Consider the following 288,358-nt stretch of genomic DNA (forward strand, 5'->3'; position numbering starts at 1 on the left):
CGCCGCTTTTCTTTCGGCTTCAGGCTGGACAGAAGGAGCTAAGCAGCCGGAGACGTTGCCAGCCCAGCAGCATTTTACATTGATTCCTCCGGCCGCTTAGCTCCTCCCATCCATCCAGAAGCCGAAAGAAAAGCACAGAAGCTGGGGGAGTCGGGGTATGTGGAAGAGGTCCGCGGGAGAACTGGGGGGAACTGCAGTGCCTAGACACCTGCCTGCAGCAAAACCACCCCGCGACCACCACCTTTGCCCCTAGGGGAAAGACCCCAGCCCATGCCTGCTGCTTGCTTTCCTGGGATGACGCAAAGACCATCTTCGGGAGCGTCCGACTTGGGGCTGGCGGTGCCCAACGTAATGGGGAACATCAGCGCGGGAGGCAGGAGAGGACCGGGCAACCGGAGCAGCAGCGCCGCCGCTGTCGCCGCCACGCCTGGCTCGGCTTCCCTGGCCGCCGCAGGCACCGCGTGCTGTGATCTTCCGGGCCGGCGAGGCTCAGCGGCTCCAGTCCCGGCCCCTTTCGGCCAAGCCTCCCGGGCCAGGCGGCCACCTTCCGTCGCTGAGCCACCCCGGCAGATCGCAGCGCGCGGTGCCTGTGGCGGCCAGGGATACCAGCTGCCCGCCCCGTCCCCGCTGGAGGGCTAGCCAGAGCCTGAGTGGGCCCGCTCGGCCGCGCCTCCTCGCCCGCCGCCCGCCCAGGATGCAGGCGGGGCGTTCGTATCATGAGGTACCACTGTATTTACATATGGCATGCATTTGAACTGGCAGAAGCTGAGGCAATTGACAGCTCACTCACCTATAGAGTGCTAAGACTTGAACAGCTGGAGCAAACACTATCTCCAGCTTCTTTATGCTACCAAGTCATCATGCTTCCTACTGATTTAGTGGAAGAGTAACAACTATTTTTTTTTGCTTCAAACCAGATAAAATAGTACCAATATTCAAAATAATGCAATTTTTCAACTAACATAATCTTTCATACTCAAGTATGTTACATCACAGCATTGTTTATTATGTGACTTTTTACAATACAAACAAAAATACAGAAATGCAGTATATGAATACAGTTAAATATAGAATGGCGACTTTTCTGAAAAGGCCATGATTCTCATTTCCAGAAGACTGACTGCACGCAGGTAACACGTTGGTGGTTAAATCCACCCTGTTTTCTAGAAGTGACTTATAAATTCATTTTCCTGCTACTTACCATAATATGAAAAAGGAAAATTAAAGAAAATGTTTTATTCACTGGTTTCTATCATATGAAAAAAACCCTACATTCTATTTAGCAGGGCCAATATGTGGAAATATATCTAAATTATATGTTATTACAAAAATGAAGCAGTAATGAAATCCATTGGGCTAAAGCAATTACTAAATGAGAATAGCATACATTAATGAACCCCAAATAACAAAAGATTGTTATAAAAAGCTTTTAGGTGTCCCATAAGCCTACCAGTTTGTCTTTCCATGTCTATTTTTAAAACAATGGAAGTGTCAAAAATAGGGTCAACTGTCTTAGACTAAATTACATTGTTATATATGACATACTGAATGGAATTTTATATAGTAGACACATAGTTCATATTATATTATGGCAATGTATCCTTATGGAAAATTTTCCCAAACCACCAGAATATGATTGTACAACAGAAAATTCATTACATTTAAATGATTTCTGTTTTTTTGCATTTTGAAAAAAAAAATACTTAAGAGCTGTTTTCCTAAGCTTACAACATTCTAAACAATTCAAGGCACTCTTAAGTGCCATCAAAATTAACATAAAACTTGTCATGCTGATAAATCCAAACATATGGATACAACCGATGCAAGATTGGTCAAACAGATCCAAGACACACTGATGTCCAAGGGTAGAATATTGGCGATTAAACAAAACTGGTGGTGTGCAAATAGCTTTAAAATATCTTCCCTTTCTTTTTGTTTTTTTCCAAAGTTCTGAAGGAGAAAAAAGAACTCATCAGACATATGAAACATATAAGTATATATTATAATCAATATTATTGTTGTATTATTACGCTATCATATGTATGTAATATCTCCTTTCCTAAAACGTCTGTTCTGAAAAGCTGTCAACATTAAACATTATGTAAATATAGTGAGAGATGATACCGTTTTTGTCTAATAATTTATAAAGGTACAGCTCTTATAACAACAATAGTTATAAGAGAAAAATGGCCATAAATTATGTAGATCACTGCAAGAAACATAAACAGGCTGATGTGATTCCAATCCTCAAGGGGGGAAAATGGATTTAGGTAACGACAGACCAATCAGCCAGACATCAATATCTGGGAAAATCCTGGAAAAAATAATCAATCACCTGTGAGCACCTAGAAACGAGCAAAACCATTACTAGAAGCCAGCATGGGTTTATCAAAAAACAGATTGTGCCAAACAAACCTTATTGCATCCTTTGACAAAAATGGTTAAATTAGTGAATAAGAGAAATGTGGTGGATATAACTTACATAGACTTCAATAAGGCATTTGACAAAGTAGATAGACCACAACCAATGTTCCCTCTAATTTTTTTTCAGGGTGGGCAGAAAAGTATAGTGGCTGAGCGGCAGTCCCCTTGGGATTGGGCGGCATAGAAGTATAAATAAATAAATAAAAAATAAGGAAAAAATCCCTTCTTTTTTATTAAAAGAAATTAATAATAAACCAAAACCAAAATCTATTACTATTAAAACTAAAACAACCAGCAAAACCAAAAACATAACTATTAATATAAACAGGTGAGGGCTGTTTTTTCCCCTCTGTCATTATTTAAGTGCTTTTACCATATGCTTTAAATCAAGAGTCACTTCTCTCTCTGTTTCTCTCTCTTTCCTGCCATTCTCTGCCTCAATTCTCTTTCTCTCTCTTGTTTTCTTTCTCTCTCTCACTCTTTGTTTTATTTCTCTGACTCTTTCTCTCTTGTTTTCTTTCTCTTGCTTTCTCTCTCTTCTCTCTCTCTCTTGCTTTCTTTCTCTCTCACACTTTCTCTTGTTCTCTCTCTCTTGCTATCTCTCTTTCCCTCTCTCTCTCCCCCCTTTCTCTCTCTTTCTCACTTTCTCTCTATCTCACTGTCTGTTGCTCTCTCTCTCTCATTCTCTTTCTCTCTCTTCCTTTCTTCTCTGCGGAGGCCAGCAAAGGTTTTTATTTTGAATGGCAGGGGGATGGGGAGCACGTGTGCACGCGCGCCCAACATTCCAAATCACCTTCACCCGCCTCCACTGTGAGAAGAACGCCCACCCCGCCTCTCCTGTAGCACCTTCGCTGACAGCCAGGACGAAAGTGCTCTCGGCGAAGGGACTGTGAGAGGGACGGGGCAGGCGTTCTCGAAGCAGCTATTGGCTGGATTGGGAGGACAAGAAGTTGCAGCCACCAGCACTGCTGCAGCCACCGCTGTGGGAGGAGTAGTGCCCCAAGGCCGGAAGCGGAGGAGAAAGAGGGGCGGATTGAGCGGGGGGCAGTGGCAAGAAGCCAGGGGTGCGAGGGGGCCAGAGGCGCTGGAGCGGCCGCGGCTCCTTGCGCGGCCTTGGAAAAGAGTGCACGGGTATTTTGAGGTGCATGGCTGTGCACCTTAGAGAGTAAATTGACCACAACCCACTTTTTGGTGGATAGAAAAATGTGGGATAGACAGTACCACCACCAGATGGATTTACAAGTGCCTGACCAACCACACTTAGTATGTAGTCCTCAATGGAACTATATCTACATGGAGGGAAGCATGCAGTGGATACCTCAAGTTGTTTTATATACAGAGCTCTTCTACATCTTCAAAATGATCTAGATTAGGGATAGAAGGGAATTCATCAAATTTACAAAATTGTGGGTGAGGGATGATGAATAGCTAGCACTTTAGAAGATAGACTCAAGATACAGAAGGATCCTGATAGACTGAAAACACTGGGCCCTATCCAACAAAATGCAATTTAGTGTTGAGAAAAGATGCTGCACATAGGAAAGGAAAAAACCCAATGCACAAGTATAGAATAGGGCATACTTGGCTCAACATTAGTAACTGTGAGAGCATCTAGATATCTTAGATCACTCACAAGAATGAGTACTTCATATGAGTACCAAGTACTCTTCAATATCTTCATAAATGATCTTCCCCGCGAACGTGCGGTTCCTATCGTCCTATCAGTTTACTTAATCAGGATTATAAAATATTTATGAAAATATTGGCAAACAGGATAGAAAATATTCTACCAAAGATAATTGGAGAAGATCAATATGGATTTGTTAAAGGAAGGAAGATTTATGAACCAATTAGAAATGTTGTTAATGTGTTACATCATGCTACCACTACCAAAAGGAAATTAAGTATTTTAAAGTTAGACATGTATAAAGCTTTTGATAAAGTTAACCATAATTATTTGTTTCAGTTGTGCAAGGACTTAAATATGGGAGATAATTTTTGTCAAAGTATAAGAGCAATTTACAAGGATAATACGGCTTATATAAGGGTAAATGGAAATAGAACAGAGAAGGTTAAAATCCAAAATGGAACTAAGCAGGGCTGCCCACTATCCCCAATGCTATTTGCATTAGCAATTGAGATCTTAGCAAATAAAATTAGAAACGACAAGGAGTGGAGAGGTTACCAAATAGGAAAATTTGAACTAAAATTAAATCTTTTTGCAGATGATGCTATAGTATTGACTGAAACCCCAATTGAAATGATGAAAAGAATAATGGTTTTACTTCAGGAATTTAAAGATCAATCGGGTCTTTCAGTTAATATAGAGAAATCAGAAATAATTTGTTTAAATACAGGTCCTAAAGAGCAAATTGAGATATGAAAAGTTTCAGGATTGAAATTAGGATGTAAAAAAATGAAATATTTAGGAGTTTGGTTATTAAAAAATCCTAATAGAATTGCGACGGTTAATTATAATTCAATATGGAAGAGAATCCAAAAGCAGATAAAAAACTGGAAGAAAAAAAGGTTGAGAAGACTGGCAAAGATTAGAGCTCTTAAAATGATGATTATTCCAAAAATGATGTATTTATTTCAGGTCTTGCCAGGTACCTTTCCAGGGGCAAAATTGAGGGAATGGGACAGTGAACTAAATTTTTGGATCGAAGGAAATAAAAGACCTAGAATAAGGAAAAGATGGCTGTTTGCCAATGAGAAAGAGGGGTGGGTGGGGGAGCCCAAGCTTAAAGTTATATAGGGAAGCATTTCAAATAGAAAGATTAATGGAACTACAGTTATTGGGGGGGGGGAAGTGGGTGAAATTGGAAAAGGAAATCAACAATATAAATAATAAGGAGTTATTATTTAAAAAATTGAGTAAAATAGAAATTAATAATTTAACCGACCCTCTGAAAGAAGTTTTAGAAATACAGTGATGCCTTGTCTTACAAACTTAATTGGTTCCAGGACGAGGTTCTTAAGGTGAAAAGTTTGTAAGACGAAACAATGTTTCCCATAGGAATCAATGGAAAAGCGATTAATGCGTGCAAGCCCAAAATTCACCCCTTTTACCAGCCAAAGCGCCCGTTTTTGCACTGCTGGGATTCCCCTGAGGCTCCCCTCCATGGAAAACCCCACCTCCAGACTTCTGTGTTTTTGCAATGCTGCAGGGGAATCCGAGCATCGCAAAAACGAGCACTTTGCTGGCAATGGAAGTTTGGAGGTGGGGTTTCCCAGCGAAGGGAGCATCAAATAAATCGCAGCATCGCAAAAACACTGAAGTCCTCGAAACCCCACCTCCGGACCTCTGTGTTTTTGAGATGCTGCAATTTTACTGAGGCTCCTCTTGCTGGGAAACTCCACTCTGAGACTTCCATTGCCAGCGAAGCGCCCGTTTTTGTGCTGCTGGGATTCTCCTGCTGGGATTCTCCTACTGGGATTCCCCTGCAGCATCACAAAAACACGGAAGTACGGAAGTGGGGTTTCCCATGGAGGGGAGCCTCAGGGGAATCCCAGCAGTGCAACGGAAGTCCAAAGGTGGGGCATCCCAGTGGCGGCGGTGGGTTTGTAAGGTGAAAATAGTTTGTAAGAAGAGGCAAAAAAATCTTAAACCCTGGGTTTGTATCTCGAAAAGTTTGTATGACGAGGCGTTTGTAAGACGAGGTATTACTGTATGGTCAAAATGGCAGGGGAAACTGGGAATTAGAAACTCAAAATTATCAACGTTACATGTATTGAATACAAATACAGTGATACCTTGTCTTACAAACTTAATTGGTTCCGGGACGAGGTTCTTAAGGTGAAAAGTTTGTAAGATGAAACAATGTTTCCCATAGGAATCAACGGAAAAGCGATTAATGCGTGCAAACCCAATATTCACCCCTTTTGCCAGCTGAAGCACCTGTTTTTGTGCTGCTAGGATTCCCCTGAGGCTCCCCTCCATGGGAAACCCCACCTCCAGACTTCTGTTTTTGCAATGCTGCAGGGGAATCCCAGCACTGCAAAAACGAGTGCTTTGCTGGCAACGGAAGTCCGGAGGTGGGGTTTCCCAGCGAAGGGAACATCAGTGAAATCGCAGCATTGAAAAAACACCGAAGTCCTCGAAACCCCACCTCCGGACCTCTGTGTTTTTGCAATGCTGCAATTTCACTGAGGCTTCCCTCGCTGGGAAACCCCACCTCCGGACTTCCGTTGCCAGAGAAGCGCCCGTTTTTGCGCTGCTGAGATTCCCCTGCAGCATCACAAAAATATGGAAGTCCGGAGGTGGGGTTTCCAAGCGAGGGGAACCTTAGGGGAATCCCAGCAGTGCAAAAACGGGTGCTTCGCTGGCAATGGAAGTCCAGAGGCGGGGCATCCCAGTGGTGGTGGCTTGGGTTTGTAAGGTGAACATAGTTTGTAAGAAGAGGCAAAAAAATCTTAAACCCCGGGTTTGTATCTTGAAAAGTTTATATGACGAGGCATTTGTAAGATGAGGTATCACTGTAATGATGTTAACTTAAGCAGAATTATAAAAGAATTAAATTGTAAAGGGATAATGAGAATAGAACAATTGTATGAGAAGGACAGAAGAGTTAATAGAACTCGGCTGAAATGGTGGTTGGGTCAACAGAAATGGCTGAAGATTAATGCAATATGTAAATATTTAAACAAAAGTGAAAATAAAGAAGCCTTTTTGAGAGAAGAAAATTGCTTAGAGAAAATATTAAAAGAAAAGATTAATGATGCAAAAGCACAGGCAAGTAATATATACAGAATGTTATCACAAGTGGAAGAGGGAGTAATAAAAGGCTTGACAAGATGCTGGCAAAATGATTTACAAATCGATGAAAGAGAAATGAAAGAAATAGTAGAAAATATATATAAAACTAAGAATACAAGAGTTAAAGAGATGAGAAGGAAAACTTTACATAAATGGTACTATACACCAGCACAACTTTCACACTTCCAGAGGAAAGGGAAAGGTAATTGTTGGCATGGTTGCCAAAAAAGGAATCTTTATGCATATGTTCTGGGAGTGTGTTGAAGTTCAAAAATTTTGGCAGGAAGTGCAGAATGCAATAAATAAAATGTTAAATATTAAGTGGATAATTACAAAAGAAATTGCGATATTAGTTAAACAAAGAGAATTAAGAGACTTCAAAGAAATAAAAACTGCAGCATTGGAAAGCGCTCAAGCGGTAGTGGTATTGGGTTGGAAAGAGTCTAAAAAATGGACATTACAGAATTGGTACTGGTACATGGTGGATTACATTTATTTTGAAATCATGGAAATAAGATTAAACGATTTTGATGAAAATAAATTGGAGAAGCTGATGGTACGATGGAATGAGGTGAAAGATTATATGTTGAGTAGAATTTGTGACGAAAATGTGAAAAATAAACTCCAATCACTCTTTGAATAGTAAACAAATGCAAATTAGAGCTAAGGAAATAAAATAATATAAACTAGTAAATATTTGAACCCCCCACAATTGGTGGTGGTGGTGATGGGATTGTCAGTCGGGTGATGGGCACATGCACTGTGCACTGTTTTATGTTTGTTTTATGTTATTTTCAAATGTGCAAATCGATAAAAAATATTTTTTTTAAAATATTCATAAATGATCTAGATCAGGGGATAGAAAGAAAATTCGTGTAATTTGCAGAGTCACAAAACTGGGGGAAATTGCTGACACTTTGAAAGATAAACACTAGCTAGATTCAGAGGGGTCCTTTACAGATTTGGATCCTACCCAATAAGATGTAGTTCAGTGATGAAAAAAGAAAGGGCCTGCTTGGTACAGGTATACATAGGTACAGAATAAATGGCTTAACAGTAGCAGCTGACGAGAGGTCCAGATATGGGGTGTCTCTTACAATTACTACTGCAGGAGTGTGCTGCAACTATCAAAAAAGCCAATGAAGTCCAAGGCTGAATCAATGAGAGATAATTTCAAGATCATGTAAAGAGATAATACCACTTTATACTGCACTGCTGAGACCACATTTGGAGTACTGCATCCACTTTTGTTCACTAATACAAAAAAAATATGTTGAGACCCTAGAAAGAGTGCCGAAAACAGCAATAAGGGTAATAATCCAGCTGTATGGATTCATCTCGTGATCTTAGAAGCCGATGCCTTAGAAGAACTTGAACGATTAAAGATAAATAAGGCAATGGGTCCAGATGGCATCCACCTCAGAGTTCTTAAAGAACTCAGATCTGTCATTGCTACCCCCCTGACTGATTTGTTTAACCAATCCCTGTTAACAGATGTTCCTGAGGATTGGAGAATGGCCAGTGTTGTGCCTATCCACAAGAAGGGCAGTAGAGAAGAAACTGGTAACTACAGGCCAGTTAGCTTGACATCAGTTATAGTTAAAATGATGGAGACTCTACTCAAAAAGAGGATAAATCAGCATCTAAAAAACAATAACTTATTGGACCCAAATCAGCATGGCTTTACTGAAGGCAAATCATGTCAGACTAATCTCATTGATTTCTTTGACTATGTCACAAAGGTGTTGGATCAAGGTGGTGCCATGGATATTGCCTATGTGGACTTCAGCAAAGCCTTTGATACAGTTCCACATAAAGAGCTGATAGATAAATTAGTGAAGATTGGACTTAATCCCTGGATAGTTCAATGGATTTTCAGCTAGCTGAAGTGTAGACATCAGAGAGTTATTGTTAATGGCGAGTATTCTGAGCAGAGACAGGTTACAAGCGGTGTGCCACAAGGGTCTGTTCTGGGTCCTATTCTTTTTAATATGTTTGTGAGTGACATAGGGGAAGGTTTGGTAGGGAAGGTTTGCCTATTTGCTGATGACTATAAAGTGTGCAATAGGGTTGATATTCCTGGAGGCGTGTGTAATATGGTAAATGATTTAGCTTTACTAAATAAATGGTCAAAGCAATGGAAACTGCAGTTTAATGTTTCCAAATGTAAAATAATGCACTTGGGGAAAAGGAATCCTCAATCTGAGTCTTGCATTGGCAGTTCTGTATTAGCAAAAACTTCAGAAGAAAAGGATTTAGGGGTAGTGATTTCTGACAGTCTCAAAATGGGTGAACAGTGCAGTCAGGTGGTAGGGAAAGCAAGTAGGATACTTGGCTGCATAGCTAGAGGTATAACAAGCAGGAAGAGGGAGATTATGATCCTGCTATATAGAGTGCTGGGGAGACCACATTTGGAATATTGTGTTCAGTTCTGGAGACCTCACCTACAAAAAGATATTGACAAAATTGAACGGGTCCAAAGACAGGCTACAAGAATGGTGGAAGGTCTTAAGCATAAAACGTATCAGGAAAGACTTAATGAACTCAATCTGTATAGCCTGGAGGACAGAAGGAAAAGGGGGGACATGATCGAAACATTTAAATATGTTAAAGGGTTAAATAAGGTCCAGGAGGGAAATGTTTTTAATAGGAAAGTGAACACAAGAACAAGGGGACACAATCTGAAGTTAGTTGGGGGAAAGATCAAAAGCAACATGAGAAAATATTATTTTACTGAAAGAGTAGTAGATCCTTGGAACAAACTTCCAGCAGACGTGGTAGATAAATCCACAGTAACTGAATTTAAACATGCCTGGGATAAACATATATACATCCTAAGATAAAATACAGAAAATAGTATAAGGGCAGACTAGATGGACCATGAGGTCTTTTTCTGCCGTCAGACTTCTATGTTTCTATAAAAGATCTGCAGGTTAAATCATATGAAGAATAATTGAGGACTAGGTAAGTCTACTCCACAATGAGGAGGACCAGATATAATAGCAATCTCCCAGTATTTAAGGGGCTGTTACAGAAAAGATGGGGTATTATTCTTTAAAGCACATCAGGGCAGGATAAGAAGTATGAGTTGAAGATCATTAAACAGAAATCCAAGCTAGAACCAAAGAGAGATTTCCTGATAATGAGAACAATTAATCAATGGAATGGCTTGGTTCTGGAAGTTGTCAGAACTCAGTTTTATTACTGAGGTTTTCAATAAGAAACTGGATGGCAATTTGTCTGGAATGGTAAAAGTTATATGCCTATAGTTATCATTAATGCTAAATGCTAAATGTTTGAGCAGAGGATTGGACTAAAAGACCTCCAAAATCTCTTCCAATCCTATTATTCAATGTACTAAAATGATGGCTAACCTTTTTCTTGTTGCATGCTGAAATCGCACGTGTAATAACATGCACCAGCATCTATAATACAATGCGGGTGCAACAGCACATGCGCACACTCCTTGTGTTCCCTGAACATATGCGCACCCCCACCTACCTTATTTTGGGCCTAACAGGCCTCCTTGCAGGCCAAAAATGGGCCATGAATGGGGGGCTCGCTGCCCCATGCAGGCAACCTCCCATGCATGCATGCGCAGCTTCCGCCTGCGCCCCGCCTGCATGCACCCCACTCAGCAGATATCTGAAAATAAGATGGCTAATTTGGAGGTACATACACATGCGCTGTGGAGCTGACCTGGGTGATGGTTGCGTACCCGCAGTATGACATAGGTTTAGCATTATGGTGCTAGAAGAATATGGTTATAATAGGGATGGCAATCTCTTTTGCGTGTGTGTGTGTGTGTGTATGACAGAACTTGAAATGGGAATAAAAAAAGAATGAAAAAAACCCAGTGTTTTTTGAGCAGGAAAAAATATCTTTGTTAAGAGAACTTTTAATCAGATACTGTTTGTATTTTTAATAATAATTAGTTCATATAAATTGAAATAAGGCTAACTCATGAGAGGGATACAAATGTATTATGTTTAAAAATAGAGCAAACCTGAATTATAGCTCATAGGTATACAATTCTATTTGTGTCAACCAAAATAAGCAGTTAATTTTTAGATACATTCCAAGTTTTGGTTAGACAATTTTTATCTATATAAATAGGATTGTAAGATGCAGAAGAAGACATTGTTCTATGCAATGGGATTCCATCTTTATAATTCAAAATCATACCATCAGAAACACCAGAAAATTACCTTGAAGAATTCTGTTGTTCCAAAATACGTTGCTGAGTTTCCCAATTTGACTTTTCATCTTCAAACTGACGTCGTTTTTCCTCCAGTTCTTTGTGTTGGGCCTCCAAATTCTTTTTCATTTGCTCATGACGTCGCTGGAGCTGAGGAAAAACATATTAAATATGGTTACTCATTTTTGATTAAAAATTCACTTTAAATTTTAAAATTATTTTTTAACAATACAGTATGCACCTGGCTGGAAATCCATCCTTGCAATGCTTCAGAAGCCTCATTATCCAAGCGTCATGAAATTTGAAAAGGAGGCTTCTGAAACAGAACAAAAATGGAGCCTACTTAGAAAATGGCAAGAAGTGGCTTTGGATGTACAGTGGTACCTCTTCTTACGAACTTAATTCGTTCTGTGACCAGGTCCGTAAGTAGAAAAGTTCGTAAGAAGAAGCATTTTTCCCATAGGAATCAATGTAAAAGTGAATAATGCATGCAATCCCAAAACTCACCCCTTTTGCCTTATTACCGCCAGCATTCAAATCTTTTTCGGGGGTGGGTGCAGGAGGTGGGGGGAGGCTCCCTGGAGGGAGCCTTGTGGGTGGATTGACACGCGTGGGAAGCTGCCTGATGGCTTGTCAGCCGGCGGGGATTCCACCCTCCTTGAAAGTGTTTTCAGCGGCGGCAGCTAAGGAGAATCCGGCACATCGGCCTCAGGCAAGGCTCCCGGGCTCTCACACGTTGCGAGAGAGGGAGCCGTAAAAAAATGGGGGGGGGGGGGGGGTTTAGAGAAAATGAGGAGGCTGGGAGAGCCAGTAACTAAACTTCCTCGTGAAGTTTTCAGCACTGCGGAAACTAAACAATTGTGCAACCCCAAATCAGATGGAAGAAACCGTGTCTCGATCCCCATCAGCGAAAGGGAAGGAAAGGAGCCTCCCCCGGTTCGCTAACGGCATTCAGGTCCCCCCCCCCACACCACCTGAAAAAAGAGCCAGCCAAACTGCCCAAATGGAAAGCGCTCTAGATTCCTCCCTTCACGGAGTGGACTCCTCATGCAGGCCTTTCTGCCATCCCTCACAGCTTTCCTGCTCTGTTCTTCTTCCTCAGCAGTTGGGAGGGAGGCGTCGGGAAGGGTCCATGGAGATGGAAGGTGGGACGAATTAAAGCCAGCTGTGTTGGGCACTTTGATGGGACTCCTCCAGAGGAAGCCAGTGCCAGGTACGGAGTGAGAGCCAGGGAGCTTTGTCTGAAACTGAAGTGCTGGTTCTTGCCATGGCCAGGATTCCCTGCCTCAGGACTGCCTGTGCAAGCAAAAGGAGGCGGGGAATCCCAGTGCAGTAAACAAATGGGAAATCCCGCCGGTGGCAGTCACAAGGCAGGGGAATCTCTGCGGCAGTAAGAGAGCGCACGCACCTGGGTTCAGGTTTGTAAGGGGAAAATGGTTCTTAAGAAGAGGCAAACAAATCTTAAACACCGGGTTTGTATCTCGAAAAGTTCGTATGTAGAGGCATTTGTAAGAAGAGGTACCACTGTATTAGTAGCAGAGAAACACCCCCCCCTATTTTCTCAAACCATGGCCATGATGGCGAACCTATGGCATAGGTGGCACACAGTACTCCCTCTCTGAGTATGGGAGCTGCCACCCCAGTTCAGCTCTATTGCACATGCGTATGCACCTCCTGCCAAACAGAAGCACGGCCCAGAGAGACCTCAACTACATCCATCAAATGTTTGGTGTGGCAAGCAAGGCCACTGAGTACCAGAGTGCCTGGAACCAGCTCCTGTTCCCCAAAGGCTGCTACAGATAAGGTCAAGTGGGTCTGTCAAAGGAGGGGAGAACTCCAGTTCAAGAGGCACCTCTACTGGCAGCAGATGACAACAATGATGGAAGCGAGGGCAATCTGATAAAGTAAAACCATCTGAATATTCACTATCAATTCAAGATTAGTGGCCGAAACTAGCCAGGAGTAAGGTCCAGTAAGCAGGTGGAGGAACGCACTGCTTCCATGGCATTGTCCACTTCCTCAGGGGTTACCAGGTCAAACTCTTCCCAATGATGGAACTAAGACATGACCCTGTCACGTTGGTCTGAATTGCCCAATTGGAGTCCAGATTGTTCTGAAGCTGAGCGACTTTATCTGCAAGAAACTGAACAAATTCCTCAGCCCGCCTCTGTAAGGGCTCCACCGCTGCCTCCCTATTCAGGAGAGAGTGGGTTCTCTAAACAGGGCAGCTGGGCAAGAATCTGCAGACACAATAAGGGCAATAATGTACGCGGACTTTGCTGCCTCTATCGCCACAAGGTAAGTCCTAATGTAGGCTCTTACCAGACTTAGAATTACTGACCTTCTGTGCTTACTCTAGGCGGCTCTTTTGGCGTTTCAGGGTCTACTACTTCAGAGAGGCCACAAAGAAGCAATCCGGTCCAGAACCCCCAATGTGGTCTTATTCCATGCCGTCACCAGAAACTCAGCCAGACTATGGACAAACCAGTCGGGAATTTTCCCAAGCTCCCTCTAAAACCCATCATGGTCCATTAGGCACCTGGGGCAGAACCTCCTAGTCGGCTCCACCTCCCTGTGGTAGGGGATTGGTCGATCAAAGTCCGGCCTCAACAGGGAGTGATCTGACCATGACAAGGGTGTGTTAACAACAAATGGTACCCAAGGGAATCCTGCCTGCCTCAATCAACATAGAGGTGGCACTTGGACATCCGTTTCAAAAACCATTGATACATTTGGCATCCATAAATCTGTCTAATCCTGCCTTGAAGATATCCAGGCTGACAACTGTTGTGACCTCTTCTGGAAGTGAACTTCATAAACCAATGACTTTCTGGGTGAAGAAATATTTCCCTTTATTTGTCCTCACTTTATTACCTATAAGCTTTAGGGAGTACCCTCTCGTCCTAGTATTGTGTGATAAAGAAAAGAATTAGATAGGGGATGTGGTCATCCGCTGCGGTGCCACGGTATTTCTCTGCTCCTGTGGGGAAATTGCTGAACCCCCGCTGTCTGGGGGTGCTGATTCATTTGAATTAGCCCAGTACCTCCCTGAAGGGGGGGGGAGAATGGGACCCGGTCTGATGCCCATTTTGGGGTCTATACACCCCACGGGTGCCGTCCAAGAGCAACTATGATCAGGAAGACTAAACTGAAAGTGATGGATGTCATCTGGAATGAAAAAGGAAAGTAAGTTTTGTGCTGGAGGAAGAGAAACAGAGAATTGTTGACTGAGATGTGCGCTTTTTCTGGAGGAGAGATTTTGTTAAAGAACTGTTATGATAAAGGAACTTTCTGACTAATTGGGGTTAAGCGGATGAATGGAAACCAGAACTTTCTAATTTGCAAAAATTAAGGAGAATAAGGAAATGATCCTAAAACCCATTTGGATAAAAATTGGATGGTTTGAAGCTTTGAAATTGGACTTAAAGGAAAAAAAGAACTTTAAATATTTTAAATAATTAAAATGGAATCATCATGTTTTAAAGTGATCTTTAAATGTTTTTTGAGAACGAATTGGTGGAGCCACCTGCTGGTCAAAGCTTTATTGTTATGAGAATCTTCGTTTAATATTATTGACAAAAATCTCAGAAGCCGGAATGTGGTCCGATTCGGGTTGAGGTTCTTTAAATAGGGTGGTAGACAATTTTGTTGCCTCGGTAGGTTGCCAGGGTTTGATGGTGCCTGGCAAGTCCACTACCTGTTTAGCCTTATGAAGCAGAATCCTGAACAGCAATGGTTTGAATAAACCTAAGGTCGAAGGTGGTTCTGCTGCAGTTTCATCGCCTGACATTTCACATTCCCTATCACTGTCCTTTAGTATTGGTTCTTCTTGCAAAGACTCCAGACCTGAATGGGGCGGTTCAGACCAAAGATTCCTGTTTTGGGTTTGGCGGGGTTGCTGGATGTATTGCTGCACCCTTGCTGCCATGCCATGGGAATAGGCATTGGTAATGATGTCTTGTAGGGCTGGTGACATGCCCTACCATGCATCTGTCTGCGTATGCAGGCTTGCCGCTGTAGGTGTGAATGTAGCTTGAGGTACTTGTGTTGTCTGCAGCAAGGGAGCAAAAAATGGCCTGGCCTGGTTGGCAGACATTGGCCTATCCACTCTGGGCCCAGAAGACGCCATGACAGTCGGGAAATGTCTTTCAGGGGACCAATCCCTCTCGGAGGCCAGGCCTGAAGACCCCGGTATGGCTTGAGATGATAAGCCTAAACCTTGGGGAAATTGGAACGATGCTATAGAAGGGCTCATATTTCATGTCTGGAGGGCAGCCTCCAGCCTCTGTTCCAAGGCTTTTATCCGCCTCTTAGCCTCCTTTAGTGATGATGAGGCCTGAGCAGACATGGGCTTGCCCTTGCTGGACTGGCCCTTATCTTTGGGCTTGGTACCAGATTTGATGGGAGAGAGTGACAGAGAGAAAGAAAAAGAGGGACAGAGAAAGAATGTGAGAGAGAGAAAGAGAGAAAGAGAGATAGAGAGTAGTGATGGGTGAACTGAACTCGCACTATTCGGGTCCGTACCGAATTTTGCTATGTTCGGTATCTCTGACCCGAACCCAAAATTTTTTGAAAGCTCATGCCGAAGTTCGGGTTCGGTTTGGGCAGCGTGACCGAGCGGCGGAGTGGACCAATGGACAGCCTTCTTCTTACCTCAAGCCATGTGGTCTCCGGACAACAATAATAATAATAATAATAATTTATTAGATTTGTATGCCGCCCCTCTCCGAAGACTTGGGGCGGCTCACAACAACGATAAAAACAATATTATACTGGCACAAATCTAATATTAAAAAACTAAAAACCCTATCATAATTAAAAACCAAACAGCACATACATACCAAACATAAATTATAATAAGCCTGGGGGAAAGGTGTCTCAAATCCCCCATGCCTGGCGGTATAGGTGGGTCTTAAGTAGTTTACGGAAGACAAGGAGGGTGGGAGCAGTTCTAATCTCCGGGGGGAGTTGATTCCAGAGGGCCGCCACAGAGAAGGCTCTTCCCCTGGGGCCCGCCATATGACATTGTTTAGTCGACGGGACCCGGAGAAGGCCAACTCTGTGGGACCTTATCGACCGCTGGGATTCGTGCGGTAGCAGGTGGTTCCGGAGGTACTCTGGTCCAATGCCATGTAGGGCTTTAAAGATCATGACCAACACTTTGAATTGTGACCGGAAACTGATCGGCAGCCAATGCAGGCCACGGAGTGTTGTAGATACGTGGGCAAATCTGGGAAGCCCCATGATGGCTCTCGCGGCCGCGTTCTGCACGATCTGGAGTTTCCGAACACTTTTCAAAGGTAGCCCCATGTAGAGAGCGTTGCAGTAATCGAACCTCGAGGTGATAAGGGCATGAGTGACTGTGAGCAATGACTCCCTGTCCAAATAGGGCCGCAACTGGTGCACCAGGTGAACCTGGGCAAACGCCCTCCTCGCCACAGCCGAATGATGATGTTCCAATGTCAGCTGTGGATCGAGGAGGACGCCCAAGTTGCACACCCTCTCTGAGGGGGTCAATAGTTCCCCCCCCAGGGTAATGGACAGACAGATGGAATTGTCCTTGGGAGGCAATACCCACAGCCACTCCGTCTTGTCTGGGTTGAGTTTGAGTTTGTTGACACCCATCCAGTCCCAACAGCCTCCAGGCACCGGCACATCACTTCCACTGCTTCGTTGACTGGACATGGGGTGGAGATGTACAACTGGGTATCATCCGCATATTGATGATACCTCACCCCATGCCCTTGGATTATCTCACCCAGCGGTTTCATGTAGATATTAAATAGCAGGGGGGAGAGGACCGACCCCTGAGGCACCCCACAAGGGAGAAACCTAGAGGTCGACCTCTGACCCCCCACTAACACCGACTGCGACCGACCGGAGAGGTAGGAGGAGAACCACTGGAGAACAATGCCTCCCACTCCCAGCCCCTCCAGTTGGTGCAGAAGGATACCATGGTCGATGGTATCGAAAGCCGCTGAGAGGTCAAGAAGCACCAGGACAGAGGACAAGCCCGTCCCGGGCCCGCCAGAGATCATCCATCAACGCGACCAAAGCAGTTTCCGTGCTGTAACCAGGCCTGAAACCCGACTGTTGAGGCCCTAGATAATCGGCTTCTTCCAAGGACCACTGGAGTTGGAGCGCCACCACCTTCTCAACAACCTTCCCCATAAAGGGAAGGTTGGAGACTGGACGGTAGTTATTAAGCACGGCTGGGTCCAGGGAAGGCTTTGCGCACAAGTGCCTCCTTATAAGGACCCCCTCCCCAAGGAGGCGGTGACATTCTCCTGGACCCAGCTCCGTGTCACCTCTCGACTAGCCGAAACCAACCAAGAGGGACACGGATCCAGTAAACAGGTGGCAGAACTCACAGCTCCAATGGTCTTGTCCACTTCATCAGATGTCACCAAGTCAAACTCCTCCCAGACAGATGGACAAAGACGTTTAGCCCCAGTCGCCTCAACTGACTCATTGTCAGCCGATACTGCTATGCAATTGGAGTCGAGTTCCGCTCGGATCCGAGCGACTTTATCAGCGAAAAACGAGTTAAATTCCTCGGCACTGCCCTGCAAGGGTTCCCCAACTCCCCCGATTTAGAAGGGAGCGGGTCACCCTAAACAGAGCAGCCGGGCGGGATTCCGCTGATGCAATCAAGGCGGCATGGTACGCGCATCTTGCCGCCTTGAGCGCCACTTTGTAAGTCTTAATAAAAGCTCTTACAAGTGTTCGATCGGATTCAGACTTACTCTTCCTCCATCGCTTCTCTAGACATCTCTTCTGGCATTTCAACTCCCGGAGCTCCTCGTTGAACCATGGAGCTCTACGGGATCTAGTGCCACAGAGAGGTCGCAGTGGCGCAATTCAGTCAAGAGCCTCCGCTGCAGCCTTGTTCCAGGCCTCAGTAAGAGACTCTGCCGAGCTGTGGACGAGCGAATCTGGTAAAACCCCAAGCGCCTTCTGAAAGCCCTCAGGGTCCATCAGGCCTCTGGGGCGGAACATCCTAATCGGTTCCGCCTCCCTGCGGGGGAGGATTGGAGCCAGGAAGTTAAGCCGCAGTAGAAAATGGTCTGACCATGACAAAGGCAATGCTTCTAAGCCCCTTAGTCTCAGACCACTATTCAATTGCTCCGAGAGAAATACCATGTCGGGTGTGTGTCCACCCTCGTGAGTCGGACCCTGAACTACTTGAGTCAGGTCCATGGTTGTCATGGTGGCCATGAACTCCTGTGCTAATCCTGAGGAACCGCCGAGCGACAGCAGATTGAAGTCCCCCAGGACAATGAGTCCGGGGAACTCCACCGCCAACCCGGCCACCTCTTCGAGCAGCACAGGCAGGGCTGTTGACACGCAGCTGGGAGGCAGGTACGTGAGTAACAAGCCCACCTGAACCCCTAAGTCCAACTTCACAAGGAGTGACTCACAACCCGCGATCTCAGGAGCAACGAGTCTACGCAGATGGAGGCTCTCCCTGGCTACAATAGCCACTCCTCCCCCCTTTCCCTGGGGTCGAGGCTGGTGCCATATCTGAAACCTGGCTGGACATATTTCCGAGAGAGGCACCCCTCCCTCTGGGCCCAGCCAGGTTTCAGTAACACATGCCAGATCGGCCTCCTCATCAAAGATCAAATCCCGGATGAGGAGAGCTTTATTCACGACCTATCTGGCAATGAGTAGCAGCAGCTTGAGCCCAGGGCCCGGATTACACTCGTCACCAGGGTCCCGGGTTGAGCTCACGGGGCCGGAACAAGGGATCGCTTTTAGGCAGCGATCTCTTTTTCCTCCAGAACAGCTCGCCCCGTCAAGGTAAATGAAAGGCTGGGATTGGCCATCTGCCCATTGGCCAGCAGTATGCATGGCTTGCACTGGTCCCCAAGGACACCTGACCTGCCTCTATAAAAGGCAGCACCTTGCTCTCCAGCCCCATTGTGACTGAGAGATACCAGCTAGGGAGAGTCTGCGTTGCTTGCTGAGAGGGAGAGATTAGCGTCCAGGAGCCGAGCACGCCTCATGTGTCACAAAGAATCTCACCAGCGTGGCATTTTTTCAAGCAGTTAGCAGAAGACAAGAAAAAGGTTGTTTGAAACCTCTGCCACCAGTCCCTGAAGCGAGGGAGAGATCTTAATAATCTCAACACCAGCTGCATGACCAGGCACCTGATTTCAAAACATGACCTTCAGTGGGGAAAATACCTTAAAAGTATTCAAACGCCTGGGTCTTCCTCTTCTACTGTGGCTGCCTCAGCCACTGCCAATGCCCCCCAACAACAAGGTCACCTGTCTCTTCCCGAAGGGACATTGATGGATCGCCAACACCACCACCACCAACGGCAGCACTGGCAGCAGCAGCACCGGCAGCAGCACCACCACCACCACCAAACATGTCTACACTATCCCAGGGAAGCATTCATCAGCTGTCCATCCCTCAAACTTTTGAGAGGAAGTGGAGGTTCAGGCCATCTCACCCACGAGCCCTGGTCCTAAATGCCAGCATTGCACAGCTGCTTGCAATTGAAATGCTACCCTACCACCTGGTTGAGACACCAAGTTTCAGGAGATTTCTTAAATTGGCTGTCCCACAATACTCCGTTCCCAGCCGCTACTACTTTTCACGCAAGGCCATCCCTGCCCTGCACAAACATGTAGTGGAGAACATTCGGTGTGTGCTGCAAAATGCTGTCAGTTCCTGCATCCACCTCAACACCGATACGTGGACCAGCAAACATGGCCAGGGCCGGTACATCTCTCTCACTGCCCACTGGGTGAATGTAGTGGCGGCTGGGAATGAGGCTGGAAGAAGTTCAGCGCATGTCCTTCCACCACCCAGGATTACTGGACATCAGTCGGTGCCTGCTGTTGCCTCCTGCTCCTACTCTGCTTCCCTGTCTTTTTCCTCCGCATCCAGTAAGCGCAGCCCGGCAGCTGCCTACTTCAGAAGGGCTGTGGGTAAACGGCAGCATGTGGTGCTGAAACTCATCTGCTTGGGGGACAGACTACACACCGCCCAGAAGCTATGGACTGGCATCCAGGGGCAGACAGATGAGTGGTTGCTGCCGCTGAACCTAAAGCCGGGGAAGGTGGTGTGCGACAACGGGCGGAACCTTGTGGCAGCCTTGGGCCGAGCGGGGTTGACTCACACCCCTTGCATGGCGCATGTGGTCAACTTGGTGGTACAGAAGTTCCTGGCCAATTATCCGGGCATGTCGGTGCTGCTGGGTAAAGTGCGTGTGGTGTGCGCGCACTTTCGATGTTTCCACCTTGCTGCTGCTCGCCTATCTTACCTGCAGAGGAACTTTGGCCTTCCCACCCACTGCCTCATCTGCGATTTGCCAACCAGGTGGAATTCCACGCTGCATATGCTTAAAAGGGTGTGTGAGCAATAGCAGGCAATAGTGGATTACCAGTTTCATAACCAATGAGTGAGCCTCCATGAGGGACATTTGTTCCGTCTTGAATGGCTTCCAGTATGTCACCAATACGGTCAGCGCTGACAATTCCATCGTCAGTGCTACCATCCCCATGGTTTGCCTACTGGAAAAAACCCTTCAGGCCATGCAGGTTGTGCGACAGGAGGAAACAGAGTGGCAGGTGGAACAGGAGGAGCAGGCAGAGGAAGGCCCATTTTCCCAGTAAATCCATGTCTCGCAGGGTGGGGGGCTGTGCCGACAGCAGCCAGGTACTCCGCTGTCCAGCCAGCATAGAGTTTTGGGGCAGGAGGAAGAGGAGGACTTGCAGCAGGGCGGCTCACAGGCACCAATGGAGCGTGGCTGGAGGGGGGAGCAGGAGGAGGAGGAGTGAGGAGAGACTATTGATGAAAACATCACCTTGACTCCGGGCAGCCTGGCTCACATGAGCCACTACATGCTTCAGTGCCTGCGGAACGACCCCAGGGTAGCCCGCATCCTCGCCTCGGCCAGTTACTGGGTGGCCGCCCTGCTGGATCCCCGTTATAAGGACCGCATCACCTCTTTCATACCAGCGGCTGAGCGGGAGCACAGAATAGGCGAGTACAAGCGTGCGCTTGTGGACGCACTATTGGAAGAGTTCTCAGAGCAATTGGAGTGCCCAGTGGTGGCACGCGGAGCAGGAGTAGGATGCAGTTGGCAACACAGTGGGGACACTGACAGCACCGCAGGGGGGTGGTCATTGGAAGACGTTGCAATTATGCATGACGTCATATTTGACATCCACACAGATGCACCACTCTCTGATGTGATGCCCCATAGCAGAAGGCATCACGTTACCCGCATGGTGGACAAATACCTGTCCACGTGCATGAAGGTTCTTAGCGATGCCTCCACCAACTTCAATTTTTGAGTAGGAAAATTGAACACGTGGCCAGAGCTTGCCCTCTATGCCCTGGAAGTGCTGGCCTGCCCTGCGGCAAGCGTTCTGTCAGAGCGTGTGTTCAGCACTGCAGGAGGGGTCATCACTGAAAGAAGGATCCGCTTATTCAGTCAACGTGGATATACTGACATTTCTAAAAATGAACCAGTCGTGGATCACAGAGGACGTTGCTTTGCCACCAGCTAAGTGAGTGGTTAGAGCGTTCGCTACCACCACCACCACCACCACCCTCAAAGACAGTTGTAAAATTCATCATGCTATGTATGTATATAGTCAGTTATATTTTTATGGTGAAAGTTTCGGTATAGTTTGTGTTTGACTAAAGTTTGTGTTCAATAAACCTATTTTTTGCACAGATTTGTTCTGAGAACCTGTAATGTATATTTGGGTCAACCACAAGGACACCTTCTTTCTTTTTAAAAGTTTTTTAAAACTTTTTTTAAAGTTCGGGGTTTGGTTCGGGTTCATTGTTCTGTGACATCACCCGAATTTCTTGAAAAATTCGCCTGAATCCGCCGAACTCGAACTTCGTTGGGTTCGCCCATCACTAGTAGAGAGGGAGAGAAAGGAAGAGGGAGAGATAGAAAGAGAGAAAAGGAAGAAAGAAAAGGAGAGGAAGAAAGAGTGAGAGAGAGAGAAAGAGAAAACCCAGCAAGGAGTTGGGGACTTGCTCCACTTCGCCTCCTCCTCCTCCCCAGGGCGGCGTTAAGAAAACCGCAGGAGTTTTTTATAGTCTGGCCCTCCAACAATCTGAGAGACAGTGAACTGGCCCCCTGTGTAAAATGTTTGGGGACCCCTGCTGTATGCTAACAAAGTTCACCTCTCTTCTTCATTTCCCTGTTCTACTCTCTCACTGGCTTAACTCTTTGTTCTCTGCTGGTCGTTGCACTGCCCTCTCTGTCCCACAGCTGTTCTTCCTCCCTGCTTCACAGCTGCCCCCACTCGCTACTAGCTTGCTCTTTATTTTCCACTGTTTGGCTTTGCTGCCTGCAATTGGTTTGCCTCTCTGCTTGCCTCATTTCAATGGGCCTCTAGTCTTTTGGTTAGGCCTCTTGGGTGCATCTGGGCTTCTTTCTCTTTTAATTTCTCCAATCTTCCTCTCCCTTTTCTTTTTCCAATTGTTTTCTTTTTCTATGACTTATCATTCCCTCTTTACCTCTCCTCTTCCTGTTTTATTTTATTTTAGTAGCAACTTATCTGCCTGCATGTGATTATGCTTCCTCCATTGTCGCCATCTTGAATTGATTTTGCCCTCTTGAATTGAGAGACTTTAAAAGTTGTAACTTTAAAATGAGTTATACCACATTTTCCCAAGAATACTGAATTACAAGAATGCTGACTTACATTCAAAGAACACCATACCTACTGTGAAGCAAGGGGGTAGTAACATCATGCTTTGGGGCTGTTTCTCTACAAAGGGACCAGGACGACTGATCCGTGTACATGAAAGAATGGATGGGCCATGTATCATGGGATTTTGAGTGCAAACCTCCTTCTGTCAGCAAGGGCATTGAAGATGAAACGTGGCTGGGTCTTTCAGCATGACAATGACCCCAAGCACACCGCCAGGGTAATGAAGGAGTGGTCTCGTATTTCAAGGTCTGGAGAGGCCTAGTCAGTCTCCAGATCTTGACCCTATAAAAAATCTTAGGAGAGAGTTGAAAGTTCGTGTTGCCCAGCGACAGTCCCAAAACATTACTGCTCTTGAGGAGAACTGCATGGAGGAATGGGCCAACATACCTGCAACAGTGTATACCAACCTTGTGAGGACTTACAGAAAACGTTTGACCTCTGTCATTGCCAACAAAATATATATAACAAAGTATTGAGATGAACTTTTGTTATTGACCAAATACTTCCACCATAATTTGCAAATAAATTCGTCAGACAATGTGATTTTCTGAATGTGTTTTCTCATGTTGTCTGTCATAGTTGAGGTCTACCTATGATGTCAATTATAGGTCTCTCTCATATTTTTAAGTGGGAAAACTTGCATAATTGGTGTCTGACTAAATACTCCCCCCCCATTGTATTTAAGTAAAAAAAGGTAACTGAATTAAATTAGATTATTACAAAGTAAATACATATACATAAAGAATATATTTGTTGAGTATTTGCCATGCATCTCTAAAAACATGACGATGTAATGCCTTTGTGAGGCAATGATTTCTGTATTTATGAACAAGCAATTAATTGTACAAGTGAGATACTTTATTTTCATAGGCAATTAAATCAAATGTTTCGGGGGGTGGGGGAGTTGTGGTTTTTAAAGAAATTGGAAACCTTTGTTAACAAAACAGAGAAGTCAAGAAGTACGGAATAATTTTGGAATTTGCTCATTCATTTTTAAAAAAATCTATTTTTTTCTTTGTTGGAGAGAACATATATTTTCCTTTTGGATTCCTTCTATATTTATGGATTTTTCTTACCGTGACATAAACCTTTATCTTCACTCCTTTCCATCAAAATAAGTTTAATGTTTCAGAAAAACCTTTCAAGTGATATAGAATTATTCCTAAAAATCAAGCTAGACATACCTCAGCTTCAGAGTCTTTCAGTTTCTGAACTTTTTCTTTGACCTTCATTTCAAATACCTGCTCCATTTCCATTTCCATTTTCTTCATTTTTGCTACATGCTCCCGCCTTTCTTCTTCCATTTGTGCCAAAGGACTCCTGGTTTAAGTAAAAACAGACAATTATATTTAATGTTATTTTACTTCATTGAGGAGAAACATAACAGACATACATCAATAACAATCAAGCAACATTCTAATATGAAGTAACCCAGAGATGAGACATAGCTAACAAAGAGGATTTAAATACCTCACTATATTATGTTTTATAATAAAAAATAATTTTAGGAGAGATTGAAATCATCTGATGTTCTACTTACAGTAGTATAACAAAAACAATAATTCTAAAATGTTGAAAATTTATGCCAGGCTAGTGAGTATTAATACCATAAGTATATAATGGACATCCTTAAGAAGCAGTGTACTGTGAAATAAATGCTAAATTTATTCTAATTCCTAATGCTCATCATATAATTGCTTGTCAGTTGGCTTAACTTGGAACCAGAACTCTGTTGCTATTCCTCTTACATTTAGACACACACACACACACACACACACACACACACACACACACACACAAGAAAAATGTTATCTATTTGGTTGGTGCCACAATTTGACAATTATAGCGGGAAATGACTTGGTAATTGATTTATATAATAGCAGCTAAGAAAGAACCCAGGAAAAAGGGAGAATGAAAGGGGGGAGGGAAGACTGAGAAACAGTTATCCAATCAAATTGAAATAGATTAATAAAAATGAGAAAGAAAGACACTGAACTAACATAGGAAAGAAGTAGTTAGCAAGTACAGTGGTACCTCGGTTTTCGAACGCTTCCTTTCTCGTACATTTCGGATACCGAACAAAATTTTCTGCAAAAATTTGCTTCAGTATCCGAACAAAAATTCGGATTACTGAACAGAAAATTTTGTTTTCTATCCGAAATGTAAGATTTGAGGGACGAGGTGAGAGGGAATGGGAGTCGGAACGCCCCTCCTGGCCACCCTCTTAATAGCCTTCCAGTCTCTACCTTGTAACTTCTCTACGCAGCAGGAAGGGTAGGGCTGGCTACAATACCGGCAGCTTCGTGGGGGCTACTTTCCTCAGCGTTCAGTCGGTTACCTACAAGCAGCTGCACCAATTTTTTTCCCCCGGCGGTGGCGGCTCCGTCGGCTTCCCTTCGAGGAGCAACAGCAGCGTCAGGAACGTCACGGGAAGGGAAGCCACTGGAGCCGCCACGGGGAAAGAAAAAGTTGGTGCAACTGCCTGGAGGTAACCAACTGAACCGCGCGACATTCCCGACGCTGCTGCACCAACTTTTTCTTTCCCCGTGGCGGTTCCGGCGGCTTCCCTTCATGTGACGTTCCTGATGCTGCTGTTGCTCCTCGAAGGGAAGCCGACAGAGCCGCCACCGCCAGGGAAAAAAAATTTGGTGCAGCTGCTTTTAGGTAACCGACTGAACGCTGTGGAAAGTAGCCCCCACGAAGCTGCCGGTATTGTAGCCAGCCCTACCCTTCCTGTTGCATGGAGAAGTTACAAGGTAGAGACTGGAAGGCTATTAAGAGGGCGGCCAGGAGGGGCGTTCTGACTCCCATTCCCTCTCATCCCGTTCCCTGAGATCTTTATCCCATAGGGAATAGAGGAAATACTGTAGATTTAATTGGTTCCCAGCAAGTCAATGGGCTGGGAACCAATTAAATACATTTCCATTATTTCCTATGGGATAAATTAATTTGGTTCTCAACCAAATCGGTTCTCAACCACAGTTCTAGAACGGATTATGGTCGAGAACCGAGGTACCACTGTATTAGAGAAGACTGAGGAAAAAGTAATCAGACAGATATATTTGGAACATCCTTAAATCAGTTACAATTAAAATTCGTTGGAAGGTGCCAGTTTGGAGGAAGAATGTGGTCTAGATTGTCAAAGGAAAATTATTCTAACTGTGCCCTTTACTATATATAATTTTAGAAGAAAAATATAGAACTTTCTTGATGTATTGGATATTATCCCCACATAAAATAGATTGCAATGTAAATAGGAATTTTCAACAACTCTCTTTAAGTGCTTTAGAGCTGTGTTAATAAGTCACTGCTTCTGAAAAAGGGATAGTAGAATTTGGAATTTGAATCTGTGCATGAATAGGTACAACTGCTAAACAAATAATTTCCTCAACACTGTCAAACTATTGACTAAGTCTGCACTACTATTTCTACTAGTTTTTTCTCATCATTCCTATCACCCATTTCTTCCCACTTATGATTGTAACTTGTTGCTTGTATTCCTACAATTTTTATTAATATTATTTCCTCATTTCTTATTTGATCCCTATGACAATCATTAAGTATTGTACCTCATGATTCTTGACAAATATATCTTTTTCTTTTATGTTAGCTGAGAGCATATGCACCAAAGACAAAATCCTTACGTGTTCAATCACATTTGGCCAATAAAGAATATTAAGAATTCTATCTAAATGGAACAGGGTTCTAAAATTCAGCCAATAATTTGATGAGTTTTATATATATAGAAGAGTCTCACAAACAGGAGTGCACGTTTCATTTTGAAGAGTTTCAAGCCATAAATTCTTTTGAAGTGTTTCAGCCATAAACCTGGAACTCCGGTTCCAGTGGCTGTGAGGAAGGGAGTTGGAGGTCGCACTGCCGTGGATAACGGTTTAACATCTAGTTTAGTTTTTTATATAGGCTTTGCCCCTTGTTTGTATTTACCCCAGTGGGTTCCTTATTTTCTGGGGACTTGGTTTTGGTGTGTTTGAACCATTGAGTTAACTTAAGTTGGCTTTAGGATCGGAGAACAAATTGTGATGCTGCGAACTGATACTCCCAATAAGCAGAGGTGAGCCAAGTTGAACTGCGCTGAGCCGGACCACAGATGGTGGACAGTGGAGACAGTGGAAACGAGCCGGGAGGGGAGAGAGGAGAATTTGCCATGCTGCTGTGTTGCGGGAATCGAGCTAACCACTGAGGATTGGATCTGATGCCGGTGAGTGAGAGCGGCGGGTGCCTGGCATCTGAAACCAGCGACAGAGGACAGCATGTATTTGGCATTTAGTTTTGAACTGGGAGCCCCTGGACCGAGACCAAGCAGACCGGTTGCTGAGGACTGGGCCCCGACGCTGGCAGGTGAGAGCAGCGAGTGTCTTCATGCCTGGGGCCAGCAGCGGGGATGTGTATTTGGCTTTTTGAACTGGGAAGCCCCTTCCTGGAGATGAACGATGAGAAGGTCAGTTGAGATTACATTGAGACTGTGAGGAAATGATGGACTGAGAAGATCTTGAAAAGAGCATAACCAAGCTGGTAGGTGAGAGCCACCAGTGGAAAGCTAAGGTTCAGAAATTATTGGGGACAGAATTACTTACAGCTGTGAAGGGCTAGGGATTTCCTTCTAATGGATTTTGGATTATTGGAGGGCTAGTTATTGGAACACCCAGTGAAAGGAAGAGCTAACATTTTAATATTAGACACTATAACCAACATTACGAGCAGAGCACACTTGTGATACAAACACTATGTTGAAGGCCTTAATTAATTTGATCCTTGCTTTAGTAAATATCAACAAAATTTATTGGGATAATATTAGACCCAGGATATCATACACCAACCCAGAATTGAATTTTTCCTTTATATGTAGCATTGTTTATATCAGAGATGTTTTTTAATAATATTATTGCCCCACATTTGAGGAGAGGATACTTACTGGAGGAGAGGAGAGGGCAATTTTTTATATCTGTAGCCGTATGTTTTTTTAACTAACAGGGTTTTTTAGTTTAACAAATAGGTTTTTAGCTCACTTTAATTTTTAATTAACTTATTTGGGAGGGGGGTCATTTTAGAAGAATAACTGTGGAATGTATATAGTAATATTGATTGGAATATGAATGGATTGGATGAGGAGTATGAGTGAGGTGAATGGGTTGAACGGAAAAGCCAGTCTGCTGGGGGAGTGAGGGATTCTATCTCTGGAGAGGTAGAGGGCCAGAATATTCCAGTCGTGCTGGGAAGAGGTAGATATAGTGGAAGCCACTGGGTAGGCCACACAACTAGGGCTCGCTGCTTGAAAGCAATCCCTTGTTCTGGCCCCTTGAGCCCGACCCGGGGTACTGATGATAGGCGAAATCTGGACCTGGACTGCTCAATGCCAGGTCGGTTGATTTACTCCTGAAGGAGGCCGACCTGATGTGTGTTACTGAGACCTGGCTGGGCCTGGAGGGAGGAGTTCCTTTCTCTGACACGTGCCCAGCTAGTTTCAGGTGTGGCACCAGTCGCGACTCTAGGGAAGGGGAGAGGAGTGGCTATCATAGCCAAAGAGACTCTTAACCTATGCAGACTCACTGCTCCTGAGATACCAGGTTGTGAGTATCTCTTTGTGAAGCTGGACCTAGGAGTTCAGGTGGGCTTGTTGCTCACATACCTGCCTCACAGCTGTGTCTCAACAGCCCTGCCCATGCTGCTCGAAGAGGTAGCCAGGCTGGTGGTGAAGTTCCCAAGACTCATTGTTCTTGGGGACTTTAATACATCATTCCTTGGTGGATCCGCTGCCCTGGAATGGGAGTTCATGGCTTCCATGGCAACCATAGATCTGACTCAAGTAACTCAGGGTCCAACTCACGAAGGGGAGCACACACCCGATATGGTATTCCATTCGGAGCAGTTGAGCAATGATCTGAAATTAAGGGGGCTAGACATTTTACCCTTATCATGGTGAGATCATGTTCTGCTACAACTTGAGCTTCAGGCTCTAATCCTTCCCCGCAGGGGGGCGGGACCAATTAGGTGGTTCAGCCCCAGACGTCTGATGGACCAGAGGGCTTTCGGAGTTTTAACTGGCTTCGCTTATACACATTTCGACAGAGTCCCTGGTACAACGGTACCTCTACTTATGAACTTAATTCGTTCCATGACCAGGTTCTTAAGTAGAAAAATTTGTAAGAAGAAACAATTTTTCCCATAGGAATAAATGCAAAAGAAAATAATGTGTGCGATTGGGGAAACCAAAGAGAGGGTGGAGGCTGTTTCCTCCCAGGAGATTCCTAGAGAATCCCCATGGAGGCTTCTCCCCGCCTTTTCCAGCCCTGTTTCCTCCCGGAGATTCCTCAAGAGGCCCCATAGAGGCTTCTTTCCGCCTTTTCAGCCCTGTTTCCTCCCAGGAGATTCCTAGAGAGGCCCCATGGAGGCTTCTCCCTACCTTTTCTGGTTACAGTTTTAGAGGCTGAGGTTTGTAAGTGGAAAAAGGTTCTTGAGAAGAGGCATAAAAATCTTGAACACCTGGTTCTTATCTAGAAAAGTTCATAAGTAGATGTTTAGGTAGAGGTATCACTGCAGGTAGAGGTATCACTGTAGGTAGAGGGACTCACTGCTCACAGTCACTCATGCCCTCATCACTTCGAGGTTCGACTACTATAATGCTCTCTACATGGGGCTACCTTTGAAAAGTGTTTGGAAACTTCAGATCGTGCAGAATGCAGCTGCGAGAGCAATCATGGGCTTCCCCAGGTATGCCCATGTTACACCAACACTCCGCAATCTACATTGGTTGCCGATCAATTTCCGGTCACAATCAGTGTTCCCTCTAATTTTTTTTTGGGGTGGCCGGAAAAGTATAGTGTCTGAGCGGCAGTCCCTTTGGGACTGGGCAGCACAGAAATAATAAATAAACAAACAAACAAACAAACAAACAAACCCACCGTTTTGCCTCAGCGAATTTCAAAATAAAATACTGTACTGTGTGTCTCTAACAGTGAGCTCATAATAGGGCAACTCTATCAATATCAAAATGCCACTTAAATAGTTGAGCTAGTTTCAAACTAGATTTTGATTTTCTTTCTCTCTTCCTTCCTCTCATTCTTTTTCTTTCTTTTTTCCTTCCTCTCTTTTTTCTATCTGTTTCTCTCTCTTCCTCTCTCTCTCCTTCCCTCTCGGCTTCTGGGCAGGTTTGGAAAACTCTGAGTTGATGATGATTTTTAAGTGAGCGATTGCTCACTGCTCAGCTTAGAGGAAACTATGGTCACAATTCAAAGTGTTGGTTATGACCTATAAAGCCCTTCATGGCATCGGACCAGAATATCTCCGGGATCGCCTTCTGCCGCACGAATCCCAGCGACCGGTTAGGTCCCACAGAGTTGGCTTCTCCGGGTCCCGTCGACTAAGCAATGTCGTTTGGCGGGACCCAGGAGAAGAACCTTCTCTGTGGCGGCCCCGACCCTCTGGAACCAGCTCCCCCCAGATATCAGAGTTGCCCCCACCCTCCTTGCCTTTCGCAAGCTCCTTAAAACCCACCTCTGTCGTCAGGCATGGGGGAATTGAAATTTCCCTTCCCCCTAGGCTTATAGAATTTATACCTGGTATGCTTGTATGTATGAGTGGTTCTTTAAATTGGGGTTTTTAAGATTATTTTTAATATTAGATTTGTTTACATTGTCTTTTTATATTGTTGTTAGCCGCCCTGAGTCTTCGGAGAGGGGCGGCATACAAATCCAACAAACAAACAAACAAACAAACAAACAAACAAACAAACAAACAAACTAAGTAAGTAAGCAAGCAAGCAAGCAAGCAAGCAAGCAAGCAAGCAAGCAAGCAAGCAAGCAAGCAAGCAAGCAAGCAAGCAAGCAAGCAAGCAAGCAAGCAAGCAAGCAAGCAAGCAAGCAAGCAAGCAAGCAAGCAAGCAAGCAAGCAAGCAAGCAAGCAAGCAAGCAAGCAAGCAAGCAAGCAAGCAAGCATTGGCCAGGAATACACCCACAAGGGGTGCTCCAGACTGAACTGCACCCTTGTGACCTCTCTGTGGCAGTGGATCTTGGAGAGCTCCTTGATTTACTGAGGAACTCAAGGATGAAATGCCAGAAGAGACGTCTAGAGATGTGTTGGAGGAAAAGTACATCTGAATCCGACCAAGCACTTTTAACAGCTTATATTGAGACTTATAAAGTGACATTCAAGGTGGCAAGATGTGCGTATCATGCCGCCTTGATTGCATCAGCGCAATCTCCCCAGCTGCCCTGTTTAGGGTGACTCGCTCCCTCCTTAACCAGGGGAGAGTTGAGGAACCCTTACAGGATTTTAATGAGTTTTTTGCAGATAAAATCGCTCAGATCCGGACAGACCTTGACTCTGAATGGAATGCAATGAGCCAGTTGAGGTGACAGTCTTAGTCCTGTTGTCTGTGGGAATTTGATCTGGTGACGTCTGACAAGGCGGCCAGCAGGGAAGTGAAAAGGGGCTGGTCCAGGAGATTGTCAACCCTTCATTGAGGGAGGGGTCCTTCCTGGCTCCCTGCAAGGAGGCACGTGTGCCCCCTCCTCAAGAAGCCTTCCCTGGACCCAGCTGTTTTAAACAGCTATCATCCTGTCTCCAACCTTCCCTTTATAGGGAAGATTGTTTAGAAGGTGGTGTCGCTCCAGCTGCAGCGGTCCTTGGATGAAGCCGATTATCTGGGCCTTTGGCAGTTAGGATTCAGGCCTAGCTACAGCACTGAAACTGCTTTGGGCGCGCTGATGGTTGATCTCTGGTGGGCCCGGGACAGGGGTTTATCCTCTGTCCTGGTGCTTCTTGATCTCTCAGCAGTTTTTGATACCATCAACCATGGTATCCCTCTGTGCTGGCTGAAGGGAGTGGGAGGCACCATTTTACGGTGGTTCTCCTCCTAACTCTCTGGTTGGTTGCAGTCGGTGTTATCAGGTGACCAGAGGTCAACTCCTAGGTCCCTCCCTTGTGGGGTTCCTCAGGGGTCGGTCCTCTCGCCCCTGCTGTTTAATATCTACATGAAACCGCTGGGTGAGATCATCCAAGGGCACAGGGTGAGTTACCATCAGTATGCTGATGATATGCAGCTATACATTTCTACCCCATGTCCACTCAGTGAAGCAGTGGAGGTAATGTGCCAGTGTCTGGAAGGTGTCAGGGTCTGGATGAGTGTTAATAGGCTCAGACTCAACCCTGACAAGACGGAGTGGCTGTGGGTTTAGCCTCCCAGGCACAATACCAACTGTCCGTCCATTACCCTGGGGGGGGGGGAGTCTTTGCCCCCCTCAGAGAGGGTACGCAACTTGGGCATCCTCCTCGATCACGGCTGAGCTTAGAAGACCATCTCTCGGCTGTGGCAAGGGGGGCATTTGCACGCATACACCTTGTGCGCCAGTTGCGGCCCTATCTGGACAGGGAGTCACTTCTAAGTCATCCCACCCTTATCACCTCGAGGTTCAATTACTGCAATGCTCTCTACATGGGGCTGCCTTTGAAGACAGTTCGGAGATGATAAATTGTGCAAAATTCAGCCGCGCAAGCTCTAGTGGGATTACCAAGATCTGCCCACATTTCAACACCACTCCATGAGCTGCACTGGTTGCCAATTGGTCTCCGGGCCCAATTCAAAGTGCTGGTTATGACCTATAAAGCCCTACATGGGTTAGGACCAAATTATCTTTGGGACCGTCTTCTGCCTCATGTATCCCAATGGTCAGTTAGATCTTACAGAGTCGGCCTTCTCCAATGTCAACTGGCAGGGCCTAGGGGAAGAGCCTTCTCTGTGGTGGCCCTAGCCCTCTGGAACAAACTCCCTCCGAAGATACATACCTCCCGCTCCATCCTGGTGTTTCGTAAAGCTTTAAAGACCTACCTCTGCCGGCGGGCATGGTGGCCATGAGTGATGAGACTGTCTCTGGCTGTTACTAGATATGATTGGATTGGATTGGATGAATATATGTGGGTGTACATGTGTGTGAGTGTACTAAAATGTTTTTTTAGTAATTTTTCATAATTTTATAGTTATTTAGATTTCTCATATATTGTTATATTTAATGTTGTATGCCGCCCTGAGTCGCCTCAAGAAGGGCAGCATAGAAACCTAACAAACAAACAAACAAACAAACAAACAAACAAACAAAGCTTCTTGAAACTACCTGTCCTGAACATGAATGCTATCCCAAGTTTAAAACAAAAAATTTCAAACATTTCAACTTGAATCATTTTGGAAATTTATTCATTTTATATAAGAGAATTTATATGGTTTCCCACTCACTCTAATTGACTCTGGGGGGTTTACAAAACAACAACAACAACAATAATTGAAATAAATCAAATTCACATTCTAAGCAATTAAAAATGAACTATTTTTCATAGAAGTTCTTTTAGGAATCCCTATCATAACAGGTTCAAACAGTAGAAAATGCTCCATATTCTATTTTGAACATATCAAAATCTACATACAAAACCAATCTGATTTCATGAGACCACCAGGATTTATACTATGCTAACATAGGTTCTTGGGGAGGGGCAGCATATAAATCCAATTAATAAAATAAATTACTTAACTGATTTTGTTTAAAATTGTAGTTACATTAAAACTTCACATATCTGCCTTATATTGCTGGATTTCTATTTTCAAAAATAGAAATCCAGCAATATAAGAAAGAACTGAATCAATAATAATAGTAGTAGTAGTAGTAGTAGTAGTAATAATAATAATAATAATAATAATAATAATAATAATAATAATAATTTATTAGATTTGTATGCCGCCCCTCTCCGCAGACTCGGGGCAGCTCACTACAAGAATAATAACAATGTACAAAGTAACAAATCTAATATATAAAAGAAAGTATCTAAAAATCCAACATTTAAAAACCATACAACGAAAGCATACCATACATAAAACTACCGTATATACTCGAGTATAAGCCGAGTTTTTCAGCCCAAAAAAATGGGCTGAAAAACCCGACCTCGGCTTATACTCGAGTCACCACAAGAGGGCGCCGAATCACCACAAGAGGGCGCCCCGCCAGTAAGCTAAACGGGGAGGACGGGATGGCATGAACTCTCTCCAGCATTTAGAAGCCTCCAGCCGGAGAGAGAAGCAGATTTGTTACAGAGATCCATTTGGTACGGCAGCAGGGGAAGGAGGAGAAGGAGGAGGAGGACAGCGCTTTCCTTTCCTCCTCCCCCGCGGCTGTGGGCTATTCTGGCTCTCCTCCGCCTCAGTTCCCTGTTGCCGTCCCAAGTGGATCTCTTTAGCAAATCTGCTTCCCTGCACAACACATGAGGCAATAAAGGGAGACGGAGGAGAGAGCCAGCAAGCTAAAGGTGGGGGGGACCAGGACGGCATGAACTCTCTCCAGGCTTTAGAAGCCTCCAGCCGGGGAGAGAGAAGCAGATTTGTTAAAGAGATCCACTTGGTACGGCAGCAGGGTAAGGAGGAGAAGGAGGGCATCTCTTTCCTCCTCCTCCCCCGCGGCTGTGGGCTATTCTGGCTCTCCACCTCCTCCTTTCCCTGCTGCCGTCCCAAGTGGATCTCTTTAGCAAATCTGCTTCCCCGCACAACACATGGGGCAATAAAGGGAGACGAGGAGGAGGGAGGATCAGGGGTGGGAGATCAAGCCAACGAGCCAGCCAGCAAGCTAAAGGGGGGGGGCAGCATGAACTCTCTCCAGGCTTCTAAAAACTCAAGTTTAAAGAGCCCTGGGTTAGGGTTAGAAACAGTCTTCAAACCTGGAAAGATTAAGGCTTGTGGACTTCAACTCCTACTCCTGAAGTAGCATGGCTGGTGCAGGAATTCTGGGAGTTGAAGTCCACTAGTCTTAAAACCGTCAAGTTTAAAGACCCCTGGGTTAGGGTTAGAAATGCAAGTCTTCAAACCTGGAAAGATTAGGGCTTGTGGACTTCAACTCCTACTCTTGAAGTAGCATGGCTGGTGCAGGAATTCTGGGAGTTGAAGTCCACTAGTCTTAAAACTGTCAAGTTTAAAGAGCCCTGGGTTAGGGTTAGAAATAGGTTTTAGCTTGGTTGCTGATTGAGCTACTTTTTTTACTTTTTAATTTATTGTTATTACCAGATTGCTTTCGTTTACCCTCTTTTTTTACAGAGCTAATTTTGGTTTTCTTTAAAATAAATATTCTAAAACATTTAATCTACTGATGTCTCAATTAATGAAATTTTATTGGTTTCCATTTTTATAAGTTACCAGTAGCCACTGCATTTTCTAACCTCGGCTTATAGTCGGGTCAATAAGTTTTCCCAGGTTTTTGTGGCAAAAACTGGTGCCTTGGCTTATACTCGGGTCGGCTTATACTCGAGTATATACGGTATATAAGCCTGGGGGAGATGTCTCAATTCCCCCATGCCTGGCAATATAGGTGGGTCTTAAGCAATTTATGAAAGATAAGGAGGGTGGGGGCAGTTCTGATCTCTGAGGGGAGTTGATTCCAGAGGGCCGCCACAGAGAAGGCTCTTCCCCTGGGGCCTGCCAGATGACATTGTTTAGTCGATGGGTCCCGGAGAAGGCCAACTCTGTGGGACCTTACCGGCCGCTGGGATTTGTGTGGCAGAAGACGGTCCTGGAGATATTCTGGTCCGATGCCATGTAGGGCTTTTTAGGTCATTACCAACACTTTGAATTGTGACTGGAAACTGATTGGCAGCCAATGCAAGCCACAGAGTGTAGGAGAGACGTGGGCGAACCTAGGTAACCCCACAATAACTCTCGCGGCCGCATTCTGAATCAAGGGGAGATTTTAAAAGATGTTTGGGCAGAGAAATACCATATTATAATGATATATAATACTGCTTATCATTATTTGTTCTCTATATTGTACAAAAATTAGATGCATGTGATCAGTTGAACAAATAGCAGAATAATAATTATCCTATGAACACAAAACCAAACATGAGTTTTTGTAAACCATTTCTGAGCCTTGTCTTCACAAGATATTGCTTTTACATGCTCAGATAACCTTCTTAAGATGAGATATAAGCTTCACATGTCTTCATATAGTAGTATCAATAATGTATTTTATACCAAATTATAGCCAAACCATTTTCTAGGCTGTGGATAAAGATGTTCTTTAGTCATCATATTTAATGATGCGTTAGGGAAATTTTAGAAAAAAAGAAACATTAAAGCAAAATAAAATGCACAAGCTGAAATTAAAGTTTTAAATGTTACACTTAACATTAAAAGCCTTGTTTTTTAATTTAAATCTTTTAAAAAATGGAAATGACCACTTACATGCCTTCAACTGTGTCAAATCTAAAAAACAAAAAATATACAGAAGCTTAGCATGCTTAAATAAAACCACAAAAATAAAAAGCAGCAATTAAAAAAGTAAATTCATTATGGATTTGAAGCTGTGTTGTTTTCTATTATCTTCTCAAGCAAGATTTCCATCATAGTGGTAGATGGTTAAAGCTCGTCTTAATATATTCTGTTGGTTAAGTGTTGCACATAATGCAACTGCTGTAAAAGCTTTCAAAACTCTTTGTCTATGTTGGTATGTCCAAAATTATGCATTGTTTGTATTTGTATTAATGTTTGTTTGTATGTTATGTTTATGTATTTTCTTTCCTTTCTTTCTGTAATGTCTTTATAAAATATATATTTCAATAAAAACTATTTTATAAAAAAACAAAAAAACAAATGACCTTTGTGATCACATTACAAACAACTGCGTTCTCTTTGCCAACAATGTAAAACTTTTCAAGACCACCGATAACACAGCTACTCTCCAAAAAGACCTTGACTTTGTGTCTGAATGGTCAAACATCTAGCGACTCTCAACTAAAAAATCAGAACACCTAATACAAGCTGAATAAACAAGACTTACAGACAACCCTCACTCCGTAAAAGACCTTGGAATACTCATATCAAATGACCTAAGTGCCATAGCCCACTGCAACAACATTGCCAAAAAGGCTTCAAGAGTTGTTAATCTAATCCTATGTAGTTTCTGCTCTGGTAATCTCACACCACTAACCAGAGCATACAAAACTTTTGCCAGACCAATCCTTCAATATAGCTCATCTGTCTGGAATCCACACTGGATTTCGGACATAAACCCCCTAGAACATGTCCAGAAATACTTTACTAGAAGAACCCTTCACTCCTCCACTTGCAATATAATACCCTACGCAAGTAGACTTACAATCCTAGGTTTAGAAAGCTTAGAACTACGTCGTCTTAAACACGACCTAAGCATGCCCATAAAATCATCTGCTACAACATCCTTCCTATCACTGACTACTTCAGCTTCAACTACAACAACACACGAGCACACAACAGATACAAACTTAAAGTAAACCGCTCTTGACTGTAGGAAATATGACTTTAGTAACCAAGTAGTAAATACATGGAACTCACTACCTGACTGTAATATCATCACCTAACCCCAAAACTTTATCCTTAGTCTATCCACTGTTGACCTCTCCCGATTCCTAAGAAGTCAGTAAGGAATGTGCATAAGTGCACCAGCATGCCTTCAGTCCCCTGTCCTAATGTTTCTCTCTTACTAGTAATTATATCATGTATATAAATGATAATTAAAGCTTTCTTCCTAGGGAACACTTTTCTTTATTCATAAATAACAGTTTATAAATTGAGCTAAGACAATATGAATCAGGATAATTAGAATGCAGTTAATAGAGAATTCCGTGCTGTAATGCAGCCATGTGTCCAGCCTCCACTTCCACAGCGCCCCCCGAGGAGGAGGGCTGTGTGGACAACTGTCGGTTCAGGAAGATTGCGTGCAGTTGAGCAAAAACATAGTAATTTTGGTCTCTCTGTATCGAATTCCTATAGTGTTCTTGCGGATTTAAATAGTAAGGATGTTGGAGATATTAGCAAGGTCCCTCAGGCAGAGAATGAGGGGATGTTCAAAGGGGAAGTTGTCGTAAATGTCACCAAACCATCAAGTACAGTTAGTAGAAATAAAAAGAGGACACATTTTCTTGTGGGTGATTCGACCGTTAGAGGTGTTGATTTGGGACAGAGCAAGGATGTGGTTAAGGTGCTGAGGTGTCTCCCAGGGGCCACTGCCAGCAGGGACAGGAGGCGGATTACAAACATTGTTAAGACTGTGAGTAAAGGTAATAACGTTGATGTGGTGGTGCATCTTGGCACAAATGATTTGTCCCAGAGAAATGTTAATGTAGTAAAAAGAGATTTTCAATGTCTAAGTGTGGAGCTGGATAAAATAACTGATTCAGTGACTTTCTCAGAGGTGTTACCGGTTTGTGGCCAAGAGGATAAAACAACGTGTATCGGAGAGTTTAATGTGTGGTTAAGGCAGTGGTGTAAAGCTGAAGGTTTTGGCTATGTAAGTCATGATGTCAGTAGGTGGTCTAATAGGGAGTTGTTTAAGAGGGATGGTTTGCATCCATCATACAGAGGTACCCAGGTGCTCGGTGAGGAATTTAGAACTTTTTTGGACAGGCATTTAAACTAGGTAAAGGGGACAGAGATGTAACTGATGTGGGTGATTTCTGTCCCCGACCAATGAGGATAAAGCAGTTTTTGGAAGCTTATGAAAAGGGAGCTGCAAATAATATAGATGTAGTTGTTGATGATAAGGGGCAAACTAATAACGAAAATAATGTTCTTCGGGTAATGTGCACAAATGCTCGAAGCTTGAGCAACAAGCTCTGTGAATTAATGGCCATAATATCTAGAGATAATTTGGACCTGGTTGCCATAACTGAGACATGGTTTAAGGATTCTAATGAATGGGAAATATCCATACCAGGATATACACTGTATAGGAAGGATAGAATAGAGAGAAGGGGAGGTGGAGTAGCCATTTATATTAAAGAAAGTCTAAAAACAACACTAATTCAAAATACGTGTCAAGATCTAGAGACTCTCTGGATTTGCATGCAAAATAAAGAAGGTTCTGTCATTAGAATTGGGGTGATCTATAGGCCTCCAGGGCAATCCAAGGAATATGACAACAAGATGGTGGATGAAATTACCCAAATGGCAGTAAAGGGAGATATTGTGGTTATGGGTGATTTCAACATGCCTGATGTTGACTGGAATATCCCCAGTGCCCTTACATGCAAAAGTAAGAATATAGTAGAGGCCTTTACAGGAGCAGCTCTGGCACAGCTGGTTAAGACACCAACTAGAGGGGAGAATATTCTAGATTTAGTTTTTACGAATGGGAATTGGGTTTCAGATGTCAAGGTGGGAGAAAATTTAGGTTGCAGTGACCATCTATGTTTGTGGTTTGATGCAAAAACTCATTGTGAGCAATCCTATAATGCAACCAAAGTATTGGATTTCAGAAAAACAATTTTTAATGCAATGGGAGAATATTTAGATAATGAATTAAAGGGGAGGGATAAAATGGCAGGAGCGAGCATCCAGTGGACTGTATTAAAAAAGGCCATCTTAAAAGCCACTGGACTGTATGTAAGACAAATAACTAAAGGTAAAAGGAAGAAGAAACCGCTATGGTTTAGCAATGATGTAAGGCCTATAGTCAATGAAAAAAAGGCTGCCTATAGGAGGTATAAAGAGTCTGGAAGTATAGCTGATAGGGAGGTATATAAAATGAGACAGAAGGAGGCGAAACAGATAATATATGCTGCTAAAGCCTCAAAAGAGGAAGAAATTGCCAAATCTGTAAAGAAGGGGGATAAAACCTTCTTCAGATATATTAATGATAAGAAGAAGAAAAACTGCGGCATCACGAAGCTTAGTACCGGGAATAATACATGCATTAATGGGAATAAGGAGATCGCTGACCATTTCAATAGCTACTTCTGTTCAGTTTTCTCAAAAGACACCTTACAAAATAATACTATAGAGGGATATAGCATTGCTTCCAGCTGTACGGATTCAGCTCCAGTGATCTTAGAAGCTGATGTCTTAGAAGAACTTGAACGATTAAAGATAAATAAGGCAATGGGTCCAGATGGCATCCACCCCAGAATTCTTAAAGAACTCAGATCTGTCATTGCTACCCCCCTGACTAATTTGTTTAACCAATCCTTGTTAACAGGAGAAGTTCCTGAGGATTGGAGAATGGCCAGTGTTGTGCCTATTCACAAGAAGGGCAGTAGAGAAGAAGCTGGTAACTACAGGCCAGTTAGCTTGACATCAGTTGTAGTTAAAATGATGGAGACTCTACTCAAAAAGAGGATAAATCAGCACCTAAAAAACAATAACTTATTAGACCCAAATCAGCATGGCTTTACTGAAGGCAAATCATGTCAGACTAATCTCATTGATTTCTTTGACTATGTCACAAAGGTGTTGGATGAAGGTGGTGCCGTGGATATTGCCTACCTGGACTTCAGCAAAGCCTTTGATACGGTTCCACATAAAGAGCTGATAGATAAATTAGTGAAGATTGGACTTAATCCCTGGATAGTTCAATGGATTTGCAGCTGGCTGAAGCGTAGACATCAGAGAGTTATTGTTAATGGCGAGTATTCTGAGCAGAGTCAGGTTACAAGAGGTGTGCCACAAGGATCTGTTCTGGGTCCTATTCTTTTTAATATATTTGTGAGTGACATAGGGGAAGGTTTGGTAGGGAAGGTTTGCCTATTTGCCGATGACTCTAAAGTGTGCAATAGGGTTGATATTCCTGGAGGCGTCTGTAATATGGTAAATGATTTAGCTTTACTAGATAAATGGTCTAAGCAATGGAAACTGCAGTTTAATGTTTCTAAATGTAAATTAATGCACTTGGGGAAAAGGAATCCTCAATCTGAGTATTGTATTGGCAGTTCAGTGTTGGCAAACACTTCAAAAGAAAAGGATTTAGGGGTAGTGATTTCTGACAGTCTCAAAATGGGTGAACAGTGCAGTCAGGCGGTAGGGAAAGCAAGTAGGATGCTTGGCTGCATAGCTAGAGGTATAACAAGCAGGAAGAGGGAGATTATGATCCCACTATATAGAATGCTGGTGAGACCACATTTGGAATACTGTGTTCAGTTCTGGAGACCTCACCTACAAAAAGATATTGACAAAATTGAACGGGTCCAAAGACGGGCTACAAGAATGGTGGAAGGTCTTAAGCATAAAACGTATCAGGAAAGACTTAATGAACTCAATCTGTATAGTCTGGAGGACAGAAGGAAAAGGGGGGACATGATCGAAACATTTAAATATATTAAAGGGTTAAATAAGGTCCAGGAGGGAAGTGTTTTTAATAGGAAAGTGAACACAAGAACAAGGGGACACAATCTGAAGTTAGTTGGGGGAAAGATCAAAAGCAACATGAGAAAATATTATTTTACTGAAAGATTAGTAGATCCTTGGAACAAACTTCCAGCAGATGTGGTAGATAAATCCACAGTAACTGAATTTAAACATGCCTGGGATAAACATATATCCATCCTAAGATAAAATACAGAAAATAGTATAAGGGCAGACTAGATGGACCCTGAGGTCTTTTTCTGCCGTCAGAATTCTGTTTCTATGTTTCTTTGTGTAAAATCTCAAATTATTATGCAAATTAATTAATATATGGTAGTAATAATAATAAAATTCATTCTGGTTCCTGGGTCCAGAAATATTATTAACTCCTATTTCTTGCATGCTCTATGAAAGATTTTCTAAAGTAGGATTAAATTAGGTAAAATATTATGAAGGTGCTATATGTTAGCAGTGGATTTAATAATAATAATAATAATAATAATAATAATAATAATAATAATAATAATAATTTATTAGATTTGTATGCCGCCCCTCTCCGAAGACTCGATTTTAACTATAATAGTTCTTAATATCCATTTATGTATTTCACATCCAGATTGCTAGAAATAATCTCTGTTCTATTACATGAATGATAATTTCTCCTTCCAGCAATGGAATTCCACAGTTCTGTTTAGTACTGTATTGGTAAGCCGGCATTAAAAAAAAAATATTTGTTCTTATGTTGCTATGAGGTATTAGAAAAAATTGTATTAATTTCATGGAGAAACTCCATCAGAGTAGAAGTTGGCAAAAGGTTTTAAAGAAAGATAGTAAAAAAAGAATTAAAAAACCCTTTAACCTTTAACCTCAAACCTGTAGCCTTGCAGCTGTTAAAATCCTTTTAGAATATTGCCCTGTTGGTTGGTAAAAAAGAAAATCAGGCTGTCAGTCCTTAGTAATTATACAAATTACATGTAAGGCCACAGCCTAATTTATTTGAGTTAAAGAAATACTAAAGTCTATATCAAGGATAGGTTCTGGGTTGCCGCGCTATTGGTTCCCCTTCTCACGTACCGTCCGGGCATGCTGCCGTCATGGCACTATTAAAGCCCCAGTTTCTGAGCATGTGCAGAAGCAAAAAACTGTTTCTGTGCTTTGCAGAAGCAAAAAACAAGATGGTACCACCAAGAAAGCCAATTTGGGGGCATGTGCAGCCAGCCATCGCTGCCGGTTCAGCAAGTGGGGAGAAATTCCTGTTGTTGGTTCTAAAGAAGCTGACTGAAGTAGCAGGAACCCATTTCTGGGCTATCTTATACCAACACGGACAATAAACAGCAATAAAGTTTTATACCATAGACAAAAGCACACACTAAATCTGTAATTTTTTGTCATAAACTCATAAACATTTATAAACCTATACAATTTAAAGAATCTATGGTATTAAAAGGAGCGAGCAACAATTAATCAGCAACAATTAATTTTGGTAAAATTATTTAAAAGAATTGTTAAGAAAATTGTATGAAAAAAAACAGTTTTAACTAATACAGATAATATAATGTTTCTGTACTAAATAATGAAAATTAAAAGGTTATTTTTCTCAATTTTTCAGTCTATATCAAACTGAACAAATTCCTGAGATTTTTGGACACACATATCTTCATTTGCAATCAATATTCAAAATAAATTCCTCAATTAATCTATAAATAATTTTAAAAACTTCAAATGAAACTAGACATGCAGCTGTATAAACAAGCAGAATTTTTTAAAAGCTTATGTGGTGGGATGTTTCATTTTCAACTAGGTAGTTTAAAGTCTGTGCAGTGGAAACTTTTAATAAATAAATATTCAATTCCCCTTTGGTCCCCAAACCATGTTTATTGCTCTGGATTTTTGGGAAGGCAAGTAAGAAAATAAATATATCATATTTTTCAGAGTATAAGATGCACATTTTAATCCTGCAAAGAGGGTGAAAACTTGGGTGTGTCTTATACATCGAATGTAGCCCCCACCCTAGCCATCCCCACCCTTTGGCCTCTGCCTCCCAGCAATTTACCTCCTTGCAGCAAACAACAGAGAGCCTGATTAGCATAAGCAAATCAGCCTCCTGACCCACACCAATTCAGGCTTGCAGGCAGGCCACTTGCTAAAATTGAAAATGAAACTAGCTACAAGGAGGCAAATTGCTGGGAGGTATAGGCAGCATGTTATTTTCTTGTGCTAATCAGACTGCTGAAACTGGATGCAAGGAGGTAAGTCGATAACTATAAATCTCTATAGAATGTTCAAATTATTAGAGTTATTTTTTAAAGACTGCTTTATTATTATTCTAGACAACTTAACAAAATGAAGAAACTTTTTAAAATAAATTATTGATCTGAAGAGACCCAATGGTATCGTATCTTCTTTTAAATAGTAGATAATACTTCCAGAAAGCCACATCAATTTTAACAGCATTTGTAAAAATATAATCTGAAATGCAACAGTGTCCTGTTTTAGTATTAAGATAAGACAGCTGTATTAAACCCTGACTTAGTCATGTTCGCAGTAGATCTATTTAAATACAATGGTACCTCTCCTTACGAACTTAATTGGTTCTGTAACCAGGTTCGTAAGTAGAAAAAACAGCTGGCTTTAATTCTTCCCAACTGCCATCTCCGCGGACCCTTCCAGATGCCTCCCTGCCAACTGCTGAGGAAGGAGAAGAGAACGGAAAAGTTCTGAGGGATGGCAGAAGGGCCAATGTGAGGAGTCCACTCCGCAAAGGGAGGAATCCAGAGCGCTCTCCACTTGGGCAGTGTGGCTGGCTCTTTTTTTGGGTGGTGTGTGTGGGGGTCCATGAATGCTTGTAGGGAACCGGGAGAGGCTCCTTTCCTTCCCCTTCACTCACGGGGATCGAACTGCTGAGCTCCGGTCCTCAGTGAAGCGCAGGCGATGGAAATGCAGTTTAGGGGAGCAAAACTAAAGAGGAGCAAAACTGGAGCACTGCGGGCTCAGGATGGCAGGGGGGCGCGTTTCTTCCATTTGGTTTGGGGCCACGCAATTGTTTAGTTTCCGCAGTGCTGAAAACTTCGCGAGGAAGTTTAATTACTGGCTCTCCCAGCCTCCTCATTTTTTCTGCCCCCCAATTTCTTTATGATTCCTTCTCTCGCAAGGAACGGAGAGGAGTGGCTGACTCTCCTACCCTCCTCTTGGCTCTACTCTGTACATTTTACCCGCAGTTGATCCAAGGAGTTAAATAAATAAATAAATAAATAAATAAATAAATAAATAAAGGCTGGTGTGGAAGAAACAGCAACCCTTCCATGGGATGTCCTCTCACAATGAAAACAGCCTTCCCCGCAGTTGATCCAAGGGCTGGCCAGAAAAAGCGGCGGCCCCCACCTGCTTCTTAACTGACTGAACAAGGAAAAAGTGGGGTGGAAGGGATGGCGTGAAGGCTGTTTTCATTGTGAGAGGACGGTCCTGTGTAGTGTCGGTGGTCAAAAAAGGGATCCAACCAATCCCGCTTGTGAAACTGAGCAGATTGCGGAGTTTATATTTTAGTCAGGTGCACCTCAATTACCTGCAGGACCGCATCTTTCTAAGTGACTCAAAAATTAAACATATTCTCCACTAAGACATTTTGGCAGGTTGTTTGTCAACTAAATTAAAAGCCGATCCATGGCGGCTGATCTCTTCCTAAAGCGGGCACTTTAATTTCTCCTCAAAGTTTCTCCTTTCCCATTGCCGACGGGGGCCAATGCTGCTACCGACCCATTGAGAAGAAAGAGGGGGGGGGGAAATCATTGAAGAAAACGCCCACCCCAAACCCCGCTACCCATTTAGGCCTATTTTCGTCCTTGCCGAACCTGAACGGATTTTTACTTCAGGGAAGGTGGAAGGAAAACATGATGCGATGAGCGAGGCCGCTTCCACGCAGCCTGCCCAGCTCTGAGTTGGCGAGTTTTCAGAAGAGGAAACGCCTCTGTTTTCCCCACAAATATCTTACCGTTAAAAACTACACGACGAGCCCAACTGTAGAGCCAGCTAACGAGTTGCAGGTACCTCAGCCATTTTGGCTGCCAAGAAAGCCGGCAAATGAGTCCCCCCACACCCACTGGAGGCCTTGCCTGGGAGGCGGGGGTCACCTTCTCCGGCGATTGCCGCCGAAATGGAGGACAAAAAAAGTTTTCCTTCACTCGGCGGCATCTTGGCTGGTCCCTCCAGTCCCGACCCCACTGTATCTTGGGCAGGCGATGGCAGCTGGTGCAGCCTGGCGGAAAACAAACGCCGAAGCCGTCTGGAGTGGGCTGTCTTCGGGAGGAGGGGCTCTTGAGCGGGGGAACATTAGTACTGCAAGGCTGAAGACTGTTTTCATTCCAGGCTGTTGTCTGGACTGTAATCTGTATTGTTTGCTTGGAGACAGAATTTTTACCCTAGATTTCCTGTCCCAAAACTAAGGTGCCTCTTATACTCCGGTGCGTCTTATACTCCAAAAATACGGTAACTTTGATACAGTAAAGAATGATGCACCTTGGCAAGAATTCTTAATTTTAATGGTTTGAGGAAAGAGTTTCTGAAGAGCATGGTCTGAAAGCACCCTTGTCTACATTTTTATATTTAATTGTTCAGGTTCCAAATACTTAATTAGCTACTACTAATATCATCATTCCTTATTCCCCTTTTTAGGCTTTGGTTGTTTGGTTGCTGGAGATAAAGTTTTTGATCCAATATGGTTTTCTTTAATCTGAACTGCATTAGCTGTCGGCTTACTTACAGACTTAATTTAATATTGATCTTTAAACTTTGCATGTTTGGAATCTGGATAATTGTTTCCATATGTTTCTTTTAATAACCTAGGATATTATTACAACTGCAAAACCTACCCTTTTGATGGTGACATACAGAGGCTGGACAAAAAAATGGAAATACCTTGAAAATCCAGATTTGGAATCCAGATTTGTGAAGCTCCCTTCGAACAGTTTTTGTGGAAACTGGGTTCTGTAAGTGTCTATTGAGTTCTGCAGTGATTTTAGGAGCTGCGGTCTTGCGATCCGCTCTTAACAATTTGCTTTAGAGTCTGACAGTCTCTCTCAGACAACTTCGACTTTGTACCAGACCTGTGCTTGGCTGAGGACATTTTCCCTTCTCTTTCAAAAGCAGTCATTACTTTTGAGACATGACCTCTTGAAATGCCAAACATTCGGGCACTTTCTGTTACACTAGCGCCTGCCATTCAAGCACCAACAATTTGGCCACTTTGAAAGTCTGAGAGGTCTGCCATTTCTAGAAGGTTATAACCTATTTCCTAAAATTTCTGTTTAAAAAAAGGTAGTTAAAAAAAACATACGAAATAACAGAATTAAAATGTCATGTTTTGACTGATTTGAACATGTTCAAACATTATGATGCCAAAAAGTCAAGTGTTTCCATTTTTTGTCCACCCCCTGTATATATTATTCTGCCAAAAATATGTGCTACATGTTACGTTTTAGAATTTAACTCAATAAAAAGTCTTTGAATGGGTTGGATGGAATACTATTTAATATTTAGTCTAAAAGAGAAATGCTACACTTTCTAGACTTTCTTTCCACAAGTATATGAAAAGTTGTGGTTCACTGTTGATTATTTTTCTAATGCTATCTATTAATAATATCAAATTCACAAATCACGTTTTTTTTAAATCTGAAGACTGAGGCAACTTTGAACCCCATCAGAACTTTTATGCACATTTTTTGTGGAGTCCTGTTTTTGTTTTATTGTTGTTTTCCTTTCTTGGTTGCATTTAGTTTTTCACTTTGGAAATACAATGAAACATACTAGAAAGCGTTCATGCCACTATGGATAAGAATAAATAATATTGCTTTATGGGTGAGACATTAATATAATTCTGAATTGTGATGGAAGAAGGAGACTGAAACAGCACTGAAATAAAAATCCATGCTCAGTTAAAAGCTATGTACTTACTCTAATGTTATAGAAATTTGTCAGAACGAAAAGCAAAGGTAATAATATCAGGGTGCAAACACTTTCACTGTTGATTTTACATAATTCTCAATAGCAATGAACAAAAAAATTCCAGGAACAGTTGAATTTTTAAAATTTTAAATTCTGAGATAGGAAGTAAACTGAAAACATTACTAACCTTAAGTTACATTAGAGCCAATTATGTTTGCATACCTTATAAACATTTTGTAAAAAATTTAAAACACTTCTCAAAATAAACAGGATTATTTTTTGCAAGACAAATATTCACATAAGATGGCGAAGTTAAATTGGCAATATAAAATATCAAACATATTTTCTATTATATGTTATTTATGATTATGCAGAGTTGGTCTTTATACATTTGGTTCATAAACAACCATATCCTGCAATACATTACATTAACCTCATTTGGATTAGAATAGGGGCATTTCTGCTTTCAAAACAGCGAGATGAATCTTTGTCTGACAAAAAAATAAAATTCACACATACAAATACTAAATGAAATTTATGAAATGTGTAGTACTACAAAAATTGTAGTAAAGTGGTACCTCTTCTTACTAAGTTAATTTGTTCCGTGACCAGGTTCATAAGTAGAAAAGTTCGTAAGAAGAAGCAATTTTTCCCATAGGAATCAATGTAAAAGCAAATAATGCGTGCTATCAGAAAACTCACCCCTTTTGCCTTATTACCACTGGCATTTGGATCCTTGTTCCGGGTGGATGGAGGGGGGGAGGGGAAGACAGCGGAAGCTGCCCGGAGGGAGCCTCGTGGGTGGATTGACACATGTGGGAAGTTGCCTGGCGGCTAGTCAGCTGGTGGGGCTTCCACCCTCCTTGAAAGTTTTCGGCGACGGTGGCAAAGGAGAATCCCAGCGCTTCGGTTTTAGATAAGGCTGGTTGAATTGCAACTGCTGCCCACCAGGACCCTCCGAAGCTGGCCCGGATGCACCAGCCTCCCCCCCCTTGCCCAGCAGGCGACGAAGCGCTTGGGGGGATGTCTGGCTCAGGGTCTGGAGTCCTCTCCCCTCAGCGCCCCCAAGCTGAGTCGGCGGCTCCCTGCTTCTCTGAGCCTCCCCTCAGAAACCCTGAAGCTGGGATGCCGTGGCCGTAGCTCTGTTCCCAGCCCATAACTTCGCCTCACAAACTCTCCCCCCCGCCTGTAGGTGAGTGGAGATGTGCGTCTCCCATTTTGTCTGCCGTGCTACTCCCGGGTCCTCCTCGCCATTCCATTCTCTAGCAAGCCTCTAGATAGATAAATAGATGGATAGATGATAGATATCTATCAATTATCTATCTATCTATCTATCTATCTATCTATCTATCTATCTATCTATCCATCCATCCATCCCTCTATCAATATCTATCCCTCTATCTATCTATCTATCTATCTATCTATCTATCTATCTATCTATCTATCTATCTATCCCTCTATCCATCTATCAATCATCTATCCCTCCATCCATTCATCCCTCCATCCATCTATCTATCTAGAGGCTTGCTAGAGAACGGAGCTTGCCAGAGAATGGAACGGCAAGGAGGACCTGGGAGTAGCACGGCAGACAGAATGGCAGACGCACATCTCCACTCACCTGCAGGCAGGGGGGGAGGGAAGAGAGTTTGTGAGGCGAAGTAATGTGCTGGGAAGGGAGCTACGGCAGTGGCATCCCGGCTTCGAGGTTTCTGAAGGGAGGCTCAGAGAAGTGAGAAGCCGCCGACTCGGCTTGGGGGTGCCAAGGGGAGGGGACTCCGGACCCCGAGCCGGAAATCCCCCCCAAGCGCTTTGTCGCCCACCGGGCAAGAGGAGAGGGGAGGCAGGTGCGGTCGGGCCAGCTTCAGAGGGTCCTGGTGGGCAGCAACTGCAATTCAACCGGCCAATGGGCAGGAGGGGCGAAGAGGCCTCGGAGTGGTTTCTTCTGGATGGAGAAGCCGTGTAGGCTCGCCGGGGCTGCCAAGGATCAAGTGGAGGGAGGCAAAGTGGTGGCCGGATTAGGATTCGGGCCGCAACTTCAACTGGTCGCCACTTCTTTGGCCGGGGAGACAAAGGGGACCGCGTGGCTGTCCCCGGGGGCTCCGGAGGAGGAAGGGGGGCATCTTGCCCAGCCATTGGAAAGTAAAGGGAAAATCCCAGGCGCTTCGGCCAGCAACAGTCAATGTTGGCAGTCCGGAGGCGGGGAATCCCGGCAGGGGCGGCAAGCAAATGGAAAATCCCGATGGTGGCAGTCACAAGGCACGATAATCCCTGCCACAGTAAGAGAGCGCTCACACCCGGACTCCGGTTCGTAAGGATAAAATGGTTCTTAAGGAGAGGCAAACAAATCTTAAACACCGGGTTCATATCTCGAAAAGTTCATATGTAGAGGCGTTCGTAAGTAGAGGTACCACTGTACTAAAATCTGAATCACATAGGAAAGCAATATATGTATAGCCCAAATTCAAATAATTTCAAATAGCCCACAGTACATTATATGTATCGTATTTTGAAACAGATCAAACTACTAAGCAACATATACATATTTGAGATTAGGTTCAATACAACATGCACATGATTGCATTCAGTGGTAGAGTTTGTTTGGATGAGATAAATTCTATTTACTTCAATAGATCCTGTTCCTCACTCTGCCAATCAATTATGAAAAGCATATATTAAATAGTGATGCATTTCTACCATACTCCAAACATTTCCATTTTGAGATTGAATAACCTAGAAGGTTGCATTATGCTACACTGTTTTCGGAGCCCTTAAAATTATAATTATAAAATATAACAGGATTCAGAATATTTAACCTCAAATAATTTTCTAGAACCAGCTGGAACAAACTATAGCACCATCTAAATTACTACTTACTTTGTTAACTGCCCTTTGTTTTTGTTGTTGTCAACTCCATTGTATGTTACAGCTGCCAATTTTCTGCTTCTGTAATTCTCATAATGGACATTATTAGTGACATCTTTCAGGTCTTGCATATGAGTTCTAGAAAAAAACCCAAAAAAACCGCCAGAACTTACTTCCTGAATAGTACCATATAAATGCATGTATAAACAGCTTTTGCTTTCATAAAATATTGAAATGGTTTTCAAAAGTTTGTTTAAAAACTGAGATAGCCTTAGAGTTACAACGGTTTGTTTAGTGACTGTTCAAAGTACTGAAAAATTGACATTACCGCTGTAATATTCCCATGGTCATGTGATTAAAATTTGGATGTCTGACTGGTTTATATTTGTGATGGTTGCAGTGCCTTGGGGTCATGTGAACAACTTTTGCGACCTTCTGACGAGCAATGGGAAGATCAGTTCCACTTAACAACCATATTATTAACTTAACAACTGCAATAATTCATTGAACAACTGCGGCTAGAAAGGTCATAAAATGAGACAAAACTCAACAAATGTCTCACTTAACAACATAAATTTTGAGCTCAATTATGGTTGTAAATTAGTTCAGGGCTGAAAATTCTACATCTATACCCAATTAAATTATAGCCAACAAACCTTTTCCCAAATGTATTATAAGAAAATGGAAAATAAAGTGTTTTTACATCAGATATCAAGTTTCTTTATTATTATTATTGTTGTTATTAATTAATTAATTAATTGAATTTCTATGCCGTCCCTCTTTGAACACTTTTTACTCTTTCTTTAATACTCTTTCTTTGTACTTATGCCACCACACATTAACCTGCACTGAAAATCTAACTCAGCCTTCCCTGGATCCAGCTGAGTTAAAGAACTTTCGTCTAGTCTCCAACCTATGTGTTGTGGGAAAGGTTGTGGAGAAAGAGGTGGCACTCTAGCTCCTATGGTCATTGGATAAAGCAGATTATCTAGACATGTTTCAATCAGGTTTTAGGCCTGGCTAAAGCCCAGAAACTGCTTTGGTCACACTGATAGATGATCTTGGGCAAGCTCGGGATGGAGGTTATTCCTCTATCTTGGTGCTTCTTAAAACTCTCAGCGGCCTTCAGAACCATTGAACATGATATCTTTCTGCAATGGCTAGGGGAGTTGGGAGTGGGAGGCACCGTGTTGCGGTGGTTCTCCTGTGTCTCCAGTCAGCTGCAGTCAGTGTTGGTGGGAGGACAGAGGTCGACCCCTAGGTTCTCCTTTGTGGGGTGCCATAGGGTTCAGTTCTCTCTCCTCTCCTATTTAACATCTACATGAAACCACTGGTTGAGATCATCCAACGACACGGGGTCAGGTACCAGAAATATGCTGATGATAGCTAGCTGTATATCTCCATTCCATGTCAGTTCAGTGAAGCAGTAGATGTGATGTGCCAGTACCTGGAGTCTGAGAAGGTCTGGATGGGAGTTAACAGGTTCAAACATAACCCCGATAAGACTGACTGGTTGTAGCCCTAGAAGGACTATAGAGACTGTCCATCCTCTCAGAATGGGCTTGCAATTTATTTATAGAATAGAATAGAATTCTTTATTGGCCAAGTGTGATTGCACACACAAGGAATTTGTCTTTGGTGCTTTATTTATTTATTTACATTTATAAAATGCCCTTCTCCAGTTGACTCAGGGCGGTGTACAAGATAAAAATTATTACAAAATTTTAAAACCCCAAACATTAAAAACCATTCACTCAGCATTCATCTGATGCCACAAACATACTAGCAGCTGGAGCAGTGTTCATGCTCCAAGTCCCCAGGCCTGCGGCAAAGACGTGTTTTTAAAGCCTTTCAAAAGGCCAGGAGGGTGAGGGCAGTGCAAATCTGCGGGGAGAGTTGATTCAAGAGGACTGGAACTGCCACAGAGAATGCCCTTCCCCTCGGCCCTGCCAGACAGCATTGCTTGACTGATGGAAACTGGAGAAGGCCAACCCTGTGGGATCTGACTAACTGTTGGGATACATACGGCAGGATGGTCCTAAGCCATGTAGGGCTTTATAGGTAATGACCAACACTTTAAATTGTGTCCAGAGACCAATCAGTAGCTAATGTAGCTCACGGAGTGATGGTGATAAATGAGTATATTTTGATAGATCCATGATGGCTCACACGGCTGCATTTTGAACGAACCGCAGTCTTTGAACCTTCTTTAAAGATAGCCCCATGTAAAGCGTATTGCAATAATCGAGCCTCGAGGTGATGAGGGCATGAATGACTGTGAGAAGAGATGCCCTATCCAAATAGACTGGCAACTGGTGCACCAGGCAAACGCCCCCCCTCGCCATAGCTGAGAGATGTTGTTCAAGCCATAGCTTGGACCAAGGAAAACTCCTAAGTTGTGGACCTTCTCTGAGGGGTCAAAAGTCCCCCCCCCCCGAGTGATGGAAGGACAGATGGTATTGTCCCTGGGAGGCAAAACCTATAGCCATTCCGTCTTCTCGGGTTGAGCTTGAGCCTGTTGACACCCATCCAAACTCTCACAGTCTCCAGGCACTGGCATATCATCTCCACTGCTTCACTGAACTGACGTGGGGTGGAGATGTACAGCTGAGTGTTGTCAGCGTCCTGTTGGAAACTCATCCCGTGTCTTTGGATGATCTCACTCAGCAGTTTCATGTACATGTTAAATAGTAGGGAAGAAAGAACCAACCCACGATGCACCCCACAGAGGAGCCTAGGAGCCCATATCTGACCCCTCACCAACACCGACTGTGACTGACCAGAGGGGTAGGAGGAGAACCACCGTAAAATGGTGCCTCCCACCTTTAACCCCTACTGTCGGCACAGAAGGATATCATGGTTGATGGTATCGAAAGCTGCTGAAAGGTCAAGAAGCACCAGGATAGATAAATAGCCCTTATCCCAGTCTCATCAGAGATTATCCATCAACGTGATTAAAGCAGTTTCAGTGCTGGAGCCAGGCCTGAAACTAGACTGGTAAGGATCAAGATAATTGGCTTCATGCAAGGACCATAGGAGCTAGAGCACCACCACCTTCTCAACAACCTTCCCTAAAAAAGGGAAGGTTGGAGACAGGACAATAGTTGTTCAAAATAGCTGGATGCAGGGAAGGCTTCTTGAGAAGGGGACACACCACTGCCTCTTTTAACGGGGAAAGGAAGGACCCCTCCATCAACAAAGTGTTGGTCACCACCAGAAGGGATATGGATCCAATAAACAGGTGGAGGAGCTCACAAATCCCATGGCCTTCTCCACTTCATCACTAGTTCAAGCTCATCACACACAACTGGACTAAGACATGACCCTGTCACCTTTGTCGATACTGCCCAGATGGAGTCTAGGTCTGTACAGACCTGAGCGACTTTATCCGCAGAAACTTATTAAACTCCTCAGTTCTGCTCTGCAAGGGTTCCTCCACTTTCTCCATGTAGAGAGCAAGCCACCCTAAACAGGGCAGCTAAGTGAGATTCTGTGGATACAACCACGGTGGAAAGATGAGAACACTTTACGGCTTTGATCACTTAATAAAAGATTTTAACAGTGTCCGGTCAGATCTAGATTCACTGGACCTCCAACCAGTGTTCCCTCTAATTTTTTTTTGGGGTGGGCGGAAAAGTATAGTGTCTGAGCGGCAGTCCCTTCGGGACTGGGCGGCACAGAAATAATAAATAAATAAATAAATAAATACTGTGTGTCTATAACAGTGAGCTCATAATAGGGCAACTCTATCAATATCAAAATGCCACTTAAATAGTTGAGCTAGTTTCAAACTAGATTTTGATTTTCTTTCTCTCTTCCTTACTCCCATTCTTTTTCTTTCTCTTTTCCTTCCTCTCTTTTTTCTATCTGTTTCTCTCTCTAGCTCTCTTCCTCTCTCTCTCCTTCCCTCTCACTCTTTCCCTCTCGGCTTCTGGGCAGGTTTGGAAAACTCTGAGTTGATGATGATTTTTAAGTGAGCGATTGCTCACTGCTCAGCTTAGAGGGAACTATGCCTCCAACGCTGCTCCAGACATCTCTTCTGGACTCTCTTCAGGTCTTATTCATCGATGCTGTCCCCTGCTGGCCACTCCCATCCACCGGCTCAACAGCATCGGCTCCCTCAACCTTAGAGCTCCAATGATGGGAAGCAGGAAGGCTTTCATATACCTTTTGACCAGCTGGGGGCAACCATTGCCCAGAAATGAAATGGCTGATCTTTCAGGTTCTTTTCCCTGGTTTCACCTAGCCTTTGTTCCTCCTTTATCTCTCTCCATCTAGACAAGCCAGAATTTCATCTTAGCTAAAGAAAGGAGAGGAGAGAAGAATGCAAGAATTTGGGTGTCCTCCTAGATTCTCAGCTGAGATTGGATCAACATCTCTCAGCTGTTGCTAGGGGGGAGCTTTGCACAGGTTCACCTAGTGCACCAATTGCGACCCTACGTGGATCAGGATGCTCTTCACATGGTTCCTCATGTCCTTATCACCTCGTGGATAGACTATTGCAATGTGCTCTACATGGGGCTACCCCTGAAAAGCATTTGGAGACTACAACTGGTCCAGGAGGCAGCCACCTGAGCTGTTGGGGTACACCTAGGTGCACCCATATCACACCAATTCTCCGCAAGCTGCACTGGTTCCCAATCAATCTCCAGATGCAATTCAATGTGCTGGTTATCACATATAAATCCCTACATGGCTTAGGGCCAGACTATCTTTGAGACCGCCTTCTGCTGCATAGCTCCCAGCAGCCAATAAGGACCCACAGGGTTAGCCTTCTCCGGGTCCTGTCATCTAAACAGTTTTGGCTGGCGGAGCCATGGGAGAAGGCTGCCTCTGTGGTAGCTCTGGTTTTCTGGAACCAGATACTCCCAGAGATCCATACTGCCCACACCCTACCGGCCTTTTGGAAAGTCCTATGGCTTTGCCGGCAGGCCTGAGGCCATTGATTAAATGAGGTATTATCAAAATCCGGCCATAAGAGATTTGTATGGGTTTTTGAAAATTAGTTTTAAATCTTTTAAACTGTTTTTTAAGATATTGTTTTTATTATTGTAAGCTGCCCAGAGACCTTAGGGAGTTGGGTGGCATTTAAATCAAGTAAATAAATAAAGAATTAAATAAATATTACTCTTTCTTATCACAGAATATATGAAAGGTCAAAGGAATGGAAAAACTTAAAAATGTATTACCAATATTAATGTCATAGACTACTTGTTTACCTTATTAACATGTTCCTTAGAATTGTAAAGTCACAGTGTTCGCCATTTTCAACTGCATGAAAAAAATGCTCATTTTTAACACACTTTAATCAGTATCAGATGGTCAAGCTGCAAATTAAACCCTGTATTTGTGATTAATAAAATTTCCCTAGATGCTTAGTAATTCAAAAGATACATCCACGTTATTTTTGTTGCAATAATATAGATATATTTTCTCAATGCCTTTTTTTTCCAGGAAGGGCTTGTGGGTTTTTTGGCCTATAGATTCCCCACCATTCAAGTATTAACCAGGTCCAATTAGTTAATTTATTTTGGGATCAATAAAAAAGCTAAAAACAAACTTAAAATATGCAATGTTGTATTACTGAAATCATTATAATTATCCAAATTTACAATTAAAGAAATAAAGTGTCATAGAACAAATATGAAAGTTTAACAAATACATAATAAAGTTTAACAAATACATAATAAAGTTGTGCTGTTTTCAATCCAAAAGCAAAATGATGCTCTGGAGCAAGGGCTCTCAAAACTTTTTAAACAGGGCCAAATCATGGTCTCTCAGACTGTTGGGGGTCCTGGACCAGCTGGGTAGGAGTGGCTAGGTGGTCATATGAGCAAGACACACAAATTAAATTTTAATTTGTTATGCTCCTGGGGTGGAAAGCAGGTTAGTGAGGGGATGTGGCTGCCATGGAGTGTGAGTAAGGAACTTCTGTTTGTGTGTTTGTGTATATCTTCTCCCCCCCCCCACCTCTCTCTCTCTCTAGGTTGGGGAGGGAAAAAACGGGACTGTCTTGGCCTCCTGAGGCCCCTGTGCATCCTGTTGTTGGCCTCCTTGACCTCCAGAAAGACTCTGGAGCTAGGAGAGCAAAAAACGGGCGTTCCTCACTCTCTCCGGAGGCTGGAAACAGTCGGTTTCCAAACTCTCAGTGGGCCCCAGAAAACCTGAAAATCAGCTGGCCAGCATGCCCATTGGACTTGAGCTCGTGTACCTACCAATATTGCTATGCACGCCATTTGTGCCATAGGTTTGCCATCACAAGTCTAGACTGTTAATATGAACTGATCATAGAAGAGTTTTAAAATAATTCAAACATCCAGAATATAATTTTTCAATTGAGAATCTCAGGAAATTCTCAATGCACATGTACAATGTGTCTTATTATTTTGTTACAATATTGGTAAAAGAGATAAAGTTTAAGGGCACTGTTATGTGGAGATGGAAGAGTAAGTGTGAAATTGTGTATTTTTATCTTGTTTTTCCAAAACTATAATATTCCTATTAAGATATAACTTACTGCCCAATTATGAATGTTACACATTCTATTCACTTACCTTCTGCAACACCCCAAGGATATTGTCTTCCTCTAACTCTCTTCCCATTGACTTCAATAATAGTATTACTACCTACTACTGCAAGAGGTAAACGGTCCTACAAAAAAGAAAAAAGAATATTTTTTCCTAAAATAACTTATTGACTGGTTGCACAGAAAGTAAAACTTTTTGTACTGCTCTGAGATTACAATAAAAATAAGTGTCAAAGGAGATTAGAAAAAAGAGCTAATACAAGACGGACTATAAGTGTAAAGAAGAACATAGTATGGTTATAAAAGAAAGAGCGTTTCCTGTTAAAGACTAATCATTTGCTGATTGAAGATTATATCCTTTAATTTTAAACCCATCCACAGGAAGGCAAACGCCTTTGATAAATTTGTCCCCAGCAATTAATGGCCTCAATTGGTTTTCAAAGCAGCTGGGGCAAAGATTTAGAAACAGGGTTGGAAAAGGCAGGGAGAAACCTCCGTGGGGCCTCTGTAGAAATCTCCTGGGAGGAAACAGGGCCTCCAACCTCCCTGTGCTTTCCCCAATTGCAAGCATTATTTGCTTTTACATTGATTCCTATGGGAAAAAATTGCTTCTTCTTACAAACTTTTCTACTTAAGAACCTGGTCACGGAACGAATTAAGTTCGTAAGTAGAGGTACCACTGTATAAAACATACATTAATTGCTAAGTCTAAACTGCCACATAATGAGTTTCAATAACATTTCTCAGAATTGAAATGCTTTTACAACCAGTATATTTCATGCAAATCACATGTACATCCATTTAGAACCAGATAACAAAATAATAAAATGAGCAGATAGATGATTGAATGATTGGGAAAATCACTGGGATAAGAAATCTAAATACAGCGATCCCCCGATCATTGCGAGGGTTCCGTTCCAGGACCCCTAGCAATGATCGGGTTTTAGCGAAGTAGCGCTGCGGAAGTAAAAACACCATCTGCGCATGCGCAGATGGTGTTTTTACTTCCGCAGCGCTAGCGAGGAGCCAAAGATTGGGGGCCGCACGGCTGTTTTAAAACGTCGCCGCCGGCATGGGGGGCTTGCCAGCACCCCCCGGACCCCCAACCCGGGTTTGGGGGGCTGCTAGGAAGCCCCCCATGCCGGCGGCGATGTTTTAAAACAGCCGCGCGGCTTCCCAACTGAGTCCCGAAGACAAACGTCAAAGGCGAACTTCCGCGTTTGTCTTCGGGACTCATTGGGAAGCCGCGCGGCTGTTTTAAAACATCGCCGCTGGCATGGGGAGCTTGCCAGCACCCCCCGGACCCCAACCCGGGTTTGGGGGGCTGCTAGGAAGCCCCCCATGTCGGCGGCGACGTTTTAAAACAGCCGCACGGCTTCCCAACTGAGTCCCGAAGACAAACGTCAAAGGCGAACTTCCGCGTTTGTCTTCGGGACTCATTGGGAAGCCGTGCGGCTGTTTTAAAACGTCGCCGCCGGCATGGGGGGCTTGCCAGCACTCCCCCGAACCCGGGTGGCCGGGCGAGCAGCGAGCGAAGGGCGGGTGGCCGGGCGAAGGGCGGGGCGAGCGGCGAACGGCGGGCGAGCGGGTGCTGGGGGGGCTTCTCGCCCTCCCGCCAGCAAGAGGGGGAGCGAACCGCGTGGGCGGGCGAAGGGCGGGTGAGCGGCGGGCGCGCGGGCAGGCAGGCGGCGGGCAAGCCGTTTGCTGGCGCCGCTCGCTCGCGCTTCCCAGCTGAGTCCTGAAGCCAATTCGCTTCAGGACTCAGCTGGGAAGCGGCCAGAATGAACGGCATGGGCGGGTGAAGGGCGGGCGAGCGGCAGCGAGGAGTTTGCGTGGGCGGTGGGGAAACTCCTCGCTGATGCCCGCCGCTCGCCCTCCCGCCAGCAAGAGGGGGAAGACCTAGGGAAGCCGCCCAGCAGCTGATCTGCCCGGCGCCATCTACATATGCGTGCCCATAGAAAAAGGGCGCGCATGCGCAGATGGTGTTTTTACTTCCGGGTTGCAAAATCGCCATATAGCCATTTCGCAATGATCGGGGTCGCAATACCCGGGGGATCACTGTATATTTATTACCTCATTACATGTCACCATAAGAGGACACCACAGGCTCTCATTTTAAAATCTTACTTGTTAAAAAAATAGGAAATATTACAAACATTCCACTAGGCTGGAAATATGAACTTTCCTTTCTTTGCTTCAACTAGTTATGTTAAAAAGTAACTGGAATGAATGAAATGGTATGAATGGTAATGAATGGGATGGGGGGTGATAGCTGGAATGGGGTGGGTGGGTGGGATTATATTATGTATGAAATGAATGAATATGATATGAATGAAATTTCTGGCACACTTGATGCTGGAGAGGCAGGGGGGGGGACGCTTATCTCTGGGGTGACAGAGGGTCAAAAGATCCCAGTCTTGCTGGGGAGAGGCAGGTCTGGCGGAAGTCATGGAGCTAGCCGTTCCAGGGGAAGAAGGGATCGCTGCTTAGTAGCGATCCCTCCTTCCGGCTTCATGAGTTTAACTCAAGGCACTGGTGATGAGTGTAATTCTGGCCCTGGGCTCAGGCTGCTGCTACTCAATGCCAGGTCGGTGGTAAATAAAGCTCTCCTCATCCAGGTTTTGATATTGGATGAGGAGGCCGACCTGGCTTGTGAGGGGTTCCTCTCTCTGAAATTTGCCCAGCCGTTTCGGATATGGGATCAGCCTCGACCCCAGGGAAGGCGGGGAGAAGTGGCTATTATAGCCAGGGAGAGCCTTTGCCTGCGTAGACTCGTTGCTCCAGAGATTACAGGTTGTAAGTCCCTCCTGGTGAAGTTGGACTTAGGGGTTCAGGTGGGCTTGTTACTCACGTACCTGCCTCCCAGCTGTGTGTCAACAGCCCTGCCTGTGCTGCTCGAGGCGGTAGCAGGGCTGGCAGTGGGGTTTCCCAGACTTATTTTCTTGGGGGACCACCATGACAGCCATGGACCTGACTCAAGTAGTACAGGGTCCGATTCATGAGGGGGGACATGCACCCGACATGGTATTCCTCTCTGAGCAACTGAGTAATGATCTGAGACTAAGGGGCTTAGAAGTGTTGCCTTTGTCATGGTCAGATCATTTTCTACTGTGGCTTAACTTCCTGGCTCCAATCCTTCCCCACAGGGAGGTGGAGTTGATTAGAAGGTCCTGCCCCAGATGCCTGATGGATCCAGAGGGCTTTCAGAGGGCGCTTGGGGTTATTCCAAATACACTCGTCCACAGTTCGGCAGAGTCTCTTGCTGAGGCCTGGAACAAGGCTGAAGCGGAGGCTCTCGACCGGATTGCGCTGTTGCGACCTCTCCATGGCACTAGACCCCGTAGAGCTCCATGGTTCAACGAGGAGCTCCAGGAGTTGAAACGCCAGAAGAGACTTCTAGAGAAGCGATTGGATGAAGAGTAAGTCTGAATCTGATCGAACACTTGTAAGAGCTCATATTAAGACTTACAAAGTGGCGCTCAAGGCGGCAAGATGCGCATACCATGCCGCCTTAATTGCATCAACGGAATCTTGCCCAGCCGCTCTGTATAGGGTGACCCGCTCGCTTCTTAACCAGGGGGAATTGGGGAGCCCTTGCAGAGTAGTGCCGAGGATTTTAACACATTTTTCGCTGAGAAAATCGCTCAGATCCGTGCGGACCTCGACTCCGATTGGGTAGCAGAGTCGACTGACAATGAGTCAGTCGAGGTGACTGGGGCCCGTACTTGTCCACCTGTCTGGGAAGAGTTTGATCTGGTGACACCTGATGAAGTGGGCAAGGCCATTGGAGCTGTGAGTTCTGCCACCTGTTTACTGGATCTGTGTCCCTCCTGGCTGGTTTTGGCCAGCAGGGAGGTGACACAGAGCTGGGTCCAGGAGATTGTCAAAGCTTCCTTGGGGAGGGGGTTCTTTCCGGCCCTCTACAAGGAGGCACTTGTGCGCCCCCTCCTCAAGAAGCCTTCCCTGGACCCAGCCGTACTTAATAACTATCGTCCAGTCTCCAACCTTCCCTTTATGGGGAAAGTTGTCGAGAAGGTGGTGGCGTTCCAGCTCCAGCGGTCCTTGGAAGAAGCCGATTATCTAGGTCCTCAACAGTCGGGTTTCAGGCCCAGTTACAGCACTGAAACTGCTTTGGTCGTGTTGATGGATGATCTCTGGTGGGCCCGGGACAGAGGCTTGTCCTCTGTCCTGGTGCTCCTTGACCTTTCAGCGGCTTTCGATACCATCAACCATGGTATCCTTCTGCACCAGCTGGAGGGGTTGGGAGTGGGAGGCACTGTTCTTCAGTGGTTCTCCTCCTACCTCTCCGGTCGGTCGCAGTCGGTATTAGTGGGGGGTCAGAGGTCGACCCCGAGGCCTCTCCCTTGTGGGGTACCTCAGGGGTCGGTGCTCTCCCCCCTACTATTTAATATCTACATGAAACCGCTGGGTGAGATCATCCAAGGGTATGGGGTGAGGTATCATCAGTACGCTGACAATACCCAGCTTTACATCTCCAACCGATGTCCAATCAACGAAGCAGTGGAAGTGATGTGCCGGTGTCTGAAGGCTGGTGGGGCCTGGATGGGAGTCAACAGACTCAAACTCAACCCTGATAAGATGGAGTGGCTGTGGGTTTTGCCTCCCAAGGACAATTCCATCTGTGCGTCCATCACCCTGGGGGGGGGGGAAATTACTGACCCCCTCAGAGAGGGTCCGCAACCTGGGCGTCCTCCTCAATCCACAGCTCACATTAGGGAAACATCTTTAAGCTGTGGCGAGGGGGGTGTTTGCCCAGGTTCGCCTGGTACACCAGTTGCAGCCCTATTTGGACCGGGAGTCACTGCTCACAGTCACTCATGCCCTCATCACCTCGAGGTTCGACTACTGTAATGCTCTCTACATGGGGCTACCTTTGAAGAGTATTTGGAAACCTCAGATCGTGCAGAATGCAGCTGCGAGAGCAATTATGGGCTTTCCCAAATATGCCCATATTACTCCAACTCTCCGCAGTTTGCCTTGGTTGCCGATCAGTTTCCGGTCACAATTCAAAGTGTTGGTTATCACCTATAAAGCCCTTCATGGCACCGGACCAGGATACCTGCGAGACCGCCTTCTGCCGCACAAATCCCAGCAATTGGTTAGGTCCCACAGAGTTGGTCTTCTCCGGGTCCCATCGACTAAACAATGCAGTCTGGTGGGGCCCAGGGGAAGAGCCTTCTCTGTGGCGGCTCCGACCCTCTGGAATCAGCTCCCTCCAGAGATTAGGACTGCCCCCACCCTCCTTGCCTTCTGTAAACTCCTCAAAACCCACTTCTGTCATCAAGTGTGGGGGAACTGAGACATCTCCCCCTGCCTATGTAGTATTTGTGTATGATAGAATTGTATGTATGTTTTTATATATTGGGGTTCCTTGTATTTAGACTTTTAAATGTACTATCGCTATTTTTAGATTTTAATTATTAGATTTGTCATCATGTACTGTTTTTATCACTGTTGTGAGCTGCCCCGAGTCTCCGGAGAGGGGCGGCACACAAGTCTAATACATCATAAATCAAATCATAAAATTAAATATACTTTTCCTAGCTATTGATGACGGTTACAGTAAATCAAAAACAAAAATAAAATATCTGAATATCCTTGTTATTTTAAAAAGAAGAGAGGATTCTGATAAGATTCACCATTATTTTCTTCTGTAGAATAATTCCTTTATTATTAACCAGTAATAAAGGAAACATCTGAAAGCAGTCACTACAATAGAGTAAAACCAAAGACATTTTATAAATAAAAATTGTTTAATAGGTTTGAGAGATTGAACAACAATCAAAACTTTCTCTGATAATCTGGTTCTATTATGATGTATGTCAACGTGTTTAAAAGTTTACATATACCAGAGTTTTCTATAGATAGATATTTGATACACATTCTTTTTGTAGACTGTCCATTGAAATAAAACTCATTTGCACAGAATTTGTGACATGAAACTGTAAAAAATTGTTAGGTACCTTAATCTTTTTAACCAGCTTATTTTCTTCTTCATCATCCGTTTCTGGGAATTCATATACTTTAATTTTGTGCTCTTGGATTTCTTTCATTATCTAAAAATAAACAAATTTTTAAAAAGGAATTGTAACAAGGGTTGAATATATTAATAAAATATGCTGATGAATTTTATTGTTATGTATTAAAAAGGAATGCCACAAGAATATGGATACTTCTATAATTACAATGTCTTGTAAAATTCAGCTTATGTGATTTTCATTTTTCTGATAAAATTGTACTTTTCTCTTACCCCTTTCCCAAAGTCAACCCACTTTCACTCATTCCAATTTACACAATATAATAATAAACTACTCTGTTACTTCACAGATCATTGCAAATTTTAATATTCTTCTCACAATTTTAAGAATAGACTAAGAATCCAAAATAATGTGTTTCACATTATTATATATGCTATTTGCATTATTCCCTTGTGTCTAAATTACTAGATTTATATCTATTTTTTCATTCAGAAAACTATATACTATTAAATTAAGTTTCCATTCTAACAGGTAATAGTAGTCATCCTTACAGAAAGTTCAATCAAATGCTATACAGTGATCCCCCGGTTATTGCGTTCCCGACCATTGCGAACAGGCTAATTTGCGATTTTTGAACCCGGAAGTCAAAACACCATCTGCGCATGCGTGCCCTTTTTTTCTATGGGCACGCATGCGTAGATGGCGCCGGGCAGATCAGCTGCTGGGCGGCTTCCCTAGGTCTTCCCCCTCTTGGCGGGCATCAGCGAGGAGTTTCCCCACCGCCCACGCAAACTCCTCGCTGCTGCCGCTTCGCTCGGGCCGCTTCCCAGCTGAGTACTCAGCTGGGAAGCGGCCCGAGCGAACGGCTTGTCCGCAGCCTGCCTGCCCGCGCGCCCGCGCGCCCTTTTCCCGCCCACGCCGTTCGCTCGGGCTGCTTCCCAGCTGAGTACTCAGCTGGGAAGCGGCCCGAGCGAACGGCTTGTCCGCAGCCTGCCCACGCCGTTCGCTCCCCCTCTTGCTGGCGGGAGGGCGAGAAGCCCTCCCCAGCACCCGCTCGCCCGCCCTTCGCCCGCCCTTCGCCCGGCCACCCGCCGTTCGCTCGCTGCTCACCCGGGTTCGGGGGGGGTGCTGGCAAGCCGCCCATGCCGGCGGCGACGTTTTAAAACAGCCGCGCGGCTTTCCAATGAGTCCCGAAGACAAACGCGGAAGTTTGACGTTTGTCTTCGGGACTCATTGGAAAGCCGCGCGGCTGTTTTAAAACATCGCCGCCGGCATGGGCGGCTTCCTAGCAGCCCCCCAAACCCGGGTTGGGGGTCCGGGGGGGTGCTGGCAAGCCGCCCATGCCGGCGGCGACGTTTTAAAACAGGAACCCCAATCTTCGGCTCCTCGCAGATGGTGTTTTTACTTCCGCAGCGCTACTTCGCGAAAACCCGATCATTGCTTGGGGTCCTGGAACGGAACCCTCGCAATGATCGGGGGATCACTGTATATTGTTTTTCAAATCTCGAATATACCATCTCCTACAAGACATTATAACAGTAATAAATATTATTGAATATATATTGACTTGTCTACAGTTTCATACAAAAATGGCAAATTTTCAAACAAAGCTAATTACAATTGGTAATTAATGCATTCCTTTATGTCTGTGTGGGTATGCAACTTTGTCTATGTGTGTCTGATAGGGTAGGTGGGAGGGAGAGAGATGGAGAGAAGTGGAGAGAGAGAAAGGGAGAGAGATTGATTATGTGTATGTGTTGTACCTCGGTTCTCGAACGCCTTGGTTTTCGTACGTTTCGGATACCGAACGAAACTTTCGGCAAAAATTTGCTTTGGTATCCGAACAAAAATTCGGATACCGAACAGCCACAGAAAATTTTGTTTATTATCCGAAATGGCCGATGTCTATGCCTCCTGCATGTTACACACCCTCTGCAACATGGGGTGAGGGCTAAGTCCAATGAGTCCCAGGGCGACTTGACAAAGCAGCTGCCACAAGATCTGAATGGACGGGGTGAGACGGAATGGGAGTCAGAATCTGACATGCCCATTCTGGCCGCCCGCTTAACAGCCTCCCAGTCTCTTTAGTCTAACCGTTCCAAGCTGCAGGAAGGGTGGGAGCAGCTGCAATACCAGCAGCTTCATGGGGCTCCTTTCCTCAGTGCTTCGTCTTGTTACCTGCAGGCAGCTGCACCAACTTTCTCCTTCCTGGCGGCAGCGGTGGCAACGGCTTCCCTTCGAAGAGCAGAAGTGCCGGGAACGTCATGTGATGAAGGGAAGCCAACGGAGCCATCTCAGCAGTTGCTGCCGCTCCAGGGGCTTCCCTTCATTACATGACGTTCCCGGAGCTGCTGCTTCTCGAAGGGAAGCCGCCGCCGCTGCTGCCGGGAAGGAGAAAGTTGGTGCAGCTGCCTACAGGTACCAAGACGAAGCACTGAGGAAAAGAACCCCCTGAAGCTGGCAGTATTGCAGCCAGCCCCACCCTTCCTACAGCTTAGAGCGGTAGAGCTCCTCAGATTTTTATCCCATAGGAAATAAAGAAAATAGATTTAATTGCTTCCCAGCGAGTCAACAGGGGCTGGGAATCAATTAAATCCATTTCCATTATTTCCTATGGGATAAATTAATTCGGTACTCGACCAAATCGGTTTTCGACCACACTTCTGGAATGATTTATGGTTGAGAACCAAGGTACCACTGTATTTCAATAATTTAATTGGTGATATAACATCAATATATATACATCAGTATATCATGATCACAGCTGGATCCAGAATTTTTTTGCTAAGTGATGTATTCATTAAATAAATCATATGACAGAGTTCAATTTTACATAATCATTTTTACCCTGATCATTAAGTGAATTTCAGTTCTTAAGCAAATAATTATAGTCATGAAATAATTCTAATATTTGTTAAGCAAGTCCAGTATCCAATTCCAGTTCCGGTGGGAACAGCGGCACTTTATAGGGAAGATTGTTGAGAACTCCAACGGTCCTTGGATGAAACCGATTATCTGGGCCCTCAACAGTCAGGATTCAGGCCCAGCTACAGCACAAAACTGCTTTGGTCGTGCTGACGGATGATTTCTGGCGGGCCCAGGATAGAGGTTTATCCTCCATCCTCATGCTTCTTGACCTCTCAGCAGCTTTCGATACTATTGACCATGGTATCCTTCTGCGCTGGCTGGAGGGGTTAGGAGTGGGAGGCACTATTTTAGCTACCTCCTAGTTCTCCAGTCGGTCGCAGTTGGTGTTAGCAGGGGGTCAGAGGTCAACTCCTAGGTCCCTCCCTTGTGGGGTTCCTCAGGGGTCGGTCCTCTCCCCCCTGCTTTTTAATATCTACATGAAACCGCTAGGTGAGATTATCCGAGGGCATGGGGTGAGTTACCATCAGTATGCTGACGATACTCAGCTATACACTTCCACCCAGTGTCCACTTAGTGAAGCAGTGGAAGTAATGTGCCAGTACTTGGATGGATGTTAATAGACTCAGACCCAACCCTGACAAGACGGAGTGGCTGTGGGTTCTGTCTCTGAAGGACACATTCATATGTCCATCCATCACTCTTGGGGTAAGGGGGGGGACACTTTATTTATTTATTTATTTATATTTTTTCAAAACAAGACAAAACATAAACAAACATACAACAAAAAATAGGAGCAAATTCCGCTCCGTTCTTCTTAGAAGTCTCCGGAGAATGCCTTTGCGAATCATGTCATACAGAAAAAGGAAGAGAAGAAACAACAACAACATATACTTATATTTTCGCGTTATTTACAAAATTTTAACTATATAATACTATATAATATATTCAGTTACTTAGATGTTCTTCTATTCAGCCAATCATAGAACATGTCCCAGATTTTGTAGTATTCTGTTTCTTCTTGACCCTTCAACCACCTCATCATCATTTCCATTTCAGCACAGTCAGTAATTTTTTTAATTATTTCTTCTTCTTTTGGAGTTTCTACCTCCTTCCATCTTTGTGCAAAAACTTATTCTGGTTTCCGTTAAAATGTGTGTTATTAAATACTATATTTCTTTTTTGTATTTTTGAGGGGATATGCCTAATAAAAAAAATTCTGGAATCCTTCTAACTTCCTGTTTTGTAATTTCTCTTAACCATATCTCAATTAAATTCCAGTAAGATTTAACTTTCACAACTGATGATAGCATGTACCAATAGTATGTACACTTCTGTTGCCAGCTGAAGCGTCTGTTCTTGCATTGCTGGGATTTCCCTGAGCCTCCCCTTGCTGGGATTCCCTTCATTTTTGCTGGTGCTGCTTTGAATCCCAGCGAGGGGAGGTTCAGGGAAATCCCAGCAATGCAAGAACGGGCGCTTTGGCTGACAACAGAAGTCTGGAGGTGGGGTTTCCCAGCGAGAGGAGCCTCAGGGAAATCCCAGCGCTTCGGCTGGCAACTGAAGTCCGGAGGCAGGGATTCCCAGCGGCACAAGGCAAAAGGGATGACTTTTGGGATGGGGTTGCATGCATTATTTGCTTTTACATTGATTCCTATGGGGAAAATTGCTTCGTCATACGAACTTTTCGACTTACGAATCTCGTCAGGGAATGAATTAAGTTCATAAGATGAGGTATCACTGTATATGTCTTTTGAAGTACGTATGTACCTTAGGTTTATCATACCACATGAAAGCGTACCACCCCAACATTAAATCATACCCTTCTAGATTTAAAACTCTGTTGTTTTCCAAGGATAACCAATCTCTAATCCATAAAAGGGCAGTAGGTTGGTAGTATAACTTCCAAGCCCTCCTCTTTCTTTGACATCTTCTAATGCTATTAATTTTATTCTTGCTTTTTTACCTTGCCAAATAAATTTTCTATTAAAAAAATTCCCTGGATTAACTGGGATTACCTGAAATAGAAACAATGGTTTGGGTAGAATGTTCATCTTTATCATTGAAATTCTTCCTAAAAGGGAAAGTTATTAAGTTACTCCAAATTTCCAAATCTTTTTAAATCTGGCCTAAAAGTTTGGTATATTTATCTTCTTTTAAGGATGAAGCTTTGGAAGTTATCCAGATTCCTAAATATTTTACCTTCTTTACTACTTTCATATTTGTTAAGGTTTCTAATTGTTTTATCTGGGTTCTTGTCATATTTTTAGTTATTATATGTGTCTTGGATTTATTAATTTTTAACCCTGCTACACTGCCAAATTCCTCTACCAGACCAATTAATTTGGGTATTGTTGTCAAGGGATCTTCTGTGATGAAAGCTACATCATCTGCAAATGCTTGAACTTTATAAATTTCCTTTTTTATCTTTAGTCCTTTTATTTCATTATTTTCTCTTATTTTCGTTAGCAATGCTTCTAGTGTTAAAATAAATAAAAGAGGGGAAAGAGGGCAACCCTGTCTGAAATCTCAAATGTATTGTTTTGTTCAACGTTGATTATAATTTTAGCTGTTTGGTTAGAGTATATAGAGTCAATCAATTTAGTAAATTTAGTGCCAAATTTCATCTTGTCAAGTTATACTTTCAAAAATTTCCAATTGACATTGTCAAAGGGGTTTTTTTGCATCTAAAATGACCAGAGCCATTTGCTTTTCCGGGTGGTATTCATAATATTATAGTGTTTTAATAATCGTCCTGAGATTATTTTTTATTTGCCTACCTGGAAGGAATCCATTTTGATCATCATGTATGATCTTCACTCAGTGAAGCAGTGGAAGTAGTGCCAGTGTCTGGAGGCTGTTAAGAGTTTGGATGGGTATTAACAGGCTCAGACTCAACCCCCGACAAGATGGAATAGCTGTGGGTTCTGCTATTCCATCTGTCCATCGATCACTCTTGGGGAGGGGGGGAAACTTCTGACTCCCTCAGAGAGGGTCCGCCTTGATCCACAGCTGACCTTAGAACATCATCTTTCAGCTGTGGTGAGGGGGGCGTTCGCTCAGGTTCACCTGGTGTGCAAGTTGCAGCCCTATCTGGACAGGGACTCTCTACTCACAGTCACTCATGCCCTTATCACTTCAAGGTTCGACTTCTGCAATGCTCTTTACATGGGTCTACCTTTGAAGAATGTTCGGAAACTACAAATCATGCCAAGTGCAGCCGCACAAGCAGTTATGGGCTGAAATCCTTTGGCACTGCACCCAGCGTGCCAAGTACCACTGGGACCACTTTCACTGGCTTATGCCAGAGTCGTTGTAGCTTGATTTTTAGATCTTCGTATTTCACTAATTTCTCTAGCTGCTTCTCCTCAATTCTGCTGTCCCCTGGGATTGCGATGTCGATGATCCATACTTTCTTTTTCTCCACAATCAGGATGTCTGGTGTGTTATGCTTCAGAATTTGGTCAGTCTGAAGTCGGAAGTCCCACAGTAGTTTTGCTTGCTCATTTTTGATCACTTTTTCGGGCTTATGATCCCACCAGTTCTTTGCCACTGGTAAATGGTAGATCTGGCACAGGTTCCAGTGGATCATCTGTGCCACAGCATCATGTCTATGCTTGCAGTCAGTCTGTGCGATCTTTTTGCAGCAGCTGAGTATGTGATCAATTGTTTCATCTGTTTATTTCAGAGTCTGCACTTCGAATCGTCTGCTGATTTTTCAATTCTGGCTTTGACAGCATTTATTCTAATGGCCTATTGTTGTTGTTATTTACTACTACTACTATTATTATTATTATTATTATTATTATTATTATTATTATTATTATTATTTAGATTTGTATGCCGCCCCGCTCCAAAGACTTGGGGCAGCTCACAACAACAATACATAATACAAATCCTGATGGTATGATGGAATAAGGTGAAAGATTATATGCTGAGTAGAATTTGTGACGAAAATCTGAAAAATAAACTCCAATCACTCTTTCAATAGTAAATAAATGCAAAGTAGAGCTAAGGAACTAAAAGAATATAAATAAGTAAATATTTGAACCCCGCGCAATTGGTGGTGGTGGGATTGTCAGTCGGGTGATGGGCACATGCACTGTGCACCGTTTTATGTTTGTTTTATGTTTAATTCAATGTGCAAAACTAATAAAAATATATATAAAAAGAACAGAATACAAATCCAATGATTAAAAATGAACACTTAAAAATCCTTAAAAAAAACCAATCATACAACCTAAACAAACCATATATAAAACGGGGCGGCCGGGGGAATCAATTTCCCCATGCCTGGCGGCAAAGGTGGGTTTTCAGAAGTTTGCGAAAGGCAAGGAGGGTGGGAGCAATCCTAATCTCTGGGGGGAGTTGATTCCTGAGGGTTGGGGCCACCATAGAGAAGGCTCTTCCCCTGGGTCCCGCCACAAAGGCCAACTCTGTGGGACCTAACAGGTCGCTGGGATTCGTGCGGCAGAAGGCGGTCCGAAAGTATTCTGGTCCGATGCCATGAAGGGCTTTATGGGTCATGACCAACACTTTGAATTGTGACCGGAAACTGATCGGCAACCAATGCAGACTGCGGAGTGTTGGAGTAATATGGGCATACTTAGAGAAGCCCATAATTGCTCTCGCAGCTGCATTCTACACGATCTGAAGTTTCCGAACACTTTTCAAAGGTAGCCCCATGTAGAGAGCGTTATAGTAGTCGAATCTCGAGGTGATGAGGGCATGAATGACTGTGAGCAGTGACTCCCAATCCAAGTAGGGCCGCAACTGGTGCACTAGGTGAACCTGGGCAAACATCATCCTCGCCACAGCCAAAAGATGGTTCTCTAATGTTAGCTGTGGATCGAGGAGGACGCCCAAGTTGCGGACCCTCTCTGAGGGGGTCAATAATTCCCCCCCCTCCAGAGTAATGGACAGACAGATGGAATTGTCCTTGGGAGGCAAAACCCACAGCCACTCCATCTTGTCAGGGTTGAGTTTGAGCCTGTTGACACCCATCAAGACCCTAACAGCCTCCAGGCACCGGCACATCACTTCCACTGCTTCGTTGATTGGGCATGGGTTGGAGATGTAAAGCTGGGTATCGTCAGCGTACTGATGATACCTCACCCCATACCCTTGGATGATCTCACCCAGCAGTTTCATGTATATATTAAATAGTAGGGGGCAGAGCACCGACCCCTGAGGTACCCCACAAGGGAGAGGCCTCAGGGTCAACCTCTGACCCCCCACTAATACCGACTGCGACCGACCGGAGAGGTAGGAGGAAAACCACTGAAGAACAGTGCCTCCCACTCCCAACCCCTCCAGCCGGCGCAGAAGAATACTATGGTTGATGCTTTTGAAAGCCGCTGAGAGGTCAAGAAGCACCAGGACAGAGGATAAACCCCTGTCCCGGGCCCGCCAGAGATCATCCATCAACGCGACCAAAGCAGTTTCCGTGCTGTAGCCGGGCCTGAATCCTGACTGTTGAGGGCCTAGATAATCGGCTTCTTCCAAGGACCGCTGGAGTTGGAGTGCCACCACCTTCTCAACAACCTTCCCCATAAAGGGAATGCTGCAGACTGGCCGATAGTTGTTAAGAATGGCTGGGTCCAGGGAAGGCTTCTTGAGGAGGGGGCGCACAAGTGCCTCCTTGTAGGGGGCCGGAAAGGACCCCATCCCCAAGGAAGCATTGATAATCTCCTGGACCCAGCTCTGTGTCACCTCCCTGCTGGCCGAGACCAGCCAGGAGGGACACGGATCCAGTAAGCAGGTAGCGGAACTCACAGCTCCAATGGCCTTGTCCACTTCATCAGGTGTCACCAGATCAAACTCTTCCCAGACAGGTGGACAAGTATGGGCCCCGGTCACCTCGACTGACTTGTTGTCAGTCGACTCTGTTATCCAATTGGAGTCGAGGTCCGCCCGGATCCAAGCGATTTTATCAGCGAAAAACATGTTAAAATCTTTGGCACTACTCTGTAAGGGCTCCCCAATTCCCCCCTGGTTAAGAATGGAGCAGGTCACCCTAAACAGAGCGGCCGGACGGGATTCCGCTGATGCAATCAAGGCAGCATGATATGCGCATCTTGCCGCCTTGAGCGCCACTTTGTAAGTCTTAATATAAGCTCTTACAAGTGTTTGATCGGATTCGGACTTACTCTTCCTCCATCGCTTCTCTAGACGTCTCTTCTGGTGTTTCAACTCCCGGAGCTCCTCATTGAACCATGGAGCTCTATGGGGTCTAGTGCCGCAGAGAGGTCGCAATGGCGCAATCCGGTCAAGAACCTCCGTTGCAGCCTTGTCCGGGCCTCAGCAAGAGACTCCGCCGAACTGTGGACGAGTGCATCTGGAATAACCCCAATCGCCCTCTGAAAGCCCTCTGGGTCCATCAGGTGTCTGGAGCGGAACTGCCTAATCGGTTCCGCTTCCCTGCAGGGAAAGATTGGAGCCAGGAAGTTAAGCTGCAGTAGAAAATGGTCTGACCATGACAAAGGCAACACTTCTAAGCCTCTTAGTCTCAGACCATTACTCAATTGCCCAGAGAGCAATACCATGTCGGGTGCGTGCCCCCCCTTGTGAGTCGGACCTGTACTACTTGAGCCAGGTCCATGGCTGTCATGGTGACCATGAACTCCTGCGTTAACCCAGAGATTTCGGCGAGCGACGGCAGGTTAAAGTCCCCCAAGACAATAAGTCTGGGGAATCCTACCACCAGCCCAGCTACCTCCTTGAACAGCACAGGCAGGGCTGTTGACACGCAGCTGGGAGGCAGGTACGTGAGTAACAAGCCCACCTGATCCCTAAGTCCAACTTCACTAGGAGGGACTCACAGCCCGCAATCTTTGGAGCAACGAGTCTACGCAGGAAAAGCCACCTGAAACCCAGATGGGCAAATTTCAGAGAGAGGAACTCCTCCCTCTGGGCCCAGCCAGGTCTCAGTCACACATGCCAGGTCGGCCTCCTCATCCATGATCAAATCCTGGATGAGGAAAGCTTTATTTACCACGGACCATAGTTCCCTGTAAGCTGCGCAGCGCGCTGTAGCGCAGGCAAATTTTAACGACAGCCCAGAGTTTTCCAAGCTGGGGCGGAGCGGATTTCTCCCTGACAGACAGCTGATCCGCCCCTCCCAAGCTGTTGGTGGGAGAGAAAGCCCCGGCTTCCTGGCCTCTGCCGTCGGCCACGCCTATCTCCTCCCACACCCTTCTGCTTCCCCTCGGCGTCGGAGGAGGCGTTGGCCTCCTCCCCAGCTGCCGTGCTGGGAGCTGCCCCCAGGAGCCGGGGGCGACGAGCCCGGAATCGGCCTACTCCGCCTCCTCGCCCCGCCGTGCAGGCCAGCAAAGCGTCAAGACTTCTGAGGTGAGCTGCGCAGCGGTGGTGGGAGGCAGAGCCAAGGGGAGGGCATGCCGGTCAGCAAAGCTGGCTGCCCGCCAGCCCGATGTCCGTCCGTGTGGGGGGGCCCCCGAATCCGCCAGCCTGATGTCTGTCCGTCCGTGTGGGGGCCGAATCCGCCTGCCACGCCGCTAGCCTGATGTCCGTCCATGCGGGGGGGACGAATCCGCCAGCCACGCCGCCAGCCTGATGTCCATCCACGCGGGGGGGCCTCTCTTTCTCTCCCTCCTTCATTCCCTCTTTCTCATCGAGCTGCCGGTGTGGCCGATGGATTCGGGCCCCTCCGCATGGGACGGACATCAGGCTGCTGGCATGGCGGGCGGATTCGCCCCAGCCACACATGGACGGACATTCCGGGAAAGCAGTGCACTTTTCAAATTCGCTGCTTTTCTGCACCTTTTTCCTGGGCGGGGGGGGGGGGGGAAGGTGGCCACCTCCCCCCCGCCCAGGAAAGAGGTGCAGGAAGCGCGCCGCCAGCCCGCATTTGAAAAGCGCGCTGCTTTCCCGGAATGTCCGTACGTGCTGGGGGGGGCAATCCGCCGGCCACACCGCCAGCCTGATGTCTGTCTGTGCGGGGGGGGGGGGGTGAATCTGCCAGCCACACCACCAGCCTGATATCCGTCCATGCGGGGGGGGGGGGACGAATCCGCCAGCCATGCCGCCAGCCTGCTGTCCGTCCGTGCGGGGGGGCCCTCTCTTTCTTTCTCTCCCTCCTTCATTCCCTCTTTCTCATCGAGCTGGCGGTGTGGCCGATGGATTCGGGGGCCCCCCCGCATGGATGGACATCAGGCTGCCCTAGCCCCACACGGACGGACATTCCGGGAAAGCAGCGCACTTTTCAAATTCGCTGCTTTCCTGCACCTCTTTCCTGGGCGGGGCGGAGAAGGTGGCCGCCTCCCCCCTGCCCAGGAAAGAGGTGCAGGAAAAGCGCGCCCTGGTGTAGTCGAAGCACAAGCTTTGCTTCCTCTCCCGCCGCCGCGCTGGGGACTGCCCGCCGCTGGGTCCCCTCCGCCACCCAATCCCAGTAAAAGACTTCCCTGGGCGCGCTTTCAAACACGTCATTTACCCAGGCAGCCGGCTTCGCCTCCTCCTCCCCCACTGCCACGCTGGGGCTGCCTCCTGCCCCCGGGGGCGACAGGCCCGGCCTTGGCCCACTCTGCCCCAGTGTGCCCGAAGCACAAGCTTCGCTTTGTCTCCCACCGCCGCGCAGGGGGCTTCCCCGCTGCCGCCGGGCCCCCTCCGCCACCCAATCCCCGTACAAGACGGCGGCAGCCCGCATCAAGACGGAGCCGACCACCGTTAAACAGGTAGGAAGAGGTTGGAGAGAGAAAGAGGGGGCAAGAGGGTGGAGAGAGAAAGTAGGGAGAGAGAGAGGGGGCAAGAGGGTGGAGAGAGAAAGAGGGGGCAAGAGAGGGGAGAAAGAGGGGGCAAGAGAGGGGAGAAAGAGGGGGCAAGAGAGGGGAGAGAGAAAGAGGGGGCAAGAGAGGGGAGAAAGAGGGTGCAGAGAGAAAGAGGGGGCGAGAGAAAGAGGGGGCAAGAGAGAGAAACAAAAGAGAGAGAGAGAAATGACTCTTGATTTAAAGCATATGGTAAAAAGCACCCAAACAATAACAGAGGGAAAAAAACCCAGCCCTCACCTGTTTTTGGAAATGGTTCAAGAGATCTATCTATCTATCTTTCTATCTATCTATCTATCTATCTATCTATCTATCTATCTATCTATCTATCTATCTATCTATCTATCTATCTATCTATCTATCTATCCATCCATCCATCCATCCATCCATCTATGCCGCCCAGTCCCAAAGGGAATGCCGCTCAGACACTATACTTTTCTGCCCACACCGAAAAAAAATTAGAGGGAACATTGCCACCGACCTGGCACTGAGTAGCAGCAGACTGAGCCCAGGGCCAGGCTGGGAAATATGGTATTTATTGTATGGAATAAATGTAAGTATAGGATGTGGCTGAAAACAATTTTGTAGCTTTTAGCACAAACAGCATTTTATAGACAACATATAAGTACATGGCTAATTTATCATGATATACTATAATTTCCTCAGGAGGATTGTAAAAAAAAACTTGTAAAGATAATCACTTAATAAATTATGCAGAAGACATAAAGGTATTTTGAATCTTTGTTGAAAATGAGAACAATGTGAGGAGACATGCTATCGTGTTGGGGGAGGTATAAAAAGCTAAAAAATGTGAAAACAAATATATCAATTCAGAAAATTTGAAAAACTAAAGTATAATTAAAATCAAAGTCTTTTCTTTTGGGTCTAATGGACTGACAAGGAAAAAAGTATGGAACTTTGTTTCTATAAATGAATATTTTTAGTTCATTACTCTTCTTCACTTTTATTTTTTCTTTCTTTATTGGATATTAGCTGTGTTAAAGTTTAAATTTAAAAAAACTATATACTTAATTTGAATCTTCCCCCTACCCTACACACACACACACACACACACACACACACACACACACAGATAACAGAAGCAGAGCCCATTGGGTATCTATGATGGGAAAAGTGCTTTTAATTTCCTCATAAGTAATATTTACAGATAATCAGCAAACTTGCAAAGTTGTGGATGATACTAAAATAAGCAGAATGTCAACAGAGCTAGAGAAGAAGCATAAGGGGATCAGTAAAATGATCCAGGGTTTGAATATCTTCCCTATGAGAAGTACCGTTGTACCTACCTGAACGGTCTTCTCGATGCACTGGAAGGAAAGTCCAACATGGGTAATTCTCTAGTCTCATTGGTAGGGACTGAGTTTAGATAAGCATATCAATTTAGTACCGCCCCCTAGCTGCCCCAGTAGCTCAGTTTTAAAAAACAAAAAACTATAGTGAAGGTAAACTAAGTAACATTTATTCAACAACAGTAATATGTAACAAGAACTGAACTTTAACGGAGAGCGCCCCTGGACCCGATGGCCGGGAGGGTTTGGACTCTCCTCCCAGTGCGTCAAGAAGACCGTTCAGGTAGGTACAACGGTACTTCTCCACTGCACTGGAAGGAGAGTCCAACATGGGATATACCCAAGTTTAAGTTCCATGGGAGGGAGAAGGCTGGATCAGGGGCGTGAGAAGTGCACACCATCTGAAGAAATCGCCTTCTGAATGATGCTTCAGCCGAAGCAAACGAATCAAGCTTATAATGACGTATGACGTATGAACATTGATGGTGCTGACCAAGCGGCTGCTCTACAAATGTCCTCAATGGACGCCTGTGTCGTCCATGCCGCCGATGTGGCTGCGCTTCGGGTAGAATGAGCTGTAATCCCCGCTGGTGGAGGGCAATCATTTGTTTTGTAAGCTTCCACAATACAGCTCCGAAGCCATCGGCTCAGTGTCTGGGCCGATACTTTGAGGCCCATCTTGGATTGAGAAAAGGAAACAAACAGGGCCTCGATTTCCTAAAATGTTCAGTCCATTTAACATACATTTTTAACGCCCTCTGGGCGTCTACCTTGTGCCACCTACGTTCCGAAGGGTGGGCACCGTGTGTACAAAAGTCCAGTATTACAAGGTCTTGTCTTCTATGGAAAATCGAATTGACCTTTGGAATGAAAGTTGGGTCCAGACGTACAATGACTGTCTGAATGAAAGGTACAAAGATCCGAGTGCACTGAAAGGGCTGATAACTCGGATACTCGACGAGCTGACGTTATTGCGACAAGAAAAATGATCTTAATTGTTAAAAAACGGAGATATATCGTTCAAAGAGGTTCAAATGGCAGTCCAGTAAGGACTCGTAAAACAAGCGAGAAGTCCTAAGTTGGAAAACGGTAAACTGGTGAAGGATGTTTGTTGGAAGCTCCCTTAAGGAAGTCTCTAATCCACAGATGGTGAGATAGAGAGTGACCATCTTCCATTTTCAAAACTGTCGAGATAGCTGCTACCTGTCTTCTCAAGGTATTTGTAGCCAACCCTTTTTCAAGTCCAGATTGGGGAAACTTCAGGACTGGGATCAGGGGTGAACCTTGAGGTTCTATCTGGTGTTTGGTACAGAATTTACAGAAGGCCGACCACGTTGTTTGGTAAATTCTCGTTGTAGACTGGCGACGTATGGTCTGCATGGTAGAGATGACCTTGTCTGGAAGTTGATGACTCCTCAGTCTATCCCCTTCAAGTGCCAGATGGTTAACTGGAACCATTGGGGTTCTGGATGTAGTACGAACCCCTGGCTCAGGGAGATCAGGTAATCCGGGATCCTCCATGGGGGAGAGATTGACAACTCCACGAGGTTGGAGAACCAAGGACGTTGTGGCCAGTAAGGTGCCACCAACAGTACCTCTGCCTGTTCCATCAGGATCTTGTCCACAACCTTTGGTATAAGGCACACTGGAGGAAAAGCTTACAGAAGGCCTTGAGGCCATGGCGAGTGCAAGGCGTTGGTTCTCTCCGCCCCTGGGGACGGGAAGCAGGAGAAGAACCGGGGAAGTTGGACGTTGAGGTGAGTTGCAAATAAGTCCACCTCGGGTTTGCCAAACCACTGGACTATCCTATGGAAGAGCTCCGGATCCAAATGCCACTCTGCCGGATCTAAGTTTGCCCTGCTCAACCAATCTGCCTGTACATTGGATGTCCCAGCAATGTGTTACGCTGATAGGGATGCAAGGTGACCCTCTGCCCATTGGAACAAGGATGTTGTCTCTTGCATGAGTCTGTGCGATCTTGTCCTGCCTTGGTGATTTAGGTGGGCCTTGGTCGCAACGTTGTCCGTAAGAACTAGGACGTGTCGGCCCTCTAACAGTGGTGTGAATGTCTGTAGGGCCAGAAAGACTGCTCTGAGTTCCAAGAAATTGATATTGACTGGATTCAGGTCTGCTACTGACCAAAGACCTTGGGCCACTTGAGTCTTCAGAGAGGGCGGCATACAAATCTAATAAATTGAATTGAACCCACATGTGCTCCCCAGCCTATCAGACTGGCGTCTATTGTATGAAATGGTTCTGACTCCGGAAGGAGGACCCTCGTTATATCGCCGGAGATGTCCACCATCGTAGGGAATCTCAAATCTCTTGGCTTAGAGACACCAACCTGTTTGATGGCTGATTCGTGCTCTTTGGAAGGGCAGTAAGAACCACTGGAGGGTTCGAATGTGATAGCGAGCCCATGGCACGATATCTATGGCCGAGACCAAGGTCCCTAACAGTTTGGAGAGAAGGGAGAGAGGGACCTGGTGTTTGCGTTGTATGTTGGTTATCATTTGAAGTATGTTGGATTGCCTCTCTGGGGAGAGGGATACTGTCCCTGAGACTGTGTCTATGATTGACCCCAGATGCAAGAGGCTGGTGGTAGGAGACAGCTGGCTCTTTGGTATGTTTATGGTGAAACCATGCTCTTGTAGTGCTTGTATGGTGTGTTGTAGATCCTCCTTTGCTTTCTCCGGGGATCTGGACAGTATAATTATATCATCCAAATGTGGATTGGGAGCAAAGGTTGGCTGTCAGGACGTCTAACAGTTCGTGAATGTCTGTGGAGCGGACCAGAGGCCAAAGGGCATTTCCTTGTATTGATAATGTGCCCCTTCCAAGCAGAATCGAAGGAATTTCTGATGTGTCTGGTGGATTGGGATGTGTAGGTAAGCCTCCCTTCAAGTCTATTGACGTGAGGTAGTCCCAGGATCGAATTGACACTACTATAGAGCGTAGGGAGTGCATCTTGAACCTCCTGTAATGGATAAAGATGTTTAATTGTTTTAGGTTCAAGATTAGTCTGCAGCCTCCCGATGCCTTGGGAACGGTAAAGACTATTGAATAAAATCCCGTGCCCTCCTGCTGATGTGGTACCCTCTCAATAGCTTGAATGTCCAGGAGATGGGCGATTTCCCGATTTAGTAGCTCTCGTTTCTGAGGGTCTAAGGAAACTGGGCACCTTAGAAAACGGTGGCATTTGGACAAATTCCAGTTTCAGGCCTTGTGACATTGTGGCCAAGGCCCATTCGTCTGAGGACGTAATCTCCCAGGAGGTGCTGAAATATTGGAGTTTGCCTCCTAAGGGGAGAGCTCTGCCTGAGTCACTTGTTACGTCTGAAGCCCCTTTGGTTGGAACCCCTGAAAGGGGGTCTTGACTGTTGGAAGTTCCTAGATCTGTCCTGGAACCCGGATCTATCACCTCTGAAGGAAGATTGATTATATTGGCTCTGAGTGTATGGCCTCGGTGGCTGGGCCGCACCCGAGGAAGAGTCCCAACGAAAAGGCTGTCTCCGATAATATGGGGCAGTGCGAAGTTCCTGTTGTTTGCAGGCTCTGGAGAGGACTTTCCGTTTATATTTGTCCTCTATGAGAACAGATTCCAGTACCTCCCCAAACAACTTGGAGCCTTGGAAAGGTGAAGAGGCCAGGGGCCACTTTGACTTTGTGTCCGCCTGCCAATTATGTAGCCACAAAAAACGTTGTGAGGACAATGTTGCTGCCATGCTTCTGGAGGAGAATTTTGCTGCGTGTAAGGTGGCATCGGCTGAAAATTCCGCTGCCACCATCAGTTTGTTCAAATCTTGTCGTAGGCGGGTGTCCTCGGGCCCCAGCCTTGCTTGCATTTCTTGGATCCACATGATTAACGCCCTATTAAAAAAGGACGCCACTGAGGCCGTGAGTAGACTCCAACCGGCCATCTGGTGCGTCTTTTGCAGCAAGATTTCTGCCTTCCTATCATCTGGCTTAAGGCTGTCTGCTGTCTCAGATGGCACCAGAGCATTGGAAACCAAGGTTGCCACTGGTCTGTTGATGGAAGGGAAGAACCATTGTACCTACCTGAACGGTCTTCTCAGTGCACTGGAAGGAGAGTCCAACATGGGTATTTCACCAATCCTATTGGTAGAGACTGAGTTAAATTTACATATTAATTGAGCACCGCCCCCTCTGCTCTCCCCATGAGCCAGTTTTAAAAATGAAAAACCATAGAAAGAGGATAACCAAATTTTATTTATCAACAATCAATAACTAACTTAACTTCCCACTCCGGCGTCCCTGAACTTATAACAATGCCGGGTGGGTTTGGACTCTCCTTCCAGTGCACTGAGAAGAACGTTTAGGTAGGTACAACGGTTCTTCTCCACTGCATCTGGAAGGAGAGTCCAACATGGGATATACCAAAGATTCAAGGCCCATGGGAGGGAAAGGAACTTGTCAGGGACGTTGGAGGAGAGCAAACTCGTTGTAAAACACGTCTCCCAAAGGCTGCTTCTGCGGAAGCAAAGGAGTCCAACTTGTAATGCTGTATGAAGGTCGAAGGCGTCGACCACGTTGCAGCCCTGCAAATGTCCTCTATGGACGCCTGTGTGGTCCAGGCCGCTGATGTGGCCGCGCTCCTAGTCGAATGAGCTGTCAATCCAGCTGGCAGTTTGGTTACGAGCCTTGTATGCCTCCGCAATACAGTCTCTGATCCAACGACTAATAGAGGTAGATGATATTCCAAGTCCCTTTTTATCTTGTGAAAAGGAAATAAACAGTCGTTCTGTTTTCCTAAAGGTCTCTGTCCGTCTGATGTATATTTTAACCGCACGGCGCACATCAATCTTGTGCCAGCGCAACTCCGACGGATGATTGCCGTGTGTGCAAAAATCAGGAAGAATCAATTCCTGCCTTCTGTGAAAGTCCGTATTCACCTTCGGTATGAAAGAAGGGTCTAGTCTCAGCACTACTCTGTCAAGATAGAAGATGCAAAGGTCAGGTCTCACCGACAAGGCAGACAATTCCAACACTCTCCTAGCCAACGTAATAGCCACCAAGAAGGCTGTCTTGATGGAAAGCAGTCTCAATGGTATGGACCTCAATGGCTCAAACGGTGGTTTTTTTAATGCTCTGAGGACCAGCGCAAGGTCCCATGACGGAAACCTTCGAACTGGTGGAGAATGTTTATTTGAAGCTCCTTTAATAAAATCCTTTATCCAAGGGTGATAAGCCAAGGAACGCACCTCGGCCACTTGTATCATGGTTGAAAGAGCCGCTACATGTCTTTTTAACGTATTAGGCGCCAATCCCCGCTCCAGTCCTGCCTGCAGGAATTCTAAGACGGTAATTACTGACGCCTCTCTAGGGTTTATTTGTTGTTTATCGCAGAAACTGCAAAAGGCTGCCCACGTTGTCTGGTAGATCCGAGACATTGATGGACGCCTTGCGGCCTGCATGGTGTCGATGACCGTTTCTGGTAATTTCAGGTGTCGTAGTCTGTGCCGCTCAAGTGCCAGACGGTCAGTTGAAACCACTGGGGGTCTGGGTGTTGTAAGCTCCCCTGGCTGAGTGACACTATCTGGTCTGGAATCCTCCATGGTGGCGACACCGATAGTTCCACCAGGTCGGAGAACCACGGGCGGCGTGGCCAATGTGGAGCCACCATCAACACCTCCGCTCTCTCCCTCAGGATTTTTTCCACCACTCTTGGTATGAGGCTCGTCGGTGGAAACGCATAGAGGCTAGAAGGGCGTTGACCTGCTCCGCTCCCGGCTCCGGAAACCTTGTATAAAACCTCGGGAGCTGGGCGTTCTGGGAACTTGCAAAAAGATCCACTAACGGGGGCCCAAATCTGGTTACCATCTGCTGGAATAAGGCCGGGTCCAATCTCCATTCTGACGGGTCCAGGGTGGACCGGCTCAACCAGTCCGCCTGTGTATTGCTGACCCCTGCAATGTGTTCTGCTGACAGGACTTCAGATGCCGTTTGGCCCAATGGAAAAGGTTGTCCGTCTCCACCATGAGACGGTGCGACCTCGTACCCCCTTGATGGTTCAAGTGAGCTCTGGTCGCGACATTGTCCGTCAGCACCAACACGTGCCTTCTCTGAACTAGAGGTGAAAATGTCTGCAAGGCCAGGAACACCGCTCTTAGCTCTAGAAAATTTATGTTGACTTCCGCTAGGTCTGATGTTGTCCAGAGACCTTGAGCCATGTGGGTCCCAATGTGGGCACCCCATCCGGTAAGACTGGCGTCGGTGGTCAGAATGATCTGCTCCTGTGCTTGAAAGGAGGAGCCTTTGCTTATTGCTGGAGATGTCCACCACTTCAATGACTTCCTGACCTCGTGAGGTAGGCGCACCTGCTTGTGGGAATGACTTATCTTGGTTCTCTGAGCCGGAAGCAAGAACCACTGCAGTGTCCTGATGTGGTATCTGGCCCAGGGCACGATACCAATGGTCGACACCAGGGTTCCCAGTGTCTTTGATAGCAGTAACAATGGGACTGGCCTACTGCGATGTATGCTGGCTACCAACCGGTGTATGTTGTCCTGTCGTTCCGTGGAAAGGGACACTGTGCCCGCCTCGGTGTCTATAATGGCTCCTAGGTGTAGGAGTCTGGTGGTGGGGGAGAGTTGGCTCTTCTCCACATTGATGGTGAAACCGTGCTCTTCTAGCGTGTGAATGGTCATGTGTAAGTCCTTTTTGGCCTTCGATGGGGACCTGGATAGTATGACTATATCGTCCAGGTAAGCCATCAGCCTGATGGAACGAGCCCGTAACTTGGCGGTAAGCACATCCAGGAGTTTTGTAAACGTCCGTGGAGCTGATGAAAGGCCGAATGGCATGGCCCTGTACTGGTAATGTCTCCCCTCGGTACGAAAGTGGAGAAACCTGCGATGTTCTGGATGGATGGGAACATGCAAGTAAGCTTCTTTCAGGTCTATGGAGGTTAGACAGTCCTGAACTCGGATGGAAGCCAAAATAGTTTGCAGTGAATGCATCCTGAACCTTCGGTATTTGACGAAAAGGTTCAGTTGCTTCAGGTTGAGGATCAACCTGCATCCCCCGGAGGCTTTGGGCACTATGAAAATCGTTGAATAGAACCCCTTTCTCTCCTCCTGTTGGGGGACTCGCTCTATGGCTTGGATGTCTAGCAGGTGTGTGATTTCCCTGCGTAACTGTAATTTCTTTTGAGAATCTCTTATAATTGGGCAGTGAAGAAACCGGTTGGGAGGTGGCTGGATGAACTCCAGCTTGAGTCCTTGAGCCACAGTAGCCAGAGCCCATTTGTCGGAGGAGGTGGTACGCCAGGCGATGTGGAAGCCCTGCAGCTTCCCTCCCAAGGACAGTGGCGCAGTCGAGTCATTTCGTACGTTTGAAACCCCTCTGGTTACCACCACGAAAGGGCCTTCTTGACTGTTGGTAGCCCCTTGGTCGCTCCTATAGGGCTGTTGAGTGTACTGGCCCTGGGAAAAAGGCCGCTGATTCTGGGTGGATCCGGAGGATGTGTCCCAACGAAAGGACTGTCGCCTCGAGTACGGGGTGGACCTGCGGTCCTGTCACCTGTTGGTCCTGGGAAGCACCTTCCTCTTATCTTTGTCCTCCACGAGGACTTTCTCTAACAAGTCCCCAAAAAGAGATGAGCCCTGGAAGGGGCCGGAGGCCAGTCGCCACTTAGATTTAATGCGCTTTTCAGCTTCCTTCATGGAAGAGGAGGAGGCAGAAGAGTGGGAAGCCTTGGCTTTTTCCTTGCTCTTCCCCTTTGTCTTATCTTTGGGTGGCGCAGGGGAGGCAGGCTTGTCTCCCTGGGTGGCTTCCATTCTACTCACGGCACTCAAGGATCGATATTGCTCTGTGATGACCACGGTGAGTATAAGCCTCCAACTGCCTCGTCAGAGCCTCCAAAATGGCGCTGCCGTCCTCCCGGCATTCTGCGCCTGCGCACTAGGGCCATCTGGTCCTTTCGCGCCCATTCTCCTCAAAGGGTCGCTTTTCGCGCCCAAAAGGAGGGTTCGCCATGCCCACAAACATGGTGGCATCCGCGCTCGCCGCTCCCGGGTCTTTTGCCCGTATCCCGCCAACGCCGGGCGATTGCTGCCCGTTCCTCCTTGCCCCGGTCGCCTTTGGCCCCAAGCGCCAGCGGCCGCGATTCCGGCAGCAGTCTCGGCGGCGGCTTCGGCGGCTGCAACAGCAGCGGCGGCAATAGCGCTGATCCCCGATCAACTGTAAGGCGCTCTGCTTCGGCTTTGCCAGAGACGCCTTCGAGCCTCTCGGTGGGGGGGGGGGGCGGACCCCCCCCACCATCAGCTCGCAGCCCTAGTGTGGCCTCGGAAGCCAGGGACCCCGGGCTGGGTGCTCCTCTATGGGGTGTTCCCTCGGAGGGAATACAAGACCCCTAAGGAGAGTGGTTGGAATTGGTGCCCGCGGAGGGCAGAGACCCCATGTCTTCCGTTTCCTCTTCATTCTGCTCCATCTGAAAGACATAAGGAAAAAGAGATTAAATAGGTGAACAAAAATACATTTTATTCTTAAGCTCAAACTCAGTAGTCTGGGACTGAGTTTTTAAAACTGGCTCATGGGGAGAGCAGAGGGGGCGGTGCTCAATTAATATGTAAATTTAACTCAGTCTCTACCAATAGGATTGGTGAAATACCCATGTTGGACTTTCGTTCCAGATGCAGTGGAGAACTGCAGCAACGCCTCCATTTCATCATCAAAGATATAAAACTTCCTTTCTAACATGGAGGGGCCTTGGCCGTTGCTGGGTGTTGCCAAGGGTGTTTAATGTTTTCCACAAAAATTTCCGAGGACGAAATGTTGTCAGACTCCTTCGTAGGTTCCTTGAGTAGGGTCGCCAAAGGCCTGGGTGCCTCTGCCGTAGCAGCGGGCATGGTGGATCCTGGCAGGTCCATAATCTGCTTTGCTTTGTGAAGCAAGATCCTGAACAACGATAGTTTAGAGAGACCTGTCAGGGATGGCTGCTTGGGAACTGTCTCATCTTCTGATAAATCATTGTCCCGGTCACTGCCATCATCCATTAGGAACGGTTCCTCAGCTAGTGACCCCACTCCTGATGGGTGCGGTGGTGGTGCAGACCATAGGTCCCTCTGCTGAGGTTGGCGTGGTTGGTAATTGTACTGCTGTACTCCCGCCGCCATGCCTTGGGAGTAAGCGTTTGCCACAATATCCTGGAGTGATGAGGGAAGGCCCTGCCAGGTATCTGATTGGGCCCGAAGCCCTGCAGCCGTAGGGGTGAAGGTGGCAGATGGGGCATGTAGACCCAGCGGTAAGCTTGCAGGCATAAACAAGTGTTGGCTGGAAGATCCTGGCCTCTCTGGTCTGAACCCTGGAGATGGTGCTACCTGGGGGGGGGGGTGCAATGGTGCCGCTTGGCGGTCAGGGGACCAGTCTCTCTCCGTTGCTAGGCCTACCTGGGTGGGTAGGATCTGAGGAGATGATGGGGCCGTGGAATGCGTCATCTGCTGAAAGGGAGGTATAGGTGGAATTGAGCTCATGGAAGCAGAGGTGCTGGGGTTTAAAGCTGCCTCAAGTTGCTGCTCTAAGGCCCTTATTTTCCTTTCAGCCTCCTTAAGGGAAGATGAGGCCAGGGCAGATTTTGCTTTTGCTTTGCGCGAATGTGACTTCTCCTTAGCCTTGGAAGCCACGGGGGAGGGAGCTGACCTGCTTCCTGCCTCCTCTTGATCTGCTATTGTACTCACAATTACTATAAATAACGAGAGCAGGCTGCTTGAGCTCCGGATCTCCGGTCGACCTTTGCGTTGTAAATAGTCATCAAAATGGCGGATCGGGTCAGGGAGCCACTGCGCAGGTGCGCCTGATCCTGCAGGGCTTTCGCACCAAGCAGCTGACAGGCTGCTGGCAATCTGCCGCCTTTCCTCCTTACAATTAGTGGTGTCTCTGCCCCCGCCCAAAATGGCGGATCGCCCTGTTCCTGCCTGGGAATCAGCTGGAGCGCAGTCCCCGACTCCCATCTTCTTCCCCGATCGGCGTTTTTTCATGCCTATCCTGACTGGGGGGGTGGCGCCCGCCAAGTCCTGGCCTCAACTGAGAAGTGGCCCTTTCGATTCCCAGCAATTGCGCTCAATGGCGGCTCCTTTATCTCGCGGTTTCGTTGCCTCAGCGATGCCGGTGATCGCCTTGCCGTCCGACAAACAGCTGGTAAGGTTCCCTGAAACCCGGTCTCAGTCTAGCCTCCCAGTGGGGTGGACGGACCCCCCCATCTTAGGCTGGCAGCCAGGTTTGGCTTCGGAGGTCAGTAACCTGCAATCTCCTTCCCGAGGGCAGTTCTCTCTGGGAGAAGAGGCCCTATAAGGAGAAGTTGTAGTGGGTGGTGCCCGCGGAGGGCAGAGACCCCATCCCTGCGAAAAATCTTCAAGACAAAAGCAAGAAAAATTAATAGGAAAACACAAGAAATACTATATGTTATACAAACCTTACAGGATTTTCCTGAAGGAAAACTCATCATGTCCCTACACTAGACTGAGTTTTTAAAAACTGAGCTATTGGGGCAGCTAGGGGGCGGTACTAAATTGATATACTAATCTAAACTCAGTCCCTACCAATGAGACTAGAGAATTACCAATGTTGGACTCTCCTTCCAGTGCAGTGGGGAAAAGGCTACGAGGCTGCTTGGAAACAAAGTAGCTGAGGAAAGATATTACTGAGGCATAAAAAATAGACATGTCTGAAAGAAATATAAATTCCAAGGGCCATCCAATGAGCTGAGTGAAAGCATTTCTTAAAATGATCCTTCTGTGGAACTTCTGCTTTGTGACCAGCTGGAAGCATCTGTTTAGCCATTCTATATAAAATTCTGGATTAAGATGGGCTTTGACTGCACCTGGCAGAATTGTTCTTATGCATTTTATTGTGACACTGAGAAAAATAGTTATATTGAAAGGGGAAAAAAGAAAAGAAAATTACCTGTTTTTTAAACTGCTGGCATTCTTCAGGTGTGAGTGTGTCAGCCTTAGCAATGAGGGGGATTATGTTCACTTTTTCATGTAGACGTTTCATAAACTCAATATCCAAAGGCTTAAGACTAAAATAAATAAATATTAAAATATTAAAAATGAGGTTTTTGCAAATTTGTCTTCCAAACAAACACAGCTAAAATGTTATCCATATACGGTAGAGAAGGTAAAATACAGAGAGACCATGAGTTATGACTCTAAGGGAATCTGCCCATTAGGGTTGAAAGTTGGGACAAACAATAAATGAATGCCTCATGGCCAGCCATCCCTGCTCTTCCCAGTTCATTAATTAATCAAATGTGTGGGTTATTATGTAGAGCAGTGTTTCCCAACCTTGGCAACTTGAAGATATTTGGGCTTCAACTCCCAGAATTCCCCAGCCAGGGAATGCTGGCTGGGAATTCTGGAAGTTGAAGTCCAAATATCTTCAAGTTGCCAAGGTTGGGAAACACTGGTGAAGAGCATAGGATGTCTCAGAGATAGCGAAAATCCTGGGATGCCTAGTGAAGGCAAAGCCCCGCCTCAGGTCTCTCAAGGCATCCCCCATTCCAAGATGCACAATTCTGCTTTTTTGATGGCTCCTATGTGCACCTGCTATGCAGCTGACTTCCCAGCAAGAAATATTAGCTGTGCCTGCCTTTTCTGGTTCTGTTGCTGTTTCTCCTCCTGCCAAGATGTTTCTGCCTTTCTGGGGCAAAATGAGTGGTTTCCTAACTTTTCAGAGCTTTCTGTCCTGATCAGCTGGCCACTAATCCTTTGGAAGACGACAAACTTCCCCGGCTCTTGCTAGCCTTTGGAAAACCATAAGATAGCAGCTTCAGATGAGCTTGCCAAAAGCCTTCCATTGCTACAAACCCCTTTCCTCTTCCAGAAAGCCATGTTTTTCAGAGGAACAACCTTCTTGTTCTTTCCTTTCGCCAATTAGGTGTTAAAATACTCCCCTCTCCCCTCCAGTCTCTATCCTTTTTAAAAACTTTACCTTGACTCCAGATTGACAAGAAAGAAGAAACTCTCCAACTTTCTGTCTAGAGTAGCTGCAGAAAAAAATCTCAGCTCAGAAAGTTTAGCAAAAGCAGCAAAAAACTAACAAAAAAGGAGAAGTTTGCTGTTTCCTGAATACCAGCTGATCAGTACAAAGAGCTCCAAAAGCGGCCATTATTTTCCATAAGGAATTGTTGGAGCACTCAAAATGGGTGCTGCTGCCAGGAGACAAAGGGAATAACCCAAGTGCAGTGAGGTGGTGCTGGAGCAGGATGAGGGGAAGAAAGGAAGGTAGGGACGATACTGCAACATCCCCTAGTCACTGGTGGGCTGCTGCCAGAACGGCTAATTGTGCGCAGCTTCGTGGCTCTGGAGAGCGAGTGTGGATCTCGCACAGGGACACGCGTGTGGACGTGTTTCACTGAGTTTTTTTGCTTTCAGGGAAGGAAAAAACTTGTGCAAAACACGTCCACAGAAGCGTCCCTGTGCAAGATTTTGCTACCTGCACAGGTTCGGGAAGCAAAATTGCACTTGATCCCACACTTGCACTACAGAGCTGCAGAGCTGCACACAATTACTGTAGCTGTTCCAACAGCAACCCACCACTGTCCCTAGTCAATGGTAGTGGTGAATGTCCGAGGCCCTGCAGCCATCCTAACTTTGATACAAGGTTGTATGAAGTTTTGGGCAATTGTCATAACTTTGCATTTTTAATAATTGATATCTCATATTTGGAGGACTACAGTGATCCCCCGATTATCGCGAGGGTTCCGTTCCAAGACCCCTCGCGATAATCGATATTTCGGGATGTAGTGGTGCGGAAGTAAAACACCATCTGCGCATGCGCGCCCCTTTTTCCATGGCCGCACATGCGCAGATGGTGGAGTTTGCGTGTGGGCGGCGGGGAAGACCGCCCAACAGCTGATCTGCTCCACAGCGCGGCAGCAGCGAGGAGCCGAAGATGGGGTTTCCCCGTTGCCCAGGCAACGGGGAAACCCCATCTTCGGCTCCTCGCTGCTGCCGCGCTGCGGAGATCAGCTGTTGGGCGGCCGAGGCAAAGGGGAAACCCCAAGATCGCTTGCCGCTTGCCCGTCACCCGCTCGCTTGCTTGCCGCTTGCCCGTTTGCCCGCCCGCCCAGCTGCTCGCTTGCCCGTTCGCCCGCCCGCCCGGCTGCTCGCTTGCCGCTTGCCCGTTCGCCCGCCCGGCTGCTCGCTTGCCGCTTGCCCGTTCGCCCGGCTGCTCGCTTGCCGCTCGAGAGCAAGAGGGGGAGAGATAGAGAAAGAGAGAGAAGGAAAGAAAGAGATGAGAGAGGGAGGAAGAGAGTGTGAGAGAGGAAGAAGCAAGAAAGAGAAAGAGAGAGAGAAAGATGAGAAAGGAAGGGACTGACGTCATTGGGTGGAAAAATCACGATATAGCGATTAGCAATGATCGAGAGCGCGAAACTCGGGGGATCACTGTACTGTAATCACATCTGTCTTGCAAATATATATACAATAAATCTCTACACTAAAAGATGTATACTTCTGAAGTTCAGAATTTCAAAACTCTCACAAGCAAAATTCCTTTCTATTGCTGGAATGTAATGTATCTTTTTCAAGCTTGTGGCTCTATTTAAGGTAGACTTGTTAGAGAGGAGGAAGCCATGTAAACTTTTCAAATATTTATCTGAGAATTAGTGCAATATTTATCTGATTTCAAAAAGAACCGTTGAACTTACCTGAACGGTCTTCTCGATGCACTGCAAGGAGAGTACAACGTGGGTATTTCTCAAGTCTCATTGGAAGGGACTGAGTTTAATTTAAATATTATGCAGGTACTGCCCCCTAGCCCACCAGTCAATGAGAAAACGAAGGAGCAGTAAACTATAAACTTTATTTAACAACTGGAAGGCAAGATCAACCCAGAACAAACAACAATTATGAAAGATAAAGGCCCTGGTCCAATAAGCCGGGCGGGTTTGGACTCTCCTTGCAGTGCATCGAGAAGACTGTTCAGGTAAGTTCAACGGTTCTTCTCCAATGCACTTGTAAGGAGAGTCCACCGTGGGATGTACCCAAGCCATAATTAGAGGGAGGGATAAGGCTGGACCAGGGGCGGTTAAGATGAGCGCACCCTTTGTAGCACTCGCCTCCCAAAGGCTGCCTCGGCAGAGGCAAACGAGTCAATTCGGTAATGCTTGATGAAGGTAGACCGAACTGCCCACGTGGCTGCTCTGCAAATATCTTCAATCGAAGCCTGCGTAGCCCAAGCCGCAGAAGTAGCTGCACTACAGGTGGAATGTCCTGTTATTCCCTGAGAAATAGTCTGACCTTCTGCCTTGTAAGCCTCTGTGATGCAATCCCGTATCCAGCGACTGAGGGTTTGTGATGAAACCCTCGTGCCCATGCTCTGAGATGAAAATGACACAAAAAATGCTTCAGATGTTCTGAGTGTCTGTGTCCTACGGGCATAAATTTTTACTGCACGTCGTACGTCCAACTTATGCCACCTTAGTTCCGATGGGTGTGTTCCGTGTGTACAGAAATCAGGTAACACTATTTCTTGGGCCCAATGGAACTAGGAGTTCACCTTTGGAACAAATGTTGGGTCTAGTCGTAGCACGACTCTGTCTGGGTGAAATAAACAAAGGTCAGGTCTCACCGACAATGCTGACAATTCCAATACACGTCTAGCTGAAGTAATTGTGACCAAAAACACTGTTTTGATTGACAGAAAACATAATGACACTGTCAGAGCTCGCAGAACTAAAGTTAGGTCCCAAGATGGATGGACCATTGGTGGATTTATATTTGAAGCTCCTTTTAAAAAATCTCTAATCCATGGATGACGTGAAACGGGGCGATTATAATCCTGATTTAATATAGTGGATAATGCCACCACATGATGCCGTAAGGTGTTAGGGGCTAATCCCTTATCCAGTCCTGCTTGCAGAAAACTTAGGACTGTACCTGGTGAAGCCGCCTGAGGATAACTTCCTGAGTCTTGCAAAACTCGCAGAAAGCAGCCCATGTGGCTTGGTAAATGCGCTTCGTAGATGGCCTGCGCGCAGCTTGCATGGTAGTTATGACCGTGTCAGGCAGATGTTGGCGCCTCAGGCGATCCCCCTCAAGTACCACACGGTCAATTGCCACCATTGTGGCTCCGGGTGTAGAATGCAACCCTGACTGAGAGATATTAGATGGTCCGGGATCCTCCAGCAAGGAGAAGTGGAGAGTTCCATCAAGTCCATTAACCATGCTCGTCGTGGCCAATACGGTGCCACCAGCAGTACCTCGGCCTGTTCCTCCAATACCTTCTGAAGGACCCACTGTAAAATGCGAGTTGGTGGGAAAGCATACAGCAGGCCCCTTGGCCAAGGATGTTGTAACGCATCTACCCCTTCCATTCCCGGGGAAGGAAATCAGGAAAAGAAGAGCGGAAGTTGCGTATTGAGGCTCGTTGCAAAAAGGTCTATCACTGGTGTGCTGAAGCGGATGGTTATCTCCTGGAATATTTTGAGATCTAACCTCCACTCTGCCGGGTCTATGCTCCTGCGGCTCAGCCAGTCTGCGCACACGTTCTCCTGCCTCAATATGTGTTCGGCCGAAAGGGAGGCTAGATGAAACTCCGCCCACCGGAACAGGGATTCAGATTCTTGCATCAGTCTCCTGGATCTCGTTCCTCCCTGGTGGTTGATGTGGGAACGGGCTGAGACATTGTCTGTCAGAATCAAAACGTGTCATTTCCAAATCAAAGGAGCGAAGCTGTGAAGAGCCAGGGAAACTGCTTTCAGTCCCAGATAATTGATGTTGATGTCCTGTAAGTCCTATGGGCCCCACAGACCCTGAGCCATGTTGGAGGAGCGATGAGCTCCCCAGCCAGTCAACCTGGCATCCGTTGTTATAGTTACAAAGTCCTGACCTCGGAATGGCGAACCCCTCTGGATTGCTGTTGAAGCCCACCAACACAGGGAATTTCTGATCCCAGCTCTGAGGGATACTGTATGACTGGATTTCCTCCTTTGAAAAGGTAGGAGAAACCACTGGAGTGGACGGAGATGTAACCGAACCCAAGGCACGATCTCTATACAGGATACCAGTGTACCAAGTAGTTTCAACAGGAAGGCTAGTGAGGGCTTCCGTTGAATTTCCAGGGTTTGCATCAGTCTGAATATTGGCTTGCCTTTCTGGGGACAGGAAGACCATGCATGACTCCGTGTCTATGGATGTACCCAGATGAGCCAGGCGCGTTGTCGGGCTTAAGTGACTCTTGTCCCAATTTATCGTAAATCTGTGTCTTTGGAGAGTCGTTAGGGTCAGTTGCAAATCTCGATGTGCCTGATCTGGCGACTTTGACAGCACAATGATATCGTCGAGATATGCCATAAGCCGTACTGACCGATGTCTGAGAGTGGCCATAAGAATGTCCAACAATTTCGTGAACGTCCTTGGTGCTGAAGAAAGGCCAAATGGCACTGCCCTGTACTGTATTGGTAATGTACCCCATTCCAACAGAATCATAGGAATTGTCTGTGTGCAGGGTACACTGGCACATGCAAATAGGCTTCCTTGAGGTCTATTGATGTTAGAAGGTCCCCCTGACATATAGATTGGAGAATGGAACGGAGAGTGTGCATTTTGAACCTCTTGTAACGCACATAGAAGTTTAATCTTTTTAGGTTTAATATTAACTGAACCCCCCCAGAAGTCTTTGGAACTAGGAAGATGACAGAGTAGAAACCCTTCCCTTGTAGGTGTAAGGGTACTTCCTCGATCGCCTCTATTTCTAACAGATGGAGGATCTCCCTGCGTAACAGCACTCTCTTCTGAGGATCTGTCACCTGTGGGCATAGAATGAACCTGTTCGGGGGCAGATGGGAAAATTTGATCCTCAAACCTTGGGATACTGTGGTAATTGCCCAAGTGTCTGTAGATGCGGTTTTCCAGGAGTCTGGGAAGTGTTGCAGCCTGCCCCCAAGAGGGTAGAACACTGTTGAGTCATTTGTTTCATCTAGACCTCCTGAAATTGTTTTTTAGTTTAGTTTTTTTAGTTTTATTAGATTTGTATGCCGCCCCTCTCCGAAGACTCGGGGCGGCTAACAACAATAAAGAAAACAATGTAACAAATCCAATATTAAAAAGCAATCTAAAAAACCCCAATTTAAGACACCAGTCATACAAACAAGCATACCATGTATAAATTGGAGCCCCTGAAGGGGCGTCTGTTCTGTTGGTAGGACTTGCCACGGTCCGTGAAGTATGTTTTGTCTGTGCGAAAGCCTCCCTGGTTGTAGGAGCCCTGGGAAAAGGACTTCGATCCCTGGGAGGCTGACTCGGAACGAAATGTCTGGCGTCTGTAGAAAGGGTTGAAACGTCTTTCCGCTCTTTTATTTGACCTCGGAAGCACCTTTTTCTAAGGAGTCACCAATTTCTCGCCCTAAAAACGAGCGGAGGCCAGGCGCCACTTGGACTTTACATCCGCCTGCCAGCTGTGAAGCCAAATCAGTCTGCAAGATGACACAGAGGATGCCATCGCTCTGGATGCAAATTTTGCTGCATCCACGGTGGCATCCGCCGAAAATTCAGTAGCTGCCAACAGTTTGTTTAAATCCTGACGAAGTCTGATGTCCTCAGGGTTCACCCTGGATTGAATATCTTGTATCCACAAGATGGTGGCACGATTGAAGAATGAAGCCGCGGAGGCTGCGCGTAAGCCCAGGCTGCCATCTGGTGTGTCTTTAGCACTACATTCTCTGCTTTTTTTATCCTCAGCCTTTAGCCCATCCGACCCGACGGTACCAGAGCGTTTGACACTAAGCTTGCCACAGGTTTGTCTATGGTTGGGGGGGGGGGATAATAACGCTTCCATTTCTTGGTCGAACGTGTAAAACTTGCGATCGATCATAGATGGGCCTGGGCCACAGCAGGATTTTCCAAAGGTCGTTTTATGTTCTCCAGAAAAATTTCTGAAGGGGGAATGTGCTCGGTTTCCTTCTTAGGGACTACAAGAAGTACCCCAGTCGCAGTTGGCGCTGTGGTCTCCTTTGCTTGGTTCCCTTCCCCTGCTTCCTGGAAAGTTAGCTTAGCCTTGTTAAACATTACCCTAAACAGGGAAGGCTTGAAGAGGCCCACAAAATTCGGGGGTTCAGGAGGCTGTTCATCTCCTTACAGGTCATCACTCGCTTCGCTGTCATCGCCTCTAGGGAACATACCCTCTTCAATTGAGCCCTGCAGGGATTGCGGGACTGGGGCCGCCTAAAGGTCTCTGGTTCTCGATGGAATCACGGCCGGTGGGGCGTGCTGTTGTACCCCCGTTGCTAATCCCTGCGAATAAGCGTTGGCTATTAGGTCTTGAAGGGCCAGAGGCATGTGTTGCCATGTGTCCTGGGAGCTTCTCAGGCCTGCAGCAAAAGGTGTGAATGTTGCGGATGGCTGGCTATAATGGGAAGGGAGAGGCCAGGGTTGGGCCTGCCTCGGAAGGTTGAAAGCCTCAGATGTTAAGGATGGAGCCTGCAGAAGGGGGCGCTCCACAGACCAATCCTTTTCAGTTGCCGAGCCTGCTACCCCTGCGATTCCAATCATGAGGGAGGCCGGCATAGGAGTAGGCACTGAGAAATTGGGCTGAGCTATGGCAGCCACTAGGATCTGCTGCTTCCAATTGTCTCTCAAGAGCCCTTATTCTGTTTTCAACCTCTTTTAGAGAAGCTCCCTGGGACGATTTAGTCCTAGTCTTGTCTTGGGGCTTTTCTTTGGGGGTACATGGCCTGGCGGCAATTACAGACTCTTCCCCTAATTGCGCTGAAGTGTCTGCCATTGTTATAAATTCCCGATACCAATTCAACACTCATGACCACCTCAAAATCATAGGGGAAGAATGCGATGTGCAACCGATCTGGAGACACGACCTCTCAACGTTGCTGTCTAAGACGGCTGCGTGTCTCCAAGGCAGATTTGAGGCATGACAAAGAGCTTTACATCAGCTCTGTGGCCTCTCCCATAAATTGAGCCTTCAAAAATGGCCGCCGCTCCGTCGCCATGGCAACCAGAGGGAAGCAAGTAACTGTGGCTTCCCCCGCCCGGTTTTCCCTCCCAAAATGGCCACCGCACTGTTGCTATGGCAAACAAAATTAGATATTAAACCTGCTTCCCAGTTCAATAAAACTCCCTAATGTTATGTTCCAGGGTCTATTTGACCTGGACCACAAATTGATCATTTTAGGTACTTATATTTGGTCTTTTTGAAAGCTTTTTTCACTTGGAAACAAGTTTGAACATTTCTGCACACACTGAAATGAAAATTGAAATGAAAAAAGTAATGCTTATTGGTTTATTGGTGACTTGAACATTTCTGAACATATGAAAATTGAACTGGAAAAACTGATGCATATTTGTTTATTTTGCACATAAAAGTCTCCCCCCTCCCGTGTTCAATTATTTCAATTTATATACAAATTACACTGTTAATTTCAAACTTACATACTTGTTTTTAGTAAAATGTATTTCTTTCATAAAAGTAGTTGTCTGGCTATCATGTGCTTGCTTTTCAAAAGGATATTCCAAATATTTCTAGCCAAATATATATATAAAAGTAAACATAATGGCACACAGCAAGGCCGAGGGGGGATGGTCCTTTTGTGGCCAAAATAAACAAATAAGAATCATTTTTTCCAGTTCATTTCTATTTTTCTTATGATCAGGAATGTTCAATTTAGTATATCAAAACTTTTGGGGGGAAATTCCTTAGAGATTTGTAGCCTAAAAAAATATAAATTGACACAAAATTCAGAAAAAATGGGGGGAGGGGCTTTTTGATCAAAATAAAAACATAAGCCTCATTTTTTCAGTTCAATTTTCATATCATTACATTCATAAATGTTCAAACTAGTTTCCCAGTGGAAAACGTTTTCAAAAAGACCAAATTCAAGTACCTAAAAAAATTCTTTTTGGTCCGGGTCGTATACGACCAGAAACTGACTCGACGTGATTTTTTTTTTGACCAGAAAAAAATTAGCCCCCACCCCAAAATATTTTTTTGATGATCAGCAATATTAAATTGAGTAAATGAATGCCTAAGATATTAAAAATATTTCGGATTTGGATCCTAAAACAATATAAAGTGAAAATGGTTGCAAGCAGCCAGTGAGGGGGGGGGAGGCCTTATTTCTCCTATCTATACTATCTATAAATTGAAAAAAAGTTCACAAATAAAAGGGGGGGCCTGCCTTTTATAATCAAAATAAAGCAATATGCATAATTTTTTTCAGTTCAATTTTCTTATCATTGTGTGCAGAAATGTTCAGACTACTTTCCAAGTGAAAAAACTTTCAAATTGACCAAACATAAGCACTTCAAATGAAGAATTTTCAGTCCAGGTCAGGGTGACCTGGGAACAGTACAAGTGTGACTTTTTTTTTTCCAGCAAGAAAGAAACCCCCCACCCCTCCTAAAAAATTCTCATAGAGAGAACCCCTGAAATGATGAAAAGTCATGAAATTTCAAGTTTCAGATATGCAGGGAAAATTTTTTACAGGGTCTCAAACAGTACAGCAAGGTTAAAGCAAAAACTTACAATTTAATCTAAAAGGTTACTATAAAACTCCAGTATCTCGGTCCCTTTACTGCGACTGAGTTTTCATGACTGGTGGGCTAGGGGGTGGTACCTGCATAATATTTAAATTAAACTCAGTCCCTTCAAATAAGACTTGAGAAATATCTATGTTGGACTCTCCTTGCAAGAGCATTGGAGAACAAAGTGCTTTATAAGAAAATACCAGTGCCATAATTTATTAATTATATGTGATAAAAAGAAATTCAAAGCATTAGCACAAATTGAGTCTATTAAATAACCTAAAATAATCTAAAATGTCAGCATATATTTTAATTAATTTATTTATTATTTATTAATTAGATTTGTATGCCGCCCCTCTCCGTAGACTCGGGGCGGCCTTTATTGTGATACTGTATATAAAGCATGGAAAAGTACTTTCAATTTAAACAATTAGAAAAATCCAAAGTACAAAAGTAATAATAACATATAATTCCAACTCTTCCTCTTTTGGATTCTGTAAAAACAGAAGGAAAATTATTTTAGATCCTTACAATTTGTATGATATAACATTTATTTATTTGTTTGTTTGACTTCTATGCTGTCCAATCCCTTATTATACATATTTAACAATGTATCGGATTTCCCCGAAAATAAGGCCAAGCCTGATTTTTGGGGTGGATATAGATATACGCCCTCTCCTGAAAAATAAGCCCATGTGAAGGAGTGAGTTTGGGCAGCACAAGAGACAATCCTTCCCTTCCCCAGTCAGCTAGTGGCAGCTGGGCCCTTTAACCTTACCCGCAGATCAGCTGAGTTGTAATAAAAATAATGTAATGTAATGAACAATGTAATGAAATAACCTTGCAAGTTCAAACATTTCAAACTCGTGAGGCTTATTACAATGTGCTTCTCTGGACACAATGACAAAGAACGCTATGGAGCTGGAAATATAAGACACGAGTCTCACGGCCCAACAGGGCCCACCCAGACACAATGGCAACAGCAGCCTCGCTGCTTCCCCTCCTTGCCATCTCTTTATCAAAAGGAGTGGTGGGTGGGGGAGAAGCGAGAAGTGTGGAGTGAGACATGGCTCTCCTTGCTGTCTTTGCTCCTTCTCCTCACCAGGCATGGCAGGGCTCCTGCCCCTTGCTTAGCCACCCATCCCTTTTAGAGGTGCAATTTGGGGGTGGCAGGTAGGGCAGGGTGGGCTGTGAGACACACGACTTACCTTTCCAGCTCCATTGCATTCCTTGCCGTTGTATCCAAGGAAGCACATTGTAAAAGAAAACTTTTTCGTGAGTTTGAGAAGTTTGATTGAACACTCGAGAACTTTTTTACATGCTTCCCTTGACATAATGATGAGGAATGCGATGGAGCTGTAAGTGCCAGGCAGGATGCGTGTCTCGCGGCCCATCCCACCTGTCACCTCCAAATTGCAAAAAACCATGATACATATGTCCTACCTGAGACTTGTAGCTCTGTCACATTGCTTGCTGTTATGTCCAGGGAAGCAGGTTATAAAATAAAACTTCTCGCGAGTCCGAGACATTTGATTGAACTCCCAAAAAGTTTTCTTTCTCCATAGTAGTTGGAGCTAGCCTCCAAGGATGGGCTGACCTTGTCCATTAGCAAATCAGGATTGAGTCTGAAAACAATATATATATTGCCCTCCATCTTAGGTTCCCCCTCTTTTGTCTCAATCCTAGACAAGGCACGCGTCTTTGCTTCCAAAGGAATTCCAGTCAAGAGTCCATCCATTTACTTGTGAATGCCCTTCCCCCTGTGAGCTCCCCCCAAAACATCTGGGATATGTTGGGTTGAAGGCAGTCTCAGGTGTCAGCCCAGCTGTTACTTGTACTTCCAGCCGAAGGTCCATGATTAACTTACTAATTACTTACCAGCATGCCAGCTGTCAGAGGTTGGGAGAAGGGGTGAAGCCTGGATTGGCACAGTTACTGAATGAATTTCCTTCATGTCTGGCTAGAGATTTTCTGAGGCAATTCTAATTATTCCTTCAACCAGGCGGGCATTAATCTCAAAAGCCAAAAGTCCTCAGAGACTTCTAGCACTGCCTGCGATGGCCTGGCTATCCAACAAACAGATGAGGCTAACTTCAGGATGCTTATGTTCTTATCATCGTTCTGAGCCATTTCCTGGCCTGATATAAGCTGGTCTACTAATTTTCTGGTGCCGATCGCATGCTCACTAGCCTCCTTATTGAAAAACTGATCGCAAGCTTCAGCTGGTTCTCCAAGACACTAATTGCAGCGATTGCAGCAAGCGCCTGTCAGCTAGACCATTTCTTCCATGGAATGCTTCTTCAGCAGCTCTTCGATCACATACCTACTCTCCTCAACAGGCCGTGATCATTTTGAAGGTCCCACGAGGCCGGTGGCCATTTTTAGTGTCCCTGGTGAACTGCAGTGGCCATTTTGATTGCCCTATATGCAGCAGCCATCTTGGGAGTCCTGGGTGATCAGAGATGGTGATTTTGAATGTCCTGGGTTACTGATGGCAGCCATGTTGATTGCCCCATGTGCCGTTGGCCATTTTGAGTGCCCAAAAGGTCTGCTGGTGGCCATTTTGTTAGTACCATCTGCCGTTGGCCATTTTGAGTGTCCCAGGAGGCTGGTGGCAGCCATTTTGCTAGCACTATATGTCAGTGGCCATTTTGAGTGTTGCTGGAGACAGGCGGTGGCCATTCTGAGTGTCCACAATAAATAAATAAATAAATAAATAAATAAATGCCAAGGCCAAGTCTATCAGGCCCACAGTGGACAATGCTCCAGCCATTTCCGCTTCTACCAGCTGGCCTGTCAGGTACCGCTTGGCCATTGAGTCTCAACCTACTCCAGCTTCGCAGTCTAAGCCCCAAAAGGCTCAGCAGCCTTCATAGCATGCTTCTTGCATAGGAGCGGCGAAGATCAAGTCCAAGTCCATAGGGTCAGTCTCCTCACAGATCAGAGTAGAATCCAGGATGAAAGGCTCTGCTGCAATGATCAGGTCTATAAATAGTCCTTAGGATACTCTTCCAACTGTTTTGCTCGACAATGTTGATCTCTGTTTGCCCAAAACTGATGTCTGGGGGCCTCCTTGTCTAGAACGAGACCTTTCCCCCCAAGAGTTGAGTATCCTTTCCACCAATGGCTTTTATTCCAAAGATGTTCAGAACAGAATTGATATAGCTATTAAACTGGCATTAGAACCATGACTGTGATCTCTTCAGAACGTACCTCTGCAGCTGCTGTCCATTGCCTGTCTTTCCCGATAGAGCCCCCCTTGCTTGCTAATGATAGAGTGGAGCATCATGTCACCACCGGCAAGTGAGTCCTTGAAACCCAGTCCTCAAGTCTTACCATCGAATTCCGCTTCACTCCCGAGGTTTTTCATTCGCTGTCTTCTGTCCCCTAATTTGACCAAGAGGGCCTCATACAGGAGACCATCCAGCACATGCTAGACATCCAGGCTGTCCAGCAGGTTCCAGAGGGTCAGCAGGGGCAGGGGTTTTATTCTATTTTGTTCATAGTGTCTAAATCCTTGGGTGGGTCAATTCTTGACCTGAAGTGATTTAACAGATACGTAGCGTGCCATAAAATTAAAAGGCACATCTTACGATCCATATTGGTGGGCATTAGACAGGGAGATCCTCTATCATCAATTGATCTCTCAGGGGTGTATTTGCATATGCCCATCCAGCCTCTCCATCGCCAATTTTTGTTTGTATTACATAGGTGTGTACTACAAATATAAAGCACTGCCTTTTGGGTTGTCTTCAACACCACGGGCATTCATTAAGGTATTAGCTACATTAGCTGCCCACTTGAGGGCTATACCTGTACACATGCAGTGTTATGTGGATTACATCCTTATTTAATCCTCTTTTCTGTTTCAGGCAGAATGGGATGTCTAGATTACATGGCACACACTTGGACACTATGGTTTCCTTGTCAATACTGGTTATCACCATCCACCAGGATCACTCACCTGGGGGCCATTACTGACTCTCTGGAGTGCAAGGTATGCAGGCTAAGTCTATTGGAAAACATCTAGCAAATTCTTGCTCAACATGTGACTCCTTTGAGTTTGCTGTCCTCGTTTTTGGGCAACATGATCTCAGCCATACGCATCACACCTTGGGCTCATTTGCACTCCAGAGATCTTCAAACGTTTTTGCTTCCATTTCAAAAGACAGGGCTCTTCTCCAACCAAGATCAAAATCCCAGCTGCTACTTGGAGTTCCTTCAAGTGGAAATCAGTGGCCATCAACAAGGGGATTTGTTTTCTGCAACCTCAGAAGTTGACAGTGACCACAGATGCCAGAACTCTGGATTGGGGGGGGGGCATGTACTGTCAGAGGTAGCCCAAGGAACCTGGACAACTGTGGAGACGGGGTCAACATCAATTTGCTGGAACTATAAACCGTTTTCTAGCCCTTTGTCACTTCTATCAAATCGGCACATGTTAGTCCTCACAGACAATGTAACTACGAAAGTGCATATCTATCAACAGGCGGAGGCATTATGTCCAGGCTTCTGATGGCTGAAGCTTCTGATGGCAGATGGCAGAAGCCATGAAACTTGGGCTTTGGGTAGAATGGCATTTTTTGTCTGTCACTGCAGGGAGCATCGTTGGGGTGAGCAACAAATGGCAGACTGGCTCAGCCCCCACAACATCGACCAGACAGAGTGGACGCTCCATCCAGATATCTTTCAGCAGTTGGGCTCCAGGTTTGGCTAGCCCGTCTTGGACCTCATTGTCACCGGAGAGAAGAACCGTTGTACCTACCTGAACGGTCTTCTCGGTGCACTGGAAGGAGAGTCTAACATGGGTTATTTACCAATCCAATTGGTAGAGACTGAGTTAAAAATTAACATATTAGTTAGGTACCTCCCCTAGCTGCCCCCATACTTTCAGTTTTAAAAACGAGACCAATGTAAGAAACTATTATTATTTATTTTCAACAATAATTAAACACAACTTAAATGGACAAAAACTCCGGCGTCCCTGAACGAGAACAATGCCGGGTGGGTTTGGACTCTCCTTCCAGTGCATCGAGAAGACCGTTCAGGTAGGTACAATGGTTCTTCTCCACTGCACTTGGAAGGAGAGTCCAACATGGGATATACCAAAGATCAAGAACCATGGGAGGGAAAAGATTGAGTCAGGGTCGTCGGAGGTGAGCACACCCGCTGTAGAACTCGTCTCCCAAAGGCTGCTTCTCCCGAAGCGAAACAATCCAACTTGTAATGACGAATAAATGTGGATGGAGCTGCCCAGGTCGCTGCTCGACAAATGTCCTCAATGGACGCCTGTGTGGACCATGCTGCCGACGTAGCTGCACTTGGGGTCGAATGAGCTGTCACCCCTGGTGGCGGGGATTGAGCGCCTGCCTTGTATGCCTCATTAATACAGTCGCAGAGCCACCGGCTGATGGATGTTGATGACACTCCTAGCCCCATCCTGTGCTGGGAAAAAGATACAAACAACCTTTCAGATTTCCTGAATGGCTCAGTCCTCCTAATGTAGATTTTCAATGCTCGTCTGACATCGACCTTATGCCACCTGAGCTTTGCAGAATGGTTACCATGAGTGCAGAGGTCAGGAAGCACGAGTTCTTGCTTCCTATGGAAGGTGGAGTTCACCTTGGGTATGAAGGAGGGATCTAACCTTAAAACAATTCTGTCCGGATGAAAGATACAGAGGTCCGGACGAATAGATAGGGCCGACAGTTCAGATACTCTACAAGCTGAAGTTATTGCCACAAGGAAGGCTGTCTTAATGGAAAGCAAACGAAGAGGAATTGATCTCAGGGCCTCAAAGGGAGGACCCGTGAGCGCCCGTAAGACGAGTGACAGGTCCCATGATGGGAACCTGTGGACTGGCAGGGAGTGTTTGTTAGAGGCTCCCCGGATGAAGTCTCTCACCTATGGATGGTGCGCCAACGAGCGGGCTTCCGTCACTTGAATAATGGTCAAAAGAGCCGCCACCTGTCTCCTTAGGGTGTTAGGGGCCAAACCCTGATCAATCCCTGTTTGTAAGAATTCTAAGACTGGAATCACTGATGCTTCCCCAGGGTCAGTCTGTTGTGAGGCACAAAAGTCACAGAAGGCCGACCACGTTGCATGGTAAATCCTAGACGTAGAGGGACGTCAAGCGGCCTGCATGGTAATAATGACCTTGTCTGGTAATTGTTGTCCTTTCAGTCTATTCCTCTCAAGTGCCAGACGGTTAGATAGAACCATTGGGGATCTGGATGATATAAGGTCCCCTGGCTGAGAGAAATGTCTTGACCCGGGATCCTCCACGGGGGAGACACTGACAGGGCTATTAGATCTGAGAAACATGGCCTGCGTGGCCAGTGAGGAGCCACCATTAGTACTTCTGCTCCTTCTTCCAGTACTTTGTCCACGACCCTCTGAATGAGGCTCGTCGGGGGAAATGTGTACAAAAGGCCCTGAGGCCAGGAACATAGTAGAGCATTGACCTTTTCTGCCCCTGGCGAAGGGAACCTGGAGTAAAATCTCAGGAGCTGGGCATTGGTATGGGTCGCAAAAAGATCCATCAACGGAGTTCCGAATCGAAGAACTATTTTCTGAAATAGCTCCGGGTCCAGTCTCCACTGCGAGGGATCTAGGGTTGCTCTGTTTAACCAGTCTGCCTGTATGTTGCTGGTTCCAGCAATATGTTCTGCTGTCAATAAAGCCAGATGGATTTCTGCCCAGGTGAACAGATTCATAGTCTTCCTCATAAGGCGCTGCGACCTCGTGCCCCCTTGATGGTTCAGGTGGGCCCTAGTCCCGACATTGTCTGTTAACACCAACACATGCCTGCCTGAAACCAGAGGAAGGAAGGATTGGAGGACAAGAAACACTGCTTTGAGTTCGAGAAAGTTGATATTGACCGGGGTCAAATCTTCTGCGGTCCAGAGTCTGGGGTCATGTGGGGTCCAATGTGAGCTTCCCAGCCCGAAAGGCTTGCATCTGTGGTAAGGATGACTTGATCTTGAATGCGGAAGGAGGATCCCCACAGTAGGGCTGGAGATATCCACCACTTCAATGATTCTCTGACCTCTCGAGGAAGCCTGACCCGTCTGTGAGAGTGACTCACTTTGGCCCTCTGTGCAGGAAGAAGGATCCACTGTAAGGTCCTGATGTGATGTCGGGCCCATGGCACAATGCTTATGGCTGACACCAAGGTTCCAAGTATCTTGGAGAGCAATGAGAGGGGAACTTGTCTCTGGTGTTGGAGTCTGGAAATTAATTGGCGGATGTTGACTTGTCTTTCTGGAGACAGGGACATGGTACCCAATACTGTGTTTATGATGGAACCCAGATGCAATAACTGGGTTGTGGGGAAAAGGTGACTCTGCTCCCTGTTGATGGTGAAACCGTGCATCTCCAGTGTCTGAATGGTTAGGGCCAAGTCCTCCCTCGCCCAAGATGGGGACTTGGAGAGAATAATTATGTCGTCCAAGTAGGCCATCAAATGGATGGATCGCGATCGGAGGTTGGCTGTCAGAACATCTAGTAACTTTGTAAATGTCCGCGGGGCCGATGAAAGTCCGAAAGGCATGGCCCGATACTGGTAATGAATCCCCTCCAGACAAAATTGCAGGAATCTCTGATGTGCCGGATAAATGGGGACGTGGAGGTAAGCCTCCTTTAAATCTATGGATGTAAAAAGGTCTTGTGGACGAATTGACGCCAAGATCATCTGGAGAGAATGCATTCTGAACTTCCTGTAACGCATGTTCAACTGTTTTAAGTTGAGGATCATTCTGCAGCCTCCTGAAGCTTTGGGAACTAAGAAGACTGAATAAAAGCCTATGCCTTCAGCGTGACGGGGCACCTTCTCTATAGCCTGAATGTCCAAAAGATGTGTAATTTCTTGGTGTAGCTGTGCTCTGTTTTGAGGGCTTCGGAGTACTGGGCAGCGTAGAAAACGATTGGGTGGGTGCTGGAGGAATTCCAGATGCAGTCCTTGTGAAACCGTGGCTAATGCCCATTTGTTGGAGGAGGAGGTACTGAAGCGAAGCAGCTTGTCTCCTATGGGTTGAAGAGCGGCTGAGTCACTCTCTGAGTCCTCTCTGGCTACCACCTCTAAAAGGACATCTGGTCTGGTGATAGCCTCTTGATCTATCCTGGAACGATCCACGATCGCTCCTAAATGACCATTGGTTGTATTGTCCCTGCGAGTAAGTCTTCGTATTCTGGCCTGCATTGGAAGCAGAGTCCCAACGAAAGGACTGTTGTCTTGTGTAGGGAGCGGACCTTTGGTCCTGTCGTCTGTGGGCCTTGGGAAGTACGTTTCTCTTGTCCCTGTCCTCTATGACGACTGATTCCAGTACATCCCCAAACAGTCTAGAGCCTTGAAAAGGGGCCGAGGCCAAGCGCCATTTAGATTTTAAATTGGCCTGCCAGTTCCTCAGCCAAAGAAGGCGTCGGGAGGAAAGAGTGGTCGCCATGCCTCTCGCCGAAAACTTTGCTGCGTGGAGAGTGGCATCAGCCGAGAATTCTGCTCCAGCTAGCAACTTACTCAAGTCCTGGCGTAGACGACCCTCGTCAGGCCCCAGACGGGATTGCATTTCTTGAATCCATATTATCGAGGCCCTGTTGAAGAAGGACGCTGAAGCTGCCGCTCGGAATGCCCAACTGGGCATCAGGTGTGCTTTACGTAACAATGTCTCTGCCTTCCTGTCTTCTGGCTTTAAGCTGTCACCTGTCTCTGAAGGTACCAGAGCACTGGACACCAGGGTCACCACTGGTTGGTCAATCGGTGGAAACTTCAGTAGTTTCTCAACCTCCTCATTGAAGGTATAAAACCTCCTCTCCATGACAGAGGGGCCCTGTGCCGCTGCAGGATGCTGCCAAGGGCGTTTTACTCTGCTCAAGGAAAATCTCTGATGATGGAACATGGTCTGATTCGGGTTGAGGTTCCTTTAACAGGGTGGTAGATGTCTTAGCTGTGTCAATGGTTTCAGGTGTCTTAGTGATGCCTGGTAGATCCATCACCTGTTTCGCCTTTTGGAGAAGAATCCTGAATAAGGCTGGTTTAAAGAGCCCCGTAGCCGGTTGTTGCTCGGGGGTTGTATCATCGTCAGACAAATCATACTCCTTCTCACTATCCTCCATAGTGAGGACCCCAAACCTGAAGGGGGCGGTACAGACCAGAGATTCCTTGGCTGGGTTTGGTGTGGATGTTGTGTATTTTGTTGCACCCCCGCCGCTATTCCTTGAGAATACGCATTTGTGATTATTTCTTGTAGGGTAGGAGACATATGTTGCCATGTCTCAGGTTGGTCACTGAGCCCAGTGGCAGTAGGCGTAAAGGTAGCTGAGGGGCCTTGTATATTCCTCATAGGATGGCCTGCAGACCCTGGCCTGGTCAAGGCAGGCCCAGGAGAAGGCATCATCTGTGGCAGAAAGGATAACTGCCTGACAGGGGACCAGTCCTGTTCTGAAAACATCCCTGTAGGCCCAGAGGTAGACCGAGGGGTTTGTGGTTCTGGGGCCTGAGGTGTCTGCCGCGTGATTAACACAGGTGTTGTCACGGGGGGTTGGAGGGCTGCTTCTAATTTTTGTTCCAGGGCTTTAGTTCACCTCTCTTCCTCCTTGAGGGAGGCAGAAGAGGAGGCCTGTGGATTATTAGCCTTATCTTTTGCCTTGCCCTTGTCTTTACCCCTCAGGGCTGAGGGTGAGGAGGCTGTTTTTTCGCCTGCTGGGCTACCGTCCATTGTACTCACAATAATCTTTAGGAGACTGAGAAGCAAGCAGTATCCTCGTTGCTGGAAATGACTTGCAAAATGGTGGCCCCGTCTCTTGGTCTCCTGAGCCTGCGCACTGAGACTTCCTGTCTCTCCGCGCCCAGCAGCAACCGGAACTGGCTTTTCCCGCCCTCCGCTATCTAAAACAGGCGCTGGGAGGGCTGGCCATGTAAAATGGCAGCTTCCCTGCCTTCCACGGCCTGCCGCAACTTCAACGACTCCTTCGGAATCGCCTGGCTGCCTCAGTGAAAAAAAATCCCGATTTCAGGCTGGTCTACGCAAGTGGCATTGCGGCGGCATGCCCGCTGGCTGCCCGTCAGCTGAGAGGTGATCTCCTGGCTCTCTCTCCTTTTGGGCCTGTTCTGGGTTCCGAATTTCCATGCCGTTCCTCGGCCCTTGGGCTGCGGCGGAACGCTCAGCGGCCGCCTAACAGCTGAGAGACGCTGGCAGCCACTTCTGACAATCCAGTGCTCTTCGAGGAAATTTCGTAGTCCCCTCAAGCCTCCCAGTGGGGGGGGGGAATGGACACCCCCCACCTTCGGCTTGCAGTCCAGTTTGGCCACAGAGGCCAGGGACCCCGGGGCTGCTTTGCTCCTCTCCGGAGGGATTCCCGCTGAGGGAAGAAGCCTCCTGAGAAGAAAGATTTCGGGGGTGGTGCCCGCGGAGGGCAGAGACCCCATCCCGTTCTCTTCAAGGATCTGTATAAGAAGAAACAAAAGGAGAAAAACAAAAAGACAAGTTAACATGAGGTAATACAACTTATTTTTATAGAGAATAAAACTCATCAGTCTCTACACATGGACTGAGTTTTTAAAAACTGAAAGTATGGGGGCAGCTAGGGGCGGTACCTAACTAATATGTTAATTTTTAACTCAGTCTCTACCAATTGGATTGGTAAATAATCCATATTGGACTCTCCTTCAAAGTGCAGTGGAGAATGTTCAACTCCCCAGATACATCAAAGGGATTGGTCTCAGGGCATAGAGGGAATGAACCTAATACATTGTACCTGGCCATGAGGTCTGTTTTACGCATTCCCTCCAATCGCTCTCATCCCCATGGTGATCAGGTGGATTCTGTAGGTGTGCCAAAGTGCTCCCCCTGGCTCCCCACTGGCCCATGTGCGCCTGGTTCATGGACCTTATGTCCCTATCCAGGTCACCGCATTGGCAGATTCCATAGACAGAGAGGTCGCTTCCCCAGGCTTCCGGGCAGCATCCAGATCGGGCTGCGACTGGTAGGGATAAGCTGGTGAGGTATTCACCCCTTGATCTATCCATTGTCAATATTATTATATTCCTCTGCCAGGGGCTCGTTAAAGGTCTCTTCCCCAATACCCTTCCCTGACAACTGGCAGCCCTGTCCACTGCATTGTCATGCCAGTCGCTAGACTCACTTGCTACTCACCCTGTGATTCAGAGGTTCCTCAGGGGGGCAACAAACCTATGTCCACCAGTCGTCCACAGGTTCCCAACATGTGACCTGCCCAGGGTCTTAGACTCACTGACAAGGGGGCCATTTAAGCCTTTGGTCTCTGCTTTCCTTCGCCACCTCACTTACAACTCACTTACAAGGTGGTCCTTCTTGTAGCAGTGACTCCAGCCCATCGGATCTCCGAACTGGCAGCCCTGTTGGTGTGAAGTGACCTCTGTGTCTTCCATCCTGATAGGGTTGTGTTGAGGTTAGACCCCACTTTTACACTGAAGGTGAATTCATATTTCCACCATACACAGGAGGTCATTCTCTCGTTTTTCCCCCGCCCTGTCCTTTGACTTGGAGAGACAATGGTACATACTAAACATGAGGCAAGCTTTGGACATATATATCCACCGCAGCTTCAATTTTTGCCAGACTGAGGCGCTCGCCATCTCTTTTCAGCCTGCCTCCCTCGGAAAAAAGGTCATGTGGTCATTTACTTATGTTATGACCTTTTTGCTCTGCCTCGCCCAAGGGGTGGGGATGGTAACTGCCCATTCAATTTGCAGTGCAGCCACTTCGGCGGTTTGGACTGCTCGAGTGTTGATTGAGGAGGTGTGCCGGGCGGCCACCTCCATTTGTCAACCACTATAAATTTGACTCTTTCACTGTAGGCAAGGCAGACTTTGGTCGCTGGGTTTTTAAGCATGCAAGAATGTGTCAAGGGGGTCCCAGACATATATGAATGACCTTGTCTACTCTTAGGCTGCTTAGGGCAGTGATGGTGAACCTATGGTATGGGTGCCACAGGTGGCACATGGAGCCATATCTGCTGGCACACAAGCCATTGCCCTAGCTCAGCTCCAATATGCATGTGTGTGCTGTCCAGCTGATTTTTGGCTCACACAGAGGCTCTGGGGAAATGGGGGAGGGTGTTTTTGTACTTCCCCTGGCTCCAGGGAAACTTTTGGACCCAGGGGAGGGTGAAACATGAGTCTATTGGGCCCACTAGAAGTTGTAAAACAGGTCCTTTCCAACCTCCAGAGGACGGGGGAAGCTGTTTTCGTCCTCCCCAGGCATTCAATTATAGGTGTGGGCACTTGCACATGTGTGATAGCTTGCACCCATGCTCTTTTGGCACCTGAGGAAAAAAAGGTTCGCCATCACTGGCTTAGGGAATGTCCCATTCTTGGAGGCTAGCTCCACCTATTATGGAAAAGGGGTGTTGGTATTCACCTGATAGGCTCATTCTCGTAGGATGGAGCGAACCTCCAAGTCCCACTCTTTGTGTGGTCTAACTGACGGCGTTTGCCCTATTCTTATTTCCTGCTCAAGTTCATGCGATGCTTGTTACTGTTGTCTTTTCTTGTTGTATAAAATTTTTTTGTCTTGGAAGCTGCATCACGTTCCTCACCATTGAGGAGTCTGTTTTCAGTCCTCCATCGAAAGAGGGGGAACCTAAGATTGAGGGTGATATTTATACTGTTTTCAGACTCAGTCCTGACTGGCTAACAGACAAGGTCAACCCATCCTTGGAGGCTAGCTTCACCCTATGAAAATGGGCATATTAGGTGAGTACCAACACTCCTTTACAACATGCTTCCCTGGACACAACGGTGAGGAATGTGATGGAGCTACAAGTCTCAGATAGGACATGTGTTTCAAGGCCCAATGCGTCCCACCTGCCAGAAATTAATTTTTGTGAGACTCATCACCTCACAGCCTTGTGGAGCAGGACTTTGTAAGGTTTGTTGTGCTGTTGCATGCATGAATGGCAGCACTATTGCGAGGTTTGACATACTAGTACAGCTGTGAGTGGCCGGTGCCAGATGTGTCTGTATGATGAAGCTTGCACCAGTCCTGCACTTCTTGTGTACTACAACACCACAACAAGCCTTGTAGAGTCCTGCTCCATGAGACAACATATCAGCTGCTCGGCTGGTACAAAGAACAGGGTGGTGAGGTGGAAGAAACATAGAAACATAGAAACATAGAAGACTGACGGCAGAAAAAGACCCCATGGTCCATCTAGTCTGCCCTTTTACTATTTCCTGTATTTTATCTTACAATGGATATATGTTTATCCCAGGCATGTTTAAATTCGGTTACTGTGGATTTACCAACCACGTCTGCTGGAAGTTTGTTCCAAGGATCTACTACTCTTTCAGTAAAATAATACTTTCTCATGTTGCCTTTGATCTTTCCCCCAACTAACTTCAGATTGTGTCCCCTTGTTCTTGTGTTCACTTTCCTGTTAAAAACACTTCCCTCCTGAACCCTATTTAACCCTTTAACATATTTAAATGTTTCGATCATGTCCCCCCTTTTCCTTCTGTCTTCCAGACTATACAGATTGAGTTCATTAAGTCTTTCCTGATACGTTTTATACTTCAGACCTTCCACCATTCTTGTAGCCCGTCTTTGGACCCGTTCAATTTTGTCAATATCTTTTTGTAGGTGAGGTCTCCAGAACTGAACACAGTACTCCAAATGTGGTCTCACCAGCGCTCTATATAAGGGGATCACAATCTTCCTCTTCCTGCTTGTTATACCTCTAGCTATGCAGCCAAGCATCCTACTTGCCTTTCCTACCGCCCGACCACACTGCTCACCCATTTTGAGACTGTCAGAAATCACTACCCCTAAATCCTTCTCTTCTGAAGTTTTTGCTAACACAGAACTGCCAATGCAATACTCAGATTTAGGATTCCTTTTCCCCAAGTGCATTATTTTACATTTGGAAACATTAAACTGCAGTTTCCATTGCTTTGACCATTTATCTAGTAACGCTAAATCATTTACCATATTACAGACCCCTCCAGGAATATCAACCCTATTGCACACTTTAGAGTCATCGGCAAATAGGCAAACCTTCCCTACCAAACCTTCCCCTATGTCACTCACAAACATATTAAAAAGAATAGGACCCAGAACAGACCCTTGTGGCACACCGCTTGTAACCTGTCTCTGCTCAGAATACTCGCCATTAACAATAACTCTCTGATGTCTATGCTTCAGCCAGCTTGAAATCCACTGAACTATCCAGGGATTAAGTCCAATCTTCACTAATTTATCTATCAGCTCTTTATGTGGAACCGTATCAAAGGCTTTGCTGAAGTCCAGATAGGCAATATCCACGGCACCACCTTGATCCAACACCTTTGTGACATAGTCAAAGAACTCAATGAGATTAGTCTGACACGATTTGCCTTCAGTAAAGCCATGCTGATTTGGGTCCAATAAGTTATTGTTTTTTAGATGCTGATTTATCCTCTTTTTGAGTAGAGTCTCCATCATTTTAACTACAACTGATGTCAAGCTAACTGGCCTGTAGTTTCCAGCTTCTTCTCTACTGCCCTTCTTGTGGATAGGCACAACACTGGCCATTCTCCAATCCTCAGGAACATCTCCTGTTAACAGGGATTGGTTAAACAAATCAGTCAGGGGGGTAGCAATGACAGATCTGAGTTCTTTAAGAACTCTGGGATGGATGCCATCTGGACCCATTGCCTTATTTATCTTTAATCTTTCAAGTTCTTCTAAGACATCAGCTTCTAAGATCACTGGAGCTGAATCCGTACAGCTGGAAGCAATGCTATATCCCTCTATAGTATTATTTTGTAAGGTGTCTTTTGAGAAAACTGAACAGAAGTAGCTATTGAAATGGTCAGCGATCTCCTTATTCCCATCAATGCATGTATTATTCCCGGTACTAAGCTTTGTGATGCTGCAGTTTTTCTTCTTCCTATCACTAATATATCTGAAGAAGGTTTTATCCCCCTTCTTTACAGATTTGGCAATTTCTTCCTCTTTTGAGGCTTTAGCAGCATATATTATCTGTTTCGCCTCCTTCTGTCTCATTTTATACACCTCTCTATCAGCTATACTTCCAGACTCTTTATACCTCCTATAGGCAGCCTTTTTTTCATTGACTATAGCCCTTACATCATTGCTAAACCATAGCGGTTTCTTCTTCCTTTTACCTTTAGTTACTTGCTTTACATAAAGTCTTGTGGCTTTTAAGATGGCCTTTTTTAATACAGTCCACTGGGTGCTCGCTCCTGCCATTTTATCCCTCCCCTTTAATTCATTATTTAAATATTCCCCCATTGCATTAAAATTTGTTTTTCTGAAATCCAATACTTTGGTTGCAGTATAGGATTGCTCACAATCAGTTTTTACATCAAACCACAAACATAGATGGTCGCTGCAACCTAAATTTTCTCCCACCTTGACCTCTGAAACCCGATTCCCATTTGTAAAAACTAAATCTAGAATATTCTCCCCTCTAGTTGGTGTCTTAACTAGCTGTGCCATAGCTGCTCCTGTAAAGGCCTCTACTATATTCTTACTTTTGCATGTAAGGGCACTGGGGATATTCCAGTCAACATCAGGCATGTTGAAATCACCCATAACCACAATATCTCCCTTTACTGCCATTAGGGTAATCTCATCCACCATCTTGTTGTCATGTTCCTCAGATTGCCCTGGAGGCCTATAGATCACCCCAATTCTAATGACAGAACCGTCTTTATTTTGCATGCAAATCCAGAGGGTCTCCAGATCTTTACATGTATTTTGAATTAGTATTGTTTTTAGACTTTCTTTAACATAAATGGCTACTCCACCTCCCCTTCTCTCTATTCTATCCTTCCTATACAGTGTATATCCTGGTATGGATATTTCCCATTCATTGGAATCCTTAAACCATGTCTCAGTTATGGCAACCAGATCCAAATTATCTCTAGATATTATGGCCATTAACTCACAGAGCTTGTTGCTCAAGCTTCGAGCATTCGTGCACATTACCCGAAGAACATTATTTTCATTATTAGTTTGCCCCTTATCATCAACAACTACATCTATTTTATTTTCAGCTCCCTTTTCATAAGCTTCCAGAAACTGATGTATCCTCATTGGTCGGGGACAGAAATCCTCCACATCTGGTACATCTCTGTCCCCTTTACCTAGTTTAAATGCCTGTCCAAAAAAGCTCTGAATTCCTCACCGAGCACCTGGGTACCTCTGTATGATGGATGCAAACCATCCCTCTTAAACAACTCCCTATTAGACCATCTACTGACATCATGACTTACATAACCAAAACCTTCAGCTTTACACCACTGCCTTAACCACACATTAAACTCTCTGATACAACTTGTTTTACCCTCCTGGCCACAAACCGGTAACACCTCTGAGAAAGTCACTGAATCAGTTATTTTACCCAGCTCCACACTTAGACTTTGAAAATCTCTTTTTACTACATTAACATTTCTCTGGGACAGATCATTTGTGCCAAGATGCACCACCACATCAACTTTATTACCTTTACTCACAGCCCTGACAATGTTTGTAATCCGCCTGCTGTCCCTGTGGGCAGTGGCTCCTGGAAGACACCTCATCACCTTCACCACATCCTTCCTCTGTCCCAAATCAACACCTCTGACAATCGAGTCACCCACAAGAACATGTGTCCTCTCTTTATTTCTACTAACTGGACTTGGTTTGGTGACACTATGTTCCTCATTTACAACAACTTCTCCTTTGAACATCCCCTCATTCTCCGCCTGAGGGGCCTTGCTAATATCTACAACATCCTTACTATTTAAATCCGCAAGAACATTATAGGAGTTGGATACAGAGAGACCAAAATTGTTATGTTTTTGTTCAACTGCACGTAATCTTCCTGAACCAACAGTTGTCCAAACAGCCCTCCTCCTCGGGGGGGCGCTGTGGAAGTGGAGGCTGCACACATGGCTGCATTACAGCATGTGGCTGGGACAATCTTTCCACTTCTGCCTGCAAGCTACAAACTAAGGACTGCAATCTAGAGATCTCGCCATCTAACCTAGATGTCCTAACATGACATCCAGTCCAACATTCACCGCCTACTGCACCCCAAAAGCCATATTTTGGGGTCAAAGGAAAATAAGACTATCTTATTTTCAGGGAAAAACAGTAATTTAAATGGTTTTGAATAGAGAAATTGCAAAATAGGAGCAAAAACATTAATCTTTAATACTGACCCATGTCCTGAAGGAGCAATGAAATATAAGCAACACTGGACTCTGTTATCTGGCATTTGTCGTCTGTTCACACGTGATTCTGCATTAAGATAGTCTTCAAATTTATTGTCAATGTAATCAATAACGGGTTGCCAGCTGCAATGTACAAGCACATTTTTAACAAGCAAATTAACTTTGAAAATATGCTACATTAGTACAAGTTGTACAACGTATTAAAAATGACATGTAAATATCACAAATATAATTTTCCTAAAGAAATTTAGTTAGGTTGCTACATGACAGAAACAATGCCCATTCTTCTATACTGCTCAAAAAAATAAAGGGAACAATTAAACCATAGAACATAACTGCAAACTTCTGTGAAATCAAACAGTCCACTTAGGAAGCAACTCTGATTGACAATCAATTTCATTTTGTTGTCAGCACATTGAACTTTGTACAGAACAAAGTATTCAATTAGAATATTTCATTCATTTAGATCTAGGATGTGCTTTTTGAGTGTTCCCTTTATTTTTTTGAGCAATGTATAGGAAACAAGAGCAACAAACAGAAAGTTTAGTACTAAAAGAAAAGGTTACAGAAATGGTATAAAGGAACACAAAACATACTTCCCGAAGCTATTTGGTAAATAGTCTTTAATAAATTTCATTTGTTAACTATCTACAATAATTAATATATTGAATATTTATTCATTATATTAATATTAAAATATTTTTATAATAGCTAAAGACATATTCTTGATATTAGAAAATGTATCTCATAATTATAAATGGTACTTAGCTTTTTGACTTTTCTCAGTAATAACCAAATACAGTGATACCTCTACTTAAGAATTCGTTCCTTGACCAGGTTCTTAAGTAGAAAGGTTTGTAAGAAGCAATTGTTCCCATAGGAATCAATGTAAAAGCAAATAATGCATGTGATTGGGAAAACCACAGGGAGGGTAGATGCTGTTTTCTCCCAGGAGATTCCTAGAGAAGCCCCATGGAGGCTTCTCCCCGCCTTTTCCGTCCCTGTTTCCTCCCAGGAGCTTCATAGAGAGGCCCCACAGAGGCTTCTCCCCGCCTTTTTCAGCCCTTTTTCCTCTCACGAGATTCATAGAGAGGCTCCTCTTGCCTTTTCCAGTTACAGTTTCGAAGGCTCGGGTTTGTAAGTAGAAAATGGTTCTTGAGAAGAGGCAAAAAAATCTCAAATACCCGGTTCTTATTTAGAAAGGTTCGTAAGTAGAGGCATTCTTAGATAGAGGTACCACTGTAATATTTTATTTATCTCTGAGCTAATCACAGAGAAACAAGATATACTAATATTCAAACACATAGAAACAAAACAGTTTCATAACCACATTTGGAAAATTATGTTTTATTGTCCTTTTTGGCCAATAGAACTGCAGTAAGAATGCCATACCAAAAAAACCCCTTTTCTACTTTTAAATATATGCACGTATTGCAAGATAATAGCTATTATTAATATTAGAGTGTACTTACCAATTGCTATTATCCACTGCATCACCAAATCCTGGCGTATCAACTATTGTTAGTAGCAACTGCACACCACCTTCTTTAATTAGAACCTTAGACTGTTCAACCTGGAATAAAAATGATAATACAGTAGTGTCTCGATTATCTGTCCCTCGGATATCTGACATTCCGGATCATTCAACGTCATGGCTGCTTGGGGGCGTTGCTATAGGCATTTCTGCACCCTCCAGACATGCCCCAAACATGGCAGCCATGACAGGGAAGAAATGCAATTTTCCACTTCAGCTATTCAGAAGTGGGGAGAGAGGGTAGAGAGAGGAGATGAAAGCTTGGAAACGTGTTCATCTCATCTCATCTTCCAGGCAGGAGGGTTACGCTGAGAGGAGCCAGGGCGGGGAGAGGCGCAGGTTGCTGCAATGGGCAGGCAGGCGAGCTGGGAGGAGCAAAGAGGAGGGCAGCAGAGGAGGGAAGGAAAGAGCGTGTGAGGGGTGGATGGAATACCCGTTGGCTTTTAGTAGTTTTCAGGAGCCGGGGCCTATTTATTTTTATTTATTTTTCTCCTGTCTTGATTTTGAGTCAGGTCAAGACCACATACAGTAGAGTCTGGATTATCTGACATTTCAGTTATCCGACCATCAGCCCACCCGTTTATGTTGGATAATCAAAACTCTACTGTATATATTAGTGATGCTTTGCTAATAAAAACTTGGAATATAATAATTTTAGAATTAACAAAAATATTACAGTAGGTCAACTGCTCTTAAAAATGTTGTTTAAAATATGACCATATATGAATATTATTGTTATGTGTGCCAAGCTGCTTTTCTATAAATGGAGTAATTCTTTTGATTCAGGAAAATTTTGGGATAAATGGAGAATCCTTTTACTGGCTGGAGAGGATGAAACATTGATTAAAAGCATCTTCCCAACTCTTCAGAAGAGGCTGAATGAAGACACAAGAAGAAACAAAAAGTGCTTTTTATTTTCTTGTTGAAAAAGTACCATATTTTTTGGTGTATAAGACACACCAGAGTATAATACACACCTAGATTTTAGAGGTGGAAAACAAGGAAAAAAGTATTCTGAACCAAATGGTGTAGTAATACATTATTTAATAAAATACTAGTGAAGCAGAATACTTTTTACAACCATGTACACTTTTCACAAACCTCAAATTTGACAGCTTTAAGACTTATGGACTTCAACTCCCAGAATTCCTACTCCAGTTATGCTAGCTCAGGAATGGGAGTTGAAGTCCACAAGTCTTAATTTTGCCAAGTTTGAATACCCGTGGTCACTAACCCCTATCCCAGGGGTCTTCAAAATTGACAGTTTTAAGACTGGTGGACTTCAACTTCCAGAATTCCTCCTCCTATTATTCTTGAGGGGCAATTAGAAGGAAAAAACAGCCCCACTTTTGTGAAAAGTGGGCTGTTTCTTTCCCGTTTTTTTCATAAAAATGGGGTGGGCAAAGGGTCTGGGAAGCCTACAGAGAATTCCTGGGGGATGGCAAAAATGCTCCATTTTTTTTTTGAAAAATTGGCTGTTTTTCACCCATTATTTAGGTATTGATTGCTTAGGTGCAGATGTTTCAGTCTTTCTTCCTCCTTTTTGGCTTTTGATTGGCCTCTTTGAATGGTATACAGTGATCCCTCGATTTTCGCGGGTTCAAACTTCGCGAAACGGCTATACCACGGTTTTTCAAAAAATATTAATTAAAAAATACTCTGCGGGTTTTTTTTCTATACCACGGTTTTTCCCACCCGATGATGTCATATGTCATCACCAAGAGTCACTTCTCTCTCTTTCTCTTTCTTTCCTGTCATTCTCTGCTTCAATCATTTTCTCATTTCTCTTTTTTTCTCCCTTTTTCTATAATTTTTTTTCTCTCTCTCTACCTTCCACTCTCCCCCCTCTTGCTCTCTCTCTCTTTCTCCCTCTCTCTCTCCCTCTCTGTGAGAATGCCTGCCCCCATCTCTCCTGCAGCCCCCTCTCTGATAGCTGGGACGAAAGCGCTCTCAGCTAAGGGACTGTGAGAGGGGAGGGGCGGGCATTCTCAAAGCGCTCAGAGCAGCTACCGGCCGAATGAGGAGGATGAGAAGCCATAGCCGCCAGCGCTGCTGCAGGAGGACCCGTGTCCCAAGAAAGCCGGTGAGAGGGGTGGATCAGGCGGGCGGGCGGTAGCGGCGAGGGGGCTGGAGGCACTGGGGGGGCGGGGGCAGCCGACATTCAAAGCAATCTTTGCCGGCCTCCGCACTTTCGTCGCTCCCTGCCCTAATTTCAAGCCCGGCTCCTTGCGCTGCCTTGAAAAAGGGTGCGTGGGGGTAGTTTTTGGCTGTCCATAGCCAAAAATGGTGTTTTTACTTCTGCACTGCTACTTCGCGGAAAATCGACTTTCGCGGGAGGTCTTGGAACGTAACCCCCGCGAAAATTGAGGGAACACTGTATAGTTCTATGTGCTTGTTGGTGGCTGGTTTTCTGAATGCCAGGAATCCTGTAGAATTTTTGTAATTGGTTTGGTCAAGGATGTTCATGGTTTCCATTTGAAAAGTCTGTCCATGGGCTGTGAAACTTTTCATTATGTCTTCTAACTCCTAGCTGGTGCTCATAGATCCACTGTTAGCCTTTTTCCTGTTCGGTATAGTAGCCATTTAGTCCTTGGACTCCATATTGCGGATCATTCTTGGGGTTTTTCTTCTGGGGCTATTGGGTTTTTGTTTTTTTTTAACTTATGATGTTTTAGAGGGCTTTAGTTGGTTCATGTACTATAATTAGGCCATGTTGTTGTAATAGTTTGAATGTAATCTCAGAAAGCATCAACAGACAAATCAGCCATCATCAGGCACATAGAGATAAGCAACATCTATATTCCATTCTACAGCTGATCAAAATGTCACAAAGGAAACAGAAAAACCAAAACATTAGTGAGTATTTTTATTTTGTACTACATCATTATCTAGACATGTCCTAGATATTTTATTTTAAGCTGCTGGAGCTTTAATACACTGCTCAAAAAAATAAAATAAAGGGAACACATAAACAACACAATATAACTCCAAGTAAATCAAACTTTGGTGAAATCAAAATATCCACTTAGGAAGCAACACTGATTGACAATCAATTTTACATGTTGTTGTGCAAATGGAATAGACAACAGATGGAAATTATTGGCAATTATCAAGACACACTCAATAAAGGAGGGTTCTGCAGGTGGGGATCACAGACCACATTTCAATACCAATGCTTTCTGGTTGATGTTTTTGGCATTTTTGAATGTTGGTTGTGCTTTCACACTTGTGGTAGGATGAGACAGATTCTACAACCCACACAAGTGACTCAGGTAGTTTAGCTCATCCAGGATGGCACATCAATGCGAGCTGTGGCAAGAAGGTTTGTTGTCTCTGTCAGCGTAGTGTCCAGGGGCTGAAGACGCTACCAGGAGACAGGCCAGTACACCAGGAGATGTGGAGGGGGCAACAACCCAGTAGCATGACTGCTACTTCCGTCTTTGTCCAAGGAGAAACAAGAGGACCACTGCCAGAGCCCTGTGCTCACAGCCCAAAACCGTACAGGATGCTTGGCCATAAAATACCAGGATTGGCAAATTCAGTACTGGTCCCCTGTGCTCTTCACAGATGAAAGCAGGTTCACACTGAGCACACGTGATAGACGTTACAGTCTGGAGAGGCCTTGGAGAGCAATCTGCTGCCTGCAACATCCTTCAGCATGACCGGTTTGGCAGTGGGTTAGTAATGGTATGGGGTGGCATTTCTTTGTAGGGCCGCACAACTCTCCATGTGCTTATCAGAGGTAGCCTGACTGCCATTAGGTACCAAGATGAGATCTTTCGACCCCTTGTGATACCATATGCTGGTGTAGTTGGCCCTGGGTTTCTCCTAATGCAAGACAATGCCAGACCTCATGTGGCTGGAGTGTGTCAGCAGTTCCTGCAAGATGAAGGCATTGAAGCTATGGACTGGTTTGCCCGTTCCCCAGACCTGAATCTGATTGAGCACATATGGGACATCATGTCTTGCTCCATCCACCAACGTCACATTGCACCACATACTGTCCTGGAGTTGGCGGATGCTTTAGTCCAGTCTAGGAGGAGGTCCCTCAGGAGACCAACCACAACCTCATCAGGAGCATACCCAGGCATTGTAGGGAGGTCATATAGGTATGTGAAGGCCACACACAATACTGAGCCTCATTTTGACTTGTTTTAAGGACATTATATCCTACGGTATGGATTTACATTGGATCATCCTGTAGTGTGAAGGAAAAGTAAGTCTGAATCTGATTGAACACTTGTAAGAGCTCATATTGACTTACAAAATGTCGCTCAAGGTGGCAAGATGCGCATATCATGCCACCTTAATTGCATCAGTGGAATCCCGCCCGGCCACTCTGTTCAGGGTGACCCACTCCCTTCTCAACCAGAGGGGAGTAGGGGAACCCTTGGAGAATAGTGCTGAGGACTTTAACTTGTTTTTCACTGATAAAGTCGCTCAGGTTCGGATGGACCTTGACTCCGATTGGATAGCAGTGTTGACTGACAATGAGTCAGTCGAGGTGACTGGGGCTTTGTCCATCTGTCTGGGAAGAGTTTGATCTGGTGACACCTGATGAAGTGGACAATGCCATTGGAGCTGTGAGTTTCTCAACTTGTTTACTGGATCCGTGTCCATCTTGGCTGGTTTCGGCCAGCAGAGAGGTGACACGGAGCTGGGTCCAGGAGATTGTCAACGCTTCTTTGAGAGGGGGTGTCCTTCCCAGCTCCCTACAAGGAGGACTTGTGCGCCCCCTCCTCAACAAGCCTTCCCTGGACCCAGCCGTACTCAACAACTATCGTCCAGTCTCCAACCTTCCCTTTATGGGGAAGGTTGTTGAGAAGGTGGTGTCGCTCCAGTTCCAGCGGTCCTTGGAAGAAGCTGATTATCTAAGCTCTCAGCAGTCAGGATTCGGGCCTGGCTACAGCATGGAAACTGCTTTGGTCGCGCTGATGGATGATCTCTGGTGGGCCTGGAGAGGGGTTTATCCTCTGTCCTGGTGCTTCTTGACCTCTCAGCGGCTTTCAATACCATCGACCATGGTATCCTTCTGGGCTGGTTGGAGGGGTTGGGAGTGGAAAGCACTGTTCTGCAGTGGTTCTCCACCTATCTCTCTGGCCGGTCGCAGTCAGTGTTAATGGGCGGTCAGAGGTCGACATCTAGGTCTCTCTCTTGTGGGATGCCTCAGGGGTCGGTCCTCTCCCCCCTGCTAATTCAATATCTACATGAAACCGCTGGGTGAGATCATCCAAGGTCATGGGGTGAGGTATCATCAGTATGCTGATGATACCCGGCTTTACATCTCCACCCAATATCAAGTCAGCAAAGCAGTGGAAGTGATGTGATGGTGCCTGGAGGCTGTTAGGGCCTGGGTGGCTGTCAACAGGCTCAAACTCAACCCTAGCAAGACAGAGTGGCTGTGGGGTTTGCTCCCAAGGACAACTCCAAAGGACAACTCCCAAGGACTGCCCCCACCTTCCTTGCCTTTCGCAAGCTCCTGAAAACCCACCTCTGCCATCAGGCATGGGGAAACTGATATACCCCTTAGCTACTATGGTTTTATATATGGTTTGCTATGGTTGTGTGATTTTTTTTATAATAAGGGTTTTAAAATTGTTTTTTAAACATTGGATTTATATACTGTGTACTGTTGTTGTGAGCCGCTCTGAGTCCTCGGAGAGGTAGGCATACAAATCTAAATAATAATAATAATAATAATAATAATAATAATAATAATAATAATAACAACAACAACAATAATTATTATTATTAATTAGATTTGTATACCTCCCCTCTCATTATTATTATTATTATTAGTGTGTTTTTCCACTTTAATTTTTTGTGTGACTCCAATTCGAGGCCTCTGTTGGTTAATAAATTTGATTTCCACTGATGATTTTTGTGTGATTTTGTTGTCAGCACATTCAACTTTGTACAGAACAAAGTATTTAATGAAAATATTTCATTCATTCAGTTCTAGGATGCGTTATTTGAGTGTTCCCTTTATTTTTTGAACAGTGTATATTGTTGATTATTATATTTCCTTTACAATTAGCATTGTTAATTTACAACTTCTAAGACTTAGCTTCAAGATTATATAAAAATAATATACAGTAAATATTCAAGCTGAAATCATTTGTACATTTTATTTGGTCAATTTTTCTTTAAAAAGAAGAGTAATATGGCCATATATGGACAAATTCTCATAATTTACTAGTTGTTGGAAGCCAGCCAGAAAACTATTGTAAATAGCATCAATCCTCATTACAACTTCAAATGAATTCTATTTAATTTTGGAGCTAGTCTGTGGGGACTTAGAAAAAATAAATTAGCTCCAATCTTGGAAGGCAAAATTTTTCACAGTAAAGTTATTTTCCAAAAGGTTATTTTCTCATGCACTCTATTTTAAATAAACATGGATCAGATTCCCAGTCTATGTCAGATCTGTAAACTTAAAGCTATGTTATCCTTTAGAATTTGTCTATTTCATGTATTTTATGAACAGCTTTCTGTTATTTCTGTTTCATGGGAAGACACCCAAGATACATTTAAAGTACAAAAGTGTTTAATGCATTATTTTTATAATCTAAAATAATATAAAATAGTCTAAGTATTTCAACTACTGGTAGCAGCAAGATAATTAAACATTACATTTAAGAATTAAAAATTCTTAAACCTAAAATTTACATAACTACAAATTATTATTTTTAATATGGTAATGTATTAATATCGATAAATAAAAGCCACCTATCATAGAAAGGCGTTAAAATGTTATTTCAAGATAGCTATAAAGTAGAGATAAAGCTATAGAGACAGTAATACATATTATTCTAGTCAAATAGATTATAAAGATTAACAGAATAATGCAATAACAATTTTTCCTCAGAGATTTCTCAGTCTTTGTAATCCTGACACACAACATTTATCAGGATTGTCTTGTCCGTAATTGCTTCGAGTTCTTTTACATTCATCAATGATGACATCAATATAGACTTTGTTTTCTGTCACTCTCTTTTTTATTGGTTTCCATTTCCCATACATTAGGCTTTTCTCTTCCAATTAGTCCTTGCCTTCATATTACATGTCTGAAATATTTAAGCATTAATGTTTATGGAGATTCTCAGTTATCCAGGGCATGGTTATCCCAGCGTGCTTTTTTCAAGAGGCAACTGGACTTAAGTTTTTTTCTTTGAAGATGTTTCATTTCTCATCCAAGCTTCTTCAGCTCTGACTGGATGGTGGGGAATGGAAAGTTTCCCCACCATCTAGTCAATCCATTAAGCATCATCCAGTCAGAACTGAAGAAGCTTCTTGGATGAGAAGTGGAACATCTTCAAAGAAAAAACAGAAAGTCCAGTTGCTTCTTGAAAAAGCACCTTTGGGATTTAAGCATTAACTTTCTTTATTACTAGTATTTAAATAAGCAATCTGGTTTTAGTTTTACTAAGCATAAGAGTTCCTCCGAGAAAAACTCTTATGTTTTTCTCCGAGATTCCCTCTGGTTTCCTGCTAACCACTTCAGCGTCTCTTAATTCTGTCTCCTTTTCTGAGCTTTTAGACTCCTCAAGAGAGAATGAAAAGAAAGGACTATGCTGGATATATTGCTTAGTGTGGCTTAACTCCTGGATCTGGTCAGCAAAACACCCTCTCCTTTATTGAGGGAAGAAAGAATGTTCTGTTCAGTCCTTCCCCAGAGAACAGAGCTCCACCAGTAACAGCAATCTCCCTTTTTCCCATCTTGGATCTTATATAAAGGTAAGCCACTATGGACTTTCTTCTCCCTTCCTGACCAGGAATCAACAACTTCTCTAGACATTCATATAATGAACACCATGGCCTCTTCAGCCAGGTTCAAAAGTCTAGTTATTATAGGTAGTCCTTGACTTATGACATTTCAGACTGGAACCTTTGTCACTATGCAAGACAGAACTGTACTCGATTTTATTATTTTAATTTTTTTTCTGTATCCATTAAGCGGATCACTGTGATCACATGGTTGTTAAGAGACTCTGGCTTCCCCACTAAAAGTAGCAAATGGTGATCATATGACCCAAGGACACTGCAATAATCAGAAATAAGTGCCAGTTGCCAAAGCATCTAAACTTTGATCATGTTTTTTACAGATACTGCAATGGTAGCAAGTGGAAAGATCGGTTTTAAGTCAGTATTTTCAATGCTGTTGTAACTTCAGATGGTTACTAAATGAATGGCTAAAATTTAGGTCTATTAGTATCATGTTTTCCCAAAAATAAGACACATTCTTATTTTCTTCTGGGTCCCAAAATAAGCACCAGATCTTATTTTAAGGGATGTCTTACCCGCTTATCTTAGGACCCACCTTAGGACCACCTCAGCCAGGCCTCCCACACCCCAACATTTGTCACGCTGCTGCCCAACCTCTTCGTCCGCTCATAGACAGAAGCAACATGGCACATCGCGCTGATGCTACTGCTCCTGGCAGGAGGATGTGCGGTGTGCTGTTCCCTTGCTTGAGCAGCAGTGGCATGGTGCAGCATGTGCACTGCCGCAAGTGGCAGCACTGGTATGATGTGTCGCTTGAATGGTGGTCTAGGCAGGCTGCATCATGTGGCAACCTGCTGTAAGTGACAGCACTACTGCAATGTGCTAGGTGCCATCTGTCTGCGAGCAGCTGCAGAATAGTTTAGGCAGCAGGTATTTGGGCATGGAAGGCTTGGCTATGGTGATCCTAAGGTAAGTGGATGTGGGTATGTTAGGCAGCTCCACTACCCCCACTCCAGCTTGAATTTTACATATGCGCCTCACCCCACCCTCATACAACCAGACTCCAGGGATAGAGTGTGTGGAGTCTTAACTAGGGTTTATTTTGGGGATATGGTTTATATTGTTATACTTCTAGCATAGCTAGAGGTATAACAAGCTGGAAGAGGGAGATTGTGATCCCCTTATATAGAGCGCTGGTGAGACCACATTTGGAATACTGTGTTCAGTTCTGGAGATCTCACCTACAAAAAGATATTGACAAAATTGAACGGGTCCAAAGACAGGCTACAAGAATGGTGGAAGGTCTTAAGCATAAAACGTATCAGGAAAGACTTAATGAACTCAATCTGTATAGTCTGGAGGACAGAAGGAAAAGGGGGGACATGATTGAAACATTTAAATATGTTAAAGGGTAAAACAAGGTTCAGGAGGGAAGTGTTTTTAATAGGAAAGTGAACACAAGAACAAGGGGACACAATCTGAAGTTAGTTGGGGGAAAGATCAAAAGCAACATGAGGAAATATTATTTCACTGAAAGAGTAGTAGATCCTTGGAACAAACTTCCAGCAGATGTGGTTGGTAAATCCACAGTAACTGAATTTAAACATGCCTGGGATAAACTTATATCCATCCTAAGATAAAACACAGGAAATAGTATAAGGGCAGACTAGATGGACCATGAGGTCTTTTTCTGCCGTCTGTCTTCTATGTTTCTATATTAGGTGCACACATAAAAAATCAAGCTAAGGGTTATTTTTTGGATATATCTTATTTTCAGGGAAACGAGGTAATAGCTTCCCTAAGATCATCACTGTGAGAGTTAACTGCATGTTTAGGATTGAGGAATATTCAGAAAAGTAAAAAAACAGTAAAAAAACAAGGCATGTATTCTGAGTTCCATTTATGACATAGTCTACCAAAGAATTAAGGACAGGTTAGGTTGTAGTGTCCCCTCAAGCCACCGTTTTATTTTCCATGCTTCCATGCTTTTTAATACCCACTGTGTTTTTCGGAGTATAAGATGCTCCAAAATATAAGACAAACCTTTATAGCTTTTAGGCAGGAAAATAAGAATTATTTATTTTTGTCTCTGCCTCCCAAGAATTTGCCTCCTTGCAGCAAACAGCAAGTTTCAGTACAGCCTGATTAGCACAAGGGTAAAAAGATCTGCCTCTGCCTCCCAGTAATTTTCCTCTTTGAAGCAAGCAGCCTTTTCAGTTTCAGCACAGCCTGATTAGCACAAGCAGCGGAGTGTCGGTTGGATCAGTCTTCCGATGATCAGTTGTTTCAGACTGCAAGGATTGCCATAGCCTATTGCCACCCCCTTTAATCCCATTTTCGGCCTCTACATCCGGTTTTCAGTCTCCCCATGCCCAGGGATGCGTTCCACATTTTTTACTACCACTGTGGGTGTGGCTTAATTTTGTAGGAGTGAATTGACGGCCATGTGACTGGGTAGTAGTGGTTTGACAAAGGGAGGGGGAAGGTCTTTCCTTTCTTTTCTCTCTCTCTCCCTTTCTCTCTCTTTTCCTTTCATCTCCAGTCATAGTCATTAAAAATCATACGAGTCTAACTTAGTTAAACCTTCTCTGTTGCTGCCCTGGCTCTATGGAATCAACTCCCCCCTGTCCTTACTGCTCCCACCCTATTGGCCTTCTGTAAGGCCACAAAGACCTGGTTTTGCTGACAGGCCTGGGGGCCATGAGCCAACAACATCAATGGCCAAATTGTATGAATGTTTAGATGCATGTTGGGTTAGTTTTTATGTTATTAGGGTTTTAATCAATGGTTTTATAACTCAGTTTTATATTTGACTTATTTTTATTGTTTTGCATTTTATATTGTTGTAAGCCGCCCGGAGTCCTTCGGGATTGGGTGGCATAGAAATCAAATAAATAAACAAACAAACAAACAAACAAATAAATAAGACTCGGAAGTAGCTTTGAAGTCATGTGACTGAGTGGGGATGGCTTGGCCAACTTGATGTCACTCAGGTCAAGGACTAGATTTAGGGTGCCTAGCCTCTCCTCGCCTCAAAGGCCTTAACAAGATACAATTTTCCTATCTATTTATTTGGTACCAGTGAACATTCAAAATATACTATTTCATCCTGTGTATATATGCCATATGCCACATGTCACACACAGGCAAACAAAAGTATACATTATCTACTACATATGCTGTCTGTGTATGTACACACACCTCTTCTAAAACTATACATATTCAACCTCGCTTACTGCATTTCAAAAACACACCCAGGGTCCACTTTCTGCCACACATTTAACCATAATTTCTGTACATTAGAACATTATACATCCCTTCAGATGAGCCAGAAAATGTCATGGATTGAGTAAAATGTGGTGAAACTCACTTAACAATGCTTTTACTTAACCAAAATTTTGGGCTCAATTGTGGTCGTAAGTCAAGGACTATCTCTACCTTCCTCTACATGGTAGCCTTGTCCTAGTAACCTCCTTCTCCTTTCTGGCAATTTATTTATCTGCACACACAATGTTCTGCCTTTGCAGGAGGCAGGGATTGAAACGGTCAGAAAATGGGGCACGCAGAAACAAAAAAATGGGATGCAGAGGCCAAAAGCTGATGGTCAGGAGGCTAATCCAACTGACAATCAGTTGCTTTGTGCTAATCAGGTTGTGCTGAAGCTGAAAAAGGCTTTTGCTGCAAGGAGGCAAATTGCTGGGGGTCAGAGGCTAAAGGGTGGGGGCTGGCATGTGGACAGGACTACATTTGGTGTATAAGATACACCCAAATTTTCACCCCTTTTTAGCCGGGGTGGATGGGGGCAGTGTTCCCTCTAATTTTTTGGGGGGGGAGGGGCGGAAAAGTATAGTATCTGAGCGGCAGTTCCTTCAGGACTGGGCGGCACAGAAATAATAAATAAATAAATAAATAAACAAACAAACAAATAAAAAAAACCACCCTGTTTTGCCTCAGAGAATTTCAAAATAAAACACTGTACTGTGTGTCTATAACAGTGAGCTCATAATAGGGCAACTCTATCAATATCAAAATGCCACTTAACTAGTTGAGCTAGTTTCAAACTAGATTTTGATTTTCTTTCTCTCTTCCTTACTCCCATTCTTTTTCTTTCTCTTTTCCTTCCTCTCTTTTTTCTATCTGTTTCTCTCTCTTCCTCTCTCTCTCCTTCCCTCTCACTCTTTCCCTCTTGGCTTCTGGGCAGGTTTGGAAAACTCTGAGTTGATGATGATTTTTAAGTGAGCGATTGCTCACTGCTCAGCTTAGAGGGAACTATGGATGGGGGTATGCCTTATTCTCCCAAAAATACGTACATAAAACTGCTAGGACAGATCATTCAGGGATGTGGGTTATTGTGCCTTCAAGATGACTTCGAGCTCTATTTTGCCTTTTCATCTAACATAGGTGACTGGTTAGCGTGTTGAAACAATGCTGAAAAATGTATTAGACTGAAATTCGAGGAATTCTTTCACCAGAAAAACTACTGATATTCGTATTAGCATCATTTGGGCATGTTTTTATTTCTCCAAGCTTTTTAATTCATTTTAACTACTGTATATTTTAATTCATAGTTTTGAATTAGTATTTGGTTGTAGCTAAACATAAAATTAAGATGTTTTTATTTCAATCAAGCATATAAAAGAATGTAATAAAAGGTATATTTTTTAATGCAAACCTGTACAGTCTTTTTAATTCTATGTGAAGGTCCTGGGTATTCTGGAGAATACAGGTCTGTTAGGAATAATGAGTTGATTAGTGTTGATTTTCCCAATCCAGATTCACCTACCAAAAACAAAAAGATATTAGAATTATCACATGACACTATTCATTAGGATATGTTTTCAAGTTCATTTTATTATAATGCATGATTGGTGTTGTTTTGAAGTGTTCACGTTCATAACTATTTTTTATTTTGTAGGTTTAAAATAAAAAATAATATGAATACAATTCTTAATATGATTTTCTGTAGGGGGTAGTTTCATCCAATATGTAAGATTTAACATCTAAAATAGACCTTGTCATCAATTTTTAAATTTAAAATAAACATATTATGTAATTATTAACAAAGACAATTAATCTCTCCTATCTGCATAAAGAGACATGAATTATAAGACATTGTTTAGTATTTCCAAATCTTACAAACTTAAAAATATATGGGAGTTGAAGACACATAAAATTACTAAGGTTGAGAAATGCTGTATCGGTAATTTAAATGAATTTTTACATTTACAGGTAATCCTCGCTTAACGACCATTTGTTCAGCAACTACTCAAAATTGCAACGGAATTATGCCGCTATAACATATTTCTACACTGCTGAAGAGGCAGTGCTGTCTGCAGATGTCTCTGTGTCATGTGACCTGCATGACTAAATGCCAAATGTGCAAGGAACACTGTTACCTTCTCACCAAAGGTGGCCCCTAGTTTTCTACTTGCGTTTTTACATGTTTTTGAAATGTTATGTTGGCAGAAACTGGAATAAGTAATGCGAACTCACTCAATTACATGGCCCTAGGGATTCGACCCACCAAACTGCCAACTTTTGTGATCAACAAGAACTGATCTTAGCCACTGGGCCACCATGTTCCTTTCTACATATTTATAGCGAGTAGAGAAAATATTCAGACCCCTTTAAATTTTTCACTCTGTTTCATTGTAGCCATTTGGTAAAAGCAAAAAAGTTCATTTTATTTCTCATTAATGTACACTCAGCACCCCATCTTGACAGACCCCCCCCCCCAGAAATTTAGATATTTTTGCAAATTTATTAAAAAAGAAAAAATGAAATATCACATAGTCACAAGTATTCAGACTCTGCTCAGTAATGAGTAGAAGCACCCTTTTGAGCTAGTATAGCTATGAGTCTTCTTGGGAATCATGCAACTAGTCTCTTACATCGGGATTTGGGGTTCCACTACCATTCTTCCTTGTAGATCTTCTCCAATTCTGTCAAGTTGGATGGTGAACGTTGGTGCATAGCCATTTTCAGGTCTCTTCAGATATTTATTAATTAGTGTATTAATTAGACTTCTATGCCGCTTTTCTCCTCGGACTCAGGCTTATATCGAGAAAAAATACATCTAGAAATCTAACTCTAAAAACATCCTAAAACCCCAATTTCCTAAAACCAGTCACTTGCATTCACCCAATCATACCTATTAATTCATGCTCAATTAGGTTGAGGTCAGGACCAATGTTCCCTCTAATTTTTGTTCAGTATGGTAGGAATAGTATAGTGTCTGGGTGGCACATTTTCATGCCTGAGTACCTGATTATTCTTCATAGATGCCATACAAGACAATGTTGCATAATTATTTGCGGTTTGGTGCTGGGGCAGAATAAGGTCCCTTCCCTTATTCCAGTGTTGGAGCATGTATAAGAAGGAGGAGTAGGCATGACGGCCTATCCGGATTTGTAAGAGGATAATGATATTAATTGAAGTATAAAATAACATAATGGAAATTTTTAAGATGTTGGATACCCATTTGTCTGAAGTAGTGTAGGGTTTCCTGCCTAAGCAGAGGATTGGACTAGAATACCTCCAAGGTCTCTTCCAACTCTGTTGTTATTATTATACAAGGCAGTTAGAAAATGTTTCACGTTTTAAAATATCCGTACAAGCCATAAGTGACATCTCTTTAGAGGAACATCTTCCCACCTTGTAGACCAGGGGTCGGGAACCTATGGCTCGCGAGCCAGATATGGCTCTTTTGATGGCCGTATCTGGCTCGCAGACAGGGCTCCTAGCACTGAGCTCCCGCTCGCAGCTGTCCCCTGGCTCCTGCTCGATGCCACGGTTTTTGGCGCTGTCCTGCTGGGCCCCAAAGACGGAAGGCAGGAAGAAGGAGAGCTCCATTCTTCTCGCCTTTTTCCCGCCTTCCGTCTTTGGGGCACAGCAGGACAGCGCCGAAAACCGCGGCATCGAGCAGAAGCCGGGGGACAGCTGCGAGCGGGAGCCCCAGGAGGGAAGTACCGGCAGCGCCCCGCCCAGCTGAAGCTGCACTGGCGTCGGCGGCAAATGTCCTTTGTGGCCCAGTGGGAGGGGGGGGGGATGCAGCGGCCGCAGGCAGTCGCAGGGAGATGGCGGCGGCGAGAGGGAGCTCCAGCTGGGCTGGGGGTTCGGGGGGGCCATGAACGCCGCCCGGAGCCAATGGCTTCTTTTGGGCTTACTTGAATTCCTGCTGCTGGTAAGCGCGCGCGGGTGGCCGGGTGGGAAGGGCGAGGCGCGAGGGGGAGGCAAGTGGAGAAGCGGAGAGAGAGAGAAGTGGACCAAAAGAAAGAAAAGGGAAAGAGAGGGAGGGAAAGAGAAATGGAGAGGAAGGAAGGAGGGAGGGAGGGGAGGGAGGGAGAGAAGGAAGGAAGAGAAAGGAGGGTAGAAAGAGAGGGAGAGAGAGAGGAGAGAGAAAGGAAGAGGAGAGATAGAAAGGAAGAGAGAGAAAGAAAGAGGGATAGAAAGAGAGAGAGAGTGAGAGATGCTCAGTGAGCCTTTCTTTGAAGTTGCCTTTCTTTCTTTCTTTCTCTCTTTCTCTCTTGCTCTTTCATTCTTTTTTCTTTCTCTTGCTTTCTTTCTTTCTCTTTCTTTCTCTCCTTCCTTCCCTCCTTCCATTTCTTTCATTCCCCCTCTCTATTTTTATTTCTCTTTCATTCTTTCTTTCTCTTGCTTTCTTTCTTTCTTGCTCTTTTTCTTTCTCTCTTTTACCTTCCCTTCCTCTATTTCTTCTTTTCTTTCTCCTTCCTACCTTCTTCCCTCCCTCCCTTCCTTCAGTCCTTCCTCTCTTACTCTCCCCTTTCATAAGTTTCCTTGCTTCCTTCCTCTGTTCCTGTCCCTTCCCCCTTTCTTTCTTTCTTTCTTTCTTTCCTTCCTTCCCTCCCTCCATTTCTTGCTTTCCTTCTCCTTCCTCCCTTGTTTCCTCCCTCATTCCCTTCTTTCACTCCTTCTTCTCTTACTCTCCCCTTTCACACCTTTCCTTGCTTTCTTTGCACCCTTCCTCTGTTCCTGTCCCTTCCCTCTTTCCTTCCTTCCTTCCCACCCTCCGTCCATTCATTCACCCATTCCTCTCTTGATCGCCCCTTTTACCATTCCTTCCTTCCTTCCGATGTGGGCCTGGGCCAGCAGAGTAGTTTGCTTTTGCACCCCGTCTCGAGCTCCCTTGGTGCCAACCCGGCCCTCCCCACTTCAGAGAGAAGGGGGAGAAAGAGAGAGAGAGAAAGAGAAAGAGAGAGATAAAAAGAGAAAGATAGAGGGAGGGAGAGAAAGAGATAGAAAGAGACAAAGAGAGGGGGAGAGAAAGAGAGAGAGAAAGAAAGAGAGAAAGGGAGATACGTACGGCTCTCGCGGAATTATATTTCAAAATATGTGGCGTTTACGGCTCTCTTAGCCAAAAAGGTTCCTGACCCCTGTTGTAGACAGTACTTCCAGAAATAGAGAATATCCATAAACAACTTCTACATCTAGTATCTACATGCTGTGGTTCAGGAAACTGACTCGAACTATACTGTATGGTTCCAACAGATTGGTATGACATGCCTTGATTATTAATGAATTATCTACTTTCAGTCTCTATAGGACTTTCAGCTGACTTGCACCTTAAGGAAGTTGTTTAGATTTTTTTGTTTTGCAAAAGCAAAATCATTTAGCAGAAATCGTTGAACTATGAAGCTCGACAGGTCTAGTGCCGCAGAGAGGTCGCAACGGCGCAATCCGGTCAAGAGCCTCCGCTGCAGCCTTGTTCCAGGCCTCAGCAAGAGACTCTGTCGAACTGTGGACGAGTGTATCTGGGATAACCCCAAGCGCCCTCTGGAAACCTTCTGGATCCATCAGGCATCTGGGGCAGAACCTCCTAATCGGTTCCGCCTCCCTGTGGAGAAGGATTGGAGCCAGGAAGTTAAGCCGCAGTAGGAAATGATCTGACCATGACAAAGGCAACACTTCTAAGCCCCTTAATCTCAGATCATTACTCAGATGCTCAGAGAGGAATACCATGTCGGGTGCATGCCCCCCCTCATGAGTCGGACCCTGTACTACTTGAGTCAGGTCCATGGCTGTCATGGTGGCCATGAATTCCTGTGCTAGTCCAGAGGCTTCACCGAGCAACGGTAGATTAAAGTCCCCCAAGACAATTAGTCTGGGGAACCCACCGCCAGCCCGGCTACCTCTTCGAGCAGCACAGGCAGGGCTGTTGACACGCAGCTGGGAGGCAGGTACGTGAGTAACAAGCCCACCTGAACCCCTAAGTCCAATTTCACCAGGAGGGACTCGCAACCCGCAATCTCTGGAGCAATGAGTCTACGCAGGCAAAGGCTCTCCTTTTCCCCCCTGCTGCTACTGTCTGCATGCCCCTCGCTTTTCTCCTCTCTCCTTCCTGGCCGCGTGAGGCTGGAGGGGAGCCGGGCAGGAGAGAGGTAAGCTCGCCGAGGCCAGGAAGGAGGAAATAGGCATTGATTGCTTACCTGAATGCCTCTTCTTGTACGATGAGCGGGTCCAGCAGTCACGCAGGTTGCTCGCCGTCCAATTCGTTGGGGACCAAGCCTAGTCTTTAAAAAGCCTGCTGGATCCGCCCCTTCCCCAGAATTCGAGAATCCGTGGACTTAGGCTCGATTGTGGTGGCTCAATAATGTTCAACTCTCACGATAAGAAGAAAACAGGTTAAAGGAATAACCATAGGTTTGAAAAACATAAAGGGAGGGAAGTGACTGCTGTACCCACTCATCGTACGAGAAGAGGCGTTCATGTAAGCAATCAATGTCTATTCTCCATACTGAAAGAGCGGGTCCAGCAGTCACGTGGGACATACCCAATAGATGAGTCCCTAGGGAGGGATTAGTTCGCTATCGTGAGAGATAACGGATTGGTGGACTCTTCTGCCAAAGGCAGCATCCGCTGAAGCATAAGAGTCAATTTTGTAATGCCTTATGAAAGAGTTTGGAGAGGCCCAAGTGGCTGCTTTGCAGACTTCTTCCAATGGAGCTTGAGTTGCCCATGCGGCAGATGTGGCTGCACTTCTTGTGGAGTGTGCTGTGATACTCCTGGTATGGAGAGGGAAGCTAATTCATAAGCTTTTGAGATAGTCCCTCTGATCCAATGTCCTATTACTGTTGAGGATACCTTAGATCCCATGGACCTGGGAGGGTAGGCCACAAATAGGGCTTGTCCATTGGATGTAGATTCTCAGCGCTCTGGTGAGATCCAGGATGTGCCATCTGACCGCAAGATGATGGTTCTGGTTGAAACAAAAGGAAGGCAAAATAATATCCTGGGATCTATGGAATATGAAACTGACCTTGAGTAGAAAGGTGGGGTCCAAACGCAGGACTACTTTGTCCGGATGGAACTGGCATAGATCCTGCCGGATTGAAAGGGCTGCCAATTCTGAGATGCGTTGGGCAGATGTTATCCCCACCAGGAATGCTACCTTGTAAGATAGATAGGATGCTGATCTTAGGGGTTTGTATGGTGCCTGAGTAAGGGAGTCTGAGGTTCGAAATACCTCTAAGAAATTCTTGAATTTCCGGGAAGGAGCGGAGTGGTTGTCTGCGAGGTCCTGCTAAGACTGAAGATATGGCTGCCAGGTGATGATGGATGGTGCTGGATGAAAGGCCTTGTTGGAACCCTTTCATGAGGAAAGCAACTATCCTGTGGATGGGAAGACACGGGAGATAGATCCTCTTGTGAGCACCATTGGTGGAATTTGGACCAGGTATGGTCGTAAATCCTGTTGGTGGACACGCTTCTGGCTTTTAGGATTATTTCTACAATGTCCGGGTCGTATCCTCGCAGGTCTAAATCGCACTGGATAATAGCCAAGCGGTTAGGTGGAACCATTCAGGATCTGGATGGAGAGAGGCGCCCTGTTGCAACATATCCTCCAAAATGGGGAGTCGCCAGGGGTCCTGGACGGACAGACGTTGAAGGTCCGCGAACCAGGGCCGGCGTGGCCAGTGAGGGGCTATCAGAATCACCTGGGCCTTCTCAAAGATGATCTTGTGGATCACATCTGGGAGAATTGGAATTGGAGGGAAGGTGTAAAGCAGCCCTCGAGGCCAAGGGATTCTGAGTGCGTTGGTTGCCTCGGCTCCCGGGGATGGAAACCTGGAGAATAATCGAGGGAATTGAGCATTGGCCTCGGTCGCAAATAGGTCTAGCAATGGGTGACCGAACCTGAGGCGTATTTGCTGAAACAGAGCCGGAGGTTCTGGACCTGGGGTGCCCCCTTGTCTGCAAATATGACTCCTTGTGGCTATATTGTCTGTAAGGATCAGAACATGTTGATTGATGATGTGCGGTTTGAATTGTTTGAGGGCTAGAGACACTGCTCTCAATTCCAGCCAATTGATGGATCTGGAAGCCTCCTCCGCTGACCACATGCCTTGGGCTATTAGGCCCTGAGCATGGGCTCCCCAGCCCGATAAGCTGGCATCCGTGGTGATGGTGAATTGGTCTGGACATCTGAAGGGGGATCCCTTGTCCAGAGGGGGGGAGGTCCACCACGTAAGGGATCTTAAAACCGTGGATGGAATGGTGATGAGGCGTGTCGAGTTGCTGTTCCCCGATCTCAAGAACGGTAATAGAAGCCATTGGAGATCCCTGGCGTGAAGACGGGCCTAGGGGATAATGCCAATGCAGGATACTATCTTTCCCAGTAGAGAAGACAGGGTAACGATGGAAGTCCTTCTCTGAGATCGTATCTGGGAAATAAGCTCCTTAATGCTGACTTTTCTCTCAGTAGAAAGACCTGGGAGAGATTTGAGTTAATGATGGCCCCCAGGTGTAGAATAGAAGTAATGTAGACGGATGGAGCTGACTTTTTTTGAAATTAATGGAGAGACCATGATCCTGTAGGATAGACATGGTAATGCTGAGGTCTGAACAGGTGCCCTCTTTAGAGGCCCCGTGAATTAATATATCATCCAAATAGCATAAAATGTGGATGGGCGTGGCTCGAATATGAGCCGCCAGGGGTTCTAGGAGCTTAGTAAAGACTCTAGGAGCCGAGGAGAGCCCGAAGGGCATTGCCCTGTACTGGTACTGGAAGGCAAAAAGAAAAAATTTCCTGTGGCCTTTGGCAATGGGAATATGAAGATAGGCTTCTGTGAGATTCAAGGAGACCATGAAGTCCCCAGGATGGATGACAAGGAATGCGTCTTGAACTTCCTATACTTAATAAACTGGTTCAGATTTTTAAGGTCCAAGATGGCTCTCCATCCTCCAGATGTCTTAGGGACCATAAAGAGGATGGAGTAGAAGCCCAGACCTCTCTTTGAAGAGGGAACAGGTTGGATAGCCTTGATAGATAACAAATGAAGAATAGCTTCCTCCATTCGAATATGAGATGAGGAAGACCTGGGGGATGGGCATGAAATAAAACGTTTAGGGGGAATGGAAATAAACTCTAAACGGAGACCCCATTCCACAGTGTCAATAACCCAGGGGTCCTTACAGGAATGACACCATCTGGTGGAGAACCAAGCCAGGCGCCCCCCCCCCCCCTCATGGGAATGGAATGAAGCTCACCATCTGTGCTTTCTGGAAGCTCTGGTCGAGGAGGACCCTTTTTGGTAGCGGGATCCTCTACCCCTGGGGTTTCTGCCTGCTTGGGAGTGAAAATGAGAGGAATACTGACCTGGATTTCTTTGAAAGGTGAACCCTTGATCCTGTTGACGATTTGGGCGTCAAAAAGATTGAGATTTGGTGGCCTTCTTGGTGGTGGGCCCCAAAACCTTCTTTTTGTCAGCGGTCTCTGTGAGAAGAGGGTCCAGGAGGTCTCCAAATAGGAGGTTGCGTTTCAAGGGACCCATGGCCAGCTGCCACTTTTGCCTCAATCCCACCTGCCAAGAGCGCAGCCATAGGAGCCTCCTGGCCATTGTTGATGCCACTACTGATCTGGCTGCAAATCTTGATGATTGCAGGGTAGCATCCGCTACATATTGGGCCGCTGCCAAAACCTTGTTGAAGTCCTGTTGGTCCCGTAGATTATCAGGGGGAATGTGCTGCTGGAGCTGTTGAAGCCATAAAAGCATAGCTCTAGAAAAGAAAGAGTGCTGCAGCACTCTTGATAGCCCACGTATCTGCGAAGAAACATCTCTTGAGCATCTGCTCTAGGTGTTTGTCTTTGGGCCGTAGAACCTCCTCTGCTTCACCTGACATAGCCGCCGCAGAATGTAGAGTCTTAACAGGTTCATCAGGTTTAGGACAGACAAGAAGATCTTCATAAGAAGGGGAAAGCTTATATAACTTCTTGTCTTTGGTTGTAGGGTTAAAGCCAGAGGCTGGATGGTCCCACTGCTTAAGCAAAGTATTTTTAAACAATTTGGGCATTGGAATTACCTCTTGGTCTTCCTGCTCCTCCATGAAGTATGGTAAATTCTCCTCAGGAGGATCTGTGGAAGGAGTAGACTGTTTTTCTTGCCCGGCTAGGCCTGTAGAAATTCTTGCCTTGAAAAGAAGAGATTTGAAGAGTTGAAATGGAAAAATGGCAGCTGGGGCTGGAATCTTAATTTGAGATTCCTCATCTTCCGACAGGCGCTGAAACGGGTCATCATCATCCTCTACGTCCATGTCCTCATTCTCATCCTGGGAAGAATCTGAATCGGGCCGGGGGGCGCGTGGGAGGGGACGAGAGTGAGAAGGCACATTGATAGCCGAGAGCTTGGCATCAATGGCTTTAGACAGTACAGAAAAAATAGACTGAAACTCTGGAGGCAAATTAGATATTAGCAGGTAAAGCTGGAGATTCCCTGGAGGCCTGGGATGGTTCTGGCTGGGAGGGATCTTCCATAATGTCTGGCTCCTCTGGACCTAAGCCCCATAAGTTAGGTTGGGGTCTGTTTAGGTTTGGCTCATCCAGAGAGAGCACAGGGACCCCAGAGGGAGGCAGGTTAGAAGCCTCTGGAGGGTCAGGACTAATGTGCACTTGGGCCTGCACTTTTAAACGTTTGGCAGATTTCTCATGGATTCTCTGCAGGGCTAGGTCCGTTCTCTTCTCACCCCTGGTGGGTCTAGCCATTGTATGGGCTCCCGAGGAAGAGGAGGAAGAGGCCTGGGGGATACTATCAATTTCATCGCCAGTAGGCCTAACCTCTCTGGGACCTTTAGTTGTGCATCTCTTGGGAAACGAAGTCATGGCCTGAACAAATTGCAGGGACAAGACTTGAGCCAAAAATCTGATGGGACAAGCTATAAGGGCAGCGTTCCCAAGAGGAAGGGGGCCCTACTCCTAGGCCTAGGAGCGTCTGCGAACTCAAAGTCAATCTGGACGGTACCAGAGTTCGTGCCAGAGAGTGCAGAGGGGCAGGCCTCACTAACCTTAATTCAAAAAGTAAACCAAGGCACGCTGGTTTGGAGGCCTAGCCAGGGAGAAAAGGCCTGAGGGACTCAAAGCTTACTCCAGGGCCAAGCGGCGGACTTACTGGCGCCAGACGGGAAGCGCGTGGGCGATCCGAAAGGGCCTGCAATTACTGGGCGCTGAGGGCCTTCGCGCCAAATAAACCGCTCTGAAAAACTTAACTACAGAGGGGAGACTAAAGTCTGGGGGACAATCAAGGGAAAGACTTGCTAACATCCCACACCACCTTTAGTTATTTGCCTTACATACAGTCCAATGGCTTTTAAGATGGCCTTTTTTAGTACAGTCCACTGGGCGCTTGCTCCTGCCGTTTTATCCCTGTCCTTTAACTCATTATTTAAATATTCCCCCGTTTTATTGAAATTTGTTTTTATGAAATCCAATATTTTGGTTGTAGTATAGGATTGCTTACACTCAGTTTTTACATCAAACCACAAACATAGATGATCACTGCAACCTAAATTTTCTCCCACCTTAAGTTGGTTCCCATTCATAAAAACTAAATTTAGAATATTCTCCCCTCTAGTCTTCATCTTCATTACAATATCATTATAATTTTCTTAATAATTGGGATGTCATATATTATTTCAAAGCAATTGTTTAAATCAAATATCTATATGTTAAATATTCAGATTTTCCATTTAAAACATATTTCATAAGTTAAAATCATTACTATCTCAATAGATCAGTAAATAACAATTTGGGGTTACTCAATCATTAATTGTAAAATCTTTCTTCTACAATGATGAATCCGCATAGAGATGGGAAGTTGAACAACTATTCTTGTGGTGTGACCAGAACAATCTAGAACTGAACACACTCAAAACCATAGAAATGGTGGTAGACTTTAGGAGAAACCCTTCCACCCTTCCACCTCTCACAATACTAGACAACACAGTATCAACAGTAGAGACCTTCAAATTTCTAGATTCTATCATATCTCAAGACCTAAAATGGTCACCTAACATCAAAAACATCATAAAAAAAGCACAACAAAGAATTTCTTTCTGTGCCAGCTCAGGAAACTCAAACTGCCCAAGGAGCTGCTGGTACAGTTGTACAGTGGAATCACTGAGTCTGTCATCTGCACCTCTATAACTGTCTGGTTTGGTGCTGCAACTCAACAGGACCGACACCGACTTCAGAGGATAATCAGAACTGCAGAAAAAACAATTGCTGCCAACCTGCCTTTCATTGAGCACCTGTATACTGCACAAGTCAAAAAGAGGGCGGGGAAAATATTTAATGACCCCTCGCATCCTGGACACAAACTGTTTCAACTCCTACCCTCAAAACGTCGCTACAGAGCCCTGCACACCAAGACAACTAGACACAAGAACAGTTTTTCCCTGAACACCATCACTCTACTAAACAAATAATTCCCTCAACACTGTCAGACTTTTTATTAAATCTGCACTTCTATTCCTACTAGCTTTTCTCATAATTCCTATCATACTTTTCCTCCCTTCTTAGGACTGTATGACTGTAACTTGTTGCTTGTATCCTAAGATTTTTATTAATATTGATTGTTTCTTCATTGCTTATTTGACCCCTATAATAATCATTAAGAGTTGTACCACATGATTCTTGACAAATGTATCTTTTTTTTAAATGTACCTTGAGAGCATATGCATCAAGACAAATTCCTTGTGTGTCCAATCACACTTGGCCAATAAAATTCTATTCTATTCTATTCTATGCATCTTGCATAAGAAGAAATCATACTCTCAAAAAAAGTAAATATATTCATATTAATTCTGTAGAACAAATTATTAATGCCAAAATTCATACTATTATATTATCCTAACCTTTGCATTGTTTTAACAAGGCAGTATTAACAATCCTCTTGGGTATGATGATAAGTATAGTTAGAAGAAAAAGTTTAATTACACAGAGTTATCCCCACATAAAGTAACATTTTATTAAAAATTACCTCTTCTGTTACTAGAAATAAATCAAATTTAAATCGGTAACTTATTTTACTTGTAAAATATGTTGCTGCCTAGCTGGAAGGGACTTCTATTTCTGAGCAGGAGAGAAAGCCATGGTTACCTGAAGCTGCTCCCCTTGGAGAAAGATCGCATTTTCATCCACTTTTCCTTCCTTCCAAAAGTCTCTTCAACCCTCCCGCCCCTTCTCCCAGTGCCTCCTTTCTCCGTAGAGGAGGAGCGATGATAGGTTCAGGCAGCTGAGAGGTGTTGCCGGCAACAGCAGAAACAGCTGTACAAGTAAAAGCCTCATGTTGCCATCACCTTTCCTTTCGCTTCTGGACTGTGCAGCTTTGGAAAATACTGTGTGGGAGTGCCTGCCGTTGCTCGGGCCATCGCAGCGCCCGAGCACCATCAGTGAGTCGAGTATAAGCTGAGGTCAGATTTTTCAGCACATTTTTAGGCTGAAAAACTCGTCTTATACTCAAGTATATACGGTACTTGAAATACAGACTGCATATGTCATGTCATATTAATTTTATTATTTATGATTTACATCACTGTAATGACCATGAAGCATTGGTTTAGAAAATAAAATGAACATCAGTGAGGGGTGGGCAGATTTATAAACAATTTTTTTAATTTTAAACTAAAAAAATTAATAAATGAAGGAATTACAAAACTGTAACTTACCCACTACCATAAGTGTGAATTCAAATCCTCTCTTGACAGACTTTCTATAAACTTGATTTGGGAGATTTGCAAAGCCCACATATCCTTCAAGATTCTTCTGTTGCTAGGATAAAAATAAGTGGTTAGGTTACTTATGTTTTAGTATAATTGGCTTGTTTATATGATTTTTAAGTACCATATTTTCTAACTATGACAATGGCTATGCTTTTTACACCTCATATTCTAACTGCAATACCTAAACTTTTGCTAAACTTTCAATCGCTTTTTGTTATTTAAAAATATTCTGATATTCAATATTATGGTGTATTGTGTTCTTGATAAGTGAATACTATCTGATCTCAAATGCAATAATAAAAACCCTAAATTCAGATAGCATATAACCGTGATGGGCGAACCTATGGCACGTGGAACCATATCAGAGGGCACATGAGGTGTTGCCCTATCTCAGCTCCAGCGCGCATGCGTGCGCTGGCCACCTGATTTTCAGCTCTTGGGAAAAGCTCTCCCTCCAGACGCTTCAGGGAAGCTTCCCTGAAGCCCCGGAGGCAAAACAATCTTTGGCTCTTATCTCCTTCACTTGCACACACACCCCTTCGTTTAAAACACGTTCCTGCCTGCCTGAAGGCAGGGAGCCACTTTTTCTGAGCCTTCCTGGTTCAGCTCTGGGACCTTTGTGCGCTTGGAAGCGTCAGGGCGGGAACCTATGAAGCTGCGCCGGCCTCTGGGATGGTGGGGGCTGTGGAAGGGAGGGAAAGAGAAAAAGCAGGAGACAGCAGAAGGATGAAGGCGCTCTGGCCGGTGCTGGGAGCCTGTCTGGCACAACTATCCACTGGCTCTTAAGACAGGGGCACTTTCTCCTCCCCCCTCCACGGCCCCCACCATCTCGGAGGCCGGTGCAGCTCCAGATTCTCGCCCTGATGCTTTCTAGCCAACAAAAGTCCTGGAGCTGAGCCAGGAAAACACAGAAAGAGCGGCTCCCTGCCTCCGGGCAGGCAGCAGCACGTTTAAAACGCTGCCACAGCAGCCAAGAGAAGCGTCCCAGTCCCGTGGGGGGTTCATGTAGTCATCTCTCACTTAGTCCCCCTGCTTTAAAACACTTTCCTGCTTGCCTGCAGGCAAGAAGCCACTTTTCTGTGCCTTCTCGGCTTAGCTCCGGGACATTTGTGGGCTGAGAAGTGTCAGGGCAGGAACCTATGGAGCTGTGCCAGCCTCTGGGATGGTGGGGGCCATGGGGGAGAGGGAAAGAGAAGAAGAAAGAAGAAGCGAAGCGGCTGGCTGCGGAGCTGCCAGCTTCGAGAAGCAGTCCAATCTTCTTCCTTTCTCTTCCTTCTTGACAGGAGGAGAAGGAAGAAGGTGCTGCCTAGAACACCCATCCACTGTCTCTTTAAGCAGAGGCACTTTCTCCCTCCCCCCCACAGCCCCCACCATCTTGGAAGCCAGCACAGCTCCATCGGTTCTCGCCTGACGCTTCCCAGCTCACAACGGTCCCGGGAATGGTTTGTGCATTGGGCGGTTTTTTTCACCCACCAGGCTTCAGAATGGCTGTGCGCAGCTGCATGGGAGCGTTGCGTATGCACGAGGGGAGGGGTGTGAGCATGTCTCTCATGCTAGCACCCCCCTATCCACCCCTTTATGGCATGCGAAAAAGGTTTGCCATCACTGGCATATAAGCTATCATCTGAAACAGAACAGCCTGCAACATCTTCCTGAAGAGTTCTGTTTGGTAAGTACTGTATCATCATTTCTCACTGGTAAAATTATAAACCTATAATTTTTTTCAATAATCTGCTATCTTCTACATATTTAGATACATACATTTTTTCCTCCATTTTCTTAAAGACAGCTATGCTATTTAAGCACAATTTAAAAATGCAATATTCTTTTAAAAGAAAATCTATCTTTAGAAAAGACAAGAATACTTACGGCTACTTTGTAAACAACGTATTTCCATCATTTTACATGCCCATAAGTAAGCAAAATACAGCCAAAAGTCACAGGAAGCAAGGAATTCCAGTAATTTGGAAACACAAGCCAGATTCAGTTTTTATCAAAAAGAGAAAGGAAAAAAAATAGAGTTACTTACATTTGTATAATGAAGATGTGTGTGTGTGTGTGCACATGTATTTTTATTGCTCAAAGCAATAAAGTATTGAGAATCATACAATAAATAAGCAGTTAAAAGCAGACTTTTTAAAACAAATCCCAAAATTAAAATCCACCATGGATATCGTGAAATAGTATTGCCTGCCTCAAGCAAGCCACGAAGAAATGTGTCATGATTTCACTTTTATACTTTTAATGTCTATCTTTCACTATTATTCTATAGAAGAAGGAAAGATACACATGTTAAGAACCTTTTTAAAAATACATTTAAACCTTTACCAGCAATTACTCATTTTAAAAATATTAAAACATCAAGCAAAAAAATCCAAGTCAGTACAGTGGTACCTCGTCTTACGAACTTAATTTGTTCCGTAACGAGGTTCATAAGAAGAAATGTTTCTAAGATGAAACAATGTTTCCCATAGGAATCAATGTAAAAGCGAATAATGCGTGCAAGCCCATTAGGAAAATCCAAAACATTAAGGATTTTTTTTAAAAAAAAGCGGCGGGCAGACGAAGCTGAGGCGAACAGAGTGGGGGCAGGGACAGCGAGAGGTGGCAAGAGGTGGCAGTCCCAATGAAGCAAGGCGAAAAGAGCCTCTCTTGAAGTCCATGAGTCTTTGCCTCCTGTTTCTGTCCACCGCACTGTGCTAATTTCCCACACCTTTCTCCTCTCTTGAACTCCGTGAGTCCCTGCCTCCCATTTTTATCTCCCCACTCTGCTCATTTCCCCCACAACTTTCTCCTCTCTTGAACTCCGTGAGTCTCTGCCTCCCGTTTTTGTCCTCCCCCACTGTGCTTATCTCCACCACACCTTTCTCCTCTCCTGAGCTCCATGAGTTCCTGCCTCTGAGCAAAAGTTTTAACTGGACCCCTTTCTTTTTTATTTTTTTGTATCCGCTTTTACTCTCCTTTTCTATTTTATTCTTTCTATTTCTCCTCTTAACACCTTCAATTTTTGCAAATATCAGCTTTTTATATTTTTCCAGCCAGTCACTTTCAATATTGCATTCTTTTTGAGTCTGATCAATCCCCGGTTCCCAATCACATCCTTTCAATTTTTCCTTTCTGCTAGATTGAATATATTCGTAGTAAAACATACAATCAACAGCCTGATCATTCACCAAACAATTCTTAATGGTTTCTGCAACGTCATTTGTTAAAGTAACAGAGTCATCCAATTTAATAACATGTCCTTTAATCTGTCCGTTCTCCATCTTGCCAGTATCTTGTTTTCCATATCCTCCTAATTGTCCTGCAGAATCCTCTGCTCCACTTTTCTCCTTGGGGCCATTTGCTTCCTTTGTTTCTCTAGTAATTCCTGTAGCTTCTTATTGATTCTCTAAATTCATTCATAATTCCTCGTATCATTAAAGATTTCTCTGATCTCCTGAATCTCTGATTTCTCCATGTCTGCAGAAATAATTTTTATATTTCCAGCTGTTTAGAAAAAAGAAAATTCACCAATTTCATGAGATTTTTTTTCTTCAACAGTTCGTTCAAAGTTCAAGTACAACACAGAGTTTACCACAATCAAAGCTTCTACTTTTATCACCTTTTCAAAGAATGTCTGTCCTCCAGTTAGGTTCTTTCTTTTTTTCCCCAAGGCCAAACAACAGATGTTAATTGAGTAAACAAATAATTCTCCCAACAACAAACGTTCTTCCAATATATGGCAGCACCATTAATCCAAAAAAGAAAAGATCCTTAATTCCGATTTTAAAATGTTTATGTCAGGCCCAAAGTCAATGTGTAGTCCAAGGTGGGCCTGACACAGTTTGGGAGTGAGAGAGAGAGATATTTGTTGTAGATTGTTTTTTCACTTGTTGTGAGCCGCCCTGAGTCTGCGGAGAGGGGCGGCATACAAATCTAAATAATAAATAAATAAATAAATGCCACCACACATTCCTTTCTCCAGATGCCATAGTAACAAACACAGGAAGGAATCAGGAATGCCAAAAAGACATTTAAAAGCTGAGACTAAAATTTTCCAATTGAAACAGGCAGGAAAGCCTGTGAAGAATTTTATGGAAGAATTTCAAATGCTTGCCTATAGCCTGAAAGGGTGGCCAGAGAACTGTTTGGTCCATATTTTCAAAAGTGCCCTTGATCCAAAGTTGAGAGAGGCGTGTGAACTGCAGGTGGGAGACAGCTGGACCATTCAAAGACTGGTATGCCACAGCAGTCGCTTTGGGTGATGTAATTCTTGCTGAGAAGGGACCTCCCCCACCCCATGCAACAAAGGATTTTTCAAGAGGCTGCCTTTTCCCTTGTCAGCTGGGCTCCCCTTGTTCAGGGGTTATGAGGGGAACAAATTTTATTTATTTATTTATTTATTTATTTATTTATCCAATACACAAATACATAGGAAGAAAAATAGACATGTAGTGATATATATAAGGGTAAAGTGAACTTAGAGGAGAGGATATATGAAAGAAAGAAAATATATGATAAGTGAGAGAAAGGAAAGACAATTGGACAGGGGACGAAAGGCACACCAGTGCACTTCTGTACGCCCCTTACTGGCCTCTTAGGAACCTGGAGAGGTCAATCGTGGAGAGTCTAAGGGAGAAATGTTGGGAGTTAGGGGTTGACACAATTGAGTCCGGTAATAAATTCCACACTTCGATAACTCGATTGTTGAAATCATATTTTTTACAGTCAAGTTTGGAGCGGTTAATATTAAGTTTGAATCTGTTGCGTGCTCTTGTGTTGTTGCGGTGGAAGCTGAAGTAGTCATTGACCAGTAGGATGTTGCAGTATATGATCTTGTGGGCAATACTCAAATCATGTTTTAGGCGCCGTAGTTCTAGGCTTTCTAGGCCCAGGATTGTTAGTCTATTTTCGTAGGATATTCTGTTTCGAGTGGAGGAGTGAAGGGCTCTTCTGGTGAAATATCTTTGGACATTTTCAAGGGTGTTGATGTCTGAGATGTGGTATGGGTTCCAGACAGATGAGCAGTAGTCTAGGATGGGTCTGGCAAAAGTTTTGTAGGCTCTTGTGAGTAGTGTGAGATTGCCTGAGCAGAAGCTGCGTAGGATCAGGTTAACAACTCTAGAAGCTTTTTTGACGATATTGTTGCAGTGGGCTTTAGCACTTAGGTCATTCGATATTAGTATTCCAAGGTCTTTTACTGAGTGTGGGTTTGCAGTGAGAGATTGTTTATTCAGTTTGTATATGCGGTTTGGATTCTTTTTGCCGATGTGGAGGGTAGAGCATTTGTTGGTTGATATTTGAAGTTGCCAGGTGTTAGACCAGTCTGAGACAAAGTCCAGGTCTTTTTGGAGAGTGAGTGTGTTGTCAGTGGAGTTGAAAAGTTTCACATCGTCGGCAAAAAGAACACAGTTGCTTTCGATATGGTCACAGAGGTCATTGATGTAGAGAATGAAGAGAGTAGGACCTAGTACGCTTCCCTGGGGAACACCACTTATGACAGGGATGGGGGTGGAGATGACGCTACCAATTTTGACAATTTGTTGCCTGTATGACAGGAATGCAGTAATCCAGTTGTGGAGGAGTCCTGAGATGCCATAGGATTTGAGTTTTAGGAGTAGTTTGTCGTGGATCATTGAGCTGAAGGCTTTGCAAAAGTCTATATAAATTGCATCAATGGATTTTCCTTGGTCGGGGGGAGTAGTCCAAATGTTTTTGCAGTGAAGTAGTTGTAGTTTGCAGGATAATTTCTTTCTGAATCTAAATTGTTTGTTTGAGAGTAGGTTATTAGATTCTAAGTAGAGGGTGATTGATCAATTTATAATTGATTCCATGATTTTACAAGGGAGATATTGGTCTGTAGTTGTCCACTAGTGAAGGGTCTCCTTTTTTGAAAATGGGGATGACTACTGCTTTTGACCACAGCTTGGGGAGCGTGCTGGCCCTGAAGGATTTTTGGAAGATAATGCTTAGGGGTTCAGCAAGAGCAGAAGAAAGTTTCCTTAGGAAGTATGCACAGAGACCGTCTGGTCCGACAGATAGGGAAGGTTTGAGGTCACGGATTGCTTTTTCTATGCGGTCTACAGTGAAGACGATTTGGGTTAGGTTTTTTAGTGGGTTTGAGGTGCGATATTCGAATATGGGGGAAGAGCCATTGCTGTTAACAAAAACAGAGCCAAAAAAAGAGTTGAAGAGGTTGGCTTTGGATGGATCATCATGGTATTCTTTGTTATTGGGTCCTACAAGTGGTGGAATAGGTCTGGAGTCATTGAGTTTTTTGTTGACGAAGTTATAGAAAGCTCGGTTAGACTTGGTGTGAAGGAGGCTTTCCTCTTGTTTGCTGTGATAGTTGAGGCATTCTGCTTTTATTCGTCGGCATATGCTTTTGTAGCGGACTTTAAAGTTGGTTACTGGGCTTTTTTTGTTTCTATGCCAGAGGGATCTTTTTTTGGTTTGCAGTTTCTTTATCGAGACAGGTATGTTATTTTTTCATTTACCTCTGGAAGAAGCGAGTAGCACATGCAGTTCTATAAGCCTTTTGATTTGGAGTAAGAACATATTGTAGAGATCATCAGTGGTGATGCAGTTAAGAGAACAAGGATTGCCAGTTAAGGATTGAGAGATTGGCATCTATGAGATCATAATTGGCTTTCCTAAAATTGTACTTAGGAGCCACGTTATTCTGGTGAGTGTTTAGATGATGTAGGTTGAGGTTGAAGTTAATCGTACTGTGGTCGCTGTTGGAGAAGGGTTCTTTTGTGTGCAGTCCATAGATAGCAAGCACTTTTGCTGTTGCAGAATATGAGGTCGAGACAGTTGTTGAGTCTCGTGTTATTTGATACTAATTGTTCCAGTCCTAGGCTGGTGACGGCGTTACAGAAGCTCAGAGCCGCTGATTCTGCTTGGTGGGGCAGAAGCACCGACTATGGGCCCAGGGCCTGCCCCCCCCCTCCCTCTCAAGCGCTTCACCTCCTCAGGAGGCAGGTTCGTCTTTGCCGGGCAGCTTCAAGCTGGCGCTGGGTGGGAGGGCTGGGGGAAGCCTGGAGTTGCTGATTTAGTTTGGGGTCGGCAAGAGGAGCGACTCCGGACCCCAAGCCTGACATCCCCTGCAAGCGCTTTGCCGGGCAGGAGGAGGAAGGGGGGCATTTCAATTAGCCACTGGAAAGCCAAGGGAAAATCCCAGGCGCTTCAGCTGGCAGTCGGGAGGCGGGGAATCCCGGCGGGGAATTCCAGGTGGGAGCGGGAAGAGAATAAGAAATCCCAGCGGTGGCAGTCACAAGGCAGGGGAATCCCTGCGGGAGTAAGAGAGCGCACACACAGTAAGAGAGCCCACGCAACTGGGCTCGGTTCATAAGATGAAAATGGTTTTTAAGACGAGGCAAACAAATCGTAAACCCCAGGTTCATATCTTGAAAGGTTCGTATGACAAGGGATTTGTAAGATGAGGTACCGCTGCATATATATGTTTTACCCATAGAATGATGGGTTTTCTCCCATCAAATCAGGGAGTTTATATCTGTCATAGCTAGGATGTTTGTTTTGTTTTTTATCTGCAGAGAATTATTGTACTATACGAAACTGTAACATTCAACCAAGTGAATTCCCACTATTTGAACACATATGTTCTGGAAACTATTATTATGTTTCAACAAATTCTCATGATGTTTATAGCTTTCATTTGGGATAATTTGTATTTAAAATATGATCCTATATTATATATTTGTAAATAAATCTGTGGTGCATATCTTTTTTAAAAATGTATAGAAGAAAATCCCAGTTGATTAGAAGGAAATAAACAGCCAGATCTACTGTTGAACATATCATATTTATAATAAGTTTTCCTTCACACATACAAATATGGAACTTTGGATTAGGAGTGCAAGGGTCTTCAAACCTGGCAAGATTAGGACTTGTGGACTTCAATTCCTATTTCTGAGCTAGCATGACTGGTTGAGCAATTCTGGGAGTTGAAGTCCACAAGTCTTGAAGCTGTCAAGTTTGAAGTTTGTAAAAAGTATACATGGTTGTAAAAGCATTCTGCTACACTGGTATTTTATTAAACAATATAATACTACACCATTTGGTTTAGAATACTTTTTTCCTTGTTTTCGTCCTCTAAAATCTAGTTGCGTCTTATATACTGGTGCGTCTTATACACCGAAAAATACGGCGTGTGTGTGTGTGTGTGTGTGTGTATTCTCTATCTGTCTGTCTGTCTATCTATTTGTGTATATAATTTTATATGAGTGATTTAACATTAAAACACACACACGTGTGTGTTTTCCTGTCAAATCACTCATCATATAAAATCATCAATACACAAACACACAGATAGACAGACAGATAGATGGTTGGTTTTCTGTTGAAATTACCCTGGTATTCCCAAATATCGGAAGGAGCAACTTTGGTTTCCTTTTGCCTCTCAGCCCCACATAAGGGCCATTCCAAGGCAGATTTTAGAAAATTATAATCGACAACTATTTTGGGGTGTGTGGTTATAAATATTTATTATTTTTCCACACTTTACAGAGATTCAAATTCACATACCTCAAATTAAAATACAATGCAATATCAAATGCCAAATTCTTAATCCAAATTTCCTAATTATTTATCCAATTAATTCTGGTACATATCATTCATCCTGTGCTACCTCCTTTTCAAATCCTATCATCAGGATTTTAGATATTATCTTTTGCCCTGATTTGAATTCAAAATGCTATTAGCTATCTTGATTTCTCATGGCTATTTGCTGTTTATCTACCAAAACTATGCCGTGGTGCTACAATCCATTTCTTTTATTCTTACTTAACTCATCCTTACTTTTTAAAACCCTCATTTTATCATAGCTGCCCTTAAGAAAAGAAATTTCCAAATTTACTTCTCTTTATATCCCAGGAAGGAAAGAAAAGATAACCATTCGTATCAAATTTTAATCTAATTAATCAATATACACAGGTGGAAGGGTTGTGTTTAAAAATATTTTTTTAAGTATTTTTATATTTTTTTAAGTATTTATTTTTTTAAGTATTTTTATATTTTTAACACATCATAATCATTATATATCATATTACTATATTATTTTTCAAGAAAAATATCTTCCATCGAAAGTCCCAAAATAGTAATGTTTTTCCCTAATCTATATATTTTCCACTGTCATTCTTAGTGTAATAATCTTCTCTAATCTATAAATTCCACGGCCAAACCCAGTGTAATTATCTTCCCTAATCTATGTGTCACTGTCATACCAGTGTAATAATCTTCCCTATTCTAACTGCTTTCCCTGCCAACTGCAGTGTGATAATCTTCCCTACCATACAGTGGTACCTTGTCTTATGAACTTAATTCGTTCCATGACCAGGTTTGTAAGGTGAAAAGTTTGTAAGACGAAACAATGTTTCCCATAGGAATCAATGTAAACGTGAATTAATGCGTGCAATCCCAAAACTCACCGCTTTTGCCTCATTACTGCCGGCATTCGGATCCTTGTTCGGGGGGTGGGTGGAGGAGGGGGGGAAGACAGCACAGGCTGCCCAGAGGGAGCCTCGTGGGTGGACCCTCCTCTCAGAAACCCCGAAGCCAGGACCCATGCTCTGTTCCTGGTTGCTGACTCTCTGAAGCAGCGTTTCCCAACCGGTGTGCCACCAAGTGTGCCGCGGAGCTCCTAGGGAAGCTCCAGCTGGGCAGGGCGCTGCCGGTGCCGGGCTTTCCCGAAATGGACGGAGAATGCCCTCTCTCGCAGTCCCCTGGCTGGGAGCGCTTTCACTGCAAGAGAGGGCTTTCTCCGTCCATTTCGGGAATGCCCGCCCCCCCCCTCTCGCACGCGCCACTCCCCTTTTCTCTCAGCCCTCCCTGGCTTTGCTTCTCAATCCCTCCCTCCTTCCGTCTTTCCTTCCCCTCAGCTGTTCTGTCTGGGGGTCTCCCGCTCTTCCCTTCCCCGCCTCCCAGGCTTTGCCTTCACCACCCCCACCCCCTTTTTGGTTGGCAAGGAGTCCTTTGCCACATCCTGCAGTTCGCACTCGGCTCGAGGCCGCTTTCCCTGGCTGCGCTCTTTCTTTCTCTCTCTCTCTCTCCCGTGAGCCGGGGGAAGGAAAAAACAAACAAACGAAAACTTCTTGAAATGGGCCCGCGCGCGCGCTCGTGCCCGCGCTCGTCCCTTCAGCAGAGGGGGAGGGAAGTCAGAGGGCGAGGGAGCGAGCAAGCGCTCTTGTCCTCGGTGCCCTCTGCAGCCTGCCTTCCTTCTTCTTTGCCGCCGCTGAGGGACGGAGAGAAGGATAGAAAGGAAAGAGGGAGGGAGAGATAGAAAGGAAAGAGGGAGGGAGGAAAGAGGGAGGGATAGAAAGAAAATAGATAGAAAGGAAAGAGGGAGGGAGGAAAGAGGGAGGGAGAGATAGAAAGGAAAGAGGGAGGGAGAGATACAATGGAAAGAGGGAGGGAGGAAAGAGGGAGGGAGAAATAGAGTGAAATGGAGGAAGAGATATTTTTTTTGTCCAAACTTTTCTTTAGCCCCCCCCCCCCGCGCCGCTCCCCCGTTCAGTGTTCCCCAGGATTTTGAAAATATGAATAATGTGCCGCGGCTCAAAAAAGGTTGGGAAACACTGCTCTGAAGGATAGTCAAGCCACCCGGGTGGGGAGGGAGGGGAACTGAGAGAGAGGGAAGCCACCGCACACAAAGCCCTTGAGGGATGTCCAGCTGGGGGGGGTCACTTCTCTCGGCACCCCCAAGCCCAGGAGGGTGACTCCCTGCTTCTCTGACCCTCCCCTAAAAACCCCTGGCTCTCAGAAGGAACGAAAAACTCAGAACAAAAGAAAAGCGGGGGGGGGAGGTGCTGAAATAGAGGGAAGCCACCGCAGACATAGCCCTTGGGAGGATGTCCAGCTGGGGAGGGGTCCTGGCTAGAAAATGCCAAGGAACTTTGAACAATAGAATTCAGAAACTTTATACATTTTCACTAAAGCAGAAGGTGGGATAAGACTAGACTAGACTAGAATATAATTTTTTATTGGCCAAGTGTGATTGGACAAACAAGGAATTTGTCTTTGGTGCATATGCTTTCAGTGTATGTAAAAGAAAAGATACATTTGTCAAGAATCATGAGGTAAAACACTAAATGACTGTCATAGCACAGAAATAAACAGTCGGAACAATCAAGATTAATATAAATCGTAAGGATGCAAACAACAACTTACAGTCATACAGTCATAAGTGGGAAGAGATGGGTGATAGGAACAATAAGACTAATAGTAATAGTAATGCAGTCTTAGTGAATAGTCTGACAATGGTGAGGGAATAGTCTTAGTGAGGGAATAGCGTTAGTGAGGGAATAATAATAATTATTATTTATTCGATTTGTATGCCGCCCCTCTCCGAAGACTCGGGGCGGCTAAGTGAATCTTAGTGAATAGTCTGACAGTGGTGACTCCCTCACCCAGCTGGACATCACCCCAAGGGCTTCGTCTGTGGTGGCTTCCCTCTCTTTCAGCCCCCCACCCCACCCGGCTGGCTTTTCTTTCCTTCTGAGTTTATCTTTCGTTCTGAGAGCCAGGGTTTTTGAGGGGTCAGAGAAGCAGGGAGCCGCCTTCCTTGGCTTGGGGGTGCCGAGAGGGGTGACTCCCTACCCCAGCTGGACATCTCCCCCCAAGGGATGTCTGCAGTGGCTTCCCTCTCTTTCAGACTCCGCCCCCGGCTGGCTTTTCTTTGTTCTGAGTTTTTCTTTCGTTCTAAGAGCCAGGGTTTTTGAGGGGAGGGTCAGAGAAGCAGGGAGCCGCCTTCCTTGGCTTGGGGATGCCGAGAGGGGTGACTCCCTCCCCAGCTGGACATCCCCCCAAGGGCTTCGTCTGTGGTGGTTTCCCTCTCTTTCAGCTGAACCCCCACCCGCAGGCTTTTCTGTCCTTCTGAGCCAGGGTTTTTGAGGGAAGAGTCAGAGAAGCAGGGAGCCGCCCTCCTGGGCTTGGGGGTGCCGAGAGGGGTGACTCCCTCCCCCAGCTGGACATCCTCCCAAGCGCTTCGTCGTCGGTGGCTTCCCTCTCTCTCAGCCCCCCTTCCCACCCAGCTGGCTTGTCTTCTTTTGCACGTCCGGAAGTGGGAAATCCTGGCGGGGGTGGGAAGCAAATGGAAAATCCCGGCAGTGACAGTCACAAGGCAGGTGAATCCCTGCGGCAGTAAGCGAGCCCAGGTACCCAGGCTCAGGTTGGTAAGACAAAATGGTTCTTAAGACGAGACAAACAAATCTTAAACCACGGGTTCGTATCACGAAAGGTTTGTATGAAGAGGTCTTCGTAAGACAAGGTATCACTATATTTCCCTAATCTATGTATTTTTCCCTATTCTATATACCTTCCGCTATCGAACTCAGTGTTATAATCTTCCCTAATCTATTTAATTCAGCTTTTCCTTACTCCATCCGTTTTTTACTGTCATGCCTGACATAATCAATACTAATTATTATCCCATATTAATCCTGCTTTAATAATCCTTTTTCTCTTTCCTCCTATTATTAATCAGTATAAATCACATAATAAATTTAAAATTCAGATAATCAATAAATGATCCATTTATAATTCAAATAATCAATAAAACTATCAAAAGTAATCATCATAGCCATTTTTGATTTTCTCATCCATAATAATCATAATCATAACCTTTTTTAATTTTCTCATTCATAACCATTTCAATTTCCTCTCCTTATTCCATCATTCCATTTTAACTATTTTTATCTCTAACTTTCTTTTCAGTAATAAACTTCAATAAAATTGAGTCATTAGTAATTCCAATTCATTTAGTTTCATAGTCCTTTCCTTTTACAATTATAGCTTTATGGGGAAAAACTCAGTCCCTTCCTCTTCTTTGTAGTGCTGCTATCTTCTGCTGTCTTCTGGGTTTTCAATGTCTATGTTCTTAAAATGTCTCAAGCCTCTTTTCAAATTGCATTATCCAATATGTTTTCAAACAGTTCAGTCAGTTCCATCTTGAATAGTTTCTTCCTTCCAGGCCATAGCTGACATCCTCCTTTCTCATAGAAAACAAATGTGAAGGCCAAGCAGACAAGATATGCCTCCAAACAATGTCAACATATTTATACAGATTGGCTGCTATGTTTCCTCCAACCACAAGATGGAGCTAAATAACAAATTTATTCAAATCTTCCAGTATTTATAGCACTCCTCTTCGTTTAATATGTATGAATGAAAAAAAAGAAAAAATAGCCTCCACAACGAGAATTTAAAGATCCCAATTCAAAAAGGCAAGTTTAAAAATAATTAAGAATCTTAAAAATCCAATCTTGGTCAATTGCTACTTTCAAAGCTTTCGCCATTCGCCTCATCGCAACAATAGCTGCTTCCTGTTCTATTTCCGGCTGTTTTAGCTCCGTTGAAATCAAATCAAGAAAAAAAAAATCCAAAATCCCTTTTGGCTGCTTTCACTCACCAGCACCAGCTTTAAATCTCTTCTTCTTTCTGTAAGTACTCCTCCAGCTCTTTCCAGATGTTAGCGATCATCTTTCCAGCCCAACGTTGTGTTGTCTCCGCAGCCATGTCGGCTCAAGCATGGCTGGCTGGCTTCACACTACAGCCGGTGCGAGACTGAGCCGATTCGTCTGGTGGGGCATGCCGGCCCCTACCAGACCCCTGGTAGCATCCCATGCATCATCTTCCCTTCAGGATGGATCCGATCTGGTCCAAAAGGACCAGAACTCCAGGGCAGTGGGGATTCAGAGCCTTTCCAAGGGGGAGGAAAGGCTCCTTGCTGCCGCGGCCAACAGACCCCACCCCTCTCCCCGTTATAGTCAACAACTATAATTTTACATGGTTACATATTTTTGCTGATAAGTGAAAAGGGAGCCTAGCATAGATCTATTTCAACCTTGTTATGGTCTCATTAGCCAGACATATCCTTACTGGGATTTGAACTTGTAGCATGCTGTATGCAAGGCAGGATATTAACCTCTGTGCTACAGGCTCGTCTCAGAATCAGCTTTTACCAGGCAAAAGGAAAGCTATGAATCAGTGGTCCCCAAACTACGGCCCGCGGGCCGGATGCGGCCCGCTGAGGTCTTTTAACCGGCCCGCGGCAGCACACAAGATTTTACCGATCGATATAATAAGAGGGAGAAATAGAGAGGGAGAGAGAAATGAAGAGGAGAGATAGAAAGGGAGAGAGAGAAAGGGAGAAATAGAGAGAGGGGGAGAGAGAGAAAGTGTGAGAGATTCAAAGAGGGAGAGTTAGAAAGAGAGTGAGTGAGAGAAAGAGAGAAGAGAGAGAGAAAGAAAGAGAAAGAGAGAGGGACAGAGAGAAAAAGAGAAAGAGGGAGAGATAGAGAGGGAAAGAGAAAGGAAGAGGGAGAGATGGAAAGAGAGAGAGAGAGAAATGAGAAAATGATGGAGGGAAAGAACGAGGAGAGGAAAATGAAACAAATGAGAGAAAGGGAAGAGGGAAGAGAGAAGTGGAGAGGAAGGAGGGAAGGAAGGAGAAATGGAGTTTGTTGATTTAAGTTTAAATTTACTTGTTAATAAAGAAGTATAAATTACTTTATTATTTAATTATTAATTACTTATTACTTATTCTTTATTTTAAATATTGTATTTGTTCCCATTTTGTTTTTTACTTTAAATAAGGTATGTGCAGTGTGCATAGGGATTTGTTCATAGGTTTTTTTTATAGTCCGGCCCTCCAACAGTCCGAGGGACAGTGAACTGGCCCCCTGTGTAAAAAGTTTGGGGACCCCTGCTATGAATGGTTTGCATCTGTATGACTATGACTGTGTTTTTTATTTTTAGATAATGTTTGTTTTAGATAATGTTCGACTTCTTTTTTATCCCTTTGTATCTATTTATATTGTATTTTTATTATTGTTGTAAACCACCCTGAGTCCTTTGGGATTGGGCAGCATAGAAGTCAAACAAACAAATTAATTAAATAAATAAAAAAGATGCTTCCTCCCATATTTGGGAATACCAGGATAATCAGAAAATCAGACAGAAAATCAACCATGTGGCTCTTCCCTGGTAGAAGCTGATTCGGAGGCGAGCCTTTTCAATTATCAGCAAAAATATGTAACCGTATGTATGTATGTATATATATGTATTTGTTTTTGTAGATTTTCACGGGTATAAGTATGTATTTGGTATGTTCGGGGAAAAACCCAAACACACCAAATACTTATTTATTTATTAGATTTTATGCCACCCTTCTCCTGGAACTCAGGACAGCGCACAAAAAAACAAATACAAATTATACAAGAAATCTAACATTTAAAATTAAGTTGAAACATCATTCTTAAAAAATATAAAAATATAAACAATTTCTATCCTAAAACCCTAATTAATTTAAAAAGCAATCCTCCACATTTCAACCTAACATATATACCAGATTCAGTTATGGGCAGGGGTAGATGTTAGAATTTAATAACCCCAAGCCTTCAAGGCCTTATGAAAGGATAGGAGGGTGGGGGCAGTATAAATTTCTGGGAGGAACCGATTCCAGAGGATCAGAGCCGCCACAGAGAAGGCTAGGCCCTCGCCAGATGACTGTGCTATTCTGAGTGATCATCGTTCAGAAAAATGTCCCCAATTGAAGTTTGGGTTGCTTTCTACAAGTGTCACAAATTTTCATGCCTGCATTGATTTACGGATTTATATGAAACATCCAATCTTGTACCTGCCTAAGATTTTTTTTACTCATTCTGGGTTTCAAAAAACACTGCATGTGTTTAACCCTATTGAAATCAATGGGGAGCGGTTTTCTGAACGATGATCACTCAGAATAGCACTGTGTGTGTATTGACCCTTAATAAGAAAAGCATTAAACTATTAATATAAATTTACTCAAACTTTAAACACACACACCAATATTGTAAAACACTGATTCCCTTGATGCCTGTGTAACTACTGTTTGTTCAAGAGTGAACACGTTCAGGCATGTCAGGACATCAAAACTCTGAAGGTCTGTCTTACTTCCTGACTCTGTGGTGGGGAGATACTTCACATGATTGACAGAGCTGCTGGCCTGTCATCTGCTCTGCATTCACTGTCTACCCGTTCATTCTCAGGTTGAGCCCTAACAAATCTCTCTCTTGCTTCTAAGCTGTAACGTAATAAAATAATACAGTAATATCTAAAAATCTAAAAATCAAGGATTATTTGGTAAATATAGACCCCACACTTTTAGACCACAGGCTGAACAGATCTGAATTCAAGATTTTTGAATTGACACTATTTAATAGTTACATTTTTAAATAGGATTCCATTACAATCCCAACTTGAATTTTGGTACAGATGTGGCAAGGAGCATAGCAGGCATGTATTTGGAAATTTTTTAATTAAACATTTTTTTCAGAAATGCGTTTTAAAATTTTGTGTTCGCATAAGTAAAATATTAACAAAGATACTCTTGTGACATAGCTGGTGAAAGCCTGTACAGTTCTGAGTAGAATGGCGTCTATTTTGTTTCTCTATCTTTTTTCTAGCCTAAGTTATGAGGAGATATGTAAAGGCAGGCAACACCGAAATTTGTACTTTTTTGATACTAGAAGTCTGTAAAAAATTAACTGAAGAAAAAAATTCAAATTTTTTAATTTGTAATTAACTGAAGTAGTACTTCATAAAAATAAAAAATAAAAAAATCTAATGAAGCCAGGTAAAAAAAAATTCATATTTGGATCACTTGATATGGAATGACCCAAAAGCAATTATACTTCTATACACAAAATTTACTTCTACATCATTGAAATCTGGGCCTTCCAACAGTCTGAGGGACAGTGAACTGGCCCCCTGTGTAAAAAGTTTGGGGACTCCTGGTGTAATGAATGCAATTAATAAAACATGAGTACTTATCTTTCAGCACTCTATCCATTTCTAATTAAATCTACCTCATTGATTAAAAAAAATTAACTAAACTGAAACCTATAGACTAAAAATCCATTAATTTTTCAATCTAGTGTGCAGAAATAGCATTACAGTAATTTCATTAAATTGGATCAATATTTACCATGTAAAATCAAAAGCCATTTATATACCCAAACTTTCTCCCAAACAGCCATTCCTTCTTCAATGTAATAATGTATTTGTTTAGAAATCACAAATATAAGCTCAACAGCTGCAAATATATGAAGTGTTAATACTTGTATTATATTTAAAATTTTACATGGGTCAAGTATATTGAAATCTCATAGAATTAATAACTGAAATGACCTGGCATGTTATACAAATCTTTACAGGAGTACTTCTGAATTAGAAAATTAATCATTATTTCAGAATGGTTTTAAATATTAGCATGAATAAGAAACATTTTCTTAGGGGGGGATAGAGAAGCGAAAACCAGCGTCCCTATCCCCCTTCCTTCTATATCTACTTCCCTCCCTTCACAACCCCCTTCTCCCACTCCCCAATTACTACATAAGTAGAGTGTAAATGTTAAAATGTACAATATGTACAGTATATCTCTTTTGTCTTTCTGTATTTGGTTTTTATTGTATATATTTAATAAATTTATTTTCAAAAAAAAGAGAAACATTTTCTTTCTTTAAAAACAATTAACATTAAGGTGTTAAAAATGAATATTTAAATTTTACAACTTAAAAAAAAACAATTTCTAGAAGGGCCCACAATAGGCAAACTCAAATTACCCTACTTACCATCCTTATACAGAATAGTGTGTAATGCTCTTTCCATTGTGTGACCAAACAACCAGAATTAAATTATATGCAGCCACAAGTACAATTAAATAGCTTTTGAAAACGGTAATGAATAACTTATAGAAGAATACTATAATTATAGAGAAAACAGCCATGTTTATGCTGCTATATACACGTTCATTTTGATCCTTTTTTTTTCCTGCTTTGAGATTTTTTGATACCTCCCAATCTTCTCTTATAATCCCAAATGTATATACAGTAGTGCCTTGCATTCCTGTTAACAAATCCGATCCATTCCAAAACTAGGAGGCTGAAAGGAACGGTTTAAAGAACGGACGCAAAGGAAAAGAAAACACCAGAGGAGTGGATTCCATTTTCGAGCGCTTTAGTTTCCTGCATTAAAAAATGAGGGGGAAGTGAGTCCGCGCGCCGGGAGGTTCCAATCAGCAACTCTCTCCTTTCAGAGTGAGATAACTGAAAAGCACAATAGAAAAAAGGAAAATAATAGTGAGAGAACTCGAAAGTACGATAGCAAGGTGAAGAATTTGAATGGGAGACAAGGGCCGGGAACTGATAAATGAAGGAGAAGCGTCGAACAAAAGTGGGGCTAGAAGGAGACTTTCTCTTTGAAAGAAAAAGAACTTCAACCCATCGAGGCGAAGGTTGTGGGCGAGCTTGTCCGTCCCCGCAGCCTTTCAGTCTCCTTCAGCCGAGAGGAGGAGGAGCTAGAAGGAAGAAATGCAGTTTTGGTAACTAGTAGTTGGGCGAGAGCCTCCCCGAAGGGCGAGTAGCAAGCACGGATAGCTGAAGCTCGGGCCCTCGATATAGCTTTTGCCGCCACCGGAAGCAGCGCGAGGGAAGAAAGAAACTGAAGGTGCTTAAACGGGCTCGGGACCTACTCATCCGTCACCATCCCCGCCCAAGTTGGCATTTGTACTCCCAGCAGCGGAAAAGAGCTTAGGATGGAGACTCACCCATGGTGCTGGTGGCGACTGTGACTATTCTTGCTGACGTTCTTCCCACTCAGCTGCGGCGGCAAGGAGTGAAACGATCTCCTCCCTCACCTAGTAGTGATGGTGGTGCTTCTGCTACTATTCCCACTTCATTACCAATTCTCCAAACCCACAACGCCGACTCCGCTGCGTAAACCGCCAAACAGCCTAATTGACGCCTACGCACACGTACGGAGAGACCGAAGGGGCTGGGAAACTTCGCTGACTTTATCCTCTTCCGGCCTCGTTTTCGGTATCGCGAGAATATCCACCCCGAAAATATTTAATCTTGTCCGCAATCATTTTTCTTCCTCCCTTTTCTATCCCAATTACTGAGGCACTTTCCTCCATCTTTATCTTGGGCATATTTCTCCAACCTGAAACTTAAGTGATGTCTATGAAAAGCTATTTGTAGTGTTTATTTCGTACCCAACCTGATATATATTAACTACTAGTCTATATATAGGTGCCTCTTTAGGATCGGTTACAGTTTCCGCAAGGGAAGTGGCAAAAAATAAAATATTTTGCCTATCTCAAATACGGATGCCACGGTTACTGCGCAAGAAATGTTTTGATTGTGAATTAAGAATTGTTCGTGGGCAAGCGTAGTCTTGCGAGGCTTTAGGCCTCTACCCGCAGAAAAGTGCGGAAGAAGCGTCAACAGTTTCTCAAAGAAAGGAGTTAATGATTAAGGAACTGTAGCTGAGAGGAAGGTCAGCTATGAATGATGAATAGAAAAATCAGTGAAAAGTAAAGGTGAAATGACTGCCTGGGTGCAATCCGCTGGAGATTGGAACATTTTTCTCTCTTTTACTCACCCCCAAATTTTCTTTATGCTCTGAGTATTGACGTCAGAACAACTAAATACAAGGATAGTGTTCTGTCGAGCTCTCTGATAGAATCCTCCCACAAATGCACAGAGACAATTTCAGACACACACACGTTTGAAAATTCAAAACAATGTTTTTTATAATGAAAATTCACTTAAACCAAGCCCTCTTTTGGTATAGCAAAGAGCACTTGTCTCCAAACAAACTGGTAATTTGTACAAGTCCCTTATCAGTTCTGTGATACTTAGCTTGCAGCTGTGAGGCAATTCAGTCCTTTTTTCACAAAGTGAAACACACTTTGCCCTGGTTTAGTTTCACAACAGGGAAAAATCAGCACACAAAAAGTCAGTAAAGCAGTCACGAAACACGATCAGATAATCCTCCACAATGGCCAAACCCACAGGCTGCTCTTTATAGCAGCCTCACTAATTACCACAGCCCCACCCAACCACAGGTGGCCTCATTTTCTTTGATAATAATCTCTCAGTTGTTGTTGCCTATGCATCGCTCTCCGCATGCGTGGCTGTATCATTAACTCTTGTTCTGAATCCAAGGAGGAGCTAGATAATTGATCTTCTGAGCTGTCTGCCACACTCTCCTCCTCCCTGTCACTCATATCTTCTTGGTCAGAGGAGCCTTCATCATCAGATTCCACCGGGGGGGGGGGCAAAACAGGCCTGCAGCATGTGGATATCTCCCCCACATCCAGAGTCCTTGGGGCAGGCGCTGGGCCAGAGCTAACCACAACAGATAGGTTCCCCTCCACCATGCCATCACGCTGCTAAACAATTTAATTCCGACAACACTGTTAAAACTATCTAGACTAACTATCATCTTCCCTATTACCTATCATTTTATCTTCTTACGACTGTAACTTTATTGCTTGTATCCAGTGGTGAGCTGCTGGCGAAACGACTAATTGTGCACGACTCTGCGAGTCTGGAACGCAAGTGTGGCATTGAGCACAATTATGCTTCCTACAGGTAGCAAAATCACACACAGGGACATCCGTGTGGGTGTGTTTCAGCGAGGTTTTTATTTTCCCCGCTGCTTGTATCCAACGATTTAAATTGTTTAATTAGTATCCTATAGGGCAAGGGTGGGTTCCAAGTTTTTTTACTACCATTCTGTGGGCATGACTTATTTTGTGGGCATGGGTGGATGTGACTGAGAGTGGTTTGGCAATCATGAGACTGGGTGGGAGTAGCCTTGCAGTCATATGACTGGGCAGGGTTGCTGGGTGATCATGTGACTTGGTGAGTGTGGCCAACTTGACCTCAGTCAGGTCAAGGGTTAGGGTGCCTGGCTTCTCCTCAATGAGATAATTTCCTTGTCAATTTACTACTACTGAACATCCAAAATATTATTTATTAGATTTCTATGCCACCCTTCTCGAGGTGACTCAGGGAGGCGTATAACATTGAATATAACAATATATACAAAATCTAATAACTATAAAATGTGAAAAATTTATTAAAACATTTTAAAAGACCCCATGTACACTCACACATATTCATCCAATCCAATCATATCTCATATTGACCAGAGACAATCTCATCACTCACAGCCCGCATGCCCGCCGGCAAAGGTAGGTTTTTAAAGCTTTACGAAAGACCAAGAGGGAGGGCGCAGTACGTATTTCTGGAGGGAGTTCGTTCCAGAGGGCCGGGGCCTCCACAGAGAAGGCTTTTCCCCTAGGCCCTGCTAGTCGACATTAAATATACTATTTAATCTAATGTATATATGTCATATGTGTACATACACATTGCACACAGGTACACTGTGTATAATATGTATACATGCACTAGGTATATTAGTATAGTAGTATATATCTGCTATATATATTGTATGTATACACACACATATACACTTACTCTCTCTTCTAAAACTACACATTCAATCTCACTTACTGCATTTGGAAAAATACACCTAGAGTCCACTTTCTGATACACATTTAAACGTAACTTCTGTACATGCCTTCCAATGCCTTTCCCTAGCTTGCACATCACTGTTGGAGCCAGGAAATGTCATGAATTGAGTAAAATGTCTGTTTGTTTATTAGAGTTGAAAGGGAACTTGCAGGTCATCAAGTCCAACCTCCTGCTCAAGCAGGAAACCCTACATCTCCCCAGCCAGATGGCAGTCCAATCTCCTCTTGAATATGTTGAGAGTTGGGGCGTTCACAACCTCTGCTGGCAGGCCGTTCCATTGGTTGATTGCTCTGACCATCAGGAAGTTCTTCCTTGTTTCTAGGTTGAATCTCTCCTTGGTCAGCTTCAATCTGTTGTTCCTTGTCTGGCCCACTGGTGCCCTGGAAAATAATGTGACCCCCCTCCTCTCCATGGCAACCCCTTAATTAGCTGTATATTGCTATCATGTCCCCCTGACCCTTCTTTTCACTAGACTATCCATGCCTAGTTCCTGCAACCTCTCTTTGTATGTCTTGTTTTTTAGTCCCCTTATCATTTTGTTTGCTCTTTTCTATACCTTTTCCAGACTTTCAATGTCTCTTTTGAAGTGTGGTGACCAGAACTGAATGCAATAGTCCAGGTGAGGTCTGACTAGAGCATTATAGAGTTAATACCTATATTAATACCTCCCTAGTCTTGGACTGTATCTCCCTGTTGATGCAGTTTAAGATTGTGTTGACTTTTTTAGCCGCTCTTCACATTACTGGCTCATATTTAGTTGGTTATCCACCAAGACTCTGGGATCTCTTTCACAGTCACTACTGCTAAGAGAGATTCCTCCCAGTCTGTAAAGGTTTTTTTTTTTACCTAGGCGAAGGATTTTACTTTTCTCGACGTTGAACATCATTTTGTTAGTTTGGGCCCACAGTGTTAATCTATCTAGATCCTTCTGTATTTTGAGCCTATCCTCTAGGGTGTTGGCTACCCTTGCCAGCTTGGTGTCATCTGCAAATTTGACTAGTTCCCCCTCTATTCCCTCATCTAGATCATTCATGAAAATATGACTGAACCCTGTGGTACCCCACTGCCTACCTCCTTCCATATGGATTTGGAGCCGTTGAAGACAACTCATTGGATGGGGTTGGTCAGCCAACTGTTTGTCCATCTACATGTGTTATGATCTACCCTGTTTTTTTCTAATTTGTGGATTAGGAGATTGATCTACTTTATCAAAAGCTTTACTGAAGTCCAAGCATATTAGGTCTACAGCATTGCATTCACCTACTGATTTGGTTATAGTATTGAAAAATGATATGAGATGGGTTTGGCATGATTTATTTCTGACAAGCCCATGTTGGCTGTTAGTTATTATCTTGTTTGTTTCTAGGTGGTGGCAAAGCTGTTTTTTGATTATTTTTTCCAGTATTTTTCTAGGTATACAAGTCAGACTGATTGGTCTGTAGTTGCATGGGTCTGTCTTTTTCTTTTTTTTGTGGATGGGGACTACATCGGCTCGTTTCCAATCTTCCAGTAGCTCTCCTGTGTTCCAGGATTTTTGCTAGATAAGGAGTAGTGGTTCAGTGATGGTGGCTGCCAGTTCTTTTAGGATTTAGTCCATCTGGTCCTGGCAATTTCTGCTCATTGAGCTCCCACAAGTGGTCCCTTATTGTGTTTTTATTTATATTGAGTTAAGTTCCAAGGCTGTTTTTTGCAGCTGTGTTGCAGGTTAGTTGGTTGGTAGTTTCTTTTTGTGTTAAAACTGATGCAAAATAGGTGTTGAGCATCTGTGCTTTATCTCTGTTATCTGTTATTTCTTTACCGTCTACATAATTTAGTATAGCAACTGTTTCCTTAATTTTCTTCTTGTTGTTTATGTGCTGGAAGAAGATTTTTTTGTTGTCATTGACTTTCATTGCAAGGGATTGTTCATGTTGAGTCTTTGCTATTCTTATTTTTTGTTTGCAGACTCTAGCTGTTCATTGGAATTCTGCCTTGGTTATGTGTCCTTCTTTCCATTTTTTGCATTTGACTTTTTTTCTTTTAGGTTGTCTGTGAGGTCTTTGTTTACCCATGCTGGTTTCTTTTTAGTTTTCCTGTTTTTCTTTTTCATAGGGACTGTGTTGCTTTGTGCATCTATGATTGTGTGTTTTAGGGCCTCCGAAGCTTCCTGTATGAATTTACCCTTTAGAACTTCCTCCAGGAGGATCTTTCCCAGATTGTCTCTGAGTTTATTGAAGTCTGCTTTTCTGAACTCTGGGACTATAGCTCCACAATACATCTTGAATCTCCAATGACCTACGCTAGGGTCCTCTTTGTAGACTTCAGTTCAGCACTCAACACCATCATACCACACATTCTCTTAACCAAATTAAATCAGCTAGCGGTACCTGAACACACTTGTAAGTGGATCACAAGCTTCCTAACAGACAGGAAGCAGCAGGCGAAGCTAGGAAAAAAATCACATCAGATACTTGTACAATTAGCACAGCCCCCCACCCAAGGCTGTGTACTATCACCACTTCTCTTCTCTCTATACACTAATGACTGCATCTCAAATGATCCATCTGTTAAACTACTGACAGTGATCAGACTCATTCGAGACAATGATGAATCCGCATACAGATGGGAGGTTGAACAACTATCCTTGTGGTGTGACCAGAACAATTGAGAACTGAACACACTCAAAACCGTAGAAATGGTGGTAAACTTTAGGAGAAACCCTTCCACCTTTCACAATACTAAACAACACAGTATCAACAGTAGAGACCTTCAAATTTCTAGGTTCTATCATATCTCAAGACCTAAAATGGTCACCTAACATCAAAAACAACATCAAAAAAGCACTACAAAGAATGTTCTTTCTGCGCCAACTCAGGAAGCTCAAACTGCCCAAGGAGCTGCTAATACAGTTCTACACAGGACTCATTGCATATGTCATCTGCACCTCTATAACTGGTTTGGTTCTGCAACCCAACAAGACCAACACAGATTTCAGAGGATAATCAGAACTGCAGACAAAACAACTGATGCCAACCTGCCTTCCATTGGTGGTGAAAATATTTACTGACCCCTCGCATCCTGGACACAAGCTATTTCAACTCCTACCCTCAAAATTTCGCTACAGAGCCCTGCACACCAAGACAACTAGACACAAGAACAGTTTTTTCCTGAATGCCATCACTCTAACTCCCTCAACACTGTCAAACTTTTTACTAAGTCTGCACTTCTATTTCTACTAGTTTTTTCTCATCATTCCTATCATCCTTTTCCTCCCACTTAGGACTGTATATCTGTAACTTGTTGCTTGTATCCTAAGATTTTTATTAATATTGATTGTTTCTTCATTGCTTATTTGACCTCTATGACAATCATTAAGTGTTGTACCACATGATTCTTGACAAATGTATCTTTTTCTTTTATGTACACTGAGAGCATATGCACCAAGATAAATTCCTTGTGAGTCCAATCACACTTGGTCAATAAAGAATTCTATTCTATTCTATTCTAGTGGTGTTGGGTCCAGCAGTTAGTGATTGCAATATATTGTATTTTAGGATGACGTGGTTACTTTCACCCAACATCCCTTCTACTTCAATCCCCTCATTTCTTCCCTGTTTGTGAGTATTAATCTAGTGTTGAAGTCCTTCTGGTACCTGTTTCCAGTTTTTCGGCCAGATCAGTCAAGTCCTGGGTATCGAAGGAAGAGGACGTCAGCTCATCAGCGACTTCACAGACTGTCCCTGGCCTTACCAGTGGGGCAGATCCATGTGTTGAGTCTGCAGACACTTCACCGGCCTCCTCAGGAGACTCTCCCGCAATGCTGGAAAATCGCTGGGGGCTCGGTAAGTAAAAGTCTAAGTCTATATTGTCCGATCCATTGTAGCTTTGTTGGTTTGTCCGTCAGTTTTAGCTCCCTGTGGGGACTGAATGAGTACAGTCCTGGTTAATGTCCACATTTGGTCCTTGTTGTTGGGGGGTCGCCGGTTCCAGGTGCCTCCTTAAATGGTCAATGTGCCATTTCCACATGCGGCCATCCTCCAAACGGATGGAGTATGTCTTTGGGACTGTTTGTTGTACAACAGTTCCTTTAAGCCTATTTAAACCCCATCAAAGTTTTTAGCAAATACAGTTTGACCCACATACATAGTTCTCTCAGGGGACACATGTACAATTCCTCTGTTTTCACAATAACAACCTATCTAGGGGAGATCTCAATTTTCTACCCATTAATAGTTCAGTTGGGCTCTTGTTGGTTGTTGCATTAGGGGTAATTGCTGCGTGAGAAAAAACTGATCTAGGCATTGCTGGATTTCCCCTGGACCTGACCTCTTTAATGCTTCTTTTGCTACTCTGACATATCTTTCTACTTGCTCATTGGCCCAGGGGGAATAAGGAGAAATGAGCGCATGTCTAATGCCCAATTGGTCTAAAAAGAGTTCCATTTGTCTTGAAGTGAATTGTGGCCCATTATCTGAAACCACCACATCCGGGCACTCATGGGTTGCGAATAAATGATGTTATGCTTTGATGGTGGCACATGTTGTGGTACTTCCCATAGCTATAATTTCCACCCACTTAGAATAAGCATCAACAATTACCAAAAAGGAATGAGACTCTATTGGGCCTGCATAATCTATATGGATTCTGGACCAAGGCCCTTTTGGTGTCTCCCACTCTACTGGGGAAGTCGTAGGGGGGTTTGGTCTGGACTCTTGACAGGGGTCACAAGTGGCTACCCATTTCTCAATGCCTGCATCCAGGCCTGGCCACCACAGATGCCCTCTGGCCAAACTCTTCATTCACACTACACCAGGGTGGCCCCTATGTAACATTTCCAAAACTCTGTTTCTCAAACTGCATGGAATTATAACTCTGTCACCCCACAAAATATATCCCCTCAAATAAGACAATTCTTTTTGTTTGCTTTTAAAATCTCTCATATCCACATCAGTGCTCTCACTAGGCCACCCCCTCAAAATATGATTGGCAACTCTCTGCAGAATTGGATCTAGTCTGGTATTTTCAGCAACTTCTTTGGCTATGGTTACTGGCTTCTCATCTAGTTCAATTAACAATATATCAGAAGTTGGAGCAGGGTCTTCCACGTTTAAGGCTATTGGGCACCTACTCAGACCATCAACATGGTTAATTTCTTTTCCCCCTTTATGTTTAAGTATATAGTTATAGCCTGCTAAAAAGATAGTCCACCTGATTAATCGAGGTGACATAAAAGGAGGTGTGGGCTTATTTTCTGCTACTAATCCTAACAAGGGTTTATGGTCTGTTACCAATTCAAAAGTGCGACCAAAAATATAATTATGAATTTTTTTCACTCCAGCCACTGGGCTTAGGGCTTCTTTATCTAATTGGCTATAGTTGCTTTCTGCTCCAGAAAGTGTTCTAGAAAAATAGGCGAGTGGGGCTTTAGTGTCATTTGGCAATACGTGAGCCAGTACAGCTCCCACTCCATACGGTGAAGCATCACAGGTTAATCTTATTGGTAGTGTTGAACTATATTGAACTACTACACTCATTCTGACATCACCAGTAGGTTGCTTCCAATTCGGGTAAACCGGTTCAAACTGGGAGGAACCCACCCCTGATACAGGGATACGTTCTGGATTTTCTTGCTGGTGGTTCACTCATTGGTGCACCATGGTGTATGTGCACATGCACAGTGCTTTAAAAAGTTGTGCATGCGCAGAAGATGGTGGTTCCATTGAAAGTACCAGTTTGGGTACTTTTTGCCGGTTCCAGTGACCCAGGCCACCAAGTTACTGTTGGTTACTACCGGTTCTGTAGAATTTGTCCATTACTATCACTAAGTATTGTATCTAATATTTTGTGATGAATATATTTTTACAGTGACTACGATAATCTATCACTATAGTTGTATGTATACCAGAGACAAATTCCTTGTGAGAATAATAACACTTGGCCAATAAAAAAATCTTTTAATAATAAAACAAGTGCTTCATGTCCATAAAGAAATGTTGTGATAGTTTGATTTTTACTATATGCTGTGTTTGTAGTCTTGAGAAAACTAGTTTATGGGACATCTTTGCCCCGTTAGTTGTAACTTCATGTTGCAACCTTTTTCGGGTTATTACTTCAACACATAAAGCACAGGGGGTTTCCAAATGAAGCTTATTCTAATGTTTAAAAAGCAATACCCCACACTTCTGAGTTTTGAGAGATTAAATTACACTTAAAATATAAATAATTTATCTGTGCATTATAACAATCCAAAAAACATGGCAATATAAAATATTGTAACCCTTTCAGGGATCGTTATGTATAATCCACTCACTCCCAAATCTTAATGATAACCTATCCTGATGTCTTTCCAGCCTAGAGAAAATGTTTTAAAAATATTGATTCTGCATGATTTAGGATTTAAATGTAATGTTTATCCATAATTGGCATAGGATTTCTAGCACAAAATGGCTAAATTTCATCTCTCTATCTGAGATACAAATTTATTTTACTAATAAATATACCAGCGCAAAATAAACAAGGCATTTTGTAAATTAGGACATGAATGTGGTTATCTGTCCATCAGTATTTTCCCCCTGCTGTCACAATGAAGACACAGATTTCTATTCATAAAGGCTTTAACAAACATTATCTGTTTCTAAAAAAAAAACCTAAGTGAAAACATTAAAATGAGATGGTTTATTTTTCTGTTTGTATGAATGGAGATTGTATCAAGCTATTTTTCCAATGCAGCCCTTCCAAAATCAGGATATATTGTAAAATAGTGGTTCTCAATCACTGGTCCGAAGACCCCTGGGGGGCTGTGATGGCTTGAAAAAAATATTATGATTTAAATCTTGGTGTCCATGGCCACAAAACATATTTAAAGAACTCCATGGTAAATAAAAGGTTGAGAACCATTGCTGTAAAAATAGGCTGTATTCATACCACATGCTGCTTCATCGTTTTTAAAAAGCAGTACTTAACTTTATTTAATTTATGTTTATTTATTTTTATTTATTTATTTATTTTGTCCAATGTATAATAATACACAATGAAGGTTATAGAGGATATACTTCAGCAAAATATATTAGAGAGAGAATAGAAGATAAAATATAGGAATAAATAAGAGAATAGAAGAAAAGGAGAAATTAAAATAAAATAAAATAAGAAAATAGAAGAAAAGATATAGGGATAATAGATATGATATAAGAGTTATAGGAGAGACAATAGGACAGGGGACAGGAGGCACACTAGTGCACTTATGCATGCCCCTTACTGACCTCTTAGGAATCTGGAGAGGTCAACCGTTGATGGTCTAAAGGTAAAATGTTAGGGGTTAGGGGAAGATACTACGGAGTCCGGTAATGAGTTCCCCACTTTGACAATTAAATTACTAAAGTTGTATTTTTTACAGTCCAATTTGGAGCAGTTGATATTAAGCTTGAATCTGTTGTGTGCTCTTGTGTTGTTGTGATTGAAGATGAAGTAGTTGTTGAAGAGCAGGACGTTGCAGCATATGATCTTGTGGGCAATACTTAGATCGTGTTTAAGGCATCGTAGTTGTAAACTTTCCCTCTAATTTTTTTTTTTTTGGTGTGGGCGGAAAAGTATAATGCCTGAGCAGCACATTTTCATGCCTGGTTGTGGATCGTTTAGAAACAAAAGGGGGTCACGTGACCTCAGGACACAAAGCAACAGTCACAAATATGAAACGACAGCAAAGTTTTGATCCTGCGATCATCGGGCTGCTGCGAAGGTCCTACGTGTCAAAAGGGTGTCACTTTTTTCAGGGCCGTTGCGATTTTGAATGGTCAGTAAATGAACCATTGTAAGTCAAGGACAACCTGCGTTCCCTCTTAGATGTTTTATGTGGAGCTTCAAAATGGACTCCTGATCTGCTGATCTGTTTCTAAAAGATGCACTGGCCAGACAGATAATCCTCGATTTCTGTTCTGATCCCAATGAAGGCCAACGTTTCTATCTCCTGAGTAAGACAGTTATTGAGTTCTGCCTCATTTTACCACCTTTCTTGCCATAGTCGTTAAGTGAATCTCTGCAGTTGCTTGTCAGAAGATCCATCCCTCCATTTATTTCATTCTTCCTTCTTCCTTCCTGACTAATCTGGGTCATGCTCGCTGCTTATTGGAAGGTTGCACATCCATCAAGGACCAAGGCACTTCTCATTGGTACAATTTGCTTCTTGACCTCTCAGCGGCTTTCGATACCATCGACCATGGTATCCTTCTGCGCCGGCTGGAGGGGTTGGGAGTGGGAGGCACTGTTCTCCAGTGGTTCTCCTCCTACCTCTCTGGCCGGTCACAGTCGGTGTTAGTGGGGGGTCAGAGGTCAACCTCTAGGTCGCTCCCTTGTGGGGTACCTCGGGTCGGTCCTCTCCCCCCTATTATTTAATATCTACATGAAACCGCTGGGTGAGATCATTCAAGGGCATGGGGTGAGGTATCATCAATATGCAGCTGATACCCAGCTTTACATCTCCACCTCTTGTCCAGTCAATGAAGCAGTGGAAGTGATGTGCCAGTGTCTGGAGGCTGTTGGGGTCTGGATGGGTGTCAACAGACTCAAACTCAACCCAGATAAGACCGAGTGGCTGTGGGTTCTGCCTCCCAAGGACAATTCCATCTGTCCATCCATAACCCTGCGGGGGGAATTATTGACCCCCTCAGAGAGGGTCCGCAACTTGGGCGTCCTCCTCAATCCACAGCTCATATTAGAGAAACATCTTTCAGGAGGGCGTTTGCCCAGGTTCGCCTATCTGGACCAGAACTCACTGCTCACAGTCACTCATGCCCTCATCACCTCAAGATTCGACTACTGTAATGCTCTCTACATGGGGCTATGTTTGAAAAGTGTTTGGAAACTTCAGATCATGCAGAATGCAGCTGCGAGAGCAATCATGGGCTTCCCAAGGTATGCCCATGTTACACCAACACTTCGCAGTTTGCATTGGTTGCCGATCAATTTCCAGTCATAATTCAAAGTGTTGGTTATGACCTATAAAGTCCTTCATGGCATCGGACCAGAATATCTCCAGGACCGCCTTCTGCCACACGAATCCCAGCGACCGATTAGGTCCCACAGAGTTGGCCTTCTCCGGGTCCCATCGACTAAACAATGTTGTTTGGCGGGTCCCAGGGGAAGAGACTTCTCTGTGGTGGCCCCAACCCTCTGGAACCAGCTCCCCCCTGAGATTAGAACTACCCCCACCCTCCTTGCCTTTCGTAAACTCCTTAAAATCCACCTCTGCCGTCAGGCATGGGGGAATTGAGACATCTCCCCCGGGCCTATACAATTCATGTATGGTATGTTTGTGTGTATGTCTGCTTTAATAACATTTTTGTTAATGTTTTTAAGTTATTAGATTTGTCTTGAATTGTTCTATTGTTGTTGTGAGCCGCCCCGAGTCTACAGAGAGGGGTGGCATACAAATCAAATCAAATCAAATCAAATAAATAAATAAATAAATAAATATTCTCTCAATTTAGAGAAATCTTTATTTCATCAGCACCAGTAAAAAAAAAAGAGGAATAGCCATATATGTTAAATCAAAATTCTTTCCTAAACTTATTTATGCTGACCAAAATGGCCAAACACTAATTGTCCGGGTAACTACAGGACAGAATACAATGACAATAATAGGAATATATACCCCCTCTATAAAACAATCTACATTTATTGCGAATATACATGAAAAAATATTAGAACTGAACTTATCAAATTTTATCATAATGGGTGATTTTAATGATATCACGGACAAAATAAAAGATTACAAAGGTAGCTCTAAACACAATTAAAGAAAACCTTTGATCAACTAGGACATGAATTCACTTTAAAAGATATATGGAGATCCCGGGAGTTTCCGGGTTGGCGACGCGGAGTGAAGCAGCTGCAAGGAGGATCTCCTCCCTGGGCTTGCTTTTTTCCTCTGATCTCCGAGACCTTTCGGGGCACAGTTCGCTTGGAGGGCGACGTGGAAGATGAGGGACTATCTGGGTATCGATTGTTAAAAGGCGTTTTGCAATCGATGCGAAGGACACCCTTTCTATCAGAGGTTGGAGGCACCCGTCTTTGCTGTCAAAGTATGGCGGGTCCAAAACTCCAAGGAGCCACCGCAGAGGGAAGCAAGTGAGAAATACAGAAATTTCCACAATTCTTTTTTTAAGATCATACTATGTACTGCATATTGAAGAACTTATTCTAGAACTTTTTATTAGAAGTTAAAAATAGAAATTCTATTATATTGCTGAAATAGACTGCCTGTAAGGAGATTTTTAAAAAAATTACTGTGGGAATTTACAAAAGCGGAGACGGTGAGGTGGAAAAATCCAGCAACCCTTTTTGATCGGGTGCTGGTTAATTTGAAAATACCGATCTCCGAAGGGACTTTAAAAACTTTTTCCCAGGACAGTGTTTAATTTGGATTTTTGGAACCATTGATAATATAATACTGAAGCACATAGATATTGATTTTTCCTTTGCTGGTGTGCGCGGAATCCGGAATTGGACTCAAAGATCCGATATAACAGATCGAGAGAGCAGAGGAAATATTCATCTATCCCCCTCTCTCTTTTTCCTATTTACCGAGAACTGCGGTGTTTGGAATTGGGGTGTCTGGAAGAAAGAGAAAGTAGCAAAAGTGGTTCTTTGAATATAAAAAACCCGAAAGCCGAGTGAGCCGAGTGATTTGACAAGAGGACGAGGAGAACGCCGAGAACAGAAGGAAGATTTGTCCCATAATCCACAACTTTAAGAATAGGAAGCCGGTGCTGAGGACAGACCCAGAGACGGGGTGCAAAACAGCATAGGAACCGAGGAGTCGGAGGAGAGCCGGAACAGACAAGTCAGCACAAACTAGCAAGCGGCAAAAGACCTTGTACTTTCTCTGCCCCTGAAAGTGAAAGCGGTGAAAGCGGAGAGGAGTGCAAAGGGAGGAAAGTCACACTCAGCGAACTCAAATACAATCAACCCTATAATTAACTCGTTAACTCTTTAAAAAAAAAAGAACTGCATCTCAGAGCTGCACTTCAGAACACTTAAAGCTTTCGAAAGTCCTTGGAATAAGGACTCTTTAACAGCACGAACTACAATCAACAATCAACGAGGGGAGAGAAGACACAATACCTCTTATACTTTACACGTTTGCTTATAATTTTCTTATGATTTCTACTCTTATAATTACTCATAACTACTATACATAAGGGTATTTATATATATATAATATAGATAAGAATAAGCATTCGAACTATTTATAGCATTGTGTTAATATTTCTTTCTCATTATGATCCTCCTCTTAACATAATAAATAGATAGATAGGAATTGGAAATTGAAAGCATATTATTTGCCTAATATTTTTAAGAGTATCTTAATTGTTTTTCTTTATTTCTTTATTACTTTAGATCGGAATAAGATAGGAAACTATAGAATATTGATAAGAATTAGAATTGAACTGTATAGAAAATAAGTTTATAAGTTCATAAGTTTATATTTACATTGTTATTTACATTGCTATTTGCAAAGGAATTTAGAATCATTTAATTAATTACAAACTAGAAAGTTGACTATAAAAAATTAATTAGTGAATGAAATATAGCAAGAGTTATTAATCTGCTTAAACACTTTTCTTTCATCTTCCATGGTGATCTGGAATAGAATATTTACTATATTGGAAAAGCAAAATCAGTTCATAAAAGAGATGGCTAGTTATCAACCTAAAGGTGGTAAAAAAACCACCACCACAACAAATACAGCTTCTCCTGCCTCTCAAAGGCAAATAGATGAGATGTTAAATGTAGAGAAGGAAAAAGAGAGTACATTATTGATGCAAAACATGAACAAAACTTTAACAGTAATGCAGGAGACCATGTTGAAACTGCAGGAACTGATTACAAATAATCATGTAGAATTAAAAACTGATATACTGAGATTAGAAAACCGATTGGAATCCGTACAAGCAGAAACACAAAAAAATGAGGAAAAAATAATAATAGTAGAAAAAAGGACAGAACAAAATGAAAAAAAATTGGAACAGGTTGATCAAAAACTCATAGAATCCCACAGAGAGCTCGAAAACTCCTTGATCCAATTGGAATTAGAGAGATCATCTTACTTTCTAAGATTTCAAAATGTGGTAGAGGCAGAAAATGAAAACCCTGGGGAGATTATGACAACAATAATCTCAGGGATATTACAGATTAACAGAGAGGAAGTCATAAATGAATTAGACGAAATTTACAGAATTAATACTAACTTCGCGAGAAGACATCGATTACCCAGGGAAATACATTTAAGATTCGCTAGAAAGATTACAAGAGACAGGGTATATGCAGCCTCTAGAGAAGGGAAAATGACATATAAAGGTAGAGAACTAAATATTTTGAAACAAATCCCTAGAAAGATTAGAGAACGAAGAAGGGAATATAGAAACTTAGCCTCCCTCCTGAACAAAAAGGAAATAACATTTAGATGGATAACACCAGAGAGGATGATGGTAAAAATAGAAGGAAGGAGAGTGAAAGTCGACAATGCGGAAAAAGCACAAGAGATATACGAATGAATAACTGCCCTAGACTCCGAATTAGAAAGTGGAGATAGACTAGAATCAAGCAAGGAAGAGGATATAGAAACAGACGGACAAATAGACAGAAAGCAAGGACCAGAGGAAGCAGAGAGAGGAAAGGAGAAGGAAGAAGGGGCTAAGACTAGATCACAAATGACAGCGGCAGCAGATAAACAAAACTAGCTTTCTTGCTTTAACTTTTTTCCTCCCTAGGAGGAATACTTAACTAAATGCTTTCAGATATCAAACTGATTTCAATAAATATAAATGGCCTTAATAACAATTGTAAGAGAAAAAAGGTCTTTTCCAAACTCCTAAACCAGAAACTACAGATAATATGTTTGCAAAAGTGCATATCAAATTAGCACATAAGAAATTCTTAGAATATACAAAATTAGGGGAATTACATGCTTCATTAGACGAAAATGAAAAAAAAAGGGGAGTGGCCACATATGTGAAGAAAGAACTAAAACCAAAAGAAATTAAAACGGATCCCAAAGGAAGATATACAATGACGGAAATTGAAATATTAGGGGGGGAAATATTACTGGTGAACATATATGCCCCAAATCAAGAGTTAAAACAATTTTATAAAAATATACATCAAATTTTGCTTGAAACTAACTATATAAACATTTGTATGGTAGGAGATTACAACGGAATTGTAGACCCAAAAATGGACCACAAAACAGGGGGAAAAAGTAAACTGAAAAGACCTACATTACCAAATATGTTTAATAAAATGACTGAAGAATTAGATTTAACAGATATGTGGAGATTGAGACATCCAAAAGACAAACAATTTACTTTCCACTCTGGACCACACAACTCACTATCAAGAATAGATATGGTTTGGCTAAGCAAAAGATTACATAAATCAATAAAATCCCTGGAAATAGAACCTAACACGTGGGCAGATCATAATCCGATTACTATAATTTGGCAAGGAACAAAAAAAGATTATAAGAGATGGTCATTGAACACAAATTTATTACACGATGAGAAATATATAAAGATGATTAACAGAGAAATAAAATTATTTTTAGAAGAAAATAGGAAACAACCCACTACAACACAAATACTGTGGGACACACTAAAGGCATAAATGAGAGGAATAACAGTATCATATGCAGCCAAAAAATCAAAGGAATAAAGAGCAGAACATAATTACCACACAAATAGAATAGTAAATTTGGAAAAAATCCTCCAACAAGACCCCACAAATAATCAAACAATAAACTTACTAAGAGAAGCTAAATACAAAATAAACACTTTAGAACAACAAGAACTTGCCAAAGATATAAAATATTCAAAACAAAAACACTTTGAATCGGCCAACAAACCGGGCAGATGGCTTTCGCAAAAAATTTAAAAAGCGAGAAGTGATAAACTAAACTATCACTTAGAAGATAAAAACAGAATATTACAATACGATGAACAGCAGAAAAAAGAAATAGTGAAAGATTATTACCAAAATTTATATAAAGAGGAATCAGAAAGTACAAAAATTGCCAAATATATAAATGAGAATAATATACTAAAGATAGAAGAGCCAGATAAACAACTTTTAAACATGAAAATAACGCTACAGGAAATTCAATTGGCCTTAAAAAAACAAAAAAATAATAAAACACCAGGACCAGACGGACTTCCAGGAGAATTTTATAAACATAATAAAGAATTATTCGAACCTATATTACTAGAAACTTACAATGAAATCCTGGAACAAGCTAAAATCCCGAATACTTGGAGGGAATCATACATTACAATGATACCTAAGGAAGGCCTGGATAAACAAAAAATAAGAAACTACAGACCAATATCCTTACTAAACGCGGATTACAAGATTTTTATGGCAATTCTCTCAGAAAGATTAAAAAATATATTAAATAAAATAATCAGCCCAGACCAAAACGGATTCCTACCTAATAGACAAATCTCAAATTGCACAAGGACAGTTCTAGATATCATAGAATACTGTGAAGCTCATCCAGGAGAACAAGTAGTCTTTGATAGCGTCAACTGGCAATACTTAATAGCTGTAATCAGAGAACTAAAACTGGGAACCAAATTCGAAAATATCATTAAAAATACTTATACAACACAATCAGCCAGTGCGATAATCAATAATGACATGACCGAACTAATTTCAATAGAAAAAGGGGTAAGACAGGGATGCCCAATGTCCCCTTTGTTATACAGTGGTACCTCGAGATACGAGTTTAATTCGTTCCGGACCTGCGCTCTTAAGCCGAGCAGCTCTTATCTCGAACGACTTTTCCCCATAGGAATTAATGTAAATAATTTTAATTGGTTCCAGCCCTCAAAAAACTCACAAAGTTAGTCTAAATTATGCAAAAAGACATTGCAAGAATAAATGTAACTTTACTTATTAATAAGATGATAAGCTGAGAGCTTTCCTTCCCTTCCTCTTTTTACCCAAAACAATCAACATGGCAAACTTTTATTTTTATTCATTAAACTGTAGTTATTTATTCAACTTCACTGCCACCCAATCCTGTAGAGGGAGGAAAGAAGGGAGGAAGGAAAAGGAAAGCAAGAAATGGAGGGAGGAAAGGGAGGAAGGAAAGAAAGGAAGGAAGAAAGAAAGGAAGAAAGAAAGGGTGAAGGGACAGGAACAGAGGAAGGAAGCAAGGAAACTTATGAAAGGGGAGAGTAACTTCACTGCCACCCAATCCTGTAGAGGGAGGAAAGAAGGGAGGAAGGAAAAGGAAAGCAAGAAATAGAGGAAGAGAAGGTAAAAGAGAGAAAGAAAAAGAGCAAGAAAGAAAGCAAGCAAGAGAGAAAGAAAGAAAATGAAAGAGAAATAAAAATAGAGAGGGAGAATGAAAGAAATGGAAGGAGGGAAGGAAGGAGAGAAAGCAAGAGAAAGAAAGAAAGCAAGAGAAAGAAAGAAAGAAAGAGAAAGAAAGAAAGAAAGAAAGAGAAAGAAAAAAGAATGAAAGAGCAAGAGAGCAAGAGAGAAAAAGAAAGAGAGAGAGAAAGAAAGAAAGAAAGAAAGGCAACTTCAAAGAAAGGCTCACTGAGCATCTCTCACTCTCTCTCTCTTTCTATCCCTCTCTCTTTCTCTCCCCCCTCTCCCCCCCTTTCCCTCTCTCTTTCTCTCTCTCCCTCTCTCTTTCTCTCCCCCCTCTCCCCCCTTTCCCTCTCCCCCCCCAGGCCGGCAGCGATGTTTTAAAACAGCCGCGCCGTTTGCGAGCTAACTCCTGAGGTGCGGAAGTTCGCCTTTGGCGTTTGGGCCACTCGGAATGTGAAATTCAAAACAGCGTTCGGATCCCCCCACCCCCAGCAGAAGCCAAGGACCCCCAGAGTGGGGCGGCAGGGGAGGCGACCGCCTCTCCACTCACCAAGTGCCGGGATACGAGCCGAGAAGAGCCGGGCTGACTTACTTTCCTTCCTTCCCGCGCTGATGCAGAGCCACTCGAACAAAGCGTCACGCCCCCCTGACGCTTTTGGCGGCAAAAGAGCCCAGCGTCGCTTCGGAAGCCGCCGAAAGCATCAGAGGGGCGCGACGCTTTGTTCGAGTGGCTCTGCATCAGCGCGGGAAGGAAGGAAAGTAAGCCAGCCCGGCTCTTCTCGGCTCGTATCGCGGAGAGGGGCGGCATACAAATCCAAGTAATAAATAAAATAAAATAAAAAAATGTCTCTCCTCTCCCAGCTCTTATCTCGAGTAGCTCTTAAGTCGAGCAGCTCTTATGTCGGGGTTCCACTGTACATATTAACCCAGGAAATACTACTAAACAAAATTCGACTAAATAATGAAATAAAAGGAATTAAGATAAAAGAAGAAGAGTACAAATTACAGGCATACGCAGACGATATTGTACTTTTCTTAGAAGATCCTATAAGTTCTGGGCCAGAACTAATTAGAGAAATAGAAATTTGTGGGGAACTCTCAGGACTAAAAATTAATAAGCAAAAAACGATGCTTATGACAAAAAATATGACTACAAAACAAATTTAAAAATTGGAAGAAATTACAAATCTACAAACTACAAAAAAAATTAAATACTTAGGACTAATATTATCAAATAAAATTTCATCTCTCAAAAAAGATAACTATAACAAACTCATACAAGAAACTAATAAAAACTTAGAAAAATGGAAGGATTTGCAACTATCCATGTTAGGTAGAATCGCTGTGATAAAAATGGACATTTTACCCAAATTCCTCTACCTTTTTCAAACTGCCCCTATTAATATCGAACAAAATTTTTTAAAAGACATTAATAAAACTTTTTCAAAATTCATTTGGCAAAATAAAAAACCCAGAATTCAATTCAGATACCTCCAAGACACCAAAAACAGAGGAGGATTAGGACTCCCCGATTTGAAACAGTATTACACCGCAGCGTGCCTAACATGGCTAAAAGAGTGGATTAATCTCACTAATAAAAGAATACTGGTACTTGAGGGCCATGATCTACAGATGGGGTGGCACGCCTATTTATAGAGAGACGATAAACAAAAACAAACTGCCTTTAATAAACACATAATAAGAAAATCTCTCCTTAAAACCTGGTATGAGACTAAAAGAAAATTTTATAACAAAATTCCTAGATGGCTATCTACTATGGAAGCCATAGTATATCCGAATTTTACAGACCCAACCAAGACCATAAAATATAAAGATATCTTACACCCAAATGGAGAACTTAAAACTAAACAAGAATTGGAATTACAAAACTATAGGATGGACAAGTGGACATATATACAAATAAAATCCAGATATAATAAGGATAAACAAACACCAGGTATAGCAAATTCCACCCAAACTCTGGACAAGATCTTAACAGGAAATGTGGAAAAACAGATAACCAAACTGTACCAGATTTTACTAGAACAGGAGGGAAAAAAAGAGATGATTAAAAATCCAATGGTAGCCTGGGAGAAAAATATACAAAGGGAAATCCATATAGCAGAATGGGAGAAAACATGGAATACAATAACTAAAATCACCCTATCATCAGCCTATAAAGAAAACTATTACAAATTATTTTACAGGTGGTATCTACCACCGGCAGGACTTGCCAAAATTTACCCAGCACTACAAAACGTATGCTGGAAATGCAATAAAGAAAAAGGAACTTTCTTCCATATGTGGTGGTCCTGCTCTAAAATTCAAAAAATTTGGGAAACAATTTACAAATGGTTAAAGGAAATTACGAAGGAGGAAATAGAGTACTCACCGGAGGGGATGCTCCTTGGAATTTGGAAAAGATCATACTCTAAACAAACCCTTTTTTAATTGACTCACATAAACACAGCTACAAGAATTGCAATAGCGCAAACATGGAAGAACGAACAGACTCCCAATGTAAATTTAATAATAGACAAGATATATACATGTGCAGAAATGGACGAGATGACAAACCTACTTAAGGGAAACAGAATCAATGAAACTAAAAGCATGTGGAACAATTGGCACGAGTGGATTCAAAGGAAAAGATTTGTATAATTCTATACAAAATAGCAGTACAAACCTTAAAAAAAAATGAAAATACCATTTGAGTGTTTTTACCATGTTTTGCATTGCATAGTATTAAGTTAATATTATCTATATAACAACTGTAACCAGCAAAAAAGTTGGATAAGACCTGTAAACTGTATAAACAAATTGTGATATATGTATCTATAAAACAATAAAAAGATTTGGAAAAAAAAAAAGATATATGGAGATCCCACTACTCTGATAGCAAACAGTATACTCCGAGTCTTCGGAGAGGGGCGGCATACAAATCTAAATAATAAATAAATACTGTACTTTCTTCTCCTCTCCACACAAATCCTGGTCACGTATAGATGTAACTTGGTCCAATTCAGAAATCATAAACAAAATAATAGATATCCAAATACTAACAACTTCTTGGGAAAATCATAACCCTCTAATGTTAATACAAATAACAAAAAATAAAAAATTACAAAGATTGTCTATGAGTCAGACAATTATTAATGAAGATCAATTTAAGGATATTATACAACATGACCTACCTACTTTTTAAAAAAATTAACTGTAATGGTAGTATGTCCCTACAAACTGTCTGAGATACTGCAAAAGCTTATACCCGAGGAATTTATATAGCCTACTCCACCAAAACTAGAAAACGAAAGCAGGATAAATTACATAAATTAAATACTAGCTTACAAAATGCAGAAAAAATTATTCAAAGTAAACCCAACAACACCGAGACCCTAGCTGAAATAAATTCCATCAAACATGAAATAAATTTAATAACCCAACAACAATTCTCCCATAAATTGAAAATGGCAAAACAATCATATTTTGAATCCGCAAACAAGCCTGGCGGATGGTTGGCCTTCAAACTAGCACACCAACAATCCAATAAAAACATTGAGGCTCTATACAATAATTTTGGACATCTTAAATCAAATACTAATGACAAGAAGCAGATAATCCAACAATTTTATCAGGAACTATACCACACTGAAATAATAAGTGAGGAACTGATTTTAAAATATCTAGATCAAAATAAAATAACACTAATAAATGAGCAAGACAGACATACTTTAAATAAACATAAACATAACAGAATTAAAATTTGCAATTGCAAAACCAAAAAATAATAAAACCCCAGGCGTATACAAAATTCCCGCTGAATTTTATAATGAACACCAGGATTACTGGAACCCATAATGCTAGACATTTATAATGAAGCTCTGTTGCAAAGTAAACTGCCCAACTCTTGGCCAGAAGCCTACATAACACCAATCCCCAAATAAAATAAAGATAGAAAATACCTTGAAAATTACAGACCTATTTCACTACTCAACACTGACTATAAAATCTTCACTTCAATTATTGCAGAATGTCTTTAAAAAAATTTAAATACCATAATTCATCCAGATCAAAATAGATTTCTACCTTTAAGGAATATTGGCACCAATACTAGAATAATACTCAATACTTGAATATTACGACAAAAACAGCGATAAACCAGTAGCTTTAATATTTATACACTTACGGAAAGCCTTTGACTGTGTACACTGGCAATATTTACAAGTCAAATTGCCCACATGAAATTTGGAGACAACTTTCTCAATCTAATCAAAGCCATCTATTCTCAACAATCTGCCAAAATACGTTTCAATAATAACAGTACCGAGCAAATAAGAATAACAAAAGGTATGCATCAAGGTTGTCCCTTAGCTCCCCTTATTTTTGTTCTTGCCATCGAAACATTATTGAATAGCATAAGAAATAACATACAAATTCAAGGAGTGAAAATAAAAAAGGAACAATTCAAGGTACAAGCCTTTGCAGAAGACATCATTTTCATATTACAGGACCCCATAGAATCGGCATCGATTTTATTAAAGAAAATTCATAAATTCGGAGAAATAACAAGACTAAAAATTACTAATGAAAAAAACCCAAATGATAACTAAAAATATGACACAAAAACAAAATACCCTACTGGAAGAAACCATTAATCTAAAAATAGTGAAAAAAATTAAATACTTGGGTCCTTGGATTTCCTCAAATTATAGTACATTAAAAAAGATAATTTCGATAAAATAATGCAAGATATACCAAAAGATCTAGCAAGATGGACAAATTTAAAGACCAAGCTACAAGAAACAAATTGGAATCACTTTATAATATGTACCGTATTTTTCGCTCTATAAGACGCACCTGCTGATAAGACGCACCTAGTTTTTAGAGGAGGAAAATAGAAAAAAAATATTTTGAGCCAAAAAGTAGGCTAAAATATTTATTACAATAACACTGCCCTAGGGGAATTGGGAAAATATACAAACAAGCCCCCCTCTCTCTTTCTTTCTATCTCTCCCTCTTTCTCTCTACCTTTCTTTCTCTTTCTCTCTCTCCCTTTCTCTGTCCCTCTCTTTCTTTCTCTCTGTCCCTCTCTTTCCTTCTCTCTGTCCCTCTCTTTCTTTCTCTCTGTCCCTCTCTTTCTTTCTCTCTGTCCCTCTCTTTCCTTCTCTCTGTCCCTCTCTTTCTTTCTCTCTGTCCCTCTTTCTTTCTCTCTGTCCCTCTCTTTCTTTCTCTCTGTCCCTCTTTCTTTCTCTCTCTTATCTCTCCTTCTCTCACTCACTCTCTTTGTATCTCTCTCTTTCTTTCTCTCTCTCCTTCTCTATCTCTCCCTCTTTCTCTCTCCCCCTTTCTATCTCTCCTCTCCCTTTCTCTGTCCCTCTATTTCTTTCTCTCTGTTCTTCTTTCTTTCTCTCTGTCCCTCTTTCTTTCTCTCTGTCCCTCTCTTTCTTTCTCTCTGTCCCTCTTTCTTTCTCTCTCTTATCTCTCCTTCTCTCACTCACTCTCTTTGTATCTCTCTTTCTCTCTCTCCTTCTCTATCTCTCCCCCTTTCTATCTCTCCTCTTCCTTTCTCTCTCTTTCTCTCTCCCTTATTTTTTCTGTTTTTCTGCTGTGGGCGGTTTAGGGCCCCTCAAACCCCGACGACCTCGCCCCCGGATCCTGGCCGGGACAGGGCAGCTTCCTCTGACAGGTGCCGCGCGGGGCCGAGGGGGCTCAGCAGGAGGCGCAGCGGCGGGCGGAGAGAGGGAGGGGGGGGAAGCGGCGTCCCTCCTGGCCTTGGCGGGCCGCCCGATCCTCCCCACCTCCTGCAAACGCGGCGGGCAGCGGGGGGAGAGCGAGGAGCCGGCTCCGGCGGGCGCGTGGGCTTGGCTGGCTGGTGGGGGGAGCGCCGCTGGTGGTGCGAAGGGAGATCCTCCTCCGGGAGGGAGGGGGCCAGGCAGCAGCTAGCCAGCCGAGTTCGCAGCCAAACTTTGCACAGGCGGCGGCCGGCTGCGAGCGACTGGCTGGGTTTTGTGTCTTAGAGACCTCCCCGCCTCCTGAAGCGATTCCCGTAGCCTTCCCAAAGGCTCGGAACCGCCAACGCTCCTCCGGTGCTGCTCCGCCTCCTAAACCTGCGGGGTGGAGGCGTCCCCCGGCCCAGCACTTCAGGAGGCCGAAAGGTGCGGCTCTCTTCGGGGTTGGGAAGAGGAGAGGCGGCGACAGAGGCGGCAGTCTCCAGATGAGTATATCGCCACCCCCCCTCTGCTCCAGCGCCTCCCCCCCCCTCCCTGCCTGCATCTTCGCTCCATAAGACGTGGCTGATTTTTCATCCTACTTTGGGAGGAAAAAAACTGCGTCTTATGGAGCGAAAAATACGGTAAATAGATACTTTGCTCTTGGGTTAAAATGGTTTATACAAGAAACACCCCCGATTTGGTGGTGTGGTATTTTATTACTTAGATTTGTATGCCGCCCCTCTCCGAAGACTCGTATGAATGTTTGTCTGGTGGTGGGCACAATACACAAAACACTTGTTTTATGTTGTGTGAGTCTTATATTGTAAAAAAATCAATAAAAATATTTTTTAAAAAAAAAATTGACAAATTTAAACTTTTTCTTAATGGGGAAGATACAAATCTAATAAACTATAACTATATCTACAAATTAACTCCAAATATAAGGAACATAAAAATAAATTTGGCTTTCAAAATAAGAAACTAATGGATTCAATCTTTTTTGGCCCAAGTGCAAAAATTATCTTTAAATTCTATAATTACTTATTAATGCAGGATAATATGGAGGAACAAGTAAAAGGATCAATGACTGGTTGGGCCCAGAATTTCAGCTATACAATCAATTTAATTGAATGGGAAAAAAATTGGACAATAAATTATAAAATAACATTAGCAACATCATACAAAGAAAATCAATTTAAAATGTTTTACAGTTGGCATCTGCCCCCCGCCAGACTGTCTAAAATGTACCCTAATGTTTTCCCTCTTTGTTGAAAGTGTAAAACCCACCCTGGAACTTACTATCATTTATGGTGAACTTGTTTACACTCTCAAAAATTTTGGCAAGAAATTAAAAACCTTCTCAACCAAGTTATATTAAATAATATAATACCCAAACCAGAATTATTCCTCTTAGGATTTCTTAGACAAAAAATCCCACAAGAAGATAGATATTTTATTGTACAAATATTAACAGCAGCCAGAATTACACACGCCCAATCCTGGAAACAAGAAAAAACTCCAACTATATTAAACATCATTATCAAAATCATGGAAAGTGCTGAGATGTCCAAAATTACAATGGAGATTCAAAACAAAAAGAAATCAGATTTCTACAAGGTATGGGAGAAATGGTATCAATGGTTAACAACAACAAAAATATACTTAACAATTTTCTCAAAAAAATAAGAAATCTTGCTCGCCTTCCCATGCTCCAATTGAAAACAAATAATAACAACAGAATATGAGTAAATGTAAATACAGACTTTGTAACATAACTCTTCGAACTATTTCAAAATATCAAAACATCTACAATTCTACAGAAATATTAAAAATTATCATCACAATTCTATATTTGATTTATTATTTTTTATCATATACACCCACCACTCCTTTAGTCCACAAAGTCGTACATTTAGAAAATGTCCACCATATTGCAGACATCCCTCTCCCCTGCTTTTACCACCTTTCCTAAACTTCTAACACTTTCTTTGGGGGGGGGGGCAGTATAAATTTTTTATTGTTTTTCACACCTTACAGAGATTTCAATTTACATACCTCAAATTAAAATATAATACAATACAATATCAAATGCCAATTTCTTAGTCAAATGCCAATTTCTTAGTCAAATTAATCATTTTTTTCTAATTATTTATCCAATTATTTCTGGTATACAGTATATCATTCATGCTGTGCTACCTCCTTTCCAAATGCTTTCATCCAGATTTTAGATAATTTTCTTCACTTTCATTTATATTTAAAGTGCTATAGCTATCTAAATTTCTCTTGGCTATTTGCTGTTTTTCCTAACTATGTCATCGTGTTTCAGTCCCTTTCTAGCGTTCTTAGAAAACACATTCCTACTTTCATTTTTTTTTAAAAAAACCCTCATTTTATCATAACTGCCCTAAACAATAGAAAATATCCAAATTTACATCTCTTTAAAAGCCCAGGAAGGAAAGAGAGAGAGAAAGAAGAAAGAATAAAAGAGAAAAGGAAAGAAAAAAGAAGAGTAGAAAAGAATAAGAAAAGGAAAAACACTATTTATATCGTATCTTAATCTATACATAGGAGGAAGGGTTGTTATTAGAAATTTTAAAATACATTTCCTAAATTTTCATTATATCAGTATGTCATTTCTACTTTAACAAATCTAATAAATAAATAAAATAAATATAAATCATTATTACTCCATTATTTTATGCAAAAAGTATCCTCCATTAAAAAAACCAAAATATTAATATTCTTCCCTGATCTAGATATTTTCCACTGCCGTTCTTAGTGTGATAATCTTCCCTAATCTATAAACTCCACTATGTGTCACTGTCATATCAGTGCAATAATCTTCCCTAATCTATATATTTCCCTAATCTATATATTATCCCTAATTCTAAATGTCTTCCACTATCAAACTCAGTGATAATTTCCCCTAATCTATTGATTTTAACTCTTTGTTGTTTCACCTGTCTTTCCTATATAATACCTAACATAATTAGTGCTAGTTATTATCCCATATTAATCCTACTCCTATTATTGTAACTCTCCTCCCTTATCTTTTCCTCTTCCTTCCACTTTATTTATCACCATAAATCAAATCAATTTATAATTCAATCAATCAGAATAATAAAATAAAAAGAGAGAGAAAGAAAAGCAAAGAAGAAAATAGAAAAAAGTTTGTCCAAAGATAATTATAATCATTACCAAATATCTCATCAATATTATGCAAAATAATCATAGCTATTTTCAATTTTTTCATTTATAAGCCATTAAATTTTCTCCTCTTATGTAATTCTTCCATTTTACTATTTATATCACTTGCTTGTGTGTGTGTGTGTGTATATATATATATTTAACACATACAGAATATAGTTGTCGGCTATAAATTATATTAACTGCCTTGTAGTGGCCCTGGGTTGGGCCTAGAGGCAAAAAAGGAGCTGTGACGTTCCTTAAAATATACCAGGGTGATCCGACATTAAAAAAAAAACATATATACCCTCTTCCTGGTACAGAGCTGGAAGGGTTCTGATCTGATAGCTCTAACTGCTAGTTCTCTGCTTTACAAGGCAGAGTTCACCAGATCGAATCCCAGTAAAGGAAAGGGTGTGGCTAGCTGATGAGGCCAGAACAAGGCCGAAATGGGACCATCCTAGTCTCCCTTAATTTTAAAATTCCAGCTAAAAACATTTAACACATACAGAATATAGTTGTCGGCTATAAAATATATTAACTGCCTTGTAGTGGCCCTGGGTTGGGCCTAGAGGCAAAAAAGGAGCTGTGACGTTCCTTAAAATATACCAGGGTGATCCGACATTAAAAAAAAAAACATATATACCCTCTTCCTGGTACAGAGCTGGAAGGGTTCTGATCTGATAGCTCTAACTGCTAGTTCTCTGCTTTACAAGGCAGAGTTCACCAGATCGAATCCCAGTAAAGGAAAGGGTGTGGCTAGCTGATGAGGCCAGAACAAGGCCGAAATGGGACCATCCTAGTCTCCCTTAATTTTAAAATTCCAGCTAAAAACATTTAACACATACAGAATATAGTTGTCGGCTATAAAATATATTAACTGCCTTGTAGTGGCCCTGGGTTGGGCCTAGAGGCAAAAAAGGAGCTGTGACGTTCCTTAAAATATACCAGGGTGATCCGACATTAAAAAAAAAAACATATATACCCCCTCCCTGGTACAGAGCTGGAAGGGTTCTGATCTGATAGCTCTAACTGCTAGTTCTCTGCTTTACAAGGCAAAGTTCACCAGATCGAATCCCAGTAAAGGAAAGGGTGTGGCTAGCTGATGAGGCCAGAACAAGGCCGAAATGGGACCATCCTAGTCTCCCTTAATTTTAAAATTCCAGCTAAAAACATTTAACACATACAGAATATAGTTGTCGGCTATAAAATATATTAACTGCCTTGTAGTGGCCCTGGGTTGGGCCTAGAGGCAAAAAAGGAGCTGTGACATTCCTTAAAATATACCAGGGTGATCCGACATAATATATATATATATATATATATATATATATATATATATATATATATATATATATATATATATTTGTTTTCGTAAATTTTCACGGGTATATATATGTAGATTGTTCTGAGTTCGGGTTTTGCCCTGTGTAATATTTTGCATGTTTATGCGACGTTTCGGCGAAATCACATTCACCATCATCAGGCTAAAGTTCCAATCTTTGTGTTGTTGTAAAATGGAATGTTATCAACTATCATTTCTTCCTAGTATATAGTGTGGGGGTGGAGATTTGTTTTGAATGTAGCAAATAGATTGGGTGATTATGTTTCAGTGATCTGATTGGTTGGTGTAATCATAATTATAGAAGGAATGACATGGAGATTTTTATGAAGTGTTTTGTTTAAGGCTGATTTCCAAATATCAAATTTCTAAAATCATAATTATTAGAAGGATTGACATGCTGATTATTATGAAGTGTTTTTTTTGTTTAAGGCTGGTTTCCAAATTTCTGGTAGTCGGGACGTGTCATCTCTTTTATTTATGCAAAGGGGTCTCCTCTCAATCTCTATAGCTTCTAGAGCAATTCTTCTGTATAAATTCTCTGTTTTGTGGAGTAATTTAGTTTTTTCAAAGTCAATTTCGTGCCCTGTTTTTTTAATGTGCTGGACAAGGGAGGAGGTCTTTTCTTCTTTTTTGACTGCATTCACATGTTCTGCTACGCGTTGGCTCACTCTTCGGTTAGTTTGTCCAATGTATGTGGCTGCACATGTTTTGCAAGGGATTTCATAGATTCCTTGGTATTCCAATTGGATTTTATCTTTGGGGCTCCTTAGGATATTAGATATTTTTTGGTTGGTGCAAAATGAAGTTTTGATGTTATGTTTGTGCAGAATTTTACTAATTTTATCCGTGGTGCCTTTGATGTAAGGAAGGATGGTGGTGCCATTGTCCTGTTCTTGATCTTGTTTTTTGGGGGGTGTCTCTTTTTTGATTAGGTTTGTTATTGTTTTCTCTTTGAATCCATTAGAAATTAATACATCTTTGAGTTTGTTCAATTCAGTTTTTAAGTGCTCATGGTCAGCTAAGCGTTTGGTTCTGGTGATGAGAGTTTTGGCCACTGAGGTGATTTGTGCGGGGTGGTGGTGTGAGTGTGCATTTAGATAACGGTTGGTATGGGTTTTCTTTTGGTAGATAGTATGTCCTAGGCTGCCATTGGGTTTTTTATAGACCAGTACATCTAGAAAGGGAAGTTGATCATTGATTTCTGTTTCCATAGTAAACTGTATTTTGGGGTGTAGGCTGTTGAGATGTGTGAGGAAATTGTCTAGTTTTTCTTTACCATGTGGCCAAATTACAAAGGTATCATCAACATATCTCAGCCAAAGTTTAGGTTTGTATTTGGATTGCTCTAATGCATTATTTTCGAAATATTCCATATAGAGGTTGGCGATGACAGGTGAGAGAGGTGATCCCATGGGGGCTCCCTCTATCTGTTTATATCTTTGTTCATTATAGATGAAGTATGTATTGGTCAGGCAGTGGTTGGTAAGGTCTAGGATATATTTGGGGGGTTTGTGTTTGTCCTGGATAGCTGTCAAGGGTATATGTATGTACTTCATTATCCGACATTAAAAAAAAAAACATATATACCCCCTCCCTGGTACAGAACTGGAAGGGTTCTGATCTGATAGCTCTAACTGCTAGTTCTCTGCTTTACAAGGCAGAGTTCACCAGATCGAATCCCAGTAAAGGAAAGGGTGTGGCTAGCTGATGAGGCCAGAACAAGGCCGAAATGGGACCATCCTAGTCTCCCTTAATTTTAAAATTCCAGCTAAAAACATTTAACATATATATATGTATATATATATGCTCCCATAAGATTAAAATATTAAAAAATCCAATTCATTAAGTATACTCAATTCTTTTTGTAATTTATAACTTTGTAAGAACAGAGATAAGAGAAAAGAAGGTGCTAATATCTTTTAGTAACTTTTAAATATTTTTACACGTATTTTAATTTTAATTTTCTTAAAAACATTTAATTCTTAAAAGTATTTAATTTCAATTTATATTATTCAATGTAATTTCAGTCAAATCAATCAGTCCAATTAAATAAAATCTATTCAAACCATTTTAATTCAGTTCAAGTAATTTCATCTTGAACATTATCTTCCTTCCATGGGCTTAGCTGATCAGTCTTCCCACGGCAAGAATACTGTCTTTAAACCTATGACAAATGTAATTTCAGTCGAATCAATCAGTCCAATTAAATCGAATCAATTCAAATCAGTTAATTCAGTTCAAATAATTTCATCTTGAATGTTGACTTCCTTAATGCATTGGCTGGTCATTCTTCTCTAGAATACTGTATTTAAAATCAGTAGCAAACTGCTATATTTCCTCCAGCCACACGGTGTCGCTAGGTGATCAATTCTCCAAGTCTTCTCTATGTAGCTCTTCTCTGAATAGCTTTAAATGACTCTTTTACTGTAGCTTCCTGTTTCGTACTTCCTGTCTCATGATGTTCCTTGTTTATAGAGGAAAGGAAAGATATGGATTCCAAAACAAAAGTTAAAAATTTCAAATTCCAAATGGCAAATTTCAAAGACAACCAATTAGGTAGTTGAAAAATAATCCAAATAATGGGCAATTTCGCTATTTTAGAAGCTTTCACTGAAATGCCATGTTGCACAGTTAGCTGCCTTCTTCAGTCTCAGGACATTTTAACCCCGTCCAACAACCAAGCGAGAAACAAAGGTCTAAAATTCCATTTAGGCACTCTTCACTTACCATCATAGACAGAAAATCTTTGCTTTCCCTCTGCAAGTAAGTCTTTCAATTCTCTTTCCAGATGTAATCATTTGGTTATGCTCCCGGCATTGGGTAGTGTCTGCAGCTGTGTCGGAACAGGCATGGCTGCCTGTCCAGCTTCACCACAGCCAGTGCAAAACAAGCCAGTTTGCCCAGCGGGGCACGCTGGCCCCTACCAGGCCCCTGGCAGCGTCCCAAGCGTCACTCCTTCCTGCAGGAGAGATCCGGTCTGGTCCAAAAGGACCAGAAACCCCGGGCAATGGGACTTGGGGACATTTTCCAGGAGAGAGGGAAATAACCCGGTGCTGCAGTCACGAGAACCCTCTCCCACTTTCCTCTTTTTTCCTCCTTTTTTCTCTCATGATTTTACCTACTTACCTTACAATTTGTATACTTACTTCTCAATCTAATGTTATGTATAAATATATATGACTGCTGTTATTTATTTATTTTATTTTATTTATTTATTCAATTTTTATGTTATAATGTGTTGATATACATCATATTATGTATAATACAAGATTTTCTCTTATTGGATACCCCTCCCCTTTTCCCCTTCCTCCCATCTTCCCCCCCCTTTTAACTATTTATACTCGATAAACTATTTTTTTTTAAAAGGAAGTGTGCTGGTGCTGAAGGAGTTTTCAAAGATTATGCTCAGTGGTTCAGCTATAGCAGAAGAGAGCTTTTTTAGGAAGTATGCACATAGACCGTCTGGTCTGACTGATAGAGAAGGTTTAAAGGTCACCTAATGCTTTTTCAACTCAGTCTTCAGTGAAGTCTATTTGGGTTAGGTCGTTGAGAGAGTTTGAGGTGCGAGTGATGAAATTGGGGGATGAGCCGTTGCTGTTGACAAAGCCAGAGCCAAAGAATGAGTTGAGGAGGTTAGCTTTGGATAAATCATAGTGGTATTCTTTGTTGTTGGGTCCTTTGAGAGGTGGGATAGATATAGAGTCCTTGAGTTTGTTGTTGACAAAGTTGTAGAAGGCTCGATTGGATTTGGTGCATAGGAGAATAATAATAATAATAATAATAATAATAATAATAATAATAATAATAATAATAATAATTTATTAGATTTGTATGCTGCCCCTCTCCGAGGACTAAGGGTGGCTCACAACAACATAAACAGTGTACAAATCCATTTTTTAAAAAAATACAAATTAAAACCCTTATTATAAAATAATCACACAATCCAATCAAACCATACACCAATCTTGACAATTGGGGTGTGTGTTAATTTCCCTATGCCTGATGGCAAAGATGAGTTTTTAATAACTTACGAAAGGTGAGGAGGGTGGGGGCAGTCCTAATCTCTGGGAGGAGTTGGTTCCAGAGAGAAGGCTCTTCCCCTGGGTCCCGCCAGACGACATTGTTTAGTCAACGAGACCCGGAGAAGACCAACTCTGTGGAACCTAATTGGTCATTGGGATTCATGGGGCAGAAGGCAAATTTCCTCTTTTATGCTGTGGTAGTTGAGACAATCTGCTTTTATTTGTTTGCATATGCTTTTATAATGGCTTTTGAAGTTTGCTACTTGTCCTTTTTTGTTTTTATGCCAGAGGGATTTTTTCCTTGTATGTAATTTTCTTACTGAGATTGGGAGGTTATTTTTCTTGATTGAGGTAGATTTTAATGGTACATAAAGTCTGGTTATTATTTTCATCTCTAGCAAGAATATGTTTGGCAGTTTAATGTTGAGAGATGGGCATCAATGAGTTCATAGTTTGCTTTTTTGAAGTTGAATTTCGAAGTCACATTATTTGGGTGGATTTTAGTGTGGCTTAGGTTGAGACTGAAGTTTATCATGCTGTGGCCACTGTTGGAAAATGGTTCTTTTATTTGTAAGTCATATATCACACTTTTGCTGTTGCAGAAGATGAGATCCAGACAGTTATCTAATCTAGTATTGTTAGTTACTAGTTGGTTGAGTCCCAGATTGGTGAGAGTGTTTTATATATAGTAGGGTGGATAGGTTCCGTGCTGCATTCATTTAAGGTCCAATTAATGTGTGATAGGTTGAGGTCTCCAAGGATAATGATGGGGTGTGGGCAGTGGGTAGCCCATGTTAGTAGTGCTGATAATTTGCATGTGCGATGTCATAGTCTGAAGCTCTGTAGCAGAGTAAAAAGCGAATTGTGGTGTTTAGGGATAGATCACAGACAATGGTTTCAGAGGGTGATAGATCCTGCGCAACTTTGATGTTTTTTAGATTTATAGATTTTTTGTAGAATATAGCTACTCCACCTCCTCTGCGGGATTCACGGTCATAATGAGAGACAAGATAGCTCATTGTTGTAATTATGGAATCTGGGTAGGATGTATTGAGCCATATTTCCATGCTGTTTCAGGTATAGCATCAGCTGCGACGCCAGGGAAGGGGGGGAGGAGTGGCTATTATAGCCAAGGATACTTTTTGCCTGCATAGATTCATTGCTCCTGAGATTGCAGGTTGTGAGTTCCTCTTTGTGAAGTTGGACCTAGGGGTTCAGGTGGGCTTGTTGTCATGTATCTGCCTCCCAGCTGTGTGTCAACAGCCCTGCCTGTGCTGCTCGAGGAGGTAGCCGGGTTGGCGGTGGAGTTCCCCAGACTCATTGTCCTGAGGGACTTTAATCTGCCGTCACTCAGCAAATCCTCTTGGCTAGGGCAGGGGTTCATGGCCACCATGACAGCCATGGACCTGACTCAAGTAGGGGGGGCAGTCATGGGGGGGGCACGTACCCGACATGATATTTCTCTCAGAGCAATTGAACAATGGTCTGAGACTAAGGGGCTTAGATGTTCTGCCTTCGTCATGGTCAGACCATTTTTTACTATGGCTTGACTTTGAGGCTCCAATCTTCCCCCACAGGGAGGCGAAACTTACTAGGTGGTTCCGCCCCAGACACCTGATAGACCCTGAGGGCTTTCAGAAGGCGCTTGGGGTTATACCAGATTCACTTATCCACAGTTCGGCAGAGTCTCTTGCCGTGGCCTGGAACAAGACTGTGAGGTTTTTGATTGGATTGCGCCATTGCGACCTCTCTGTGCCACTACACCTCGGAGAGCTCCTTGGTTTATCGAGGAACTCCGGGTATTGAAACATCAAAAGAGACATCTAGAGAAGCGATGGAGGAAAAGTAAATCCGAATCTGATCGAACACCTGTAAGAGCTCATATTAAGACTTACAAAGTGGCACTCAAGGTGGCAAGATGCGTGTATCATGCTGCCTTGATTGCATCAGCAGAATCCCGCCTGGCTGCTCTGTTCAGGGTGACCCGCTCTCTTCTTAATCAGGTGGGTCCTTGCAGAGTAGTGCAAAAGAATTTAACTCGTTTTTTGCTGATAAATTCGCTCAGATCCGAATGGACCTTGTTTCCGATTAGACTGCAGTGTTGGCTGACAATGAGTCAGTTGAGGGGACTAGGGCTCGTCCTTGTCCATCTGTCTGGGAGGAGTTTGACCTGGTGACACCTGCTGAAGTGGACAAGGCCATTGAAGCTGTGAGTTCCGTCACCTGTATGCTGGATCCGTGTCCCTCTTGGCTGGTTTTGGCCAGTAGAGAGGTGACATGGAGCTGGGTCCAAGAGATTGTCAATGCTTCTCTGGGGAGGGGGTACTTCCTGGCTCTCTAGAAGGAGGCACTCGTGTGCCCCCTCCTCAAGAAGCCTATATATACTATAATCCACAACTATGTTTCACAGACAAAGATAATATCAAAGACGGAGGAGTCAAGAAGAAGGAGGAATTCAGACATCTTATTGACTATACTTCTAGCATTTAATAATTTGCATTTGAGATTGGTTTTGCGTGGGGAGTAGGTTATGGGTTGGTTAGAGGTTGTAATAGGCACGCTTTCCTAGTCTTTGTTTGTGGTGTTAGGGATGACATTTTGTTGGAGTGTTGGTTGGTTGGTGTTGATTTGTTGTTTTGAGATGATCAAATGAAAGATGTAGGGTGGTTGATGAGAGATGCTAGGTTGGAAGAAGTAGGGAGAGTTGTGGGTCCTGGATTTGATGCATTCTGTGCGATAATCTATGTATAAGTTTGTTTCACCCAGGTCAAGGCGTCTCTTTAGTTCCACCCTTATTTTGCAGGAGTGGATGAGTTGAAGGAGCGAAAGGTCTGGTCTGGATCTAAGTTTGTTGAGACCAATGTTGTTTCTGGCTATGTGGTTAATAGTTTTGTTGAAAAGCTGTTTTTCAGATTCATTTTTGCAGACCACTCTGCAGAAACATAGTGCCACCGAGCCATCACTGAACTTATGCTCTGGTCCATTTCTGGAAACTTCTAATATATCTTGTGGGGTGATTGAGTGGGAGAGTGAATGAATGATGTTGGCGGATAATGTTCTGTATTTTTGTTATATTAGATTCATCATTTTCTTCAAGGCTGAAGAGGATGGCATTTCGGCATTTTTGTTCATGCTCCACTGCATCTTTAGTTAGAGTAGGAATGTCTGGAGAAGAGTTGGAGTGTCTTTGTGTTATGGGTGGTGGTTGAGATGGACTTGATGGGGTGTAGACAGGTGGAGGTGGGGTGGTAGAGGGAATTGGAGGTTTAGCATTTAACAGTGCCTGAATATTTTTTTTCCATGGATAGTAGGCGTGATTCTATGTTTTCAATTAATGTTTGATGTGTTTAGGAGGTTGTTTTCATTGAAGATATTGATATGTTCAGAAACGCTATTGAGGATCTCTAATTTTGGGGCACCGGTAGAACAGAGGTAGAAGAATGAAGAGTTTCCATGGAGACAGGTGGCTATATAATTAGTTATGTTTAGGCAAGAGTGGTGTGCAGAATTTTTGCACATTTGACATTTGGTGTATTTATCAAAATCATTTATAACGTTTTTCTATATAAAGCAGGGATTGATGCTTGGATCTTTTGATTGAACATTTTGAGATTTTTTTCCTCCTGGCATGACTGTTCTCTGGGATTTGTAGCACTGGTGTTTGTAGCTTTATTGTTTTATACTATAATGAGTTGAGGGGGAGAAAATGGAATTTTTAGAGCAGGAAATGGATATTTACTGCTTGACGATGCTTTGAAAGCCTTGCTACCTCTTTGAGATGCTTATAGATCTGTGGCTGTTTGGATTGAGAGTGACTCTTGTTAATAAAGTTGGTTTATTTAGTCCATTTTTTAGAGTATTTTAGCTCCTACTGGCTCCTAGTACCGTCTGGGTGTTTGCAGAGTCAGAGCTTTCCTTTTGCTGTTAATTCTCGGCTGCAGGTTCATTTTGCTTTGGCTGCAGACTCAGCACAGAGACTGTTCAGTTGGCTGGGCTTGGCTTGGCTGTAGGCTCAGCAGAGGAGCGGCTCAGCCGGCTATCACCTCGGCTGGTTCAGCTAGGGATCGGACTGCTGGCTGGGCTATGTTGGTTTAGGACACCCTTCACCAGAAGCTGCAGGCTCAGCATGGAAAATATCTCTGTAAGGAAATTGACTGATCAGGTAATTATTAGTTATCAGCTGGGAGTTGGCTGACGGTGGTGGGAGATTCAGGTAGGAGCAAATGGCTGAGGTTCGACTTGGATTAGGATGTGCTCGGCTGGCTCTACTTGGCTAGCTCAGCTAGGGATCGGGCTGCTGGCTGGGTTTTGTTGGTTTTGGGCACTCTTCAAATAGCACAGAAAGTGTCTCTGCAAGGAAATCAGTTGGGGATCTGGTGATTTAGTTGTTATTAGCTGGGAGTTGGCTGGTGGTGGCAGGAGATTCGGGTGAGTGCAAACAGCAGAGGTTCATTTGGGGTTGCTGGGGGATTTCAGTCGGGGTTACGGTCAGAGACTCCAGAGCCTTGTTCTTTTGCTTAGCCTGCCTTGCTTTGTCCAGCTGGTTTCAGATATCTCGTGGCTGTTCTTTATTTCAGATGTTCTTGGTTTCTGTGTATTATAAAATTAGTTTTTATGCTATACCTGTACTGCCTGATTTACTTATATACTGTCTAATTTTACTTTTAAGCAGGCTATATCTATAAAATTTCAATTTGATTTTCCTGTGATGTAGATAGGCATCCAATCATATCACCATCTTGGGCATCATTGGGTATCAATACCCTGAGCTATAAATTTAACGATGCATGCAAACTGTGATTGCAAAATATGATAAACTGAAAGTAGTAGTGTTACTAATATAGCTAATGTACTGTAGGTTAAAGCTGGCTGCAATTGGAATTGAAATGATATTCTATAGGTGACATGAGCATTTATTTATAGGAACTACATAATGACTAAGCTTATTTTGTTACAAGGACACTAGACAGATGAATGCTGGCAGGCAGAGGCCCATTTTTCCCCTCATTTTCCTCCTCTAAAGCTAATGTGTGTCTTACAGTATAGTGCATCTCATAGTGCAAAAAATGCCATTTTACGTACTGTGTATCATCCCATCAGATTATCTAACCCTGCAGTCTTCTGCACATTTTCTTAGTATTTCCATCAAACTCACTTAAACTTTTATATTAGTGTAAGTTCCTTGCATCAATTTCTTTTATTAAGTATGTCAGCCATAGCGGTCTAATATAGGATAGACTGATGTTTTTAAATGAACCTATGTGCTGATCTCCCTCAAGTCTAATGATTGGAAAAAATGTAATTGCAATTTTTTTAAAAAGACATAAACCTCAACAAATTGTGCACTAGACAATTAAAACAAAACTATCTTTGAGGAGTGTTTCTTATATTGCATTGGTGAATGTCCATTGCATCAGTTATCCAAAGAAAGAAGCTTTGTTCCAAAGAAATCCAATGATGTAATCTTGCTGAGAGGCACACATACAGTATATACTTATTGTCTGAAATTTATTTATTTATTTTATTTATATATATATTTGTTAAACAATTATAAGATGGTAATTTGTATAAATAAAACTTTACAAAAGTAATGATAAAAAGTAATGATAGAAGACAATAGAACATTAGGACAGCGATGGTAGGCGCAATGCTGCACTTAGGCACACCCCTTGCAGACCTCTTAGAAAGGGGGAGAGGTCAATTGTAGATAATCTAAGATTAAAGGTTTTGGGGTTAGGAGCAGTGTTCCCTCTAATTTTTTTTTGGGGTGGGCGGAAAAGTATAGTGTCTGAGCGGCAGTCCCTTTGGGACTGGGCGGCACAGAAATAATTAATAAATAAACAAACAAACAAACAAACAAACAAATAAAAAACCCACCCTGTTTTGCCTCAGAGAATTTCAAAATAAAATACTGTACTGTGTGTCTATAACAGTGAGCTCATAATAGGGCAACTCTATCAATATCAAAATGCCACTTAAATAGTTGAGCTAGTTTCAAACTAGATTTTGATTTTCTTTCTCTCTTCCTTACTCCCATTCTTTTTCTTTCTCTTTTCCTTCCTCTCTTTTTTCTATCTGTTTCTCTCTCTTCCTCTCTTCCTCTCTCTCTCCTTCCCTCTCACTCTTTCCCTCTCGGCTTCTGGGCAGGTTTGGAAAACTCTGAGTTGATTGCTATCCAATCGGAGTCAAGGTCTGTCCGGATCCAAACAATTTTATCAGCCAATAAAATATTGAACTCCTTGGCACTGCTCTGCAAGGGCTCCCCAGCTCCCACCTGGTCAAGAAGGGAGCGGGTCACCCTGAAGAAAGCAGCCGGGTGGGATTCTGCTGATGTAATCAAGGCCGCATGATACGTTCATCTTGCTGCCTTGAATGTCACTTTGTAAGTCTTAATATGAGCTCATAAAAGTGTTCGGTCGGATTCGGATTTACTTTTCCTCCACCGCTTCTCTAGATGTCTCTTCTGGCATTTCAACTCCTGGAGTTCCTCGGTGAACAAGGGGGCTCTCTGAGGTCTAGTGCTGTGGAGATGTCACAATGGCGCAATCCGGTCAAGAGCTTCTGTCACAGCCTTATTCCAGGCCACGGCAAGAGACTCTGCTGAACTGTGAACGAGTGAATCTGGTAAAACCCCAAGTGCCTTCTGAAAGCCCTCTGGGTCCATTAGGCATCTGGGGCCAAACCATCTAGTTGGTTCCGCCTCACTGCGGGGGAGGATTGGAACCCTGAAGTCAAGGCGTAGCAGAAAATGGCCTGACCGTGTCAAGGGCAAAACATCTAAGCCCCTTAAGTCTCACACCATCACTCAGCTGCTCCGAGAGAAATATCATATTGGGTATGTGTCCCCCATCCTGGGTCGGACCCTGAACTACTTGGGTCAGGTCCATGGCTGCTATGGTGGCTATGAACTCTTGTGCTAACCCAGAGGATTTGCCGAGTGACAGTAGATTTAAGTCCCCCAAGTCAATAAGTCTGAGGAATTCCACCGCCAGCCCGGCCCCCTCCTCAAGCAGCACAGGCAGGGGAGTTGACACGCAGCTGGGAGGCAGGTACGTGTGCAACAAGCCCACCTGAACTCCTAGGTCTAACTTCACAAGGAGGGACTCACAACCCGCAATCTCAGGAGCAGCAAGTCTGTGTAGGCTAATAGTCTCCTTGGCTATCATAGCCACTCCTCCCCCCCTTCCCTGGGGTCGTGGCTGATGCCACTTTTTTTTCAGCTAGACACAGATCTTGGCCTAGAATTGATATGATATGGACTACGTTAGAATTAACAAAACAGATAGAAAAAGTGGATATTGAAATGAATGTGTGGGCGGATTATAATCCTATCACCATGCAAGGGAAAGGTAAAAGAAAAAGACCAAGATGGATTTTAAAGAGAGAAATTTTACAAGAAAAAACTTTTAATTATTTATAAAGAAAGAGATGGCGTTTTTCTTTTAAGAGAATAAAGCAGGAGATACTACCTTACAAATTCTTTTTTGACAAGGCTAAAGCCTATTTTAGAGGCTTAGTTTCGACTTATACAAGCAATCAAAATAGACAATTTTTTGGATATAAAAAAGATCTCGAAAGGAGACACAGAGAACTGGAACTGTCTCTACAGTCAGATCCACAAAATATAGAAATTCAGGAAATCTTGGACTTGATGAAGCACTAATTAAGTTTGATGGAAAATGAGGAAATAGCTAAAAAAAATTTTTTTAAGGCAAAACATTTTTGAACAGGCGAATAAACCAGGGAGATGGTTGGCTTATAAAGTAAGGAAAGATATGTAATAAATAGAGATAATGAAATGAATTTAAATAAGGTTATAGGAGAGTTGAAGGGAAGAGGGATAACTAAGATAGAAGAGTTATATGAGAAGGATGGGAGGCCAAGTAGAAACCATATAGAATGGTGGTTAGGTAAGGGAAGGTGGCTACAAATAAATGCAATATGTAAATATCTTAATGAAAGAGAATAAAGAAGTAGTATTGATGGAGGAGACAGGGTTAGAGAAAATAATAAGAGAAAAAAGTGAGGGTATAAAGGCGCAAGCAACCAATATATATAAGATGCTAGTGCAGTCAGACGGGGACACGATTCAAGGACTGACTAAATGGTGGCAAAATGAGATACAAGTAGAGGTATAAGAGATGGAAAATATAGTAGAAAATATAAAGAAAATTAATAATAGAAGAATTAGGGAAACCAGAAGGAAAATATTACATAAGTGGTATTATACTCCTGTTCAACTCACATACTTTCAGCAGAAAGTCAGGGGTATTTGTTGGCATGGCTGTCAAGATAAAGGAGTGTTTATGCATAAGTTTTGGAAATGCCCGATAGTGCAGGATTTTTGGTAAAAAGTGCAAGAGGACATTAATAGAATGTTAAATACAGAATGGACAATCAGTAAGGAAATGGCAATATTAGTTAAAAGTAATGTGATGGGAGAATTTAGAGAAATAAAACAAGCAGAGATAGAAAGCGCTCAGGCGGTAATAGTTTTGGGTTGGAAGGATGCGACAAAATGGACAACGCAAAATTGGTATAGGTACATGGTAGACCATATTCAATTTGAAATTATGCATAAAAGGCTCTTGACCGGATTACGCCGTTGCGACCTCTCCACGGCACTAGACCCTGTAGAGCTCCATGGTTCAACAAGGAGCTCCGGGCGTTGAAACGTCAGAAGAGACGTCTAGAGAAGAGATGGAGGAAGAGTAAGTCTGAATCCGATCGAGCACTTGTAAGAGCTCATATTAAGACTTACAAAGTGGCTCTCAAGGCGGCAAGATGCGCGTATCATGCCGCCTTGATTGCATCAGCGGAATCCCGCCCGGCTGCTCTGTTTAGGGTGACTAGATTTTGATTTTCTTTCTCTCTTCCTTACTCCCATTCTTTTTCATTCTCTTTTCCTTCCTCTCTTTTTTCTATCTGTTTCTCTCTCTTCCTCTCTTCCTCTCTCTCTCCTTCCCTTTCACTCTTTCCCTCTCAGCTTCTGGGCAGGTTTGGAAAACTCTGAGTTGATGATGATTTTTAAGTGAGCGATTGCTCACTGCTCAGCTTAGAGGGAACTATGCTTCCGACCAGGCTCCTCAAGCCATCACTATTCCGTGTACTACTGAATAAGGCTAAGTTGACCATAGAGCAAGCAGATGAGAGGAAACAAGCTGCAACTTCGACAGCCACAGTTCCAACCGGTGTCTTGTTTGCAGTACCAAAGAAGGAAACAGAACATATTCCTTCTTCTGAACTCTTTTTAGAAAATATAAAACGGTCATGGGAGAACCCAACAGCCGCCCCAGGCCCATCATTAGTAGAACGTAAATTTTATACCTTTGAGGATGATATGGAGAAATTGCTGGTTTCCCCGACCATAGACAAACCAGTAGCAAGCCTGGTGTCTAGTGCCCTGGTGCCTTCAACTGTTTCAGATGGATGTAAAGCTGAAGATAAAAGGGCAGTGAACGTTGTGCGTAAAACGCATCAAATAGCAGCATGGGCTCTACGAGCGGCTTCAGCGGCCTCATTTTTTAATCAAGCCACTATGTTATGGATTCAGGAGATGCAATCCAGACTGAATCCAGAGGATAGCAGGCTTTGCCAGGATCTTAACAAACTCTTGGTGGCCACTGAATTTTCTGCAGATGCCACTGTGAGTGCAGCGAAGTTTGCGTCCAGAGCAATGGCTTCTTCGGTTTCTTCCCACAGATTAATATGGCTGCATAGTTGGCAGGCTGATGTCAAATCCAAGTGGAACTTGGCGACTTCTTCCTTTCATGGGGAAAAGGTATTTGGGGAATCCCTAGAAGGAGTACTTGTAGAAGATAAAGATAAAAAGAAAGTAATATCAAGAACAAACAGAAGAACCAAAAGACGTTTCAACCCTTATAATAGGTGACAGCCCTTTTGGTCCAAGCCCTCCTCGGCAGTCACCCAAGGTTCGAGGCCATTTTTTCAGGGATCCTTCAATCAGGGAACTTTCTGTTCAGACAGAATGTACTTTGGAGATCGCAACACATCTTTTCAACAAGGATATCGCCCCTTCAGAGGATCGAACCACAAAGGGTTCAAGTGTAACAAATGACTTTGCTTGTATCTGCCCACTGCTACAGTGTCCCAGGGCTTGCGCATCAAATTTGTTCATTTTCCCCCAAACCGTTTTTTACCTTGTCCCACAGTGACCGACCCACAAAAGAAAACACTGTTATATCAGGAGGTGGCTCACCTGCTACAAATAGAAGCAATCGAGGAGGTTCCCTTGTTCCAAAGAGGCAAAGGGTTTTATTCAGTAGTATTTATAGTTCCCAAGGCCTCCGGGGGATGCCGCCTGATTCTAAATCTGCATCAATTGAATCTCTACGTGCTGCACAGAAGATTCAAGATGCATTCACTTTGTACTATTCTTTCAGCCATATGACACAAGGACTTGCTTACGTCAATAGACCTGAAGGAAGCTTACCTTCATGTGCCTATCCATCCTGGGCACAGACAGTTTCTACAATTCTGCCTAGACGGAACACATTTCCAATTCAAAGCAATGCCGTTTGGCCTATCTTCGGCACCAAGAACCTTTACAAAATTAATGGACATTCTCACGGCAAGCCTCAGGCACAGGTCATTGCGCCTGATGGCGTATCTTGATGACATAATAGTGTTATCAAAATCCACAACAGAGGCAAGTTGAGGTGTACACTCAACCATAAGGACTCTTCAGTCTCACGGATTCACAATCAATTGGGAGAAGAATCATTTCATCCCGACAACATGCATATCGCACCTCGGGCCGGTCATCAACACTGAGGCATGTATGGTCTTTCTATCCCAGGACAGACAGACAAATATTCTAAACTTGCTAGAGATGCTGAAAAGTCAAAAGAAACCTTCTCTAGCCTTTCTCTCAAAGGTGTTAGGCACCCTGGTATCCTGTATAGACATCATACCTTGGGCTCGGCACCATCTCTGGCCACTCCAATGGCTGCTTCTACCTTTTCAAAGATTAAAATCCAGCCACACTCAAAGAAAGGTGTCCCTCCGCTGAAACCTCAGGAAATCCTTACAATGGTGGGCATCTCCAATGATCCAACAAGGGTCGTCATTCCAGAACCCAGTTCCTCTGACGATAACAACCAATGCCAGCTTGACTGAATGAGGAGCCCATTTTTCATCCACATGGTACAGGGCCTCTGGGGACCTCAGGATTTGCGGGAAGTGAACATCAACTTCCTGGAACTGAAAGCAGTTTCATTAGCCCTTCGCAGTTTTGTTCACCTGATAAGGGGACAGCACGTTTTAATATGGACAGACAATGTGGCCACATGAGCCCACATCAATCACCAGGGGGGGGACAAGATCTGGGAGATTGATGCGGGAATCAGAGTCATTGTTTGTTGGGCAGAGTCCAATCTAGCCTCACTCACGGCAGAACACATCTCTGGACAGGAAAATGTCTGGGCAGACAAGCTAAGCTGCAAGACATTGGACCCGGCGGAATGGCGCCTAGCACCCAGATTATTTCAGGAAGTATGCAATCGGTTGGGTACCCCAGTGATAGACCTTTTTGCCACTGGCAAGAATACGCAACTTCCCTGATTCTTCTCCCACTTCCCTTCTCTGGAGCAGAGGGGACAGATGCCTTATACCATCCATGGCCACCAGGACTACTTTACGCATTCCCACCAACGCGTATCATCCAAAGAGTGATATGAAAAATTTTACAGGAACAGGCCAAAATATTATTGATAGCCCCATATTGGCCTCGCTGGGCTTGGTTCATGGAACAGAAGGAGCTCTCCATCTCCCCATACTGGAGGTTTCCAGATCACCTGGTTTCCCTCAACCAAGGGGACATCCTTCATCCGGACCCACAGTGGTGGCAACTGACCATGTGGCACTTGAGGGTGATCACCTAAAGTGCCAACATCTACCAGACATGGTCATTGCTACCATTCAAGCCACATGCAGATCATGTACTAGGAGAATTTATCAGGCCACATGGTCAGCATTCTGTGATTTTTGCAGACCGCTGGAAGTGGATCCTCAGTCAGCATCATCGGAAATTGTGCTAACCTTTCCCCAAAAAGGACTGGACAAAGGCCTTGCTTCGAATACTTTGCAAAGACATGTAACAGCATTGTCTACAATATTAATTCAAGATCACTACCGCCCCCTGATGTGGCACCCATGGATTAAAGATTTCTTGCAAGGGGCATCCAATATCCGACCACCAACAGTCCACAGATATCCATCTTGGGACTTGTCCTTAGTTTTAGGAGTTTTAATAGGCCCTCTATTCGAACCGATTAGAACGATTTCCTTACGTTTCCTATCGATAAAAACTGAGTTCTTGGTGGCAATCACTTCAGCCAGGCACGTGTCTGAAATTTTGGCCTTGTCTGTACACCCGGATCTGTGTCAATTCCACCCAGACAGAGTCATATTAAGACTTGATACAGCTTTTGTATCAAAAGTAAATTCCTGGTTCCACAGAGCCCTGGAGGTGATTTTGCCAGACCTTTGCACTCACGGTACTCACCCCTCGGAGCTGAGGTGGCACAAGCTCAATGTGAGACGAGCTTTGAAAATCTATGTACGTAGAACACAATCCCTTCAGAACATCCGAAGCGTTATTTGTGTCTTTTTCATTGCAAGCCATGGGCATCAAGGTTTCATCACAAACCATCAGTCGATGGATCCGCGACTGCATTTCAGAAGCATACAAAGCAGAGGGTCATCAGATTCCGCAAGGAATAACAGGACATTCTACGTGTAGCGCTGCCACATCAGCAGCGTGGGCTACACAAGCATCGCTGGAGGACATCTGCAGAGCAGCCACGTGGGCAGCTCCATCAACATTCATTAAACATTACCGTATTGACTCATTCGCTTCCTCGGAAGCAGCCTTTGGGAGGTGAGTGTTACAAAGGATGTACTCCACTCCAGCGCCCCTGGTCCAGCCTTCTCCCTCCCTCTAATTAGAACTTGAGTATATCCCGCATTGGACTCTCCTTGCGAGTGCATTGGAGAAGAACCGTTGAACTTACCTGAATGGTCTTCTCGATGCACCGCAAGGAGAGTCCAAACCCACCCGACTTTGGACCAGGATCACTGGACTTTTATATGGTTGATGAGTTTAACGTTATCTTGGCTTTCTTGTTATTCAATAAAATGAGTTTATGGTTTACTGCTCCTTCATTTTCTTTTTTGACTGAGGGGCCAGCGGGCGGTACCTTCCTAATATTTAAATTAAACTCAGTCCCTACCAATCAGACTAGAGAATTACCCACATTGGCCTCTTCTTGCGGTGCATCGAGAAGACCATTCAGGTGGGAAATGAAGATAAGGGAAATAGATTTGATACAAGAGCAGTTAAGATTAACTAAAAGTAGAGATTGGAATAGTTTATTGAAATTGAAAAAGAAACAATTGATAGTGTATGACGAGATCCAATGGAACAAGATGAGAATGACGATGCGACAAAAAATACTGAGTTGGGGGACAAAATCAATGCAGCAAATGGCAAGATATTTGAAGAAGAGGAAAGAAAAATCATGTATTTTAGCATTGAGAGACCCCAGTGGAGTGGTTAGATATGGTAAAGAGCAGCTAGAGAAGATAATGGGGAAATATTATGATTTGTATAAAGAGGAACAGGTGAAGATAGGAGTCCTCAATGTTGGGAAGAGTAAGTGAAGAAGATAAACAAATATTGAATGCAGAAATTACACAAGATGAAATTACTAGAGTAATTAAAGGGTTAAAACAAGCCAAAGCACCGGACCGGGATAGGTTTACAGGGGAATTTCATAAAACTTATATGAATGTATTGCTGCCGCATTTGGGGAAACTGTTTAATAATATATTGTTAAATCGTGATATCCCGCAGACATGGAAGTTTTCAGAAATTGTTACTATCCTGAAGATGGGTCAAGATTTAAAAGAGTCTGTGTCCTACCGTCCTATCAGGTTGGCAAATCAAGTTGATAAAATATTTATGAAAATATTGGCAAATAGACTAGAAAATATTTTACCAAAAATAATTGAAGAGGATCAATACGGATTTGTGAAGGGAAGAAAAATAAGCAAACCAATTAGAAATGTAATAAATGTGATGCACCATGCTACCGTCACTAAAAGGAAATTGGGATTTTTGAAATTAGATGTGTATAAAGCTTTTGATAAAGTTAACCATAGCTATTTATATAAATTATGTAAGGAACTAAATATGGGGGATAAATTTTGTGAAACTATAGAAGAGATTTATAAAGGGAATGAAGCGCATATAAGAGTGAATGGACAAAGAACGCAGAAAATTAAAATATTAAACGGCACCAAGCAGGGATGTCCTTTATCTCCAAAATTATTTGTAATAGCAATAGAGATCTTAGCTAATAAGATAACACAAGATAACACCTGGGCATTAGAATTAGAAATGAAAATAAACTTATTTGCACATGATGCAATTATATTGACCCAGACCCCGATGGAGATGATTAAAGGTATAAGAAATATTTTACAAGAGTTTAAACAGGAATCGGGACTGTCGGTTAATATGGAAAAATCAGAGATTATGTGTTTAAGTACAGGTCCAAGAGAGCAGATAGAAATTAGGAAAGAATCAGGGTTGAAATTAGGACTAAAAAAAATGAAATATTGGGGAATTTGATTATTGAGAAACCGGGTGAAAATTGAGGAGGTGAATTATAGATTAATATGGAGGGAAATGTTGAGACAGATGAGGAGCTGGAAAGAGAAGAAGCTAAGGAGAATCTCTAAAATAAGAGCTTTAAAAATGATGATAGTTCTCAAAATGATGTACCTATTTCAGGTGCTATCAGAGGGGCTATAAACATTTAAGTTTAAAGAGTGGGACAAAAAACCTAATTACTGGATTGAAGAAGATAAGAGACCAAGAATAAGGAAAAAGTGGTTAATTGCGAATGAAAAAGAGGGTTGATGGGGAGTTCCTTGTTTGGAGCTGTATAGGGAAGCTTTTCAAATGGAAAGGTTAATGGAGTTGCAACTATGTGAAAACAAATGGGTGAAATTGGAAAAACAGATAAATGGGATGAAGAATAGAGAATTAATTTTTATAAAGTAGAATAGGAGCGACTTAGGTAAATTAATAGGTCCCATGAAAGGGATTATGGAAATTTGGAAAAAATGGCAGGGGAAAATAGGATTATATAAATCTAAACTATCATCTTTATGTAATAAATAGAGATAATGAAACACATTTGAATAGGGTTATAGCAGAGTTGAAGGGAAGAGGGATAACCAAGATAGAACAGTTATATGAGAAGGATGGCAGGCCAAGTAGAAATTGTATAGAATGGTGGTTATGTAAGGGAAAACCCCCCACTCAGTTAAAGACCTCGGTATACTAATAACAAAAGATTTAAGTGTCAAAGCCCACTGCAACAACATAGCCAAGAAGGCTTCAAGAGTTGTAAACCTAATCCTATGTAGCTTCTGCTCTGGCAATCTCTCATTACTTACCAGAGCTTACAAAACTTTCGCCAGACCCATCCTCGAATACAGCTCATCTGTTTGGAATCCATATCACATCTCAGACATTAACACCCTTGATAATGTCCAAAGATATTTCACCAGAAGAGCCCTTCACTCCTCCATTCGAAACAGAATACCCTACAAGACTAGACTTTCAATCCTGGGCCTAGAAAGCTTAGAACTAAGACGCCTTAAACATGATCTAAGTATTGCCCACAAGATCATATGCTACGATGTCCTGCCTGTCGGTGACCACTTCAGATTCAACTACAACAACACAAGAGCACACAACAGATTTAAACTTAATATTAACCGCTCCAAACTTGACTGTAAAAAATATGACTTCAGTAACCGAGTTGTTGAAGCGTGGAACTCATTACCGGACTCCATAGTGTCATCCCCAAACCCCCAACACTTTACTCTTAGATTATCCACAGTTGATCTATACAGATTCCTAAGAGATCAGTAAGGAGTGAGTACTGATGATACCTCACCCCATGCCCTTGGATGATCTCACCCAGCGGTTTCATGTAATTGGGGGAAAGATTAGAAGTCATAGTTCCCTCTAAGCTGAGCAGTGAGCAATCGCTCACTTAAAAATCATCATCAACTCAGAGTTTTCCAAACCTGCCCAGAAGCCGAGGGAAAGAGTGAGAGGGAAGGAGAGAGAGAGGAAGAGAGGAAGAGAGAGAAACAGAGAGAAAAAAGAGAGGAAGGAAAAGAGAAAGAAAAAGAATGGGAGTAAGGAAGAGAGAAAGAAAATCAAAATCTAGTTTGAAACTAGCTCAACTATTTAAGTGGCATTTTGATATTAATAGAGTTGTCCTATTATGAGCTCACTGTTATAGACACACAGTATTTATTTATTATTTCTGTGCCGCCCAGTCCCGAAGGGACTGTGGCTCAGACACTATACTTTTCCGCCCACCCCCCAAAAAAATTAGAGGGAACACTGTTAGAAGTAACGTGAGAAAATATTATTTTACTGAAATAGTAGTAGATGCTTGGAACAAACTTCCAGCAGATATGTTTAGAAAGTCCACAGTAACTGAATTTAAACATGCCTGGGAGAAAAACAGGAAATAGTATACGGCAGACTAGATGGACTATGAGGTCTTTTTCTGTCATCAATTTTATATATTTCTGTGTTTACTTGAAAAGATTTGTGAGATGATATTAAAATCATTGGAGGCACAATTTGCAAAATACTTTATGAAAGCATGAAAGGAGGGAGACCTCTAGTAAGTTCAGCCATCATGTGAGCTAATGAACTAATCTTAACCGCACAACATTGGTGCCAGCAGTTCAGTATTTCTACTGCTGCTTGAGGCTTTAAATAAAATGTCCTGCCTATCCTTTCCAAATCTCTGAGCTTTAGAGATCCACTTTCAGGATACCAAAGACATTGTTTCCCTGTTTTCTAAACTGAGTATCGGAAATGAAACCACCTGATTTCTGTTCTAAATACTTAAGTTCCTGAACATGCTTTTCCTGCACATGAGATAAACTGCAGCCCATGCTTATCACAAAAAGGAGTTCTTAGAGGACATAGGTACAGCTTTTGGCATCTGTTCCAGATGATGATAAGCAGGGTGGAGGCTTCTGAAAAGGGCGCCAGAAAAACAGCCATTATAGGTGCCCTTTTAAAATTTAAAGAGAAAAAAAAGAAACACTACATTTGTTTCTATGTGTCTTTGCAGCTGTATATTTGCTCTAGCGTGCTTACCCAGATTGAAAATTTAAATCTGCCACCAAACAACACTTTCATCTCTTATATAAAAGCACAATCCTGCTAAATGTGAAATGTTGTTTTTATTTAATTTTAGAAAAATTATAAAGCACTATTTATTATAAATTAATAGTGGCCTAGGCTTCAGTCTACCTAAAGAAGTTTTAGTTTCATTGAAATGAAGATATCTTTCACACTGGTAAATAAGATTAAAATATACAGTATTTCTTTTAGTTTGTAAAATTTCTGGTCTTTTCCCTTCTCATTTCTACTTCAATTTACTTATAAAAATGTGTTCATCAATTGTCACACACATTTCATGTGCATTTCTCTTAAGGCAACTTCATTTACTTTGCATTTTTTAAACAAATGTAATACTTGCTTGTTTGCAATAAGGAAATTCCCCCAAGTTGAGTATTTTTATCAAAAATATGCATATTGTGGATATTATCTCCAACTGATGTATTTTTCTATAAGTGATAAGCTCTGCTGCTCCTAGTGATGCCACTTGATACTGCCTGCCCACCAGGGCAGTGCTGTGTTCAACACAGACCAAGGCGACATCAGGTCAAGCAACAAACCGGTTGGTCTGGTTTTTTCTTTTTTTTTAAAAAAAAACCAATTTATTTATTTTTTATTTATTTATTTATTTTGTCCAATACACAATGAGGGTTTTAGTGGGTATATATCAATATACACATAGCAAAATACATGATGAAGGTTATAGAGGAGATACTCATAGTAAAATATATCTAAGAAATAATAGAAAAGAAGATATAGGAATAGAATATATCAATGAAAGAATAGAAGAAGAGATATAGGAATAGAGGAAAGGTATAGGAGATATAGGAGAGCAATAGGACAGGGGACGGAAGGCACTCTAGTGCACTTGTACTCGCCCCTTAATGGTATCTATAAACATCTTTGTCAATGCAGACATGACAGATGCTGGATTTGACGATCCAAGATGGATTTTATCAAGCTGAAAAGCAGACCCTGCCCTGCGGAAATAACCCTAGGAAAAAGAAGAGGAAGTTGAGGAGGAGAAGGAGACAGGAGGAGGAGGAGGAGAGGAAGAAGTAGAAGAGTAGTAGTAGTAGTAGTAGTAGCAGTAGTAGTAGAAGAAGACAAGAAGAAGAAGAAGAAGAAGAAGAAGAAGAAGAAGACAAGGAGAAGAAGGAGGAGAAGAAGAAGAAGAAGAAGAAACAAGAAGAAGAAAAGAAGAAGAAGAAGAAGAGGAGGAGGAGGAGGAGGAGGAGGAGAAGACATTCTATATTTGTTATCTTAATCAGAAAAATGCCCAGCCAAAAGAGTTAGAGCAGTAGGAGTTCCAAAAGACAAAATACTTTATGTATAGTATAAATAAGCAAAATTATGCAAGCTGTCTCAAAATACAAATTTCTCCCATATGCCTATCAAAGGAATAATTCAACTGGCTTAATTTATTTCATTTCTTTAAATGGGATTATGCAGCGTATGATCTTACATGAAGGAAGGAAACAAATGAAAATCTCTTTTCTTTGTAAATAAGCATGTCTAGCAATGGAGTCTGAACAATGACTAATTTAACTGATCTGACCTGTTATGAAATGGCCTACTTTTGAAGGATGCAGCTCCCCATCTTATATAAGCACTGCCTGTTTGTTTTAGGTGACACAATTATTAGAAGACTGGATTCTTCTTGTAAATTGAAAATTGCTAGTTCAGTGAAAATAATTTCCAGACTATTGCTTCTACCCGGAGAATTCATCAATGACAGTAACAGAATTAATTTTAAACTATGATCTTGGCATGGTTTATATAAAACAATGTATCATTGAGAATTCTTAATTCTATTATCCAGATAAAAGTTATGGTATGAAATAAATCAGAAAAAATAGCTGCCTTTTAGATTATGTTTGTAAACAGATTGCCTTCATTCTATTAATTTCAACAAAACAAATATTTTGCAAATTTGGTTAAAAGGAGCATTTGGCATAAATCAATGAGATTGAACACTATTATTTATTTTATTTATTTATTTATTGGATTTGGATTCCGCCCCTATCCAAAGACTTGGAGTGGCTCACAACATAATAAAAACAGTATACAATATCAACTCTAAACTCTGATTAATATAATTAACTACTCTAAAAACACTGGAGCATTAAAATCATTCATTCACTTTTAACAACAGTATACTTTGCACTCGTTGGCCGAAAGCTAGAGTCTAATGACCCCAGGCCTGGTGGTTTTCAAGTTCTTACGGAAGGCAAGGAGGGGTGGGGGCAGTATGAATTTCTGGGGAGAGCTGATTCCAGAGGGCCGTGGACACCACAGGGGACATTATCTAGGTGATAGGACCTGGAAAAGGCCAACTCTGTGGGACCGAACCGTTCACTGGGATTCATGCAGCAAAAGGCAGTCCTGCAAGTAATCTGGTCTGATGCCATGTAGGGCTTTATAGATCATAACAAACACTTCGAATTTGAATTATATTCATCTATCTGATCATGGTATGATCCAATTTTAATTATTATTTCACAGCATTTTACTTATTGCATAAAAGTTCAGTTTGCTTTTAAAAAAATCAAAATCTTTAAATTTTTATTTTTACTGAAAAAGAAATGGGTATTAATTATTTACTATTCCTGCAAATTAACTTTAAAACATATAACATTCATTCTACTTTACATTATTTTATGTAAAATAATTTTCAACAACTCATTTTATGATTCAGATTTCATGAAACCAGCAAGCTGAGTACTGTACTTGCCTTGCATGACAAATCAAAATGAGATTAATCTCAATAGCTTGATGTTAATAGAACTTATTATCTTTAACCCAAGTGTTCCGCAAGGGCCAGACAGGGGTTTTGCGACTTATCAATCCCGCCTGCTTCTGCAGCGGGGCAGCCTCTTTCTCCGTCTTGTGTCTGGCAGATCAATCATGCCCAGCAGCAGCAGCTGCCAAGCAGGAGGAGCAGTGGCAGGGGCGGCGGCGTTGGCGCTGACAGCAGCAGAAGCCCCTCTCTGGCCCCTTGCTGCAGCAGTGGGGCCAAAGCATGGGCTGCAGCAGCAGGAGGAGGAAGAGGAGGAGGCGGGAGCAGCTGCCTCTCCAGTACCTCCGATGCGGAGCTTCCCAGTCCAGGGCCAAGGTGTATCAGGCGGATCAAGGCTCTCTCCCGCTCCTCCTCATGCCTCCTTGCTGTGCCTGCGTATATGCTGCCAAGCACGGCCAAGCAGCCAACTCATTATCTCCCCTTTCCCTGCACAGGGCACTGCAAGAGAGCACACTCCCCTCACATTCGGGGCCTGAGAGTGCAGGAGGAGCAAAAGACGGAGCAGAAGGCAGTGCAGAAGGTATCCGCTCCAGCTTTGCCTTCACTCTGACCCTCCCACCGGCCCCCGCAGCCGTCAAAAATTGGGGAGGGAAAGTGGGTGGAATGGAGTGAATGGCCTCCGTTTATTGCCCCGCTCAGGCCCGGCATTCCCGCGGTGCAACCTCTCTCACCCTCTTTCTACTACTCCACAGCCACGGACCCCCACACACTTGCTGATTCTGCCTCCATCCTCTAAGGCTGCATTACTATTACTATTAGTCTTCTCATCATTCCTATCACCGATCTCCCACTTATGACTATGAGTGTAACTTGTTGCTTGTATCCTTATGATTTATATTGATTGTTTCTTGATTGCTTATTTGATCCCTATGACAATCATTAAGTGTTGTACCTCATGATTCTTGACAAATGTATCTGTTTTATGTACACTGAGAGCATATGCAGCAAAGACAAATTGTGTGTCCAATCACACTTGGCCAATAAAAGAATTCTATTTCAGCTTCAGGATGTACAGCAGTGTTTTTCAACCAGGGTTCCGCCAGAAATCTGATGACACCAAAGGTTTCCCCTGAAGAAAAAAGGTTAAAAAGCACTGGCCTAGAGTAATGCATTAAAAGATTCTGGGTTCTTACCATGTGTTAGGCCATAGACATGTAAATTTTTGTTTCATATGTCAGAGAACATAGTCACTGTATTTTGCAAAGTATGATTTATGGCTGAGCATGTTATGTAAAACTGGCTAATGGTGATTTATTAATCAAAACACTAGCTATTGTGCTAATAATAACTTAGCATAATACATAAAATCGGTCAAAGATGTTCAAATTGTGTACAGATTGTTTTGCTGTTAATTATGAAATGATCACCCATCAGCTACCTTTTCAGATATATTTCTTTTTTGTTTTCCAATATATATGATTGACTCTAAGTAAACAATAGATTTTTTTTTACTTTGTTTAGTTTTGCAGGGCTGAACAACCTGGTATATAGAAAATAATTACTGAATTATTAATGTATATTATATATACAGTATTATATATAATACTGTCAATCATTACTGAAAATATTCTCATCCCATTAATTATTCTAGGGCTAGGCTTGCTTTTTTGTTTCTCCTTGTTTGGATCACAATGTTTCAATATGAAATGTGAACTGCCATATAATTTTGAAATAGTAGTCATATAGTCACTGATATGAGAGTAATTCCTGTTAACATTCATGAGATTTCTGAATATTCATGACATTGTACTATAAAAACATTTATATTTAGAAATAGTAATATGCTAGGAATAAAAAAGTGTAATGGCATCTAATTAATCTATCACAATAGGGTTTACTAGGGGACTACTGTAATAATTTCCAGCGTTACCATCAATGGAGTATATTGCATTTTCTCTGTTTTCACTTTGTTGGTGGACTAGAAAACAGATCAGTCAGATCTAATCAACATGGCTTCCCATAACAATAGCCAGGGGCAAAAATTTGGCCTAAACATTGTTCATGACACTGCATTACTTTTTCAGCATAAATAAAAATCAAAGTGACAAAGTGCTTTCTCGATTTCTGGAACTCTAATGCCACACCATCATGTGCTGGGTGCACTTTACTGAGACCCACAGCTGACCTGTAGGAGTAAGTACATCTACAAAATCTCTTCCCCAGATTATTAATCATAATATTATCCATGATATTCCTGGAGGGGTCTGTAATATGGTAAATGATTTAGCTTTACTAGATAAATGGTCAAAGCAATGGAAACTGCAGTTTAATGTTTCCAAATGTAAAATAATGCACTTGGGGAAAAGGAATCCTCAATCTGAGTATTGTATTGGCAGTTCTGTGTTAGCAAATACTTCAAAAGAAAAGGATTTAGGGGTAATGATTTCTGACAGTCTCAAAATGGGTGAACAGTGCAGTCAGGCGGTAGGGAAAGCAAGTAGGATGTTTGGCTGCATAGCTAGAGGTATAACAAGCAGGAAGAGGGAGATTATGATCCCGCTATATAGAATGCTGGTGAGACCACATTTGGAATACTGTGTTCAGTTCTGGAGACCTCACCTACAAAAAGATATTGACAAAATTGAACGGGTCCAAAGACGGGCTACAAGAATGGTGGAAGGTCTTAAGCATAAAACGTATCAGGAAAGACTTAATGAACTCAATCTGTATAGTCTGGAGGACAGAAGGAAAAGGGGGGACATGATCGAAACATTTAAATATATTAAAGGGTTAAATAAGGTCCAGGAGGGAAGTGTTTTTAATAGGAAAGTGAACACAAGAACAAGGGGTCACAATCTGAAGTTATTTGGGGGAAAGATCAAAAGCAACATGAGAAAATATTATTTTACTGAAAGAGTAGTAGATCCTTGGAACAAACTTCCAGCAGACGTGGTAGATAAATCCACAGTAACTGAATTTAAACATGCCTGGGATAAACATATATCCATCCTAAGATAAAATACAGAAAATAGTATAAGGGCAGACTAGATGGACCATGAGGTCTTTTTCTGCCGTCAGACTTCTATGTTTCTATGTTTCTAATCATACAGGCCGGAACCAGGTTTTATGTTTGTTTATGTTTGTTATGTTTATTTAGATTTGTATGCCGCCCCTCTCCGCAGACTCGGGGCGGCTCACAACAAAGTGGAAACAACAGTATATAACAAATCTAAATTTCTACTAAAACATTTAAAAAACCCCATTTTCTTTTCTTTTTTTTGAAAATAAATTTATTAAATATATACAATAAAAACCAAATACAGAAAGACAAAAGAGATATACATATTGTACATTTTAACATTTACACTCTACTTATGTAGTAATTGGGGAGTAGGAGAAGGGGGTTGTGAAGGGGGGGAAGTAGATATAGAAGGAAGGGGGATAGGGAAAAGAAGGAGGGGGGATAGAGAAGCGAAAACCAGCATTAGAGCTGGGTCTTTCATGATTTGCGGCCTGTAGTTTGAGCTCGTAGTTGGTGTGTTTTACCCTAAGGCTTTATTGATATGTTTTGTATGTAGTTTTTAGTGCCAATATGTATAATTGATTTAGGGGTTTATTTTCTTTGTAAAGTTGGAGTTCGTGTCGATCGATGTTTACAGTTTGTTGTTTCAATTTGATGTTATGATTTGTGATGTAAATTGCTATTTTTTCAAGTTGTTTTTGTTGGATATTTTTCTTGATGAATAATTTTTAGATAATTCCTTTTTTTTAACCAGAGGTACCATTTATCCCAAGCTTTGTAGAAATCTGTCTCATCCTTGTTTTGCAGTTCCATTGTTAGTTTGGACATTTCTGCGCATTCCATTATTTTAATCAAGAGTGATAGGGTAGTTGGGTTTTTTTCTTGCTTCCAAAATTGTGCATATAAAATCCGTGCGGCTGTAATAATATGGATTATAATATATCTGTTTTCTTTACTAAAATTTTGTCTTGTGATTCCTAGTAGAAATAGTTTGGGTTTCGCATGGATAGTCTGAGAAGTAATTTGTTCTAGTATAGTTTTAATTTTTTCCCAATATTTTTGGGTGGTTTTACATGTCCACCAGATGTGGTAATATGTACCTGGTTTTTCCCTGCATTTCCAACATAATGGTGATAGATTTGGATACATTTTTGCAAGTCTAGCAGGTGGCAAGTGCCATCTGTAGAACATTTTATAATGGTTTTCCTTATATGAGATTGCCATCGTTAGTTTATAGTTAGCAGTCCAAATTTTTTCCCATTCGTTTAAATAAATTGTGTACCCAAAGTTTTGTGACCACGCTATCATAGTTCCTTTAACTATTTCTTCAACAGTATCGTGTTGAAGGAGGATATTGTATATATTTGATATTTGCTTTTTTTGTGGACCAAAAATGATTTTATCAAGGGGGTTATTTTTTTGGAAGTCTGATTTGTTCTTATCTTCATTATATTTTGATTTTATTTGTAGGTAGTGTAACCAATCTACTTTAATACCTTTTTCCATGAGTTTTTGCTTAGGGATTAGTTCATTATTTTCGTTTAGTAGTTGGTCGTATGTTATAATTTTATCAGGGGTTAATGCATTCGGGTATATACAGTGATCCCCCGATCATTGCGAGGGTTCCGTTCCAGGACCCCTAGCAATGATCGGGTTTTCGTGAAGTAGCGCTGCGGAAGTAAAAACACCATCTGCGCATGCGCAGATGGTGTTTTTACTTCCTCAGCGCTAGCGAGGAGCCGAAGATTGGGGTTCCTGGGAAGGGGACTCAGCTTGTCCGCCGCCCGCTCGCGCATCGCCCGCCTACGCCGTTCATTCTCGCCGCTTCCCAGCTGAGTCCTGAAGCGATTTCGCTTCAGGACTCAGCTGGAAAGCGGCAAGAATGAACAGCGTGGGCGGGCGATGCGCGAGCGGGCGGTGGACAAGCCGTTCGCTCGCGCTCGCTCGTGCCGGTTCCCAGCTGAGTCCTGAAGCGAATTCGCTTCAGGACTCAGCTGGGAAGCGGCGAGAATGAACGGCGTGGGCGGGCGATGCGCGAGCGAGCTGCAGACAAGCCGTTCGCTCGCGCTCGCTCGCGCCGGTTCCCAGCTGAGTCCTGAAGTGAATTCGCTTCAGGACTCAGCTGGGAAGCGGCGAGAATGAACGGCGTGGGCGGGCGATGCGCGAGCGGGCTGCAGACAAGCCGTTTGCTCGCGCTCGCTCGCGCCGGTTCCCAGCTGAGTCCTGAAGCGAATTCGCTTCAGGACTCAGCTGGGAAGCGGCGAGAATGAACGGCGTGGGCGGGCGAAGGGCGGGCGGGCGGCAGCGAGGAGTTTGCGTGGGCGGTGGGGAAACTCCTCGCTGATGCCCGCCGCTCGCCCTCCCGCCAGCAAGAGGGGGAAGACCTAGGGAAGCCGCCCAGCAACTGATCTGCCCGGCGCCATCTACGCATGCGTGCCCATAGAAAAAAAAGGGCGCGCATGCGCAGATGGTGTTTTTACTTCCGGATTGCAAAATCGCCATATAGCCATTTCGCAATGATCGGGGTCGCAATACCCGGGGGATCACTGTAATGGCTTCTGTTGGTGAAATCCATTTTGGGATGCAGAGGTAGTGGGTTTTTTTAATGAAGTGCCAGGTGTTAATTAAGGTTTTTCGGATGTAGTGTGATCTGAAATATGTTGGTATTTTATCTATGTCTGTCATCAGAAATTTGTGCCACCCGGATTGAAGGTCATAGACTTCAAGTGTTAATATTCTAGAATTTTTAAGTATTATCCATTCTTTCTGTTTTCTAAACACGCATACATACACACATACCATTCATAAATTGTATATGCCCGGGGGAGATGTCTCAGTTCCCCCATGCCTGATGACACAGGTGGGTCTTAAGAAGTTTACGAAAGGCAAGGAGAGTAGGGGCAGTTCTAATCTCCGGGGGGAGTTGGTTCCAGAGGGCCGGGGCCGCCACAGAGAAGGCTCTTCCCCTGGGGCCCGCCAACCGACATTGTTTAGTTGACAGGACCCGGAGAAGGCCCACTCTGTGGGACCTAATCGGTCGCTGGGATTCGTGCGGCAGCAGGCGGTCTCGGAGATATTCTGGTCCAGTGCCATGAAGGGCTTTAAAGGTCATAACCAACACTTTGAATTGTGACCGGAAGTTGATCGGCAACCAATGCAGACTGCGGAGTGTTGGTGAAACATGGGCATACCTAGGTAGGCCCATGACTGCTCTCGCAGCTGCATTCTGCACGATCTGAAGTTTCCGAACACTTTTCAAAGGTAGCCCCATGTAGAGAGCATTACAGTAGTCGAACCTCGAGGTGATGCGGGCATGAGTGACTGTGAGCAGTGAGTCCCGGTCCAGATAGGGCCGCAACTGGTGCACCAGGCGAACCTGGGCAAACGCCCCCCTCGCTACAGCTGAAAGATGGTTCTCTAATGTGAGCTGTGGATCGAGGAGGATGCCCAAGTTGCGGACCCTCTCCGAGGGGGTCAATAATTCCCCCCCCCCAGGGTAATGGAAGGACAGATGGAATTGTCCTTGGGAGGCAAAACCCACAGCCACTCTGTCTTATCCGGGTTGAGTTTGAGTCTGTTGACACCCATCCAGGCCCCAACAGCCTCCAGACACCGGCACATCACTTCCACTGTTTCGTTGACTGGACATGGGGTGGAGATGTAAAGCTGGGTATCATCAGCGTACTGATGATACCTCACCCCATGCCCTTGGATGATCTCACCCAGCGGTTTAATGTAGATATTGAATAGCAGGGGGGAGAGGACTGACCCCTGAGGCACCCCACAAGGGAGAGACCTCGGAGTCGACCTCTGACCCCCCACTAACACCGACTGCGACCGACCAGAGAGGTAGGAGGAGAACCACTGGAGAACAGTGCCTCCCACCCCCAACCCCTCCAGCCGGTGCAGAAGGATACCATGGTTGATGGTATCGAAAGCCGCTGAGAGGTCAAGAAGCACCAGGACAGAGGATAAACCCCTGTCCCGGGCCCGCCAGAGATCATCCATCAACGCGACCAAAGCAGTTTCCGTGCTGTAACCGGGCCTGAAACCCGACTGCTGGGGACCTAGATAATCGGCTTCTTCCAAGGATCGCTGCAGCTGGAGTGCCACCACCTTCTCGACAACCTTCCCCATAAAGGGGAGGTTGGAGACTGGCCGGTAGTTATTAAGTACGGCTGGGTCCAGGGAAGGCTTCTTGAGGAGGGGGCGCACGAGCGCTTCTTTATAGAGTGTTGGAAAAACTCCCCTCCCCAAGGAAGCGTTGGTAATCTCCTGGACCCAGCTCCGTGTCACCTCCCTGCTGGCCGAGACCAGCCAGGAGGGACACGGATCCAGTAAACAGGTGGCGGAACTCACAGCTCCAATGGCCTTGTCCACTTCATCAGGTGTCACCAGATCAAACTCTTCCCAGACAGGTGGACAAGTATGGGCCCCAGTCACCTCAACTGACTTGTTGTCAGCCGACTCTGTTTTCCAATTGGAGTCGAGGTCCGCTCGGATCTGAGCGATTTTATCAGCGAAAAATGTGTTAAAGTCCTCGGCACTACTCTGTAAGGGGTCCCCAACTCCCCTCTGATTAAGAAGGGAGCGGGTCACCCTAAACAGAGCGGCCGGGCGGGATTCCGCTGATGCAATCAAGGCGGCATGATACGTGCATCTTGCCGCCTTGAGCGCCACTTTGTAAGTCTTAATAAAAGCTCTTACAAGTGTTCGATCGGATTCAGACTTACTCTTCCTCCATCGCTTCTCTAGACATCTCTTCTGGCGTTTCAACTCCCGGAGCTCCTCGTTGAACCATGGAGCTCTACGGGGTCTAGCACCACGGAGAGGTCGCAAAGGCGCAATCCGATCAAGAGCCTCCGCTGCAGCCTTGTTCCAGGCTTCCGCAAGAGACTCCGCCGAACTGTGGATGAGTGCATCTGGAATAACCCCAAGCGCCGTCTGAAAGCCCTCTGGGTCCATCAGGCGTCTGGGGCGGAACATCTTAATTGGTTCCGCCTCCCTGCGGGGAAGGATTGGAGCCAGGAAGTCAAGCCGTAGTAGAAAATGGTCTGACCATGACAAAGGCAATGCTTCTAAGCCCCTTAGTCTCAGACCATTACTCAATTGCTCGGAGAGGAATACCATGTGAGGTGCGTGTCCTCCCTCGTGAGTCGGACCCTGAACTACTTGAGTCAGGTCCTTGGCTGTCATGGTGGCCATGAACTCCTGTGCCAACCCAGAGGTTTCGCCGAGTGACGGCAGGTTGAAGTCCCCCAAGACAATAAGTCTGGGGAACTCCACCGCCAGCCCGGCTATCTCCTCGAGTAGCACAGGCAGGGCTTTTGACACGCAGCTGGGAGGCAGGTACGTGAGAAATAAGCCCACCTGAACCCCTAAGTCCAACTTCATCAAGAGAGACTCGCAACCTGCAATCTCTGGAGCAATGAGTCTACGTAGACAAAAACTCTCCCTGGCTACAATAGCCACTCCTCCCCCCCTTCCCTGGGGTCGAGGTTGATGCCATATCTGAAACCCCGCTGGGCAGATTTCAGAGAGAGGAACTCCTCCCTCCGGGCCCAGCCAGGTTTCAGTAATACATGCCAGGTCGGCCTCCTCATCCAGGATCAAATCCCGGATGAGGAGAGCTTTATTTACCACCGACCTGGCATTGAGCAGCAGCAACCTGAGCCCAGGGCCAGAATTACACTCATCACCAGTGTCCAAGGTTGGGCTCACGGAGCCAGAACAAGGGATCGTTATTAAGCAACGGTCCCTCGTTCCCCTGGAATGGCTAACTCCGTGGCCCCCGCCATATCTGCCTCTCCCCAGCAGTACCGGGATATTCCGACCCTCTGCCACCCCAGAAATCGATGCCCCTTCCCCTCCCGCCTCTCGAGTGTCAGGTGGGCCAAATCTATCATTCATACTATTACCAATCAGCTCATCCATACTGTGATCCCACCCACCCCAATCCTCCCAATCCTCCCAATCATTCGTCTTACCAGATGTTACATACATCCCAATCATCCATTAGTTAAGAAACCCCCAATAGTTAAAAAGTATTAAATTAATAGAATAGTTAATAGTCATAAAAACACTAATAAAAATATCACAAAAATATCATAATATGCAATATAAGATATAAATAGAAAAAAAAGATTATATAGTGCAAGTTCTAAAATGCTTAAAATGCTTAGAAATATAGGAAGTGATTAAAAATCAATTGTCTATCAGGTCAGCAATGCAACCTCAGTTCTAAAAGGTGAGGGTTTTTTTGGGGGGGGAGATTTTTTTTTTTTTAGGGGGTAGGGATGTTCAGGGGAAAAGATGTTCAGGAAAAAAAAGTCCTAGTGTGTTTTTCTTCAGGTTTGTGGTGACAGCCCCTGCCACAGGCTGTCACCCTCAGGTCTTTCTCTGGGTTCTCCTGGTATATGGGTTCTGTCCTCCAAAGTCTCTGAGGCAGGCTTTTTAGCCCTCTATGTTTCAGCCACCAATCTCGGCCCCTCTGACTCAGCAGTACCGCTCGGCTCTTGATGATCCACCTAGCCTCTTCTCCATGTCTCTGTGGTGGTCGGATAACAGCTCCAGTCCTCCAATCCTTCCACAACACCACAAACCCGTCTCACCACCATTCAGTCACTGCAAACCTCGGCCCAGGCCAGCAGCCTCCACGATGTTCTCCTCGGCTTCCGCCTCCGAAGGGATAACCTCCTTCTTGTTCCGAAGCCATGCCACAACTCACTGGCCTCCACCACGCTCCTCCGGCTTCCTCCACCAAACCGGTCGCCCTGCTTCCTCCATAATAATAGCCCTCCGCCCGATGGCCCCTCCAACGCCAAGCGCTTCCACCATACCGCGCTCGACTCCTGGGCCCGTCGGGGAGGAAAGGAAGGGGCAGTCGTCCTCCAAATCCGCCCGGCTCAGCCTTCAGTCTCTGGCTCCAATGAGCCCCAGCCAGCTCCTGATCCCGTCAGGATTCTTAATGACAGCTAGCGGCCGCCATCTTCCGCCTCCCAGCTGATCTTCCTTCCAGCGTTCCGCACTTCAGGGCAAAAAACAGCTCCGGACACCGCAGAGGTTTGCAAACTTGGGGGTCTTCAGAGGCAGCAACATTTAACCCCCCCAAAGATTTAGAGATTTTTGCTGACTCGGGTCAAAAAACTTCCCAAATTTCGGATGTTAAAGCCGTAGTCCGGCAGAGCTGCAACCCCACCCTCCTCTCTGCTCCCCCACCCTCCTCTCTATCCGGTAGAGCTCAATAAAAAACCAATGGTCTAGGCCATTGATAGTGAACCTTTTTTGGTTTATGTACCAAAAGGGTGTGTGGGGGTGTGTGGGGGTGCTAGCATGAATGATGTGCCCACACCCCTTCCCTCCCTCTGTGCATTCGTACATACACACACACCGCACACTGCCCCCCATGCACGCACACAGGTCTTTCTGAAGCCTGTTAGGTGAAAGAAATCGCCCAACAGACAAATCAGAAATTCCGGAAAATGCATTTCTGGTTTGCCGTTGTGCTGTTTTTAGCACTCCGGAGTGCAAAAAGGAGCAAAGGGGAGAATAGGGATGGCTGCTGGGTAAAGAGAGACCAGAATCATTTCCTACCACAGCCAAAGAACGGGAGTTGGGGAAAAGAAAGCTTCTGCTTTTGGCTGCATGGAAGGAAAGCAGCAGAAGTCTTTCTTTCATTCCACCAAATGCTGGCTCTTTGGCTTCCAAATCCAGCCAGGGCAGCAGCCACTCTAGATCAGTGTCTAGGATGGGCATGTTACAGAGGGGAGAGCTGTGAGATGCATGTTCTACCTGGGACTTGTAGCTCCGTTGTGTTCCTCAGTGTAGTGTCCAGGAAGGAAGCCCATTGCACTAACAAAAGAAAACTTCTCGCAAGTTCAATCAAACTTCTTGAACTCGTGAGAAGATTTCTTTTGCTGGTACAATGGGCTTCCTTCCCTGGACACAACACTGAGGAATGCAATGGAGCTGCAAGTCCCAGGTAGGACATACGTCTCGCAGTGGGGTGCAATTGAAGGTGGCAGGTGAGGTTAGGGAGGGTCAGTTTGCCCAGTGCACAAGCCTGAGAGTGGAAGCACTGCTTATGCCCTTCAAATGAAGCAGGCTTAGGATGGGAAGCCCTGTCTGACACCCAGGAACAAAGTCATTTAAAGTTACTGATCCTGACCAAGACTGCAGTTCCTGTCTACCTCATGTTGTGATTCAGTCTGAGGCTCCTCAGGGAACGGCTGGAAATCTGCCGGCTCCATGCTCAGAGGGGGAGGACGAGGAACAGGAGGAGGAGGAGGACCAGGCAGACGTGGAAGAGGAATGCCAGGACGAAGAGGAGGGAGAACAGCCTGAGACCCCCGGGGGGGAGCTCTCCCCAGCGAGTAGCCTGGAATCCTTAGATGAGAACACACAAGCCATCATCGATATGAGGCAGAGAAGGGCCTCCCAACGAAGGGGACAATTAGCCAGGTATTTCCATCCCTAATAGGCAACAGCTGGGTTTGGGTGTGGTTCTCCTCGGAAAGGTTGAAAAGGCAGTCCCGCCCTTCCTGTATTGTGGAGAGTTATCTTTTGGGAGTTCTGTGACCTTGCTTCGATCCTTGGCGTCTCTGATTCTGGTTTGTGGCCTCAAAGGCTGAAAACTTGGGGGAGGCGTGGGTTTTATTATCTACAGTGGTGTGTGTGCCAGCAAGAAGCCTGCTGTATTGTCTGGCCGTCGTGACTCTTCTGTGAAGCCTCATAGCATTCCAGTTTGTAAGAACAGTTTTTGTTCTCTGTGTTTGTTTTCAAAGATATAAAGTGACTTTGCTTTTTACCAGCGTGTCTGGCTGCTTTTTTCAGTTGGTGTTGAAGTCTGGGGGCACCCAGACAGAACACCTCAGTACCAGTGTTTTCCAGTGCCTGCATTCTCCTGGGTGCCACGTCTGACACCCAGGAACAAAGACATTTAAGGTTCCTGATCCTGACCAAGACTCCAGTTCCTGTATACCTCAGCACCATTCTTTTCCAGTGCTTGCCTTCTCCTGGGTGCCAAGCTAATTTCGGGTTTGGGTACGTGCAGAAGTATGTCATTCTTGGTCAACCACAGGGCCACTTTCTTTCTCTGCATTTCCTTTTTCTATTTATTTATTTATTTGTTTATTTATTTATTTAAATGGACCCCACTCTGAGGACTCGTGGCGGCTCACAGCAATCTAAATTAAAGCCACATAGAGCTCTCTGGCATATGTCTTTTGGGTCCACCCCGGGCCAATTTCTTTCTCTGCATTACATTTTTCTATATAATCTAAAGCCTCTAGTGCTCTCTCTAAATTTAATTTGGGGTAAACCACAGGGCAGCTATTCTGGGAGTAGAAGTCCTTTCAAGTAATTAAAAGGGGAAGGTCAGTCTTGCATTGCTGCTACTGAGTCTGATCTCTGGGTCAATGATATTGTCCTAGGTTCAGATTGCTTTGAAAAAGTTACTGTAGAAGGGATACACTGACCTCTGGCACTTGTACTTTTGGGTCCACCACATCAGGGCCACTTTCTTTCTCTGCATTTCCTTTTTCCATGTAAAAAAAAAGTCACTAGAGCTCTCTGTCAATTTATTTTTGGGTAAAACAAGGGCCAATTCCTATCTCTGCATCTCCTTCTTCTATCCAATCTGAAGCCTCTAGTGCTCTCTACAAACTTATTTTTGGGTCAAACACGGGTATGCTATTCTGGGAGTTGAAGTCCATTCATCAAGCAGTAGCACCTTGTTTTGAGCTCTGGGATATTGGTAGATTTCTCAGCGATAGACTTGTCCAACGTGCAGATTGAGTGGGGAAAGTACACTTATAAGTGATCAATCGAGCCATTCCAGTAATTAAAAAGTGCTATGGCTAACATGTTGTAAGCTGCCCTGACTCTAAGGAGAGGTGCGGCATAAAAATCAAATAAATAAATAAATAAAAAGGGGTGGACAGCATAATTCCCTCTCAGCTGAGTTGTGCGCTGGAGCGCGGGAGATTTAAAAGCTCAGACCTGAAGATTGCAATTCTAGCGCACAGGACCGACCTCTGTGCTAGAATTGGCAAACTGTTGCTGAGATTTTAAATTCCCGCACTACAGTGCACAGTAAAGGGGGAAAGGCGGGAAAGAAAGGGGCTTTCCTTCCAGCCCCTTTAATCCTTTCTCCTTCCGGCTAGGATGGGTAAGTCCCTTACCATTGGGGGGGGGTGTTTGCGGATCCGCCAGCCCACCGCCAGCCCAATGTCCATCCGCGGGGGTGGGTGGGCTGGTGGGGTGGTTCAGCCGGACCGCCGCCAGCCCGATGTCTGTCCGCGGGGTGGGTGGGCTGGTGGGGTGGATCCGCGGGCCCTGCCAGCCTGATATCCAGCCGCAGGGGGGGCACTGACCAGGGGCTGCCAAAAGGCAAGCAGCCTAGCGGCGCGCCTCGCTGCCAAGCTTCTTGCCGTCTGTGTGTGGGCGCGCCGATGCCGAACGCGGTCCGTCCGGGCAGAGCAGGCACAGGTAGCCCCAGGAGAGAAAGAGGGAAGGAGAGAAAGGAAAGAGAGAGAAAATGAGGGAGCGAAAGAGGGAATGAAGGAGGAAGAGAAACAAAGAAAGAGAGAAATAAAGGATAGAGAGAAAGAGGGAGGGAGAGAAAAGGAGTGAGGAAAAGAGGGAATGAAGGAGGGAGAGAAAGAAAGATATAAAGGATAGAGAGAAAGGGAGGGAGAGAAAGGAAAGAGTGAGAAAAGGAGGGAGAGAAAGAGGGAATGAAGGAGGAAGAGAAACAAAGAAAGAGTGAGATATAAAGGGTAGAGAGAAAGAGGGAGGGAGAGAAAGGGAGGGAGAGAAAGGAAAGAGAGAGAAAAGGAGGGAGAGAAAGAGGGAATGAAGGAGGAAGAGAAACAATGAAAGAGTGAGAGATATAAAGGATAGAGAGAAAGAGGGAGGGAGAGAAAGAGAGGGAGGGAAAGAGAAAGAGGGAATGAAGGAGGGAGAGAAAGAAAGAGAGATATATAAAGGATAGAGAGAAAGAGGGAGGGAGAGAAAGGAAAGAGAGAAAAGGAGGGAGAGAAAGAGAGAGTGACGGAGGGAGAAAAAAAGAGTGAGAGATAGAAAGGATAGAGACAAAGAGGGAGGGAGAGAAAGGAAAGAGATGAGAGAGGAAGGAGGAGAGAGAAAGGATGGGGAGCGAATTATGGATGTCAGAACTCGCGTATGCGTGATAGTGTGCGCCCACACTTTATCTATCTATCTATCTATCTATCTATCTATCTATCTATCTATCTATCTATCTATCTATCTATCTATTTAGATTTCTATGCCGTCCAGTCCCGAAGGGACTGTCGCTCAGACACTATACTTTTTCGCCCACACCGGAAAAAAATTAGAGGGAACATTGGTGGACAGTCAGTTTTGTCTCACTACTGACTTTGGGTCTACCAAATCAGGGCCACTTTTTTTCTCTGTATTTCCTTTTTCTATGTAAAAAAATGCCACTAGAGCTCTCTGTCAATTTATTTTTGAGTAAAACAAGGGCCAATTCCTGTCTCTGCATCTCCTTCTATCTAATCTAAAGCCTCTAGTGCTCTCTGTAATTTTGGGTCAAACACGGGGCCACTTCCTGTATCTGTGATTTTAATGTTTTTCTCCCTAATACAAAGACTCTTCTGCTGTCTGGGCATTTAATTTTTACAGGGCATTTATTTTTCTAATTCTAGGTCCACCTGAACGCTGTATCTTCTTCTGTTCCTTGGGCCAGTGTCACTGCAGGGCTTCAACCATGAAGAAAACCGCGAAAAAGGAATCTGGCCGTGCTGCTGGTGGTGGTGGTGGTGATAGAGCTGGTGCTGCAGGGGCAGGGAGAGGGTGTGTAATATCTGCGCCTCATACTCCTTCCTCTGGCACAAGCAGGTGCCTGGGTTTGATGCAAGAAAAAGTTGGAGATAATATGGAATGCAGCGCTACCTTTTCCTGTGTATTGCCTTCTACACACTCCACCACATCTGCGTGTTCAGTGCCCTCGTCATCACCCCCCTACAAAGCAGCAAGGCCATCTCACCCAGAAGCAGCAGAGTCTTTAATGCTGTTCGATGACACTTGTAACTGGAATGCCATGGGCTGTCAACCTGCCCCATCCCCAATTGCAAAACTTGAGCTTCCGGATAGCCAAGAGCTTCTGCCGGAGAATGATGAGATGTCCAGGGCATCATCAGGGAAGACCACAATGGATGATGATGAGACCCAGATTCCCGCTCCTGCAACATACTGCAATGTTGAGGCTGAAAGGGCGGCTAGCGGGGAGGAGTCGGTAGAAGAAGATGCTAGGGGCGATGACGAGGTGCTAGATCCCACGTGGACTGAAGGATGGCAGAGTTCAGAGGAGGAAGAGGCTCTGGTGGTCCCACAGTCCTAGGCAGCCAGCAGAAGAGGGAGAAGGGTGCAAACCCTCAGCGCTCAGTCTGCTGGTACTACTGCCCACCATGGTCAGGGACTGATCACGCCACACGTGCCACAAAGAATGTCACCAGCGTTGCATTTTTTCAAGCACGTTACAGATGACAAGACAAAGGTCATTTGCATGCTCTGCCACCAGTCCCTGAAGCGAGGGAGAGGTGTTAATAATCTCAGCACCACCTGCATGACCAGGCACCTGAATACAAAACAAGAGCTTCGGTGGCAACAATACCTTAAAAGTATTCAAACGCCTGGGTCCTCTTCTGGTATGGCTGCCTTGGCCCCTGCCACCACCTCCCCAAAAACAACGCCACCTGTCTCTCCCCAAAGGGACAATGTAGGATCACCAGCCGCAGCAGCACCGGCACCAACACCATCACCATCGGCAAGCCTGTCTATACCATCCCAGGGAAGCTTTCAGCTGTCCATCCCTCAAACTTTTGAGAGAAAGCCGAGGTTCGGCCCATCTCACCCACGAGCCCAGGCCCTGAATGCCGGCATTTCAAAGATGCTGGCATTTGAAATGCTCCCCTACCGCCTGGTGGAGACAGCAAGTTTCAGGAATGTTATGAAACTGGCTATCCCACAATACTCCATTCCCAGCCGCTACTACTTTTCACGCCAGGCCATCCCTGCCCTGCACCAACATGTAGTGGAGAAAGTTCGGTGTGCACTGTGCAATGCTGTCAATTCCTGCGTCCACATCACCACTGACACGTGGACCGGTAAATATGGCCAGGGCTGGTACATCTCTCTCACTGCCCACTGGATGAATATAGTGGCGGCTGGGAATGAGGTGGGAAGCAATTTAGCGCATATCCTTCCACCACCCAGGATTGCTAGACATCAGTTGGTGCCTGCTGTTGTCTCCTCCTCCTACTCTGCTTCCGCATCTTCACCCTCCACATCCAGTAAGCGCAGCCCAGCAACCTCCGACTTCAGAGTGGTTGTGGGGAAACGGCAGCAGGTGGTGCTGAAACTCATCTGCTTGGGCGAGAAACCACACACCACGCAGGATCTGTGGTTGCTGCCACTGAACCTGAAGCCGGGGAAGATGGTGTGCAACAATGGGTGGAACGTTGTGGCAGCCTTAGGCCAAGCGGGGTTGACACACATCCCTTCCCTGTGCATGTGCTCAACCTGGTGGTGCAGAATTTCCTGCCAATTATCCAGATATGTCACCACTGCTGAATAAAGTGCGTACTGTGTGCGCACACTTTCGCTGTTCCCACCCTGCTGCTGCTCACCTATCTTCCCTGCAGAGGAACTTTGGCCTTCCCACCCACCCCCTCATCTGCGATTTGCCAACCAGGTGGAATTCCACACTGCATATGCTTGAAAGGGTGTGTGAACACCAGAAGGCAATAGTGGATTCCAGGTTCAAAATGCCCGGGCGAGTAGAAGTGCAGACCCACAGCACTTTACCACCAATGAGTGGGCCTCCATGAGTGACATATGTGCCATGCTGCAGTGCTTCCAGTATGCCACTGATATGGTCAGCGCTGATAATGCCATCGTCAGTTCTACCATCTCCATCCTTTGCCCACTGGATAAAACACTTCAGGCCATGTGGGAGGATGTGGCACAGGAGGAAGCAGAGCAGCAGGAGGAAGAGGAGAAGGAGGAGGAAGGCTCATTTTCCTTTGGGGGGGCAGCTGTTGTTCGCAGGGTGGCTTACTGGGCCGACAGCAGCCAGCGTAGAGTTTTGAGGGGGAGGAGGAGGAGCAGGAGAGGAGGAGGAGCAGGACTTGCAGCAGGGTGTCCCCCAGTGCAGCTCATGGACATCAATGGAGCATGGCTGGAGGAAGGAGCAGGAGGAAGAGGAGAGACCTGTTGCTGAAAACATTGCCTTGACTCCGGGCAGCCTGGCTCACATGAGCCACTACATGCTCCAGTGCCTGCGCAATGACCCCAGGGTAGCCCGCATCATGACCTCTGCCAGTTGTTGGATCCCCGTTATAAGGACAACATCACCTCCTTGATCCCAGCACTCAAGCAGGAACACAGAATGTGAGAGTACAAGCGTGCGCTCGTGGACGCCCTAGAGGCAGAGTTCCCACAGCAATTGGAGTGCTCACAGGTGGCACACGGAGAAGGAGTAGAACACAGTCGCCAACACAGCAGTGACACTGACAGCACCTCACGGGGGAGGAGGAGCATGGACAAAATGTGGGAAAACCTATTCCATCATCCCACACATCCACCACCATTGGATGTGATGGCCCATACCAGAAGACAGAAGGTGACACACATGGTGGATGACTACCTGTCCACGCACCTGATGGTTATTAATGAGGCCTCCACTCCCTTCAATTTTTGTGTAGGTAAATTGAATACGTGGCCAGAGCTTGCTCTCTATGCCCTGGAAGTGCTGGCCTGCCCTGCAGCAAGTGTCCTGTCCAAGCGTGTTTTCAGCACCGCAGGAGGGGTCATCACTGACAGAAGGATCTGCCTATCCACAGACAACGTGGACATACTCACTTTCCTTAAAATGAAGCAGGCGTGGATCCCACAGGACTTGGCTGTGCCACCACCACCTGAGTGAGTGGTTAGAGCGTTTGCTACGTCCAACACTACCACTCCCCCCCCCCACGAAAGCTGTAATATTCATCTTATGCATGTAGATAATCAGGTATATTTTTATGGTAAAAGTTTGGGAATAGTTTGTGTTCGAATAAAGTTTGTGTTCAATAAAATTATTTTTTGCACAGATGTTTTCTGAGAGCCTAAATGCATGTTCCCTCCCAGAACTGTCACCTATTGAAAATCTGAGATATCCAGGTGTATATTAATGGGATATTTTTTTTTACGCAAAAGAACGCCGAAGCGGCACTGCAAGCAAAAGGAGGTGGGGAATCCCATGATGGGATTCCGGGGGCGGGCCTTTGGTTTTTTTTTTGTTTTTTTAAAAATAATTTTTATTGGTTTTATAGGTTTACATAAAACAAACATATAACAGTGCACAGTGCATGTGCCCGTCACCTAACAACACCCCCCCATCACCCCCACCACCCCTACAAGAGGATTCAAATTTTTTTACTTATTTATCTATCTATTAATCCTTGGCTCTATCTTGAACAAATATTACTGAAAGAGTGATTGTAATTTATTTTTCATATTTACATCACAGATTCTACTTAACATATAGTCTTTTACCTTGTTCCATCGCACCATCAGCTTCTCCAATTTATTCTCATCAAAATTATTTAATCTTATTTCCATAATTTCAAAATGTATGTGATCCACCATATACCAGTACCAATTTTGTACTGTCCATTTTGTAGAATCTTTCCATCCTAATACCATCACCGCTTGAGCACTTTCCAATGCTGCGGTTTTAATTTCCTTAAATTCTCCTAGTTCCCTATATTTAATTAAAATTGCTATTTCTTTTGTAATAATCCAGTTAATGTTTAACATTTTATTAATTTCATTCTGGACTACATTCCAGAATTTCTGAATTTCTGCAAACTCCCAGATCATATGCATAAAAATTCCTTTTTTCTGGCACCCGTGCCAACATTTGCCCTTCTCTTTCCCCTGGAAGTGTGCAATTTGTACAGGTGTATAATACCATTTATGTAAAATTTTTCTTCTCATCTCTCTAACTCTCGTATTTTTAATCTTGTATATATTTTCTATTGTTTCTTTCATTTCTCTTTCATCTATTTGTAAATCGTTCTGCCAACATCTTGTTAAACTTTTGGTTGTTTCTTCTTCCATTTGCAATAGCATTCTATATATATTACCGGCTTGTGCTTTACTTTCATTTATCTTTTCACTTATTATTTTTTCTAAACTATTTTCTTCCCGTAAGAAGGCTTCTTTATTCTCACTTTTGTTTAAGTATGTACATATTGCATTAATCTGCAACCAATTCTGTTTACCAATCCACCATTCCAATCTAGTTCTACTAACTCTTCCATCTTTCTCATATAATTGTTCAATTCTCGTTATCCCTTTACTATTTAATATTTTAATAATTCTACTTAGATTAACATCATCCCCTATATTCAATACATGTAACGTTGATAGCCTGGATACCTTTATTCCACTTGTCCTCTGCCATTTAAGCCATATTTGTAAACATGCTTTAAAAGGATCACTTAAGGTACTGGTTTCAATTCTACTCCAATTTTTAAATAATAGTTCTTTGTTATTTATATTATTAATTTCTTTTTCTAATTCTACCCATTTCTTTCCCCCCCATAACTGTAGCTCCATTAACCTTTCCATTTGAAATGCTTTTCTATATAATACTAGACATGGGCTGCCCCAACCTCCCTCTTTCTCTTGTGCAAACTGCCAGTGCTTCCTTATTCTGGGTTTTTTATCTCCTTCAATCCAAAAATTTAGTCTATTATCCCATTCTCTTAATTTTGCCTCAGGAAAACTACCAGGTAGAACCTGAAACAAATACATCATTTTTGGTATTATCATCATCTTAAGGGCCCTAATCTTAGCCATTCTTCCTAACTTTTTACCCTTCCAATTTTTAATCTGCTTCTGGATTTTTTTCCATATTAGGTTATAATTGGCCGTTACTATTTTTACTGGATTCTTGAATAACCAAATTCCCAAATATTTCATTTTTTTACAACCTAGTTTCAGTCCTGAAGTTTTTTGAATCTTGATTTGCTCTTTAGGGCCAGTATTTAAACATATTATCTCTGATTTATCTATATTAACCTTAAGTCCAGATTGATCTTTAAATTCCTGAAGTAGTATCATCATTCTTTTCATCATTTCAATTGGGGTTTCAGACATCACTATAGCATCATCTGCAAATAAGTTTAATTTCAATTCAAGTTCCCCTATTTGATAGCCTCTCCATTCCTTATCATTTCTAATTTTGTTTGCTAGGGTCTCAATTGCTAATGCAAATAACATTGGGGATAGTGGGCAACCCTGCTTAGTTCCATTTTGAATTTTAACCATTTCTGTTCTATTGCCATTTACTCTGATTTGAGCCACATTATCCTTATATATTGTTTCTATAACTCTACAAAATATGTTTCCCATATTTAAGTCTTTACATAATTGAAATAGGTAGTCATGGTTAACTTTGTCAAAAGCCTTATAGACATCTAATTTTAAAATGCTTAATTTTCTTTTGGTACTGGTAGCATGGTGTAAAACATTGACCATGTTTCTTATTGGTTCATAAATTTTCCTTCCTTTCACAAATCCATATTGATCTTCTCCAATTATTTTTGGTAATATATTCTCCACCCTATTTGCCAATATTTTCATAAATATCTTATAATCCTGATTTAATAGGCTGATGGGGCGATAAGAACTCGGGTCCATTAAATCACGATCTGGTTTTGGGACCGTTATAATTTCTGACATTTTCCACGTCTGTGGAGTTTCAAAAGTCTCCAATACATTATTAAACAATTTCTCCATATGCGGTAATAATTCATTCATATACACTTTATAATATTCAGCAGTAAAACCATCTGGACCTGGAGCTTTGGCAGGTTTCAATCCCTTAATAACTCTAGATATCTCCTCACTTGTGATTTTTGCATTTAACATTTGACTATCTTCTTCCTCTAATTTCTTTTTAACCTCTGAGGTTTGCGAAACAACATACTCTTTTTTATATAATTCCCCATAAAAATCTCTCATTATTTTTTCCATTTCTACATTACTACGTTTTATTACACCCTCCTTATCTTTTAAAGCAGAGATGTAAGATTTCTCTTTTCTTTTTTTCAAATAGTGTGCCATTTGCTTCATTGATTTGTTACTCCAACCTCTAATTCTATGTTTCATAATCATATTCATTTTATTCCATCTTTCTTCATCAAGTAATTGTAATTTCTTTTTCTTAAATAATAATAATAAATTCCATTCTCTATTTCTTGTAATTTTTAAAGTTTCTTGGATTAAATCTATTTCTTTTAATAAATTATTCCTCTTAACATCCCAGGATTTCCTAATAAAAGCTTCAGTACTAATGCAGTTACCCCTCATTACTGCTTTATGTGTATCCCAAACTATTGTTTGTTTAATCTCACCTGTTGCATTAATACAAAAGAATCCATTAAGTTCCCTTTGTAATTTAATTCTACTCTCCTCATTTGCTGAGACAATGGGGTTATACCTCCAAATTCTTTGTTTGCTACAAACCTCTATCTCTATCACAGCTAACAGAGGAGCATGGTCTGATAGCCAAATAGTTTTTACTTCCGCTTTCTTAAACTTTACCTTATCTGTTTTATTAATTAACATATAATCTATACAGCTAAATTTATTATGTCTTGCAGAATAGAAAGTATCTCTATTAACTACGTTTTCATGAAGATCCATCATATTGATTTTATTTAGGTGTAACTTTTTCTTTTCCCCCTTCCCTGCTGTTAATTCCAGATTAAAATCGCCTGCTAAAATCACTATACCTTCTGCAAATTCATCTAGTTTCCGTTTTACATTTATTATAAATTGTTTTGCATTTACATTGGGAGCATAAATTACCGCTAAGGTTACTAACTTGTTACTTATTTTCCCCTTAATAAATAGCATTCTGCCATCTTTGTCCCTTTTAATATTACTTAACTGAAAATGCACTCTTCGATGAAACAAGATGGCGACTCCTTTTGCCTTATTCGTTCCTCTCGACTCATAAACTTTCTACCACTCAGTATTTGTGACTAATCTTTGATGTCTTTGATGTCACAGAGACTTCTTCCTGGTGCGTGGCTTTATTTCCAGAAGTGTTTGGATACAGGTTCGGGTTTGGTGAACACGTTCGGGTTCTCTCTCCACCAGTTGTAGTTTGCCAGTGTGCCAGTCTTGTCCTATGTGCAAAACCAACCAGCCAGGGCACCAGAACAAGCAGACTTTGGTGGGCGGGGTGCCAGTTCCTCTCTCCTCCAGTTCCAGTTCTAAATTATGCCAATGTGATTCTGTGTGGAAAGCCACAAAGAGCCCTCATTATCACCTCCCTCCAAAGCAGCAAGGCCGTCTCAGACAGAAGCAGTGGAGTCTTTAATGCTCTTCATTGACACTTGTAACTGGGATTCCATGGGTCGTCCACTTGCCCCATCCCCAGTTGCAGACCTTGGGCTTCTGGATAGCCTGGAGCTTCTGCTGGAGAACGAGGAGGTGTCCAGGGCATCATTGGGGAAGGATGATGAGACCCAGATCCCCACTCCTGCAGCTTACTGCAATTTTTAGGCTGAAGGGAGGATAGCGGGGAGGAGTGGCTGGAAGAAGATTCTAATGGTGATGATGAGGTGCTAGATCCCACGGGGACCGAAGGTCAGCCTGTGCTTGCTGCATACAGGATTGCTTGAGGAAAGCTGGTGCATCCTCCTGCTACTCCACGTCCCCCTGTTCATGCTCTTGCAATTTGGGGTCAACCACAGGGACACCTTTCTCTGCCTTTCCTTTTTCTGTCTAATCTAAAGCTTCTAGTGCTCTCTCTAAATTTAATTTGGGGTCAACCACAGGGACACCTTCTTTCTCTGCCTTTTCTTTTTCTGTCTAATCTAAAGCCACTAGTGCTCTCTCTAAATTTAATTCGGGGTCAACCACAGGGTCACCTTCTTTCTCTGACTTTCCTTTCTCTATGTAATCTAAAGCCTAAAGCTGTTACTACTGGTCTCAGTGGCCAGAGACCAATAGCTGCATAGAGTGCATGCCCCTCCGTCACACGGGATTTCTGTGAAAAAGCTGATGCCTGCTGCAAATGGGATTTCTGTGAGAAAGCTGATGCCTGCTGCAAACTGGATTTCTGTGAAAAAGCTGGTGGCTGCTGTTGCCTCCTCCTGCTACTCTGCGTCCCCCTCTTCGCCCTCTTGCAAATTTAATTTGGGGTCAACCAAAGGACCACTTTCTTTGTCTGCCTTTTCTTTTTCTGTCTAATCTAAAGCCTCTAGTGCTCTCTCTAAATTTAATTTGGGGTCAATCACAGGGACACCTTCTTTCTCTGCCTTTCCTTTTCCTATGTAAGAAAAAGCCACTAAAACTCTCTGTCAATTAAATTTTAATAAAGCATGGCTTCATTCCCAGAAGAGTTTGGGATTCGGGTGGGGTTCAGGTTCGTCGAACTCACCTGAACTTCACACACACAGTTTGGCCAAACTCGCCAAACCCGAACTTCGTTGGGTTCGCCAATCACTACTCGCTGCACATTCACAGCTTTTCTGTTAGTTGAGGAAGGAAGGGAATGAGCAGAAGAAGATATCTCTGTTCCCTAGGCTGCTGGGGGTGGGTGACTGAGATAGTTCCTTGCCACCCATTGGGCATTTTTTTTTTTTGCTTCCAGGGCTTCAGAGAAGCTTCGCTGAACCCTCTGGAGTGGAAAAATCAGCACAACAGCAAACCAGGATTTTTTTTGCCTCTGGGGCTTCAGAGAAGCTTCCCTGAAGCAACTGAAGGATGAAACAGCTTTTCCCAAGGCTGAAAACCTGCTGGCTGACATATGGCTATGCATGCCACCTGATATGGCTTCCCATGTCCTAGGTTCGCCATCACGGATCGAAATCATGCCCCTAAGACTTAGCCAATTAAAAAAAAAGCAAATCTGGAGCTTCAGGCCTCCACATGAATAGTTCTTCCTATCTTTACAATGATTGTTGCCACAACAAAGAATTATGTTTCATGCTTAAAATGATTGTGCCAAAAGTTTTGAATGCTTTTTAAACATTTTGCATATGGAAAACTGAAAGTCAGTGACATGGCTTATGAAAACAATTTAATAGGCATCCATTTTATAGCTGCATGACAACCTAAAATAAATGAAACTAAAAGCACAAATATGTTATATTATAATAAAATATTGATTTGACATTTAATGGAAATATTGGATAAATTTGGGGAAACTGCCAGATTAAAAATAAATAAGGGGAAAAAAATGATTGTGATATGAATATGAATATGAATGAAACACAGAAAAAGGAATTGATGGGAAAACTGAATATATAACCTTGAAAAAGGACAACTATGATAAATTAAATTTTAATTTTTTAAAAAAGATTTAGAAAATTGGGCAAAGTTACAACTTTTCTTTATGCGAAGGATTGTAGCAATTAAGATGAACATTTTACCTAACATTCTTTTTTTAGTTCAAACTATCCCTCTAAAATTAGCTCAAGGATACTTTACAAATTTAAACAAAAGAAGTAAATTTATTTGCCAGCAAAAACAACAGCAGCAACACCAACCAAACACCAACCCAAGAATAAGACTTAAATTATTACAGGAAGCAAAAGATAAAGATGGATTTAGCTTACCCTATTGGAAAGGAGACTATCAGGCAGCAGAACTCACATGGGTAAAATAATGGATTAATCAGGGTATCATACTTGTAGTAATCAGGGTATCATAACATTTGAAATCAATGTCAGCTTTCCTAATTTTGCTTCATAGTCTGCTGTAGCTTGCGTGTAGATCTATAAACCACTTGTTTTTAAAATTACTAACTTGTACACTGAAATAAGAGAGTGTAAAAACAGTTGTGAACTATGATGAACTCTCATGAGAGTCATTAGAATTATAAATCCTGAAGAATGCAGCTGGGAAATGCAGACAGTGGGAAGGGAAGTAGTTCAAAAGGAAATATTTGGGCTAGTGCCAGGTTGTACATGATTATATAACCCTTTTGCATAGAGGCTATTTTCTTCCGGACATGTACTTTAGAGAGGTAATAAATGTTTTCTGAAAGTTATAAAATGTGGAATATTGGCTTATTGTATGTGGTGATATAGGCACCACACTGCAGATATGTATTTAATTATTTTGCTTCATTGGCTGTGGAAATGGTATACGATGCAACAGTCTATCAAAAAGGATTAAGCTCTAATGTAGTCCTCTGCTGATTGTGTAGAATCATGCATTTATACAATATGACATACTGCCAAAAGGGAGTACAGAAAAGAAGCAAATTGAACAGATCAGCAAGTCCAAGCACCAGCAAAGTGATTTAATCCTACTGTAGATTGCAGATTCAAATACCACTGGCCTGGAAATGACATATTTGATAGCACTATTGTAATGTGAGGTTCAGTCTTTGCATGAATTGGTCACATAATTGTTTAATGCATGTGATCTTGCTTCCTTGTAGATAATGGAACAGTTTAATTTTTTTTATTGAAGCAGACAAAAAGCAATTGCATACATACACACCAGAGGTGGTTCCTCCCAGTTTGAAATACTTCACCCGGGGCTGGTCCGTGGGCACTGCCATCTTTTAAAAAAATGTTTAAAATAATTTTTCAATTTTTGAGGGGATTTTTTGTAAATTTATTTTTTCTTCAGTGCATGTGCAAAAGCTGAAGCTTTCTAATTTGCCATTTTGTTTTTGACTTTTTTATTAAAACATTCAGGGTTTTTTGCAATGTGTGTGCGCGTGCTCCTACTGAGGTGCAACCACATGGTGCAGGAAAAAATGAACCAGCAGTGAGGCAAGTTGGAACCCACCCTTCATACACACACACACACACACACACACACACACACACACACACACACATATATATTTTGTTATGCTGCCTCCCAATTCTCTTGATCATTGCTGACATGTTTCTACATCTTGATTGTAGTCAATTTGTGGTAAATTAAATTGATTGGACATGATTTGGAAAGGGACACACCTTTCTATAGAAGGGCTCACAGCTGACAATGCATGCTGTAGTAGCAGAACAAAGCCATGAGATAAAGGAACTGCCTGCAGAGCTCAGAGACAGGATTATTGCAAGGCACAGATCTGGGGAAAGCTGCAATAAAATTTCTGCTGCACTAAGAGGACATTGGTCTCCCCAAGGCTGTTTTAAACTCATTACACTTCAATATCTTCATTAATAATTTAGATGAGGGGATAGATGGGGAACTCATCAAATTTGCAGAATACCAAGCTGTCAGGAATAGTCAATACTCCATAAGATAGGCTTAAGATACAGAATGGATGCTACCTAACAAAATGAAATTAAATGGTGAAAAAAGTAAAGTTCTACATTTAGGCAAAAAAAATAAATGCACAGATATAGTATATGTTGTGTCCAGAGGACAGTGGAGAAATGTGACCCGCCCCTTACCCTTGAACGGGAAAATACAGAGCCTGGATTGGCCGGATCAACCTGGCAGCAGGAGATATAAATAGCTGCCAGGCGTGGGCATCTTGTTGTTGTTGTAGCAGTTCCAGTTGCACGTTATTGTTAACTTCTTATAATAAACCTTTCGAGAGTTCTCTGGCCTACTGGTGTCTTTATTTGGCAGATTTTACAATGGCGACGAGGAAATAATAGACCTAGGCTGATTCCTGCATTGAGGTACTTTTCATTCCTCTTTCTTTGCCTGTCTGCCATCTCCTGACCTCTGCCACTGCTGGGAAACCGCCACTACCACCACCACCTGAACAAGGGATCCTGGAAGCCACTGACTACTCCAAATGGAAAACGCCATTAGTAATCCCTGTTAAACCCAATGGGTCTCTCCGCCTGTGTGGGGATTACAAGGCAACACTCAACCATGCCCTCAGCTCAAACTCCTATCTAGTACCTGTTGTGCAGCACTTGTTACATTCCCTCGGCAAGGGGTCAATTTTTGTCAAACTGGACATGGCGCAGGCATACCAGCAACTTCCAGCGGCCGATGCCGCCATGGAAGCTCAAACTCTTGTTACCCACCGGTGGGCATTCCGCTGCCACTGTCTCCAGTTTGGCGTGAGTGTGGCCCCTGGCCTCTTCCAAAATATCAAGCGCCTGCTCTACGGTTTGCCTGGTGTAATCCCCTACTTTGACGACGACATCTTCATATCTACTGTCTCTGAACAACAACTACTCACACGAGTCAGGGGGGTTCTTTCATGATTTCGGCAGGCAGGCCTTCGATTAAAATAGAGCAAGTGCCGGATAGGGGTTCCTCGCATTGATTTCCTGGGATACACCATTGATGCGGTTGGCATCCACCCAACACAGGCTAAAGTGTCAGCCATCAAAAAGGCACCTGCCCCTGCTAACAAATCCGAGTTACAGGCCTTTTTAGGTTTATTCAACTTCTATGACACCTTCCTGTCACATAAGACAACACTAGCAGAGCCCTTACACCGCTTACTGGACAATGACAGACCCTGGGTTTGGGGGGAGGTGGAACAGGCCTCGTTCGCAGCTGTCAAGGACTTGCTGTCTTCTAACACAGTCCTCATTCAATACAATGATCAATGGCCATTGGTGCTTGCTGCAGATGCCTCTCCTTATGGCATAGGTGCCGTACTCAGCCACCAACTAACAAATGGTTCTCAGGCCTCCGTAGTGTACTTCTCAAAGACCTTGTCCAAGACTGAGAGAAATTACAGTCAGACGGACAAGGAGGCACTGGCCCTTGTTGTGTTGGTCAAAAGGTTTTATGATTATCTCTATGGCAGACCTTTTGTATTACAAACAGAACACAAACCCTTACTGGATATACTAGCAGGCACCAAAGAGTCCCCACAGTTCATCTCCCCTAGAATGACTAGGTGGACAGAATTTCTGGCTGCCTATTCATACCAGTTGCAATACCGCCCCCGGGAAGAACATGTCACATGCAGAAGCCCTTAGCCACTCTCCCCTGCCTGTACCTGTAATAGACCCTTCACTTACATCCCAGGTCCTCCTTGTGGAGGAACTCAGTAACACATTGTCTGCCTCCGACATAGCCCATGGGGTTTTTTCCCAACACCTTCACCCCATTCAAAGCCTGACAGTGAGCTCTTCATTCATAGAGGGTGTGGGGATCAAGAGTAGTAGTTCCTCCTTCCCTCCAGAACGCAGTCTTGTGCCTTCTCCACAAGTGCCACCTGGGCATTGTGTGGATGAAGGCCTTGGCCTGGAGCTATGTCTGGTGGCCAGGTTTAGATCAAGCCACCCAGAGCTGGGTAAATCTTTGTCCAGAGTGCCAGAATTCCAGGCCCCTGCCATCAGAAACATCCCCAAGACAATGGGAAATGCCCAGAGGACCATCGTCCAGAATCCATATTGACCTAGCTGGCCCCTTCCATGGCCACCAATTCATGATCTTGGTAGATGCCTACTTGGGTTGGGTTGAACTAGACATTCTCAGATCCACTACATGAGAGAGCATGATTAATATCTTATCTAGACACTTTTCCACCCAAGGTCTGCCCGACACGTTGGGTCCCAATTTACATCCTCTCAATTTCAAGTATTCTTAGCTGCATTAAGCGTTAGACAAATATTAATTGCCCCTTGTCACCCCAGCAGCAATGGCCAGGCGGAAAGGGCTGTGAGGTCAGCAAAAGAAGCTCTAGGCCGCCTTTAGGAGCTAGACTGGAAAAGCAAGTTAAATCCCTACCTGCTAGCTCAACATTCAACTCCCTGCCCTGCTACAATCAAGAGCCCCATGGAGGCCCTCATCGGCCGACGCCTATGCACTAGGTTGCACTGTATCCATCCCACAAACACCCCTAACCTAGACAAAGGGATATCCAACCCCACAGGGAGTTTTGTCCAGGGAGATCCAGTATATGCCCAAAATTATTGGGGGGGAGAGACCCACGTTAGGAGCCAGATTGGGTCTCTGAAATAACCGGGTCTTGTTCTTATAGGATCCAATTGAATGACAGATGGACCTGGCACCGGCATGTAGACCAGCTGTGCTGCTGGCCATTAGACCCCACCATGCTGGCGTCACACACACCACTTTTCCTGTCACTCAGAACCACACCGTTCAGCCTCCCAGAGGACATTCCATCACTGGACAACCAAATCCCAAGATCAGTACCGCAAACTCCACACCAGGAACCACTAACACCAGGAGAGGGCGATCCCTCTATGGAAACAAATGTGGAAGTCAACCCCCAGCCATCTTCTAAGAGAGCAGAGACACCCCTCCAAACACCACCCTCACCACCAGGGACTGAACCTCGTCGTTCTACAAGACCACACAAGCGTCCCTCATATTTAGGGGACTTTGTGTGCTCAAGCCAGGTGGGGAGGGGTGTCCAGAGGGCAGTTGAGAAATGTAGCCCACCCCTTACCCTTGGGCAGGAAAATACAGAGCCTGGATTGGTTGGATCAGCCTGGCAGCAGGAGGTATAAATAGCTGCCAGGTGTGGCCGTCTTGTTGTTGTTGTAGCTTTTCCAGTTGCACTTTATCATTAACTTCTTACAATAAACCTGTTGAGAGTTCTCTGGCCTGCCGGTGTCTTTATTTGGCAGATTTTACAGTATAGGTCAGTGATGGAGAACCTTTTTTGGTTTGCATGCCAAAAGGGATGTAGCTTCTGGTAGCACAAATGCATGTGCGCACATGCCTATGTGCTCATACCCATTCCCTCCCCCCCATGCTGTCCCTATGTATGCACATAATTCCTCCCATCCCGTGCATTTGCAAAGACCTTACTGAAGCCTAGGATGGTGAAATAACAGCCAAATGGGCAAACCAGAAGTTTGGAAAGACAGACTATTGCGCTGTTTCTTGCACCCCGGAGCTTTCAGGGAAATGTCCTGAAACTCCGGAGTGCAAAAACAACACAACAGGCAAACTGGAAGTCCATTTTTCTGAACGTCCAGTTTTCCCATTGGGCGGTTTTTTGTACTCTGGGGCTTCAGGAAAGCTTCTGTTAAACTTCAGAGAGCAAAACAGCCTTCCCCACGGCCAAAGATCAACTGGATAGTACACACATGCACACTGGAGCTGATATAGGACAATTCCTCAGGGGTTCTCCAACATGGCTCCACATACAATCTGTGGTACACATGCATAGATTTGCCATCAAAGGTATTAGTGGTACCTGGCTCAATAGTAGTAATTGTGGGAGGGATCTTGAAGTCCTTATGGATAATCATTTAAATATTAGTCTGCAGCTGCCAAAAAAGCCAATGCAGTTCTAGGCACCATAACAGGCAGATAGAATCAAGAGCATGTGAAGTGCTGAGACTTCTTTTTTTTTACAAAGGTTTTAATTTTATTTCCCATATTTACATTCGCAAATATACCATTTCATGTTCTCACTCTTAATACAATACTCCCATACATATTCTCTGTTTTATTAGAGCAATTTTTTTTTACTTTACTATATTTTACTTCCCACAACCTTTCTCCCTCTCCTCTTCTCCCTTTACCTTTTTTACTTTCCTCTCCCTTCCTTCCATCTTTCTTTACTTCACTTCCTCCTCTCCCCTACTCCTCTCTCCTCCAGTCTTTGTTATTCTCTGTTATTCTCTCTTCTGTTACTCTGTCTCTTTTTTTTTTCAAATCTTCAAGTATTCTCCATGCTCTGACCGATTGAGGAATCCAGGATGGGTCACTCTAGCTCTATGACTGGGTTGAATTATTGAAGGCAAGACTTCTAGGGTGGCACTATGTCAGAGCAGAACAAAGAAAGCTAGCTGTGGTCTTTGCCCGATTTTCTGAGTCTTGGATTGCCAAAATTGGCAAATGATCACTTGGAGGAAATTGTGGGAATAAAGGGGATAATCTACTACAGATAAGAAATTGTGCCTTTTCCCACTGCAGTAGATGGAAGATCCTGAAACTAAGATCAGAAAAGATCAACAGGAGAAAGGGGTTTGCAGACATGGCATGCTAACTTCAAAGAGAGGAAGCGAAAAGAGTTAAGGGTAAATTGCTTGATGAACTTTATGCTACCAATAAAACCTGAACATTTAGTGTGTAGTGAAGGAACCTCTGAAAGACATTTTGGAAGGACTGATAACATTGGAATTTAAGGGATGCTCAAAGAGAGAAATGGGCAGCACTGAATGTACAAAGAGAATAAGAGATAAGGAATTATAATCCAAAATTAAAAGAATTTTAAAAGAAATCAAATAAGGCATTAAAAAGTCTTGAGTTTCTTCTTGGGGATTTTATTGATTGATTGATTGATTGATTGATTCTATGCCACCCTTCTCAAGCGATTCAGGGAAGTGTACAGCATAATAAATATAATACAATATATGTGTAGAAATCTAATTAAAAATATTACAAAACTAATAAACTACTAAAAAAAAAACCATCTATCTCAATACAGTCATCCACATTCATCGAGACCAATCATTAATAAAGAACCCCCAGTACAGTTGAAATTAATGGCCTGGTAGCTCTCAGTTTGTTGTAAAAAAACTGTCATTCTGAGCAGCGCTCGCTCCTCCATTGCCTCCCTCAACTGCTGCCAGAACCTGAACTTTTATATGTTATTATATGCCAGAATTCTCCTCTTAATAGAAGAGTAAGATTGGAATAAATCAGAATTCGGAATAGCTTTTTGTCAGAATGGTCAGCTGGAAAGCTGCTGGGAAGAGTGGAGAGTGCAGATGAGAGAGAGAGCGTAACAGCGCAGATTTGAGTGATGACATTTTGAAATGAAACAGAGAGCTGAACAGAGAAAGAGATTCATGTGAGGTGGCTGGCATTGGAAAATGGCGAGTCAAACCCAGAGAGTAAAGATTCTATAGAAGGAGAGTGAGAGCTTGGAGAAAATGAACGAAGGAGGACATTGGATACAAAAGAAGGAGAATTAGAGCTTTCAAGACCGTGCAGTCTGAGAGATGACACAAGTGATCGTAGGAGCGATAGAGATTGGAGATTGGAGGTCAAAAGGCCAAAAAACAGATTGGTTTGACGAGGTAACCCAAAAACAGATCAGATCAGAGTGAGTTAAAGAGGGAGGCAAAAAGAGCAAATAGTGACTAATGAACATTCAGTGGAACCAAAAATGAAGCAACAGTGTAAATTAGGACACATCTGAGGCTGTAAAGACTAGAGAACTGAGAAATAATCAGACATTGACTCTTTGGAGTGATTTGAACTTAAGACTGATCACTGGCTTTCCGGAGTGAATGGATTGAAAGATTAGATGTTGTTTTTTTGGAGCGACTTGAGCACATACAAAGGGAAGATTTAGAGAAAGTGAGTGATGTGATCTAATTGCAAGTGGAAAAACTTATAGGATAAAACCTTCTGTACTGGAACATTGAATTGGGTATATTTTTGAGAGATAAAGAAAGAATTTGCTTACAAAAAAGTGGGAAAGAAGGTGTTATTATAAATAAGAAATAAGTAGATTGTGAAGTTTTAAGTACAACTTAAGAAGAAAAAGTGATTTTGGTTAGTGCTGAGAGAGAATCTGGAATAATTTAATAATTAAAAGATAATAAGAGTAAAAGACTTAAATTGATTACTGAAATGAAATATTTAATGTGTGTGAAATAACTAACCATTTTTTCCTTCTGTAACTAAATAGAAGCATATAGATACTATATATATATTAATATTATTTAGTATACATTAGTTTCTCTTCATTAATTATATTTCCTTTTTCCCTGGTAAATTGTAAGAATTAATTGCCATATATATTTGAGTTAAGCTGAGATTTTCAGCACAAAAATGTGCTGAAAAATTCAACCTTATACTCTAGTCACTGACCTTCACTGACCTATAAACTCCCATGCAGCATTTTCCAAAGCTGCAAAGTTGGATGTAAAAGGCAGGGAGGAAGGAAACTTCATGGCTCTGGCAACATGAGGTTTTTTCTTTGCACGGCTGCTTCTGCTCTTGCTACAGTCCAGCCGGCAGCAACCCACAGCTGCCTGATTGGCAGCAGGCTGAACCAATCACAGTTCCTCCTCTACACAGAAAGGAGGCATTGAGAGAGCTGTGTGATTGGCAGCAGGCTGAACCAATCACAGCTCCTCCTCTACAGGAAGCACTGGGGGAAGGGGTGAGAGGGTTGAAGAGACTTTCAGAACAAAGGAACCATGGCTTTCTCTTCTGATCAAGCCAGCAACAATACGTTACAAATAGTGTTGGGCGAACCGAACTTATAGTTCGGGTTCACATGGATTGTGTGGTGTTCGGCATACCGAACCGAACACGAACTTTTCCAGAAGTCTGTGTTCAGGTTTGGCGTTCATGCCAAACCCCGCGGTGGGCGGGAGGTGGAGGTGGGGAGGGCTTTGAGGCTCAAGCCACCGATTCAGCTTGGGTGGGGAAGGAGGGGCGACTCCAGACCCAGAGCCTCACTCCCCCCCCCAGCGCTTCACCTCCCACAGGGCAAGAGGACTCGGGAGGCTGGTTCTGCCAGCCGGCTATTTAAGATCCCGGACGGCAGCTTCAAGCAGGCGGTGGGTGGGAGGGGGAGGCGGAGAAGGCTCTTTGAGAAGCTGCCTTAGGAAGACTGAAGGGGGTGGTTGTATCTCCCTGCCCTGTGCACTCACATACCCCGCAAAGGTCCGGGGTGCAAAGTTGGAGGTGGATCCCGGGGAGGAAGGATGCCAATGGAAGAGGAAGGGAAGAGCGATCTTATACAAACACACCAGGACTCCGCTTTTATTCCTTGGCAGGGAAAGACTATTTTTGGTTCCCCCTGCTTGGCTGCCTTAATCCTCCGTGTCGTCCTGGCTCTCCCGAAGTGAAAACACACACACACAACAAACACACTTGCTCACACCCAAAAACCAAGCCGGGCAGCAGCAGCGGCACCTGGAAGGAGTTTGCCTTTTAGTCTCCAAAGAGTTTTGCAGCCTGGCTCAGTTTTTGGATGTGAGCGTGTGTGATTGTGAAGACCAGCGTTTGTGCTTCACAGAGAGAGAGAGAGTGTGTGTGTGTGTGAGCGAGTGTGCATGTGAAGACCAGGGTTTGTGCTTCACAGAGAGAGAGAGATAGAGAGAGTGAGAGAGAGACCACGCAGGGAAGGAAGGCTGGTAGGCAATGGACTTCGCCCCCTCTTTTTTCTCACCCGCTGCGTGCTTTCCTCCATCGCCATGAGATTCTCTCTGTCTCTCTGTCTCTTTCTCACTCTCTTTCTTTCTCTCTCTGTCTGTCTCTCTCTGTGAAGCACAAACCCTGGTCTTCGAGAGAAAAAGCCAACGGGCCCTTTAAACGAAAGCCTTCTGAGATGCTGACGCGACCTCATTTGAGAAGCCGACCCAGGAAGACTGAAGGGGGGTGGTTGTATCTCCCTGCCCTGTGCATTCACACACCCCACAAAGGTCCGGGGTGCAAAGTTGGCGGAGGATCCCGGGGAGGAAGGACACCAATGGGAGAGGAAGGGAAAGAGGGGGAAGAGCGATCTTATACTGAAACAAGAGAGAACTAAGGGCGGGGATTTTCAGCGGCTTCCTGCCATCGCCCGCTTGATGGAGCCAGACACACACCCTCCAGCACTTCAGGATCCTGGCCAGCAGCTTCAAGCGGGCAGTGGGCGGGAGGGGAAGGCAGGGGTGATCCCCACCCCTAGTTCTCTCTCATTTCAGTATAAAATCGCTCTTCCCCCTCTGGGGTTCTATCACTAGGATCCTTCCCTCATTTGCTGTATCTCTTTACACACCAAATTTTGCCAGTAGCGCACATGTTTCCTGTGCACGTGTCACAGGTTGTGACTCCTCTCCATCTAAAGCACACTGTTTAGAAACTGGCCATGCCTTATGGAACTGCTTTCACTATGAAACCATATTTTCCAACATGGCGCACATCATACTGCCTACTGGTTGGTTTTTCACATGTGGCCAATGGACCTTTAATTATATTCCTGCAAATCTTTCTAACACTCAGTACTGTTTGAGTCAACTTATAGCAGTCTTGCCCAAAAAGGAGGACATCGTTGCTGCACAAAAAGGTCCTCTAAACCCCTTGATGCTTCATGCAATGATGAGATAAAGCTTTTGAGCAAAGCTGAGTATGTTCCAATTTCGGTATCCCTAGTGGTGGTACCTGGTTTGGCTGCAGGCAACCAACGAACAGTGCATCGCATTGCCTGTTCTTTAGCAAAATCCGTTAACGCTACATCAATAGCCATTGCTGCCTTAACACAAGAACAAATAGAGCTCCGACAAAATTTTGGAGAATAGAGCTGCTATAGACTTTTTGTTCCTGTTACATCATCTAGGCTGTGAGTGTGTAAAAAACATGTGTTGCTTTAATATCTCAGATAACTCGCTTTTGGTGAGAAAGCAATTGGACAACTTAAAGGATCTTGCATCTCACATACAAGAGGACGTGTTACCTGCCTCGTGGGATGCCCTATGGTCCTGGCTTCTGGATGGATCCTGGCTATGTATTATCCTAACTACTGTGATTGTTATGGTGATAGTTCTTGTAACACTTTGCTGCTGTATTCAATGCATTCCATCATTACTACAAATCTTTAAAAGTTTTCTGCCCTCTAATAGGAAGGTCATTCTCACTAGGGAAGTTAAACCCCTTCTGGACTTAGAGGCACACTTGCACCAGCAGGAAGCCATACCAAAGAAACAACCTTTCTCTCTGCCAAACAAAGAGGAAGAGTCTGCTCTTTAAAAAATAAAAACGGGAGATGTGGGGATACGTGGGAACTAGTGTTGAGATGTGCGTGCAAAAAGCATAGACCTTGAGCATGACACGTATGATGACCCAGTTTCCCTAGCAACCCCTCTCTTTCCCAGCACTCTTATCTTGTTTTCTCTGCTGCTAGCCTAGAAAAGTATGCAACATTATATATCATGAGGTGGGGTGATGGGGCCCCTCTCTCGCTCTTGCATTCTTTTTCTCATGAATCAGCACTCTGAAATTGTAGCATAATTTGTGTGACTTTAATTGGTTGCATTTTGTACACTTAATACGTTATGAGTTCGAATTGGTATAATTGACCCATGTGAAATGTAGCATCACAGAAGCCTGACTTTCTTTGTTTGCTTTCAATAAAAGGGGCTTCCTGGATTTAATCTGGGTTGTCTTATCCCGAGAAAAAAAGTTGTCTCATCCTGAGAAGTTGCCTGTCCGAAGTTTTTTCTCTCATTTGGATTACTCATGAGGAACCCACAGTCAGTTGGCAGCTGGTGCTTCTATACACCCCCTCCTGAAGAAGCCTTCCCTGGACCAAGCCATATTTAATAACTATTTTCCTGTCTCCAACCTTTCCTTTATGGGGAAGGTTGTTGAGAAGGTGGTGTTGCTCCAGTTCCAGCGGTCCTTGGAAGAAGCTGATTATCTAGGCCCTTGACAGTCAGGATTCAGATTCGGCTACAGCACAGAGGCTGCTTTGGTCGCGCTGATGGATGAGGGGTTTATCCTCTGTCCTGGTGCTTCATGACCTCTCAGCGGTTTTCAATACCATCGATCATGGTATCCTTCTGCGCCAACTGGAGGGGTGGGAGTGGGAGGCACCGTTTTATGATGGTTCTCCTTCTACCTCTCTGGTCGGTCACAGTCGATGTTAGCAGGGGGGCAGAGGTCGACTCCTTGGTCCCTACCTTGTGGGGTTCCTCAGAGGTCAGTCCTCTACCCCCTGCTGTTTAATATCTACATGTAACCACTGGGTGAGATCATCCAAGAGCACAGGGTGAGTTACCACCAGTACGCTGATGATACTCAGCTGTACATTTCCACCCCGTGTCTACTCAGTGAAGCAGTGGAAGTAATGTGCTGGTGTCTGGAGGCTTTCAGAGTCTGGATCGGTGCTGACAGACTCAAGCTTCATCCAGACAAGCCGGTGTGGCTGTGGGTATTGCCTCCCAAGGACTCGTCCATCTATCTGTCCATTACCCGGGGGGGAATTACTGACCCCCTCAGAGAGGGTCTGCAACTTGGGTGTCCTCCTCGATCCTTGACTTTAGGACACCATCTTTCAGCTGTGGCAAGGGCGGCATTTGCCCAGCTCCGCCTGGTGCACTAGTTGCGGCCCTATTTGGACAGGAAGTCTTTGCTCACTGTCACTCATACCCTTATCACCTCGAGATTCAGCTACTGCAATGCTCTCTACATGCAGCTACCTTTGAAGAGTGTTTGGAAACTTCAAATGTCCAAAATGCAGCTGTGCGAGCAGTTATGGGCCTTCCAAGGCACGCCCATATCTCACCATCACTCCGCGGACTGCATTGGCTGCCAATTGGTTTCTGGATACAATTCAAAGTGTTGGTTATGACCTATAAAGCCCTACATAGCATAGGACCAGATTACCTCCAAGACTGCCTTCTGCCGTACAAATCCCAGTGTCCGGTCAGGTCCCACAGAGTTGGTCTCCTCAGAGTCCCATCAGCCAGACAATGTCAGCTGGTGGGACCTATGGGAAGAGCCTTCTTTGTGGGGGGCCCAGCCCTCTGGAATCAGCTCCCCCTGGATATTCGCACTGCCCCCATCCTCCTTGCCTTCTGAAAAAGTTTAAAGACTCATCTTTGTCACCAGGCCTGGGGTCATTAGGTCTTTCCCCCTGACCAACAAGAGTTTTTTAGTGTGTTGTAGAGTGAATGTTAATGAATGTTTTGAATTATTTTAGGATTTTTAGGTTTTTTAAAAAATTATATTAATTGGATTAGATGTACTGCTATGTTTTTATATATGTTGTGAGCCGCCCCGAGTCCTTGGAGAGGGGCAGCATACAAATGCAATAAATAAATAAATAAATTAGAGAGAAAGCTGATGAATTTATCAACCAACATCTAGAAAGAGAAGGTGAAAGCAGCATCGAGCTTGAAACACAAAGCTAAGAGGAACAGAACACAGAGGAAAACGGAAGAACAGAAAGAGAAGAAGAACATAATATAACACAAATTGAAACTAGAAGTGGAAGAACAAAGAGGCTAGGAACTAAATAACTAGAATGGGAAAATCCAGTCAAAATTCTTTCAATCAACATTAATGGACCTAATTCACCAATCAAAGGAAAACAAATATTCAACAAACTTCAACAAGAAAATGCAGATATAATTTGTATACAAGAGGCACACGTATGAAAAGACCATATAAAGTTGCTAGAAAGACCTAAATTAGGAAAACTATTTACATCACTAGACAATTCAAAGAAAAGAAGAGTCATGGGAGAGGGGTGTGGTCACTGCCGCAGTGACCACACTCTCCTGCAGGGGATGCCAAATCCCCACTGTCTGGGGGTGCCAATTCTTGTCGGATTGGCCCGGAACCTCCACAGAAGGGAGGTGAAGAAGAGGTCTTGTCATCAATGTTCCTTCTAATTTTTTTTCAGTATGGGTGGAAAAGTATACTGTCTGAGCGGCACATTTTCAAGCCTGGGTGTGGATCAGTTAAAAACCTGGTCATTAAGCGATTCTGGTTTCTCCCCCCTCCCTATTGTCTTTACTTGTGAGATGGTCGCAAAAGGGGGTCACGTGACCTCAGGACACAGCAACGGTCATAAATATGAAACGGTGGCCACGTTTTTATCACACAATCATGGTGCAGCTGTGAAAGTCGTAAGTGTGAAAAGGGGGCATAAGTCACTTTTTCAGGGCCATTGCGACTTTGAACAGTCAGTAAATGAACCGTTTTAAGTTGAGGACAACCTGCCTTCCCCCCTAGATGTTTTCTGTGGAGCTTCAAAATGGACTCCTGATCTGCTTCTAAAAGAGTGCGCTGGTCAGACAGATAATCCTGGACTTATTACCTCAATGGAGGCCAACGTTTCTGAGTAAAATTGTTATTAAGTGAATTCTGCCTCACTTTACCATCTTTCTTGCCACAGTCATTAAGTGAATCCCTGCAGTTACTTGTCAGAAGATCCTAAAAGATGTTCACATAACCCTGGGACATTGCCACCATCATAACTACATTATCAAGTGTCCAAACTTTGATCCAATAACCCCTTTATTTTTCTAACGAAGTCCTTCCTTTCATTGTCCCTTCATTCATTTCATTCTTCCTCCTTCCTTCCTTGCTTGCTTCCTTCCTTCCTCCTTCCATTTCTCCTTCCTTTCCTTTCCTTTCCTTCCCTTCCTTCCTTCCTTCCTTTCCTTCCTTCCTTGTTCCCTCCATTTCTTCTTCCGACCCTCCCTCTCTCTCTCCCTCCTTTCTTCCTCTCCACTTCTTTCTTTCCCTCCCTCTCTTTCCCTTTTCTTTCTTTCTCTCCACTTCTCTCTCTCTCTTTTCCCCCTCTCTCATTCTCTCCCTCCAGGTCTCTCTCATTTCTCTGTACCTCTCCCTCTTTCCTCACTTCTCTCTCTCATTTGTTTCTATGAGGGACCAACGCTTGGAGCAGTTTTGGAGCTTATTTTCAAGCCTGGGTTGCTTGGAGTGAAAAGCTATTGTAATAGTCCTGGCTTGAAAATGCATGGCTGGTCGGAGTGCAACAGCTTCCTCCTGGAGGGGGGATGGACGGGGATGGTGGTGGTGAGCTCCCTGCCCCTCTTCTTTCCAGGGCCACATGGGGCTTTGGCACCCCCACCAAGGGAAAAGAGCGGCCAGAGGATCAGCAGGGGTGGGTGTGGTCCCCGGAGCAGAGAGCTGGAGAAGTCGGGCAGGGCTCTGAGCCCACAGGGGTTTCTCCCCACCCGACAGCTTGGGAGGGACGGATCAGGCACCACCAGTTGCAGCTTTCGGGTGGGGAGAAACAGCACCTTAGAGGGAACAGTGCTTGTGACTTTCTGTTTTGGGGGTTGGCATACCCTATGGAGGGCTGGCAACTGACCTTGACTGGCAGCTGAGCGAAGCAGTCTCAGTTGCCATAGACGCAGCAAATACGTGCTAGAAAGGGAGAGTTAAAGTGTTGGGAGTCATCTGGAAGGAGAAATAACTCAAGTTTTTTGTGCTGGAGGTAGAGGAGAAGAAGAGCTTGGAAGAAAGGATGAGCTATTATGCTGGAGGAAAACCTTGTTAAAGAGTTGACATTTTTTTCTTTAGAATTAAGCTAAACCGGAAGATTAAAAGCAGCTATATTACTATTGGAATTCTTTAATTAGCATTAAATTGACACAAAACCCAAGAACTATATAATTTGCTGAGTTTTTAAAAATTTGGAGAAGATTTGACTGTTTATTGGAGATTTTATAGAAATTTAAAAGCTTTAAAAGAATACAAAAGAATGGAAAAGCAACAGTGAGACTGTTTAGTGTGGCCATCTGCTGGTGAAGTTGAGGCGGCATTTGGTTGGATATACTATTCACTGAATATGACCTTGATTCAATGAAACTGAGCAGATTGTTTTTATAATAAAAGATAAAGAAGAACTGAGAATTGAAAGAAAATATTTTTGACTTGAACTTTAGTTGAACCTGAAAGGGGGTGATGGATAAAAGAAAAAAGAAAGATTGATTCTTTTGAGGCATCTTGGCTTTTGGGCTGCATAAAGATAAATTGGTCAGCTGGACAAAGTCTTTTGCATTTTAAATTTGGATGAGATGGAAGAAATAAGAGATCTATGTAAGGATATATTCAGAGACATTAAAGAGTGGAGAGAAGAAAATAGAAACAATTTTTTTTTTACCAAGACTCTTAAAAACTCCAAGGAATTTCAATACAAGAAGAATATGACACGATTCAGGAATACAGAGAAAGCGGTGAAGAAGACAGGAATACTGAACAGTTTGATCAACATAAAGAAAATAATGGAGATAAAATATTGCCATAAAATGGGCACCTTCAAAAGGGACAGACAAAGACATAAAATTGATAATTTAGATGAATTAATACTTCATGAGGTGGAAGAAGATGGGAAGCAATGCAAAAAGATAAATGAATTAGAAATTGGTTTGATTGAAGAGGGGGGTTGATGATCACATTTTTGATTATGATTATAAGATAAACACTATTAAAATTGAAAATAGGTGTGATCTGATACTTTAGAGTGGGCAGAGTAAGAAAGGAATTAGAATGGTAATTTAAAAATTTGGAAAGATTCCATATTCAAGGAGGAAAAGGGAAAAGAAGAAATCAATGGATTATAAAAAGATAAAGAAGAAAGTTTTTGGGGTTTGGCAAGAAGGATGGCAATTTGAGAAGGAATGATTGATTATTAAATATGGACTATGGAATGACGATAATAGATATATTTCGGTGTTGTTTAATATTAGGATGCACTAATTCATGAAATTGGATTAGAATTATAGAACTTTATAGAATTACATAGATAACATTAATGGAATATACATATGATAAATAAGAGGTTTATGATACGTACTGTATGACTTTATGACTTTGAATTATGAATTTAGAATATAATTTGAAATGCAGAAGATTGATGAAAGTTAATAATAGTAAATGCTAAATGCCTGAAAATTAATCGAGCTTGGAAATATTGATTTAAATTATAGAAAAGTAAATATGGAAATATATTAATTGATGCATTGATGTTCAGATAGATTTTCATAGTATTATTAGACTATTATAATACTTTGATAAATATTTAAGAAATGAAGATTTAAAAGCATGGATTTATTAATTGTTGTTTTGCTGATTTTTTTAGTTTTAAAAGTAATAGATTTTGGTGTTGTTTTATTATTATTTTTTTAATTAAAAAAGCAGAAAATTTCCCCCCCTACAAGTTAGGAAAAGGTTGTATAAGGATTTTAGTTTCTTTTAAGAAGAATGTATAAGAAGGAGGAGTAGGCATGACAGCCTATATGGATTTGTAAGAGGACAATTATATTAATTGAATAAGATTAAAAGGAAATCAATGTTGAATTCAAGTAGCAGAAAACAGAAAGCTAGATGACAAAATTAGAGCCCAGGGTTTGGAGGTTTGATGTGTACCGAAAGTAACTAATTTGGAACCAGTAATTTTGGGGGGTGATTATACTTCTTGTACTCACACGATACTGTTTTTATTGTAACATGAATAGAAGTATTTTGAAGTGTATTGACAAAGTTTGTATGGAGGAAAAAAAATTATCCAGAAAAAATAAAAGAGGAGTTGTAATGTATGTTAAAAGCTGGCTGCAAGCTACAACAAATATATCAGGATGATGAATGAAGGACATTGAAGTAGAAATACAAACAAATCAAGAAAAAATACTCCTTATAAATGTATATCCCTGGAATAATGAACAAAAGGTATAAGTATTTACGTGAACATATAATTAAATTAGGGGGAAAAAGAATATATAGTGGAAGATCTAAATGCTGTTTCTAATATAAAATTAGCTTATAGAACAGCAAATAAAAAAATGAAAGAAAGGTTCTGCCATTGACTTTTTTTATTTAAAAAAGGAGTTACAATTAAAAGATGCATGGAGAGAAAATCACTTAGAGGAAAAAGAGTACACACATTATTCAGTCCCATAAAACCCATGGGCAAGATTAGATATGGCATTGGTGGGTATAAAAATATTAACCAACATAGAAGAAATTGAAATATAACCCAATGTATGGGCAGACTATAGCCCCTTAGCTTTTACGATAAAAGGATCCAACACGAGAAATAAAAGATGGTTCATTAACCAGACAATATTAAAAGAAAAGGAATATACTAAAATAAGGAAAAAGAACTCAGCTATTCCATGAAAGAAAACTGGAATAAAGAAACCACTATTCAAAACCTTTGGGATACAATGAAAGTGTATATAAGGGGCTTAACCACTGCATATACAATAAGGAGAAGCAGAAATAATAATAAACAAATTAATGAATTACAGAGTAAAATAAGAGCTTTAGAAAAGAGTCAATTTATAGAAATAAAGACAAATAAAATTAGGGAAGAAATTGAACTATTGAAATACAAAATTAATTTAACAATGCAAGAAAAATTGGTACAAAAAATCAAAAGACCAAAACAAAATTATTTGAGTATGCTAATAAACCAGGTAGGTGGCTGGCATACAAATGAAGAAAAAGAGGGAAAATTCATAAATCAACTGGAAGACGATATGGGGCAAATAAAAGTAGATTAGATTAGATTTAGATTAGATTTATTGGATTTATATGCCGCCCCTCTCCGTAGACTCGGGGCGGCTCACAACAATAGTAAACAAAATATAGTAACAAATTTAATATTTCGCAATCTAAATTACAGTTTTAAGTTAAAAAATCCAAAAGAACCCCAATATATAAAAAACAAGCACACAATCGAATCATACACAAAAACTACATGGGCAAGGGGGAGATGTTTCAATTCCCACATGCCTGATGGCAGAGGTGGGTTTTAACAAGTTTCCGAAAGGCAAGGAGGGTGGGGGCAATCCTAATCTCTGGGGGGAGCTGGTTCCAGAGGGTCAGAGCCACCACAGAGAAGGCTCTTCCCCTGGGTCCCAGCAGACGACATTGTTTAATCGACGGGACCCGGAGAAGGCCAACTCTGTGGGACCTAACCGGTCGCTGGGATTCGTGTGGCAGAAGGCAGTCCTGGAGATATTCTGGCCCGATGCCATGAAGTAACAGAAGAAGAAAAAAAAGATAAAACAATTAAGTATTACAGGAAACTATAAAAAGGAGGCTGCCAAAATGGATGATAGTCAAAGATATTTAGGATAAACAGAACCCACATCAATAACTGAAATAGGTAGAAACATATTCAATGAGAAAATAATGGCAACCGAATTAGAGAGAGCAATAAAACAGGGTTTTGGCATCACCCTACTGCTGGGCAGCTTTTGGTTCCTCTGGGGCTGCTCCGACTTTTCGGGTGCTTTTGACTGTCTTTTGGGCGATCACCAACCCGTAGAGCTGGTGACCAGATAGTGGAATCTCCAGCACACCCTAGGGTGGTTGGCGGGCCCATCGGACAGCAGGGAAATCCTCCGGTGTTCAAAGAAATCAGCCTTTTGGCTGATCCGGAGACGTGACGCTCTGACTCTATCAAGAAAGCTGCGACAAATGACTAGAGTACTTTTGGAGCAAAAGGATCAAGAGTTTTTGGGTTTGATCGATACCTGTGGATTGTAAATGGACGTTACCTCTTTTGTTGTACTGGATTTTTGCAAGTAATAATGCCAGATCAATTAAAAGGCGGCAACTGCGATTGTGTTACTGGCAAATGGTGGCAGAGAATGAGTGGTATTAGGCAGAATAGGTGGAATAAGTGAAAGACTGTATTGTTTGCTGCACTGGATTTTGCAGTCACAGTAGCAGAGAGGAATTAACATTGGACAAAAACAACAAAGGGTGAAAGGTACTTTTGAACGTGTTAATGGTGAGAGAAAGTTGTTTTGTAACTCGAGTGGATTGAGTCAGTGACAAGCGACAAGATCGCAGGTCCCCTGCACTATTATTTTCCCTATTTCCTGGTTCACCTTCCATTTCTATTTCTACCCTTCTGATTCTTATGACTGACTGAATTCAACCTATGAAGGTGTGCCTATTTGCCGATGACTCTAAAGTGAGCAATAGGGTTGATATTCCTGGAGGCTCTGTAAAATGGCAAATGATTTAGCTTTACTAGATAAGTGGTCAAAACAATGAAAACTGTAGTTTAATGTTTCTAGATGTAAAATAATACACTTGGGGAAAAGGAATCCTCTATCTGAGTATTGTATTGGCAATTCTGTGTTAGCAAAAACTTCAGAAGAAGAGGATTTAGGGGTAGTAATTTCTGACAATGTTAAAATGGGTGAACAGTGCAGTCAGGCGATAGGGAAAGCAAGTAGGATGCTTGGCTGCATAGCTAGAGGTATAACAAGCAGGAAGAGGGAGATTGTGATCCTGCTATATAGAGTGCTGGTGAGACCACATTTGGAATGCTGTGTGCAGTTCTAGAGACCTCACCTACAAAAAGATATTGATAAAATTGAACAGATTCAAAGATGGGCTACAAAAATGATGGAAATGCTTAAGCATAAAACTTATCAGGAAGGACTTAATGAACTTAATCTGTATAGTCTGAATGGAAAGGGGGGACATGATCCAAACATGTTCATATGTTAAAGAGTTAAATAAGGTTCAGGAGGGAAGTGTTTTTAATAGGAAAGTGAACACAAGAACAAGGGGGCACAATCTGAAGTTAGTTGGGAGAAAGATTAGAAGCAATGTGAGAAAATATTACTTCAGTGAAAGAGTAGTAGATTCTTGGAACAAACTTCCAGCAGACATGGTTGATAAATCCACAGTAACTGAATTTAAACATGCCTGGGATAAACATATATCCATCCTAAGATAAAAGATAGGAAATAGTATAAGGATTTTTAAGACTATGAGGTCTTTTTCTGTCATCAATCTTCTGTGTTTCTATAATTATGAGGCAATGACTGGAAACATGGGCGCAATGAAAGAGGATATCAAAAGAATAGAAGATCATGTAGGGCACCTTGATGAACAAATGGAGACTGTTCATGGGATTTTTGCTCAAAATGACAAAAAAATAAGAAAATTGAAGAATCAAACGAAAGGATGGAAACATGAGTGCAGATCTGAGTACATTAATAAGAACTTAGAAGAAGAAATAATAAATTTAGAACTTAAAAAATCAGCGTTCTTAAGATTCCAGAATTTGACTTAATCGGACGATAAAGATTTACCTCAAGTAGTGGCAGAAATACTAGCAACCATCATAAAAAAAACCCCTCAAGAAATGACTCAGCAAATAGATGAAATATACAGAATCTCTACGAGTTTCGCAAGAACACATCGATTGGCTAGCGAAGTTCACATTCAGATTTATCAAGCAAACAATAAGGGACGAGGTTTATAATTTGTTGAAAGAGAATACGGTAACCTACAAAGGTAAAGAAATAATAGTACTCCATCAAATCCCACGACGTGTAAAGAGAAAAATGAAATCTTAGCTAATAAACTTAGCTTATCAACCTTAGCTAATAAACTTAATAGAAACAGAATCCCCTTTAGGTGGTTAATCCCCAAAGGCATGCGGGTAACCTTGGTTGATAAAATATATAAAATTAGCTCCCTAGATGATGCCAAAGATTTTTACGACCAGGTGATCAAGGCTGTCAATGAAAAGAACCCCAAAAAAGATGACAGTAAAGATGAAGGCAGCATAGATGAACTCAGCTCAGAAGACAATCTTTTAGATAAAGAAATTGAAACCAAATTAATTAGAGATGATTATGGAAGGGAAGGCCTGACTACAAGAGCACAGACAGAAGCAAAGAAAGAAAAAAGGAGAGAACTTATACATTAATCCCCCCTTTTTTCCCCAAGTATAATTTTTCCCTCTCAACAGAAACTATTTCAATACATTACAAAATACCTTCTATTTGTGTTTTTTAAAAAAATATATTTTTATTGAATTTATAAAATTGGATTACATAAAAACAAACATAGAAACAGTGCACAGTGCATGTGCCCATCACCTGACCGACAGAGAAACCCCCATCACCACCACCATCCATTGCGAGGGGTTCTAAATTTGCTAGTTTATATATATATATTTCCTTGGCTCTACTTTGCATTTGTTATTACTACAAGAGTGATTGCAGTTTATTTTTCACATTTACATCTGTTCTGTCTGGGTTTTCCCAGACCTCCACACCCACTGAAAAAACAGCCAGACACTCTGGTAAAATCCCAAAAGTATTTTATAGCAGGAAAAAATAAGCACAAAGGAAAACCTGGGGTGGGGCCGCCTGGGACAAAACCTCCACTTGACGTTGTAATAACAAGACTGTCTGGGTCAAGTGAGCAATGTCCCCTCGCAACTCTGCAAAGACAGCCTGCATGTCAGCTGCAGAAACATCCATGGTGACAGGCAAAAACAGGAAGCCGACAAACAAAAGAAGTCCAACCAGGAACCAGCAGCAAAGAGCAAGGAACAAAACAACCAAACCACCCCTCCAAAATGAGCACCAGGTGTCTGGTGGTTGGTGGAGTTTTATTCTGTTCTGTCTGGGTTTTCCCAGACCTCCACACCCACTGAAAAAACAGCCAGACACTCTGGTAAAATCCCAAAAGTATTTTATAGCAGGAAAAAATAAGCACAAAGGAAAACCTGTCTTCACAGCAGACAGGTTACAATACGTTACAACAGGGTCCTGATGTCCAGTCAATTTCACAAGCTTCTTGCTGGCACCCCCCCCCCAAGGTTTCAATAGTCCAAGGCACAAACCAGGATTGTAGCCACCAAAGTTCACAGACAGGTCTCACGAATCTCCAAGATAAAACTCCACAAGCCAGGAAGGGTGGGGCCGCCTTTTATCCTTTCCCAAGCACCACACCCAAACCCAGCTGTGACCTCTAATGCTGGAAATACCTAGCCAATTGAGTTCGTCTCTGATTAGCTCTCCTTTGTCGCATATCTATGATGTCATGAGCATCTTCCCCCAGGGAATCCAGGCTGCTTGCTGGGGAGAGCTCCCCCTGGTGGAACTCTGGCTGTCCTTCTTCTTCAGCCTGGGATTCCGCTTCCTCGTCAGTCTGCACCTCCTGGTCCTCAGCCTCTCCCTCTGAGCTGGAAGCCGACAGCAAATCAGCCATTCCCGGAGGGGTCCCAGGCTGAACCACAACACCATCCCCCCGCGGAAGGCCCCTCCCCACCTGCCAGCGGAGAGGACGCGGTTTCTGAGGGAACTGGGCGTGAAAAGCCCGAAGAAGATCGGGAGCGTCCAACAACGCCGCTTCCACCCAGGAGCAATCATCCGGATCCCCCTCTACCCATTGCACCTTGTACTGGAAACACCCATCCACCCAACGGGAATCCACAACGTCATGTACCATAGCTTCAGGGAGGTGATCACGAACACACGGGGCAGGAAACACGGGAACATTGGGACGGAGCGGACAATCGGGAGGGACAGGGACTAGCAGCGAACGGTGAAACACAGGGTGAACCCGCAAGTTGTCCGGCAGGGTGAGCCGGTAAGCCACCGGATTAATCACCCGCTCAACGGGAAAAGGACCCAGGAACCGGGGATCTAGTTTGTGCCGGGGTAATTCAGAGGCTACATATTTCGTGGACAACCACACCTGATCCCCCACCACCAAGGGGGGCACATCCCGTCTGGAGCGATCAGCCACCCTCTTGTAGTCCTCCTTGGCTTTGTTCAGGTATCTCTTCACCATCTCGTGAACCGCCTGCAGCTCTGAGAGAAAGTCCTCAGCAGCAGGCACCGGGGAATCTAGGAGGGTCAAGGGAAAGAAGCGAGGGTGAAATCCATAATTTGCGAAAAAGGGCGTGAGCCGGGTCGATGAGTGACGGGAATTGTTGAAAGCGAACTCCGCTACAGGGATAAACCGGGACCAATCCGTCTGGCGATCCGCCACTACACACCGCAGGTATTGTTCCAATATCCCGATCACTTTTTCTGTACCGCCATCGGTCTGGGGGTGCTGCGTCGAGGCGAGGCACACGGACACATTCAGGGCCGACATCAATTCCCGCCAAAACCGGGCTGTGAATTGTGTGCCCCTATCAGAGACCACTCGATCCGGAAGCCCATGTAACCGAAACACGTGACTAATAAACATTTGAGCCGTGAGTTGGGCAGTGGGCACCCTAGTGCAAGGGACAAAATGCACCATCTTGGTGAGCATGTCCATCACCACCATGACTACCGTGAAACGAGCAGAGGAAGGCAAATGAGTGACAAAGTCAATGGACACGGCACCCCAGGGTCTCTCAGGCGTGGGCAAAGGTTGCAGTAATCCCGGTGGGGCTCCAGTCACCCCCTTGGCCGTACGACACTGGACACAGGTGGCCACATAGGAACGCACATCATCTTGGAGGCGTGGCCACCAGAATGTCCGAGAGACTAGCTCCAATGTTTTAAACAGACCAAAATGCCCTGCCACTGGACAGTCATGACACTGGGTCATAATCAACCCTCTCACTGGGCCGGCGGGAACATACAGCTGCCCCCGGTACCGAAGCAGACCGTCTTGAAACGTCCATGGGGAATTGGGTGTTAACTCCCGCACTCTCTGCGCTACAAACCCATCCTCACGCTGCGCCTCCCGTAAACGGTGACGCAAGTCTACTGGGTCCTGAGTGGCAGCCAAAGCTGCAGGGGTAACACTGTCTGCAGAGGGGCCAGCTCCTTCGGGTGCGTGTATTCTGGCTTGCACGACAAGGCATCCGCTCGGGGGTTCTGGGCACTGGGAGTGTACCTGATGCGGAAATTGAACCGCGCGAAAAAGAAAGACCAGCGGATCTGTCTCTGGTTTAATTTCCGGGCCGTTTGCAAATACTCAAGGTTCCGGTGATCCGTCCGTACCTCGATTTGATGACGGGCCCCCTCCAGGTAATGCCGCCAATGCTCAAAGGCGGCCTTCACCGCTAAAAGTTCCTTCTCCCAAATAGTATAGTTCCTTTCCGAGGGAGACAGCTTCCGGGAGAAGTAGGCACACGGAAACAACATGTCACCGGGCCGATGGGCTTGGAGAAGCACTGCGCCAACCGCTACATCTGAAGCGTCGGTTTCTAACACAAACGGCTGAGCGGGATCAGGATGGCGCAGAAGCGGTTCCGCCATGAACGCCGCTTTCAGGGCATCAAAAGCCCGCTGTTCCGCCTCCCCCCAACCAAATGGGACTTGTTTTTGTAACAACCGAGTCAAGGGCGTGGTTAACGTGGCATACCCCGGAACAAAAGCCCGATAGTAGTTTGCAAACCCCAAAAGACGTTGTACGTCTTTCACCCATCGTGGAGGTTGCCAAGACTGAAGTGCGGCCACTTTGTTCGGGTCCATGGAAATGCCACCTGGAGATAAAATGTGCCCCAGGAATTCGACGGTAGTCTGGAAGAATTGGCACTTCTCCAGCTTGGCATACAACTGCTGCTCCCGCAACCGGAGCAGGACCCGGCGCAAATGGGTCAAATGCAAGGCATGGTTCGGGGAATACACTAAAATGTCATCAAGGTAAATCACCACAAAATGGTCCAACATGTCCCGGAACACGTCGTTCATCAGATGTTGAAACACGGCCGGGGCGTTGGTGAGGCCAAATGGCATCACTGTATATTCAAAGTGGCCGCAACGCGTGCCAAACGCTGTCTTCCACTCATCCCCGGCCCGCATCCGGACCAAATTATACGCACTGCGCAAATCGATTTTGGTGAATACCGTTGCCGTCCGCAACCGGTCCATGAGTTCAGGGATCAAGGGCAAGGGGTACCTATTCCGCACTGTGATGGCGTTAAGGCGGCGATAGTCACAGCAGAGGCGAAGATCGCCTGTTTTCTTTTTCACGAACGAAACAGGGGCAGACAAAGGGGACTTGGATGGCCGAATAAATCCCTTGGCCAGATTCTTTTCCACAAACTCCTTGAGAGCCACAAGCTCCGGCTCGGACATGGAGTACAAACGACCAGCCGGGAGCTTGGCGTCAGGGAGCAGGTCAATGGCACAGTCATACGTCCGATGTGGTGGTAGCCGATCCGCCTCTTTTTCGTTGAACACATCGGCGAATTCCTCGAGGCAACGGGGTAATTGAATCGCGGGAACTACTGGGCCGTGGGCTGCGCACACATGTCGGTGATGGTCCACGCACTGCAAACTGGAGAAGGTGACCAAGTTCTGAGACCACACCACCTGTGGGTCATGTGCACGCAGCCATGACAACCCCAACACGAGGGGAAAATGAAGCCCCTTGGTAACATAAAACTGTAGGGCCTCCTCATGAGTTCCGATGCACATCCGCACCGGCAGGGTCTGGAAACGGATGGGACCAGCCAACAAAACCCGCCCATCGATAGTCTCCACAGTTAATGGCGGGGTAACAGGACAAAGGGGCAAGGAATGACGTTGGGCAAAGGCTTCGTCTAAGAAGTTCGTCGTCGCCCCCGAATCCACAAGGGCCAACGCGGGGTAAGTCCGAGTCCGTTGCGCGATATGCAAGGTCACCGCAAGCGTCAGGTGTCGAAACGGTCCAAATTCGGGAGTCGTGGAATCAGACGAAAGTGGGATCCCCGCCCGACCTAGTGTTGCCACCAAGCCGGGCCCCCCTCGTTTCCCGATCGTTCCGGCGACGGAGGACATCCAGACGAAGGCCCCGCCATTGGAGAGTTCAGGGCAGGAACGGGGACACCAGGGGTTGTCTCCTGTAACTGCACAGGGGACGCCATGGGAAGCACGGGAGGGCTGTAGGGTACAGGAACGACGGCAGCCACGGTGCTCCGCCTCTTGTGGGGACAAACGACAGCAAAATGTCCCGGGGCCCCACAATAGAAGCACAACCCAGCTGCCCGCCGACGCCCTCGTTCCTCCGGGGTCTGTCGGGGTCGGGCGTAACTTACGTCCATCGGCTCCCCGGCAGCAACACGATCCATCAAGCGTGGAGGCAGCGCTGGTGAAAAACGTCGGGGCGCAGGGACCGGAGCCGGGGTGCTTACGGTTGACAACCCCCGCCGCGAAACAGGTGTCGGCGGGACGCCTGATGCACGGGGGTTGGACCGTCCCGCTCGACGGACTTCCCTGGCCAACAGCCTGGCCTCTATTGCCAAGCAATGCCGCTCCAAACCATCCAACGTGCCGGGCATCACCTCATGCACTAAGGCGTCCAACATCGTGTCGGATAGTCCATCTTGAAAGGCCTCGATCAGGGCAGCCTCATTCCACTGGACTTGCCCGGCCAGAGACCTAAAGTCAGCCATATAGTCCACCAGGGGGCGCGAACCCTGGCGTAATTGCTTCAGCGCCCGCGTGGCCATTTGTTCCTGCACCGGGTCCGCAAATTGGTGACGCAGCAAGTCACAAAAAGCATTGTAGTCCTGGAGTAGCGGATCATCCCGGGCCAGGTAAGGTGCCACCCACGACGCTGCAGGGCCAGCCAATAAACTGCACAGAAACGCCACCTTGTGGTCATCCCCTGGGAAGTGCATCATCTGCGCGTTGATAAAAAGCTGCACCTGGCTCTGGAACGCAGAAAACAGCCGCCGGTCCCCCCAGAACTTTTCCGGCATCGCCACAAAACATTTCCTTCTGGGCAAAGGTGCTGGAGGTGGTACCACAGGTGCCGCCTGGGGTGGGGCCGCCTGGGACAAAACCTCCACTTGACGTTGTAATAACAAGACTGTCTGGGTCAAGTGAGCAATGTCCCCTCGCAACTCTGCAAAGACAGCCTGCATGTCAGCTGCAGAAACATCCATGGTGACAGGCAAAAACAGGAAGCCGACAAACAAAAGAAGTCCAACCAGGAACCAGCAGCAAAGAGCAAGGAACAAAACAACCAAACCACCCCTCCAAAATGAGCACCAGGTGTCTGGTGGTTGGTGGAGTTTTATTCTGTTCTGTCTGGGTTTTCCCAGACCTCCACACCCACTGAAAAAACAGCCAGACACTCTGGTAAAATCCCAAAAGTATTTTATAGCAGGAAAAAATAAGCACAAAGGAAAACCTGTCTTCACAGCAGACAGGTTACAATACGTTACAACAGGGTCCTGATGTCCAGTCAATTTCACAAGCTTCTTGCTGGCACCCCCCCCCCAAGGTTTCAATAGTCCAAGGCACAAACCAGGATTGTAGCCACCAAAGTTCACAGACAGGTCTCACGAATCTCCAAGATAAAACTCCACAAGCCAGGAAGGGTGGGGCCGCCTTTTATCCTTTCCCAAGCACCACACCCAAACCCAGCTGTGACCTCTAATGCTGGAAATACCTAGCCAATTGAGTTCGTCTCTGATTAGCTCTCCTTTGTCGCATATCTATGATGTCATGAGCATCTTCCCCCAGGGAATCCAGGCTGCTTGCTGGGGAGAGCTCCCCCTGGTGGAACTCTGGCTGTCCTTCTTCTTCAGCCTGGGATTCCGCTTCCTCGTCAGTCTGCACCTCCTGGTCCTCAGCCTCTCCCTCTGAGCTGGAAGCCGACAGCAAATCAGCCATTCCCGGAGGGGTCCCAGGCTGAACCACAACAACATCACAGATTCTACTCAACATATAACCTTTCACCTTATTCCATCGTACCATCAGCTTCTCCAGTTTATTTTCGTTAAAGTTGTTTAATCTTATTTCCATGATTTCAAAATGTATGTGATCCACCATGTACCAGTACCAATTCTGTAGTGTCCATTTTATAGACTCTTTCCAACCCAATACCACTACTGCTTGAGCACATTCCACTGCCGCAGTTTTTATTTCTTTAAGATCTCCTAGTTCTCTTTGTTTAATTAAAATCGCTATTTCTTTTGTAATTGTCCAATCAATATTTAACATTTTATTAATTTCGTTCTGCACTTCCTTCCAAAATTTCTGAATTTCTACACACTCCCAGAACATATGCATAAAAATTCCTTTCTTTTGGCAACCGTGCCAACAGTTTCCTTTCTCTTTCCCCTGGAAGTGTGCAAGTTGTGCTGGTGTATAATACCATTTGTGTATGATTTTCCTTCTCATCTCTTTAACTCTTGTGTTTTTGATCTTATGTATATTTTCTACTATTTCTTTCATTTCACTTTCATCTATTTGTAAATCATTTTGCCAGCATCTTGTCAAACTTTTTATTGCTTCCTCTTCCACTTGCAATAACATTCTATATATATTACTAGCTTGAGCTTTTGTATCGTTAATCTTTTCTCTTATTATTTTTTCTAAACAATTTTCTTCTCGCATGAAAGCTTCTTTATTCTCCCTTTTATTTAGGTATTTACTTATTGCATTAATCTGCAGCCATTTCTGTTGACCGAGCCACCATTCCAGCTGAGTTCTGCTAACTCTCCCATCCTTCTCATATAATTGTTCAATTCTCATTATCCCTTTGCTATTTAATTCTTTTATAATTCTGCTTAAGTTGACATCATTACCTGTATTCAATACGTGTAGCGTTGATAATTTGGAATTTCTAGTTCCCCATTTCCCCTGCCATTTATACCATATTTCTAACCCTGCTTTGAGAGGGTCGGTTAATTTATTGATTTCTATTTTACTCCATTTTTTAAACAATAACTCCTTATTATGGTTTAGGTTAGGTTTAGGTTTATTGGATTTATATGCCGCCCCTCTCCGCAAACTCGGGGCGGCTCACAACAATAATAAAAAACAGTACAGTACACAATACCAAATCCAATGCCCACCCATCCAGTTCCAATTTAAATTAATAATCTCATAAAAAACAGTATATATAAAAAACAGGCACACAGTCAATCAATCAACAAAACAACATGGGCAAGGGGGAGGTGTTTTAGTTTCCCCCATGCCTGACGGCAAAGGTGGGTCTTAAGGAGTTTATGAAAGGCAGGGAGGGTGGGGGCAATCCTAATCTCAGGGGGGAGCTGGTTCCAGAGGGTCGGGGCCCCCACAGAAAAGGCTCTTCCCCTGGGTCCCGCCAGACGACATTGTTTAGTCGACGGGACCCGGAGAAGGCCAACTCTGTGGGACCTAACCAGTCGCTGGGATTCGTGCGGCAGGAGGCGGTCCCGAAGATATTATTGATTTCCTTTTCCAATTTCACCCACTTCTTTCCCCCCCATAACTGTAGTTCCATTAATCTTTCTATTTGGAATGCTTCTCTATATAGTTCTAAGCACGGGCTTCCCCACCCCCCTCTTTCTCGTGGGCAAACTGCCATTTTTTTCTTATTCTAGGCCTTTTGTTTCCTTCAATCCAAAAATTTAATTTACTATCCCATTCTCTCAATTTTGCACCGGGAAAGGTACCTGGTAAAACCTGAAATAAATACATCATTTTTGGTATAATCATCATTTTAAGGGCTCTAATCTTGGCAATTCTTCTCAGCTTTTTTTCCCTCCAGTTTTTTATCTGCTTTTGAAGTCTCTTCCATATTAAATTATAATTAACCATCGCAATTTTATTAGGGTTCTTTAACAACCAGACTCCTAAATATTTCATTTTTTACATCCTAGTTTTAATCCTGACTCTTTTTGTATCTCGATTTGCTCTTTAGGGCCTGTATTTAAACAAATTATCTCTGATTTCTCTATATTAACCATAAGACCCGATTGGTCTTTGAATTCCTGGAGTAAGATCATTATTCTTTTCATCATTTCAATTGGGGTTTCAGTCAATACTATAGCATCATCTGCAAAAAGATTTAATTTTAATTCAAGTTTTTCTATTTGGTAACCTCTCCACTCCTAGTCGTTTCTAATTTTATTTGCTAGGACCTCAATTGCCAATGCAAATAACATTGGGGATAATGGGCAACCCTGCTTAGTTCCATTCTGAATTTTAACCTTCTCTGTTCTGTTACTATTTACTCTAATATAAGCTATATTATCCTTATAAATTGTTTTCATAATTCTGCAGAAGGAATTTCCCATATTTAAATCTTTACACAATTGAAACAAGTAATCATGGTTAACTTTATCAATGGCTTTGTACACATCTAATTTTAAAATACCTAGTTTTCTTTTGGTAGTGGTAGCATGGTGTATCACATTAACGACATTTCTAATTGGTTCATAAATCTTTCTTCCTTTAACAAATCCATATTGGTCTTCTCCAATTATCTTTGGTAAGATATTCTCTATCTTGTTTGCCAATATTTTCATGAATATTTTGTAATCCTGATTAAGTAAGCTGATAGGGCAATAGGAACCTGGATCCATTAAATCACGATCCGGCTTTGGGATAGTTATAATCTCTGAAATTTTCCATGACTGTGGAGTTTCAAAAGTCTGAAAAACATTATTAAACAATTTTTCCAGATGCGGTAATAATTCATTCTTATAAGTCTTATAATATTCACCAGTAAAACCATCTGGGCCAGGGGCTTTAGCAGGTTTCAACCCTTTAATAACTCTAGATATCTCATCATTTGTTATTTTTGCATTTAAAATTTGTCTCTCTTCTTCCGTTAATTTCTCATTAACTTCTATAGTTTGCATTGTAATATGTTCTTTTTTGTATAAGTTCCCAGAAAAGTCTCTCATTATTTTTTCCATTTCTGTATTACTACGTTTTATTACACCATCCTTATCCTTTAAAGCAGAGATATGGGATTTCTCCTTTCTTTTTTTCAAGTAATGTACCATTTGTTTCATTGATTTATTCCCCCAACCCATAATTCTCTGTTTTACAATCATCTTCATTTTATTCCATCTCTCTTCCTCAAGAGATTGTAATTTCTTTTTCTTAAATAATAATAATGTATTCCAGGTTCTATTTCTTGTGACTTTCAAAGTCTCTTGGATTAGATCTATCTCCTTTAACAAACTTTCTCTTTCAGCTTCCCAGGATTTCCTAATAAAAGCTTCAGTGCTAATACAATTACCTCTCATAACAGCCTTCTGTGTATCCCAAACTATTGTTTGCTTAACTTCTCCTGTTTCGTTAATACTAAAGAATTCACACAGTTCCTTTTGTAATTTGAGTCTGTTTTTCTCGCTAGCTGAAACCACAGGGTTATATCTCCATATCCTTTGTTGTCTACCAGCATCCATTTCAATCACTACTAACAGTGGAGCATGATCTGATAACCAAATACCTTTAACTTCTGCTCTCTTGAGGTGTACCTCCCCCGTTTTGTTCATTAATATATAATCAATGCAGCTAAATTTATTGTGTCTTGCTGAGTAGAATGTATCCCTGTTTGCTATGTTTTCATGGAGGTCCAACATATTAATTTTATTTAAATGTAACTTTTTCTTTTCTCCCCTCCCTGCTGTTAATTCCAAATTGAAATCGCCTGCTAAAATCACTATGCCTTCCGCAAAATTATCTAATTTACGTTTTGCATTTACAGTGAACCCTCGATCATCGCGAGGGTTCCGTTCCAGGACCCCACGCGATGATCGATTTTTAGCAAAGTAGCGGTGCGGAAGTAAAAACACCATCTGCGTGTGCGCAGATGGTGTTTTTGCTTCTACTGCCGCCCGCCCTTCGCCCGCCCACCCCGTTGCTCGCGCAACGGCTTCCCTGGGTGCCCGCTCGCTTGGGAACATCCCAGCTCCGCTCCCCAGCTGGGAAGCGGATCTAGGGAGTCCCCACCGCGCGCGCGTTGCTGGGGAAAGCGTGCGCGCTTGGGAACATCCCAGCTCCGCTCCCCAGCTGGGAAGCGGATCTAGGGAGTCCCCACCGCGCACGCGTTGCTGGGGAAAGCGCGCGCGCTTGGGAACATCCCAGCTTCGCTCCCCTGGGGAGCGAAGCTGGGATGTTCCCAAGCGCGCGCGCTTTCCCCAGCAATGCGCGCGCGGTGGGGACTCCCTAGATCCGCTTCCCAGCTGGGGAGCAGAGCTAGGCTGCCCCAAGCTCGCGCGCGCCGCCCGCCCGCCCACGCTGTTGCCAGCTCCGCTTCCCAGCTGGGAAGCGGAGCTAGGGTGCCCCAAGCTCGCGCTCCAGCCCACCGCCACTGGGGTCTTACCGGGGCAAGAGGGGGAAGACCCAGGGAAGCCTCTGCCCAGCGGGGAAACTCCACCATCTACGCATGCGTGGAAGGGCACGCATGCGCAGATGGTGGAGTTTACTTCCGGGTTGCAAACTAGCGAAATAGCCCTTTCGCGATCCTTGAGGACGCGAAACTCGAGGGTTCACTGTATTATAAATTGTTTTGCATTTGCATTGGGGGCATAGATTACTGCTAAGGTTATTACCTTATTATTTATTTTCCCCTTAATGAATAACATTCTACCGTCTTTATCTCTTTTAATATTAATTAATTGGAATGGTAGTCTTTGGTTAATCAAAATTGCCATGCCTCTGCTTCGTGCAGTCGCTCTCGACTCGTAGACCCGTTGCCAATCGCTATTGGTGACTAATTTATCTGATCTTTTCCTCCCTTTATGAGTTTCAGATAGAAATAAAATATCAGCTCTACTATCCCTGGCCAGCTTCATGATTCTATAACGTTTTTTCTGTGATGAAAGCCCATTTACATTTAATGACAATAAAACTATTTCACCCATTTTACATACTTTTAAGTGTATTTCCCCCTCCTGCAAAACAGAGCCTGTTGGAAAAGTATTTGTTAATTGTCTTGAACCACCACCCTAGTGCCCCTTCCCTTGCACCACCCCCAGAGGAGAGGCAACGAAAAGAATTTTCGTTATCCAAGAGGCACCCCTGGATTTGCGTTCCACTCGAGAACTCCCCCACCTTCCCCCTTTTAAAGCAATAAAGAAAGCCCCCCCCTCCTTCCCTCTTTATCCCTTGTTAGTTGGCATAAAATACACAAAGAAGCTAGTTAGTTGAGAACAATAATACCATGTTGACAGATCAATTGAGTTCAGTTCATTATTTCTTTTTCTGACGCGTAATTCTGGGTTCTTCTTTTTTTTCTTTTTCCTGGAGTAAAGCAAGTTCCTTTTGTAAGGCTGCGATTTTTTCGTCTTTTCCTTGATCTGCTGTACGAGTTGGCTGAGCTGTAAACAAATCATCTTCTCCTCTCGCATCTCCTACTGCTGGCTTCTCCTTCCCTGTTGATGCCTGAAGATTTACATTCGAATCGATCCCCAGCTATTGGAGCAGTTTCTCCCCCTCATCCAAGGATCTTGCCTGGAGAACTTTGGAATCTTTAAAAACAATTATTGTGGCAGGATATCTCCAGGTGAAACGGATTCCTCCTTCATATAATTGAGTTGTGATCGATCTCATTTGGGTTCTCATCTGGAGTGTTTCTGCAGACAAGTCTTTTAAAACACGTATTGGAGTGGCTTTGTACTGTAAGTTTGGAATTTGCTTTAATTCTCTGAAAATTTCTGCTGCTCTCCTTTCCGAAACGAATCTTACGATAACTTCCTTTTGATTTCCTTGACTCCGAGGGCCAAATACCCAGTGAGCTCTTTCATATTCGCCTGGGTCGCATTTAATGTTGTTTTCACCAAACCATTGATGAATTGCTTGAATAAGACGTTTGCCTTCAACAAAGTCTTGCTTAAAGCCTCTCAAACGCAGATTAGCTCTCCTTTGTCTGTCTTCTAAATTATTTATACGTAGTTCCTGGCGACTTTTTCCCTCCTCCAGTTTCACAATTCTCAGATCTTGTGTTTTCGATTGCTCTTTTAAATCTGCTACACCAGCACTGACGACAGCTATTGCCTTTTGCATATCTTTGAGTAACTGCCCCATATTTTCAAATGCCGCTAACAGTGAATCCATTTTTACCTCCAAGTCCGGAGTAGTCGCCATTTTTCCTTTGTTCTCTCTTTTCCCCCTACTCATGTTTAAAACTGCAGTTTGCTCCTTCTTTGCTTCTTTTTTGTAATGTTTTCAAAAACTGCGTTTAGTCCGCTTCCTCTCCATCCACTTTTCACCAAGCCATAGAGGGTTGTCAGGGGTTAACTTTCACTTTTCCTAATTCACATTAGGGACTTCTCTGTAGAGGCGTCTATCTCTTCCGACGCATGCGCAAAATCCCTCACCTTCTATTTGTGTTACAATGAAAACAGTATCTCATTAGTTAGACATGTAGAATCCCCAAAAATAAATTTTCAATTCCAAATTATTTACTTTTGGTACATATCAAACTCTCAAACCTCAATCTCTAGTTTTGTCATCTAGACATTCTAGAAAATTCTATGAATTTTCTTCTAATTAAATTCAACATTGACTTTCTTTTGACAATATTAACTCATTATGCTTATCATCTTGCAAATCTATATAAGCCATTGTGCCTTCTTCCATCTCTTATACATTTTTCTTTAAAAACAAAAACCTTATATAATCTCCTAATTAATAAAAATAAAGAAATATATAAAAGGCAAATCCACATACCTACTATTAAGTTAAAAAGAAAACAACTGTTACCAATCCAAGTTTTAAAACCTTACTTTTTTATATATTTATATATTAAAAAAATAACTTTTGACATTAAATCCAATTTCTATTATAAATTCATATTAACTTTTCTATATTCTCTGTTAATATTCCCCAATCAATTAATATTCAACCAATTAGCAATTACTATTATTAACTTTTAAGCAGCTTTTACATTTTCTATATATGTTTCAAATTTGTCTTACATAATCATTGGATCATCACTTCCATACTTCTAGTTCATATCAAGATAGGCTTATTTCTTATGTATATATTCCATTAAGTTTCTCTATATGCATATTTCTAATACAATATTTTAAGTTAATACATCTATTACTACTTCAAAACAACCCAAATTCTATTCATAAAAATAAAAAAAATCTATTTTTAATTTATTGAATGATCAATCACCCCTTTTCAAATTAACGCAATCTTGCCAAATCTCAAAATTTTTCTTTCTTGTCTTTTTGTACCCCTCTAACTTTTTCTTTTCTGTTTTCCTCCCAGGTTGTCCAGTCTTTCCCAATTTTTTAATTTCCATTTTAATTTCTTTTTTTACTCTGCCCACTAGAATGTATCAGATCACATCTATTCCATTTTCTATTAGTACTTATCTTACTATAATCATCATTAAACATGTAACCATCAACTCCCTCATTAATCAAGCCATTTTTCTAATTGCTTTAAACCGTCTAAATTGTCAATCATATGTCCTTTAATCTGTCCATTTTGAAACTGTCCAATGTATTTCACTTTAATATTTCCATCACTTCCTGTGTGCTGATCAATCTGATCATCATTCTTCTTTTCATCTCCACTGTTTCTTGTATTTCCCTCTATGTCGTCATAATCATATTGTTTTGAAATTCTTTGAAGATTTTTTATACTTTCAATTAAAGAGTTAGCATTGTTTCTTATTTCCTCTCTCCATTCTTTAATGCTTGTGCATATGTCACTGCATAAATCTCTTATTTCTTGAAGCTCCATCTTTGTCCAGCTGCCCAGTAGCAAATCTTTATACAGCCTCAAAGCATAAAAGCCTCAGAAGAAAAATCAAACTCCTTTTTTTTCTTTTCTTTTCCCCCTTTCAGGTTAACATAAAGTTTAGCAGAAAAATATTCTTTCTCAGTTTTCAGCTCTTTTTATCAGTTATTATATAACGAGGACCTGGATTGTGTGGGCAATATGCTGGCTCTGTTAAAAAGTGCTATTGCTAGCATTAGTGATTAAAAAAACAGATTATCCAATTATTTTATCAGGAATTATATGACAAAGGAGAAATAAAAGAACTAATCTTAAGGTACTTTAATCAAATTGAACTAATACCAATAACAGAGAAAGACCAATCTACAGTAAACGATAAAATTACACCAAATAATGCAATTGCAAAACAAAAAAACAAAAAAAAAAACCCAGGTCCAGATGGGATTCCCTCTGAACTTTATAAATACTGTCAGGGCCTCTTGGAACCTATAATTTTAGATTTTAATCTATAATGAAGCTCTTGTGGAAGGTAAACTCCCAAATTCATGGTCCGATCCATATATAACATTAATTGTTAGAGAAAACAAAGATAGAAAATATATTGAAAATTACAGGCCAATCTCCTTGCTTAACACTGATTATAAAATCTTTGCTTCTATAATTGTGGAAAGATTTTTTTAAAAAAATCCTTCTTTCTTTGTTCCCTCCATTTCTCCTTTCCTTCCTTCCTTCTTTGTTCCCTCCATTTCTCCTTCCTTCCTTCCTTCCTTCCTACCTACCTTCCTTTCTCTCCACTTCCCTCTTTCCCTCCATCTCTTTTCCTTTTCTTTCTTTCTCTCCACTTCTTTCTCTCTCTTTTCCATCTTTTCCTTCTCTCTCCTTCTCTTCTTCTAGGTCTCTCTATCTCATTTCTTTGTCCTCTCCCTCTCTCTCCCCCTTCACTCTCTCATTTGTTTCATTTGTTTCTCTCTCGTCCTTTGTGTGTCCAATCACACTTGGCCAATAAAGAAATAAAGGAGGGATTGTCCCAGAGCAGTTTCCATTGGCTTCGAATTGATTGCAATGAGGGCATGTTGGAGGGAAATGGGGTGGGGAAGAGATGTGCTGCCAGGCACTCGGCTCCATCCCCTCTTGCCTTTTCGCCCTTTGGCCAAGACAACCCCCCCCCCCTCTCCCATTGTCTCAGCACTCCTAGACCGGCTTTTGTTTCTGATACTTCCTAGACCAGCTTTTGTTTCTGAGGAAGTCTTTCAGGATGGCTCGCATCTCTTTTGACTGCCAGATTCCCCATTTCAAAATGGGGGGGGGGGCAATCTTCCAGGCCCTGCTTTAAACCCCCTCAGGAGGCTTTTGAGACTCCTTCACAGCAAAAAGCACTGTTCCTGGGGACAGCCCGAGACTCCGGTGCCTGGCAAAGATGGGAGGAGAGACGGGCATGAAAGGCAGGGCCACCTGTCGCCATCCTCAAAGACTTCCTCAGAAACAAAAGCCGGTCTAGGAAGTCTCATCCCACCGGTTTGCTGTGAAAGGGGAGAGGTAAAGGAAGGAAGGAGAGAAAATAGAAGTGGTGTTTGGTTCCACAACAAAGGACAGAAAGGACATCACAACGAGGAGCAGGAACTGCGCTTACCTCCAAACAATGGACCCTTCCACTCCCCAGCAAGAGGCCATAACACTGCCACACAGGGGAGGGAGGGGGAGGAGGAGACCAACCAGAGTTGCATCGTGCAAGCCCTGCAGCAGGAGGGCCTTGCCGTTGCCTGGCCAAGGAAAAGCTCCCCTACCCTCCCACACAGCCTGGGTTTTGCTGGGGGCTGGCTTGGGAAGAGAGACCAAGGCACTTGGGATTGGGGCCAGCGGTCCTGGGAGAAAGGCATCCCCTCGGTGCATCTTGGGAGTCCTGCAGGGGCACAGCCCAGCCAGAGAGAGATTTTGCAGAAGCAAAAGACAGAAATCTCTCTCTGGCTGGGCCCCGCCCCCACGGGACTCTCAAAATGCGCTGAGGGGATGCCTTGCCTGGTTCTTCGCTCGGGAAGAAAAAGAGAAATGAGAAAATGATTGAGACAGAGAATTAGAGGAAAGAGAGAGAAACAAAAGAGAGAGAGAGAAGTGACTCTTGATTTAAAGCATATGGTAAAAAGCACCCAAACAATAACAGAGGAAAACCCCCCCAGCCCTTACCTGTTTTTGGAAATGGTTCAAGAGTTACATAGAAACATAGAAACATAGAAGTCTGACAGCAGAAAAAGACCTCATGGTCCATCTAGTCTGCCCTTATACTATTTTCTGTATTTTATCCCACGATGGACATATGTCTATCCCAGGCATGTTTAAATTCAGTTATTGTGGATTTATCTACCATGTCTGCTGGAAGTTTGTTCCAAGGATCTACTACTCTTTCAGTAAAATAATATTTTCTCATGTTGCTTTTGATCTTTCCCCCAACTAACTTCAGATTGTGTCCCCTTGTCCTTGTGTTCACTTTCCTATTAAAAACACTTCCCTCCTGGACCTTATTTAACCCTTTAATATATTTAAATGTTTCGATCATGTCCCCCCTTTTCCTTCTGTCCTCCAGACTATACAGATTGAGTTCATTAAGTCTTTCCTGATACATTTTATGCTTAAGACCTTCCACCATTCTTGTAGCCCGTCTTTGGACCCGTTCAATTTTGTCAATATCTTTTTGTAGGTGAGGTCTCCAGAACTGAACACAGTATTCCAAATGTGGTCTCACCAGCATTCTATATAGCGGGATCATAATTATCCTCTTCCTGCTTGTTATACCTCTAGCTATGCAGCCAAGCATCCTACTTGTTTGTTTATGTTTATGTTTATTTAGATTTGTATGCCGCCCCTCTCCGCAGACTCGGGGCGGCTCACAACTTGCTTTTCCTACCGCCTGACTTCACTGTTCACCCATTTTGAGACTGTCAGAAATCACTACCCCTAAATCCTTTTCTTTTGAAGTATTTGCTAACACAGAACTGCCGATACAATACTCAGATTGAGGATTCCTTTTCCCCAAGTGCATTATTTTACATTTGGAAACATTAAACTGCAGTTTCCATTGCTTTGACCATTTATCTAGTAAAGCTAAATCATTTACCATATTACAGACGCCTCCAGGAATATCAACCCTATTGCACACTTTAGAGTCATCGGCAAATAGGCAAACCTTCCCTACCAAACCTTCCCCTATGTCACTCACAAACATATTAAAAAGAATAGGACCCAGAACAGACCCTTGTGGCACACCGCTTGTAACCTGACTCTGCTCAGAATACTCGCCGTTAACAATAACTCTCTGATGTCTACGCTTCAGCCAGCTGCAAATCCATTGAACTATCCAGGGATTAAGTCCAATCTTCACTAATTTATCTATCAGCTCTTTATGTGGAACCATATCAAAGGCTTTGTTGAAGTCCAGGTAGGCAATATCCACGGCACCACCTTCATCCAACACCTTGTGACATAGTCAAAGAAATCAATGAGATTAGTCTGACATGATTTGCCTTCAGTAAAGCCATGCTGATTTGAGTCCAATAACTTATTGTTTTTTAGGTGCTGATTTATCCTCTTTTTGAGTAGAGTCTCCATCATTTTAACTACAACTGATATTAAGCTAACTGGCCTGTAGTTACCAGCTTCTTCTCTACTGCCCTTCTTGTGGATAGGCACAACACTGGCCATTCTCCAATCCTCAGGAACTTCTCCTGTTAACAAGGATTGGTTAAACAAATCAGTCAGGGGGGTAGCAATGACAGATCTGAGTTCTTTAAGAACTCTGGGGTGGATGCCATCTGGACCCATTGCCTTATTTATCTTTAATCGTTCAAGTTCTTCTAAGACATTGGCTACTAAGATCACTGGAGCTGAATCCGTACAGCTGGAAGCAATGCTATATCCCTCTATAGTATTATTTTGTAAGGTGTCTTTTGAGAAAACTGAACAGAAGTAGCTATTGAAATGGTCAGCAATCTCCTTATTCCCATTAATGCATTAAAGTTCTATCTATCTATCTATCTATCTATCTATCTATCTATCTATCTATCTATCTATCTATCTATCTATCTATCCATCCATCCATCCATCCATCCATCCAATCTATCTATGCCGCCCAGTCCCAAAGGGAATGCCGCTCAGACACTATACTTTTCTGCCCACACCAAAAAAAAATTAGAGGGAACATTGGTAAGTACTTGCAATTTTTTTTGTCTATACCTGCCTTGGGGGGACATATACCTGTTTACCCTCTTTTAAGCTTACAGAGCTAGTTTACTGGTTTTCTTTGAAATAAACATTCTAAAACATTTAATCTACTGATGCCTCAATTGATGTAATTTTATTGTTTTCCATTTTTATAAGTTACTAGTAGCCGCTGCAATTTCCACCCTCAACTTATACTGGAGTCAATAAATTTTCCCAGTTTTTGTGGCAAAAGTAGGTGCCTCGACTTATAATCGGAGCAACTTATAGTCGAGTATATACGGTACACCTATTACTCCTTTGCACATCAAAGTCGTTTAACTCCCAAGTGTCAGCTATATTGCAGACACCCTTCTTCCCCTCTTTTCTCTATCCTTCTCCTTATTTATCCCTCTATCCTTTTTCTTCTCTCTATTCTTTTACCTCACACCATCACATTTGTTATTGTTTTTTTTGCTCATATATATTCATTATTATATATTATATTATTACTTTATACTATGTATTATACCATTCTCTCTGCTATGTTTGCTAGGTTTGTCTTCTCTTTTTATTGTTAATATTTAATAAATATTTTTTTAAAACAAAAACGAAAACAAATACTGGGGCCAGACGCCATTATAGCAGAATTATATAAAGATCTAATAAACCCACTGAAGAAGTTTTATGAGGTATTGAATAAGGGAGTAATCCCCAAAACACGGGCAGAGTCAATGATTACATTAATTCCATAAGATGAAACAGATAAACAAAAGATACAAACTTTCTTTAGAATTACCCTTAGGAAATATACAAATAGTGGGAGATTTTAATGCAATTAGTGATAGGAAGAAAGATTACACAAATACAAACAATCCCAAAATAAGGAAACAATTACCCACAACCTTCGAACAATTATCAAAAGAACTATTCTTAAAAGATATATGGCATTATTACAATTCAGACACCAGACAATATACCTTTTTTTCCTTTCCTTACAAATCCTGGTCCTGAATTGACATGGCCTGGGCCAATGTAGAATTTAATAATAAAATAACAAACATACAAATACTCCCAAATGCCTGGGCTGATCCCAATGGTTTATTGTTGAGATGGAGAGGCATAACCAATAAACCGAGACAAAGATGGATGATGAACCAAACAATTATTAAGGAGAAAAAAATTATTAAAACATTGCAGCAGGAATTGAATTACTTTTTCCAGATCAACAATGATGGTAACACAACAGAAATTATATGGGACACAATGGAATCTTATTTGAGTGGAATTTATATTGCATATGCTACTAAAAGGAGAAAACAAAGGAAAAGCAAACTAGATGTGCTAACTCTAAAACTACATAATTTAGAAAAAACTTTACAAGATAAACCTAACAGTAGTATGGTATTAGGAGATTTAAACAAGACCAGACATGAAATAAAATTAATAACCCAATTAAAAAATCTCTTGGAAATTGATGACAGCTAAACAAAAATATTTTGAATCAGCAAATAAATTGAGGAGGTGGCTAGCACCAAAACTTGCCCAACAGAAAGCAAATAAAGCAATTGATGTTCTATACAATACTACAGGAAACTTAAACACAAATATTAGTGATAAAAAGCAAATTATTCAATTATTCTATGAAGAACTATATGATAAAGGAGAAGTAAAAGAAGAATTAATTACAGAATTTCTTACTTGAAATGGACTTGACAATTTAGTTGGAGTCAAATGATAAAATAACACAGAATTTTTAAAAATCACAATTGCTAAACAAAAAAACAATAAAACTCCAGCACCAGATGGGATACCTAGTGAAATTTATAAACAACTACAAGAAACTTTGGAACCAATAATGTTGGCTCTTTTTAATGAAATACTAGAGAGAGGTGAACTCCCTAATTCCTGGAAAGAGGCATTCATAACTTTAATCCTGAAAGAAATTAAAGATAAACAACATATTCAAAACTTTAGGTCAATTTCTCTCTTTAATACGGATTACAAAATTCTTGCCTCAATAATGGCTGAAAGATTGAAGAGAATACTTAACAAAATAATACATCCTGATCAGAATGGATTTCTTCCATACAGAAATATCGCAACAACCACACAAATTGTCTTAGATACCGTAGAACAGTGATGGCGAATCTATGGCACGGGTGCTACAGGTGGCACGCGGAGCCATAACTGCTGGCAGTTCCAACATGCATGTGTATGCCAGCCAGCTCATTTTTGGCTCACACAGAGGCTCTGGGAGGGCATTTTTGGCTTCCAGGGAGCCTCCGGAGGGGATGGGGGAGGATGTTTTTACCCTCCCCTGGCTCCAGGGAAGCCTTTGGAGCCTGGGGAGGGCAAAATACAAGCCTATTGAGCCCACCTGAAATTGGAAAACAGTCTGTTTCCATCCTCCAGAGGGTCTCGGGGGGGGAGAAGCTGTTTTCACCCTCCCCAGGCATTGAATTATGGGTGTGGGCACTCGCGCATGCGCGATAGTGCACACCCATGCTCTTACGGCACCTGAGGGAAAAAAGGTTAGCCATCACTGCCCTAGAATATTATAATAAGAATATTGACAAACTGGTAGCTGTATTTGACAGTTTATACTGGAAACATTTCACCACCCAACTAGCAACTATGCAATTTGGTACCAATTTTGTAAGATTAATCAACACTATATATTCAAATGAATCAGAAAAATCTTAGTAAATAATGGTATCACAGAAAAAATAAATATAAGGAAAGGTGTCCACCAAGGTTGCCCCCTAGCCCCTTTAATTTTTCCCTGGCCTTGGAAACTATACTAAAAAAAAGTAAGAAACAATAATGAAATTAAAGAATTAAAAATTAAAAAAGAGCACTACAAAGTGCAGGCTTTTGCTGATGATATGGTTTTTATCTCACAAGATCCACAACAACCCCAATCCTAATAAATGAAATCCAACATTTTGTAGAAGTGGCAGGACTGAAAATAATTAGAAAAAAACAAGAATAATCACTGAGAACATGACACAGAAACAGAACATGGAATTAGAAGAATTATTTAAAAAAAACAACCAAAAAAAGGCAGATACCTCGGGTTATGGATTAAGGCAAACTGCAGCAATCTAAAAAAAGACAACTACGAATAATTAACTATAGACATTCAAAAAGATTTGAACAGATGGTCCAATTCACAACTTTTCCTAAATGGAAAAATAGCTGTAATTAAAAGTAACATGATCTAGATTCCTATATTTGTTTGAAACCACCCTGATAAAACTAAAAACCTTCTTTAACAATGTCCATTAAAAAAAAATCTGAAGGAAAAGGGGCGACATGATCGAAACATTTAAATATGTTAAAGGGTTAAATAAGGTCCAGGAGGGAAGTGTTTTTAATAGGAAAGTGAACACAAGAACAAGGGGACACAATCTGAAGTTAGTTGGGGGAAAGATCAAAAGCAACATGAGAAAATATTATTTTACTGAAAGAGTAGTAGATCCTTGGAACAAACTTCCAGCAGATGTGATAGATAAATCCACAGTAATTGAATTTAAACATGCCTGGAATAAACATATATCCATCCTAAGATAAAATACAGAAAATAGTATAAGGGCAGACTAGATGGATCATGAGGTCTTTTTCTGCCGTCAGTCTTCTATGATTTTATGTTTCTTATTATATTACTTACTATAGTTAGACTAAAATATAATTACTATAATATAATTACTATAAGATAATACATTTTATATACTTCATCAGCTTCAAATTTGAAATTTATCAGTTGCAATTGTTACACCGGTCGCACTTAGATTTTGCGTTTGAATTTTTGAATTCATTTTTTCTTTACATTTGTGCCTCCTCCCTTTGCTTATCTCCTTATACGATACTAACAAGTTCTTTATTCCATTTTTCCTTTCTTTATCTCTAACATTTCACATTTCTACCTTCTCTTTTTTTAATCTTCTTTTTTACTTTCTTTACAACCCCCTACATGCAACTCTATTAAATGTCATAAATATAAACTTTACATATAGATAAATAGTAAATAACAATTACACAGATTGTAGTTTAACGATTGGATAAATTAAGTTTATATTTAATAAATACATATCTATTTATACTTATAATTTTGAACCAGTATTTAAAATTTAATTGATTTACTGATTAATTGATTTATACACTATAACGGCTAATGTAATAAATTGAATGAATTGCTAATATTTTGATATTCAAATAGATAGACTGATTGATTGATTAATTATTAATTGTGTATTTATACATATTTACTATAATATATAATATTATAGTGATTGACTTAAATTTTTGAATTGATTGACATATTTTGACATTTTTTTTGATATTCAGATACTTTGGTTGATACTTATATTTGCTCCTACTTAATCTCAATTCCTATCTATCCATTCCACTTTATTTCTTTTTTTGCTAACCTATTAATTCTTAAAATCTTTACCTGCTACCAAATCTTAATACTAAACTAATTTTACCGCCATACAATTTCAAATTCTTTACTTAAAGGTGTATGAGTAAATTAGATTCCATTTAGAACCTATTTAAAATGTCCTCTTCAAACCAAAGCACAATAACAAAGACTTGGAAGAAGATAGCCACTCAACCATCAACACCCTCCTCGCAATTTCCAACAGAAATGACTTCAACTGAAAAAACATCTTCACAATCCTCCCAGCTATCATCGACTATTACATTAACTTCATTATTCAATATAATGACCAGAATGCAGGAGTCAATTGACCGGAATTATGAAGCTCTGACGGGAAACATGGGAGTGATGAAAGAGGACATATAGAAAAATAGAAGATCATGTAGGCAATTTGGACGAGCAGATGGAAAAACTAGATGAAAGAATGGAAGACGTCCATGGAATCCTCACACATAATGACAAAAAAATTAAAAAGATTGAAGAGATAAGCAAAAGGATGGAAACATGCTTACAATTCACTGAAGGGAGGACTGAATATATCAATAAAAATTTGGAAGAAGCAATAATTAATCTGGAACTAGAAAAATCAGTGTTTTTCTGGGATTTCAAATGCAACAGAATCTGAAGAACAGGACCTACCACCTGACAATGGTGGAAATACTTGCAAATATAACCGGCAAATCAACACAAGAAATGATCCAACAAACCAATGAAATATACCAAATCTCTTCAAGTTATACAAGACATCATAGACTTCCGAGAGAAGTCAATATTCGATTCATTAGAAGAACAATCAGAGACGAGATATACAACATGTTGAAGGAAAATGTAGCAACCTACAAAGGGAGGGAGATCATTGTGCTTCACCAAATCCCCAGATGAGTAAGAGATAAAAGAAAATTGTACCAAACGTTAGCCAATACATTAAATAAGAATAGAATTCCTTTTAGATGGTTGACTCCTGAGAGCATGTTGGTGACATTGATTGCTAAAAAATACAAAATCACTAAAGATAAGATTAGTACTGAAGAACTCAGTTCTGAAGACAATCTCTTAGATAAAGAAGCCAAAACTAAACAACCCAGCGATGGCTATGCAGGACGAGGTCCAATTACAAGAGCAAAAACAGGTGCAAAATTACAAGAGAACTTACATCTTAACTCCCAACAAAATGAGACTAAAATATTTTCCACTAATATCAAAGGTTTAAATTCAAACCACAAGAGGAAGAAAATCTTTCATAAATTAACTAGCTACAACTATGACATAATATGCTTGCAAGAGACTCATATTTCGAAAGACGATGTTAACATACTACATGCTCCCAATCTTGGAGAACTCTTTATTTCATCAGCATCAGTTTAAAAAAGAGGAATAGCCATATATGTTTAATCTAAATTTTTTCCAAAACTTATTTATGCCGACCAAAATGGCCAAATATTAATGGTCCAAGTAAATATAGGATAGGAAAAAAATGACAATAATAGGAATATACGCCCCCTCCATAAAACAATCTACTTTCTTCGCGAAGTTACATGAAAAAATATTACAACTGAATTTATCAAATCTATTAAATTTTATCATAATGGGAGACTTTAATGCTATTGCAGATAAAACAAAAGATTACAAAGGCAATTCGAAATGCAATTTAAGAAAACTACTCCCAACTTGCTTTGATCAATTAGTACAGGAATTCATCTTAAAAGATATATGGAGATTTTATTATCCTGATTGCAAACAGTATACTTTCTTTTCCCCTCCACACAAATCCTGGTCACGTATCGATATAGCTTGGTCCAATTCAGAAATCATAAATGAAATAATAAATATCGAAATACTAAGCAGTTCTTGGGCAGATCATAACCCTCTATTATTAACACTTAGAGATCCAAACAACAAAAAACTACAAAGATGGTCTATGAATCAGACAATTATTAATGAAGAACAATTTAAGGATACTATACAACATGATTTACCCACTTTTTAAAAAATTAACTGCAACACCAGTACATCACTACAAACTGTTTGGGATACTGCCAAAGCTTACACTCGAGGAATTTATATATCCTACTCCACCAGAAATAGAAAAGAAAAACAAGAGAAACTACATAAACTAAATACCTCCTTACAAAATGCAGAAAAAATCCTTCAGAGTAACCCCAACAATACTGCGACACTAGCTGAAATAAACTACATTAACCGTGAAATAAACTTAATAACCCAACAACATCTCTCCTGCAAATTGAAAATGGCAAAACAATCATATTTTGAATCCGCAAATAAGTCTGGTCGATGGTTGGCCTTCAAATTAGCACACCAAAAGTCAGATAAAAACATTAAGGCTTTATTATTTGTTTGTTTGTTTGTTTGTTTGTTTGTTTGTTTGTTTGTTTGTTTGTTTGTTTGTTCGTTCGTTCGTTCGTTCGTTCGTTCATTCATTCATTCATTCATTCATTCATTTATTTATTTATTTATTGGATTTGTATGCCGTCCCTCTCCGCAGACTCTGGACAGCTAACAACAGTGACAAAAAACAGCATGTATCAATCCAATACTAAACAACTAAAAAAAACCCTTATTATAAAACCAAACATACATACAAACAAACAAACATACCATGCATAAATTGTAAGGCCTATGGGGAAAGAATATCTCAGTTCCCCCATGCCTGGTGGCAGTGGTGGGTTTTAAGAAGCTTACGAAAGGCAAGGAGGGTGGGGGCAATTCTAATCTCTGGGGGGAGTTGTTTCCAAAGGGCCGGGGCCACCACAGAGAAAGCTCTTCCCCTGGGTCCCACCAAATGACATTGTTTAGTTGACGGGGCCCGGAGAAGGCCCACTCTGTGGGACCTAACTGGTCGCTGGGATTTGTGCAGCAGAAGGCGGTCCCTGAGATAATCTGGTCCAGTGCCATGAAGGGCTTTATAGGTCATAACCAACACTTTGAATTGTGACCGGAAACTGATCAGCAACCAATGCAGACTGCAGAGTGTTGGTGTAACATGGGCATACTTAGGAAAGCCCATGATAGCTCTCGCAGCTGCATTCTGCACGATCTGAAGTTTCCGAACACTTTTCAAAGGTAGCCCCATGTAGAGAGCATTACAGTAGTCGAGCCTTGAGGTGATGAGGGCATGAGTGACTGTGAGCAGTGACTCCCGGTCCAAATAGGGCCGCAACTGGTGCACCAGTCAAACCTGGGCAAACGCCCCCCTCGCCACAGCTAAAAGATGTTTCTCTAATGTGAGCTGTGGATCAAGGAGGATGCCCAAGTTGCGGACTTACTTTGTAAGTCTTAATATGAGCTCTTACAAGTGTTCGATCAGATTCGGACTTGCTCTTCCTCCATCGCTTCTCTAGACGTCTCTTCTGGCGTTTCAACTCCCGGAGCTCCTCATTGAACCATGGGGCTCTAGGGGGTCTAGTGCCGCAGAGAGGTCGCAATGGCGCAATTCGGTCAAGGGCCTCCACTGCAGCCTTGTTCCAGGCCACAGCCAGAGATTCTGCCGAACTGTGGACGAGTATATCTGGGATAACCCCAAGCACCTTCTGAAAGCCTTCTGCATCCATTAGGCATCTGGGGCGGAACAACCTAATCAGTTCAGCCTCCCTGCGGGGAAGGATTGGAGCCAGGAAGTCAAGCCACAGCAGAAAATGGTCCAACCATGACAAAGGCAACAGTTCTAAGGCCCTTAATCTCAGACCATTACTCAGTTGCTCAGAGAGGAATACCATGTCGGGTGCGTGCCCCCCCTTGTGAGTCAGACCCTGTACTACTTGGGTCAAGTCCATAGCTGTCATGGTGGCCATGAACTCCTGTGCCAGTCCAGAGGCTTCGCCAAGCAATGGCAGGTTAAAGTCCCCCAAGACAATAAGTCTGGGGAACCCCACCACTGTTGTGATTCCGTCTGAGGCCCCTCAGGGAACGGCTGATCCTCTGCCGGCTTCCTGCTCAGAGGGGGAGGATGAGGAACAGGAGGTTCAGGCAGATGGGGAGGAGGAATCTCAGGCTGAGGGAGAGGGAGGACAGCCAGAGTCCCCCGAGAGAGAGCTCTCCCCAGCAAGCAGCCTGGATTCCTTAGATGAAAATGCACAAGCAATAATCGATCTCCGGCAGAGAAGAGCAACACAACGAAGGGGACAATTAGCCAGGTACTTTCAGCACTAAAGAGGCAACAGCTGGGTTTGGGTGTGGTGCTCTCTGGAAAGGCTGAAAAGGCAGACCCACCCTTCCTGGCTTGTGGAGTATTATCTTTGGGAGTCCTGGGACCTGGCTGTGATCTTTGGCGTCTTGGAATTCTGGTTTGTGACTTTGAATACTGAAATCTTGGGGGAAAAAGGTGTGGGTCTTATTCTCTATAGTGGTGGGTGTGCCAGCAAGAAGTTTGCTGTATTGTCTGGCCATCAGGACTCTGCTGTGAAGTCTCATAGCCTGCCTGTTGGGAAGAACAGGTTTTTCTCTGTGTTTATTTTTCACACTATAAAGTGCTTTTGCTTTTACCAGCGTGTCTGGCTGCTTTTTCCAGTTGGTGTTGAAGTCTGGGGGCACCCAGACAGAACAACCACCAGCCCGGCTACCTCCTCGAGTAGCACAGGCAGGGCTTGTGACACACAGCTGGGAGGCAGGTACATGAGAAACAAGCCCACCTGAACCGCTAAGTCCAACTTCACCAAGAGGGACTCGCAACCCGCAATCTCTGGAGCAACAAGTCTACGTAGGCAAAGGCTCTCTCTGGCCATAATAGCCACTCCTCCCCCCTTCCCTGGGGTCAAGGCTGATGCCATATCTGAAACCCGGCTGGGCAAATTTCAGAGAGAGGAATTCCTTCCTCTGGGCCCAGCCAGGTTTCAGTCACACATGCCAGGTCAGCCTCCTCCTCCAGGATCAAATCCCGTATGAAGAGAGCTTTATTTACCACCGACCTGGCATTAAGTAGCAGCAGCTTGAGCCCAGGGCCAGAATTACACTCGTCACCAGTATTCTGGGTTGAGCTCACAGAGCCGGAATAAGGGATCGCTATTAAGGAGCGATCCCTCCTTCCCCTGGAACGGCTAGCTCCGTGGTTCTCGCCATATCTGCCTCTCCCCAGCAACACCAAAATATCCTGACCCTCTACCACCCCAGAGATAGGTGCTCTCATCCATGGAGAAAAATATCCAAACACTGATTAATCCAAATCCACCCAACAAAATACCACTCACCACTCCACCACCCCAACCTCAACCACTTCCAATACTCCAAAACCCCACTAATTCTACCACTGATATCTCTACCCTAGTCAAGGATGCCATGGAATGTGAACAAAAACGCCAGGATGCTATCCTCTTTGGTCTTGAAGAAAGCCATGAATCAGATATAACAAAAATAAGAAATATCATCCACCTCCATCACTCACATGCACAAACAATTGCCCAAGAAGACATTTTGGAAGTTACCAGAATTGGACTTGAGCACAAGTATAACAATGGCTCAATAGCCCCCCACTTCTGCAAAGTAGTATGCAAAAATGAACAAATAAAACAGCAATTCATCAAGACCATTAACCACATTGCCAGAAATAACAAGTCCTTCAACAAACTGAGATCCAGACCAGATCTTTCTCTCCTCCAACATATTTGCTCTCGCGAACTACGGGCAGAACTCAAGAGACACTATGAACTTGGTGAAACAAACCTTTACATAGATTACTACACGGAAAGCATCAAACCCAAAACCCATAATCCTCCCTACATCTTCCGGTCTAACTTTCAATCTACCATCTCACAACATCAAACTGACACCTGCCAGACAACCATCCCACATCAACAAATGGACAACCCTACCACCTCAAACCAAGAATAGGAAAGCGTGCCCCTTACTTCCTCTAACCACCCCAAAACCAATCCCCAACACAAGACCAATCTCAAATGTAAACTATTAAATGCTAGAAGTTTAGTCAACAAGATATCTGAATTCCTTCTTCTACTTGACACCTCCAACTTTGATATAACTTTTATATGTGAAACATGGCTAAATGCTTCCTACCCAAACTCCATTATCACATCAAAAAACGACCATGTTTTCCGCTCAGACCGTGAATCCCGCAGAGGAGGCGGAGTAGCTATATTCTACAAAAAATCGCTGAACCTAAAAATCCTCAAAGTTGCACAGGATTTATCGGTACCTGAAACTATTATCTGTGATTTATCCCTAAATACCACAATTTGCTTCTTACTCTGCTACAGAGCCCCGGACTACAACATCGAACATGCTAACAAATTATCCACATTACTAACGTGGGCAACTAACTTCCCATACCTCATTATCTTCCTCGGAGACCTCAACCTACCACACATTAACTGGTCCTTAAATGAATGCAGCACAGAAACCATCCATTCTACTATATATAATACCGTCACCTATCTGGGACTTGACCAACTAGTAACTAACAATACCAGATTTGATAACTGTCTGGATCTCATCTTCTACAACAGCAAAAGTGCAATATATGGCTTACAAATAACAGAACCATTTTCCAATAGCGACCACAGCATGATAAACTTCAGTCTCAACCTAAGCCACACTATGATCCACCAAAATAATACAACACCAAAATTCAATTTCAAAAAAGTGAACTACAAACTCATTGAAGCCCACCTCTCAACATTAACCTGGAAAACTCTATTCTCTGAATGCTACACTACTGATGACCTCTACAACACATTCCTACTCGAAATGAAAATTATCATCAGACTTCATGTACCTCTAACATGTACCATAAACAAAAAAAAAATAACCTCCCCATCTCAATAAGAAAATTACAAACAAGAAAAAAATGTCTGGAGGAAAAACAAAAAAGGACACATTTCCAACTTCAAAAGCCGATATAAAAGCATTTGCAATCCAATAAAATCAGAATGGCTTAACTAGTACAGCAAACAAGAGGAAAACCTCCTACGCACCAAATCTAATAGAGCTTTCTACAACTTTGTCAACAATAAACTCAAAGACTCTGGACCCATCCCACCTCTCAAAGGACCCAACAACAAAGAATACCATGATGATTCATCCAAAGCCAACCTCCTCAACTCTTTCTTTGGCTCTGTCTTTGTTAACAGCAATGGCTCATCCCCCAATTTCATCAATCGCACCTCAAACTCCCTCAACAACCTAACCCAAGTAGACTTCACTGAAGACCGAGTTGAAAAAGCATTATGTGACCTTAATCCTTCTCTATCAGTCGGACCATGTGGTCTATGTGCTTACTTCCTAAAAAAGCTCTCTTCTGCCATAGCTGAACCACTAAGCATAATCTTCCAAAAATCCTTCAGAACCAGCACACTTCCTAAGCTATGGTCGAAAGCAATGGTCATCCCCATCTTCAAAAAAAGAGACCCCTCTCTTGTAGATAACTACAGACCAATTTCACTATGCTGCGTCCCATGCAAACTCATGGAATCAATTATAAATAAATCAATTACTCTCCATCTAGAAACTAATAATTTGCTCTCTAACAAACAATTTGGTTTCAGAAAAAAACTATCCTGCAACCTGCAGCTCCTCCACTGGAAAAATATATAGACAACTCATCTAGATCAAGGGAAATCTATAGATGCAATTTATATCGACTTCTGCAAAGCCTTTGATTCAGTGGTCCACGACAAACTACTCCTAAAACTCAAATCCTATGGCATCTCAGGATGCCTCCATAGCTGGATTACAGCATTCCTGTCAAACAGACAACAAGTGGTCAAATTAGGAAGCACCATCCCAGTTAAAAGTGGTGTTCTCCAAGGTAGTGTACTGGGGCCAACGCTCTTCATTCTCTACATCAATGATCTTTGCGATTACATCGCAAGCAACTGTCTCCTCTTCACTGACGATGTAAAACTCTTCAACACCACCGATAACACAACTACTCTCCAAAAGGACCTGAACTCTGTTTCTGAGTGGCCTAACACATGGCAATTCCAAATCTCAACTAGCAAATGCTCTGTCCTACACATTGTGAAGAAGAATCTGAACTTCAAATCTGAACTGAATAATCTAATTATCACAGATAATCCCCACTCGGTTAAAGACTTCGGTATGCTAATAACAAAAGATTTAAGTGTCAAAGCCCACTGCAACAACATAGCCAAGAAGGCTTCAAGAGTTGTAAACCTAATCCTACATAGCTTCTGCTCTGGCAGTCTCACACTGCTTACAAGAGCTTACAAAACTTTTACCAGACCCATCCTCAAATACAGCTCATTTGTTTGGAACCCATATCGCATCTCAGAAATTAACACCCTTGAAGATGTCTAAAGATACTTCACCAGAAAAGCCCTTCATTCCTCCACTCAAAACAGAATACCCTACGAGACTAGACTTTCAATCCTGGTCCTAGAAAGCCTAGAACTAAGACGCCTTAAACAATATTTAAGTATTGCCCACAAGATCATATGCTGCAACGTCCTGCCTGTTGGTGACTACTTCAGTTTCAACCACAACAACACAAGAGCACACAACAGATTTAAACTTAATATTGACCGCTCCAAACTTGACTGTAAAAAATATGACTTCAGTAACCGAGTTGTCGAAGCGTGGAACTCATAACCGGACTCCATAGTGTCATCCCCAAACCCCCAACTCTTTACCCTTAGATTATCTACGGTTGACCTATTCAGATTCCTAAGAAGTCAGTAAGGGGCGAGTACAAG

The 288,358-nt window shown here is 43.2% G+C and overlaps 1 protein-coding gene across 3 annotated transcripts; it reads right to left on the minus strand.

The window, feature by feature from the left end:
* Positions 1–985: 985 nt before the first annotated feature.
* SEPTIN7 (septin 7) lies at positions 986–158,272 on the minus strand. 3 transcript variants are annotated; one of them, XM_070726306.1, is made up of 15 exons: positions 158,025–158,187; positions 139,807–139,850; positions 139,412–139,514; positions 127,125–127,231; positions 114,666–114,766; positions 113,182–113,316; positions 86,419–86,536; positions 62,526–62,618; positions 56,570–56,666; positions 55,235–55,286; positions 50,028–50,153; positions 36,306–36,326; positions 24,262–24,397; positions 11,392–11,531; positions 986–1,950 (listed from the first exon to the last, which is right to left on the minus strand). In XM_070726306.1, exons 3-15 carry the CDS (start codon positions 139,419–139,421, stop codon positions 1,911–1,913), a joined length of 1,176 nt encoding a protein of 391 aa, XP_070582407.1. In that variant the 5' UTR covers positions 139,422–139,514; positions 139,807–139,850; positions 158,025–158,187; the 3' UTR covers positions 986–1,910. The 3 variants fall into 3 exon arrangements, with proteins under 3 accessions (XP_070582407.1, XP_070582408.1, XP_070582409.1); XM_070726307.1 differs by lacking the exon at positions 139,807–139,850 and having other exon boundaries at positions 158,052–158,272; XM_070726308.1 differs by lacking the exon at positions 36,306–36,326.
* Positions 158,273–288,358: the final 130,086 nt, after the last annotated feature.

Source organism: Erythrolamprus reginae, chromosome Z (assembly GCF_031021105.1).
Source record: "Erythrolamprus reginae isolate rEryReg1 chromosome Z, rEryReg1.hap1, whole genome shotgun sequence".
Classification (NCBI taxonomy): Eukaryota; Metazoa; Chordata; class Lepidosauria; order Squamata; family Dipsadidae; genus Erythrolamprus; species Erythrolamprus reginae.

Excerpts from the sequence above, each read along its gene's own strand:
- SEPTIN7 (XM_070726307.1), bottom strand. Across the intron at positions 113,317-114,665 it reads GCAGTGGATAATAGCAATTG|CTGGCAACCCGTTATTGATT; the intron begins GTAAGTACACTC and ends TGTACATTGCAG. Across the intron at positions 86,537-113,181 it reads ATTGCTCCTTCAGGACATGG|TCTTAAGCCTTTGGATATTG; the intron begins GTCAGTATTAAA and ends TATTTATTTTAG.